Source organism: Xylocopa sonorina, unplaced genomic scaffold (genome assembly GCF_050948175.1).
Source record: "Xylocopa sonorina isolate GNS202 unplaced genomic scaffold, iyXylSono1_principal scaffold0027, whole genome shotgun sequence".
NCBI classification, from domain to species: domain Eukaryota; kingdom Metazoa; phylum Arthropoda; class Insecta; order Hymenoptera; family Apidae; genus Xylocopa; species Xylocopa sonorina.
In genome coordinates this window covers 501,891-790,248 of record NW_027490098.1, presented here as the reverse complement: position 1 = coordinate 790,248, position 288,358 = coordinate 501,891, and positions in this window count along the sequence as shown.

The following is a 288,358-nucleotide window of genomic DNA, read 5'->3' as shown; positions in this document are numbered from 1 at the left end:
TAAAACGCGATATCGCATCTCATTTCTATGTTTCATGGTAAGATATAATATGATTTGCGAAGTATCATGTATTCCTCGTCTACACTTCAAATGAATGTAAATGCGACACTTCTTTGCTAGGATATAGCGTTTGCAAATGTCTACCTATCGTAGCAATAGTGTTCTAATGCTTCTTAGAACGCGATATCGCATCTCATTTCTATGTTTCATGGTAAAATATAGTATGATTTGCGAAGTGTTATGTATTCCTCGTCTACACTTCAAATGAATGTAAATGCGACACTTCTTTGCTAGGAAATAGCGTTTGCAAATGACTACCTATCGTAGCAATAGTGTTCTGATGCTTCTTAAAACGCGATATCGCATCTCATTTCTATGTTTCATGGTAAGATATAATATGGTTTGCGAAGTGTCATGTATTCCTCGTCTACACTTCAAATGAATGTAAATGCGACACTTCCTTGCAAGGAAATAGCGTCTGCAGATGTCTAGGTATCGTAGCAATAGAGTTCTAATGCTTCTTAAAACGCGATATCGCATCTCATTTCTATGTTTCATGGTAAGATATAATATTCATTGTGAAGTGTTATGCATTCCTCGTCTACGATTCAAATGAATGTAAATGCGACACTTCCTTGCAAGGAAATAGCGTTTGCAGATGTCTACGTATCGTAGCAATAGATTTCTTATGATTCTTAAAACTCGATATCGCATCTCATTTCTATGTTTCATGGTAAGATATAATATGATTTGCGAAGTATCATGTATTCCTCGTCTACACTTCAAATGAATGTAAATGCGACACTTCCTTGCTAGGAAATAGCGTCTGCCGATGTCTAGGTATCGTAGCAATAGAGTTCTAATGATTCTTAAAACGCGATATCGCATCTCATTTCTATGTTTCATGATAAGATATAATATGATTTGCGAAGTGTTATGTATTCCTCGTCTACACTTCAAATGAATGTAAATGCGACACTACCTTACAAGGGAATAGCGATTGCAGATGTCTACCTATTGTAGCAGTAGAGTTCTAATGCTTCTTAAAACGCGATATCGCATCTCATTTCTATGATTCATGGTAAGATATAATATGATTTGCGAAGTGATATGTATTCCTCGTCTACACTTCAAATGAATGTAAATGCGACACTTCCTTGCAAGGAAATAGCGATTGCAGATGTCTACGTATCGTGGCAATAGAGTTCATATGATTCTTAAAACGCGATATCGCATCTCATTTCTATGTTTCATGGTAAGATATAACATGATTTGCGAAGTGTTATGTATTCCTCGCCTACACTTCAAATGAATGTAAATGCGACACTTCTTTGCTAGGAAATAGCGTTTGCAAATGTCTACCTATCGTAGCAATACTGTTCTAATGCTTCTTAAAACGCGATATCGCATCTCATTTCTATGTTTCATTGTAAGATATAACATGATTTGCGAAGTGTTATGTATTCCTCGTCTACACTTCAAATGATTGTGAATGCGATACTTCCTCGCTAGGAAATAGCGTTTGCAGATGTCTACGTATCGTAGCAATAGCTTTCTAATGCTTCTTAAAACGCGATATCGAATCTCATTTCTATGATTCATGGTAAGATATAATATGATTTGCGAAGTGTCATGTATTCCTCGTCTACACTTCAAATGAATGTAAATGCGACACTTCCTTGGAAGGAAATAGCGTTCGCAGATGTCCACGTATCGAAGCAATAGAGTTCAAATGCTTCTTAAAACGCGATATCGCATCTCATCTCTATGTTTCATGGTAAGATATAATATGATTTGCGAAGTATCACGTATTCCTCGTCTACACATCAAATGAATGTAAATGCGAAACTTCCTTCCTAGCCAATAGCGTCTGCAGATGTCTCCGTATCGTAGCAATAGAGTTCATATGACTCTTAAAGCGAGATATTGAATCGCATATCTATGTTTCCTGATAAGATATAATATTCATTGCGAAGTGTTATGCATTCCTCGTCTACACTTCAAATGAATGTAAATGCGACACTTCTTTGCTAGGAAATAGCGTTTGCAAATGTCTACCTATCGTAGCAATAGTGTTCTAATGCTTCTCAAAACGCGATATCGCATCTCATTTCTATGTTTCATGGTAAGATATAATATGATTTGCGAAGTGTCAGGTATTCCTCGTCTACACTTCAAATGAATGTAAATGCGACACTTCCTTGCAAGGAAATAGCGTCTGCAGATGTCTAGGTATCGTAGCAATAGAGTTCTAATGCTTCTTAAAACGCGATATCGCATCTCATTTCTATGTTTCATGGTAAGATATAATATGATTTGCGAAGTTTTATGTATTCCTCGTCTACACTTCAAATGAATGTAAATGCGACACTTCTTTGCTAGGAAATAGCGTTTGCAAATGTCTACCTATCGTAGCAATAGTGTTCTAATGCTTCTTAAAACGCGATATCGCATCTCATTTCTATGTTTCATGGTAAGATATAATATGGTTTGCGAAGTGTCATGTATTCCTCGTCTACACTTCAAATGAATGTAAATGCGACACTTCCTTGCAAGGAAATAGCGTCTGCAGATGTCTAGGTATCGTAGCAATAGAGTTCTAATGCTTCTTAAAACGCGATATCGCATCTCATTTCTATGTTTCATGGTAAGATATAATATTCATTGTGAAGTGTTATGCATTCCTCGTCTACGATTCAAATGAATGTAAATGCGACACTTCCTTGCAAGGAAATAGCGTTTGCAGATGTCTACGTATCGTAGCAATAGATTTCTTATGATTCTTAAAACTCGATATCGCATCTCATTTCTATGTTTCATGGTAAGATATAATATGATTTGCGAAGTATCATGTATTCCTCGTCTACACTTCAAATGAATGTAAATGCGACACTTCCTTGCTAGGAAATAGCGTCTGCCGATGTCTAGGTATCGTAGCAATAGAGTTCTAATGATTCTTAAAACGCGATATCGCATCTCATTTCTATGTTTCATGATAAGATATAATATGATTTGCGAAGTGTTATGTATTCCTCGTCTACACTTCAAATGAATGTAAATGCGACACTACCTTACAAGGGAATAGCGATTGCAGATGTCTACCTATTGTAGCAGTAGAGTTCTAATGCTTCTTAAAACGCGATATCGCATCTCATTTCTATGATTCATGGTAAGATATAATATGATTTGCGAAGTGATATGTATTCCTCGTCTACACTTCAAATGAATGTAAATGCGACACTTCCTTGCAAGGAAATAGCGATTGCAGATGTCTACGTATCGTGGCAATAGAGTTCATATGATTCTTAAAACGCGATATCGCATCTCATTTCTATGTTTCATGGTAAGATATAACATGATTTGCGAAGTGTTATGTATTCCTCGCCTACACTTCAAATGAATGTAAATGCGACACTTCTTTGCTAGGAAATAGCGTTTGCAAATGTCTACCTATCGTAGCAATACTGTTCTAATGCTTCTTAAAACGCGATATCGCATCTCATTTCTATGTTTCATTGTAAGATATAACATGATTTGCGAAGTGTTATGTATTCCTCGTCTACACTTCAAATGATTGTGAATGCGATACTTCCTCGCTAGGAAATAGCGTTTGCAGATGTCTACGTATCGTAGCAATAGCTTTCTAATGCTTCTTAAAACGCGATATCGAATCTCATTTCTATGATTCATGGTAAGATATAATATGATTTGCGAAGTGTCATGTATTCCTCGTCTACACTTCAAATGAATGTAAATGCGACACTTCCTTGGAAGGAAATAGCGTTCGCAGATGTCCACGTATCGAAGCAATAGAGTTCAAATGCTTCTTAAAACGCGATATCGCATCTCATCTCTACGTTTCATGGTAAGATATAATATGATTTGCGAAGTATCACGTATTCCTCGTCTACACATCAAATGAATGTAAATGCGAAACTTCCTTCCTAGCCAATAGCGTCTGCAGATGTCTCCGTATCGTAGCAATAGAGTTCATATGACTCTTAAAGCGAGATATTGAATCGCATATCTATGTTTCCTGATAAGATATAATATTCATTGCGAAGTGTTATGCATTCCTCGTCTACACTTCAAATGAATGTAAATGCGACACTTCTTTGCTAGGAAATAGCGTTTGCAAATGTCTACCTATCGTAGCAATAGTGTTCTAATGCTTCTCAAAACGCGATATCGCATCTCATTTCTATGTTTCATGGTAAGATATAATATGATTTGCGAAGTGTCAGGTATTCCTCGTCTACACTTCAAATGAATGTAAATGCGACACTTCCTTGCAAGGAAATAGCGTCTGCAGATGTCTAGGTATCGTAGCAATAGAGTTCTAATGCTTCTTAAAACGCGATATCGCATCTCATTTCTATGTTTCATGGTAAGATATAATATGATTTGCGAAGTTTTATGTATTCCTCGTCTACACTTCAAATGAATGTAAATGCGACACTTCTTTGCTAGGAAATAGCGTTTGCAAATGTCTACCTATCGTAGCAATAGTGTTCTAATGCTTCTTAAAACGCGATATCGCATCTCATTTCTATGTTTCATGGTAAGATATAATATGATTTGCGAAGTGTCATGTATTCCTCGTCTACACTTCAAATGAATGTAAATGCGACACTTCCTTGCAAGGAAATAGCGTCTGGGGATGTCTAGGTATCGTAGCAATAGAGTTCTAATGCTTCTTAAAACGCGACATCGCATCTCATTTCTATGTTTCATGGTAAGATATAATATGATTTGCGAAGTTTTATGTATTCCTCGTCTACACTTCAAATGAATGTAAATGCGACACATCTTTGCTAGGAAATAGCGTTTGCAAATGTCTACATATCGTAGCAATAGTGTTCTAATGCTTCTTAAAACGCGATATCGCATCTCATCTCTATGTTTCATGGTAAGATATAATATGATTTGCGAAGTATCACGTATTCCTCGTCTACACATCAAATGAATGTAAATGCGAAACTTCCTTCCTAGGCAATAGCGTCTGCAGATGTCTCCGTATCGTAGCAATAGAGTTCATATGACTCTTAAAGCGAGATATTGCATCTCATATCTATGTTTCCTGATAAGATATAATATTCATTGCGAAGTGTTATGCATTCCTCGTCTACACTTCAAATGAATGTAAATGCGACACTTCTTTGCTAGGAAATAGCGTTTGCAAATGTCTACCTATCGTAGCAATAGTGTTCTAATGCTTCTCAAAACGCGATATCGCATCTCATTTCTATGTTTCATGGTAAGATATAATATGATTTGCGAAGTGTCAGGTATTCCTCGTCTACACTTCAAATGAATGTAAATGCGTCACTTCCTTGCAAGGAAATAGCGTCCGCAGATGTCTAGGTATCGTAGCAATAGAGTTCTAATGCTTCTTAAAACGCGATATCGCATCTCATTTCTATGTTTCATGGTAAGATATAATATGATTTGCGAAGTGTCATGTATTCCTCGTCTACACTTCAAATGAATGTAAATGCGACACTTCCTTGCAAGGAAATAGCGTCTGGAGATGTCTAGGTATCGTAGCAATAGAGTTCTAATGCTTCTTAAAACGCGACATCGCATCTCATTTCTATGTTTCATGGTAAGATATAATATGATTTGCGAAGTTTTATGTATTCCTCGTCTACACTTCAAATGAATGTAAATGCGACACTTCTTTGCTAGGAAATAGCGTTTGCAAATGTCTACATATCGTAGCAATAGTGTTCTAATGCTTCTTAAAACGCGATATCGCATCTCATCTCTATGTTTCATGGTAAGATATAATATGATTTGCGAAGTATCACGTATTCCTCGTCTACACATCAAATGAATGTAAATGCGAAACTTCCTTCCTAGGCAATAGCGTCTGCAGATGTCTCCGTATCGTAGCAATAGAGTTCATATGACTCTTAAAGCGAGATATTGCATCTCATATCTATGTTTCCTGATAAGATATAATATTCATTGCGAAGTGTTATGCATTCCTCGTCTACACTTCAAATGAATGTAAATGCGACACTTCTTTGCTAGGAAATAGCGTTTGCAAATGTCTACCTATCGTAGCAATAGTGTTCTAATGCTTCTCAAAACGCGATATCGCATCTCATTTCTATGTTTCATGGTAAGATATAATATGATTTGCGAAGTGTCAGGTATTCCTCGTCTACACTTCAAATGAATGTAAATGCGTCACTTCCTTGCAAGGAAATAGCGTCCGCAGATGTCTAGGTATCGTAGCAATAGAGTTCTAATGCTTCTTAAAACGCGATATCGCATCTCATTTCTATGTTTCATGGTAAGATATAATATGATTTGCGAAGTTTTATGTATTCCTCGTCTACACTTCAAATGAATGTAAATGCGACACTTCTTTGCTAGGAAATAGCGTTTGCAAATGTCTACCTATCGTAGCAATAGTGTTCTAATGCTTCTTAAAACGCGATATCGCATCTCATTTCTATGTTTCATGGTAAGATATAATATGATTTGCGAAGTGTCATGTATTCCTCGTCTACACTTCAAATGAATGTAAATGCGACACTTCCCTGCAAGGAAATAGCGTCTGGAGATGTCTAGGTATCGTAGCAATAGAGTTCTAATGCTTCTTAAAACGCGATATCGCATCTCATTTCTATGTTTCATGGTAAGATATAATATGATTTGCGAAGTTTTATGTATTCCTCGTCTACACTTCAAATGAATGTAAATGCGACACTTCTTTGCTAGGAAATAGCGTTTGCAAATGTCTACATATCGGAGCAATAGTGTTCTAATGCTTCTTAAAACGCGATATCGCATCTCATTTCTATGTTTCATGGTAAGATATAACATGATTTGCGAAGTGTTATGTATTCCTCGTCTACACTTCAAATGATTGTGAATGCGATACTTCCTCGCTAGGAAATAGCGTTTGCAGATGTCTACGTATCGTAGCAATAGCTTTCTAATGCTTCTTAAAACGCGATATCGAATCTCATTTCTATGATTCATAGTAAGATATAATATGATTTGCGAAGTGTCATGTATTCCTCGTCTACACTTCAAATGAATGTAAATGCGACACTTCCTTGCAAGGAAATAGCGTCTGGAGATGTCTAGGTATCGTAGCAATAGAGTTCTAATGCTTCTTAAAACGCGACATCGCATCTCATTTCTATGTTTCATGGTAAGATATAATATGATTTGCGAAGTTTTATGTATTCCTCGTCTACACTTCAAATGAATGTAAATGCGACACTTCTTTGCTAGGAAATAGCGTTTGCAAATGTCTACATATCGTAGCAATAGTGTTCTAATGCTTCTTAAAACGCGATATCGCATCTCATCTCTATGTTTCATGGTAAGATATAATATGATTTGCGAAGTATCACGTATTCCTCGTCTACACATCAAATGAATGTAAATGCGAAACTTCCTTCCTAGGCAATAGCGTCTGCAGATGTCTCCGTATCGTAGCAATAGAGTTCATATGACTCTTAAAGCGAGATATTGCATCTCATATCTATGTTTCCTGATAAGATATAATATTCATTGCGAAGTGTTATGCATTCCTCGTCTACACTTCAAATGAATGTAAATGCGACACTTCTTTGCTAGGAAATAGCGTTTGCAAATGTCTACCTATCGTAGCAATAGTGTTCTAATGCTTCTCAAAACGCGATATCGCATCTCATTTCTATGTTTCATGGTAAGATATAATATGATTTGCGAAGTGTCAGGTATTCCTCGTCTACACTTCAAATGAATGTAAATGCGTCACTTCCTTGCAAGGAAATAGCGTCCGCAGATGTCTAGGTATCGTAGCAATAGAGTTCTAATGCTTCTTAAAACGCGATATCGCATCTCATTTCTATGTTTCATGGTAAGATATAATATGATTTGCGAAGTTTTATGTATTCCTCGTCTACACTTCAAATGAATGTAAATGCGACACTTCTTTGCTAGGAAATAGCGTTTGCAAATGTCTACCTATCGTAGCAATAGTGTTCTAATGCTTCTTAAAACGCGATATCGCATCTCATTTCTATGTTTCATGGTAAGATATAATATGATTTGCGAAGTGTCATGTATTCCTCGTCTACACTTCAAATGAATGTAAATGCGACACTTCCCTGCAAGGAAATAGCGTCTGGAGATGTCTAGGTATCGTAGCAATAGAGTTCTAATGCTTCTTAAAACGCGATATCGCATCTCATTTCTATGTTTCATGGTAAGATATAATATGATTTGCGAAGTTTTATGTATTCCTCGTCTACACTTCAAATGAATGTAAATGCGACACTTCTTTGCTAGGAAATAGCGTTTGCAAATGTCTACATATCGGAGCAATAGTGTTCTAATGCTTCTTAAAACGCGATATCGCATCTCATTTCTATGTTTCATGGTAAGATATAACATGATTTGCGAAGTGTTATGTATTCCTCGTCTACACTTCAAATGATTGTGAATGCGATACTTCCTCGCTAGGAAATAGCGTTTGCAGATGTCTACGTATCGTAGCAATAGCTTTCTAATGCTTCTTAAAACGCGATATCGAATCTCATTTCTATGATTCATGGTAAGATATAATATGATTTGCGAAGTGTCATGTATTCCTCGTCTACACTTCAAATGAATGTAAATGCGACACTTCCTTGGAAGGAAATAGCGTTCGCAGATGTCCACGTATCGAAGCAATAGAGTTCAAATGCTTCTTAAAACGCGATATCGCATCTCATCTCTATGTTTCATGGTAAGATATAATATGATTTGCGAAGTATCACGTATTCCTCGTCTACACATCAAATGAATGTAAATGCGAAACTTCCTTCCTAGCCAATAGCGTCTGCAGATGTCTCCGTATCGTAGCAATAGAGTTCATATGACTCTTAAAGCGAGATATTGAATCGCATATCTATGTTTCCTGATAAGATATAATATTCATTGCGAAGTGTTATGCATTCCTCGTCTACACTTCAAATGAATGTAAATGCGACACTTCTTTGCTAGGAAATAGCGTTTGCAAATGTCTACCTATCGTAGCAATAGTGTTCTAATGCTTCTCAAAACGCGATATCGCATCTCATTTCTATGTTTCATGGTAAGATATAATATGATTTGCGAAGTGTCAGGTATTCCTCGTCTACACTTCAAATGAATGTAAATGCGACACTTCCTTGCAAGGAAATAGCGTCTGCAGATGTCTAGGTATCGTAGCAATAGAGTTCTAATGCTTCTTAAAACGCGATATCGCATCTCATTTCTATGTTTCATGGTAAGATATAATATGATTTGCGAAGTTTTATGTATTCCTCGTCTACACTTCAAATGAATGTAAATGCGACACTTCTTTGCTAGGAAATAGCGTTTGCAAATGTCTACCTATCGTAGCAATAGTGTTCTAATGCTTCTTAAAACGCGATATCGCATCTCATTTCTATGTTTCATGGTAAGATATAATATGATTTGCGAAGTGTCATGTATTCCTCGTCTACACTTCAAATGAATGTAAATGCGACACTTCCTTGCAAGGAAATAGCGTCTGGAGATGTCTAGGTATCGTAGCAATAGAGTTCTAATGCTTCTTAAAACGCGACATCGCATCTCATTTCTATGTTTCATGGTAAGATATAATATGATTTGCGAAGTTTTATGTATTCCTCGTCTACACTTCAAATGAATGTAAATGCGACACTTCTTTGCTAGGAAATAGCGTTTGCAAATGTCTACATATCGTAGCAATAGTGTTCTAATGCTTCTTAAAACGCGATATCGTAATCTCATTTCTATGTTTCATGGTAAGATATAACATGATTTGCGAAGTGTTATGTATTCCTCGTCTACACTTCAAATGATTGTGAATGCGATACTTCCTCGCTAGGAAATAGCGTTTGCAGATGTCTACGTATCGTAGCAATAGCTTTCTAATGCTTCTTAAAACGCGATATCGAATCTCATTTCTATGATTCATGGTAAGATATGATATGATTTGCGAAGTGTCATGTATTCCTCGTCTACACTTCAAATGAATGTAAATGCGACACTTCCTTGGAAGGAAATAGCGTTTGCAGATATCCACGTATCGAAGCAATAGAGTTCAAATGCTTCTTAAAACGCGATATCGCATCTCATCTCTATGTTTCATGGTAAGATATAATATGATTTGCGAAGTATCACGTATTCCTCGTCTACACATCAAATGAATGTAAATGCGACACTTCCTTCCTAGGCAATAGCGTCTGCAGATGTCTCCGTATCGTAGCAATAGAGTTCATATGATTCTTAAAGCGAGATATTGCATCTCATATCTATGTTTCCTGATAAGATATAATATTCATTGCGAAGTATCATGTATTCCTCGTCTACACTTCAAATGAATGTAAATGCGACACTTCCTTGCTAGGAAATAGCGTCTGCCGATGTCTAGGTATCGTAGCAATAGAGTTCTAATCCTACTTAAAACGCGATATCGCATCTCATTTCTATGCTTCATGGTAAGATATAATATGATTTGCGAAGTGTTATGTATTCCTCGTCTACACTTCAAATGAATGTAAATGCGACACTTCCTTGCAAGGAAATAGCGTTTGCAGATGTCTACGTATCGAAGCAATAGAGTTCAAACGCTTCTTAAAACGAGATATTGCATCTCATATTTATGTTTCATGATGAGATATAATATTCATTGCGAAGTGTTATGCATTCCCCGTCTACGATTCAAATGAATGTACATGCGACACTTCCTTGCAAGGAAATAGCGTTTGCAGATGTCTAGGTATCGTAGCAATAGAGTTCTAATGCTTCTTAAAACGCGATATCGCATCTCATTTCTATGTTTCATGGTAAGATATAATATGATTTGCGAAGTATCATGTATTCCTCGTCTACACTACAAATGAATGTTAATGCGACACTTCCTTGCTAGGAAGTAGCGTCTGCAGATGTCTAGGTATCGTAGCAACAGAGTTCTAATGCTTCTTAAAACGCGATATCGCATCTCATTTCTATGTTTCATGGTAAGATATAATATGATTTGCGAGGTATCATGTATTCCTCGTCTACACTTCAAATGAATGTGAATGCGATACTTCCTCGCTAGGAAATAGCGTTTGCAGATATCTACGTATCGTAGCAATAGCTTTCTAATGCTTCTTAAAACGCGATATCGCATCTCATTTCTATGTTTCATGGTAAGATATAATATGATTTGCGAAGTAGCATGTATTCCTCGTCTACACTTCAAATGAATGTAAATGCGACACTTCTTTGCTAGGAAATAGCGTTTGCAAATGTCTACCTATCGTAGCAATAGAGTTCTAATGCTTCTTAAAACGCGATATCGCATCTCATTTCTATGTTTCATTGTAAGATATAACATGATTTGCGAAGTGTTATGTATTCCTCGTCTACACTTCAAATGATTGTGAATGCGATACTTCCTCGCTAGGAAATAGCGTTTGCAGATGTCTACGTATCGTAGCAATAGCTTTCTAATGCTTCTTAAAACGCGATATCGAATCTCATTTCTATGATTCATGGTAAGATATAATATGATTTGCGAAGTGTCATGTATTCCTCGTCTACACTTCAAATGAATGTAAATGCGACACTTCCTTGGAAGGAAATAGCGTTTGCAGATGTCCACGTATCGAAGCAATAGAGTTCAAATGCTTCTTAAAACGCGATATCGCATCTCATCTCTATGTTTCATGGTAAGATATAATATGATTTGCGAAGTATCACGTATTCCTCGTCTACACATCAAATGAATGTAAATGCGAAACTTCCTTCCTAGGCAATAGCGTCTGCAGATGTCTCCGTATCGTGGCAATAGAGTTCATATGACTCTTAAAGCGAGATATTGCATCTCATATCTATGTTTCCTGATAAGATATAATATTCATTGCGAAGTGTTATGCATTCCTCGTCTACACTTCAAATGAATGTAAATGCGACACTTCTTTGCTAGGAAATAGCGTTTGCAAATGTCTACCTATCGTAGCAATAGTGTTCTAATGCTTCTCAAAACGCGATATCGCATCTCATTTCTATGTTTCATGGTAAGATATAATATGATTTGCGAAGTGTCAGGTATTCCTCGTCTACACTTCAAATGAATGTAAATGCGTCACTTCCTTGCAAGGAAATAGCGTCCGCAGATGTCTAGGTATCGTAGCAATAGAGTTCTAATGCTTCTTAAAACGCGATATCGCATCTCATTTCTATGTTTCATGGTAAGATATAATATGATTTGCGAAGTTTTATGTATTCCTCGTCTACACTTCAAATGAATGTAAATGCGACACTTCTTTGCTAGGAAATAGCGTTTGCAAATGTCTACCTATCGTAGCAATAGTGTTCTAATGCTTCTTAAAACGCGATATCGCATCTCATTTCTATGTTTCATGGTAAGATATAATATGATTTGCGAAGTGTCATGTATTCCTCGTCTACACTTCAAATGAATGTAAATGCGACACTTCCCTGCAAGGAAATAGCGTCTGGAGATGTCTAGGTATCGTAGCAATAGAGTTCTAATGCTTCTTAAAACGCGATATCGCATCTCATTTCTATGTTTCATGGTAAGATATAATATGATTTGCGAAGTTTTATGTATTCCTCGTCTACACTTCAAATGAATGTAAATGCGACACTTCTTTGCTAGGAAATAGCGTTTGCAAATGTCTACATATCGGAGCAATAGTGTTCTAATGCTTCTTAAAACGCGATATCGCATCTCATTTCTATGTTTCATGGTAAGATATAACATGATTTGCGAAGTGTTATGTATTCCTCGTCTACACTTCAAATGATTGTGAATGCGATACTTCCTCGCTAGGAAATAGCGTTTGCAGATGTCTACGTATCGTAGCAATAGCTTTCTAATGCTTCTTAAAACGCGATATCGAATCTCATTTCTATGATTCATGGTAAGATATGATATGATTTGCGAAGTGTCATGTATTCCTCGTCTACACTTCAAATGAATGTAAATGCGACACTTCCTTGGAAGGAAATAGCGTTTGCAGATATCCACGTATCGAAGCAATAGAGTTCAAATGCTTCTTAAAACGCGATATCGCATCTCATCTCTATGTTTCATGGTAAGATATAATATGATTTGCGAAGTATCACGTATTCCTCGTCTACACATCAAATGAATGTAAATGCGACACTTCCTTCCTAGGCAATAGCGTCTGCAGATGTCTCCGTATCGTAGCAATAGAGTTCATATGATTCTTAAAGCGAGATATTGCATCTCATATCTATGTTTCCTGATAAGATATAATATTCATTGCGAAGTATCATGTATTCCTCGTCTACACTTCAAATGAATGTAAATGCGACACTTCCTTGCTAGGAAATAGCGTCTGCCGATGTCTAGGTATCGTAGCAATAGAGTTCTAATCCTACTTAAAACGCGATATCGCATCTCATTTCTATGCTTCATGGTAAGATATAATATGATTTGCGAAGTGTTATGTATTCCTCGTCTACACTTCAAATGAATGTAAATGCGACACTTCCTTGCAAGGAAATAGCGTTTGCAGATGTCTACGTATCGAAGCAATAGAGTTCAAACGCTTCTTAAAACGAGATATTGCATCTCATATTTATGTCTCATGATGAGATATAATATTCATTGCGAAGTGTTATGCATTCCCCGTCTACGATTCAAATGAATGTAAATGCGACACTTCCTTGCAAGGAAATAGCGTTTGCAGATGTCTAGGTATCGTAGCAATAGAGTTCTAATGCTTCTTAAAACGCGATATCGCATCTCATTTCTATGTTTCATGGTAAGATACAATATGATTTGCGAAGTGTCATGTATTCCTCGTCTACACTTCAAATGAATGTAAATGCGACACTTCCTTGCAAGGAAATAGCGTCTGCAGATGTCTAGGTATCGTAGCAATAGAGTTCTAATGCTTCTTAAAACGCGATATCGCATCTCATTTCTATGTTTCATGGTAAGATATAATATGATTTGCGAAGTTTTATGTATTCCTCGTCTACACTTCAAATGAATGTAAATGCGACACTTCTTTGCTAGGAAATAGCGTTTGCAAATGTCTACATATCGTAGCAATAGTGTTCTAATGCTTCTTAAAACGCGATATCGCATCTCATTTCTATGTTTCATGGTAAGATATAATATGATTTGCGAAGTATCATGTATTCCTCGTCTACACTACAAATGAATGTTAATGCGACACTTCCTTGCTAGGAAGTAGCGTCTGCAGATGTCTAGGTATCGTAGCAACAGAGTTCTAATGCTTCTTAAAACGCGATATCGCATCTCATTTCTATGTTTCATGGTAAGATATAATATGATTTGCGAGGTGTTATGTATTCCTCGTCTACATTTCAAATGAAAGTAAATGCGACACTTCCTTGCAAGGAAATAGCGATTGCAGATTTCTACGTATCGTAGCAATAGAGTTCTAATGCTTCTTAAAACGCGATATCGCATCTCATTTCTATGTTTCATGATAAGATATAATATGATTTGCGAAGTATCATGTATTCCTCGTCTACACTTCAAATGAATGTGAATGCGATACTTCCTCGCTAGGAAATAGCGTTTGCAGATATCTACGTATCGTAGCAATAGCTTTCTAATGCTTCTTAAAACGCGATATCGCATCTCATTTCTATGTTTCATGGTAAGATATAATATGATTTGCGAAGTAGCATGTATTCCTCGTCTACACTTCAAATGAATGTAAATGCGACACTTCCTTGCTAGGAAATAGCGTCTGCCGATGTCTAGGTATCGTAGCAATAGAGTTCTAATGCTACTTAAAACGCGATATCGCATCTCATTTCTATGCTTCATGGTAAGATATGATATGATTGGCGAAGTGTGATGTATTCCTCGTCTACGATTCAAATGAATGTAAATGCGACACTTCCTTGCAAGGAAATAGCGTTTGCAGATGTCTACGTATCGTAGCAATAGCTTTCTAATGCTCCTTAAAACGAGATATTGCATCTCATATCTATGTTTGATGATAAGATATAATATTCATTGCGAAGTGTTATGCATTCCTCGTCTACGATTCAAATGAATGGAAATGCGACACTGCCATGCAAGGAAATAGCACTTGCAGATGTCTACGTATCGTAGCAATAGAGTTCTTATGATTCTAAAAACGCTATATTGCATCTCACTTCTACGTTTCATGGTAAGATATAATATGATTTGCGAAGTGTCATGTATTCCTCGTCTACAATTCAAATGAATGTGAATGCGACACTTCCTCGCTAGGAAATAGCATTTGCAGATGTCTACGTATCGTAGCAACAGAGTTCTAATGCTACTTAAAACGCGATATCGCATCTCATTTCTATGTTTCATGGTAAGATATAATATGATTTGCGAAGTGTTATGTATTCCTCGTCTACACTTCAAATGAATGTAAATGCGACACTTCCTTGCAAGGAAATAGCGTTTGCAGATGTCTACGTATCGAAGCAATAGAGTTCAAATGCTTCTTAAAACGCGATATCGCATCTCATCTCTATGTTTCATGGTAAGATATAATATGATTTGCGAAGTATCACGTATTCCTCGTCTACACTTCAAATGAATGTAAATGCGACACTTCCTTGCTACGCAATAGCGTCTGCAGGTGTCTACGTATCGTAGCAATAGAGTTCATATGATTCTTAAAACAAGATATTGCATCTCATTTCTATGTTTCATGATAAGATATAATATGATTTGCGAAGTGTTATGCATTCCCCGTCTACGATTCAAATGAATGTAAATGCGACACTTCCTTGCAAGGAAATAGCGTTTGCAGATGTCTACGTATCGTAGCAATAGAGTTCTAATGCTTCTTAAAACGCGATATCGAATCTCATTTCTATGATTCATGGTAAGATATAATATGATTTGCGAAGTGTTATGTATTCCTCGCCTACACTTCAAATGAATGTAAATGCGACACTTCTTTGCTAGGAAATAGCGTTTGCAAATGTCTACCTATCGTAGCAATAGTGTTCTAATGCTTCTCAAAACGCGATATCGCATCTCATTTCTATGTTTCATGGTAAGATATAATATGATTTGCGAAGTGTCAGGTATTCCTCGTCTACACTTCAAATGAATGTAAATGCGACACTTCCTTGCAAGGAAATAGCGTCTGCAGATGTCTAGGTATCGTAGCAATAGAGTTCTAATGCTTCTTAAAACGCGATATCGCATCTCATTTCTATGTTTCATGGTAAGATATAATATGATTTGCGAAGTTTTATGTATTCCTCGTGTACACTTCAAATGAATGTAAATGCGACACTTCTTTGCTAGGAAATAGCGTTTGCAAATGTCTACCTATCGTAGCAATAGTGTTCTAATGCTTCTTAAAACGCGATATCGCATCTCATTTCTATGTTTCATGGTAAGATATAATATGATTTGCGAAGTGTCATGTATTCCTCGTCTACACTTCAAATGAATGTAAATGCGACACTTCCTTGCAAGGAAATAGCGTCTGGAGATGTCTAGGTATCGTAGCAATAGAGTTCTAATGCTTCTTAAAACGCGATATCGCATCTCATTTCTATGTTTCATGGTAAGATATAATATGATTTGCGAAGTTTTATGTATTCCTCGTCTACACTTCAAATGAATGTAAATGCGACACTTCTTTGCTAGGAAATAGCGTTTGCAAATGTCTACATATCGTAGCAATAGTGTTCTAATGCTTCTTAAAAGGCGATATCGCATCTCATTTCTATGTTTCATGGTAAGATATAACATGATTTGCGAAGTGTTATGTATTCCTCGTCTACACTTCAAATGATTGTGAATGCGATACTTCCTCGCTAGGAAATAGCGTTTGCAGATGTCTACGTATCGTAGCAATAGCTTTCTAATGCTTTTTAAAACGCGATATCGAATCTCATTTCTATGATTCATGGTAAGATATGATATGATTTGCGAAGTGTCATGTATTCCTCGGCTACACTTCAAATGAATGTAAATGCGACACTTCCTTGGAAGGATATAGCGTTTGCAGATATCCACGTATCGAAGCAATAGAGTTCAAATGCTTCTTAAAACGCGATATCGCATCTCATCTCTATGTTTCATGGTAAGATATAATATGATTTGCGAAGTATCACGTATTCCTCGTCTACACATCAAATGAATGTAAATGCGACACTTCCTTCCTAGGCAATAGCGTCTGCAAATGTCTCCGTATCGTAGCAATAGAGTTCATATGATTCTTAAAGCGAGATATTGCATCTCATATCTATGTTTCCTGATAAGATATAATATTCATTGCGAAGTATCATGTATTCCTCGTCTACACTTCAAATGAATGTAAATGCGACACTTCCTTGCTAGGAAATAGCGTCTGCCGATGTCTAGGTATCGTAGCAATAGAGTTCTAATCCTACTTAAAACGCAATATCGCATCTCATTTCTATGCTTCATGGTAAGATATAATATGATTTGCGAAGTGTTATGTATTCCTCGTCTACACTTCAAATGAATGTAAATGCGACACTTCCTTGCAAGGAAATAGCGTTTGCAGATGTCTACGTATCGAAGCAATAGAGTTCAAACGCTTCTTAAAACGAGATATTGCATCTCATATTTATGTTTCATGATGAGATATAATATTCATTGCGAAGTGTTATGCATTCCCCGTCTACGATTCAAATGAATGTAAATGCGACACTTCCTTGCAAGGAAATAGCGTTTGCAGATGTCTAGGTATCGTAGCAATAGAGTTCTAATGCTTCTTAAAACGCGATATCGCATCTCATTTCTATGTTTCATGGTAAGATATAATATGATTTGCGAAGTTTTATGTATTCCTCGTCTACACTTCAAATGAATGTAAATGCGACACTTCTTTGCTAGGAAATAGCGTTTGCAAATGTCTACCTATCGTAGCAATAGTGTTCTAATGCTTCTTAAAACGCGATATCGCATCTCATTTCTATGTTTCATGGTAAGATACAATATGATTTGCGAAGTGTCATGTATTCCTCGTCTACACTTCAAATGAATGTAAATGCGACACTTCCTTGCAAGGAAATAGCGTCTGCAGATGTCTAGGTATCGTAGCAATAGAGTTCTAATGCTTCTTAAAACGCGATATCGCATCTCATTTCTATGTTTCATGGTAAGATATAATATGATTTGCGAAGTTTTATGTATTCCTCGTCTACACTTCAAATGAATGTAAATGCGACACTTCTTTGCTAGGAAATAGCGTTTGCAGATATCTACGTATCGTAGCAATAGCTTTCTAATGCTTCTTAAAACGCGATATCGCATCTCATTTCTATGTTTCATGGTAAGATATAATATGATTTGCGAAGTAGCATGTATTCCTCGCCTACACTTCAAATGAATGTAAATGCGACACTTCCTTGCTAGGAAATAGCGTCTGCCGATGTCTAGGTATCGTAGCAATAGAGTTCTAATGCTACTTAAAACGCGATATCGCATCTCATTTCTATGCTTCATGGTAAGATATAATATGATTGGCGAAGTGTTATGTATTCCTCGTCTACGATTCAAATGAATGTAAATGCGACACTTCCTTGCAAGGAAATAGCGTTTGCAGATGTCTACGTATCGTAGCAATAGAGTTCTTGTGCTTCTTAAAACGCGATATCGCAACTCATTTCTATGTTTCATGGTAAGATATAATATGATTTGCGAAGTGTTATGTATTCCTCGCCTACACTTCAAATGAATGTAAATGCGACACATCCTTGCAAGGAAATAGCGATTGCAGATGTCTACGTATCGTAGCAATAGAGTTCATATGATTCTTAAAACGCGATATCTCATCTCATTTCTATGTTTCATGGTAAGATATAACATGATTTGCGAAGTGTTATGTATTCCTCGTCTACACTTCAAATGAATGTGAATGCGATACTTCCTCAGTTGGAAATAGCGTTTGCAGATATCTACGTGTCGTAGCAATAGCTTTCTAATGCTTCTTAAAACGCGATATCGAATCTCATTTCTATGTTTCATGGTATAGATATAATATGATTTGCGAAGTATCATGTATTCCTCGTCTACACTTCAAATGAATGTAAATGCGACACTTCCTTGCAAGGAAATAGCGTCTGCAGATGTCTAGGTATCGTAGCAATAGAGTTCTAATGCTTCTTAAAACGCGATATCGCATCTCATTTCTATGTTTCATGGTAAGATATAATATGATTTGCGAAGTTTTATGTATTCCTCGTCTACACTTCAAATGAATGTAAATGCGACACTTCTTTGCTAGGAAATAGCGTTTGCAGATATCTACGTATCGTAGCAATAGCTTTCTAATGCTTCTTAAAACGCGATATCGCATCTCATTTCTATGTTTCATGGTAAGATATAATATGATTTGCGAAGTAGCATGTATTCCTCGCCTACACTTCAAATGAATGTAAATGCGACACTTCCTTGCTAGGAAATAGCGTCTGCCGATGTCTAGGTATCGTAGCAATAGAGTTCTAATGCTACTTAAAACGCGATATTGCATCTCATTTCTATGCTTCATGGTAAGATATAATATGATTGGCGAAGTGTTATGTATTCCTCGTCTACGATTCAAATGAATGTAAATGCGACACTTCCTTGCAAGGAAATAGCGTTTGCAGATGTCTACGTATCGTAGCAATAGAGTTCTTGTGCTTCTTAAAACGCGATATCGCAACTCATTTCTATGTTTCATGGTAAGATATAATATGATTTGCGAAGTGTTATGTATTCTTCGCCTACACTTCAAATGAATGTAAATGCGACACATCCTTGCAAGGAAATAGCGATTGCAGATGTCTACGTATCGTAGCAATAGAGTTCATATGATTCTTAAAACGCGATATCTCATCTCATTTCTATGTTTCATGGTAAGATATAACATGATTTGCGAAGTGTTATGTATTCCTCGTCTACACTTCAAATGAATGTGAATGCGATACTTCCTCAGTTGGAAATAGCGTTTGCAGATATCTACGTGTCGTAGCAATAGCTTTCTAATGCTTCTTAAAACGCGATATCGAATCTCATTTCTATGTTTCATGGTATAGATATAATATGATTTGCGAAGTATCATGTATTCCTCGTCTACACTTCAAATGAATGTAAATGCGACACTTCCTTGCTAGGAAATAGCGTCTGCAGATGTCTAGGTATCGTAGCAAGAGAGTTCAAATGCTTCTTAAAACGAGATATTGCATCTCATATCTATGTTTCATGATAAGATATAATATTCATTGCGAAGTGTTATGCATTCCTCGTCTACACTTCAAATGAATGTAAATGCGACACTTCCTTGCAAGGAAATAGCGATTGCAGATGTCTACGTATCGTAGCAATGGAGTTCAAATGTTTCTTAAAACGCGATATCGCATCTCATTTCTATGTTTCATGGTAAGATATAACATGATTTGCGAAGTGTTATGTATTCCTCGTCTACACTTCAAATGAATGTAAATGCGACACTTCCTTGCAAGGAAATAGCGTTTGCAGATGTCTACGTATCGTAGCAATAGAGTTCTAATGCTTCTTAAAACGCGATATCGCATCTCATTTCTATGTTTCATGGTAAGATATAATATGATTTGCGAAGTATCATGTATTCCTCGTCTACACTTCAAATGAATGTAAATACGACACTTCCTTGCTAGGAACTAGCGTCTGCCGATGTCTAGGAATCGTAGCAATAGAGTTCTAATGCTACTTAAAACGCGATATCGCATCTCATTTCTATGCTTCATGATAAGATATAATATGATTTGCGAAGTGTTATGTATTCCTCGTCTACGATTCAAATGAATGTAAATGCGACACTTCCTTGCAAGGAAATAGCGTTTGCAGATGTCTACGTACCGTAGCAATAGAGTTCTAATGCTTCTTAAAACGCGATATCGCATCTCATTTCTATGTTTCGTGGTAAGATATAATATGATTTGCGAAGTGTTATGTATTCCTCGCCTACACTTCAAATGAATGTAAATGCGACACTTCCTTGCAAGGAAATAGCGTCTGCAGATGTCTACGTATCGTAGCAATAGAGTTCATATGATTCTTAAAATGCGATATCGCATCTCATTTCTATGTTTCATGGTAAGATATAACATGATTTGCGAAGTGTTATGTATTCCTCGTCTACACTTCAAATGAATGTGAATGCGATACTTCCTCGCTAGGAAATAGCGTTTGCAGATGTCTACGTATCGTAGCAATAGAGTTCTTATGATTCTTAAAACGCTATATTGCATCTCATTTCTACGTTTCGTGGTAAGATATAATATGATTTGCGAAGTGTCATGTATTCCTCGTCTACACTTCAAATGAATGTGAATGCGACACATCCTCGCTAGGAAATAGCGTTTGCAGATGTCTACGTATCGTAGCAATAGTGTTCTAATGCTTCTTAAAACGCGATATCGCATCTCATTTCTATGTTTCATGATAAGATATAATATGATTTGCGAAGTGTTATGTATTCCTCGTCTACACTTCAAATTAATGTAAATGCGACACTTCTTTGCGAGGGAATAGCGTCTGCAAATGTCTACCTATCGTAGCAATAGTGTTCTAATGCTTCTCAAAACGCAATATCGCATCACATTTCTATGTTTCATTGTAAGATATAATATGATTTGCGAAGTGTTATGTATTCCTCGTCTACACTTCAAATGAATGTAAATGCGACACTTCCTTGCAAGGAAATAGCGATTGCAGATGTCTACGTATCGTAGCAATAGAGTTCAAATGATTCTTAAAACGCGATATCGCATCTCATTTCTATGTTTCATGGTAAGATATAACATGTTTTGCGAAGTGTTATGTATTCCTCGTCTACACATCAAATGAATGTGAATGCGATACTTCCTCGCTAGGAAATAGCGTTTGCAGATGTCTACGTATCGTAGCAATAGCTTTCTAATGCTTCTTAAAACGAGATATTGCATCTCATATCTATGTCTGATGATAAGATATAATATTCATTGCGAAGTGTCATGTATTCCTCTTCTACACTTCAAACGAATGTAAATGCGACACTTCCTTGCTAGGAAATAGCGTCTGGAGATGTCTACCTATCGTAGCAATAGAGTTCTAATGCTTCTTAAAACACGATGTCGCATCTCATTTCTATGTTTCATGGTAAGATATAATATGATTTGCGAAGTGTCATGTATTCCTCGTCTACACTTCAAACGAATGTAAATGCGACACTTCCTTGCTAGGAAATAGCGTCTGCAGATGTCTACCTATCGTAGCAATAGAGTTCTAATGCTTCTTAAAACACGATGTCGCATCTCATTTCTATGTTTCATGGTAAGATATAATATGATTTGCGAAGTGTCATGTATTCCTCGTCTACACTTCAAACGAATGTAAATGCGACACTTCCTTGCTAGGAAATAGCGTCTGCAGATGTCTACGTATCGAAGCAATAGTGTTCAAATGCTTCCTAAAACGAGATATTGCATCGCATATCTATGTTTCATGATAAGATATAATATTCATTGCGAAGTGTTATGCATTCCTCGTCTACGATTCAAATGGATGTAAATGCGACACTTCCTTCCTAGGAAATAGCGTTTGCAGATGTCTACGTATCGAAGCAATAGAGTTCAAATGCTTCTTAAAACAAGATATCGCATCTCAATTCTATATTTCATGATAAGATGTAATATTCATTGCGAAGTGTTATGTATTCCTCGTCTACACTTCAAATGAATGTAAATGCGACACTTCCTTGCTAGGAAATAGCGTCTGCAGATGTCTACGTATCGTAGCAATAGAGTTCTAATGCTTGTTAAAACGCGATATCGCATCTCATTTGTATGTTTCATGGTTAGATATAATATGATTTGCGAAGTGTTATGTATTCCTCGTCTACACTTCAAATGAATGTAAATGCGACACTTCCTTGCTGGGAAATAGCGTCTGCAGATGTCTAGGTATCGTAGCAATAGAGTTCTAATGCTTCTTAAAACGCGATATCGCATCTCATTTCTATGTTTCATGGTAAGGTATAATATGATTTGCGAAGTGTTATGTATTCCTCGTCTACACTTCAAATGAATGTGAATGCGACACTTCCTCGCTAGGAAATAGCGTCTGCAGATGTCTAGGTATCGTAGCAATAGAGTTCTTATAATTCCTAAAACGCGATTTCGCATCTCATTTCTATGTTTCATGGTAAGATATAATATGATTTGCGAAGTATCATGTATTCCTCGTCTACACTTCAAATGATCGTAAATGCGACACTTCCTTGCTAGGATATAGCGTCTGCAGATGTCTAGGTATCGTAGCAATAGAGTTCTAATGATTCTTAAAACGCGATATCGCATCTCATTTCTATGTTTCATGATAAGATATAATATGATTTGCGAAGTGTTATGTATTCCTCGTCTACACTTCAAATGAATGTAAATGCGACACTACCTTACAAGGAAATAGCGATTGCAGATGTCTACCTATCGTAGCAATAGAGTTCTAATGCTTCTTAAAACGCGATATCGCATCTCATTTCTATGTTTCATGGTAAGATATAATATGATTTGCGAAGTGTTATGTATTCCTCGTCTACACTTCAAATGAATGTAAATGCGACACTTCCTCGCTGGGAAATAGCGTCTGCAGATGTCTAGGTATCGTAGCAATAGAGTTCTAATGCTTCTTAAAACGCGATATCGCATCTCATTTCTATGTTTCATGGTAAGATGTAATATGATTTGCGAAGTGTTATGTATTCCTCGTCTACACTTCAAATGAATGTAAATGCGATGCTTCCTTGCAAGGAAATAGCGTTTGCAAATGTCTACGTATCGAAGCAATAGAGTTCAAATGCTTCTTAAAACGAGATACTGCATCTCATATCTATGTTTCATGATAAGATATAATATTCATTGCGAAGTGCTGTGCATTCCTCGCCTACGATTCAAGTGAATGTAAATGCGACACTTCCTTGCAAGGAAATAGCGTTTGCAGATGTCTACGTATCGTAGCAATAGTGTTCTTATGATTCATAAAAAGCGATATCGCATCTCATTTCTATGTTTCATGGTAAGGTATAATATGATTTGCGAAGTGTTATGTATTCCTCGTCTAAACTTCAAATGAATGTGAATGCGACACTTCCTCGCTAGGAAATAGCGTCTGCAGATGTCTAGGTATCGTAGCAATAGAGTTCCAATGCTTCTTAAAACGAGATATTGCATCTAATATCTATGTTTCATGATAAGATATAATATTCATTGCGAAGTGTTATGCATTCCTCGTCTACGATTCAAATGAAAGTAAATGCGACACTTCCTTGCAAGGAAATAGCGTTTGCAGATGTCTACGTATCGTAGCAATAGAGTTCTAATGCTTGTTAAAACGCGATATCGCATCTCATTTGTATGTTTCATGGTTAGATATAATATGATTTGCGAAGTGTTATGTATTCCTCGTCTACACTTCAAATGAATGTAAATGCGACACTTCCTTGCTGGGAAATAGCGTCTGCAGATGTCTAGGTATCGTAGCAATAGAGTTCTAATGCTTCTTAAAACGCGATATCGCATCTCATTTCTATGTTTCATGGTAAGATGTAATATGATTTGCGAAGTGTTATGTATTCCTCGTCTACACTTCAAATGAATGTAAATGCGATGCTTCCTTGCAAGGAAATAGCGTTTGCAAATATCTACGTATCGAAGCAATAGAGTTCAAATGCTTCTTAAAACGAGATACTGCATCTCATATCTATGTTTCATGATAAGATCTAATATTCATTGCGAAGTGCTATGCATTCCTCGCCTACGATTCAAATGAATGTAAATGCGACACTTCCTTGCAAGGAAATAGCGTTTGCAGATATCTACGTATCGTAGCAATAGAGTTCTTATGATTCTTAAAAAGCGATATCGCATCTCATTTCTATGTTTCATGGTAAGGTATAATATGATTTGCGAAGTGTTATGTATTCCTCGTCTACACTTCAAATGAATGTGAATGCGACACTTCCTCGCTAGGAAATAGCGTCTGCAGATGTCTAGGTATCGTAGCAATAGAGTTCCAGTGCTTCTTAAAACGAGATATTGCATCTAATATCTATGTTTCATGATAAGATGTAATATTCATTGCGAAGTGTTATGCATTCCTCGTCTACGATTCAAATGAAAGTAAATGCGACACTTCCTTGCAAGGAAATAGCGTTTGCAGATGTCTACGTATCGTAGCAATAGAGTTCTTATAATTCTTAAAACGCGATTTCGCATCTCATTTCTATGTTTCATGGTAAGATATAATATGATTTGCGAAGTGTTATGCATTCCTCGTCTACGATTCAAATGAACGTAAATGCGACACTTCCTTCCAAGGAAATAGCGTTTGCAGATGTCTACGTATCGTAACAATAGAGTTCTTATGATACTTAAAACGCGATATCGCATCTCATTTCTATGATTCATGGTAAGATATAATATGATTTGCGAAGTATCATGTATTCCTCGTCTACACTTCAAATGAATGTAAATGCGACACTTCCTCGCTAGGAAATAGCGTTTGCAGTTGTCTACGTATCGTAGCAATAGATTTCTAATGCTTCTTAAAACGCGACATCGCATCTCATTTCTATGTTTCATGGTAAGATATAATATGATTTGCGAAGTGTCATGTCTTCCTCGTCTGCACTTCAAATGAATGTAAATGCGACACTTCCTTGCTGGGAAATAGCGTCTGCAGATGTCTAGGTATCGTAGCAATAGAGTTCTAATGCTTCTTAAAACGCGATATCGCATCTCATTTCTATGTTTCATGGTAAGATGTAATATGATTTGCGAAGTGCTATGTATTCCTCGTCTACACTTCAAATGAATGTAAATGCGATGCTTCCTTGCAAGGAAATAGCGTTTGCAAATGTCTACGTATCGAAGCAATAGAGTTCAAATGCTTCTTAAAACGAGATACTGCATCTCATATCTATGTTTCATGATAAGATATAATATTCATTGCGAAGTGCTGCGCATTCCTCGCCTACGATTCAAATGAATGTAAATGCGACACTTCCTTCCTAGGAAATAGCGTTTGCAGATGTCTACGTATCGTAGCAATAGTGTTCTTATGATTCTTAAAAAGCGATATCGCATCTCATTTCTATGTTTCATGGTAAGGTATAATATGATTTGCGAAGTGTTATGTATTCCTCGTCTACACTTCAAATGAATGTGAATGCGACACTTCCTCGCTAGGAAATAGCGTCTGCAGATGTCTAGGTATCGTAGCAATAGAGTTCCAATGCTTCTTAAAACGAGATATTGCATCTAATATCTATGTTTCATGATAAGATATAATATTCATTGCGAAGTGTTATGCATTCCTCGACTACGATTCAAATGAAAGTAAATGCGACACTTCCTTGCAAGGAAATAGCGTTTGCAGATGTCTACGTATTATAGCAATAGAGTTCTTATAATTCTTAAAACGCGATTTCGCATCTCATTTCTATGTTTCATGGTAAGATATAATATGATTTGCGAAGTATCATGTATTCCTCGTCTACACTTCAAATGATCGTAAATGCGACACTTCCTTGCTAGGATATAGCGTCTGCAGATGTCTAGGTATCGTAGCAATAGAGTTCTAATGATTCTTAAAACGCGATATCGCATCTCATTTCTATGTTTCATGATAAGATATAATATGATTTGCGAAGTGTTATGTATTCCTCGTCTACACTTCAAATGAATGTAAATGCGACACTACCTTACAAGGAAATAGCGATTGCAGATGTCTACCTATCGTAGCAATAGAGTTCTAATGCTTCTTAAAACGCGATATCGCATCTCATTTCTATGTTTCATGGTAAGATGTAATATGATTTGCGAAGTGTTATGTATTCCTCGTCTACACTTCAAATGAATGTAAATGCGATGCTTCCTTGCAAGGAAATAGCGTTTGCAAATGTCTACGTATCGAAGCAATAGAGTTCAAATGCTTCTTTAAACGAGATACTGCATCTCATATCTATGTTTCATGATAAGATATAATATTCATTGCGAAGTGCTGTGCATTCCTCGCCTACGATTCAAGTGAATGTAAATGCGACACTTCCTTGCAAGGAAATAGCGTTTGCAGATGTCTACGTATCGTAGCAATAGTGTTCTTATGATTCATAAAAAGCGATATCGCATCTCATTTCTATGTTTCATGGTAAGGTATAATATGATTTGCGAAGTGTTATGTATTCCTCGTCTAAACTTCAAATGAATGTGAATGCGACACTTCCTCGCTAGGAAATAGCGTCTGCAGATGTCTAGGTATCGTAGCAATAGAGTTCCAATGCTTCTTAAAACGAGATATTGCATCTAATATCTATGTTTCATGATAAGATATAATATTCATTGCGAAGTGTTATGCATTCCTCGTCTACGATTCAAATGAAAGTAAATGCGACACTTCCTTGCAAGGAAATAGCGTTTGCAGATGTCTACGTATCGTAGCAATAGAGTTCTAATGCTTGTTAAAACGCGATATCGCATCTCATTTGTATGTTTCATGGTTAGATATAATATGATTTGCGAAGTGTTATGTATTCCTCGTCTACACTTCAAATGAATGTAAATGCGACACTTCCTTGCTGGGAAATAGCGTCTGCAGATGTCTAGGTATCGTAGCAATAGAGTTCTAATGCTTCTTAAAACGCGATATCGCATCTCATTTCTATGTTTCATGGTAAGATGTAATATGATTTGCGAAGTGTTATGTATTCCTCGTCTACACTTCAAATGAATGTAAATGCGATGCTTCCTTGCAAGGAAATAGCGTTTGCAAATGTCTACGTATCGAAGCAATAGAGTTCAAATGCTTCTTAAAACGAGATACTGCATCTCATATCTATGTTTCATGATAAGATATAATATTCATTGCGAAGTGCTGTGCATTCCTCGCCTACGATTCAAGTGAATGTAAATGCGACACTTCCTTGCAAGGAAATAGCGTTTGCAGATGTCTACGTATCGTAGCAATAGTGTTCTTATGATTCATAAAAAGCGATATCGCATCTCATTTCTATGTTTCATGGTAAGGTATAATATGATTTGCGAAGTGTTATGTATTCCTCGTCTAAACTTCAAATGAATGTGAATGCGACACTTCCTCGCTAGGAAATAGCGTCTGCAGATGTCTAGGTATCGTAGCAATAGAGTTCCAATGCTTCTTAAAACGAGATATTGCATCTAATATCTATGTTTCATGATAAGATATAATATTCATTGCGAAGTGTTATGCATTCCTCGTCTACGATTCAAATGAAAGTAAATGCGACACTTCCTTGCAAGGAAATAGCGTTTGCAGATGTCTACGTATCGTAGCAATAGAGTTCTAATGCTTGTTAAAACGCGATATCGCATCTCATTTGTATGTTTCATGGTTAGATATAATATGATTTGCGAAGTGTTATGTATTCCTCGTCTACACTTCAAATGAATGTAAATGCGACACTTCCTTGCTGGAAATAGCGTCTGCAGATGTCTAGGTATCGTAGCAATAGAGTTCTAATGCTTCTTAAAACGCGATATCGCATCTCATTTCTATGTTTCATGGTAAAGATGTAATATGATTTGCGAAGTGTTATGTATTCCTCGTCTACACTTCAAATGAATGTAAATGCGATGCTTCCTTGCAAGGAAATAGCGTTGCAAATATCTACGTATCGAAGCAATAGAGTTCAAATGCTTCTTAAAACGAGATACTGCATCTCATATCTATGTTTCATGATAAGATCTAATATTCATTGCGAAGTGCTATGCATTCCTCGCCTACGATTCAAATGAATGTAAATGCGACACTTCCTTGCAAGGAAATAGCGTTTGCAGATATCTACGTATCGTAGCAATAGAGTTCTTATGATTCTTAAAAAGCGATATCGCATCTCATTTCTATGTTTCATGGTAAGGTATAATATGATTTGCGAAGTGTTATGTATTCCTCGTCTACACTTCAAATGAATGTGAATGCGACACTTCCTCGCTAGGAAATAGCGTCTGCAGATGTCTAGGTATCGTAGCAATAGAGTTCCAGTGCTTCTTAAAACGAGATATTGCATCTAATATCTATGTTTCATGATAAGATGTAATATTCATTGCGAAGTGTTATGCATTCCTCGTCTACGATTCAAATGAAAGTAAATGCGACACTTCCTTGCAAGGAAATAGCGTTTGCAGATGTCTACGTATCGTAGCAATAGAGTTCTTATAATTCTTAAAACGCGATTTCGCATCTCATTTCTATGTTTCATGGTAAGATATAATATGATTTGCGAAGTGTTATGCATTCCTCGTCTACGATTCAAATGAACGTAAATGCGACACTTCCTTCCAAGGAAATAGCGTTTGCAGATGTCTACGTATCGTAACAATAGAGTTCTTATGATACTTAAAACGCGATATCGCATCTCATTTCTATGATTCATGGTAAGATATAATATGATTTGCGAAGTATCATGTATTCCTCGTCTACACTTCAAATGAATGTAAATGCGACACTTCCTCGCTAGGAAATAGCGTTTGCAGTTGTCTACGTATCGTAGCAATAGATTTCTAATGCTTCTTAAAACGCGACATCGCATCTCATTTCTATGTTTCATGGTAAGATATAATATGATTTGCGAAGTGTCATGTCTTCCTCGTCTGCACTTCAAATGAATGTAAATGCGACACTTCCTTGCTGGGAAATAGCGTCTGCAGATGTCTAGGTATCGTAGCAATAGAGTTCTAATGCTTCTTAAAACGCGATATCGCATCTCATTTCTATGTTTCATGGTAAGATGTAATATGATTTGCGAAGTGTTATGTATTCCTCGTCTACACTTCAAATGAATGTAAATGCGATGCTTCCTTGCAAGGAAATAGCGTTTGCAAATGTCTACGTATCGAAGCAATAGAGTTCAAATGCTTCTTAAAACGAGATACTGCATCTCATATCTATGTTTCATGATAAGATATAATATTCATTGCGAAGTGCTGCGCATTCCTCGCCTACGATTCAAATGAATGTAAATGCGACACTTCCTTCCTAGGAAATAGCGTTTGCAGATGTCTACGTATCGTAGCAATAGTGTTCTTATGATTCTTAAAAAGCGATATCGCATCTCATTTCTATGTTTCATGGTAAGGTATAATATGATTTGCGAAGTGTTATGTATTCCTCGTCTACACTTCAAATGAATGTGAATGCGACACTTCCTCGCTAGGAAATAGCGTCTGCAGATGTCTAGGTATCGTAGCAATAGAGTTCCAATGCTTCTTAAAACGAGATATTGCATCTAATATCTATGTTTCATGATAAGATATAATATTCATTGCGAAGTGTTATGCATTCCTCGACTACGATTCAAATGAAAGTAAATGCGACACTTCCTTGCAAGGAAATAGCGTTTGCAGATGTCTACGTATCATAGCAATAGAGTTCTTATAATTCTTAAAACGCGATTTCGCATCTCATTTCTATGTTTCATGGTAAGATATAATATGATTTGCGAAGTATCATGTATTCCTCGTCTACACTTCAAATGATCGTAAATGCGACACTTCCTTGCTAGGATATAGCGTCTGCAGATGTCTAGGTATCGTAGCAATAGAGTTCTAATGATTCTTAAAACGCGATATCGCATCTCATTTCTATGTTTCATGATAAGATATAATATGATTTGCGAAGTGTTATGTATTCCTCGTCTACACTTCAAATGAATGTAAATGCGACACTACCTTACAAGGAAATAGCGATTGCAGATGTCTACCTATCGTAGCAATAGAGTTCTAATGCTTCTTAAAACGCGATATCGCATCTCATTTCTATGTTTCATGGTAAGATGTAATATGATTTGCGAAGTGTTATGTATTCCTCGTCTACACTTCAAATGAATGTAAATGCGATGCTTCCTTGCAAGGAAATAGCGTTTGCAAATGTCTACGTATCGAAGCAATAGAGTTCAAATGCTTCTTTAAACGAGATACTGCATCTCATATCTATGTTTCATGATAAGATATAATATTCATTGCGAAGTGCTGTGCATTCCTCGCCTACGATTCAAGTGAATGTAAATGCGACACTTCCTTGCAAGGAAATAGCGTTTGCAGATGTCTACGTATCGTAGCAATAGTGTTCTTATGATTCATAAAAAGCGATATCGCATCTCATTTCTATGTTTCATGGTAAGGTATAATATGATTTGCGAAGTGTTATGTATTCCTCGTCTAAACTTCAAATGAATGTGAATGCGACACTTCCTCGCTAGGAAATAGCGTCTGCAGATGTCTAGGTATCGTAGCAATAGAGTTCCAATGCTTCTTAAAACGAGATATTGCATCTAATATCTATGTTTCATGATAAGATATAATATTCATTGCGAAGTGTTATGCATTCCTCGTCTACGATTCAAATGAAAGTAAATGCGACACTTCCTTGCAAGGAAATAGCGTTTGCAGATGTCTACGTATCGTAGCAATAGAGTTCTAATGCTTGTTAAAACGCGATATCGCATCTCATTTGTATGTTTCATGGTTAGATATAATATGATTTGCGAAGTGTTATGTATTCCTCGTCTACACTTCAAATGAATGTAAATGCGACACTTCCTTGCTGGGAAATAGCGTCTGCAGATGTCTAGGTATCGTAGCAATAGAGTTCTAATGCTTCTTAAAACGCGATATCGCATCTCATTTCTATGTTTCATGGTAAGATGTAATATGATTTGCGAAGTGTTATGTATTCCTCGTCTACACTTCAAGTGAATGTAAATGCGATGCTTCCTTGCAAGGAAATAGCGTTTGCAAATATCTACGTATCGAAGCAATAGAGTTCAAATGCTTCTTAAAACGAGATACTGCATCTCATACCTATGTTTCATGTTAAGATATAATATTCATTGCGAAGTGCTATGCATTCCTCGCCTACGATTCAAATGAATGTAAATGCGACACTTCCTTGCAAGGAAATAGCGTTTGCAGATGTCTACGTATCGTAGCAATAGTGTTCTTATGATTCATAAAAAGCGATATCGCATCTCATTTCTATGTTTCATGGTAAGGTATAATATGATTTGCGAATTGTTATGTATTCCTCGTCTACAATTCAAATGAATGTGAATGCGACACTTCCTCGCTAGGAAATAGCGTCTGCAGATGTCTAGGTATCGTAGCAATAGAGTTCCAATGCTTCTTAAAACGGGATATTGCATCTAATATATATGTTTCATGATAAGATATAATATTCATTGCGAAGTGTTATGCATTCCTCGTCTACGATTCAAATGAAAGTAAATGCGACACTTCCTTGCAAGGAAATAGCGTTTGCAGATGTCCACGTATCGTAGCAATAGAGTTCTTATAATTCTTAAAACGCGATTTCGCATCTCATTTCTATGTTTCATGGTAAGATATAATATGATTTGCGAAGTATCATGTATTCCTCGTCTACACTTCAAATGAACGTAAATGCGACACTTCCTTGCTAGGATATAGCGTCTGCAGATGTCTAGGTATCGTAGCAATAGAGTTCGAATGATTCTTAAAACGCGATATCGCATCTCATTTCTATGTTTCATGATAAGATATAATATGATTTGCGAAGTATCATGTATTCCTCGTCTACACTTCAAATGAATGTAAATGCGACACTTCCTCGCTAGGAAATAGCGTTTGCAGTTGTCTACGTATCGTAGCAATAGATTTCTAATGCTTCTTAAAACGCGACATCGCATCTCATTTCTACGTTTCATGGTAAGATATAATATGATTTGCGAAGTGTCATGTCTTCCTCGTCTGCACTTCAAATGAATGTAAATGCGACACTTCCTTGCTGGGAAATAGCGTCTGCAGATGTCTAGGTATCGTAGCAATAGAGTTCTAATGCTTCTTAAAACGCGATATCGCATCTCATTTCTATGTTTCATGGTAAGATGTAATATGATTTGCGAAGTGTTATGTATTCCTCGTCTACACTTCAAATGAGTGTAAATGCGATGCTTCCTTGCAAGGAAATAGCGTTTGCAAATGTCTACGTATCGAAGCAATAGAGTTCAAATGCTTCTTAAAACGAGATACTGCATCTCATATCTATGTTTCATGATAAGATATAATATTCATTGCGAAGTGCTGCGCATTCCTCGCCTACGATTCAAATGAATGTAAATGCGACACTTCCTTCCTAGGAAATAGCGTTTGCAGATGTCTACGTATCGTAGCAATAGTGTTCTTATGATTCTTAAAAAGCGATATCGCATCTCATTTCTATGTTTCATGGTAAGGTATAATATGATTTGCGAAGTGTTATGTATTCCTCGTCTACACTTCAAATGAATGTGAATGCGATACTTCCTCGCTAGGAAATAGCGTCTGCAGATGTCTAGGTATCGTAGCAATAGAGTTCCAATGCTTCTTAAAACGAGATATTGCATCTAATATCTATGTTTCATGATAAGATATAATATTCATTGCGAAGTGTTATGCATTCCTCGACTACGATTCAAATGAAAGTAAATGCGACACTTCCTTGCAAGGAAATAGCGTTTGCAGATGTCTACGTATCATAGCAATAGAGTTCTTATAATTCTTAAAACGCGATTTCGCATCTCATTTCTATGTTTCATGGTAAGATATAATATGATTTGCGAAGTATCATGTATTCCTCGTCTACACTTCAAATGATCGTAAATGCGACACTTCCTTGCTAGGATATAGCGTCTGCAGATGTCTTGGTATCGTAGCAATAGAGTTCTAATGATTCTTAAAACGCGATATCGCATCTCATTTCTATGTTTCATGATAAGATATAATATGATTTGCGAAGTGTTATGTATTCCTCGTCTACACTTCAAATGAATGTAAATGCGACACTACCTTACAAGGAAATAGCGATTGCAGATGTCTACCTATCGTAGCAATAGGGTTCTAATGCTTCTTAAAACGCGATATCGCATCTCATTTCTATATTTCATGGTAAGATGTAATATGATTTGCGAAGTGTTATGTATTCCTCGTCTACACTTCAAATGAATGTAAATGCGATGCTTCCTTGCAAGGAAATAGCGTTTGCAAATGTCTACGTATCGAAGCAATAGAGTTCAAATGCTTCTTAAAACGAGATACTGCATCTCATATCTATGTTTCATGATAAGATATAATATTCATTGCGAAGTGCTGTGCATTCCTCGCCTACGATTCAAGTGAATGTAAATGCGACACTTCCTTGCAAGGAAATAGCGTTTGCAGATGTCTACGTATCGTAGCAATAGTGTTCTTATGATTCATAAAAAGCGATATCGCATCTCATTTCTATGTTTCATGGTAAGGTATAATATGATTTGCGAAGTGTTATGTATTCCTCGTCTAAACTTCAAATGAATGTGAATGCGACACTTCCTCGCTAGGAAATAGCGTCTGCAGATGTCTAGGTATCGTAGCAATAGAGTTCCAATGCTTCTTAAAACGAGATATTGCATCTAATATCTATGTTTCATGATAAGATATAATATTCATTGCGAAGTGTTATGCATTCCTCGTCTACGATTCAAATGAAAGTAAATGCGACACTTCCTTGCAAGGAAATAGCGTTTGCAGATGTCTACGTATCGTAGCAATAGAGTTCTAATGCTTGTTAAAACGCGATATCGCATCTCATTTGTATGTTTCATGGTTAGATATAATATGATTTGCGAAGTGTTATGTATTCCTCGTCTACACTTCAAATGAATGTAAATGCGACACTTCCTTGCTGGGAAATAGCGTCTGCAGATGTCTAGGTATCGTAGCAATAGAGTTCTAATGCTTCTTAAAACGCGATATCGCATCTCATTTCTATGTTTCATGGTAAGATGTAATATGATTTGCGAAGTGTTATGTATTCCTCGTCTACACTTCAAATGAATGTAAATGCGATGCTTCCTTGCAAGGAAATAGCGTTTGCAAATATCTACGTATCGAAGCAATAGAGTTCAAATGCTTCTTAAAACGAGATACTGCATCTCATATCTATGTTTCATGTTAAGATATAATATTCATTGCGAAGTGCTATGCATTCCTCGCCTACGATTCAAATGAATGTAAATGCGACACTTCCTTGCAAGGAAATAGCGTTTGCAGATGGCTACGTATCGTAGCAATAGTGTTCTTATGATTCATAAAAAGCGATATCGCATCTCATTTCTATGTTTCATGGTAAGGTATAATATGATTTGCGAAGTGTTATGTATTCCTCGTCTACACTTCAAATGAATGTGAATGCGACACTTCCTCGCTAGGAAATAGCGTCTGCAGATGTCTAGGTATCGTAGCAATAGAGTTCCAATGCTTCTTAAAACGGGATATTGCATCTAATATATATGTTTCATGATAAGATATAATATTCATTGCGAAGTGTTATGCATTCCTCGTCTACGATTCAAATGAAAGTAAATGCGACACTTCCTTGCAAGGAAATAGCGTTTGCAGATGTCCACGTATCGTAGCAATAGAATTCTTATAATTCTTAAAACGCGATTTCGCATCTCATTTCTATGTTTCATGGTAAGATATAATATGATTTGCGAAGTATCATGTATTCCTCGTCTACACTTCAAATGAACGTAAATGCGACACTTCCTTGCTAGGATATAGCGTCTGCAGATGTCTAGGTATCGTAGCAATAGAGTTCGAATGATTCTTAAAACGCGATATCGCATCTCATTTCTATGTTTCATGATAAGATATAATATGATTTGCGAAGTGTTATGTATTCCTCGTCTACACTTCAAATGAATGTAAATGCGACACTTCCTTGCAAGGAAGTAGCGATTGCAGATGTCTACCTATCGTAGCAATAGAGTTCTAATGCTTCTTAAAACGCGATATCGCATCTCATTTCTATGTTTCATGGTAAGATATAATACGATTTGCGAAGTGTTATGTATTCCTCGTCTACACTTCAAATGAATGTAAATGCGACACTTCCTTGCAAGGAAATAGCGATTGCAGATGTCTACCTATCGTAGCAATAGAGTTCTAATGCTTCTTAAAACGCGATATCGCATCTCATTTGTATGTTTCATGGTAAGATATAATAAGATTTGCGAAGTATTATGTATTCCTCGTCTACACTTCAAATGAATGTAAATGCGACACTACCTTACAAGGAAATAGCGTTTGCAGATGTCTACGTATCGAAGCAATAGAGTTCGAATGCTTCTTAAAACGCGATATCGCATCTCATTTCTATGTTTCATGGTAAGATATAATATTCATTGCGAAGTGTTATGCATTCCTCGTCTACGATTCAAATGAAAGTAAATGCGACACTTCCTTGCAAGGAAACAGCGTTTGCAGATGTCTACGTAACGAAGCAACAGTGTTCAAATGCTTCTTAAAACGAGATATTGCATCATATCTATGTTTCATGATAAGATATAGTATTCATTGCGAAGTGTCACGTATTCCTCGTCTACACTTCAAATGAATGTAAATGCAACACTTCCTTGTTAGGAAATAGCGTCTGCAGATGTCTGGGTATCGTAGCAATAGAGTTCTAGTGCTTCTTAAAACGCGATATCGCATCTCATTTCTACGTTTCATGGTAAGATGTATTATGATTTGTGAAGTGTTATGCATTCCTCGTCTACGATTCAAATGAATGTAAATGCGACACTTCCTTGCAAGGAAATAGCGTTTGAATATGTCTACGTATCGTAGCAATAGGGTTCTTATGATTCTTAAAAAGCGATATCGCATCTCATTTCTATGTTTCATGGTAAGGTATAATATGATTTGCGAAGTGTTATGTATTCCTTGTCTACACTTCAAATGAATGTGAATGCGACACTTCCTCGCTAGGAAATAGCGTTTGCAGATGTCTACGTATCGTAGCAATAGCTTTCTAATGCTTCTTAAAACGCGATATCGCATCTCATTTCTATGTTTCATGGTAAGATATAACATGATTTGCGAAGTGTTATGTATACCTCGTGTGCACCTCAAATGAATGTAAATGCGACACTTCCTTGCAAGGAAATAGCGATTGCAGATGTCTACCTGTCGTAGCAATAGAGTTCTAATGCTTCTTAAAACGCGATATCGCATCTCATTTCTATGTTTCATGGTAAGATATAATATGATTTGCGAGGTATCATGTATTCCTCGTCTACACTTCAAATGAATGTAAATGCGACACTTCGTTGCAAGGAAATAGCGTTTGCAAAAGTCTACCTATCGTAGCAATAGTTTTCTAATGCTTCTTAAAACGCGATATCGCATCCCATTTCCATGCTTCATGGTAAGATATAATATAATTTGCGAAGTATCATGTATTCCTTGTCTACACTTCAAATGAATGTAAATGCGACACTTCCTTGCAAGGAAATAGCGTTTGCAGATGTCTACGTATCGAAGCAACAGAGTTCAAATGCTTCTTAAAACGAGATATTGCATCTCATATCTATGTTTCATGATAAGATATAGTATTCATTGCGAAGTGTTATGCATTCCTCATCTACGATTCAAATGAATGTAAATGCGACACTTCCTTGCAAGGAAATAGCGTTTGCAGATGTCTACGTATCGAAGCAATAGAGTTCAAATGCTTCTTAAAACGCGATATCGCATCTCATTTCTATGTTTCATGGTAAGATATAATATGATTTGCGAAGTGTTATGTATTCCTCGTCTACACTTCAAATGAATGTAAATGCGACACTTCCTTGCTGGGAAATAGCGTCTGCAGATGTCTACCTATCGTAGCAATAGAGTTCTAATGCTTCTTAAAACGCGATATCGCATCTCATTTCTATGTTTCATGGTAAGATATAATATGATTTGCGAAGTGTTATGTATTCCTCGTCTACACTTCAAATGAATGTAAATGCGACACTTCCTTACAAGGAAATAGCGTTTGCAGATGTCTACGTATCGAAGCAATAGAGTTCTAATGCTTCTTAAAACGCGATATCGCATCTCATTTCTATGTTTAATGGTAAGATATAATATGATTTGCGAAGTGCTATGTATTCCTCGTCTACACATCAAATGAATGTAAATGCGACACTTCCTTGCAAGGAAATAGCGTCTGCAGATGTCTACGTATCGTAGCAATGGATTTCTGATGCTTCTTAGAACGCGATATCGCATCTCATTTCTATGTTTCATGGTAAGATATAATATGATTTGCGAAGTGTCATGTATTCCTCGTCTACACTTCAAATGAATGTAAATGCGACACTTGCTCGCTAGGAAATAGCGTTTGCAGATGTCTAGGTATCGTAGCAATGGATTTCTGATGCTTCTTAAAACGCGATATCGCATCTCATTTCTATGTTTCATGGTAAGATATAATATGATTTGCGAAGTGTTATGTATTCCTCGTCTACACATCAAATGAATGTAAATGCGACACTTCCTTGCAAGGAAATAGCATTTGCAGATGTCTACGTATCGTAGCAATGGATTTCTAATGCTTCTTAGAACGAGATATTGCATCTCATATCTATGTTTCATGATAAGATATAATATTCATTGCGAAGTGTTATGCATTCCTCGTCTACGATTCAAATGAATGTAAATGCGACACTTCCTTGTTAGGAAATAGCGTCTTTAGATGTCTGGGTATCGTAGCAATAGAGTTCAAGTGCTTCTTAAAACGCGATATCGCATCTCATTTCTACGTTTCATGGTAAGATGTATTATGATTTGCGAAGTATCATGTATTCCTCGTCTACACTTCAAATGAACGTAAATGCGACACTTCCTTGCTAGGATATAGCGTCTGCAGATGTCTAGGTATCGTAGCAGTAGAGTTCTGTTGATTCTGAAAACGCGATATCGCATCTCATTTCTATGTTTCATGATAAGATATAATATGATTTGCGAAGTGTTATGTATTCCTCGTCTACACTTCAAATGAATGTAAATGCGACACTTCCTTGCAAGGAAATAGCGATTGCAGATGTCTAGGTATCGTAGCAATGGATTTCTGATGCTTCTTAGAACGCGATATCGCATCTCATTTCTATGTTTCATGGTAAGATATAATATGATTTGCGAAGTATCATGTATTCCTCGTCTACACTTCAAATGAATGTAAATGCGATGCTTCCTTGCAAGGAAATAGCGTTTGCAAATGTCTATGTATCGAAGCAATAGAGTTCAAATGCTTCTTAAAACGAGATACTGCATCTCATATCTATGTTTCATGTTAAGATATAATATTCATTGCGAAGTGCTATGCATTCCTCGCCTACGATTCAAATGAATGTAAATGCGACACTTCCTTGCAAGGAAATAGCGTTTGCAGATGTCTACGTATCGTAGCAATAGTGTTCTTATGATTCATAAAAAGCGATATCGCATCTCATTTCTATGTTTCATGGTAAGGTATAATATGATTTGCGAAGTGTTATGTATTCCTCGTCTACACTTCAAATGAATGCGAATGCGACACTTCCTCGCTAGGAAATAGCATCTGCAGATGTCTAGGTATCGTAGCAATAGAGTTCCAATGCTTCTTAAAACGAGATATTGCATCTAATATCTATGTTTCATGATAAGATATAATATTCATTGCGAAGTGTTATGCATTCCTCGTCTACGATTCAAATGAAAGTAAATGCGACACTTCCTTGCAAGGAAATAGCGTTTGCAGATGTCCACGTATCGTAGCAATAGAGTTCTTATAATTCTTAAAACGCGATTTCGCATCTCATTTCTATGTTTCATGGTAAGATGTAATATGATTTGCGAAGTGTTATGTATTCCTCGTCTACACTTCAAATGAATGTAAATGCGATGCTTCCTTGCAAGGAAATAGCGTTTGCAGATGTCTACGTATCGTAGCAATAGAGTTCTTATAATTCATAAAACGCGATTTCGCATCTCATTTCTATGTTTCATGGTAAGATATAATATGATTTGCGAAGTATCATGTATTCCTCGTCTACACTTCAAATGAACGTAAATGCGACACTTCCTTGCTAGGATATAGCGTCTGCAGATGTCTAGGTATCGTAGCAATAGAGTTCTAATGATTCTGAAAACGCGATATCGCATCTCATTTCTATGTTTCATGGTAAGATATAATATGATTTGCGAAGTATCATGTATTCCTCGTCTACACTTCAAATGAATGTAAATGCGATGCTTCCTTGCAAGGAAATAGCGTTTGCAAATGTCTATGTATCGAAGCAATAGAGTTCAAATGCTTCTTAAAACGAGATACTGCATCTCATATCTATGTTTCATGTTAAGATATAATATTCATTGCGAAGTGCTATGCATTCCTCGCCTACGATTCAAATGAATGTAAATGCGACACTTCCTTGCAAGGAAATAGCGTTTGCAGATGTCTACGTATCGTAGCAATAGTGTTCTTATGATTCATAAAAAGCGATATCGCATCTCATTTCTATGTTTCATGGTAAGGTATAATATGATTTGCGAAGTGTTATGTATTCCTCGTCTACACTTCAAATGAATGCGAATGCGACACTTCCTCGCTAGGAAATAGCATCTGCAGATGTCTAGGTATCGTAGCAATAGAGTTCCAATGCTTCTTAAAACGAGATATTGCATCTAATATCTATGTTTCATGATAAGATATAATATTCATTGCGAAGTGTTATGCATTCCTCGTCTACGATTCAAATGAAAGTAAATGCGACACTTCCTTGCAAGGAAATAGCGTTTGCAGATGTCTGCGTATCGTAGCAATAGAGTTCTTATAATTCTTAAAACGCGATTTCGCATCTCATTTCTATGTTTCATGGTAAGATATAATATGATTTGCGAAGTATTATGTATTCCTCGTCTACACTTCAAATGAACGTAAATGCGACACTTCCTTGCTAGGATATAGCGTCTGCAGATGTCTAGGTATCGTAGCAATAGAGTTCTAATGATTCTTAAAACGCGATATCGCATCTCATTTCTATGTTTCATGGTAAGATATAATACGATTTGCGAAGTGTTATGTATTCCTCGTCTACACTTCAAATGAATGTAAATGCGACACTTCCTTGCAAGGAAATAGCGATTGCAGATGTCTACCTGTCGTAGCAATAGAGTTCTAGTGCTTCTTAAAACGCGATATCGCATCCCATTTCTATGTTTCATGGTAAGATATAATATGATTTGCGAGGTATCATGCATTCCTCGTCTACACTTCAAATGAATGTAAATGCGACACTTCCTTGCAAGGAAATAACGTTTGCAGATGTCTAAGTATCGAAGCAACAGAGTTCAAATGCTTCTTAAAACGAGATATTGCATCTCATATCTATGTTTCATGATAAGATATAGTATTCATTGCGAAGTGTTATGCATTCCTCGTCTACGATTCAAATGAATGTAAATGCGACACTTCCTTGCAAGGAAATAGCGTTTCCAGATGTCTACGTATCGAAGCAATAGAGTTCTAATGCTTCTTAAAACGCGATATCGCATCTCATTTCTATGTTTCATGGTAAGATATAATATTCATTGCGAAGTGTTATGCATTCCTCGTCTACGATTCAAATGAAAGTAAATGCGACACTTCCTTGCAAGGAAACAGCGTTTGCAGATGTCTACGTATCGAAGCAACAGAGTTCAAATGCTTCTTAAAACGAGATATTGCATCTCATATCTATGTTTCATGATAAGATATAGTATTCATTGCGAAGTGTCATGTATTCCTCGTCTACACTTCAAATGAATGTAAATACAACACTTCCTTGTTAGGAAATAGCGTCTGCAGATGTCTGGGTATCGTAGCAATAGAGTTCTAGTGCTTCTTAAAACGCGATATCGCATCTCATTTCTATGTTTCATGGTAAGATATAATATGATTTGCGAGGTATCATGTATTCCTCGTCTACACTTCACATGAATGTAAATGCGACAATTCGTTGCAAGGAAATAGCGTTTGCAAATGTCTACCTATCGTAGAAATAGTTTTCTAATGCTTCTTAAAACGCGATATCGCATCCCATTTCTATGTTTCATGGTAAGATATAATATGATTTGCGAAGTATCATGTATTCCTCGTCTACACTTCAAATGAATGTAAATGCGACACTTCCTTGCAAGGAAATAGCGTTTGCAGATGTCTAAGTATCGAAGCAACAGAGTTCAAATGCTTCTTAAAACGAGATATTGCATCTCATATCTATGTTTCATGATAAGATATAGTATTCATTGCGAAGTGTTATGCATTCCTCGTCTACGATTCAAATGAATGTAAATGCGACACTTCCTTGCAAGGAAATAGCGTTTGCAGATGTCTACGTATCGAAGCAATAGAGTTCTAATGCTTCTTAAAACGCGGTATCGCATCTCATTTCTATGTTTCATGGTAAGATATAATATTCATTGCGAAGTGTTATGCATTCCTCGCCTACGATTCAAATGAAAGTAAATGCGACACTTCCTTGCAAGGAAACAGCGTTTGCAGATGTCTACGTATCGAAGCAACAGAGTTCAAATGCTTCTTAAAACGAGATATTGCATCTCATATCTATGTTTCATGATAAGATATAGTATTCATTGCGAAGTGTCATGTATTCCTCGTCTACACTTCAAATGAATGTAAATACAACACTTCCTTGCAAGGAAATAGCGTTTGCAGATGTCTACGTATCGTAGCAATAGAGTTCTTATGATTCTTAAAAAGCGATATCGCATCTCATTTCTATGTTTCATGGTAAGGTATAATATGATTTGCGAAGTGTTATGTATTCCTTGTCTACACTTCAAATGAATGTGAATGCGACACTTCCTCGCTAGGAAATAGCATTTGCAGATGTCTACGTATCGTAGCAATTGCTTTCTAATGCTTCTTAAAACGCGATATCGCATCTCATTTCTATGTTTCATGGTAAGATATAACATGATTTGCGAGGTGTTATGTATACCTCGTGTGCACCTCAAATGAATGTAAATGCGACACTTCCTTGCAAGGAAATAGCGATTGCAGATGTCTACCTGTCGTAGCAATAGAGTTCTAATGCTTCTTAAAACGCGATATCGCATCTCATTTCTATGTTTCATGGTAAGATATAATATGATTTGCGAGGTATCATGTATTCCTCGTCTACACTTCAAATGAATGTAAATGCGACACTTCCTTGCAAGGAAATAGCGTCTGCAGATGTCTACGTATCGTAGCAATGGATTTCTGATGCTTCTTAGAACGCGATATCGCATCTCATTTCTATGTTTCATGGTAAGATATAATATGATTTGCGAAGTGTCATGTATTCCTCGTCTACACTTCAAATGAATGTAAATGCGACACTTGCTCGCTAGGAAATAGCGTTTGCAGATGTCTAGGTATCGTAGCAATGGATTTCTGATGCTTCTTAAAACGCGATATCGCATCTCATTTCTATGTTTCATGGTAAGATATAATATGATTTGCGAAGTGTTATGTATTCCTCGTCTACACATCAAATGAATATAAATGCGACACTTCCTTGCAAGGAAATCGCATTTGCAGATGTCTACGTATCGTAGCAATGGATTTCTAATGCTTCTTAGAACGAGATATTGCATCTCATATCTATGTTTCATGATAAGATATAATATTCATTGCGAAGTGTTATGCATTCCTCGTCTACGATTCAAATGAATGTAAATGCGACACTTCCTTGTTAGGAAATAGCGTCTGCAGATGTCTAGGTATCGTAGCAATGGATTTCTGATGCTTCTTAGAACGCGATATCGCATCTCATTTCTATGTTTCATGGTAAGATATAATATGATTTGCGAAGTATCATGTATTCCTCGTCTACACTTCAAATGAATGTAAATGCGACACTTCCTTGCAAGAAAATAGCGTTTGCAGGTGTCTACGTGTCGTAGCAATAGAGTTCTAATGCTTCTTAAAACGCGATATCGCATCTCATTACTATGTTTCATGGTAAGATATAATAAGATTTGCGAAGTGTCATGTATTCCTCGTCTACACTTCAAATGACTCTGAATGCGACACTTGCTCGCTAGGAAATAGCGTTTGCAGATGTCTAGGTATCGTAGCAATAGAGTTCTAATGCTTCTTACAACGCGATATCGCATCTCATTTCTACGTTTCATGGTAAGATTTATTATGATTTGCGAAGTGTTATGCATTCCTCGTCTACGATTCAAATGAATGTAAATGCGACACTTCCTTGCAAGGAAATAGCGTTTGCAGATGTCTACGTATCGAAGCAATAGTGTTTTAATGCTTCTTAAAACGCGATATCGCATCTCATTTCTATGTTTCATGGTAAGATGTAATATGATTTGCGAAGTGTTATGTATTCCTCGTCTACACTTCAAATGAATGTGAATGCGACACTTCCTCGCTAGGAAATAGCGTCTGCAGATGTCTAGTTATCGTAGCAATATAGTTCCAATGCTTCTTAAAACGAGATATTGCATCTAATATCTATGTTTCATGATAAGATATAATATTCATTGCGAAGTGTTATGCATTCCTCGTCTACGATTCAAATGAAAGTAAATGCGACACTTCCTTGCAAGGAAATAGCGTTTGCAGATGTCTACGTATCGTAGCAATAGAGTTCATATGATTCTTAAAACGCGATATCGCATCTCATTTCTATGATTCATGGTAAGATATAACATGATTTGCGAAGTGTTATGTATTCCGCGTCTACACTTCAAATGAATGTGAATGCGATACTTCCTCGCTAGGAAATAGCGTTTGCAGATGTCTACGTATCGTAGCAATAGCTTTCTAATGCTTCTTAAAACGCGATATCGCATCTCATTTCTATGTTTCATGGTAAGATATAACATGATTTGCGAAGTGTTATGTATACCTCGTGTACACCTCAAATGAATGTAAATGCGACACTTCCTTGCAAGGAAATAGCGATTGCAGATGTCCACCTATCGTAGCAATAGAGTTCTAATGCTTCTTAAAACGCGATATCGCATCTCATTTCTATGTTTCATGGTAAGATATAATATGATTTGCGAAGTATCATGTATTCCTCGTCTACACTTCAAATGAATGTAAATGCGACACTTCGTTGCAAGGAAATAGCGTTTGCAAATGTCTACCTATCGTAGCAATAGTTTTCTAATGCTTCTTAAAACGCGATATCGCATCCCATTTCTATGTTTCATGGTAAGATATAATATGATTTGCGAAGTATCATGTATTCCTCGTCTACACTTCAAATGAATGTAAATGCGACACATCCTTGCAAGGAAATAGCGTTTGCAGATGTCTACGTATCGAAGCAACAGAGTTCAAATGCTTCTTGAAACGAGATATTGCATCTCATATCTATGTTTCATGATAAGATATAGTATTCATTGCGAAGTGTTATGCATTCATCGTCTACGATTCAAATGAATGTAAATGCGACACTTCCTTGCAAGGAAATAGCGCTTGCAGATGTCTACGTATCGAAGCAATAGAGTTCAAATGCTTCTTAAAACGAGATACTGCATCTCATATGTATGTTTCATGATAAGATATAATATTCATTGCGAAGTGTTATGCATTCCTCATCTACGATTCAAATGAAAGTAAATGCGACACTTCCTTGCAAGGAAATAGCGTTTGCAGATGTCTACGTATCGTAACAATAGAGTTCTTATGATTCTTGAAACGCGATATCGCATCTCATTTCTATGTTTCATGGTAAGATATAATATGATTTGCGAAGTGTTATGTATTCCTCGTCTACACTTCAAATGAATGTAAATGCGACACTTCCTTGCTGGGAAATAGCGTCTGCAGATGTCTTGGTATCGTAGCAGTAGAGTTCTAATGCTTCTTAAAACGCGATATCGCATCTCATTTCTATGTTTCATGGTAAGATGTAATATGATTTCCGAAGTGTTATGTATTCCTCGTCTACACTTCAAATGAATGTAAATGCGATGCTTCCTTGCAAGGAAATAGCGTTTGCAAATGTCTACGTATCGAAGCAATACAGTTCAAATGCTTCTTAAAACGAGATACTGCATCTCATATCTATGATTCATGATAAGATGTAATATTCATTGCGAAGTGCTATGCATTCCTCGCCTACGATTCAAATGAATGTAAATGCGACACTTCCTTGCAAGGAAATAGCGTTTGCAGATGTCTACGTATCGTAGCAATAGAGTTCTTATGATTCTTAAAAAGCGATATCGCATCTCATTTCTATGTTTCATGGTAAGGTATAATATGATTTGCGAAGTGCTATGTATTCCTCGTCTACACTTCAAATGAATGTAAATGCGACACTTCCTTGCAAGGAAACAGCGTTTGCAGATGTCTATGTATCAAAGAAATTGAGTTCAAATGCTTCTTAAAACGCGATATCGCATCTCATTTCTATGTTTCATGGTAAGATATAATATGATTTGCGAAGTGTCATGTCTTCCTCGTCTACACTTCAAATGAATGTAAATGCGACACTTCCTTGCTGGGAAATAGCGTCTGCAGATGTCTAGGTATCGTAGCAATAGAGTTCTAATGCTTCTTAAAACGCGATATCGCATCTCATTTCTATGTTTCATGGTAAGGTATAATATGATTTGCGAAGTGTTATGTATTCCTCGTCTACACTTCAAATGAATGCGAATGCGACACTTCCTCGCTAGGAAATAGCATCTGCAGATGTCTAGGTACCGTAGCAATAGAGTTCCAATGCTTCTTAAAACGAGATATTGCATCTAATATCTATGTTTCATGATAAGATATAATATTCATTGCGAAGTGTTATGCATTCCTCGTCTACGATTCAAATGAAAGTAAATGCGACACTTCCTTGCAAGGAAATAGCGTTTGCAGATGTCCACGTATCGTAGCAATAGAGTTCTTATAATTCTTAAAACGCGATTTCGCATCTCATTTCTATGTTTCATGGTAAGATATAATATGATTTGCGAAGTATCATGTATTCCTCGTCTACACTTCAAATGAACGTAAATGCGACACTTCCTTGCTAGGATATAGCGTCTGCAGATGTCTAGGTATCGTAGCAATAGAGTTCTAATGATTCTTAAAACGCGATATCGCATCTCATTTCTATGTTTCATGGTAAGATATAATACGATTTGCGAAGTGTTATGTATTCCTCGTCTACACTTCAAATGAATGTAAATGCGACACTTCCTTGCAAGGAAACAGCGTTTGCAGATGTCTACGTATCAAAGAAATTGAGTTCAAATGCTTCTTAAAACGCGATATCGCATCTCATTTCTATGTTTCATGGTAAGATATAATATGATTTGCGAAGTGTCATGTCTTCCTCGTCTACACTTCAAATGAATGTAAATGCGACACTTCCTTGCTGGGAAATAGCGTCTGCAGATGTCTAGGTATCGTAGCAATAGAGTTCTAATGCTTCTTAAAACGCGATATCGCATCTCATTTCTATGTTTCATGGTAAGGTATAATATGATTTGCGAAGTGTTATGTATTCCTCGTCTACACTTCAAATGAATGCGAATGCGACACTTCCTCGCTAGGAAATAGCATCTGCAGATGTCTAGGTATCGTAGCAATAGAGTTCCAATGCTTCTTAAAACGAGATATTGCATCTAATATCTATGTTTCATGATAAGATATAATATTCATTGCGAAGTGTTATGCATTCCTCGTCTACGATTCAAATGAAAGTAAATGCGACACTTCCTTGCAAGGAAATAGCGTTTGCAGATGTCTGCGTATCGTAGCAATAGAGTTCTTATAATTCTTAAAACGCGATTTCGCATCTCATTTCTATGTTTCATGGTAAGATATAATATGATTTGCGAAGTATCATGTATTCCTCGTCTACACTTCAAATGAACGTAAATGCGACACTTCCTTGCTAGGATATAGCGTCTGCAGATGTCTAGGTATCGTAGCAATAGAGTTCAAATGCTTCTTAAAACGAGATATTGCATCTCATATCTATGTTTCATGATAAGATATAGTATTCATTGCGAAGTGTTATGCATTCCTCGTCTACGATTCAAATGAATGTAAATGCGACACTTCCTTGCAAGGAAATAGCGATTGCAGATGTCTACCTGTCGTAGCAATAGAGTTCTAGTGCTTCTTAAAACGCGATATCGCATCCCATTTCTATGTTTCATGGTAAGATATAATATGATTTGCGAGGTATCATGCATTCCTCGTCTACACTTCAAATGAATGTAAATGCGACACTTCCTTGCAAGGAAATAACGTTTGCAGATGTCTAAGTATCGAAGCAACAGAGTTCAAATGCTTCTTAAAACGAGATATTGCATCTCATATCTATGTTTCATGATAAGATATAGTATTCATTGCGAAGTGTTATGCATTCCTCGTCTACGATTCAAATGAATGTAAATGCGACACTTCCTTGCAAGGAAATAGCGTTTGAATATGTCTACGTATCGTAGCAATAGGGTTCTTATGATTCTTAAAAAGCGATATCGCATCTCATTTCTATGTTTCATGGTAAGGTATAATATGATTTGCGAAGTGTTATGTATTCCTTGTCTACACTTCAAATGAATGTGAATGCGACACTTCCTCGCTAGGAAATAGCGTTTGCAGATGTCTACGTATCGTAGCAATAGCTTTCTATTGCTTCTTAAAACGCGATATCGCATCTCATTTCTATGTTTCATGGTAAGATATAACATGATTTGCGAAGTGTTATGTATACCTCGTGTACACCTCAAATGAATGTAAATGCGACACTTCCTTGCAAGGAAATAGCGATTGCAGATGTCCACCTATCGTAGCAATAGAGTTCTAATGCTTCTTAAAACGCGATATCGCATCTCATTTCTATGTTTCATGGTAAGATATAATATGATTTGCGAAGTATCATGTATTCCTCGTCTACACTTCAAATGAATGTAAATGCGACACTTCGTTGCAAGGAAATAGCGTTTCCAAATGTCTACCTATCGTAGCAATAGTTTTCTAATGCTTCTTAAAACGCGATATCGCATCCCATTTCTATGTTTCATGGTAAGATATAATATGATTTGCGAAGTATCATGTATTACTCGTCTACACTTCAAATGAATGTAAATGCGACACATCCTTGCAAGGAAATAGCGTTTGCAGATGTCTACGTATCGAAGCAACAGAGTTCAAATGCTTCTTGAAACGAGATATTGCATCTCATATCTATGTTTCATGATAAGATATAGTATTCATTGCGAAGTGTTATGCATTCATCGTCTACGATTCAAATGAATGTAAATGCGACACTTCCTTGCAAGGAAATAGCGCTTGCAGATGTCTACGTATCGAAGCAATAGAGTTCAAATGCTTCTTAAAACGAGATACTGCATCTCATATGTATGTTTCATGATAAGATATAATATTCATTGCGAAGTGTTATGCATTCCTCATCTACGATTCAAATGAAAGTAAATGCGACACTTCCTTGCAAGGAAATAGCGTTTGCAGATGTCTACGTATCGTAACAATAGAGTTCTTATGATTCTTGAAACGCGATATCGCATCTCATTTCTATGCTTCATGGTAAGATATAATATGATTTGCGAAGTGTTATGTATTCCTCGTCTACACTTCAAATGAATGTAAATGCGACACTTCCTTGCTGGGAAATAGCGTCTGCAGATGTCTAGGTATCGTAGCAGTAGAGTTCTAATGCTTCTTAAAACGCGATATCGCATCTCATTTCTATGTTTCATGGTAAGATGTAATATGATTTCCGAAGTGTTATGTATTCCTCGTCTACACTTCAAATGAATGTAAATGCGATGCTTCCTTGCAAGGAAATAGCGTTTGCAAATGTCTACGTATCGAAGCAATACAGTTCAAATGCTTCTTAAAACGATATACTGCATCTCATATCTATGTTTCATGATAAGATGTAATATTCATTGCGAAGTGCTATGCATTCCTCGCCTACGATTCAAATGAATGTAAATGCGACACTTCCTTGCATGGAAATAGCGTTTGCAGATGTCTACGTATCGTAGCAATAGAGTTCTTATGATTCTTAAAAAGCGATATCGCATCTCATTTCTATGTTTCATGGTAAGGTATAATATGATTTGCGAAGTGTTATGTATTCCTCGTCTACACTTCAAATGAATGTAAATGCGACACTTCCTTGCAAGGAAACAGCGTTTGCAGATGTCTACGTATCGAAGAAATTGAGTTCAAATGCTTCTTAAAACGCGATATCGCATCTCATTTCTATGTTTCATGGTAAGATATAATATGATTTGCGAAGTGTCATGTCTTCCTCGTCTACACTTCAAATGAATGTAAATGCGACACTTCCTTGCTGGGAAATAGCGTCTGCAGATGTCTAGGTATCGTAGCAATAGAGTTCTAATGCTTCTTAAAACGCGATATCGCATCTCATTTCTATGTTTCATGGTAAGGTATAATATGATTTGCGAAGTGTTATGTATTCCTCGTCTACACTTCAAATGAATGCGAATGCGACACTTCCTCGCTAGGAAATAGCATCTGCAGATGTCTAGGTATCGTAGCAATAGAGTTCCAATGCTTCTTAAAACGAGATATTGCATCTAATATCTATGTTTCATGATAAGATATAATATTCATTGCGAAGTGTTATGCATTCCTCGTCTACGATTCAAATGAAAGTAAATGCGACACTTCCTTGCAAGGAAATAGCGTTTGCAGATGTCTGCGTATCGTAGCAATAGAGTTCTTATAATTCTTAAAACGCGATTTCGCATCTCATTTCTATGTTTCATGGTAAGATATAATATGATTTGCGAAGTATCATGTATTCCTCGTCTACACTTCAAATGAACGTAAATGCGACACTTCCTTGCTAGGATATAGCGTCTGCAGATGTCTAGGTATCGTAGCAATAGAGTTCTAATGATTCTTAAAACGCGATATCGCATCTCATTTCTATGTTTCATGGTAAGATATAATACGATTTGCGAAGTGTTATGTATTCCTCGTCTACACTTCAAATGAATGTAAATGCGACACTTCCTTGCAAGGAAATAGCGATTGCAGATGTCTACCTGTCGTAGCAATAGAGTTCTAGTGCTTCTTAAAACGCGATATCGCATCCCATTTCTATGTTTCATGGTAAGATATAATATGATTTGCGAGGTATCATGCATTCCTCGTCTACACTTCAAATGAATGTAAATGCGACACTTCCTTGCAAGGAAATAACGTTTGCAGATGTCTAAGTATCGAAGCAACAGAGTTCAAATGCTTCTTAAAACGAGATATTGCATCTCATATCTATGTTTCATGATAAGATATAGTATTCATTGCGAAGTGTTATGCATTCCTCGTCTACGATTCAATTGAATGTAAATGCGACACTTCCTTGCAAGGAAATAGCGTTTCCAGATGTCTACGTATCGAAGCAATAGAGTTCTAATGCTTCTTAAAACGCGATATCGCATCTCATTTCTATGTTTCATGGTAAGATATAATAATCAATGCGAAGTGTTATGCATTCCTCGTCTACGATTCAAATGAAAGTAAATGCGACACTTCCTTGCAAGGAAACAGCGTTTGCAGATGTCTACGTATCGAAGCAACAGAGTTCAAATGCTTCTTAAAACGAGATATTGCATCTCATATCTATGTTTCATGATAAGATATAGTATTCATTGCGAAGTGTCATGTATTCCTCGTCTACACTTCAAATGAATGTAAATACAACACTTCCTTGTTAGGAAATAGCGTCTGCAGATGTCTGGGTATCGTAGCAATAGAGTTCTAGTGCTTCTTAAAACGCGATATCGCATCTCATTTCTATGTTTCATGGTAAGATATAATATGATTTGCGAGGTATCATGTATTCCTCGTCTACACTTCAAATGAATGTAAATGCGACACTTCCTTGCAAGGAAATAGCGTCTGCAGATGTCTACGTATCGTAGCAATGGATTTCTGATGCTTCTTAGAACGCGATATCGCATCTCATTTCTATGTTTCATGGTAAGATATAATATGATTTGCGAAGTGTCATGTATTCCTCGTCTACACTTCAAATGAATGTAAATGCGACACTTGCTCGCTAGGAAATAGCGTTTGCAGATGTCTTGGTATCGTAGCAATGGATTTCTGATGCTTCTTAAAACGCGATATCGCATCTCATTTCTATGTTTCATGGTAAGATATAATATGATTTGCGAAGTGTTATGTATTCCTCGTCTACACATCAAATGAATGTAAATGCGACACTTCCTTGCAAGGAAATAGCATTTGCAGATGTCTACGTATCGTAGCAATGGATTTCTAATGCTTCTTAGAACGAGATATTGCATCTCATATCTATGTTTCATGATAAGATATAATATTCATTGCGAAGTGTTATGCATTCCTCGTCTACGATTCAAATGAATGTAAATGCGACACTTCCTTGCAAGGAAATAGCGTTTGCAGATGTCTACGTATCGTAGCAATAGAGTTCTTATGATTCTTAAAAAGCGATATCGCATCTCATTTCTATGTTTCATGGTAAGGTATAATATGATTTGCGAATTGTTATGTATTCCTCGTCTACACTTCAAATGAATGTAAATGCTACACTTCCTTGCAAGGAAACAGCGTTTGCAGATGTCTACGTATCGAAGAAATTGAGTTCAAATGCTTCTTAAAACGCGATATCGCATCTCATTTCTATGTTTCATGGTAAGATATAATATGATTTGCGAAGTGTCATGTCTTCCTCGTCTACACTTCAAATGAATGTAAATGCGACACTTCCTTGCTGGGAAATAGCGTCTGCAGATGTCTAGGTATCGTAGCAATAGAGTTCTAATGCTTCTTAAAACGCGATATCGCATCTCATTTCTATGTTTCATGGTAAAATGTAATATGATTTGCGAAGTGTTATGTATTCCTCGTCTACACTTCAAATGAATGTAAATGCGATGCTTCCTTGCAAGGAAATAGCGTTTGCAAATGTCTACGTATCGAAGCAATAGAGATCAAATGCTTCTTAAAACGAGATACTGCATCTCATATCTATGTTTCATGATAAGATATAATATTCATTGCGAAGTGCTGTGCATTCCTCGCCCACGATTCAAATGAATGTAAATGCGACACTTCCTTGCAAGGAAATAGCGTTTGCAGATGTCTACGTATCGTAGCAATAGTGTTCTTATGATTCATAAAAAGCGATATCGCATCTCATTTCTATGTTTCATGGTAAGGTATAATATGATTTGCGAAGTGTTATGTATTCCTCGTCTACACTTCAAATGAATGTGAATGCGACACTTCCTCGCTAGGAAATAGCGTCTGCAGATGTCTAGGTATCGTAGCAATAGAGTTCCAATGCTTCTTAAAACGAGATATTGCATCTAATATCTATGTTTCATGATAAGATATAATATTCATTGCGAAGTGTTGTGTATTCCTCGTCTACACTTCAAATGAATGTAAATGCGACACTTCCTTACAAGGAAATAGCGTTTGCAGATGTCTACGTATCGTAGCAATAGAGTTCTAATGCTTCTTAAAACGCGATATCGCATCTCATTTCTACGTTTCATGGTAAGATGTATTATGATTTGCGAAGTGTTATGCATTCCTCGTCTACGATTCAAATGAATGTAAATGCGACACTTCCTTGCAAGGAAATAGCGTATGCAGATGTCTACGTATCGTAGCAATAGAGTTCTTATGATTCTTAAAAAGCGATATCGCATCTCATTTCTATGTTTCATGGTAAGGTATAATATGATTTGCGAAGTGTTATGTATTCCTCGTCTACACTTCAAATGAATGTGAATGCGACACTTCCTCGCTAGGAAATAGCGTCTGCAGATGTCTAGGTATCGTAGAAATAGAGTTCCAATGCTTCTTAAAACGAGATATTGCATCTAATATCTATGTTTCATGATAAGATATAATATTCATTGCGAAGTGTTATGCATTCCTCGTCTACGATTCAAATGAAAGTAAATGCGACACTTCCTTGCAAGGAAATAGCGTTTGCAGATGTCTACGTATCGTAGCAATAGAGTTCATATGATTCTTAAAACGCGAAATCGCATCTCATTTCTATGATTCATGGTAAGATATAACATGATTTGCGAAGTGTTATGTATTCCTCGTCTACACTTCAAATGAATGTGAATGCGATACTTCCTCGCTAGGAAATAGCGTTTGCAGATGTCTACGTATCGTAGCAATAGCTTTCTAATGCTTCTTAAAACGCGATATCGCATCTCATTTCCATGTTTCATGGTAAGATATAACATGATTTGCGATGTGTTATGTATACCTCGTGTACACCTCAAATGAATGTAAATGCGACACTTCCTTGCAAGGAAATAGCGATTGCAGATGTCTACCTATGGTAGCAATAGAGTTCTAATGCTTCTTTAAACGCGATATCGCATCTCATTTCTATGTTTCATGGTAAGATATAATATGATTTGCGAAGTATCATGTATTCCTCGTCTACACTTCAAATGAATGTAAATGCGACACTTCCTTGGAAGGAAATAGCGTTTGCAGATGTCTACGTATCGAGGCAACAGAGTTCAAATGCTTTTTAAAAAGAGATATTGCATCTCATATCTATGTTTCATGATAAGATATAGTATTCATTGCGAAGTGTTATGCATTCCTCGTCTACGATTCAAATGAATGTAAATGCGACACTTCCTTGCAAGGAAATAGCGCTTGCAGATGTCTACGTATCGAAGCAATAGAGTTCAAATTCTTCTTAAAACGCGATATCGCATCTCATTTCTATGTTTCATGGTAAGATATAATATGATTTGCGAAGTGCTATGTATTCCTCGTCTACACATCAAATGAATGTAAATGCGACACTTCCTTGCAAGGAAACAGCGTCTGCAGATGTCTGCGTATCGTAACAATAGAGTTCTTATGATTCTTAAAAAGCGATATCGCATCTCAGTTCTATGTTTCATGGTAAGGTATAATATGATTTGCGAAGTGTTATGTATTCCTCGTCTACACTTCAAATGAATGTAAATGCGATGCTTCCTTGCAAGGAAATAGCGTTTGCAAATGTCTACGTATCGAAGCAATAGAGTTCAAATGCTTCTTAAAACGAGATACTGCATCTCATATCTATGTTTCATGATAAGATGTAATATTCATTGCGAAGTGCTATGCATTCCTCGCCTACGATTCAAATGAATGTAAATGCGACACTTCCTTGCAAGGAAATAGCGTTTGCAGATGTCTACGTGTCGTAGCAATAGAGTTCTTATGATTCTTAAAAAGCGATATCGCATCTCATTTCTATGTTTCATGGTAAGGTATAATATGATTTGCGAAGTGTTATGTATTCCTCGTCTACACTTCAAGTGAAAGTGAATGCGACACTTCCTCGCTAGGAAATAGCGTCTGCAGATGTCTAGGTATCGTAGCAATAGAGTTCCAATGCTTCTTAAAACGAGATACTGCATCTCATATCTATGTTTCATGATAAGATATAATATTCATTGCGAAGTGCTATGCATTCCTCGCCTACGATTCAAATGAATGTAAATGCGACACTTCCTTGCAAGGAAATAGCGTTTGCAGATGTCTACGTATCGTAGCAATAGAGTTCTTATGATTCTTAAAAAGCGATATCGCATCTCATTTCTATGTTTCATGGTAAGGTATAATATGATTTGCGAAGTTTTATGTATTCCTCGTCTACACTTCAAATGAATGTAAATGCGACACTTCCTTACAAGGAAATGGCGTTTGCAGATGTCTACGTATCGAAGCAATAGAGTTCTAATGCTTCTTAAAACGCGATATCGCATCTCATTTCTATGTTTCATGGTAAGATATAAGATGATTTGCTAAGTGTCATGTATTCCTCGTCTACACTTCAAATGAATGTAAATGCGACACTTCCTTGTTAGGAAATAGCGTCTGCAGATGTCTGGGTATCGTAGCAATAGAGTTCTAGTGCTTCTTAAAACGCGATATCGCATCTCATTTCTACGTTTCATGGTAAGATGTATTATGATTTGTGAAGTGTTATGCATTCCTCGTCTACGATTCAAATGAATGTAAATGCGACACTTCCTTGCAAGGAAATAGCGTTTGCAGACGTCTACGTATCGTAGCAATAGAGTTCATATGATTCTTAAAACGCGATATCGCATCTCATTTCTATGATTCATGGTATGATATAACATGATTTGCGAAGTGTTATGTATTCCTCGTCTACACTTCAAATGAATGTGAATGCGATACTTCCTCGCTAGGAAATAGCGTTTGCAGATGTCTAGGTATCGTAGCAATAGAGTTCTAATGCTTCTTAAAACGCGATATCGCATCCCATTTCTATGTTTCATGGTAAGATATAATATGATTTGCGAAGTATCATGTATTCCTCGTCTACACTTCAAATGAATGTAAATGCGACACTTCCTTGCAAGGAAATAGCGTTTGCAGATGTCTAAGTATCGAAGCAACAGAGTTCAAATGCTTCTTAAAACGAGATATTGCATCTCATATCTATGTTTCATGATAAGATATAGTATTCATTGCGAAGTGTTATGCATTCCTCGTCTACGATTCAAATGAATGTAAATGCGACACTTCCTTGCAAGGAAATAGCGTTTGCAGATGTCTACGTATCGAAGCAATAGAGTTCTAATGCTTCTTAAAACGCGGTATCGCATCTCATTTCTATGTTTCATGGTAAGATATAATATTCATTGCGAAGTGTTATGCATTCCTCGCCTACGATTCAAATGAAAGTAAATGCGACACTTCCTTGCAAGGAAACAGCGTTTGCAGATGTCTACGTATCGAAGCAACAGAGTTCAAATGCTTCTTAAAACGAGATATTGCATCTCATATCTATGTTTCATGATAAGATATAGTATTCATTGCGAAGTGTCATGTATTCCTCGTCTACACTTCAAATGAATGTAAATACAACACTTCCTTGTTAGGAAATAGCGTCTGCAGATGTCTGGGTATCGTAGCAATAGAGTTCTAGTGCTTCTTAAAACGCGATATCGCATCTCATTTCTACGTTTCATGGTAAGATGTATTATGGTTTGTGAAGTGTTATGCATTCCTCGTCTACGATTCAAATGAATGTAAATGCGACACTTCCTTGCAAGGAAATAGCGTTTGCAGATGTCTACGTATCGTAGCAATAGAGTTCTTATGATTCTTAAAAAGCGATATCGCATCTCATTTCTATGTTTCATGGTAAGGTATAATATGATTTGCGAAGTGTTATGTATTCCTTGTCTACACTTCAAATGAATGTGAATACGACACTTCCTCGCTAGGAAATAGCGTTTGCAGATGTCTACGTATCGTAGCAATAGCTTTCTAATGCTTCTTAAAACGCGATATCGCATCTCATTTCTATGTTTCATGGTAAGATATAACATGATTTGCGAAGTGTTATGTATACCTCGTGTGCACCTCAAATGAATGTAAATGCGACACTTCCTTGCAAGGAAATAGCGATTGCAGATGTCTACCTGTCGTAGCAATAGAGTTCTAATGCTTCTTAAAACGCGATATCGCATCTCATTTCTATGTTTCATGGTAAGATATAATATGATTTGCGAGGTATCATGTATTCCTCGTCTACACTTCAAATGAATGTAAATGCGACACTTCCTAGCAAGGAAATAGCGTCTGCAGATGTCTACGTATCGTAGCAATGGATTTCTGATGCTTCTTAGAACGCGATATCGCATCTCATTCCTATGTTTCATGGTAAGATATAATATGATTTGCGAAGTGTCATGTATTCCTCGTCTACACTTCAAATGAATGTAAATGCGACACTTGCTCGCTAGGAAATAGCGTTTGCAGATGTCTAGGTATCGCAGCAATGGATTTCTGATGCTTCTTAAAACGCGATATCGCATCTCATTTCTATGTTTCATGGTAAGATATAATATGATTTGCGAAGTGTTATGTATTCCTCGTCTACACATCAAATGAATGTAAATGCGACACTTCCTTGCAAGGAAATAGCATTTGCAGATGTCTACGTATCGTAGCAATGGATTTCTAATGCTTCTTAGAACGAGATATTGCATCTCATATCTATGTTTCATGATAAGATATAATATTCATTGCGAAGTGTTATGCATTCCTCGTCTACGATTCAAATGAATGTAAATGCGACACTTCCTTGCAAGGAAATAGCGTTTGCAGATGTCTACGTATCGTAGCAATAGAGTTCTTATGATTCTTAAAAAGCGATATCGCATCTCATTTCTATGTTTCATGGTAAGGTATAATATGATTTGCGAAGTGTTATGTATTCCTCGTCTACACTTCAAATGAATGTGAATGCGACACTTCCTCGCTAGGAAATAGCGTCTGCAGATGTCTAGGTATCGTAGAAATAGAGTTCCAATGCTTCTTAAAACGAGATATTGCATCTAATATCTATGTTTCATGATAAGATATAATATTCATTGCGAAGTGTTATGCATTCCTCGTCTACGATTCAAATGAAAGTAAATGCGACACTTCCTTGCAAGGAAATAGCGTTTGCAGATGTCTACGTATCGTAGCAATAGAGTTCATATGATTCTTAAAACGCGATACCGCATCTCATTTCTATGATTCATGGTAAGATATAACATGATTTGCGAAGTGTTATGTATTCCTCGTCTACACTTCAAATGAATGTGAATGCGATACTTCCTCGCTAGGAAATAGCGTTTGCAGATGTCTACGTATCGTAGCAATAGCTTTCTAATGCTTCTTAAAACGCGATATCGCATCTCATTTCCATGTTTCATGGTAAGATATAACATGATTTGCGATGTGTTATGTATACCTCGTGTACACCTCAAATGAATGTAAATGCGACACTTCCTTGCAAGGAAATAGCGATTGCAGATGTCTACCTATCGTAGCAATAGAGTTCTAATGCTTCTTTAAACGCGATATCGCATCTCATTTCTATGTTTCATGGTAAGATATAATATGATTTGCGAAGTATCATGTATTCCTCGTCTACACTTCAAATGAATGTAAATGCGACACTTCCTTGGAAGGAAATAGCGTCTGCAGATGACTAGGTATCGTAGCAATAGAGTTCTAATGCTTCTTAAAACGCGATATCGCATCTCATTTCTATGTTTCATGGTAAGATGTAATATGATTTGCGAAGTGTTATATATTCCTCGTCTACACTTCAAATGAATGTAAATGCGATGCTTCCTTGCAAGGAAATAGCGTTTGCAAATGTCTACGTATCGAAGCAATAGAGTTCAAATGCTTCTTAAAACGAGATACTGCATCTCATATCTATGTTTGATGATAAGATATAATATACATTGCGAAGTGCTGTGCATTCCTCGCCCACGATTCAAATGAATGTAAATGCGACACTTCCTTGCAAGGAAATAGCGTTTGCAGATGTTTACGTATCGTAGCAATAGTGTTCTTATGATTCATAAAAAGCGATATCGCATCTCATTTCTATGTTTCATGGTAAGGTATAATATGATTTGCGAAGTGTTATGTATTCCTCGTCTACACTTCAAATGAATGTGAATGCGACACTTCCTCGCTAGGAAATAGCGTCTGCAGATGTCTAGGTATCGTAGCAATAGAGTTCCAATGCTTCTTAAAACGAGATATTGCATCTAATATCTATGTTTCATGATAAGATATAATATTCATTGCGAAGTGTTATGCAATCCTCGTCTACGATTCAAATGAAAGTAAATGCGACACTTCCTTGCAAGGAAATAGCGTTTGCAGATGTCTACGTATCGTAGCAATAGAGTTCTTATAATTCTTAAAACGCGATTTCGCATCTCATTTCTATGTTTCATGGTAAGATATAATATGATTTGCGAAGTATCATGTATTCCTCGTCTACACTTCAAATGAACGTAAATGCGACACTTCCTTGCTAGGATATAGCGTCTGCAGATGTCTAGGTATCGTAGCAATAGATTTCTGATGATTCTGAAAACGCGATATCGCATCTCATTTCTATGTTTCATGATAAGATATAATATGATTTGCGAAGTGTTATGTATTCCTCGTCTACACTTCAAATGAATGTAAATGCGACACTTCCTTGCAAGGAAATAGCGATTGCAGATGTCTACCTATCGTAGCAATAGAGTTCTAATGCTTCTTAAAACGCGATATCGCATCTCATTTGTATGTTTCATGGTAAGGTATAATATGATTTGCGAAGTGTTATGTATTCCTCGTCTACACTTCAAATGAATGTAAATGCGACACTTCCTTGCTGGGAAATAGCGTCTGCAGATGTCTAGGTATCGTAGCAATAGAGTTCTAATGCTTCTTAAAACGCGATATCGCATCTCACTTCTATGTTTCATGGTAAGATGTAATATGATTTGCGAAGTGTTATGTATTCCTCGTCTACACTTCAAATGAATGTAAATGCGATGCTTCCTTGCAAGGAAATAGCGTTTGCAAATGTCTATGTATCGAAGCAATAGAGTTCAAATGCTTCTTAAAACGAGATACTGCATCTCATATCTATGTTTCATGTTAAGATATAATATTCATTGCGAAGTGCTATGCATTCCTCGCCTACGATTCAAATGAATGTAAATGCGACACTTCCTTGCAAGGAAATAGCGTTTGCAGATGTCTACGTATCGTAGCAATAGTGTTCTTATGATTCATAAAAAGCGATATCGCATCTCATTTCTATGTTTCATGGTAAGGTATAATATGATTTGCGAAGTGTTATGTATTCCTCGTCTACACTTCAAATGAATGTGAATGCGACACTTCCTCGCTAGGAAATAGCGTCTGCAGATGTCTAGGTATCGTAGCAATAGAGTTCCAATGCTTCTTAAAACGAGATATTGCATCTAATATCTATGTTTCATGATAAGATATAATATTCATTGCGAAGTGTTATGCATTCCTCGTCTACGTTTCAAATGAAAGTAAATGCGACACTTCCTTGCAAGGAAATAGCGTTTGCAGATGTCTACGTATCGTAGCAATAGAGTTCTTATAATTCTTAAAACGCGATTTCGCATCTCATTCCTATGTTTCATGGTAAGATATAATATGATTTGCGAAGTATCATGTATTCCTCGTCTACACTTCAAATGAACGTAAATGCGACACTTCCTTGCTAGGATATAGCGTCTGCAGATGTCTAGGTATCGTAGCAATAGATTTCTAATGATTCTGAAAACGCGATATCGCATCTCATTTCTATGTTTCATGATAAGATATAATATGATTTGCGAAGTGTTATGTATTCCTCGTCTACACTTCAAATGAATGTAAATGCGACACTTCCTTGCAAGGAAATAGCGATTGCAGATGTCTACCTATCGTAGCAATAGAGTTCTAATGCTTCTTAAAACGCGATATCGCATCTCATTTGTATGTTTCATGGTAAGATATAATATGATTTGCGAAGTGTTATGTATTCCTCGTCTACACTTCAAATGAATGTAAATGCGACACTTCCTTGCTGGGAAATAGCGTCTGCAGATGTCTAGGTATCGTAGCAATAGAGTTCTAATGCTTCTTAAAACGCGATATCGCATCTCACTTCTATGTTTCATGGTAAGATGTAATATGATTTGCGAAGTGTTATGTATTCCTCGTCTACACTTCAAATGAATGTAAATGCGATGCTTCCTTGCAAGGAAATAGCGTTTGCAAATGTCTATGTATCGAAGCAATAGAGTTCAAATGCTTCTTAAAACGAGATACTGCATCTCATATCTATGTTTCATGTTAAGATATAATATTCATTGCGAAGTGCTATGCATTCCTCGCCTACGATTCAAATGAATGTAAATGCGACACTTCCTTGCAAGGAAATAGCGTTTGCAGATGTTTACGTATCGTAGCAATAGTGTTCTTATGATTCATAAAAAGCGATATCGCATCTCATTTCTATGTTTCATGGTAAGGTATAATATGATTTGCGAAGTGTTATGTATTCCTCGTCTACACTTCAAATGAATGCGAATGCGACACTTCCTCGCTAGGAAATAGCATCTGCAGATGTCTAGGTATCGTAGCAATAGAGTTCCAATGCTTCTTAAAACGAGATATTGCATCTAATATCTATGTTTCATGATAAGATATAATATTCATTGCGAAGTGTTATGCATTCCTCGTCTACGATTCAAATGAAAGTAAATGCGACACTTCCTTGCAAGGAAATAGCGTTTGCAGATGTCTGCGTATCGTAGCAATAGAGTTCTTATAATTCTTAAAACTCGATTTCGCATCTCATTTCTATGTTTCATGATAAGATATAATATGATTTGCGAAGTGTTATGTATTCCTCGTCTACACTTCAAATGAATGTAAATGCGACACTTCCTTGCAAGGAAGTAGCGATTGCAGATGTCTACCTGTCGTAGCAATAGAGTTCTAGTGCTTCTTAAAACGCGATATCCCATCCCATTTCTATGTTTCATGGTAAGATATAATATGATTTGCGAGGTATCATGCATTCCTCGTCTACACTTCAAATGAATGTAAATGCGACACTTCCTTGCAAGGAAATAACGTTTGCAGATGTCTAAGTATCGAAGCAACAGAGTTCAAATGCTTCTTAAAACGAGATATTGCATCTCATATCTATGTTTCATGATAAGATATAGTATTCATTGCGAAGTGTTATGCATTCCTCGTCTACGATTCAAATGAATGTAAATGCGACACTTCCTTGCAAGGAAATAGCGTTTCCAGATGTCTACGTATCGGAGCAATAGAGTTCTATTGCTTCTTAAAACGCGATATCGCATCTCATTTCTATGTTTCATGGTAAGATATAATATTCATTGCGAAGTGTTATGCATTCCTCGTCTACGATTCAAATGAAAGTAAATGCGACACTTCCTTGCAAGGAAACAGCGTTTGCAGATGTCTACGTATCGAAGCAACAGAGTTCAAATGCTTCTTAAAACGAGATATTGCATCTCATATCTATGTTTCATGATAAGATATAGTATTCATTGCGAAGTGTCATGTATTCCTCGTCTACACTTCAAATGAATGTAAATACAACACTTCCTTGTTAGGAAATAGCGTCTGCAGATGTCTGGGTATCGTAGCAATAGAGTTCTAGTGCTTCTTAAAACGCGATATCGCATCTCATTTCTATGTTTCATGGTAAGATGTAATATGATTTGCGAAGTGTTATATATTCCTCGTCTACACTTCAAATGAATGTAAATGCGATGCTTCCTTGCAAGGAAATAGCGTTTGCAAATGTCTACGTATCGAAGCAATAGAGTTCAAATGCTTCTTAAAACGAGATACTGCATCTCATATCTATGTTTGATGATAAGATATAATATACATTGCGAAGTGCTGTGCATTCCTCGCCCACGATTCAAATGAATGTAAATGCGACACTTCCTTGCAAGGAAATAGCGTTTGCAGATGTTTACGTATCGTAGCAATAGTGTTCTTATGATTCATAAAAAGCGATATCGCATCTCATTTCTATGTTTCATGGTAAGGTATAATATGATTTGCGAAGTGTTATGTATTCCTCGTCTACACTTCAAATGAATGTGAATGCGACACTTCCTCGCTAGGAAATAGCGTCTGCAGATGTCTAGGTATCGTAGCAATAGAGTTCCAATGCTTCTTAAAACGAGATATTGCATCTAATATCTATGTTTCATGATAAGATATAATATTCATTGCGAAGTGTTATGCAATCCTCGTCTACGATTCAAATGAAAGTAAATGCGACACTTCCTTGCAAGGAAATAGCGTTTGCAGATGTCTACGTATCGTAGCAATAGAGTTCTTATAATTCTTAAAACGCGATTTCGCATCTCATTTCTATGTTTCATGGTAAGATATAATATGATTTGCGAAGTATCATGTATTCCTCGTCTACACTTCAAATGAACGTAAATGCGACACTTCCTTGCTAGGATATAGCGTCTGCAGATGTCTAGGTATCGTAGCAATAGATTTCTGATGATTCTGAAAACGCGATATCGCATCTCATTTCTATGTTTCATGATAAGATATAATATGATTTGCGAAGTGTTATGTATTCCTCGTCTACACTTCAAATGAATGTAAATGCGACACTTCCTTGCAAGGAAATAGCGATTGCAGATGTCTACCTATCGTAGCAATAGAGTTCTAATGCTTCTTAAAACGCGATATCGCATCTCATTTGTATGTTTCATGGTAAGATATAATATGATTTGCGAAGTGTTATGTATTCCTCGTCTACACTTCAAATGAATGTAAATGCGACACTTCCTTGCTGGGAAATAGCGTCTGCAGATGTCTAGGTATCGTAGCAATAGAGTTCTAATGCTTCTTAAAACGCGATATCGCATCTCACTTCTATGTTTCATGGTAAGATGTAATATGATTTGCGAAGTGTTATGTATTCCTCGTCTACACTTCAAATGAATGTAAATGCGATGCTTCCTTGCAAGGAAATAGCGTTTGCAAATGTCTATGTATCGAAGCAATAGAGTTCAAATGCTTCTTAAAACGAGATACTGCATCTCATATCTATGTTTCATGTTAAGATATAATATTCATTGCGAAGTGCTATGCATTCCTCGCCTACGATTCAAATGAATGTAAATGCGACACTTCCTTGCAAGGAAATAGCGTTTGCAGATGTCTACGTATCGTAGCAATAGTGTTCTTATGATTCATAAAAAGCGATATCGCATCTCATTTCTATGTTTCATGGTAAGGTATAATATGATTTGCGAAGTGTTATGTATTCCTCGTCTACACTTCAAATGAATGTGAATGCGACACTTCCTCGCTAGGAAATAGCGTCTGCAGATGTCTAGGTATCGTAGCAATAGAGTTCCAATGCTTCTTAAAACGAGATATTGCATCTAATATCTATGTTTCATGATAAGATATAATATTCATTGCGAAGTGTTATGCATTCCTCGTCTACGTTTCAAATGAAAGTAATGCGACACTTCCTTGCAAGGAAATAGCGTTTGCAGATGTCTACGTATCGTAGCAATAGAGTTCTTATAATTCTTAAACGCGATTTCGCATCTCATTTCTATGTTTCATGGTAAGATATAATATGATTTGCGAAGTATCATGTATTCCTCGTCTACACTTCAAATGAACGTAAATGCGACACTTCCTTGCTAGGATATAGCGTCTGCAGATGTCTAGGTATCGTAGCAATAGATTTCTGATGATTCTGAAAACGCGATATCGCATCTCATTTCTATGTTTCATGATAAGATATAATATGATTTGCGAAGTGTTATGTATTCCTCGTCTACACTTCAAATGAATGTAAATGCGACACTTCCTTGCAAGGAAATAGCGATTGCAGATGTCTACCTATCGTAGCAATAGAGTTCTAATGCTTCTTAAAACGCGATATCGCATCTCATTTGTATGTTTCATGGTAAGATATAATATGATTTGCGAAGTGTTATGTATTCCTCGTCTACACTTCAAATGAATGTAAATGCGACACTTCCTTGCTGGGAAATAGCGTCTGCAGATGTCTAGGTATCGTAGCAATAGAGTTCTAATGCTTCTTAAAACGCGATATCGCATCTCACTTCTATGTTTCATGGTAAGATGTAATATGATTTGCGAAGTGTTATGTATTCCTCGTCTACACTTCAAATGAATGTAAATGCGATGCTTCCTTGCAAGGAAATAGCGTTTGCAAATGTCTATGTATCGAAGCAATAGAGTTCAAATGCTTCTTAAAACGAGATACTGCATCTCATATCTATGTTTCATGTTAAGATATAATATTCATTGCGAAGTGCTATGCATTCCTCGCCTACGATTCAAATGAATGTAAATGCGACACTTCCTTGCAAGGAAATAGCGTTTGCAGATGTCTACGTATCGTAGCAATAGTGTTCTTATGATTCATAAAAAGCGATATCGCATCTCATTTCTATGTTTCATGGTAAGGTATAATATGATTTGCGAAGTGTTATGTATTCCTCGTCTACACTTCAAATGAATGTGAATGCGACACTTCCTCGCTAGGAAATAGCGTCTGCAGATGTCTAGGTATCGTAGCAATAGAGTTCCAATGCTTCTTAAAACGAGATATTGCATCTAATATCTATGTTTCATGATAAGATATAATATTCATTGCGAAGTGTTATGCATTCCTCGTCTACGTTTCAAATGAAAGTAAATGCGACACTTCCTTGCAAGGAAATAGCGTTTGCAGATGTCTACGTATCGTAGCAATAGAGTTCTTATAATTCTTAAAACGCGATTTCGCATCTCATTTCTATGTTTCATGGTAAGATATAATATGATTTGCGAAGTATCATGTATTCCTCGTCTACACTTCAAATGAATGTAAATGCGACACTTCCTTGCAAGGAAATAGCGTTTGCAGATGTCTACGTATCGTAGCAATAGAGTTCTAGTGCTTCTTAAAACGCGATATCCCATCCCATTTCTATGTTTCATGGTAAGATATAATATGATTTGCGAGGTATCATGCATTCCTCGTCTACACTTCAAATGAATGTAAATGCGACACTTCCTTGCAAGGAAATAACGTTTGCAGATGTCTAAGTATCGAAGCAACAGAGTTCAAATGCTTCTTAAAACGAGATATTGCATCTCATATCTATGTTTCATGATAAGATATAGTATTCATTGCGAAGTGTTATGCATTCCTCGTCTACGATTCAAATGAATGTAAATGCGACACTTCCTTGCAAGGAAATAGCGTTTCCAGATGTCTACGTATCGGAGCAATAGAGTTCTAATGCTTCTTAAAACGCGATATCGCATCTCATTTCTATGTTTCATGGTAAGATATAATATTCATTGCGAAGTGTTATGCATTCCTCGTCTACGATTCAAATGAAAGTAAATGCGACACTTCCTTGCAAGGAAACAGCGTTTGCAGATGTCTACGTATCGAAGCAACAGAGTTCAAATGCTTCTTAAAACGAGATATTGCATCTCATATCTATGTTTCATGATAAGATATAGTATTCATTGCGAAGTGTCATGTATTCCTCGTCTACACTTCAAATGAATGTAAATACAACACTTCCTTGTTAGGAAATAGCGTCTGCAGATGTCTGGGTATCGTAGCAATAGAGTTCTAGTGCTTCTTAAAACGCGATATCGCATCTCATTTCTATGTTTCATGGTAAGATATAATATGATTTGCGAGGTATCATGTATTCCTCGTCTACACTTCAAATGAATGTAAATGCGACACTTCGTTGCAAGGAAATAGCGTTTGCAAATGTCTACCTATCGTAGAAATAGTTTTCTAATGCTTCTTAAAACGCGATATCGCATCCCATTTCTATGTTTCATGGTAAGATATAATATGATTTGCGAAGTATCATGTATTCCTCGTCTACACTTCAAATGAATGTAAATGCGACACTTCCTTGCTGGGAAATAGCGTCTGCAGATGTCTGGGTATCGTAGCAATAGAGTTCTAGTGCTTCTTAAAACGCGATATCGCATCTCATTTCTACGTTTCATGGTAAGATGTATTATGATTTGTGAAGTGTTATGCATTCCTCGTCTACGATTCAAATGAATGTAAATGCGACACTTCCTTGCAAGGAAATAGCGTTTGCAGATGTCTACGTATCGTAGCAATAGTGTTCTTATGATTCTTAAAAAGCGATATCGCATCTCATTTCTATGTTTCATGGTAAGGTATAATATGATTTGCGAAGTGTTATGTATTACTTGTCTACACTTCAAATGAATGTGAATGCGACACATCCTCGCTAGGAAATAGCGTTTGCAGATGTCTACGTATCGTAGCAATAGCTTTCTAATGCTTCTTAAAACGCGATATCGCATCACATTTCTATGTTTCATGGTAAGATATAACATGATTTGCGAAGTGTTATGTATACCTCGTGTGCACCTCAAATGAATGTAAATGCGACACTTCCTTGCAAGGAAATAGCGATTGCAGATGTCTACTTGTCGTAGCAATAGAGTTCTAATGCTTCTTAAAACGCGATATCGCATCTCATTTCTATGTTTCATGGTAAGATATAATATGATTTGCGAGGTATCATGTATTCCTCGTCTACACTTCAAATGAATGTAAATGCGACACTTCCTTGCAAGGAAATAGCGTCTGCAGATGTCTACGTATCGTAGCAATGGATTTCTGATGCTTCTTAGAACGCGATATCGCATCTCATTTCTATGTTTCATGGTAAGATATAATATGATTTGCGAAGTGTCATGTATTCCTCGTCTACACTTCAAATGAATGTAAATGCGACACTTGCTCGCTAGGAAATAGCGTTTGCAGATGTCTAGGTATCGTAGCAATGGATTTCTGATGCTTCTTAAAACGCGATATCGCATCTCATTTCTATGTTTCATGGTAAGATATAATATGATTTGCGAAGTGTTATGTATTCCTCGTCTACACATCAAATGAATGTAAATGCGACACTTCCTTGCAAGGATATAGCATTTGCAGATGTCTACGTATCGTAGCAATGGATTTCTAATGCTTCTTAGAACGAGATATTGCATCTCATATCTATGTTTCATGATAAGATATAATATTCATTGCGAAGTGTTATGCATTCCTCGTCTACGATTCAAATGAATGTAAATGCGACACTTCCTTGTTAGGAAATAGCGTCTGCAGATGTCTAGGTATCGTAGCAATGGATTTCTGATGCTTCTTAGAACGCGATATCGCATCTCATTTCTATGTTTCATTGTAAGATATAATATGATTTGCGAAGTATCATGTATTCCTCGTCTACACTTCAAATGAATGTAAATGCGACACTTCCTTGCAAGGAAATAGCGTTTGCAGGTGTCTACGTGTCGTAGCAATAGAGTTCTAATGCTTCTTAAAACGCGATATCGCATCTCATTACTATGTTTCATGGTAAGATATAATAAGATTTGCGAAGTGTCATGTATTCCTCGTCTACACTTCAAATGACTCTGAATGCGACACTTGCTCGCTAGGAAATAGCGTTTGCAGATGTCTAGGTATCGTAGCAATAGAGTTCTAATGCTTCTTACAACGCGATATCGCATCTCATTCCTACGTTTCATGGTAAGATGTATTATGATTTGCGAAGTGTTATGCATTCCTCGTCTACGATTCAAATGAATTTAAATGCGACACTTCCTTGCAAGGAAATAGCGTTTGCAGATGTCTACGTATCGAAGCAATAGTGTTTTAATGCTTCTTAAAACGCGATATCGCATCTCATTTCTATGTTTCATGGTAAGATGTAATATGATTTGCGAAGTGTTATGTATTCCTCGTCTACACTTCAAATGAATGTGAATGCGACACTTCCTCGCTAGGAAATAGCGTCTGCAGATGTCTAGTTATCGTAGCAATATAGTTCCAATACTTCCTAAAACGAGATATTGCATCTAATATCTATGTTTCATGATAAGATATAATATTCATTGCGAAGTGTTATGCATTCCTCGTCTACGATTCAAATGAAAGTAAATGCGACACTTCCTTGCAAGGAAATAGCGTTTGCAGATGTCTACGTATCGTAGCAATAGAGTTCATATGATTCTTAAAACGCGATATCGCATCTCATTTCTATGTTTCATGGTAAGATATAACATGATTTGCGAAGTGTTATGTATTCCTCGTCTACACTTCAAATGAATGTGAATGCGATACTTCCTCGCTAGGAAATAGCGTTTGCAGATGTCTACGTATCGTAGCAATAGCTTTCTAATGCTTCTTAAAACGCGATATCGCATCTCATTTCTATGTTTCATGGTAAGATATAACATGATTTGCGAAGTGTTATGTATACCTCGTGTACACCTCAAATGAATGTAAATGCGACACTTCCTTGCAAGGAAATAGCGATTGCAGATGTCTACCTATCGTAGCAATAGAGTTCTAATGCTTCTTAAAACGCGATATCGCATCTCATTTCTATGTTTCATGGTAAGATGTAATATGATTTGCGAAGTGTTATGTATTCCTCGTCTACACTTCAAATGAATGTAAATGCGATGCTTCCTTGCAAGGAAATAGCGTTTGCAAATGTCTACGTATCGAAGCAATAGAGTTCAAATGCCTCTTAAAACGAGATACTGCATCTCATATCTATGTTTGATGATAAGATATAATATACATTGCGAAGTGCTGTGCATTCCTCGCCCACGATTCAAATGAATGTAAATGCGACACTTCCTTGCAAGGAAATAGCGTTTGCAGATGTTTACGTATCGTAGCAATAGTGTTCTTATGATTCATAAAAAGCGATATCGCATCTCATTTCTATGTTTCATGGTAAGGTATAATATGATTTGCGAAGTGTTATGTATTCCTCGTCTACACTTCAAATGAATGCGAATGCGACACTTCCTCGCTAGGAAATAGCATCTGCAGATGTCTAGGTATCGTAGCAATAGAGTTCCAATGCTTCTTAAAACGAGATATTGCATCTAATATCTATGTTTCATGATAAGATATAATATTCATTGCGAAGTGTTATGCATTCCTCGTCTACGATTCAAATGAAAGTAAATGCGACTCTTCCTTGCAAGGAAATAGCGTTTGCAGATGTCTGCGTATCGTAGCAATAGAGTTCTTATAATTCTTAAAACTCGATTTCGCATCTCATTTCTATGTTTCATGGTAAGATATAATATGATTTGCGAAGTATCATGTATTCCTCGTCTACACTTCAAATGAACGTAAATGCGACACTTCCTTGCTAGGATATAGCGTCGGCAGATGTCTAGGTATCGTAGCAATAGAGTTCTAATGATTCTTAAAACGCGATATCGCATTTCATTTCTATGTTTCATGATAAGATATAATATGATTTGCGAAGTGTTATGTATTCCTCGTCTACACTTCAAATGAATGTAAATGCGACACTTCCTTGCAAGGAAGTAGCGATTGCAGATGTCTACCTGTCGTAGCAATAGAGTTCTAGTGCTTCTTAAAACGCGATATCCCATCCCATTTCTATGTTTCATGGTAAGATATAATATGATTTGCGAGGTATCATGCATTCCTCGTCTACACTTCAAATGAATGTAAATGCGACACTTCCTTGCAAGGAAATAACGTTTGCAGATGTCTAAGTATCGAAGCAACAGAGTTCAAATGCTTCTTAAAACGAGATATTGCATCTCATATCTATGTTTCATGATAAGATATAGTATTCATTGCGAAGTGTTATGCATTCCTCGTCTACGATTCAAATGAATGTAAATGCGACACTTCCTTGCAAGGAAATAGCGTTTCCAGATGTCTACGTATCGGAGCAATAGAGTTCTAATGCTTCTTAAAACGCGATATCGCATCTCATTTCTATGTTTCATGGTAAGATATAATATTCATTGCGAAGTGTTATGCATTCCTCGTCTACGATTCAAATGAAAGTAAATGCGGCACTTCCTTGCAAGGAAACAGCGTTTGCAGATGTCTACGTATCGAAGCAACAGAGTTCAAATGCTTCTTAAAACGAGATATTGCATCTCATATCTATGTTTCATGATAAGATATAGTATTCATTGCGAAGTGTCATGTATTCCTCGTCTACACTTCAAATGAATGTAAATACAACACTTCCTTGTTAGGAAATAGCGTCTGCAGATGTCTGGGTATCGTAGCAATAGAGTTCTAGTGCTTCTTAAAACGCGATATCGCATCTCATTTCTATGTTTCATGGTAAGATATAATATGATTTGCGAGGTATCATGTATTCCTCGTCTACACTTCAAATGAATGTAAATGCGACACTTCCTTGCAAGGAAATAGCGTTTGCAGATGTCTACGTATCGTAGCAATAGTGTTCTTATGATTCTTAAAAAGCGATATCGCATCTCATTTCTATGTTTCATGGTAAGGTATAATATGATTTGCGAAGTGTTATGTATTACTTGTCTACACTCCAAATGAATGTGAATGCGACACTTCCTCGCTAGGAAATAGCGTTTGCAGATGTCTACGTATCGTAGCAATAGCTTTCTAATGCTTCTTAAAACGCGATATCGCATCTCATTTCTATGTTTCATGGTAAGATATAACATGATTTGCGAAGTGTTATGTATTCCTCGTCTACACTTCAAATGAATGTAAATGCGACACTTCCTTGCAAGGAAATAGCGTTTGCAGATGTCTACGTATCGTAGCAATAGTGTTCTTATGATTCTTAAAAAGCGATATCGCATCTCATTTCTATGTTTCATGGTAAGGTATAATATGATTTGCGAAGTGTTATGTATTACTTGTCTACACTTCAAATGAATGTGAATGCGACACTTCCTCGCTAGGAAATAGCGTTTGCAGATGTCTACGTATCGTAGCAATAGCTTTCTAATGCTTCTTAAAACGCGATATCGCATCTCATTTCTATGTTTCATGGTAAGATATAACATGATTTGCGAAGTGTTATGTATACCTCGTGTGCACCTCAAATGAATGTAAATGCGACACTTCCTTGCAAGGAAATAGCGATTGCAGATGTCTACCTGTCGTAGCAATAGAGTTCTAATGCTTCTTAAAACGCGATATCGCATCTCATTTCTATGTTTCATGGTAAGATATAATATGTTTTGCGAGGTATCATGTATTCCTCGTCTACACTTCAAATGAATGTAAATGCGACACTTCCTTGCAAGGAAATAGCGTCTGCAGATGTCTACGTATCGTAGCAATGGATTTCTGATGCTTCTTAGAACGCGATATCGCATCTCATTTCTATGTTTCATGGTAAGATATAATATGATTTGCGAAGTGTCATGTATTCCTCGTCTACACTTCAAATGAATGTAAATGCGACACTTGCTCGCTAGGAAATAGCGTCTGCAGATGTCTAGGTATCGTAGCAATGGATTTCTGATGCTTCTTAGAACGCGATATCGCATCTCATTTCTATGTTTCATTGTAAGATATAATATGATTTGCGAAGTATCATGTATTCCTCGTCTACACTTCAAATGAATGTAAATGCGACACTTCCTTGCAAGGAAATAGCGTTTGCAGGTGTCTACGTGTCGTAGCAATAGAGTTCTAATGCTTCTTAAAACGCGATATCGCATCTCATTACTATGTTTCATGGTAAGATATAATAAGATTTGCGAAGTGTCATGTATTCCTCGTCTACACTTCAAATGACTCTGAATGCGACACTTGCTCGCTAGGAAATAGTGTTTGCAGATGTCTAGGTATCGTAGCAATAGAGTTCTAATGCTTCTTACAACGCGATATCGCATCTCATTCCTACGTTTCATGGTAAGATGTATTATGATTTGCGAAGTGTTATGCATTCCTCGTCTACGATTCAAATGAATGTAAATGCGACACTTCCTTGCAAGAAAATAGCGTTTGCAGATGTCTACGTATCGAAGCAATAGTGTTTTAATGCTTCTTAAAACGCGATATCGCATCTCATTTCTATGTTTCATGGTAAGATGTAATATGATTTGCGAAGTGTTATGTATTCCTCGTCTACACTTCAAATGAATGTGAATGCGACACTTCCTCGCTAGGAAATAGCGTCTGCAGATGTCTAGTTATCGTAGCAATATAGTTCCAATACTTCCTAAAACGAGATATTGCACCTAATATCTATGTCTCATGATAAGATATAATATTCATTGCGAAGTGTTATGCATTCCTCGTCTACGATTCAAATGAAAGTAAATGCGACACTTCCTTGCAAGGAAATAGCGTTTGCAGATGTCTACGTATCGTAGCAATAGAGTTCATATGATTCTTAAAACGCGATATCGCATCTCATTTCTATGATTCATGGTAAGATATAACATGATTTGCGAAGTGTTATGTATTCCTCGTCTACACTTCAAATGAATGTGAATGCGATACTTCCTCGCTAGGAAATAGCGTTTGCAGATGTCTACGTATCGTAGCAATAGCTTTCTAATGCTTCTTAAAACGCGATATCGCATCTCATTTCTATGTTTCATGGTAAGATATAACATGATTTGCGAAGTGTTATGTATACCTCGTGTACACCTCAAATGAATGTAAATGCGACACTTCCTTGCAAGGAAATAGCGATTGCAGATGTCTACCTATCGTAGCAATAGAGTTCTAATGCTTCTTAAAACGCGATATCGCATCTCATTTCTATGTTTCATGGTAAGATATAAGATGATTTGCTAAGTGTCATGTATTCCTCGTCTACACTTCAAATGAATGTAAATGCGACACTACCTTGTTAGGAAATAGCGTCTGCAGATGTCTGGGTATCGTAGCAATAGAGTTCTAGTGCTTCTTAAAACGCGATATCGCATCTCATTTCTACGTTTCATGGTAAGATGTATTATGATTTGTGAAGTGTTATGCATTCCTCGTCTACGATTCAAATGAATGTAAATGCGACACTTCCTTGCAAGGAAATAGCGTTTGCAGACGTCTACGTATCGTAGCAATAGAGTTCTTATGATTCTTAAAAAGCGATATCGCATCTCATTTCTATGTTTCATGGTAAGATATAATATGATTTGCGAAGTATCATGTATTCCTCGTCTACACTTCAAATGAATGTAAATGCGACACTTCGTTGCAAGGAAATAGCGTTTGCAAATGTCTACCTATCGTAGCAATAGTTTTCTAATGCTTCTTAAAACGCGATATCGCATCCCATTTCTATGTTTCATGGTAAGATATAATATGATTTGCGAAGTATCATGTATTCCTCGTCTACACTTCAAATGAATGTAAATGCGACACTTCCTTGGATGGAAATAGCGTTTGCAGATGTCTACGTATCGAAGCAACAGAGTTCAAATGCTTTTTAAAAAGAGATATTGCATCTCATATCTATGTTTCATGATAAGATATAGTATTCATTGCGAAGTGTTATGCATTCCTCGTCTACGATTCAAATGAATGTAAATGCGACACTTCCTTGCAAGGAAATAGCGCTTGCAGATGTCTACGTATCGAAGCAATAGAGTTCAAATGCTTCTTAAAACGCGATATCGCATCTCATTTCTATGTTTCATGGTAAGATATAATATGATTTGCGAAGTGCTATGTATTCCTCGTCTACACATCAAATGAATGTAAATGCGACACTTCCTTGCAAGGAAACAGCGTCTGCAGATGTCTGCGTATCGTAACAATAGAGTTCTTATGATTCTTAAAAAGCGATATCGCATCTGTTCTATGTTTCATGGTAAGGTATAATATGATTTGCGAAGTGTTATGTATTCCTCGTCTACACTTCAAATGAATGTAAATGCGATGCTTCCTTGCAAGGAAATAGCGTTTGCAAATGTCTACGTATCGAAGCAATAGAGTTCAAATGCTTCTTAAAACGAGATACTGCATCTCATATCTATGTTTCATGATAAGATGTAATATTCATTGCGAAGTGCTATGCATTCCTCGCCTACGATTCAAATGAATGTAAATGCGACACTTCCTTGCAAGGAAATAGCGTTTGCAGATGTCTACGTGTCGCAGCAATAGAGTTCTTATGATTCTTAAAAAGCGATATCGCATCTCATTTCTATGTTTCATGGTAAGGTATAATATGATTTGCGAAGTGTTATGTATTCCTCGTCTACACTTCAAGTGAAAGTGAATGCGACACTTCCTCGCTAGGAAATAGCGTCTGCAGATGTCTAGGTATCGTAGCAATAGAGTTCCAATGCTTTTTAAAACGAGATACTGCATCTCATATCTATGTTTCATGATAAGATATAATATTCATTGCGAAGTGCTATGCATTCCTCGCCTACGATTCAAATGAATGTAAATGCGACACTTCCTTGCAAGGAAATAGCGTTTGCAGATGTCTACGTATCGTAGCAATAGAGTTCTTATGATTCTTAAAAAGCGATATCGCATCTCATTTCTATGTTTCATGGTAAGGTATAATATGATTTGCGAAGTGTTATGTATTCCTCGTCTACACTTCAAATGAATGTAAATGCGACACTTCCTTACAAGGAAATAGCGTTTGCAGATGTCTACGTATCGAAGCAATAGAGTTCTAATGCTTCTTAAAACGCGATATCGCATCTCATTTCTATGTTTCATGGTAAGATATAAGATGATTTGCTAAGTGTCATGTATTCCTCGTCTACACTTCAAATGAATGTAAATGCGACACTTCCTTGTTAGGAAATAGCGTCTGCAGATGTCTGGGTATCGTAGCAATAGAGTTCTAGTGCTTCTTAAAACGCGATATCGCATCTCATTTCTACGTTTCATGGTAAGATGTATTATGATTTGTGAAGTGTTATGCATTCCTCGTCTACGATTCAAATGAATGTAAATGCGACACTTCCTTGCAAGGAAATAGCGTTTGCAGACGTCTACGTATCGTAGCAATAGAGTTCTTATGATTCTTAAAAAGCGATATCGCATCTCATTTCTATGTTTCATGGTAAGGTATAATATGATTTGCGAAGTGTTATGTATTCCTCGTCTACACTTCAAATGAATGTGAATGTGTCACGTCCCGAGGTGCGGTTGCGCTCGCAACGGTGGCACAAAGTCGTAACCGTTCCCGAAAATAACGCGAATTGCGTCCGGACCGGGTTCGTTGGCGTTTCGGACTCGATAAAACGGTAACTAACACTAAACTTACCTTGCGAAGGCTTGATTTCGCTGTCTGATTTCTCTTTCCAGGTACCTGGAGCGCCTCGGATCCGCAACCGGGATGGCGGCGGCGTACGGCTGGAACGGAGGTACGGGTCGTGCGGCGAAGGAAACCTCCTTCACAGGAACCAGGACTCGAACGCAGGAAATTGAATATTCCGGTGCATCACCCACGTATTCCCGAGCGAGACGACGAATAAACTCTCTCCTCCCCGCGCGTCGTGTACGCTTTGTCGGAGGTGCAAGGCTCGTCGAGAATACTTGAACTTCGGTCGAGTACGGCGCGGCTAAGCGTTGGTTCGCTCTAGCTTACCGGGATCAACCTGGGCGCAAGATATTCTGTATACGGTAGAAGTGAGGATGGAGCAACTAAGCGCTGGTTCGCTCTAGTCGTCGAGCCTCAAGACTATCGCAGATGAGATATAGAAATAGAATAATCGCGAGCGTACCCGTGGAGTAGAATTAAGGAATTGTATTTGAACTCGAATAAAGATACTTTGAATCTGGTAAAAATAAACTATATTCTATGATTTCACTATACTAAATACACTTGACTAAGTTCTAAGTTACTGACTAGCGATTACAATGAGAATTAGAAATAGTATAAAGTATCGAATGGACTCCGCTATGGGAGTATGGATAGAGACGAATGCATTAGAGCTAATTGATCGTTGCGAATGAGCTTATTGCTCGGATCGGAAGTGCATCGTTCGGATGCTGGATTAGAACTCCTCGGTTCGGAGATGAGTTAGCAACTCTCCAGTTCGGAGATGAGATGAGAACTCTCCAGTTCGGAGATGAGATACCAACTCTCCCGTTCGGAGGTGAGATTGGAACTGAACCTCGGATCTCGCGTCCGCGACCTCCTCGGGTCGCGCGGCGCGCGAGTCGCTGGGCCCTCGCGGTGGGGCGGACGGTCGGAGTAGGGCGGCCGCTCGGCCCTCGTGGTGGGGCGGCCGTTCGGAGTGGGGCGCGGCCCGCGTTAAGCGTGAGCCGCGAGCGTCGAGTGTGCGCGCGAGTGCACGGAACATAACCGTGCATGAATAAAATATATACATATATTTACTTAAATCTAGGTGTGTGTTGGTGTGTATGTACATAGGTGAGTAGTGTGCTTATTCTAATCCCACATGTACGAGAAGTACGTATAGGGCTTCGTGATCGCTGGGGATTCGACCCAGTACGTGTCGGAGAGCTCCTCGCCCTCGTAATACGGGGTGAAGTCCTCCCCCTCGTGTGTGGAGATCGCGCGTGGGCGCGGCATGCTGCATCCCTCTTCCCTCTCGTACCTTTGTTTCCTTCTGTAGGGACGGCGAGTCGGCGGGTGGCCCGTGTGCAGGGGCTCCGGATACGGATGCTGGGGATGATGAGGTGGACGCCGGAGGGTGGCAGGCGGTACGCCTGACGTTACACCACCCCCCTTGGAAAAAGAATCTCGGCCATGCCGAGATCTCTTGTCTGTTGGGTAGATTTCGGGATGCTGGATCCTTCTCTTGGTCCTGTCGGCTGGATGCTGCGGAATCTGAGGTTTTTCGCCTGGTTGATCCTGGCGATAACGTTTGGAGATTGGACCGTGACTGCGGGCTTCCTTCGGATTGCAGGCACTTTCGTCGCTTTCACTTTCAGCGTTCGTTTGAATGTCACTGCTCTCACTGACTTCATTTTCAGTTTTTCGCACTTTTCTTTCACTAGCATCCACACTCTGCATACTATGCATTCGTCTACAAATTTTGATTTTGTTCGTATGAACAATTTTATGGCGCCCTTTTACATTCAGCTTAACATTACAATTGCCCAAAATTTCGAGGATACGGTACGGTCCAGAATACTGTGCCTGGAACTTATGTTTGTTCGGCTCTTTTAAAAGATAGACCCATTGGCCTACCTCGAAGTTTTGGACATTGAGATTTCGGTCATAATAATATTTAGAACGGCGTTTCGCATTGTCTAGATTGGCTTTAGCCAAATCCTGAGATTTCGAGATTTTCTCCTGAAGTTGTATAAGATAGTCGCTATAAGTTTCGTTATCAGAGCTGTCCTGAAAAGGAGTGGCTGACGGCGTCCTAGCTATCCTGCCGAACACTAGTTCGTGTGGGGTGTATAATGTACCCTCGTGCACACTGGTGTTGTATGAAAACATTGCGTACGGTAACCAATTCACCCAATCGTTACTCGACTCTATGTAATGCTTCAGATATTCGGCCAGGACGTGGTGAGATCGTTCAACGGACCCGTTTGTCTGTGGATGGAACGCAGTGGACTTGTATTGCTTAATACGGAATTTGATTGCTATGGCTTTAATCAAGCTATTTATAAAGTTCGAACCTTGGTCCGTGAGTATGCCTTTCGGGCATCCGAACTTACAAATGAATTCTTTTATTAAAGCTTCGGCAATGTCTACTGCGGTGGTGGTTTTGAGAGGAACTGCGATTGAGTATTTAGTGAGGAGATCTTGGATCGTGAGGATACTCGTATAACCGTCGGAAGTTTCGGGAAGAGGACCCATTACGTCCATTGAAATCTTATCGAATGCCCTGCCAGGGGTGTCGGTTAAAGTGAGAGGCTGTCTGGTCTTTACCCGGACCAGTTTCTCTGTCTGACAACTTTTACATTTGCCAATATATTCTTGTATTTGTGTTTTCATGTTTGGCCAAAAGTATTGTTGTCTGATGCGAGAATAAGTTTTATTAACCCCTTTGTGACCTCCCACAGGGGAGTCGTGGTTTTCTCTTATTATTTTCAGTCGCTCTTCGACCGAAGGGGTTTTAATGAGGCCCTGGCAGACCGTAATCTGGACAGTTGTTTCATAAAACAGGTCCTGAAGGATTTTCTGGATTCGGGACCAGGATACGGAGTCTAGATAGGTTTGTGCGATACTAAATGTTTGTAATTGTAATTCGTTTACAACGTCGCACAAGGATCTGAATGTTTCTATTACGGTCTGGAAATTGATTGATCTGGTGGAATGTTCGATGATTGGAAGCTGGATTTGGAATTCGTTTCCGATTTGTATGACTTTGGCTTTGGTAAGAACGTGATTTTTGTTTGGAAGGAATTTTTCAGCGTTCGCTAGATCTTTGGCGCCCGTGTCATAGGGGTGCCCAGATTGCGTGACGAAGACAACTACATTGTCTCGTCGCGTTGATAATGCGTCACGGCTGAAATTAAATAGAGGTTCGCGTCGGAAAAATTCATTTGGAGCAGGAGTATAGAAGTCGGTGCTGTCGCTGGCGACTTGCGGAGGTGGTGCTGTGTTGGTACGGAAGGACGTGCCTGGAGTCGGTAATTCAGGTTCTGATGTTACCGGAGTAGGAGGAGGCGCTAGTGTGGTATACTTTTTACGGGTTTCCGGAGGCACATCGAAGATGTCGTCCTCCGAGTTTTCTGAATACGAGAGCGGAAAAATTTGAGCGGGATTCCGCGACAATGCGTCCGCATTAAGGTTCGTTTTTCCACTTTTATAGACCATCTCGTAGTCAAATTCCGCTAACTTAAGCCTCCACCGTACGAGTCTACTTGACGGGTCCTTGACCGAATTCATCCACACTAACGGTCGATGGTCGGTAACGAGTTTGAATTGATTACCGTATATGTATGGACGAAAGTAATGGACGGCGTAGACAATCGCCAGACACTCCTTCTCGATCGTGGAGTAGTTTTTCTCCGCAGCGTTTAACAGTCGCGACGTGTACGCGATTGGCAAGTCGCGGCCTATTGGTCCTTGACTCAAGATAGCACCAATAGCTTCGGCGGACGCGTCGGTCGTTATCACGAATGGTTGTTTAAAGTTGGGGTACTGCAAGATAGGCGCTTCGCATAGGCAATCTCGGAGTTTGACGAATGAATTCTCTTGCTCGTTACGCCATACAAAGGGCGCGTCTTTTTTTAACAAATTTGTAAGTGGCTTAGCAATATTGGAAAAATTTGCGATGAACCGCCTGTAGTATCCCGCGAGCCCGAGGAATTGTTTGATCTGTTTCGCGTTGCGCGGGCGCGGAAAATTTTTGACGGCGCTAATTTTCGCAGGGTCAGGTTTTACACCGTGCTCACTGATAATATGACCCAAATAGCTTACTTCTCTCCTCAAGAATTCGCACTTATCCGGCTGCAATACTAAATTAGCTTCTTTGAGCCGTTGAGTTAATTTCTCGAATTTAAGTCGATGTTCTTGAAGAGAGCTAGCGTAGATAACAATGTCATCCAAATAGACGAAAATTTCGTTCCCCTGGAGACCGGACAGGACATTGTCCATAAGTCGTTGGAACGTCGCTGGCGCATTTTTTAATCCGAATGGCATTCTTTTAAATTCATAATGCCCGTGAGGCGTCGAAAAAGCGGTTTTGGGAGCATCGGCGGGCTCCATTGGGATCTGGTGAAATCCGCTCGCGAGATCGAATGTACTAAAATACTTCGCGCTCCCGAGCTGATCAAGTATCTCGGTAATGCAAGGGAGGGGATAGGCATCGGCGACAGATTTCTCATTGAGTGCGCGGTAGTCGATGACGACGCGCCATTGCTTGTTGCCCAAGGAGTCCGGTTTCTTTGGGACAACCCACAATGGCGAATTATATGGTGATTTTGACGGAGAGATGACACCATTTTGTAAAAATTTGTCGACTTGTCGTCGAATCTCCTCCTTATGAGCTGGTGGGAAACGGTATTGTTTCACATTGACGGGGCGGTCGTCGACGGTTGGAATCTTGTGCGTGGTTGCTGACGTATGCCCTAATTTATCCCCCTCAATGTGAAAAAGCTCCTGCGTGCTTTGAACGAGACGGACGACGTGCTCTCTTTCCTCTGCGTTGAGGTGGTCGAGACGGAGGAGACTAAGAATTCGATCTAAGCGAGATTTCGAAAGGTTGGCGGATTTCGATGTTTGTTTTAACGGCGCCTGTTGTACATTATTTTTAACCGCCTGAGCATAGGAGATTTGCTGAGTATTCGCGATTTTGCAACGCGAAGGAGGAGTTTCGATTGTCGAGTATGGTGTCTGACTCGAGAAAGAAATAGAAGTTTTCCCTTTTTGGGATGAGCCGATCGGTACGGCGGATACGTTGGATTTAGAAAAAACCGGATAGAGCGATGGACTTTCCTCCTTATGGAGGGGAGTCATGATTTGCGCGGGCTCGAGTATGATCTCTGGTAACGCGATTTCGACGGCGCGGTCGGATGAATTAATTATTCGAGTTACCGCTTTGCCCCGAATTACTCTGACGAGAGCGTTTCCGAAAAATATGCCCGGCGCAAGATCGATACGAGGAATTATACCTTCCGCGAGATTCGAATTAACTACGCGGACCTTGATACCGATATTTGATCTCGGCGGAATGGAGATACGGTCTCCTGACTTCGGAGAAGCTGCTTTGTCTTGCGTTCGAAGCTTCGATTTCGTGGCTGCATCGCGTTTCAGCGGAGGCGATGATTTACGCGACGGGCGCGGCGGCGGAGGGGGAATAGATTCCGTGCGCGGCGCTTGTTTACGTTTCGGCGATAGGAGAGGCTTTATTTTCGACTCCGGTGACGGTTCCTCGAGTGCTTCGATATCGTCTTCGAAAGGAATTCTCTTACCATTCCATTTGATTATTTTATTTGGAAAAGAGATTTCTGCGTCCATACAGAACCCGGAGCCGAGGATCCCGCTTGGTTTAAGGGGAAAATCATCCTCGACCACATTAAAAGGAACGACGCGACCGAAAATGACAAGATTCACCGTCCCTAGGGTTGCGGTTTTGCCATCGGTTACCCCTGTTATTATTACGATCTCGGACTTATCGATTCGCGCGGATGCTTTTAGAGCCGAACGTTTTATAATATTTATTTCCGCTCCAGTGTCCACCATGAAGCGAGTTGGTGAAATTAGAAGATCGGATTTTAAAATTACGTTTGGCGTGCTAGTTTTTCCGGTTATGTTTATCGCGGCGTTTCGTCGATTTCCGCGTTGGAGTTGCTCGCGGCGAGAGGACGGACTGGGTACGCGGCCTCGCCACCTGTCTCGCGGCGGGTGCGGAGGCCATTGTCGTTTCCCGAATTTTTATTTACCGCGTTGTTGTACTGTCTTTTGCGGCACTCGCCTATTTCGTGCCCCGGGGTCTTGCAATAGCGACAAAATTTGGGCGCGTCCCTGGCTACGATTTGTCTCGGTTGTTCGTACGCGGGGCCTCGAGTAGGAGGCGGTACGTCCCTGGATCGCAAGTATTCCTGCGGTCGGTACGGCGATGGCGGTCTGAATCGACACTCGGTCGCGTAATGTCCGATATTATTGCATTTTCGGCAAATAATTTCGGCTGGTTTTTCGCGCGATTCTGATCGCGCGGCACGCGATCTACCTAGTCGGTTGCAATCACGTTCGTGCATTTGGTAAAGCTCTCGCGCTCGAGCGAACGTTTCTCGCAATGTGCCGAATGAATTTATCGTCATTTGCATTCGAATTTCCGGAATGAGACCGTCTTTAAAACATTGTAGAGTGAGCGCGTCTACGTCATCGAGCGATTCCGGTGTGTCTCGTCGAGCAAGCCTTTCGCAATCAATTATGGCGGTTCTAAGATCTTTTACTCGACCGATGTAATCTAGAATGTGCTCGTTCGCGCGCATGAATATATTTGCAAGTTCACCCCGATAATGATGAGCTGATTTTACGGAGCAAAATGTGCTGCGAAGAACGTCCGTTAATTCGAGTATTGTGTAACATGGCTCGTCTTCTAGCGCGGCGTAGGCACGACCCTTGAGTTTTCCCTTAAGCAGGCGTGTGAAAGTTCGCTCGCACCCATTAGGGATAAGCTCATAAGCGCGTTTACACGCTCGGGTAAACTGAAGAATGGGAATGTTCTGACCATCGAATGTCGGCACAGCTTCGAGGGCCTGCTTAAGTGATAGCTCGTCGTGTTGCGAACTATTTGTATTAAAATCGGAGCTCGAATTATGTCCGGAAAGCGGATTTCCCCGAGGAATATCTAGAGAAACAGTATCGTCGCGCGTTAAATCAGGCGTTCTGCGAATAGATTCTATTTCACGACGTAAAATTTCTATTTGCTGGAGCAACGCGGCATTACTCGGATCGGTCGCTTTCGTATTTTTCGCTGAAGTATTTTGTTGCGCGGTACTAGGAAGAGGCTCGGCGATAGCGTCTTGGAAATCAAGCGTTCTGCTAGTGCGTTTTTCGCGTTCAGAATCGGCCATCGCGGCGGCTCGCTGTGTCTGCTGGCGCGTTTTTGTCGGAGTCCGGGTTGCCATATCTAGTTTCGCGGTTCCTTTCGGCGGAATTTCCGGAGGAAACGCGTGGCTATCCCACCGCTGTCACCAAAAATAACTTTCGTGTCACGTCCCGAGGTGCGGTTGCGCTCGCAACGGTGGCACAAAGTCGTAACCGTTCCCGAAAATAACGCGAATTGCGTCCGGACCGGGTTCGTTGGCGTTTCGGACTCGATAAAACGGTAATTAACACTAAACTTACCTTGCGAAGGCTTGATTCCGCTGTCTGATTTCTCTTTCTAGGTACCTGGAGCGCCTTGGATCCGCAACCGGGATGGCGGCGGCGTACGGCTGGAACGGAGGTACGGGTCGTGCGGCGAAGGAAACCTCCTTCACAGGTACCAGGACTCGAACGCAGGAAATTGAATATTCTGGTGCATCACCCACGTATTCCCGAGCGAGACGACGAATAAACTCTCTCCTCCCCGCGCGTCGTGTACGCTTTGTCGGAGGTGCAAGGCTCGTCGAGAATACTTGAACTTCGGTCGAGTACGGCGCGGCTAAGCGTTGGTTCGCTCTAGCTTACCGGGATCAACCTGGGCGCAAGATATTCTGTATACGGTAGAAGTGAGGATGGAGCAACTAAGCGCTGGTTCGCTCTAGTCGTCGAGCCTCAAGACTATCGCAGATGAGATATAGAAATAGAATAATCGCGAGCGTACCCGTGGAGTAGAATTAAGGAATTGTATTTGGACTCGAATAAAGATACTTTGAATCTGGTAAAAATAAACTATATTCTATGATTTCACTATACTAAATACACTTGACTAAGTTCTAAGTTACTGACTAGCGATTACAATGAGAATTAGAAATAGTATAAAGTATCGAATGGACTCCGCTATGGGAGTATGGATAGAGACGAATGCATTAGAGCTAATTGCTCGTTGCGAATGAGCCTATTGCTCGGATCGGAAGTGCATCGTTCGGATGCTGGATTAGAACTCCTCGGTTCGGAGATGAGATACGAACTCTCCAGTTCGGAGATGAGATTGGAACTCTCCCGTTCGGAGACGTGATTGGAACTGACTCTCCGATCTCGCGTCCGCGACCTCCTCGGGTCGCGCGGCGCGCGAGTCGCTGGGCCCTCGCGGTGGGGCGGACGGTCGGAGTAGGGCGGCCGCTCGGCCCCCGTGGTGGGGCGGCCGTTCGGAGTGGGGCGCGGCCCGCGTTAAGCGTGAGCCGCGAGCGTCGAGTGTGCGCGCGAGTGCACGGAACATAGCCGTGCATGAATGAAATATATACATATATTCACTTAAATCTAGGTGTGTGTTGGTGTGTATGTACATAGGTGAGTAGTGTGCTTATTCTAATCCCACATGTACGAGAAGTACGTATAGGGCTTCGTGATCGCTGGGGATTCGACCCAGTACGTGTCGGAGAGCTCCTCGCCCTCGTAATACGGGGTGAAGTCCTCCCCCTCGTGTGTGGAGATCGCGCGTGGGCGCGGCATGCTGCATCCCTCTTCCCTCTCGTACCTTTGTTTCCTTCTGTAGGGACGGCGAGTCGGCGGGTGGCCCGTGTGCAGGGGCTCCGGATACGGATGCTGGGGATGATGAGGTGGACGCCGGAGGGTGGCAGGCGGTACGCCTGACGTTACACTTATGATTCTTAAAAAGCGATATCGCATCTCAGTTCTATGTTTCATGGTAAGGTATAATATGATTTGCGAAGTGTTATGTATTCCTCGTCTACACTTCAAATGAATGTGAATGCGACACTTCCTCGCTAGGAAATAGCGTCTGCAGATGTCTAGGTATCGTAGAAATAGAGTTCCAATGCTTCTTAAAACGAGATATTGCATCTAATATCTATGTTTCATGATAAGATATAATATTCATTGCGAAGTGTTATGCATTCCTCGTCTACGATTCAAATGAAAGTAAATGCGATACTTCCTTGCAAGGAAATAGCGCTTGCAGATGTCTACGTATCGAAGCAATAGAGTTCAAATGCTTCTTAAAACGCGATATCGCATCTCATTTCTATGTTTCATGGTAAGATATAATATGATTTGCGAAGTATCATGTATTCCTCGTCTACACTTCAAATGAATGTAAATGCGACACTTCCTTGCAAGGAAATAGCGTTTGCAGATGTATACGTATCGAAGCAATAAAGTTGAAATGCTTCTTAAAACGAGATGTTGCATCTCATATCTATGTTTCATGATAAGATATAATATTCATTGCGAAGTGTTATGCATTCCTCGTCTACGATTCAAATGAATGTAAATGCGACACTTGCTTCGAAGGAAATAGCGTTTGCAGATGTCTACGTATCATAGCAATGGATTTCTGATGCTTCTTGAAACGCGATATCGCATCTCATTTCTATGTTTCATGGTAAGATATAATATGATTTGCGAAGTGTCATGTATTCCTCGTCTACACTTCAAATGAATGTAAATGCGACACTTCCTTGCAAGGAAATTGCGTTTGCAGATGTCTACGTATCGTAGCAATAGATTTCTTATGATTCTTAAAACGCGATATCGGATCTCACTTCTATGTTTCATGGTAAGATATAGTATTCATTGCGAAGTGTTATGCATTCCTCGTCTACGATTCAAATGAATGCAAATGCGACACTTCCTTGCAAGGAAATAGCGTTTGCAGATGTCTACGTATCGAAGCAATACAGTCAAATGCTTCTTAAAACGCGATATCGCATCTCATTTCTATGTTTCATGGTAAGATATAATATGATTTGCGAAGTGTTATGTATTCCTCGTCTACACTACAAATGAATGTAAATGCGACACTTCCTTACAAGGAAATAGCGTTTGCAGATGTCTACGTATCGTAACAATAGAGTTCTTATGATACTTAAAACGCGATATCGCATCTCATTTCTATGATTCATGGTAAGATATAATATGATTTGAGAAGTGTTATGTATTCCTCGTCTACACTTCAAATCAATGTAAATACGACACTTCCTTGCAAGGAAACAGCGTTTGCAGATGTCTACGTATCGAAGCAATAGAGTTCAAATGCTTCTTAAAACGCGCTATCGCATCTCATTTCTATGTTTCATGGTAAGATATAATATGATTTGCTAAGTATCATGTATTCCTCGTCTACACTTCAAATGAATGTAAATGCGAAACTTCCTTGCTAGGAAATAGCGTTTGCAGATGTCTACGTATCGAAGCAATAGTGTTCTAAAGCTTCTTAAATCGCGATATCGCATCTCATTTCTATGTTTCCCGGTAAGATATAATATTCATTGTGAAGTGTTATGCATTCCTCGTCTACGATTCAAATGAAAGTAAATGCGACACTTCCTTGCAAGGAAACAGCGATTGCAGATGTCTACGTATCGAAGCAATAGTGTTCTAATGCTTCTTAAAACGCGATATCGCATCTCATTTCTATGTTTCATGGTAAGATATAATATGATTTGCTAAGTATCATGTATTCCTCGTCTACACTTCAAATGAATGTAAATGCGAAACTTCCTTGCTAGGAAATAGCGTTTGCAGATGTCTACGTATCGAAGCAATAGTGTTCTAAAGCTTCTTAAATCGCCATATCGCATCTCATTTCTATGTTTCCCGGTAAGATATAATATTCATTGTGAAGTGTTATGCATTCCTCGTCTACACTTCAAATGAATGTAAATGCGACACTTCCTTGCAAGGAAATAGCGTTTGCAGGTGTCTACGGGTCGTAGCAATAGAGTTCTAATGCTTCTTAAAACGCGATATCGCATCTCATATCTATGTTTCATGATAAGATATAATATTCATTGCGAAGTGTTATGTATTCCTCGTCTACACTTCAAATGAATGTAAATGCGACACTTCCTTACAAGGAAATACCGTTTGCAGATGTTTACGTATCGAAGCAATAGAGTTCTAATGATTCTTAAAAAGCGATATCGCATCTCATTTCTATGTTTCATGGTAAGGTATAATATGATTTGCGAAGTGTTATGTATTCCTCGTCTACACTTCAAATGAATGTAAATGCGACACTTCCTTGCAAGGAAACAGCGTTTGCAGATGTCTACGTATCGAAGAAATTGAGTTCAAATGCTTCTTAAAACGCGATATCGCATCTCATTTCTATGTTTCATGGTAAGATATAATATGATTTGCGAAGTGTCATGTCTTCCTCGTCTACACTTCAAATGAATGTAAATGCGACACTTCCTTGCTGGGAAATAGCGTCTGCAGATGTCTAGGTATCGTAGCAATAGAGTTCTAATGCTTCTTAAAACGCGATATCGCATCTCATTTCTATGTTTCATGGTAAGGTATAATATGATTTGCGAAGTGTTATGTATTCCTCGTCTACACTTCAAATGAATGCGAATGCGACACTTCCTCGCTAGGAAATAGCATCTGCAGATGTCTAGGTATCGTAGCAATAGAGTTCCAATGCTTCTTAAAAAGCGATATCGCATCTCATTTCTATGTTTCATGGTAAGGTATAATATGATTTGCGAAGTGTTATGTATTCCTCGTCTACACTTCAAATGAATGTGAATGCGACACTTCCTCGCTAGGAAATAGCGTCTGCAGATATCTAGGTATCGTAGAAATAGAGTTCCAATGCTTCTTAAAACGAGATATTGCATCTAATATCTATGTTTCATGATAAGATATAATATTCATTGCGAAGTGTTATGCATTCCTCGTCTACGATTCAAATGAAAGTAAATGCGACACTTCCTTGCAAGGAAATTGCGTTTGCAGATGTCTACGTATCGTAGCAATAGAGTTCATATGATTCTTAAAACGCGATATCGCATCTCATTTCTATGATTCATGGAAAGATATAACATGATTTGCGAAGTGTTATGTATACCTCGTGTACACCTCAAATGAATGTAAATGCGACACTTCCTTGCAAGGAAATAGCGATTGCAGATGTCTACCTATCGTAGCAATAGAGTTCTAATGCTTCTTTAAACGCGATATCGCATCTCATTTCTATGTTTCATGGTAAGATATAATATGATTTGCGAAGTATCATGTATTCCTCGTCTACACTTCAAATGAATGTAAATGCGATACTTCGTTGCAAGGAAATAGCGTTTGCAAATGTCTACCTATCGTAGCAATAGTTTTCTAATGCTTCTTAAAACGCGATATCGCATCACATTTCTATGTTTCATGGTAAGATATAATATGATTTGCGAAGTATCATGTATTCCTCGTCTACACTTCAAATGAATGTAAATGCGACACTTCCTTGGAAGGAAATAGCGTTTGCAGATGTCTACGTATCGAAGCAACAGAGTTCAAATGCTTTTTAAAAAGAGATATTGCATCTCATATCTATGTTTCATGATAAGATATAGTATTCATTGCGAAGTGTTATGCATTCCTCGTCTACGATTCAAATGAATGTAAATGCGACACTTCCTTGCAAGGAAATAGCGCTTGCAGATGTCTACGTATCGAAGCAATAGAGTTCAAATGCTTCTTAAAACGCGATATCGCATCTCATTTCTATGTTTCATGGTAAGATATAATATGATTTGCGAAGTATCATGTATTCCTCGTCTACACTTCAAATGAATGTAAATGCGACACTTCCTTGCAAGGAAATAGCGTTTGCAGATGTATACGTATCGAAGCAATAAAGTTGAAATGCTTCTTAAAACGAGATATTGCATCTCATATCTATGTTTCATGATAAGATATAATATTCATTGCGAAGTGTTATGCATTCCTCGTCTACGATTCAAATGAATGTAAATGCGACACTTGCTTCGAAGGAAATAGCGTTTGCAGATGTCTACGTATCATAGCAATGGATTTCTGATGCTTCTTGAAACGCGATATCGCATCTCATTTCTATGTTTCATGGTAAGATATAATATGATTTGCGAAGTGTCATGTATTCCTCGTCTACACTTCAAATGAATGTAAATGCGACACTTCCTTGCAAGGAAATTGCGTTTGCAGATGTCTACGTATCGTAGCAATAGATTTCTTATGATTCTTAAAACGCGATATCGGATCTCACTTCTATGTTTCATGGTAAGATATAGTATTCATTGCGAAGTGTTATGCATTCCTCGTCTACGATTCAAATGAATGCAAATGCGACACTTCCTTGCAAGGAAATAGCGTTTGCAGATGTCTACGTATCGAAGCAATAGTGTTCTAATGCTTCTTAAAACGCGATATCGCATCTCATTTCTATGTTTCATGGTAAGATATAATATGATTTGCGAAGTGTTATGTATTCCTCGTCTACACTACAAATGAATGTAAATGCGACACTTCCTTACAAGGAAATAGCGTTTGCAGATGTCTACGTATCGTAACAATAGAGTTCTTATGATACTTAAAACGCGATATCGCATCTCATTTCTATGATTCATGGTAAGATATAATATGATTTGAGAAGTGTTATGTATTCCTCGTCTAGACTTCAAATCAATGTAAATACGACACTTCCTTGCAAGGAAATAGCGTTTGCAGATGTCTACCTATCGTAGCAATAGAGTTCTAATGCTACTTAAAACGCGATATCGCATCTCATTTCTATGTTTCATGGTAAGATATAATATTCATTGCGAAATGTTATGCATTCCTCGTCTACGATTCAAATGAAAGTAAATGCGATACTTCCTTCCAAGGAAATAGCATTTGCAGATGTCTACCTATCGTATCAATAGTGTTCTAATGCTTCTTAAAACGCGATATCGCATCTCATTTCTATGTATCATGGTAAGATATAATATTCAATGCGAAGTGTTATGCATTCCTCGTCTACGATCCAAATGAAAGTAAATGCAACACTTCCTTGCAAGGAAATAGCGTTTGCAGATGTGTACGTATCGTAGCAATAGATTTCTAATGCTTCTCAAAACGCGATATCGCATCTCATTTCTATGTTTCATGGTAAGATATAATATGATTTGCTAAGTATCATGTATTCCTCGCCTACACTTCAAATGAATGTAAATGCGAAACTTCCTTGCTAGGAAATAGCGTTTGCAGATGTCTACGTATCGAAGCAATAGTGTTCTAAAGCTTCTTAAATCGCGATATCGCATCACATTTCTATGTTTCCCGGTAAGATATAATATTCATTGTGAAGTGTTATGCATTCCTCGTCTACGATTCAAATGAATGTAAATGCGACACTTCCTTACAAGGAAATACCGTTTGCAGGTGTCTACGTATCGAAGCAATAGAGTTCTAATGCTTCTTAAAACGCGATATCGCATCTCATTTCTATGTTTCATGGTAAGATATAATATGATTTGCGAAGTGCTATGTATTCCTCGTCTTTCACATCAAATGAATGTAAATGCGACACTTGCTCGCTAGGAAATAGCGTTTGCAGATGTCTAGGTATCGTAGCAATAGAGTTCTAATGCTTCTTAAAACGCGATATCGCATCTCATTTCTATGTTTCATGGTAAGATAAAGTATGATTTGCGAAGTGTTATGTATTCCTCGTCTACACTTCAAATGAATGTAAATGCGACACTTCCTTGCAAGGAAACAGCGTTTGCAGATGTCTACGTATCGAAGCAATAGAGTTCAAATGCTTCTTAAAACGCGCTATCGCATCTCATTTCTATGTTTCATGATAAGATATAATATGATTTGCTAAGTATCATGTATTCCTCGTCTACACTTCAAATGAATGTAAATGCGAAACTTCCTTGCTAGGAAATAGCGTTTGCAGATGTCTACGTATCGAAGCAATAGTGTTCTAAAGCTTCTTAAATCGCGATATCGCATCTCATTTCTATGTTTCCCGGTAAGATATAATATTCATTGTGAAGTGTTATGCATTCCTCGTCTACGATTCAAATGAAAGTAAATGCGACACTTCCTTGCAAGGAAACAGCGATTGCAGATGTCTACGTATCGAAGCAATAGTGTTCTAATGCTTCTTAAAACGCGATATCGCATCTCATTTCTATGTTTCATGGTAAGATATAATATGATTTGCTAAGTATCATGTATTCCTCGTCTACACTTCAAATGAATGTAAATGCGAAACTTCCTTGCTAGGAAATAGCGTTTGCAGATGTCTACGTATCGAAGCAATAGTGTTCTAAAGCTTCTTAAATCGCGATATCGCATCTCATTTCTATGTTTCCCGGTAAGATATAATATTCATTGTGAAGTGTTATGCATTCCTCGTCTACACTTCGAATGAATGTAAATGCGACACTTCCTTGCAAGGAAATAGCGTTTGCAGGTGTCTACGGGTCGTAGCAATAGAGTTCTAATGCTTCTTAAAACGCGATATCGCATCTCATATCTATGTTTCATGATAAGATATAATATTCATTGCGAAGTGTTATGTATTCCTCGTCTACACTTCAAATGAATGTAAATGCGACACTTCCTTACAAGGAAATACCGTTTGCAGATGTTTACGTATCGAAGCAATAGAGTTCTAATGCTTCTTAAAACGCGATATCGCATCTCATTTCTATGTTTCATGGTAAGATATAATATGATTTGCGAAGTGCTATGTATTCCTCGTCTACACATCAAATGAATGTAAATGCGACACTTGCTCGCTAGGAAATAGCGTTTGCAGATGTCTAGGTGTCGTAGCAATAGAGTTCTAATGCTTCTTAAAACGCGATATCGCATCTCATTTCTATGTTTCATGGTAAGATAAAGTATGATTTGCGAAGTGTTATGTATTCCTCGTCTACACTTCAAATGAATGTAAATGCGACACTTCCTTGCAAGGAAACAGCGTTTGCAGATGTCTACGTATCGAAGCAATAGAGTTCAAATGCTTCTTAAAACGCGCTATCGCATCTCATTTCTATGTTTCATGGTAAGATATAATATGATTTGCTAAGTATCATGTATTCCTCGTCTACACTTCAAATGAATGTAAATGCGATGCTTCCTTGCAAGGAAATAGCGTTTGCAAATGTCTACGTATCGAAGCAATAGAGTTCAAATGCTTCTTAAAACGAGATACTGCATCTCATATCTATGTTTCATGATAAGATGTAATATTCATTGCGAAGTGCTATGCATTCCTCGCCTACGATTCAAATGAATGTAAATGCGACACTTCCTTGCAAGGAAATAGCGTTTGCAGATGTCTACGTATCGTAGCAATAGAGTTCTTATGATTCTTAAAAAGCGATATCGCATCTCATTTCTATGTTTCATGGTAAGGTATAATATGATTTGCGAAGTGTTATGTATTCCTCGTCTACACTTCAAATGAATGTAAATGCGACACTTCCTTGCAAGGAAACAGCGTTTGCAGATGTCTACGTATCGAAGAAATTGAGTTCAAATGCTTCTTAAAACGCGATATCGCATCTCATTTCTATGTTTCATGGTAAGATATAATATGATTTGCGAAGTGTCATGTCTTCCTCGTCTACACTTCAAATGAATGTAAATGCGACACTTCCTTGCTGGGAAATAGCGTCTGCAGATGTCTAGGTATCGTAGCAATAGAGTTCTAATGCTTCTTAAAACGCGATATCGCATCTCATTTCTATGTTTCATGGTAAGGTATAATATGATTTGCGAAGTGTTATGTATTCCTCGTCTACACTTCAAATGAATGCGAATGCGACACTTCCTCGCTAGGAAATAGCATCTGCAGATGTCTAGGTATCGTAGCAATAGAGTTCCAATGCTTCTTAAAAAGCGATATCGCATCTCATTTCTATGTTTCATGGTAAGGTATAATATGATTTGCGAAGTGTTATGTATTCCCCGTCTACACTTCAAATGAATGTGAATGCGACACTTCCTCGCTAGGAAATAGCGTCTGCAGATATCTAGGTATCGTAGAAATAGAGTTCCAATGCTTCTTAAAACGAGATATTGCATCTAATATCTATGTTTCATGATAAGATATAATATTCATTGCGAAGTGTTATGCATTCCTCGTCTACGATTCAAATGAAAGTAAATGCGACACTTCCTTGCAAGGAAATAGCGTTTGCAGATGTCTACGTATCGTAGCAATAGAGTTCATGTGATTCTTAAAACGCGATATCGCATCTCATTTCTATGATTCATGGTAAGATATAACATGATTTGCGAAGTGTTATGTATTCCTCGTCTACACTTCAAATGAATGTGAATGCGATACTTCCTCGCTAGGAAATAGCGTTTGCAGATGTCTACGTATCGTAGCAACAGCTTTCTAATGCTTCTTAAAACGCGATATTGCATCTCATTTCCATGTTTCATGGTAAGATATAACATGATTTGCGAAGTGTTATGTATACCTCGTGTACACCTCAAATGAATGTAAATGCGACACTTCCTTGCAAGGAAATAGCGATTGCAGATGTCTACCTATCGTAGCAATAGAGTTCTAATGCTTCTTTAAACGCGATATCGCATCTCATTTTATGTTTCATGGTAAGATATAATATGATTTGCGAAGTATCATGTATTCCTCGTCTACACTTCAAATGAATGTAAATGCGATACTTCGTTGCAAGGAAATAGCGTTTGCAAATGTCTACCTATCGTAGCAATAGTTTTCTAATGCTTCTTAAAACGCGATATCGCATCACATTTCTATGTTTCATGGTAAGATATAATATGATTTGCGAAGTATCATGTATTCCTCGTCTACACTTCAAATGAATGTAAATGCGACACTTCCTTGGAAGGAAATAGCGTTTGCAGATGTCTACGTATCGAAGCAACAGAGTTAAAATGCTTTTTAAAAAGAGATATTGCATCTCATATCTATGTTTCATGATAAGATATAGTATTCATTGCGAAGTGTTATGCATTCCTCGTCTACGATTCAAATGAATGTAAATGCGACACTTCCTTGCAAGGAAATAGCGCTTGCAGATGTCTACGTATCGAAGCAATAGAGTTCAAATGCTTCTTAAAACGCGATATCGCATCTCATTTCTATGTTTCATGGTAAGATATAATATGATTTGCGAAGTATCATGTATTCCTCGTCTACACTTCAAATGAATGTAAATGCGACACTTCCTTGCAAGGAAATAGCGTTTGCAGATGTATACGTATCGAAGCAATAAAGTTGAAATGCTTCTTAAAACGAGATGTTGCATCTCATATCTATGTTTCATGATAAGATATAATATTCATTGCGAAGTGTTATGCATTCCTCGTCTACGATTCAAATGAATGTAAATGCGACACTTGCTTCGAAGGAAATAGCGTTTGCAGATGTCTACGTATCATAGCAATGGATTTCTGATGCTTCTTGAAACGCGATATCGCATCTCATTTCTATGTTTCATGGTAAGATATAATATGATTTGCGAAGTGTCATGTATTCCTCGTCTACACTTCAAATGAATGTAAATGCGACACTTCCTTGCAAGGAAATTGCGTTTGCAGATGTCTACGTATCGTAGCAATAGATTTCTTATGATTCTTAAAACGCGATATCGGATCTCACTTCTATGTTTCATGGTAAGATATAGTATTCATTGCGAAGTGTTATGCATTCCTCGTCTACGATTCAAATGAATGCAAATGCGACACTTCCTTGCAAGGAAATAGCGTTTGCAGATGTCTACGTATCGAAGCAATACAGTCAAATGCTTCTTAAAACGCGATATCGCATCTCATTTCTATGTTTCATGGTAAGATATAATATGATTTGCGAAGTGTTATGTATTCCTCGTCTACACTACAAATGAATGTAAATGCGACACTTCCTTACAAGGAAATAGCGTTTGCAGATGTCTACGTATCGTAACAATAGAGTTCTTATGATACTTAAAACGCGATATCGCATCTCATTTCTATGATTCATGGTAAGATATAATATGATTTGAGAAGTGTTATGTATTCCTCGTCTACACTTCAAATCAATGTAAATACGACACTTCCTTGCAAGGAAACAGCGTTTGCAGATGTCTACGTATCGAAGCAATAGAGTTCAAATGCTTCTTAAAACGCGCTATCGCATCTCATTTCTATGTTTCATGGTAAGATATAATATGATTTGCTAAGTATCATGTATTCCTCGTCTACACTTCAAATGAATGTAAATGCGAAACTTCCTTGCTAGGAAATAGCGTTTGCAGATGTCTACGTATCGAAGCAATAGTGTTCTAAAGCTTCTTAAATCGCGATATCGCATCTCATTTCTATGTTTCCCGGTAAGATATAATATTCATTGTGAAGTGTTATGCATTCCTCGTCTACGATTCAAATGAAAGTAAATGCGACACTTCCTTGCAAGGAAACAGCGATTGCAGATGTCTACGTATCGAAGCAATAGTGTTCTAATGCTTCTTAAAACGCGATATCGCATCTCATTTCTATGTTTCATGGTAAGATATAATATGATTTGCTAAGTATCATGTATTCCTCGTCTACACTTCAAATGAATGTAAATGCGAAACTTCCTTGCTAGGAAATAGCGTTTGCAGATGTCTACGTATCGAAGCAATAGTGTTCTAAAGCTTCTTAAATCGCCATATCGCATCTCATTTCTATGTTTCCCGGTAAGATATAATATTCATTGTGAAGTGTTATGCATTCCTCGTCTACACTTCAAATGAATGTAAATGCGACACTTCCTTGCAAGGAAATAGCGTTTGCAGGTGTCTACGGGTCGTAGCAATAGAGTTCTAATGCTTCTTAAAACGCGATATCGCATCTCATATCTATGTTTCATGATAAGATATAATATTCATTGCGAAGTGTTATGTATTCCTCGTCTACACTTCAAATGAATGTAAATGCGACACTTCCTTACAAGGAAATACCGTTTGCAGATGTTTACGTATCGAAGCAATAGAGTTCTAATGATTCTTAAAAAGCGATATCGCATCTCATTTCTATGTTTCATGGTAAGGTATAATATGATTTGCGAAGTGTTATGTATTCCTCGTCTACACTTCAAATGAATGTAAATGCGACACTTCCTTGCAAGGAAACAGCGTTTGCAGATGTCTACGTATCGAAGAAATTGAGTTCAAATGCTTCTTAAAACGCGATATCGCATCTCATTTCTATGTTTCATGGTAAGATATAATATGATTTGCGAAGTGTCATGTCTTCCTCGTCTACACTTCAAATGAATGTAAATGCGACACTTCCTTGCTGGGAAATAGCGTCTGCAGATGTCTAGGTATCGTAGCAATAGAGTTCTAATGCTTCTTAAAACGCGATATCGCATCTCATTTCTATGTTTCATGGTAAGGTATAATATGATTTGCGAAGTGTTATGTATTCCTCGTCTACACTTCAAATGAATGCGAATGCGACACTTCCTCGCTAGGAAATAGCATCTGCAGATGTCTAGGTATCGTAGCAATAGAGTTCCAATGCTTCTTAAAAAGCGATATCGCATCTCATTTCTATGTTTCATGGTAAGGTATAATATGATTTGCGAAGTGTTATGTATTCCTCGTCTACACTTCAAATGAATGTGAATGCGACACTTCCTCGCTAGGAAATAGCGTCTGCAGATATCTAGGTATCGTAGAAATAGAGTTCCAATGCTTCTTAAAACGAGATATTGCATCTAATATCTATGTTTCATGATAAGATATAATATTCATTGCGAAGTGTTATGCATTCCTCGTCTACGATTCAAATGAAAGTAAATGCGACACTTCCTTGCAAGGAAATAGCGTTTGCAGATGTCTACGTATCGTAGCAATAGAGTTCATATGATTCTTAAAACGCGATATCGCATCTCATTTCTATGATTCATGGAAAGATATAACATGATTTGCGAAGTGTTATGTATACCTCGTGTACACCTCAAATGAATGTAAATGCGACACTTCCTTGCAAGGAAATAGCGATTGCAGATGTCTACCTATCGTAGCAATAGAGTTCTAATGCTTCTTTAAACGCGATATCGCATCTCATTTCTATGTTTCATGGTAAGATATAATATGATTTGCGAAGTATCATGTATTCCTCGTCTACACTTCAAATGAATGTAAATGCGATACTTCGTTGCAAGGAAATAGCGTTTGCAAATGTCTACCTATCGTAGCAATAGTTTTCTAATGCTTCTTAAAACGCGATATCGCATCACATTTCTATGTTTCATGGTAAGATATAATATGATTTGCGAAGTATCATGTATTCCTCGTCTACACTTCAAATGAATGTAAATGCGACACTTCCTTGGAAGGAAATAGCGTTTGCAGATGTCTACGTATCGAAGCAACAGAGTTCAAATGCTTTTTAAAAAGAGATATTGCATCTCATATCTATGTTTCATGATAAGATATAGTATTCATTGCGAAGTGTTATGCATTCCTCGTCTACGATTCAAATGAATGTAAATGCGACACTTCCTTGCAAGGAAATAGCGCTTGCAGATGTCTACGTATCGAAGCAATAGAGTTCAAATGCTTCTTAAAACGCGATATCGCATCTCATTTCTATGTTTCATGGTAAGATATAATATGATTTGCGAAGTATCATGTATTCCTCGTCTACACTTCAAATGAATGTAAATGCGACACTTCCTTGCAAGGAAATAGCGTTTGCAGATGTATACGTATCGAAGCAATAAAGTTGAAATGCTTCTTAAAACGAGATATTGCATCTCATATCTATGTTTCATGATAAGATATAATATTCATTGCGAAGTGTTATGCATTCCTCGTCTACGATTCAAATGAATGTAAATGCGACACTTGCTTCGAAGGAAATAGCGTTTGCAGATGTCTACGTATCATAGCAATGGATTTCTGATGCTTCTTGAAACGCGATATCGCATCTCATTTCTATGTTTCATGGTAAGATATAATATGATTTGCGAAGTGTCATGTATTCCTCGTCTACACTTCAAATGAATGTAAATGCGACACTTCCTTGCAAGGAAATTGCGTTTGCAGATGTCTACGTATCGTAGCAATAGATTTCTTATGATTCTTAAAACGCGATATCGGATCTCACTTCTATGTTTCATGGTAAGATATAGTATTCATTGCGAAGTGTTATGCATTCCTCGTCTACGATTCAAATGAATGCAAATGCGACACTTCCTTGCAAGGAAATAGCGTTTGCAGATGTCTACGTATCGAAGCAATAGTGTTCTAATGCTTCTTAAAACGCGATATCGCATCTCATTTCTATGTTTCATGGTAAGATATAATATGATTTGCGAAGTGTTATGTATTCCTCGTCTACACTACAAATGAATGTAAATGCGACACTTCCTTACAAGGAAATAGCGTTTGCAGATGTCTACGTATCGTAACAATAGAGTTCTTATGATACTTAAAACGCGATATCGCATCTCATTTCTATGATTCATGGTAAGATATAATATGATTTGAGAAGTGTTATGTATTCCTCGTCTAGACTTCAAATCAATGTAAATACGACACTTCCTTGCAAGGAAATAGCGTTTGCAGATGTCTACCTATCGTAGCAATAGAGTTCTAATGCTACTTAAAACGCGATATCGCATCTCATTTCTATGTTTCATGGTAAGATATAATATTCATTGCGAAATGTTATGCATTCCTCGTCTACGATTCAAATGAAAGTAAATGCGATACTTCCTTCCAAGGAAATAGCATTTGCAGATGTCTACCTATCGTATCAATAGTGTTCTAATGCTTCTTAAAACGCGATATCGCATCTCATTTCTATGTATCATGGTAAGATATAATATTCAATGCGAAGTGTTATGCATTCCTCGTCTACGATCCAAATGAAAGTAAATGCAACACTTCCTTGCAAGGAAATAGCGTTTGCAGATGTGTACGTATCGTAGCAATAGATTTCTAATGCTTCTCAAAACGCGATATCGCATCTCATTTCTATGTTTCATGGTAAGATATAATATGATTTGCGAAGTGTTATGTATTCCTCGTCTACACTTCAAATGAATGTAAATGCGACACATCCTTGCAAGGAAATAGCGTTTGCAGTTGTCTACGTATCGAAGCAATAGTGTTCTAATGCTTCTTAAAACGCGATATCGCATCTCATTTCTATGTTTCATGGTAAGATATAATATGATTTGCTAAGTATCATGTATTCCTCGCCTACACTTCAAATGAATGTAAATGCGAAACTTCCTTGCTAGGAAATAGCGTTTGCAGATGTCTACGTATCGAAGCAATAGTGTTCTAAAGCTTCTTAAATCGCGATATCGCATCACATTTCTATGTTTCCCGGTAAGATATAATATTCATTGTGAAGTGTTATGCATTCCTCGTCTACGATTCAAATGAATGTAAATGCGACACTTCCTTACAAGGAAATACCGTTTGCAGGTGTCTACGTATCGAAGCAATAGAGTTCTAATGCTTCTTAAAACGCGATATCGCATCTCATTTCTATGTTTCATGGTAAGATATAATATGATTTGCGAAGTGCTATGTATTCCTCGTCTTTCACATCAAATGAATGTAAATGCGACACTTGCTCGCTAGGAAATAGCGTTTGCAGATGTCTAGGTATCGTAGCAATAGAGTTCTAATGCTTCTTAAAACGCGATATCGCATCTCATTTCTATGTTTCATGGTAAGATAAAGTATGATTTGCGAAGTGTTATGTATTCCTCGTCTACACTTCAAATGAATGTAAATGCGACACTTCCTTGCAAGGAAACAGCGTTTGCAGATGTCTACGTATCGAAGCAATAGAGTTCAAATGCTTCTTAAAACGCGCTATCGCATCTCATTTCTATGTTTCATGGTAAGATATAATATGATTTGCTAAGTATCATGTATTCCTCGTCTACACTTCAAATGAATGTAAATGCGAAACTTCCTTGCTAGGAAATAGCGTTTGCAGATGTCTACGTATCGAAGCAATAGTGTTCTAAAGCTTCTTAAATCGCGATATCGCATCTCATTTCTATGTTTCCCGGTAAGATATAATATTCATTGTGAAGTGTTATGCATTCCTCGTCTACGATTCAAATGAAAGTAAATGCGACACTTCCTTGCAAGGAAACAGCGATTGCAGATGTCTACGTATCGAAGCAATAGTGTTCTAATGCTTCTTAAAACGCGATATCGCATCTCATTTCTATGTTTCATGGTAAGATATAATATGATTTGCTAAGTATCATGTATTCCTCGTCTACACTTCAAATGAATGTAAATGCGAAACTTCCTTGCTAGGAAATAGCGTTTGCAGATGTCTACGTATCGAAGCAATAGTGTTCTAAAGCTTCTTAAATCGCGATATCGCATCTCATTTCTATGTTTCCCGGTAAGATATAATATTCATTGTGAAGTGTTATGCATTCCTCGTCTACACTTCGAATGAATGTAAATGCGACACTTCCTTGCAAGGAAATAGCGTTTGCAGGTGTCTACGGGTCGTAGCAATAGAGTTCTAATGCTTCTTAAAACGCGATATCGCATCTCATATCTATGTTTCATGATAAGATATAATATTCATTGCGAAGTGTTATGTATTCCTCGTCTACACTTCAAATGAATGTAAATGCGACACTTCCTTACAAGGAAATACCGTTTGCAGATGTTTACGTATCGAAGCAATAGAGTTCTAATGCTTCTTAAAACGCGATATCGCATCTCATTTCTATGTTTCATGGTAAGATATAATATGATTTGCGAAGTGCTATGTATTCCTCGTCTACACATCAAATGAATGCAAATGCGACACTTGCTCGCTAGGAAATAGCGTTTGCAGATGTCTAGGTGTCGTAGCAATAGAGTTCTAATGCTTCTTAAAACGCGATATCGCATCTCATTTCTATGTTTCATGGTAAGATAAAGTATGATTTGCGAAGTGTTATGTATTCCTCGTCTACACTTCAAATGAATGTAAATGCGACACTTCCTTGCAAGGAAACAGCGTTTGCAGATGTCTACGTATCGAAGCAATAGAGTTCAAATGCTTCTTAAAACGCGCTATCGCATCTCATTTCTATGTTTCATGGTAAGATATAATATGATTTGCTAAGTATCATGTATTCCTCGTCTACACTTCAAATGAATGTAAATGCGATGCTTCCTTGCAAGGAAATAGCGTTTGCAAATGTCTACGTATCGAAGCAATAGAGTTCAAATGCTTCTTAAAACGAGATACTGCATCTCATATCTATGTTTCATGATAAGATGTAATATTCATTGCGAAGTGCTATGCATTCCTCGCCTACGATTCAAATGAATGTAAATGCGACACTTCCTTGCAAGGAAATAGCGTTTGCAGATGTCTACGTATCGTAGCAATAGAGTTCTTATGATTCTTAAAAAGCGATATCGCATCTCATTTCTATGTTTCATGGTAAGGTATAATATGATTTGCGAAGTGTTATGTATTCCTCGTCTACACTTCAAATGAATGTAAATGCGACACTTCCTTGCAAGGAAACAGCGTTTGCAGATGTCTACGTATCGAAGAAATTGAGTTCAAATGCTTCTTAAAACGCGATATCGCATCTCATTTCTATGTTTCATGGTAAGATATAATATGATTTGCGAAGTGTCATGTCTTCCTCGTCTACACTTCAAATGAATGTAAATGCGACACTCCGTTGCAAGGAAATAGCGTTTGCAAATGTCTACCTATCGTAGCAATAGTTTTCTAATGCTTCTTAAAACGCGATATCGCATCCCATTTCTATGTTTCATGGTAAGATATAATATGATTTGCGAAGTATCATGTATTCCTCGTCTACACTTCAAATGAATGTAAATGCGACACTTCCTTGGATGGAAATAGCGTTTGCAGATGTCTACGTATCGAAGCAACAGAGTTCAAATGCTTTTTAAAAAGAGATATTGCATCTCATATCTATGTTTCATGATAAGATATAGTATTCATTGCGAAGTGTTATGCATTCCTCGCCTACGATTCAAATGAATGTAAATGCGACACTTCCTTGCAAGGAAATAGCGTTTGCAGATGTCTACGTGTCGTAGCAATAGAGTTCTTATGATTCTTAAAAAGCGATATCGCATCTCATTTCTATGTTTCATGGTAAGGTATAATATGATTTGCGAAGTGTTATGTATTCCTCGTCTACACTTCAAGTGAAAGTGAATGCGACACTTCCTCGCTAGGAAATAGCGTCTGCAGATGTCTAGGTATCGTAGCAATAGAGTTCCAATGCTTTTTAAAACGAGATACTGCATCTCATATCTATGTTTCATGATAAGATATAATATTCATTGCGAAGTGCTATGCATTCCTCGCCTACGATTCAAATGAATGTAAATGCGACACTTCCTTGCAAGGAAATAGCGTTTGCAGATGTCTACGTATCGTAGCAATAGAGTTCTTATGATTCTTAAAAAGCGATATCGCATCTCATTTCTATGTTTCATGGTAAGGTATAATATGATTTGCGAAGTGTTATGTATTCCTCGTCTACACTTCAAATGAATGTAAATGCGACACTTCCTTACAAGGAAATAGCGTTTGCAGATGTCTACGTATCGAAGCAATAGAGTTCTAATGCTTCTTAAAACGCGATATCGCATCTCATTTCTATGTTTCATGGTAAGATATAAGATGATTTGCTAAGTGTCATGTATTCCTCGTCTACACTTCAAATGAATGTAAATGCGACACTTCCTTGTTAGGAAATAGCGTCTGCAGATGTCTGGGTATCGTAGCAATAGAGTTCTAGTGCTTCTTAAAACGCGATATCGCATCTCATTTCTACGTTTCATGGTAAGATGTATTATGATTTGTGAAGTGTTATGCATTCCTCGTCTACGATTCAAATGAATGTAAATGCGACACTTCCTTGCAAGGAAATAGCGTTTGCAGACGTCTACGTATCGTAGCAATAGAGTTCTTATGATTCTTAAAAAGCGATATCGCATCTCATTTCTATGTTTCATGGTAAGGTATAATATGATTTGCGAAGTGTTATGTATTCCTCGTCTACACTTCAAATGAATGTGAATGCGACACTTCCTCGCTAGGAAATAGCGTCTGCAGATGTCTAGGTATCGTAGAAATAGAGTTCCAATGCTTCTTAAAACGAGATATTGCATCTAATATCTATGTTTCATGATAAGATATAATATTCATTGCGAAGTGTTATGCATTCCTCGTCTACGATTCAAATGAAAGTAAATGCGACACTTCCTTGCAAGGAAATAGCGATTGCAGATGTCTACCTATCGTAGCAATAGAGTTCTAATGCTTCTTTAAACGCGATATCGCATCTCATTTCTATGTTTCATGGTAAGATATAATATGATTTGCGAAGTATCATGTATTCCTCGTCTACACTTCAAATGAATGTAAATGCGACACTTCGTTGCAAGGAAATAGCGTTTGCAAATGTCTACCTATCGTAGCAATAGTTTTCTAATGCTTCTTAAAACGCGATATCGCATCCCATTTCTATGTTTCATGGTAAGATATAATATGATTTGCGAAGTATCATGTATTCCTCGTCTACACTTCAAATGAATGTAAATGCGACACTTCCTTGGAAGGAAATAGCGTTTGCAGATGTCTACGTATCGAAGCAACAGAGTTCAAATGCTTTTTAAAAAGAGATATTGCATCTCATATCTATGTTTCATGATAAGATATAGTATTCATTGCGAAGTGTTATGCATTCCTCGTCTACGATTCAAATGAATGTAAATGCGACACTTCCTTGCAAGGAAATAGCGCTTGCAGATGTCTACGTATCGAAGCAATAGAGTTCTGTCACGTCCCGAGGTGCGGTTGCGCTCGCAACGGTGGCACAAAGTCGTAACCGTTCCCGAAAATAACGCGAATTGCGTCCGGACCGGGTTCGTTGGCGTTTCGGACTCGATAAAACGGTAACTAACACTAAACTTACCTTGCGAAGGCTTGATTCCGCTGTCTGAGTTCTCTTTCCAGGTACCTGGAGCGCCTTGGATCCGCAACCGGGATGGCGGCGGCGTACGGCTGGAACGGAGGTACGTCTACGGGAATAAGCGTCCAGGCGGGTTGACTCCGGCTGGCAGGTATCGGCGTTTGGCCCTGACGATTGGCGACTCGTACGGGTCGTGCGGCGAAGGAAACCTCCTTCACAGGAACCAGGACTCGAACGTAGGAAATTGAATATTCTGGTGCATCACCCACGTATTCCCGAGCGAGACGACGAATGAACTCTCTCCTCCCCGCGCGTCGTGTACGCTTTGTCGGAGGTGCAAGGCTCATCGAGAATACTTGAACTTCGGTTGAATACGGCACGGCTAAGCGTTGGTTCGCTCTAGCTTACCGGGATCGACCTGGGCGCAAGATATTCTGTACACGGTAGAAGTGAGGATGGAGCAACTAAGCGCTGGTTCGCTCTAGTCGTCGAGCCTCAAGACTATCGCAGATGAGATATGGAATTAGAATAATCGCGAGCATACCCGTGGAGTAGAATTAAGGAATTGTATTTGAACTCGAATAAAGATACTTTGAATCTGGTAAAAATAAACTATATTCTATGATTTCACTATACTAAATACACTTGACTAAGTTCTAAGTTACTGACTAGCGATTACAATGAGAATTAGAAATAGTATAAAGTATCGAATGGACTCCGCTATGGGAGTATGGATAGAGACGAATGCATTAGAGCTAATTGCTCGTTGCGAATGAGCCTATTGCTCGGATCGGAGGTGCATCGTTCGGATGCTGGATTAGAACTCCTCGGTTCGGAGATGAGTTAGCAACTCTCCAGTTCGGAGATGAGATTGGAACTCTCCGGTTCGGAGATGAGACGCGAACTGACTCTCGGATCTCGCGTCCGCGACCTCCTCGGTTCGCGCGGCGCGCGAGTCGCTGGGCCCTCGCGGTGGGGCGGACGGTCGGAGGAGGGCAGCCGCTCGGCCCTCGTGGTGGGGCGGCCGTTCGGAGTGGGGCGCGGCCCGCGTTAAGCGTGAGCCGCGAGCGTCGAGTGTGCGCGCGAGTGCAACGGAATATAACCGTGCATGAATAAAATATATACATATATTCACTTAAATCTAGGTGTGTGTTGGTGTGTATGTACATATATGAGTAGTGTGCTTATTCTAATCCCACATGTACGAGAAGTACGTATAGGGCTTCGTGATCGCTGGGGATTCGACCCAGTATGTGTCGGAGAGCTCCTCGCCCTCGTAATACGGGGTGAAGTCCTCCCCCTCGTGTGTGGAGATCGCGCGTGGGCGCGGCATGCTGCATCCCTCTTCCCTCTCGTACCTTTGTCTCCTTCTGTAGGGACGGCGAGTCGGCGGGTGGCCCGTGTGCAGGGGCTCCGGATACGGATGCTGGGGATGATGAGGTGGACGCCGGAGGGTGGCAGGCGGTACGCCTGACGTTACACCACCCCCCTTGGAAAAAGAATCTCGGCCATGCCGAGATCTCTTGTCTGTTGGGTAGATTTCGGGATGCTGGATCCTTCTCTTGGTCCTGTCGGCTGGATGCTGCGGAATCTGAGGTTTTTCGCCTGGTTGATCCTGGCGATAACGTTTGGAGATTGGACCGTGACTGCGGGCTTCCTTCGGATTGCAGGCACTTTCGTCGCTTTCACTTTCAGCGTTCGTTTGAATGTCACTGCTCTCACTGACTTCATTTTCAGTTTTTCGCACTTTTCTTTCACTAGCATCCACACTCTGCATACTATGCATTCGTTTACAAATTTTGATTTTGTTCGTATGAACAATTTTATGGCGCCCTTTTACATTCAGCTTAACATTACAATTGCCCAAAATTTCGAGGATACGGTACGGTCCAGAATACTGTGCCTGGAACTTATGTTTGTTCGGCTCTTTTAAAAGATAGACCCATTGGCCTACCTCGAAGTTTTGGACATTGAGATTTCGGTCATAATAATATTTAGAACGTCGTTTCGCATTGTCTAGATTGGCTTTAGCCAAATCCTGAGATTTCGAGATTTTCTCCTGAAGTTGTATAAGATAGTCGCTATAAGTTTCGTTATCAGAGCTGTCCTGAAAAGGAGTGGCTGACGGCGTCCTAGCTATCCTGCCGAACACTAGTTCGTGTGGGGTGTATAATGTACCCTCGTGCACACTGGTGTTGTATGAAAACATTGCGTACGGTAACCAATTCACCCAATCGTTACTCGACTCTATGTAATGCTTCAGATATTCGGCCAGGACGTGGTGAGATCGTTCAACGGACCCGTTTGTCTGTGGATGGAACGCAGTGGACTTGTATTGCTTAATACGGAATTTGATTGCTATGGCTTTAATCAAGCTATTTATAAAGTTCGAACCTTGGTCCGTGAGTATGCCTTTCGGGCATCCGAACTTACAAATGAATTCTTTTATTAAAGCTTCGGCAATGTCTACTGCGGTGGTGGTTTTGAGAGGAACTGCGATTGAGTATTTAGTGAGGAGATCTTGGATCGTGAGGATACTCGTATAACCGTCGGAAGTTTCGGGAAGAGGACCCATTACGTCCATTGAAATCTTATCGAATGCCCTGCCAGGGGTGTCGGTTAAAGTGAGAGGCTGTCTGGTCTTTACCCGGACCAGTTTCTCTGTCTGACAACTTTTACATTTGCCAATATATTCTTGTATTTGTGTGTTCATGTTTGGCCAAAAGTATTGTTGTCTGATGCGAGAATAAGTTTTATTAACCCCTTTGTGACCTCCCACAGGGGAGTCGTGGTTTTCCCTTATTATTTTCAGTCGCTCTTCGACCGAAGGGGTTTTAATGAGGCCCTGGCAGACTGTAATCTGGACAGTTGTTTCGTAGAACAGGTCCTGAAGGATTTTCTGGATTCGGGACCAGGATACGGAGTCTAGATAGGTTTGTGCGATACTAAATGTTTGTAATTGTAATTCGTTTACAACGTCGCACAAGGATCTGAATGTTTCTATTACGGTCTGGAAATTGATTGATCTGGTGGAATGTTCGATGATTGGAAGCTGGATTTGGAATTCGTTTCCGATTTTTATGACTTTGGCTTTGGTAAGGACGTGATTTTTGTTTGGAAGGAATTTTTCAGCGTTCGCTAGATCTTTGGCGCCCGTGTCATAGGGGTGCCCAGATTGCGTGACGAAGACAACTACATTGTCTCGTCGCGTTGATAATGCGTCACGGCTGAAATTAAATAGAGGTTCGCGTCGGAAAAATTCATTTGGAGCAGGAGTATAGAAGTCGGTGCTGTCGCTGGCGACTTGCGGAGGTGGTGCTGTGTTGGTACGGAAGGACGTGCCTGGAGTCGGTAATTCAGGTTCTGATGTTACCGGAGTAGGAGGAGGCGCTAGTGTGGTATACTTTTTACGGGTTTCCGGAGGCACATCGAAGATGTCGTCCTCCGAGTTTTCTGAATACGAGAGCGGAAAAATTTGAGCGGGATTCCGCGACAATGCGTCCGCATTAAGGTTCGTTTTTCCACTTTTATAGACCATCTCGTAGTCAAATTCCGCTAACTTAAGCCTCCACCGTACGAGTCTACTTGACGGGTCCTTGACCGAATTCATCCACACTAACGGTCGATGGTCGGTAACGAGTTTGAATTGATTACCGTATATGTATGGACGAAAGTAATGGACGGCGTAGACAATCGCCAGACACTCCTTCTCGATCGTGGAGTAGTTTTTCTCCGCAGCGTTTAACAGTCGCGACGTGTACGCGATTGGCAAGTCGCGGCCTATTGGTCCTTGACTCAAGATAGCACCAATAGCTTCGGCGGACGCGTCGGTCGTTATCACGAATGGTTGTTTGAAGTTGGGGTACTGCAAGATAGGCGCTTCGCATAGGCAATCTCGGAGTTTGACGAATGAATTCTCTTGCTCGTTACGCCATACAAAGGGCGCGTCTTTTTTTAACAAATTTGTAAGTGGCTTAGCAATATTAGAAAAATTTGCGATGAACCGCCTGTAGTATCCCGCGAGCCCGAGGAATTGTTTGATCTGTTTCGCGTTGCGCGGGCGCGGAAAATTTTTGACGGCGCTAATTTTCGCAGGGTCAGGTTTTACACCGTGCTCACTGATAATATGACCCAAATAGCTTACTTCTCTCCTCAAGAATTCGCACTTATCCGGCTGCAATACTAAATTAGCTTCTTTGAGCCGTTGAGTTAATTTCTCGAATTTAAGTCGATGTTCTTGAAGAGAGCTAGCGTAGATAACAATGTCGTCCAAATAGACGAAAATTTCGTTCCCCTGGAGACCGGACAGGACATTGTCCATAAGTCGTTGGAACGTCGCTGGCGCATTTTTTAATCCGAATGGCATTCTTTTAAATTCATAATGCCCGTGAGGCGTCGAAAAAGCGGTTTTGGGAGCATCGGCGGGCTCCATTACGATCTGGTGAAATCCGCTCGCGAGATCGAATGTACTAAAATACTTCGCGCTCCCGAGCTGATCAAGTATCTCGGTAATGCAAGGGAGGGGATAGGCATCGGCGACAGATTTCTCATTGAGTGCGCGGTAGTCGATGACGACGCGCCATTGCTTGTTGCCCAAGGAGTTCGGTTTCTTTGGAACAATCCACAATGGCGAATTATATGGTGATTTTGACGGAGAGATGACACCATTTTGTAAAAATTTGTCGACTTGTCGTCGAATCTCCTCCTTATGAGCTGGTGGGAACCGGTATTGTTTCACATTGACGGGGCGGTCGTCGACGGTTGGAATCTTGTGCGTGGTTGCTGACGTATGCCCTAATTTATCCCCCTCAATGTGAAAAAGCTCCTGCGTGCTTTGAACGAGACGGACGACGTGCTCTTTTTCCTCTGCGTTGAGGTGGTCGAGACGGAGGAGACTAAGAATTCGATCTAGTCGAGATTTCGAAGGATTGGCGGATTTCGATGTTTGTTTTAACGGCGCCTGTTGTACATTATTTTTAACCGCCTGAGCATAGGAGATTTGCTGAGTATTCGCGATTTTGCAACGCGAAGGAGGAGTTTCGATTGTCGAATATGGTGTCTGATTCGAGAAAGAAATAGAAGTTTTCCCTTTTTGGGATGAGCCGATCGGTACGGCGGATACGTTGGATTTAGTAGATTTAGAAAAAACCGGATACAGCGACGGACTATCCTCCTTATGGAGGGGAGTCATGATTTGCGCGGGCTCAAGTATGATTTCTGGTAACGCGATTTCGACGGCGCGGTCGGATGAATTAATTATTCGAGTTACCGCTTTGCCCCGAATTACTCTGACGAGAGCGTTTCCGAAAAATATACCCGGCGCAAGATCGATACGAGGAATTATACCTTCCGCGAGGTTCGAATTAACTACGCGGACCTTGATACCGATATTTGATCTCGGCGGAATGGAGATACGGTCTCCTGACTTCGGAGAAGCTGCTTTGTCTTGCGTTCGAAGCTTCGATTTCGTTGTTGCATCGCGTTTCAGCGGAGGCGATGATTTACGCGGCGGGCGCGGCGGCGGAGGGGGAATAGATTCCGTGCGCGGCGCTTGTTTACGTTTCGGCGATAGGAGAGGCTTTATTTTCGACTCCGGTGACGGTTCCTCGAGTGCTTCGATATCGTCTTCGAAAGGAATTCTCTTACCATTCCATTTGATTATTTTATTTGGAAAAGAGATTTCTGCGTCCATACAGAACCCGGAGCCGAGGATCCCGCTTGGTTTAAGGGGAAAATCATCCTCGACCACATTAAAAGGAACGACGCGACCGAAAATGACAAGATTCACCGTCCCTAAGGTTGCGGTTTTGCCATCGGTTACCCCTGTTATTATTACGATCTCGGACTTATCGATTCGCGCGGATGCTTTTAGAGCCGAACGTTTTATAATATTTATTTCCGCCCCAGTGTCCACCATGAAGCGAGTTGGTGAAATTAGAAGATCGGATTTTAAAATTACGTTCGGCGTGCTAGTTTTTCCGGTTATGTTTATCGCGGCGTTTCGTCGATTTCCGCGTTGGAGTTGTTCGCGGCGAGAGGACGGACTTGGTGCGCGGCCTCGCCACCTGTCTCGCGGCGGGTGCGGAGGCCATTGTCGTTTCCCGAATTTTTATTTACCGCGTTGTTGTACTGTCTTTTGCGGCACTCGCCTATTTCGTGCCCCGGGGTCTTGCAATAGCGACAAAATTTGGGCGCGTCCCTGGCTACGATTTGTCTCGGTTGTTCGTACGCGGGGCCTCGAGTAGGAGGCGGTACGTCCCTGGATCGCAAGTAAGCATCACGGTATTCCTGCGGTCGGTACGGCGATGGCGGTCTGAATCGACACTCGGTCGCGTAATGTCCGATATTATTGCATTTTCGGCAAATAATTTCGGCTGGTTTTTCGCGCGATTCTGGTCGCGCGACACGCGATCTACCTAGTCGGTTGCAATCACGTTCGTGCATTTGATAGAGCTCCCGCGATCGAGCGAACGTTTCTCGCAATGTACCGAATGAATTTACCGTCATCTGCATTCGAATTTCCGGAATGAGACCGTCTTTAAAACATTGTAGGGTGAGCGCGTCTACGTCATCGAGCGATTCCGGTGTGTCTCGTCGAGCAAGCCTCTCGCAATCAATTATAGCGGTTCTAAGATCTTTTACTCGACCGATGTAATCTAGAATGTGCTCGTTCGCGCGCATAAATATATTTGCAAGTTCACCCCGATAATGATGAGCTGATTTTACGGAGCAAAATGTGCTGCGAAGAACGTCCGTTAATTCGAGTATTGTGTAACACGGCTCGTCTTCTAGCGCGGCGTAGGCACGACCCTTGAGTTTTCCCTTAAGCAGGCGTGTGAAAGTTCGCTCGCACCCATTAGGGATAAGCTCATAAGCGCGTTTACACGCTCGGGTAAACTGAAGAATAGGAATGTTCTGACCATCGAATGTCGGCACGGCTTCGAGGGCCTGCTTAAGCGATAGCTCGTCGTGTTGCGAACTATTTGTATTGGAATCGGAGCTCGAATTATGTCCGGAAAGCGGATTTCCCCGAGGAATATCTAGAGAAACAGTATCGTCGCGCGTTAAATCAGGCGTTCTGCGAATAGATTCTAATTCACGGCGTAAAATTTCTATTTGCTGGAGCAACGCGGCATTACTCGGATCGGTCGCTTTCGTATTTTTCGCGGAAGTATTTTGTTGCGCGGTACTAGGAAGAGGCTCGGCGATAGCGTCTTGGAAATCAAGCGTTCTGCTAGTGCGTTTTTCGCGTTCGGAATCGGCCATCGCGGCGCCTCGCTGTGTCTGCTGGCGCGTTTTTGTCGGAGTCCGGGTTGCCATATCTAGTTTCGCGGTTCCTTTCGGCAGAATTTCCGGAGGAAACGCGGGGCTATCCCACCGCTGTCACCAAAAATAACTTTCGTGTCACGTCCCGAGGTGCGGTTGCGCTCGCAACGGTGGCACAAAGTCGTAACCGTTCCCGAAAATAACGCGAATTGCGTCCGGACCGGGTTCGTTGGCGTTTCGGACTCGATAAAGCGGTAACTAACACTAAACTTACCTTGCGAAGGCTTGATTCCGCTGTCTGAGTTCTCTTTCCAGGTACCTGGAGCGCCTTGGATCCGCAACCGGGATGGCGGCGGCGTACGGCTGGAACGGAGGTACGTCTACGGGAATAAGCGTCCAGGCGGGTTGACTCCGGCTGGCAGGTATCGGCGTTTGGCCCTGACGATTGGCGACTCGTACGGGTCGTGCGGCGAAGGAAACCTCCTTCACAGGAACCAGGACTCGAACGTAGGAAATTGAATATTCTGGTGCATCACCCACGTATTCCCGAGCGAGACGACGAATGAACTCTCTCCTCCCCGCGCGTCGTGTACGCTTTGTCGGAGGTGCAAGGCTCATCGAGAATACTTGAACTTCGGTTGAATACGGCACGGCTAAGCGTTGGTTCGCTCTAGCTTACCGGGATCGACCTGGGCGCAAGATATTCTGTACACGGTAGAAGTGAGGATGGAGCAACTAAGCGCTGGTTCGCTCTAGTCGTCGAGCCTCAAGACTATCGCAGATGAGATATGGAATTAGAATAATCGCGAGCATACCCGTGGAGTAGAATTAAGGAATTGTATTTGAACTCGAATAAAGATACTTTGAATCTGGTAAAAATAAACTATATTCTATGATTTCACTATACTAAATACACTTGACTAAGTTCTAAGTTACTGACTAGCGATTACAATGAGAATTAGAAATAGTATAAAGTATCGAATGGACTCCGCTATGGGAGTATGGATAGAGACGAATGCATTAGAGCTAATTGCTCGTTGCGAATGAGCCTATTGCTCGGATCGGAGGTGCATCGTTCGGATGCTGGATTAGAACTCCTCGGTTCGGAGATGAGTTAGCAACTCTCCAGTTCGGAGATGAGATTGGAACTCTCCGGTTCGGAGATGAGACGCGAACTGACTCTCGGATCTCGCGTCCGCGACCTCCTCGGTTCGCGCGGCGCGCGAGTCGCTGGGCCCTCGCGGTGGGGCGGACGGTCGGAGTAGGGCAGCCGCTCGGCCCTCGTGGTGGGGCGGCCGTTCGGAGTGGGGCGCGGCCCGCGTTAAGCGTGAGCCGCGAGCGTCGAGTGTGCGCGCGAGTGCAACGGAATATAACCGTGCATGAATAAAATATATACATATATTCACTTAAATCTAGGTGTGTGTTGGTGTGTATGTACATATATGAGTAGTGTGCTTATTCTAATCCCACATGTACGAGAAGTACGTATAGGGCTTCGTGATCGCTGGGGATTCGACCCAGTATGTGTCGGAGAGCTCCTCGCCCTCGTAATACGGGGTGAAGTCCTCCCCCTCGTGTGTGGAGATCGCGCGTGGGCGCGGCATGCTGCATCCCTCTTCCCTCTCGTACCTTTGTCTCCTTCTGTAGGGACGGCGAGTCGGCGGGTGGCCCGTGTGCAGGGGCTCCGGATACGGATGCTGGGGATGATGAGGTGGACGCCGGAGGGTGGCAGGCGGTACGCCTGACGTTACAGTTCAAATGCTTCTTAAAACGCGATATCGCATCTCATTTCTATGTTTCATGGTAAGATATAATATGATTTGCGAAGTGCTATGTATTCCTCGTCTACACATCAAATGAATGTAAATGCGACACTTCCTTGCAAGGAAACAGCGTCTGCAGATGTCTGCGTATCGTAACAATAGAGTTCTTATGATTCTTAAAAAGCGATATCGCATCTCAGTTCTATGTTTCATGGTAAGGTATAATATGATTTGCGAAGTGTTATGTATTCCTCGTCTACACTTCAAATGAATGTAAATGCGACACTTCCTTGCAAGGAAACAGCGTTTGCAGATGTCTACGTATCGAAGAAATTGAGTTCAAATGCTTCTTAAAACGCGATATCGCATATCATTTCTATGTTTCATGGTAAGATATAATATGATTTGCGAAGTATCATATATTCCTCGTCTACACTTCAAATGAATGTAAATGCGACACTTCCTTGCAAGGAAATAGCGTTTGCAGATGTATACGTATCGAAGCAATAAAGTTGAAATGCTTCTTAAAACGAGATATTGCATCTCATATCTATGTTTCATGATAAGATATAATATTCATTGCGAAGTGTTATGCATTCCTCGTCTACGATTCAAATGAATGTAAATGCGACACTTGCTTCGAAGGAAATAGCGTTTGCAGATGTCTACGTATCATAGCAATGGATTTCTGATGCTTCTTGAAACGCGATATCGCATCTCATTTCTATGTTTCATGGTAAGATATAATATGATTTGCGAAGTGTCATGTATTCCTCGTCTACACTTCAAATGAATGTAAATGCGACACTTCCTTGCAAGGAATTTGCGTTTGCAGATGTCTACGTATCGTAGCAATAGATTTCTTATGATTCTTAAAACGCGATATCGGATCTCACTTCTATGTTTCATGGTAAGATATAGTATTCATTGCGAAGTGTTATGCATTCCTCGTCTACGATTCAAATGAATGCAAATGCGACACTTCCTTGCAAGGAAATAGCGTTTGCAGATGTCTACGTATCGAAGCAATAGAGTCAAATGCTTCTTAAAACGCGATATCGCATCTCATTTCTATGTTTCATGGTAAGATATAATATGATTTGCGAAGTGTTATGTATTCCTCGTCTACACTACAAATGAATGTAAATGCGACACTTCCTTACAAGGAAATAGCGTTTGCAGATGTCTACGTATCGTAACAATAGAGTTCTTATGATACTTAAAACGCGATATCGCATCTCATTTCTATGATTCATGGTAAGATATAATATGATTTGCGAAGTGTTATGTATTCCTCGTCTACACTTCAAATCAATGTAAATACGACACTTCCTTGCAAGGAAATAGCGTTTGCAGATGTCTACCTATCGTAGCAATAGAGTTCTAATGCTTCTTAAAACGCGATATCGCATCTCATTTCTATGTTTCATGGTAAGATATAATATTCATTGCGAAATGTTATGCATTCCTCGTCTACGATTCAAATGAAAGTAAATGCGATACTTCCTTCCAAGGAAATAGCATTTGCAGATGTCTACCTATCGTATCAATAGTGTTCTAATGCTTCTTAAAACGCGATATCGCATCTCATTTCTATGTATCATGGTAAGATATAATATTCAATGCGAAGTGTTATGCATTCCTCGTCTACGATCCAAATGAAAGTAAATGCAACACTTCCTTGCAAGGAAATAGCGTTTGCAGATGTGTACGTATCGTAGCAATAGATTTCTAATGCTTCTCAAAACGCGATATCGCATCTCATTTCTATGTTTCATGGTAAGATATAATATGATTTGCGAAGTGTTATGTATTCCTCGTCTACACTTCAAATGAATGTAAATGCGACACATCCTTGCAAGGAAATAGCGTTTGCAGTTGTCTACGTATCGAAGCAATAGTGTTCTAATGCTTCTTAAAACGCGATATCGCATCTCATTTCTATGTTTCATGGTAAGATATAATATGATTTGCTAAGTATCATGTATTCCTCGTCTACACTTCAAATGAATGTAAATGCGAAACTTCCTTGCTAGGAAATAGCGTTTGCAGATGTCTACGTATCGAAGCAATAGTGTTCTAAAGCTTCTTAAATCGCGATATCGCATCACATTTCTATGTTTCCCGGTAAGATATAATATTCATTGTGAAGTGTTATGCATTCCTCGTCTACGATTCAAATGAATGTAAATGCGACACTTCCTTACAAGGAAATACCGTTTGCAGGTGTCTACGTATCGAGGCAATAGAGTTCTAATGCTTCTTAAAACGCGATATCGCATCTCATTTCTATGTTTCATGGTAAGATATAATATGATTTGCGAAGTGCTATGTATTCCTCGTCTTTCACATCAAATGAATGTAAATGCGACACTTGCTCGCTAGGAAATAGCGTTTGCAGATGTCTAGGTATCGTAGCAATAGAGTTCTAATGCTTCTTAAAACGCGATATCGCATCTCATTTCTATGTTTCATGGTAAGATAAAGTATGATTTGCGAAGTGTTATGTATTCCTCGTCTACACTTCAAATGAATGTAAATGCGACACTTCCTTGCAAGGAAACAGCGTTTGCAGATGTCTACGTATCGAAGCAATAGAGTTCAAATGCTTCTTAAAACGCGCTATCGCATCTCATTTCTATGTTTCATGGTAAGATATAATATGATTTGCTAAGTATCATGTATTCCTCGTCTACACTTCAAATGAATGTAAATGCGAAACTTCCTTGCTAGGAAATAGCGTTTGCAGATGTCTACGTATCGAAGCAATAGTGTTCTAAAGCTTCTTAAATCGCGATATCGCATCTCATTTCTATGTTTCCCGGTAAGATATAATATTCATTGCGAAGTGTTATGTATTCCTCGTCTACACTTCAAATGAATGTAAATGCGACACTTCCTTACAAGGAAATACCGTTTGCAGATGTTTACGTATCGAAGCAATAGAGTTCTAATGCTTCTTAAAACGCGATATCGCATCTCATTTCTATGTTTCATGGTAAGATATAATATGATTTGCGAAGTGATATGTATTCCTCGTCTACACATCAAATGAATGTAAATGCGACACTTGCTCGCTAGGAAATAGCGTTTACAGATGTCTAGGTGTCGTAGCAATAGAGTTCTAATGCTTCTTAAAACGCGATATCGCATCTCATTTCTATGTTTCATGGTAAGATAAAGTATGATTTGCGAAGTGTTATGTATTCCTCGTCTACACTTCAAATGAATGTAAATGCGACACTTCCTTGCAAGGAAACAGCGTTTGCAGATGTCTACGTATCGAAGCAATAGAGTTCAAATGCTTCTTAAAACGCGCTATCGCATCTCATTTCTATGTTTCATGGTAAGATATAATATGATTTGCTAAGTATCATGTATTCCTCGTCTACACTTCAAATGAATGTAAATGCGAAACTTCCTTGCTAGGAAATAGCGTTTGCAGATGTCTACGTATCGAAGCAATAGTGTTCTAAAGCTTCTTAAATCGCGATATCGCATCTCATTTCTATGTTTCCCGGTAAGATATAATATTCATTGTGAAGTGTTATGCATTCCTCGTCTACGATTCAAATGAAAGTAAATGCGACACTTCCTTGCAAGGAAACAGCGATTGCAGATGTCTACGTATCGAAGCAATAGTGTTCTAATGCTTCTTAAAACGCGATATCGCATCTCATTTCTATGTTTCATGGTAAGATATAATATGATTTGCTAAGTATCATGTATTCCTCGTCTACACTTCAAATGAATGTAAATGCGAAACTTCCTTGCTAGGAAATAGCGTTTGCAGATGTCTACGTATCGAAGCAATAGTGTTCTAAAGCTTCTTAAATCGCGATATCGCATCTCATTTCTATGTTTCCCGGTAAGATATAATATTCATTGTGAAGTGTTATGCATTCCTCGTCTACACTTCAAATGAATGTAAATGCGACACTTCCTTGCAAGGAAATAGCGTTTGCAGGTGTCTACGGGTCGTAGCAATAGAGTTCTAATGCTTCTTAAAACGCGATATCGCATCTCATATCTATGTTTCATGATAAGATATAATATTCATTGCGAAGTGTTATGTATTCCTCGTCTACACTTCAAATGAATGTAAATGCGACACTTCCTTACAAGGAAATACCGTTTGCAGACGTTTTCGTATCGAAGCAATAGAGTTCTAATGCTTCTTAAAACGCGATATCGCATCCCATTTCTATGTTTCATGGTAAGATATAATATGATTTGCGAAGTGCTATGTATTCCTCGTCTACACATCAAATGAATGTAAATGCGACACTTGCTCGCTAGGAAATAGCGTTTGCAGATGTCTAGGTATCGTAGCAATAGAGCTCTAATGCTTCTTAAAACGCGATATCGCATCTCATTTCTATGTTTCATGGTAAGATAAAGTATGATTTGCGAAGTGTCATGTATTCCTCGTCTACACTTCAAATGAATGTAAATGCGACACTTCCTTGCAAGGAAACAGCGTTTGCAGATGTCTACGTATCGAAGCAATAGAGTTCAAATGCTTCTTAAAACGCGCTATCGCATCTCATTTCTATGTTTCATGGTAAGATATAATATGATTTGCTAAGTATCATGTATTCCTCGTCTACACTTCAAATGAATGTAAATGCGAAACTTCCTTGCTAGGAAATAGCGTTTGCAGATGTCTACGTATCGAAGCAATAGTGTTCTAAAGCTTCTTAAATCGCGATATCGCATCTCATTTCTATGTTTCCCGGTAAGATATAATATTCATTGTGAAGTGTTATGCATTCCTCGTCTACGATTCAAATGAAAGTAAATGCGACACTTCCTTGCAAGGAAACAGCGATTGCAGATGTCTACGTATCGAAGCAATAGTGTTCTAATGCTTCTTAAAACGCGATATCGCACCTCATTTCTATGTTTCATGGTAAGATATAATATGATTTGCTAAGTATCATGTATTCCTCGTCTACACTTCAAATGAATGTAAATGCGAAACTTCCTTGCTAGGAAATAGCGTTTGCAGATGTCTACGTATCGAAGCAATAGTGTTCTAAAGCTTCTTAAATCGCGATATCGCATCTCATTTCTATGTTTCCCGGTAAGATATAATATTCATTGTGAAGTGTTATGCATTCCTCGTCTACACTTCAAATGAATGTAAATGCGACACTTCCTTGCAAGGAAATAGCGTTTGCAGGTGTCTACGGGTCGTAGCAATAGAGTTCTAATGCTTCTTAAAACGCGATATCGCATCTCATATCTATGTTTCATGATAAGATATAATATTCATTGCGAAGTGTTATGTATTCCTCGTCTACACTTCAAATGAATGTAAATGCGACACTTCCTTGCAAGGAAATTGCGTTTGCAGGTGTCTACGGGTCGTAGCAATAGAGTTCTAATGCTTCTTAAAACGCGATATCGCATCTCATATCTATGTTTCATGATAAGATATAATATTCATTGCGAAGTGTTATGTATTCCTCGTCTACACTTCAAATGAATGTAAATGCGACACTTCCTTGCTAGGAAATAGCGTTTGCAGATGTCTACGTATCGAAGCAATAGTGTTCTAAAGCTTCTTAAATCGCGATATCGCATCTCATTTCTATGTTTCCCGGTAAGATATAATATTCATTGTGAAGTGTTATGCATTCCTCGTCTACGATTCAAATGAAAGTAAATGCGACACTTCCTTGCAAGGAAACAGCGATTGCAGATGTCTACGTATCGAAGCAATAGTGTTCTAATGCTTCTTAAAACGCGATATCGCATCTCATTTCTATGTTTCATGGTAAGATATAATATGATTTGCTAAGTATCATGTATTCCTCGTCTACACTTCAAATGAATGTAAATGCGAAACTTCCTTGCTAGGAAATAGCGTTTGCAGATGTCTACGTATCGAAGCAAGAGTGTTCTAAAGCTTCTTAAATCGCGATATCGCATCTCATTTCTATGTTTCCCGGTAAGATATAATATTCATTGTGAAGTGTTATGCATTCCTCGTCTACACTTCAAATGAATGTAAATGCGACACTTCCTTGCAAGGAAATAGCGTTTGCAGGTGTCTACGTATCGAAGCAATAGAGTTCAAATGCTTCTTAAAACGCGATATCGCATCTCATTTCTATGTTTCATGGTAAGATATAATATGATTTGCGAAGTGTTATACATTCCTCGTCTACACCTCAAATGAATGTAAATACGACACTTCCTTGCAAGGAAATAGCGTTTGCAGATGTCTACGTATCGAAGCAATAGAGTTCAAATGCTTCTTAAAACGCGATATCGCATCTCATTTCTATGTTTCATGGTAAGATATAATATGATTTGCGAAGTGTTATGTATTCCTCGTCTACACATCAAATGAATGTAAATGCGACACTTCCTTGCAAGGAAATAGCGTTTGCCGATGTTTACGTATCGTAGCAATAGAGTTCTAATGCTTCTTAAAACGCGGTATCGCATCTCATTTCTATGTTTCATGGTATGATATAATATGATTTGCGAAGTGTCATGTATTCCTCGTCTAAACTTCAAATGAAAGTAAATGCGACACTTCCTTGCAAGGAAATAGCGTTTGCAGATGTCTACGTATCGAAGCAATAGAGTTTTAATGCTTCTTAAAACGCGATATCGCATCTCATTTCTGTGTTTCATGGTAAGATGTAATATGATTTGCGAGATGTTATGTATTCCTCGTCTACACTTCAAATTAATGTAAATGCGACACTTCCTTGTAAGGAAATTGCGTTTGCAGATGTCTACGTATCGAAGCAATAGAGTTCAAATGCTTCTTAAAACGCGATATCGCATCTCATATCTATGTTTCATGATAAGATATAATATTCATTGCGAAGTGTTATGTATTCCTCGTCTACACTTCAAATGAATGTAAATGCGACACTTCCTTACAAGGAAATACCGTTTGCAGATGTCTACGTGCCGAAGCAATAGAGTTCTAATGCTTCTTAAAACGCGATATCGCATCTCATTTCTATGTTTCATGGTAAGATATAATATGATTTGCGAAGTGCTATGTATTCCTCGTCTACACATCAAATGAATGTAAATGCGACACTTGCTCGCTAGGAAATAGCGTTTGCAGATGTCTAGGTATCGTAGCAATAGAATTCTAATGCTTCTTAAAACGCGATATCGCATCTCATTTCTATGTTTCATGGTAAGATAAAGTATGATTTGCGAAGTGTTATGTATTCCTCGTCTACACTTCAAATGAATGTAAATGCGACACTTCCTTGCAAGGAAACAGCGTTTGCAGATGTCTACGTATCGAAGCAATAGAGTTCAAATGCTTCTTAAAACGCGCTATCGCATCTCATTTCTATGTTTCATGGTAAGATATAATATGATTTGCTAAGTATCATGTATTCCTCGTCTACACTTCAAATGAATGTAAATGCGAAACTTCCTTGCTAGGAAATAGCGTTTGCAGATGTCTACGTATCGAAGCAATAGTGTTCTAAAGCTTCTTAAATCGCGATATCGCATCTCATTTCTATGTTTCCCGGTAAGATATAATATTCATTGTGAAGTGTTATGCATTCCACGTCTACGATTCAAATGAAAGTAAATGCGACACTTCCTTGCAAGGAAACAGCGATTGCAGATGTCTACGTATCGAAGCAATAGTGTTCTAATGCTTCTTAAAACGCGATATCGCATCTCATTTCTATGTTTCATGGTAAGATATAATATGATTTGCTAAGTATCATGTATTCCTCGTCTACACTTCAAATGAATGTAAATGCGAAACTTCCTTGCTAGGAAATAGCGTTTGCAGATGTCTACGTATCGAAGCAATAGTGTTCTAAAGCTTCTTAAATCGCGATATCGCATCTCATTTCTATGTTTCCCGGTAAGATATAATATTCATTGTGAAGTGTTATGCATTCCTCGTCTACACTTCAAATGAATGTAAATGCGACACTTCCTTGCAAGGAAATAGCGTTTGCAGGTGTCTACGGGTCGTAGCAATAGAGTTCTAATGCTTCTTAAAACGTGATATCGCATCTCATATCTATGTTTCATGATAAGATATAATATTCATTGCGAAGTGTTATGCAATCCTCGTCTACGATTCAAATGAATGTAAATGCGACACTTGCTTGCACGAAAATAGCGTTTGCAGATGTCTACGTACCATAGCAATGGATTTCTGATGCTTCTTAAAACGCGATATCGCATCTCATTTCTATGTTTCATGGTAAGATATAATATGATTTGCGAAGTGTCATGTATTCCTCGTCTACACTTCAAATGAATGTAAATGCGACACTTCCTTGCAAGGAAATTGCGTTTGCAGATGTCTACGTATCGTAGCAATAGATTTCTTATGATTCTTAAAACGCGATATCGGATCTCACTTCTATGTTTCATGGTAAGATATAGTATTCATTGCGAAGTGTTATGCATTCCTCGTCTACACTTCAAATGAATGTAAATGCGACACATCCTTGCAAGGAAATAGCGTTTGCAGTTGTCTACGTAACGAAGCAATAGTGTTCTAATGCTTCTTAAAACGCGATATCGCATCTCATTTCTATGTTTCATGGTAAGATATAATATGATTTGCTAAGTATCATGTATTCCTCGTCTACACTTCAAATGAATGTAAATGCGAAACTTCCTTGCAAGGAAACAGCGATTGCAGATGTCTACGTATCGTAGCAATAGAGTTCAAATGCTTCTTAAAACGCGATATCGCATCTCATTTCTATGTTTCATGGTAAGATATAATATGATTTGCGAAGTGTTATGCATTCCTCGTCTACACCTCAAATGAATGTAAATGCGACACTTCCTTGCAAGGAAATAGCGTTTGCAGATGTCTACGTGTCGAAGCAATAGAGTTCTAATGCTTCTTAAAACGCGATATCGCATCTCATTTCTATGTTTCATGGTAAGATATAATATGATTTGCGAAGTGCTATGTATTCCTCGTCTACACATCAAATGAATGTAAATGCGACACTTGCTCGCTAGGAAATAGCGTTTGCAGATGTCTAGGTATCGTAGCAATAGAATTCTAATGCTTCTTAAAACGCGATATCGCATCTCATTTCTATGTTTCATGGTAAGATAAAGTATGATTTGCGAAGTGTTATGTATTCCTCGTCTACACTTCAAATCAATGTAAATGCGACACTTCCTTGCAAGGAAACAGCGTTTGCAGATGTCTACGTATCGAAGCAATAGAGTTCAAATGCTTCTTAAAACGCGCTATCGCATCTCATTTCTATGTTTCATGGTAAGATATAATATGATTTGCTAAGTATCATGTATTCCTCGTCTACACTTCAAATGAATGTAAATGCGAAACTTCCTTGCTAGGAAATAGCGTTTGCAGATGTCTACGTATCGAAGCAATAGTGTTCTAAAGCTTCTTAAATCGCGATATCGCATCTCATTTCTATGTTTCCCGGTAAGATATAATATTCATTGTGAAGTGTTATGCATTCCACGTCTACGATTCAAATGAAAGTAAATGCGACACTTCCTTGCAAGGAAACAGCGATTGCAGATGTCTACGTATCGAAGCAATAGTGTTCTAATGCTTCTTAAAACGCGATATCGCATCTCATTTCTATGTTTCATGGTAAGATATAATATGATTTGCTAAGTATCATGTATTCCTCGTCTACACTTCAAATGAATGTAAATGCGAAACTTCCTTGCTAGGAAATAGCGTTTGCAGATGTCTACGTATCGAAGCAATAGTGTTCTAAAGCTTCTTAAATCGCGATATCGCATCTCATTTCTATGTTTCCCGGTAAGATATAATATTCATTGTGAAGTGTTATGCATTCCTCGTCTACACTTCAAATGAATGTAAATGCGACACTTCCTTGCAAGGAAATAGCGTTTGCAGGTGTCTACGGGTCGTAGCAATAGAGTTCTAATGCTTCTTAAAACGTGATATCGCATCTCATATCTATGTTTCATGATAAGATATAATATTCATTGCGAAGTGTTATGCAATCCTCGTCTACGATTCAAATGAATGTAAATGCGACACTTGCTTGCACGAAAATAGCGTTTGCAGATGTCTACGTACCATAGCAATGGATTTCTGATGCTTCTTAAAACGCGATATCGCATCTCATTTCTATGTTTCATGGTAAGATATAATATGATTTGCGAAGTGTTATGTATTCCTCGTCTACACTTCAAATGAATGTAAATGCGACACTTCCTTGCAAGGAAATTGCGTTTGCAGGTGTCTACGGGTCGTAGCAATAGAGTTCTAATGCTTCTTAAAACGCGATATCGCATCTCATATCTATGTTTCATGATAAGATATAATATTCATTGCGAAGTGTTATGTATTCCTCGTCTACACTTCAAATGAATGTAAATGCGACACTTCCTTGCTAGGAAATAGCGTTTGCAGATGTCTACGTATCGAAGCAATAGTGTTCTAAAGCTTCTTAAATCGCGATATCGCATCTCATTTCTATGTTTCCCGGTAAGATATAATATTCATTGTGAAGTGTTATGCATTCCTCGTCTACGATTCAAATGAAAGTAAATGCGACACTTCCTTGCAAGGAAACAGCGATTGCAGATGTCTACGTATCGAAGCAATAGTGTTCTAATGCTTCTTAAAACGCGATATCGCATCTCATTTCTATGTTTCATGGTAAGATATAATATGATTTGCTAAGTATCATGTATTCCTCGTCTACACTTCAAATGAATGTAAATGCGAAACTTCCTTGCTAGGAAATAGCGTTTGCAGATGTCTACGTATCGAAGCAAGAGTGTTCTAAAGCTTCTTAAATCGCGATATCGCATCTCATTTCTATGTTTCCCGGTAAGATATAATATTCATTGTGAAGTGTTATGCATTCCTCGTCTACACTTCAAATGAATGTAAATGCGACACTTCCTTGCAAGGAAATAGCGTTTGCAGGTGTCTACGTATCGAAGCAATAGAGTTCAAATGCTTCTTAAAACGCGATATCGCATCTCATTTCTATGTTTCATGGTAAGATATAATATGATTTGCGAAGTGTTATACATTCCTCGTCTACACCTCAAATGAATGTAAATACGACACTTCCTTGCAAGGAAATAGCGTTTGCAGATGTCTACGTATCGAAGCAATAGAGTTCAAATGCTTCTTAAAACGCGATATCGCATCTCATTTCTATGTTTCATGGTAAGATATAATATGATTTGCGAAGTGTTATGTATTCCTCGTCTACACATCAAATGAATGTAAATGCGACACTTCCTTGCAAGGAAATAGCGTTTGCCGATGTTTACGTATCGTAGCAATAGAGTTCTAATGCTTCTTAAAACGCGGTATCGCATCTCATTTCTATGTTTCATGGTATGATATAATATGATTTGCGAAGTGTCATGTATTCCTCGTCTAAACTTCAAATGAAAGTAAATGCGACACTTCCTTGCAAGGAAATAGCGTTTGCAGATGTCTACGTATCGAAGCAATAGAGTTTTAATGCTTCTTAAAACGCGATATCGCATCTCATTTCTGTGTTTCATGGTAAGATGTAATATGATTTGCGAGATGTTATGTATTCCTCGTCTACACTTCAAATTAATGTAAATGCGACACTTCCTTGTAAGGAAATTGCGTTTGCAGATGTCTACGTATCGAAGCAATAGAGTTCAAATGCTTCTTAAAACGCGATATCGCATCTCATATCTATGTTTCATGATAAGATATAATATTCATTGCGAAGTGTTATGTATTCCTCGTCTACACTTCAAATGAATGTAAATGCGACACTTCCTTACAAGGAAATACCGTTTGCAGATGTCTACGTGCCGAAGCAATAGAGTTCTAATGCTTCTTAAAACGCGATATCGCATCTCATTTCTATGTTTCATGGTAAGATATAATATGATTTGCGAAGTGCTATGTATTCCTCGTCTACACATCAAATGAATGTAAATGCGACACTTGCTCGCTAGGAAATAGCGTTTGCAGATGTCTAGGTATCGTAGCAATAGAATTCTAATGCTTCTTAAAACGCGATATCGCATCTCATTTCTATGTTTCATGGTAAGATAAAGTATGATTTGCGAAGTGTTATGTATTCCTCGTCTACACTTCAAATGAATGTAAATGCGACACTTCCTTGCAAGGAAACAGCGTTTGCAGATGTCTACGTATCGAAGCAATAGTGTTCTAAAGCTTCTTAAATCGCGATATCGCATCTCATTTCTATGTTTCCCGGTAAGATATAATATTCATTGTGAAGTGTTATGCATTCCACGTCTACGATTCAAATGAAAGTAAATGCGACACTTCCTTGCAAGGAAACAGCGATTGCAGATGTCTACGTATCGAAGCAATAGTGTTCTAATGCTTCTTAAAACGCGATATCGCATCTCATTTCTATGTTTCATGGTAAGATATAATATGATTTGCTAAGTATCATGTATTCCTCGTCTACACTTCAAATGAATGTAAATGCGAAACTTCCTTGCTAGGAAATAGCGTTTGCAGATGTCTACGTATCGAAGCAATAGTGTTCTAAAGCTTCTTAAATCGCGATATCGCATCTCATTTCTATGTTTCCCGGTAAGATATAATATTCATTGTGAAGTGTTATGCATTCCTCGTCTACACTTCAAATGAATGTAAATGCGACACTTCCTTGCAAGGAAATAGCGTTTGCAGGTGTCTACGGGTCGTAGCAATAGAGTTCTAATGCTTCTTAAAACGTGATATCGCATCTCATATCTATGTTTCATGATAAGATATAATATTCATTGCGAAGTGTTATGCAATCCTCGTCTACGATTCAAATGAATGTAAATGCGACACTTGCTTGCACGAAAATAGCGTTTGCAGATGTCTACGTACCATAGCAATGGATTTCTGATGCTTCTTAAAACGCGATATCGCATCTCATTTCTATGTTTCATGGTAAGATATAATATGATTTGCGAAGTGTCATGTATTCCTCGTCTACACTTCAAATGAATGTAAATGCGACACTTCCTTGCAAGGAAATTGCGTTTGCAGATGTCTACGTATCGTAGCAATAGATTTCTTATGATTCTTAAAACGCGATATCGGATCTCACTTCTATGTTTCATGGTAAGATATAGTATTCATTGCGAAGTGTTATGCATTCCTCGTCTACACTTCAAATGAATGTAAATGCGACACATCCTTGCAAGGAAATAGCGTTTGCAGTTGTCTACGTAACGAAGCAATAGTGTTCTAATGCTTCTTAAAACGCGATATCGCATCTCATTTCTATGTTTCATGGTAAGATATAATATGATTTGCTAAGTATCATGTATTCCTCGTCTACACTTCAAATGAATGTAAATGCGAAACTTCCTTGCAAGGAAACAGCGATTGCAGATGTCTACGTATCGTAGCAATAGAGTTCAAATGCTTCTTAAAACGCGATATCGCATCTCATTTCTATGTTTCATGGTAAGATATAATATGATTTGCGAAGTGTTATGCATTCCTCGTCTACACCTCAAATGAATGTAAATGCGACACTTCCTTGCAAGGAAATAGCGTTTGCAGATGTCTACGTGTCGAAGCAATAGAGTTCTAATGCTTCTTAAAACGCGATATCGCATCTCATTTCTATGTTTCATGGTAAGATATAATATGATTTGCGAAGTGCTATGTATTCCTCGTCTACACATCAAATGAATGTAAATGCGACACTTGCTCGCTAGGAAATAGCGTTTGCAGATGTCTAGGTATCGTAGCAATAGAATTCTAATGCTTCTTAAAACGCGATATCGCATCTCATTTCTATGTTTCATGGTAAGATAAAGTATGATTTGCGAAGTGTTATGTATTCCTCGTCTACACTTCAAATCAATGTAAATGCGACACTTCCTTGCAAGGAAACAGCGTTTGCAGATGTCTACGTATCGAAGCAATAGAGTTCAAATGCTTCTTAAAACGCGCTATCGCATCTCATTTCTATGTTTCATGGTAAGATATAATATGATTTGCTAAGTATCATGTATTCCTCGTCTACACTTCAAATGAATGTAAATGCGAAACTTCCTTGCTAGGAAATAGCGTTTGCAGATGTCTACGTATCGAAGCAATAGTGTTCTAAAGCTTCTTAAATCGCGATATCGCATCTCATTTCTATGTTTCCCGGTAAGATATAATATTCATTGTGAAGTGTTATGCATTCCACGTCTACGATTCAAATGAAAGTAAATGCGACACTTCCTTGCAAGGAAACAGCGATTGCAGATGTCTACGTATCGAAGCAATAGTGTTCTAATGCTTCTTAAAACGCGATATCGCATCTCATTTCTATGTTTCATGGTAAGATATAATATGATTTGCTAAGTATCATGTATTCCTCGTCTACACTTCAAATGAATGTAAATGCGAAACTTCCTTGCTAGGAAATAGCGTTTGCAGATGTCTACGTATCGAAGCAATAGTGTTCTAAAGCTTCTTAAATCGCGATATCGCATCTCATTTCTATGTTTCCCGGTAAGATATAATATTCATTGTGAAGTGTTATGCATTCCTCGTCTACACTTCAAATGAATGTAAATGCGACACTTCCTTGCAAGGAAATAGCGTTTGCAGGTGTCTACGGGTCGTAGCAATAGAGTTCTAATGCTTCTTAAAACGTGATATCGCATCTCATATCTATGTTTCATGATAAGATATAATATTCATTGCGAAGTGTTATGCAATCCTCGTCTACGATTCAAATGAATGTAAATGCGACACTTGCTTGCACGAAAATAGCGTTTGCAGATGTCTACGTACCATAGCAATGGATTTCTGATGCTTCTTAAAACGCGATATCGCATCTCATTTCTATGTTTCATGGTAAGATATAATATGATTTGCGAAGTGTCATGTATTCCTCGTCTACACATCAAATGAATGTAAATGCGACACTTCCTTGCAAGGAAATTGCGTTTGCAGATGTCTACGTATCGTAGCAATAGATTTCTTATGATTCTTAAAACGCGATATCGGATCTCACTTCTATGTTTCATGGTAAGATATAGTATTCATTGCGAAGTGTTATGCATTCCTCGTCTACACTTCAAATGAATGTAAATGCGACACATCCTTGCAAGGAAATAGCGTTTGCAGTTGTCTACGTATCGAAGCAATAGTGTTCTAATGCTTCTTAAAACGCGATATCGCATCTCATTTCTATGTTTCATGGTAAGATATAATATGATTTGCTAAGTATCATGTATTCCTCGTCTACACTTCAAATGAATGTAAATGCGAAACTTCCTTGCAAGGAAACAGCGATTGCAGATGTCTACGTATCGTAGCAATAGAGTTCAAATGCTTCTTAAAACGCGATATCGCATCTCATTTCTATGTTTCATGGTAAGATATAATATGATTTGCGAAGTGTTATGCATTCCTCGTCTACACCTCAAATGAATGTAAATGCGACACTTCCTTGCAAGGAAATAGCGTTTGCAGATGTCTACGTATCGTAGCAATAGAGCTCTTATAATTCTTAAAACGCGATTTCGCATCTCATTTCTATGTTTCATGGTAAGGTATAATATGATTTGCGAAGTGTTATGTATTCCTCGCCTGCACTTCAAGTGAATGTAAATGCGACACTTCGTTGCAAGGAAATAGCGTTTGCAGATGTCTACGTATCGAAGCAATAGAGTTCTAATGCTTCTTACAACGCGACATCGCATCTCATTTCTATGATTCATGGTAAGATATAATATGATTTGCGAAGTGTTATGTATTCCTCGTCTACACTTCAAATCAATGTAAATACGACACTTCCTTGCAAGGAAATAGCGTTTGCAGATGTCTACCTATCGTAGCAATAGAGTTCTAATGCTTCTTAAAACGCGATATCGCATCTCATTTCTATGTATCATGGTAAGATATAATATTCATTGCGAAGTGTTATGCATTCCTCGTCTACGATTCAAATGAACGTAAATGCGACACTTCCTTGCAAGGAAACAGCGATTGCAGATGTCTACGTATCGTAGCAATAGAGCTCTTATAATTCTTAAAACGCGATTTCGCATCTCATTTCTATGTTTCATGGTAAGGTATAATATGATTTGCGAAGTGTTATGTACTCCTCGCCTACACTTCAAGTGAATGTAAATGCGACACTTCCTTGCAAGGAAATAGCCTTTGCAGATGTCTACGTATCGTAACAATAGAGTTCTAGTGCTTCTTAAAACGCGATATCGCATCTCCTTTCTATGTTTCATGGTAAGATATAATATGATTTGCGAAGTGTTATGTATTCCTCGTCTACACTTCAAATGAATGTAAATGCGACACTTCCTTGCAAGGAAATAGCGTTTGCATATGTCTACGTATCGAAGCAATAGAGTTCAAATGCTTCTTAAAACGCGATATCGGATCTCATTTCTATGTTTCATGGTAAGATATAATATGATTTGCGAAGTGTTATGCATTCCTCGTCTACGATTCAAATGAACGTAAATGCGACACTTCCTTCCAAGGAAATAGCGTTTGCAGATGTCTACGTATCGTAACAATAGAGTTCTTATGATACTTTAAACGCGATATCGCATCTCATTTCTATGATTCATGGTAAGATATAATATGATTTGCGAAGTGTTATGTATTCCTCGTCTACACTTCAAATCAATGTAAATACGACACTTCCTTGCAAGGAAATAGCGTTTGCAGATGTCTACGTATCGAAGCAATAGAGTTCAAATGCTTCTTAAAACGCGATATCGGATCTCATTTCTATGTTTCATGGTAAGATATAATATGATTTGCGAAGTGTTATGCATTCCTCGTCTACGATTCAAATGAACGTAAATGCGACACTTCCTTCCAAGGAAATAGCGTTTGCAGATGTCTACGTATCGTAACAATAGAGTTCTTATGATACTTTAAACGCGATATCGCATCTCATTTCTATGATTCATGGTAAGATATAATATGATTTGCGAAGTGTTATGTATTCCTCGTCTACACTTCAAATCAATGTAAATACGACACTTCCTTGCAAGGAAATAGCGTTTGCAGATGTCTACCTATCGTAGCAATAGAGTTCTAATGCTTCTTAAAACGCGATATCGCATCTCATTTCTATGTTTCATGGTAAGATATAATATGATTTGCGAAGTGTTATGTATTCCTCGTCTACACATCAAATGAATGTAAATGCGACACTTCCTTGCAAGGAAATAGCCTTTGCAGATATCTACGTATCGTAGCAATATAGTTCTAATGCTTCATAAAACGCGATATCGCATCTCATTTCTATGTTTCATGGTAAGATATAATATGATTTGCGAAGTGTTATGTATTCCTCGTCTACACATCAAATGAATGTAAATGCGACACTTCCTTGCAAGGAAATAGCGTTTGCAGATGTCTACGTATCGTAGCAATAGATTTCTAATGCTTCTTAAAACGCGATATCGCATCTCATTTCTATGTTTCATGGTAAGATATAATATGATTTGCGAAGTGTTATACATTCCTCGTCTACACTTCAAATTAATGTAAATGCGACACTTCCTTGTAAGGAAATTGCGTTTGCAGATGTCTACGTATCGAAGCAATAGAGTTCAAATGCTTCTTAAAACGCGATATCGCATCTCATTTCTATGTTTCATGGTAAGATATAATATGATTTGCGAAGTGTTATGTACTCCTCGTCTACACATCAAATGAATGTAAATGCGACACTTCCTTGCAAGGAAATAGCGTTTGCAGATGTTTACGTATCGTAGCAATAGAGTTCTAATGCTTTTTAAAACGCGATATCGCATCTCATTTCTATGTTTCATGGTAAGATATAATATGATTTGCGAAGTGTCATGTATTCCTCGTCTACACTTCAAATGAGTGTAAATGCGACACTTCCTTGCAAGGAAATAGCGTTTGCAGATGTCTACGTATCGAAGCAATAGAGTTCAAATGCTTCTTAAAACGCGATATCGGATCTCATTTCTATGTTTCATGGTAAGATATAATATGATTTGCGAAGTGTTATGCATTCCTCGTCTACGATTCAAATGAACGTAAATGCGACACTTCCTTCCAAGGAAATAGCGTTTGCAGATGTCTACGTATCGTAGCAATAGAGCTCTTATAATTCTTAAAACGCGATATCGCATCTCATTTCTATGTTTCATGGTAAGATATAATATGATTTGCGAAGTGTCATGTATTCCTCGTCTACACTTCAAATGAATGTAAATGCGACACTTCCTTGCAAGGAAATAGCGTTTGCAGATGTTTACGTATCGTAGCAATAGAGTTCTAATGCTTCTTAAAACGCGATATCGCATCTCATTTCTATGTTTCATGGTAAGATATAATATGATTTGCGAAGTGTCATGTATTCCTCGTCTACACTTCAAATTAATGTAAATGCGACACTTCCTTGCAAGGAAATAGCGTTTGCAGATGTCTACGTATCGAAGCAATAGAGTTTTAATGCTTCTTAAAACGCGATATCGCATCTCATTTCTGTGTTTCATGGTAAGATGTAATATGATTTGCGAGATGTTATGTATTCCTCGTCTACACTTCAAATTAATGTAAATGCGACACTTCCTTGTAAGGAAATTGCGTTTGCAGATGTCTACGTATCGAAGCAATAGAGTTCAAATGCTTCTTAAAACGAGATACTGCATCTCATATCTATGTTTCATCATAAGTTATAATATTCATTGCGAAGTGTTATGCATTCCTCGTCTACGATTCAAATGAAAGTAAATGCGACACTTCCTTGCATGGAAATAGCGTTTGCAGATGTCTACGTATCGAAGCAATAGAATTCAAATGCTTCTTAAAACGAGATATTGCATCTCATATCTATGTTTCATGATAAGATATAATATACATTGCGAAGTGATATGCATTCCTCGTCTACGATTCAAATGAAAGTAAATGCGACACTTCCTTGCAAGGAAACAGCGATTGCAGATGTCTACGTATCGTAGCAATAGAGTTCAAATGCTTCTTAAAACGCGATATCGCATCTCATTTCTATGTATCATGGTAAGATATAATATGATTTGCGAAGTGTTATGTATTCCTCGTCTACACCTCAAATAAATGTAAATGCGACACTTCCTTGCAAGGAAATAGCGTTTGCAGATGTCTACGTATCGTAGCAATAGAGCTCTTATAATTCTTAAAACGCGATTTCGCATCTCATTTCTATGTTTCATGGTAAGGTATAATATGATTTGCGAAGTGTTATGTATTCCTCGTCTACACATCAAATGAATGTAAATGCGACACTTCCTTGCAAGGAAATAGCGTTTGCAGATGTTTACGTATCGTAGCAATAGAGTTCTAATGCTTCTTAAAACGCGATATCGCATCTCATTTCTATGTTTCATGGTAAGATATAATATGATTTGCGAAGTGTTATACATTCCTCGTCTACACCTCAAATGAATGTAAATGCGACACTTCCTTGCAAGGAAATAGCCTTTGCAGATGTCTACGTATCGTAGCAACAGAGTTCTAATGCTTCATAAAACGCGATATCGCATCTCATTTCTATGTTTCATGGTAAGATATAATATGATTTGCGAAGTGTTATGTATTCCTCGTCTACACATCAAATGAATGTAAATGCGACACCTCCTTGCAAGGAAATAGAATTTGCAGATATCTACGTATCGTAGCAATGGATTTCTAATGCTTCTTAGAACGCAATATCGCATCTCATTTCTATGTTTCATGGTATGATATAATATGATTTGCGAAGTGTCATGTATTCCTCGTCTACACTTCAAATGAATGTAAATGCGACACTTCCTTGCAAGGAAATAGCGTTTGCAGATGTCTACGTATCGTAGCAATAGAGTTCTAATGCTTCTTAAAACGCGATATCGCATCTCATTTCTATGTTTCATGGTAAGATATAATATGATTTGCGAAGTGTCATGTATTCCTCGTCTACACTTCAAATGAATGTAAATGCGACACTTCCTTGCAAGGAAATAGCGTTTGCAGATGTCTACGTATCGAAGCAATAGAGTTCAAATGCTCCTTAAAACGAGATACTGCATCTCATATCTATGTTTCATGATAAGATATAATATTCATTGCGAAGTGTTATGCATTCCTCGTCTACTCTTCAAATGAATGTGAATGCGACACTTCCTCGCTAGGAAATAGCGTTTGCAGGTGTCTAGGTATCGTAGCAATAGAGTTCTAATGCTTCTTAAAACGCGATATCACATCTCATTTCTATGTTTCATGGTAAGATATAATATGATTTGAGAAGTGTTATGTATTCCTCGTCTACACTTCAAATGAATGTGAATGCGACACTTCCTTGCAAGGAAATAGCGTTTGCAGATGTCTACGTATCGAAGCAATAAAGTTGAAATGCTTCTTAAAACGAGATATTGCATCTCATATCTATGTTTCATGATAAGATATAATATTCATTGCGAAGTGTTATGCATTCCTCGTGTACGATTCAAATGAATGTAAATGCGACACTTCCTTGCTAGGAAATAGCGTTTGCAGATGTCTACGTATCGTAGCAATAGAGTACTAATGCTTCTTAAAACGCGATATCGCATCTCCTTTCTATGTTTCATGGTAAGATATAACATGATTTGCGAAGTGTTATGTGTACCTCGTCTACACTTCAAATGAATGTGAATGCGATACTTCCTCGCTAGGAAATAGCGTTTGCAGATGTCTACGTATCGTAGCAATAGATTTCTAATGCTTCTTAAAACGCGATATCGCATCTCATTTCTATGTTTCATGGTAAGATATATCATGATTTGCGAAGTGTTATGTATTCCTTGTCTACACTTCAAATGAATGTGAATGCGATACTTCCTCGCTAGGAAATAGCGTTTGCAGATGTCTACGTATCGTAGCAATAGCTTTCTAATGCTTCTTAAAACGCGATATCGCATCTCATTTCTATGTTTCATGGTAAGATATAAGATGATTTGCTAAGTGTCATGTATTCCTCGTCTACACTTCAAATGAATGTAAATGCGACACTTCCTTGTTAGGAAATAGCGTCTGCAGATGTCTGGGTATCGTAGCAATAGAGTTCTAATGCTTCTTAAAACGCGATATCGCATCTCATTTCTACGTTTCATGGTAAGATGTATTATGATTTGCGATGTGTTATGCATTCCTCGTCTACGATTCAAATGAATGTAAATGCGACACTTCCTTGCAAGGAAATAGCGTTTGCAGATGTCTACGTATCGTAGCAATAGAGTTCATATGATTCTTAAAAAGCGATATCGCATCTCATTTCTATGTTTCATGGTAAGATATAATATGATTTGCGAAGTGTTATGTACTCCTCGTCTACACCTCAAATGAATGTAAATGCGACACTTCCTCGCTAGGAAATGGCGTCTGCAGATGTCTAGGTATCGTTTCATGGTAAGATATAATATGATTTGCGAAGTGTTATGTATTCCTCGTCTACACTTCAAATGAATGTAAATGCGACACTTCCTTGCAAGGAAATAGCAATTGCAGATGTCTACCTATCGTAGCATTAGAGTTCCAATGCATCTTAAAACGCGATATCGCATCTCATTTCTATGTTTCATGGTAAGATGTAATATGATTTGCGAAGTGTTATGTATTCCTCGTCTACACTTCAATTGAATGTAAATGCGACGCTTCCTTGCAAGGAAATAGCGTTTGCAGATGTCTACGTATCGAAGCAATAGAGTTCAAATGCTTCTTAAAACGAGATACTGCATCTCATATCTATGTTTCATGATAAGATATAATATTCATTGCGAAGTGTTATACATTCCTCGCCTACGATTCAAATGAATGTAAATGCGACACTTCCTTGCAAGGAAATAGCGTTTGCAGATGTCTACGTATCGTAGCAATAGTGTTCTTATGATTCTTAAAACGCGATATCGCATCTCATTTCTATGTTTCATGGTAAGGTATAATATGATTTGCGAAGTGTTATGTATTCCTCGTCTACACTTCAAATGAATGTGAATGCGACACTTCCTCGCTAGGAAATAGCGTCAGCAGATGTCTAGGTATCGTAGTAATAGATTTCTAATGCTTCTTAAAACGAGATATTGCATCTCATATCTATGTTTCATGATAAGATATAATATTCATTGCGAAGTGTTATGCATTCCTCGTCCACGATTCAAATGAAAGTAAATGCGACACTTCCATCCAAGGAAATAGCGTTTGCAGATGTCTACGTATCGTAACAATAGAGTTCTTATGATACTTAAAACGCGATATCGCATCTCATTTCTATGATTCATGGTAAGATATAATATGATTTGCGAAGTGTTATGTATTCCTCGTCTACACTTCAAATCAATGTAAATACGACACTTCCTTGCAAGGAAATAGCGTTTGCAGATGTCTACCTATCGTAGCAATAGAGTTCTAATGCTTCTTAAAACGCGATATCGCATCTCATTTCTATGTTTCATGGTAAGATATAATATTCATTGCGAAATGTTATGCATTCCTCGTCTACGATTCAAATGAAAGTAAATGCGATACTTCCTTGCAAGGAAATAGCGTTTACAGATGTCTACGTATCGTAGCAATAGAGTTCATATGATTCTTAAAACGCGATATCGCATCTCATTTCCATGATTCATGGTAAGATATAACATGATTTTCGAAGTGTTATGTATACCTCGTCTACACTTCAAATGAATGTGAATGCGATACTTCCTCGCTAGGAAATAGCGTTTGCAGATGTCTACGTATCGTAGCAATAGATTTCTAATGCTTCTTAAAACGGCGATATCGCATCTCATTTCTATGTTTCATGGTAAGATATAATATGATTTGCGAAGTGTTATGTATTCCTCGTCTACACTTCAAATGAATGTAAATGCGACACTTCCTTGCAAGGAAATAGCAATTACAGATGTCTACCTAACGTAGCATTAGAGTTCCAATGCTTTTTAAAACGCGATATCGCATCTCATTTCTATGTTTCATGGTAAGATGTAATATGATTTGCGAAGTGTTATGTATTCCTCGTCTACCCTTCAAATGAATGTAAATGCGACACTTCCTTGCTAGGAAATAGCGTCTGCAGATGTCTAGGTATCGTAGCAATAGAGTTCTAATGCTTCTTAAAACGCGATATCGCATTTCATTTCTATGTTTCATGGTAAGATATAATATGATTTGCGAAGTGTTATGTATTCCTTGTCTCAACTTCAAAGGAATGTAAATGCGACACTTCCTTGCAAGGAAATAGCGTTTGCAAATATCTGCCTATCGTAGCAATAGTATTCTAATGCTTCTTAAAACGCGATATCGCATCTCACTTCTATGTTTCATGGTAGGTTATAATATGATTTGCGAAGTGTTATGTATTCCTCGTCTACACTTCAAATGAATGTAAATGCGACACTTCCTTGCAAGGAAATAGCGTTTGCAGATGTCTACGTATCCAAGCAATAGATTTCAAATGCTTCTTAAAAAGAGTTATTGCATCTCATACCTATGTTTCATGATAAGATATAATATTCATTGCGAAGTGTTATGCATTTCTCGTCTACGATTCAAATGAATGTAAATGCGACACTTCCTTGCAAGGAAATGGCGTTTGCAGATGTTTACGTATCGTAGCAATAGAGTTCTTATGATTCTTAAAACGCGATATCGCATCTCATTTCTATGTTTCATGGTAAGGTATAATATGATTTGCGAAGTGTTATGTATTCCTCGTCTATACTTCAAATGAATGTGAATGCGACACTTCCTCGGTAGGAAATAGCGTCTGCAGATGTCTAGGTATCGTAGTAATAGAGTTCTAATGCTTCTTAAAACGAGATATTGCATCTCATATCTATGTTTCATGATAAGATATAATATTCATTGCGACGTGTTATGCATTCCTCGTCTACGATTCAAATGAAAGTAAATGCGACACTTCCTTGCAAGGAAATAGCGTTTGCAGATGTCTACGTATCGTAGCAATAGAGTTCATATGATTCTTAAAACGCGATATCGCATCTCATTTCTATGTTTCATGGTAAGATATAACATGATTTGCGAAGTGTTATGTATTCCTCGTCTACACTTCAAATGAATGTGAATGCGATTCTTCCTCGCTAGGAAATAGCGTTTGCAGATGTCTACGTATCGTAGCAATAGCTTTCTAATGCTTCCTAAAACGCGATATCGCATCTCATTTCAATGTTTCATGGTAAGATATAACATGATTTGCGAAGTGTCATGTATTCCTCGTCTACACTTCAAATGAATGTGAATGCGATACTTCCTCGCTAGGAAATAGCGTTTGCAGATGTCTACGTATCGTAGCAATAGATTTCTAATGCTTCTTAAAACGCGATATCGCATCTCATTTCTATGTTTCATGGTAAGATATATCATGATTTGCGAAGTGTTATGTATTCCTTGTCTACACTTCAAATGAATGTGAATGCGATACTTCCACGCTAGGAAATAGCGTTTGCAGATGTCTACGTATCGTAGCAATAGCTTTCTAATGCTTCTTAAAACGCGATATCGCATCTCATTTCTATGTTTCATGGTAAGATATAAGATGATTTGCTAAGTGTCATGTATTCCTCGTCTACACTTCAAATGAATGTAAATGCGACACTTCCTTGTTAGGAAATAGCGTCTGCAGATGTCTGCGTATCGTAGCAATAGAGTTCTAATGCTTCTTAAAACGCGATATCGCATCTCATTTCTACGTTTCATGGTAAGATGTATTATGATTTGCGATGTGTTATGCATTCCTCGTCTACGATTCAAATGAATGTAAATGCGACACTTCCTTGCAAGGAAATAGCGTTTGCAGATGTCTACGTATCGTAGCAATAGAGTTCATATGATTCTTAAAAAGCGATATCGCATCTCATTTCTATGTTTCATGGTAAGATATAATATGATATGCGAAGTGTTATGTATTCCTCGTCTACACCTCAAATGAATGTAAATGCGACACTTCCTTGCAAGGAAATAGCGATTGCAAATGTCTGCCTATCGTAGCAATAGTGTTCTAATGCTTCTTAAAACGCGATATCGCATCTCATTTCTATGTTTCATGATAAGATATAATATTCATTGCGAAGTGTTATGCATTCCTCGCCTACGATTCAAATGAATGTGAATGCGATACTTCCTCGCTAGGAAATAGCGTTTGCAGATGTCTACGTATCGTAGCAATAGATTTCTAATGCTTCTTAAAACGGCGATATCGCATCTCATTTCTATGTTTCATGGTAAGATATAATATGATTTGCGAAGTGTTATGTATTCCTCGTCTACACTTCAAATGAATGTAAATGCGACACTTCCTTGCAAGGAAATAGCAATTACAGATGTCTACCTAACGTAGCATTAGAGTTCCAATGCTTTTTAAAACGCGATATCGCATCTCATTTCTATGTTTCATGGTAAGATGTAATATGATTTGCGAAGTGTTATGTATTCCTCGTCTACCCTTCAAATGAATGTAAATGCGACACTTCCTTGCTAGGAAATAGCGTCTGCAGATGTCTAGGTATCGTAGCAATAGAGTTCTAATGCTTCTTAAAACGCGATATCGCATTTCATTTCTATGTTTCATGGTAAGATATAATATGATTTGCGAAGTGTTATGTATTCCTTGTCTCAACTTCAAAGGAATGTAAATGCGACACTTCCTTGCAAGGAAATAGCGTTTGCAGATGTCTACGTATCGAAGCAATAGAGTTCAAATGCTTCTTAAAGCGAGATATTGCATCTCATATCTATGTTTCATAATAGGATATAGTATTCATTGCGAATTGTTATGCATTCCTCGTCTACGATTCAAACGAATGTAAATGCGACACTTCCTTGCAAGGGATGGATTTCTGATGCTTCTTAAAACGCGATATTGCATCTCATATCTATGTTTCATGATAAGATATAATATTCATTGCGAAGTGTTATGCATTCCTCGTCCACGATTCAAATGAAAGTAAATGCGACACTTCCTTGCAAGGAAATAGCGTTTGCAGATGTCTACGTATCGTAGCAATAGATTTCTAATGCTCCTTAAAACGCGATATCGCATCTCACTTCTATGTTTCATGGTAAGTTATAATATGATTTGCGAAGTGTTATGTATTCCTCGTCTACACTTCAAATGAATGTAAATGCGACACTTCCTTGCAAGGAAATAGCGTTTGCAGATGTCTACGTATCGAAGCAATAGAGTTCAAATGCTTCTTAAAAAGAGTTATTGCATCTCATACCTATGTTTCATGATAAGATATAATATTCATTGCGAAGTGTTATGCATTTCTCGTCTACGATTCAAATGAATGTAAATGCGACACTTCCTTGCAAGGAAATAGCGTTTGCAGATGTCTACGTATCGTAGCAATAGAGTTCTTATGATTCTTAAAACGCGATATCGCATCTCATTTCTATGTTTCATGGTAAGATATAATATGAATTGAGAAGTGTTATGCATTCCTCGTCTACGATTCAAATGAACGTAAATGCGACACTTCCTTGCAAGGAAATAGCGTTTGCAGATGTCTACGTATCGTAGCAATAGGTTTCTAATGCTTCTTAAAACGCGATATCGCATCTCATTTCTATGTTTCATGGTAAGATATAATATGATTTGCGAAGTGTTATGTATTCCTCGTCTACACTTCAAATGAATGTAAATACGACACTTCCTTGCAAGGAAATAGCGTTTGCAAATATCTGCCTATCGTAGCAATAGTATTCTAATGCTTCTTAAAACGCGAAATCGCATCTCACTTCTATGTTTCATGGTAGGTTATAATATGATTTGCGAAGTGTTATGTATTCCTCGTCTACACTTCAAATGAATGTAAATGCGACACTTCCCTGCAAGGAAATAGCGTTTGCAGATGTCTACGTATCCAAGCAATAGATTTCAAATGCTTCTTAAAAAGAGTTATTGCATCTCATACCTATGTTTCATGATAAGATATAATATTCATTGCAAAGTGTTATGCATTTCTCGTCTACGATTCAAATGAATGTAAATGAGACACTTCCTTGCAAGGAAATAGCGTTTGCAGATGTCTACGTATCGTAGCAATAGAGTTCATATGATTCTTAAAACGCGATATCGCATCTCATTTCTATGTTTCATGGTAAGATATAACATGATTTGCGAAGTGTTATGTATTCCTCGTCTACACTTCAAATGAATGTGAATGCGATTCTTCCTCGCTAGGAAATAGCGTTTGCAGATGTCTACGTATCGTAGCAATAGCTTTCTAATGCTTCCTAAAACGCGATATCGCATCTCATTTCAATGTTTCATGGTAAGATATAACATGATTTGCGAAGTGTCATGTATTCCTCGTCTACACTTCAAATGAATGTGAATGCGACACTTCCTCGCTAGGAAATAGCGTCTGCAGATGTCTAGGTATCGTAGCAATAGAGTTCCAATGCTTCTTAAAACGAGATATTGCATCTAATATCTATGTTTCATGATAAGATATAATATTCATTGCGAAGTGTTATGCATTCCTCGTGTACGATTCAAATGAAAGTAAATGCGGCACTTCCTTGCAAGGAAATAGCGTTTGCAGATGTCTACGTATCAAAGCAATAGAGTTCAAATGCTCCTTAAAACGCGATATCGCATCTCATTTCTATGTTTCATGATAAGATATAATATGATTTGCGAAGTGTTATGTATTCCTTGTCTACACTTCAAATGAATGTGAATGCGATTCTTCCTCGCTAGGAAATAGCGTTTGCAGATGTCTACGTATCGTAGCAATAGCTTTCTAATGCTTCCTAAAACGCGATATCGCATCTCATTTCAATGTTTCATGGTAAGATATAACATGATTTGCGAAGTGTCATGTATTCCTCGTCTACACTTCAAATGAATGTGAATGCGATACTTCCTCGCTAGGAAATAGCGTTTGCAGATGTCTACGTATCGTAGCAATAGATTTCTAATGCTTCTTAAAACGCGATATCGCATCTCATTTCTATGTTTCATGGTAAGATATATCATGATTTGCGAAGTGTTATGTATTCCTTGTCTACACTTCAAATGAATGTGAATGCGATACTTCCACGCTAGGAAATAGCGTTTGCAGATGTCTACGTATCGTAGCAATAGCTTTCTAATGCTTCTTAAAACGCGATATCGCATCTCATTTCTATGTTTCATGGTAAGATATAAGATGATTTGCTAAGTGTCATGTATTCCTCGTCTACACTTCAAATGAATGTAAATGCGACACTTCCTTGTTAGGAAATAGCGTCTGCAGATGTCTGCGTATCGTAGCAATAGAGTTCTAATGCTTCTTAAAACGCGATATCGCATCTCATTTCTACGTTTCATGGTAAGATGTATTATGATTTGCGATGTGTTATGCATTCCTCGTCTACGATTCAAATGAATGTAAATGCGACACTTCCTTGCAAGGAAATAGCGTTTGCAGATGTCTACGTATCGTAGCAATAGAGTTCATATGATTCTTAAAAAGCGATATCGCATCTCATTTCTATGTTTCATGGTAAGATATAATATGATTTGCGAAGTGTTATGTATTCCTCGTCTACACCTCAAATGAATGTAAATGCGACACTTCCTTGCAAGGAAATAGCGATTGCAAATGTCTGCCTATCGTAGCAATAGTGTTCTAATGCTTCTTAAAACGCGATATCGCATCTCATTTCTATGTTTCATGATAAGATATAATATTCATTGCGAAGTGTTATGCATTCCTCGCCTACGATTCAAATGAATGTGAATGCGATACTTCCTCGCTAGGAAATAGCGTTTGCAGATGTCTACGTATCGTAGCAATAGATTTCTAATGCTTCTTAAAACGGCGATATCGCATCTCATTTCTATGTTTCATGGTAAGATATAATATGATTTGCGAAGTGTTATGTATTCCTCGTCTACACTTCAAATGAATGTAAATGCGACACTTCCTTGCAAGGAAATAGCAATTACAGATGTCTACCTAACGTAGCATTAGAGTTCCAATGCTTTTTAAAACGCGATATCGCATCTCATTTCTATGTTTCATGGTAAGATGTAATATGATTTGCGAAGTGTTATGTATTCCTCGTCTACCCTTCAAATGAATGTAAATGCGACACTTCCTTGCTAGGAAATAGCGTCTGCAGATGTCTAGGTATCGTAGCAATAGAGTTCTAATGCTTCTTAAAACGCGATATCGCATTTCATTTCTATGTTTCATGGTAAGATATAATATGATTTGCGAAGTGTTATGTATTCCTTGTCTCAACTTCAAAGGAATGTAAATGCGACACTTCCTTGCAAGGAAATAGCGTTTGCAGATGTCTACGTATCGAAGCAATAGAGTTCAAATGCTTCTTAAAGCGAGATATTGCATCTCATATCTATGTTTCATAATAGGATATAGTATTCATTGCGAATTGTTATGCATTCCTCGTCTACGATTCAAACGAATGTAAATGCGACACTTCCTTGCAAGGGATGGATTTCTGATGCTTCTTAAAACGCGATATTGCATCTCATATCTATGTTTCATGATAAGATATAATATTCATTGCGAAGTGTTATGCATTCCTCGTCCACGATTCAAATGAAAGTAAATGCGACACTTCCTTGCAAGGAAATAGCGTTTGCAGATGTCTACGTATCGTAGCAATAGATTTCTAATGCTCCTTAAAACGCGATATCGCATCTCACTTCTATGTTTCATGGTAAGTTATAATATGATTTGCGAAGTGTTATGTATTCCTCGTCTACACTTCAAATGAATGTAAATGCGACACTTCCTTGCAAGGAAATAGCGTTTGCAGATGTCTACGTATCGAAGCAATAGAGTTCAAATGCTTCTTAAAAAGAGTTATTGCATCTCATACCTATGTTTCATGATAAGATATAATATTCATTGCGAAGTGTTATGCATTTCTCGTCTACGATTCAAATGAATGTAAATGCGACACTTCCTTGCAAGGAAATAGCGTTTGCAGATGTCTACGTATCGTAGCAATAGAGTTCTTATGATTCTTAAAACGCGATATCGCATCTCATTTCTATGTTTCATGGTAAGATATAATATGAATTGAGAAGTGTTATGCATTCCTCGTCTACGATTCAAATGAACGTAAATGCGACACTTCCTTGCAAGGAAATAGCGTTTGCAGATGTCTACGTATCGTAGCAATAGGTTTCTAATGCTTCTTAAAACGCGATATCGCATCTCATTTCTATGTTTCATGGTAAGATATAATATGATTTGCGAAGTGTTATGTATTCCTCGTCTACACTTCAAATGAATGTAAATACGACACTTCCTTGCAAGGAAATAGCGTTTGCAAATATCTGCCTATCGTAGCAATAGTATTCTAATGCTTCTTAAAACGCGAAATCGCATCTCACTTCTATGTTTCATGGTAGGTTATAATATGATTTGCGAAGTGTTATGTATTCCTCGTCTACACTTCAAATGAATGTAAATGCGACACTTCCCTGCAAGGAAATAGCGTTTGCAGATGTCTACGTATCCAAGCAATAGATTTCAAATGCTTCTTAAAAAGAGTTATTGCATCTCATACCTATGTTTCATGATAAGATATAATATTCATTGCAAAGTGTTATGCATTTCTCGTCTACGATTCAAATGAATGTAAATGAGACACTTCCTTGCAAGGAAATAGCGTTTGCAGATGTCTACGTATCGTAGCAATAGAGTTCATATGATTCTTAAAACGCGATATCGCATCTCATTTCTATGTTTCATGGTAAGATATAACATGATTTGCGAAGTGTTATGTATTCCTCGTCTACACTTCAAATGAATGTGAATGCGATTCTTCCTCGCTAGGAAATAGCGTTTGCAGATGTCTACGTATCGTAGCAATAGCTTTCTAATGCTTCCTAAAACGCGATATCGCATCTCATTTCAATGTTTCATGGTAAGATATAACATGATTTGCGAAGTGTCATGTATTCCTCGTCTACACTTCAAATGAATGTGAATGCGACACTTCCTCGCTAGGAAATAGCGTCTGCAGATGTCTAGGTATCGTAGCAATAGAGTTCCAATGCTTCTTAAAACGAGATATTGCATCTAATATCTATGTTTCATGATAAGATATAATATTCATTGCGAAGTGTTATGCATTCCTCGTGTACGATTCAAATGAAAGTAAATGCGGCACTTCCTTGCAAGGAAATAGCGTTTGCAGATGTCTACGTATCAAAGCAATAGAGTTCAAATGCTCCTTAAAACGCGATATCGCATCTCATTTCTATGTTTCATGATAAGATATAATATGATTTGCGAAGTGTTATGTTTTCCTCGTCTACACCTCAAATGAATGTAAATGCGACACTTCCTTGCCAGGAAATAGCGATTGCAGATGTCTACCTATCGTAGCAATAGAGTTCTAATGCTTCTTAAAACGCGATATCGCATCTCATTTCTATGTTTCATGGTAAGATATAATATGATTTGCGAAGTGTTATGTATTCCTCGTCTACACTTCAAATGAATGTAAATGCGACACTTCCTTGCAAGGAAATAGCGTTTGCAGATGTCTACGTATCGTAGCAATAGTGTTCTTATGATTCTTAAAACGCGATATCGCATCTCATTTCTATGTTTCATGGTAAGGTATAATATGATTTGCGAAGTGTTATGTATTCCTCGTCTACACTTCAAATGAATGTGAATGCGACACTTCCTCGCTAGGAAATAGCGTCAGCAGATGTCTAGGTATCGTAGTAATAGATTTCTAATGCTTCTTAAAACGAGATATTGCATCTCATATCTATGTTTCATGATAAGATATAATATTCATTGCGAAGTGTTATGCATTCCTCGTCCACGATTCAAATGAAAGTAAATGCGACACTTCCATCCAAGGAAATAGCGTTTGCAGATGTCTACGTATCGTAACAATAGAGTTCTTATGATACTTAAAACGCGATATCGCATCTCATTTCTATGATTCATGGTAAGATATAATATGATTTGCGAAGTGTTATGTATTCCTCGTCTACACTTCAAATCAATGTAAATACGACACTTCCTTGCAAGGAAATAGCGTTTGCAGATGTCTACCTATCGTAGCAATAGAGTTCTAATGCTTCTTAAAACGCGATATCGCATCTCATTTCTATGTTTCATGGTAAGATATAATATTCATTGCGAAATGTTATGCATTCCTCGTCTACGATTCAAATGAAAGTAAATGCGATACTTCCTTGCAAGGAAATAGCGTTTACAGATGTCTACGTATCGTAGCAATAGAGTTCATATGATTCTTAAAACGCGATATCGCATCTCATTTCCATGATTCATGGTAAGATATAACATGATTTTCGAAGTGTTATGTATACCTCGTCTACACTTCAAATGAATGTGAATGCGATACTTCCTCGCTAGGAAATAGCGTTTGCAGATGTCTACGTATCGTAGCAATAGATTTCTAATGCTTCTTAAAACGGCGATATCGCATCTCATTTCTATGTTTCATGGTAAGATATAATATGATTTGCGAAGTGTTATGTATTCCTCGTCTACACTTCAAATGAATGTAAATGCGACACTTCCTTGCAAGGAAATAGCAATTACAGATGTCTACCTAACGTAGCATTAGAGTTCCAATGCTTTTTAAAACGCGATATCGCATCTCATTTCTATGTTTCATGGTAAGATGTAATATGATTTGCGAAGTGTTATGTATTCCTCGTCTACCCTTCAAATGAATGTAAATGCGACACTTCCTTGCTAGGAAATAGCGTCTGCAGATGTCTAGGTATCGTAGCAATAGAGTTCTAATGCTTCTTAAAACGCGATATCGCATTTCATTTCTATGTTTCATGGTAAGATATAATATGATTTGCGAAGTGTTATGTATTCCTTGTCTCAACTTCAAAGGAATGTAAATGCGACACTTCCTTGCAAGGAAATAGCGTTTGCAAATATCTGCCTATCGTAGCAATAGTATTCTAATGCTTCTTAAAACGCGATATCGCATCTCACTTCTATGTTTCATGGTAGGTTATAATATGATTTGCGAAGTGTTATGTATTCCTCGTCTACACTTCAAATGAATGTAAATGCGACACTTCCTTGCAAGGAAATAGCGTTTGCAGATGTCTACGTATCCAAGCAATAGATTTCAAATGCTTCTTAAAAAGAGTTATTGCATCTCATACCTATGTTTCATGATAAGATATAATATTCATTGCGAAGTGTTATGCATTTCTCGTCTACGATTCAAATGAATGTAAATGCGACACTTCCTTGCAAGGAAATGGCGTTTGCAGATGTTTACGTATCGTAGCAATAGAGTTCTTATGATTCTTAAAACGCGATATCGCATCTCATTTCTATGTTTCATGGTAAGGTATAATATGATTTGCGAAGTGTTATGTATTCCTCGTCTATACTTCAAATGAATGTGAATGCGACACTTCCTCGGTAGGAAATAGCGTCTGCAGATGTCTAGGTATCGTAGTAATAGAGTTCTAATGCTTCTTAAAACGAGATATTGCATCTCATATCTATGTTTCATGATAAGATATAATATTCATTGCGACGTGTTATGCATTCCTCGTCTACGATTCAAATGAAAGTAAATGCGACACTTCCTTGCAAGGAAATAGCGTTTGCAGATGTCTACGTATCGTAGCAATAGAGTTCATATGATTCTTAAAACGCGATATCGCATCTCATTTCTATGTTTCATGGTAAGATATAACATGATTTGCGAAGTGTTATGTATTCCTCGTCTACACTTCAAATGAATGTGAATGCGATTCTTCCTCGCTAGGAAATAGCGTTTGCAGATGTCTACGTATCGTAGCAATAGCTTTCTAATGCTTCCTAAAACGCGATATCGCATCTCATTTCAATGTTTCATGGTAAGATATAACATGATTTGCGAAGTGTCATGTATTCCTCGTCTACACTTCAAATGAATGTGAATGCGATACTTCCTCGCTAGGAAATAGCGTTTGCAGATGTCTACGTATCGTAGCAATAGATTTCTAATGCTTCTTAAAACGCGATATCGCATCTCATTTCTATGTTTCATGGTAAGATATATCATGATTTGCGAAGTGTTATGTATTCCTTGTCTACACTTCAAATGAATGTGAATGCGATACTTCCACGCTAGGAAATAGCGTTTGCAGATGTCTACGTATCGTAGCAATAGCTTTCTAATGCTTCTTAAAACGCGATATCGCATCTCATTTCTATGTTTCATGGTAAGATATAAGATGATTTGCTAAGTGTCATGTATTCCTCGTCTACACTTCAAATGAATGTAAATGCGACACTTCCTTGTTAGGAAATAGCGTCTGCAGATGTCTGCGTATCGTAGCAATAGAGTTCTAATGCTTCTTAAAACGCGATATCGCATCTCATTTCTACGTTTCATGGTAAGATGTATTATGATTTGCGATGTGTTATGCATTCCTCGTCTACGATTCAAATGAATGTAAATGCGACACTTCCTTGCAAGGAAATAGCGTTTGCAGATGTCTACGTATCGTAGCAATAGAGTTCATATGATTCTTAAAAAGCGATATCGCATCTCATTTCTATGTTTCATGGTAAGATATAATATGATTTGCGAAGTGTTATGTATTCCTCGTCTACACCTCAAATGAATGTAAATGCGACACTTCCTTGCAAGGAAATAGCGATTGCAAATGTCTGCCTATCGTAGCAATAGTGTTCTAATGCTTCTTAAAACGCGATATCGCATCTCATTTCTATGTTTCATGATAAGATATAATATTCATTGCGAAGTGTTATGCATTCCTCGCCTACGATTCAAATGAATGTGAATGCGATACTTCCTCGCTAGGAAATAGCGTTTGCAGATGTCTACGTATCGTAGCAATAGATTTCTAATGCTTCTTAAAACGGCGATATCGCATCTCATTTCTATGTTTCATGGTAAGATATAATATGATTTGCGAAGTGTTATGTATTCCTCGTCTACACTTCAAATGAATGTAAATGCGACACTTCCTTGCAAGGAAATAGCAATTACAGATGTCTACCTAACGTAGCATTAGAGTTCCAATGCTTTTTAAAACGCGATATCGCATCTCATTTCTATGTTTCATGGTAAGATGTAATATGATTTGCGAAGTGTTATGTATTCCTCGTCTACCCTTCAAATGAATGTAAATGCGACACTTCCTTGCTAGGAAATAGCGTCTGCAGATGTCTAGGTATCGTAGCAATAGAGTTCTAATGCTTCTTAAAACGCGATATCGCATTTCATTTCTATGTTTCATGGTAAGATATAATATGATTTGCGAAGTGTTATGTATTCCTTGTCTCAACTTCAAAGGAATGTAAATGCGACACTTCCTTGCAAGGAAATAGCGTTTGCAGATGTCTACGTATCGAAGCAATAGAGTTCAAATGCTTCTTAAAGCGAGATATTGCATCTCATATCTATGTTTCATAATAGGATATAGTATTCATTGCGAATTGTTATGCATTCCTCGTCTACGATTCAAACGAATGTAAATGCGACACTTCCTTGCAAGGGATGGATTTCTGATGCTTCTTAAAACGCGATATTGCATCTCATATCTATGTTTCATGATAAGATATAATATTCATTGCGAAGTGTTATGCATTCCTCGTCCACGATTCAAATGAAAGTAAATGCGACACTTCCTTGCAAGGAAATAGCGTTTGCAGATGTCTACGTATCGTAGCAATAGATTTCTAATGCTCCTTAAAACGCGATATCGCATCTCACTTCTATGTTTCATGGTAAGTTATAATATGATTTGCGAAGTGTTATGTATTCCTCGTCTACACTTCAAATGAATGTAAATGCGACACTTCCTTGCAAGGAAATAGCGTTTGCAGATGTCTACGTATCGAAGCAATAGAGTTCAAATGCTTCTTAAAAAGAGTTATTGCATCTCATACCTATGTTTCATGATAAGATATAATATTCATTGCGAAGTGTTATGCATTTCTCGTCTACGATTCAAATGAATGTAAATGCGACACTTCCTTGCAAGGAAATAGCGTTTGCAGATGTCTACGTATCGTAGCAATAGAGTTCTTATGATTCTTAAAACGCGATATCGCATCTCATTTCTATGTTTCATGGTAAGATATAATATGAATTGAGAAGTGTTATGCATTCCTCGTCTACGATTCAAATGAACGTAAATGCGACACTTCCTTGCAAGGAAATAGCGTTTGCAGATGTCTACGTATCGTAGCAATAGGTTTCTAATGCTTCTTAAAACGCGATATCGCATCTCATTTCTATGTTTCATGGTAAGATATAATATGATTTGCGAAGTGTTATGTATTCCTCGTCTACACTTCAAATGAATGTAAATACGACACTTCCTTGCAAGGAAATAGCGTTTGCAAATATCTGCCTATCGTAGCAATAGTATTCTAATGCTTCTTAAAACGCGAAATCGCATCTCACTTCTATGTTTCATGGTAGGTTATAATATGATTTGCGAAGTGTTATGTATTCCTCGTCTACACTTCAAATGAATGTAAATGCGACACTTCCCTGCAAGGAAATAGCGTTTGCAGATGTCTACGTATCCAAGCAATAGATTTCAAATGCTTCTTAAAAAGAGTTATTGCATCTCATACCTATGTTTCATGATAAGATATAATATTCATTGCAAAGTGTTATGCATTTCTCGTCTACGATTCAAATGAATGTAAATGAGACACTTCCTTGCAAGGAAATAGCGTTTGCAGATGTCTACGTATCGTAGCAATAGAGTTCATATGATTCTTAAAACGCGATATCGCATCTCATTTCTATGTTTCATGGTAAGATATAACATGATTTGCGAAGTGTTATGTATTCCTCGTCTACACTTCAAATGAATGTGAATGCGATTCTTCCTCGCTAGGAAATAGCGTTTGCAGATGTCTACGTATCGTAGCAATAGCTTTCTAATGCTTCCTAAAACGCGATATCGCATCTCATTTCAATGTTTCATGGTAAGATATAACATGATTTGCGAAGTGTCATGTATTCCTCGTCTACACTTCAAATGAATGTGAATGCGACACTTCCTCGCTAGGAAATAGCGTCTGCAGATGTCTAGGTATCGTAGCAATAGAGTTCCAATGCTTCTTAAAACGAGATATTGCATCTAATATCTATGTTTCATGATAAGATATAATATTCATTGCGAAGTGTTATGCATTCCTCGTGTACGATTCAAATGAAAGTAAATGCGGCACTTCCTTGCAAGGAAATAGCGTTTGCAGATGTCTACGTATCAAAGCAATAGAGTTCAAATGCTCCTTAAAACGCGATATCGCATCTCATTTCTATGTTTCATGATAAGATATAATATGATTTGCGAAGTGTTATGTTTTCCTCGTCTACACCTCAAATGAATGTAAATGCGACACTTCCTTGCCAGGAAATAGCGATTGCAGATGTCTACCTATCGTAGCAATAGAGTTCTAATGCTTCTTAAAACGCGATATCGCATCTCATTTCTATGTTTCATGGTAAGATATAATATGATTTGCGAAGTGTTATGTATTCCTCGTCTACACTTCAAATGAATGTAAATGCGACACTTCCTTGCAAGGAAATAGCGTTTGCAGATGTCTACGTATCGTAGCAATAGAGTTCTTATGATTCTTAAAACGCGATATCGCATCTCATTTCTATGTTTCATGGTAAGGTATAATATGATTTGCGAAGTGTTATGTATTCCTCGTCTATACTTCAAATGAATGTGAATGCGACACTTCCTCGCTAGGAAATAGCGTCTGCAGATGTCTAGGTATCGTAGCAATAGAGTTCTAATGCTTCTTAAAACGAGATATTGCATCTCATATCTATGTTTCATGATAAGATATAATATTCATTGCGACGTGTTATGCATTCCTCGTCTACGATTCAAATGAAAGTAAATGCGACACTTCCTTGCAAGGAAATAGCGTTTGCAGATGTCTACGTATCGTAGCAATAGAGTTCATATGATTCTTAAAACGCGATATCGCATCTCATTTCTATGTTTCATGGTAAGATATAACATGATTTGCGAAGTGTTATGTATTCCTCGTCTACACTTCAAATGAATGTGAATGCGATTCTTCCTCGCTAGGAAATAGCGTTTGCAGATGTCTACGTATCGTAGCAATAGAGTTCCAATGCTTCTTAAAACGAGATATTGCATCTCATTTCTATGTTTCGTGGTAAGAAATAATATTCATTGCGAAGTGTTATGCATTCCTCGTCTGCGATTCAAATGAAAGTTAATGCGACACTTCCTTGCAAGGAAACAGCGTTTGCAGATGTCTACGTATCGAAGCAACAGAGTTCAAATGCTTCTTAAAACGAGATATTGCATCTCATATCTATGTTTCATGATAAGATATAGTATTCATTGCGAAGTGTTATGCATTCCTCGTCTACGATTCAAATGAATGTAAATGCGACAATTCCTTGCAAGGAAATAGCGTCTGCAGACGTCTACGTATCGTAGCAATGGATTTCTGATGCTTCTTAGAAGGCGATATCGCATCTCATTTCTATGTTTTATGGTAAGAAATAATATGATTTGCGACGTGTTATGTATTCCTCGTCTACACTTCAAATGAAAGTAAATGCGACACTTCCTTGCAAGGAAACAGCGATTGCAGATGTCTACGTATCGTAGCAATAGAGTTGAAATGCTTCTTAAAACGCGATATCGCATCCCATTTCTATGTTTCATGGTAAGATATAATATGATTTGCGAAGTGTTATGTATTCCTCGTCTACACCACAAATGAATGTAAATGCGACACTTCCTTGCAGGGAAATAGCGTTTGCAAATATCTGCCTATCGTAGCAATAGTATTCTAATGCTTCTTAAAACGCGATATCGCATCTCACTTCTATATTTCATGGTAAGTTATAATATGATTTGCGAAGTGTTATGTATTCCTCGTCTACACTTCAAATGAATGTAAATGCGACACTTCCTTGCAAGGAAATAGCGTTTGCAGATGTCTACGTATCGAAGCAATAGAGTTCAAATGCTTCTTAAAAAGAGTTATTGCATCTCATACCTATGTTTCATGATAAGATATAATATTCATTGCGAAGTGTTATGCATTTCTCGTCTACGATTCAAATGAATGTAAATGCGACACTTCCTTGCAAGGAAATAGCGTTTGCAGATGTCTACGTATCGTAGCAATAGAGTTCTTATGATTCTTAAAACGCGATATCGCATCTCATTTCTATGTTTCGTGGTAAGGTATAATATGATTTGCGAAGTGTTATGTATTCCTCGTCTATACTTCAAATGAATGTGAATGCGACACTTCCTCGCTAGGAAATAGCGTCTGCAGATGTCTAGGTATCCTAGTAATAGAGTTCTAATGCTTCTTAAAACGAGATATTGCATCTCATATCTATGTTTCATGATAAGATATAATATTCATTGCGACGTGTTATGCATTCCTCGTCTACGATTCAAATGAAAGTAAATGCGACACATCCTTGCAAGGAAATAGCGTTTGCAGATGTCTACGTATCGTAGCAATAGAGTTCATATGATTCTTAAAACGCGATATCGCATCTCATTTCTATGTTTCATGGTAAGATATAACATGATTTGCGAAGTGTTATGTATTCCTCGTCTACACTTCAAATGAATGTAAATGCGACACTTCCTTGCAAGGAAACAGCGATTGCAGATGTCTAGGTATCGTAGCAATAGAGTTCTAATGCTTCTTAAAACGCGATATCGCATATCATTTCTATGTTTCATGGTAAGATATAATATTATTTGCGAAGTGTTATGTATTCCTTGTCTCAACTTCAAGGGAATGTAAATGCGACACTTCCTTGCAAGGAAATAGCGTTTGCAGATGTCTACGTATCGAAGCAATAGATTTCTGATGCTTCTTAAAACGCGATATCGCATCCCATTTCTATGTTTCATGGTAAGATATAACATGATTTGCGAAGTGTCATGTATTCCACGTCTACACTTCAAATGAATGTGAATGCGATACTTCCTTGCTAGGAAATAGCGTTTGCAGATGTCTACGTATCGTAGCAATAGATTTCTAATGCTTCTTAAAACGGCGATATCGCATCTCATTTCTATGTTTCATGGTAAGATATAATATGATTTGCGAAGTGTTATGTATTCCTCGTCTACACTTCAAATCAATGTAAATACGACACTTCCTTGCAAGGAAATAGCGTTTGCAGATGTCTACCTATCGTAGCAATAGAGTTCAAATGCTTCTTAAAAAGAGTTATTGCATCTCATACCTATGTTTCATGATAAGATATAATATTCATTGCGAAGTGTTATGCATTCCTCGTCTACGATTCAAATGAATGTAAATGCAACACTTCCTTGCAGGGAAATAGCGTTTGCAGATGTCTACGTATCGAAGCAATAGAGTTCAAATGCTTCTTAAAACGAGATACTGCATATCATATCTATGTTTCATGATAAGATATAATATTCATTGCGACGTGTTGTGCATTCCTCGTCCACGATTCAATGAAAGTAAATGCGACACTTCCTTGCAAGGAAATAGCGTTTACAGATGTCTACGTATCGTAGCAATAGAGTTCATATGATTCTTAAAACACGATAACGCATCTCAATTCTATGTTTCATGGTAAGATATAACATGATTTGCGAAGTGTTATGTATTCCTCGTCTACACTTCAAATGAATGTAAATGCGACACTTCCTTGCAAGGAAATAGCAACTGCAGATGTCTACCTATCGTAGCATTAGAGTTCCAATGCTTCTTAAAACGCGATATCGCATCCATTTTCTATGTTTCATGGTAAGAAGTAATATGATTTGCGAAGTGTTATGTATTCCTCGTCTACGATTCAAATGAAAGTAAATGCGACACTTCCTTGCTAGGAAATAGCGTCTGCAGATGTCTAGGTATCGTAGCAATAGAGTTCTAATGCTTCTTAAAACGCGAGATCGCACTTCATTCTATGTTTCATGGTAAGATATAATATGATTTGCGAAGTGTTATGTATTCCTTGTCTCAACTTCAAAGGAATGTAAATGCGACACTTCCTTGCAAGGAAATAGCGTTTGCAGATGTCTACGTATCGAAGCAATGGATTTCTGATGCTTCTTAAACGCGATATCGCATCTCATTTCTATGTTTTATGGTAAGAAATAATATGATTTGCGACGTGTTATGTATTCCTCGTCTACACTTCAAATGAAAGTAAATGCGACACTTCCTTGCAAGGAAACAGCGATTGCAGATGTCTACGTATCGTAGCAATAGAGTTGAAATGCTTCTTAAAACGCGATATCGCATCCCATTTCTATGTTTCATGTAAGATATAATATGATTTGCGAAGTGTTATGTATTCCTCGTCTACACCACAAATGAATGTAAATGCGACACTTCCTTGCAGGGAAATAGCGTTTGCAAATATCTGCCTATCGTAGCAATAGTATTCTAATGCTTCTTAAAACGCGATATCGCATCCCACTTCTATATTTCATGGTAAGTTATAATATGATTTGCGAAGTGTTATGTATTCCTCGTCTACACTTCAAATGAATGTAAATGCGACACTTCCTTGCAAGGAAATAGCGTTTGCAGATGTCTACGTATCGTAGGGATAGAGTTCTAATGCTTCTTAAAACGACATATCGCACCTCATTTCTATGTTTCATGATAAGATATAATATTCATTGCGAAGTGTTATGCATTCCTCGTCTACGATTCAAATGGATGAAAATGCGATACTTCCTTGCTAGGAAATAGCGTTTGCAGATGTCTACGTATCGAAGCAATAGTGTTCAAATGCTTCTTAAAACAAAATATCTCAACTCATTTCTATGTTTCATGGTAAGATATAATATGATTTGCGAAGTGTCATCTATTCCTCGTCTACACTTCAAATGTATGTAAATGCGACACTTCCTTGCAAGGAAATAGCGTTTGCAGATGTCTACGTATCGTAGGATAGAGTTCTAATGCTTCTTAAAACGCGATATCGCATCTCATTTCTATGTTTCATGGTATGATATAATATGATTTGCGAAGTATCATGTATTCCTCGTCTACACTTCAAATCAATGTAAATGCAACACTTCCTCGCTAGGAAATAGCGTTTGCAGATGTCTACGTATCGTAGCAATAGATATCTAATGCTTCTTAAACGCGATATCGCATCTCATTTTCTATGTTTCATGGTAAGATATAATATGATTTGCGAAGTGTTATGTATTCCTCGTCTACACTTCAAATGAATGTAAATGCGACACTTCCTTGTAAGGAAATAGCGTTTGCAGATGTCTACCTATCGTAGCAATAGAGTTCTAGTGCTTCTTAAAACGCGATATCGCTTCTCATTTCTATGTTTCATGGTACACTATAACATGATTTGCGAAGTGTTATGTATTCCTCGTCTACACATCAAATGAATGTAAATGCGACACTTCCTTGCAAGGAAATAGCGTTTCCAGATGTCTACGTATCGTAGCAATAGAGTTCTTATGACTCTTAAAACGCGATATCGCATCTCATTTCTATGCTTCATGGTAAGATATAATATGATTTGCGAAGTGTAGTGTATTCCTCGTCTAAACTTCAAATGAATGTAAATTCGACACTTCCTTGCTAGGAAATAGCGTCTGCAGATGTCTAGGTATCGTAGCAATAGAGTTCTAATGCTTCTTGAAACGCAGATATCGCATCTCATTTCTATGTTTCATGGTAAAATATAATATGATTTGTGAAGTGTTATGTATTCCTCGTCTACACTTCAAATGAATGTAAATGCGACACTTCCTTGCTAGGAAATAGCGTTTGCAGATGTATACGTATCGAAGCAATAGTGTTCAAATGCTTCTTAAAACAAGATATCGCAACTCATTTCTATTGTAACGTCAGGCGTACCGCCTGCCACCCTCCGGCGTCCACCTCATCATCCCCAGCATCCGTATCCGGAGCCCCTGCACACGGGCCACCCGCCGACTCGCCGTCCCTACAGAAGGAGACAAAGGTACGAGAGGGAAGAAGGATGCAGCATGCCGCGCCCACGCGCGATCTCCACACACGAGGGGGAGGACTTCACCCCGTATTACGAGGGCGAGGAGCTCTCCGACACATACTGGGTCGAATCCCCAGCGATCACGAAGCCCTATACGTACTTCTCGTACATGTGGGATTAGAATAAGGACACTACTCACCTATGTACATACACACCAACACACACCTAGATTTAAGTGAATATATGTATATATTTCATTCATGCACGGCTATGTTCCGTGCACTCGCGCGCACACTCGACGCTCGCGGCTCACGCTTAACGCGGGCCGCGCCCCACTCCGAACGGCCGCCCCACCACGAGGGCCGAGCGGCCGCCCTACTCCGACCGTCCGCCCCACCGCGAGGGCCCAGCGACTCGCGCGCCGCGCGACCCGAGGAGGTCGCGGACGCGAGATCCGAGAGTCAGTTCGTATCTCACCTCCGAACCGGAGAGTTCCAATCTCACCTCCGAACGGGAGAGTTGGTATCTCATCTCCGAACTGGAGAGTTCGTATCTCATCTCCGAACCGAGGAGTTCTAATCCAGCATCCGAACGATGCACTTCCGATCCGAGCAATAGGCTCATTCGCAACGAGCAATTAGCTCTAATGCATTCGTCTCTATCCATACTCCCATAGCGGAGTCCATTCGATACTTTATACTATTTCTAATTCTCATTGTAATCGTTAGTCAGTAACTTAGAATTTAGTCAAGTGTATCTAGTATAGTGAAATAATAGAATATAGTTTATTTTTACCAGATTCAAAGTATCTTTATTCGAGTTCAAATACAATTCCTTAATTCTACTCCACGGGTACGCTCGCGATTATTCTATTTCTATATCTCATCTGCGATAGTCTTGAGGCTCGACGACTAGAGCGAACCAGCGCTTAGTTGCTCCATCCTCACTTCTACCGTGTACAGAATATCTTGCGCCCAGGTCGATCCCGGTAAGCTAGAGCGAACCAACGCTTAGCCGTGCCGTACTCAACCGAAGTTCAAGTATTCTCGACGAGCCTTGCACCTCCGACAAAGCGTACACGACGCGCGGGGAGGAGAGAGTTTATTCGTCGTCTCGCTCGGGAATACGTGGGTGATGCACCAGAATATTCAATTTCCTGCGTTCGAGTCCTGGTTCCTGTGAAGGAGGTTTCCTTCGCCGCACGACCCGTACCTCCGTTCCAGCCGTACGCCGCCGCCATCCCGGTTGCGGATCCAAGGCGCTCCAGGTACCTGGAAAGAGAAATCAGACAGTAGAATCAAGCCATCACAAGGTAAGTTTCGTGTTAATTACCGTTTTATCGAGTCCGAAACGCCAACGAACCCGGTCCGGACGCAATTCGCGTTATTTTCGGGAACGGTTACGACTTTGTGCCACCGTTGCGAGCGCAACCGCACCTCGGGACGTGACACGAAAGTTATTTTTGGTGACAGCGGTGGGATAGCCCCGCGTTTCCTCCGGAAATTCTGCCGAAAGGAACCGCGAAACTAGATATGGCAACCCGGACTCCGACAAAAACGCGCCAGCAGACACAGCGAGCCGCCGCGATGGCCGATTCCGAACGCGAAAAACGCACTAGCAGAACGCTTGATTTCCAAGACGCTATCGCCGAGCCTCTTCCTAGTACCGCGCAACAAAATACTTCCGCGAAAAATACGAAAGCGACCGATCCGAGTAATGCCGCGTTGCTCCAGCAAATAGAAATTTTACGCCGTGAATTAGAATCTATTCGCAGAACGCCTGATTTAACGCGCGACGATACTGTTTCTCTAGATATTCCTCGGGGAAATCCGCTTTCCGGACATAATTCGAGCTCCGATTCCAATACAAATAGTTCGCAACACGACGAGCTATCGCTTAAGCAGGCCCTCGAAGCCGTGCCGACATTCGATGGTCAGAACATTCCTATTCTTCAGTTTACCCGAGCGTGTAAACGCGCTTATGAGCTTATCCCTAATGGGTGCGAGCGAACTTTCACACGCCTGCTTAAGGGAAAACTCAAGGGTCGTGCCTACGCCGCGCTAGAAGACGAGCCGTGTTACACAATACTCGAATTAACGGACGTTCTTCGCAGCACATTTTGCTCCGTAAAATCAGCTCATCATTATCGGGGTGAACTTGCAAATATATTTATGCGCGCGAACGAGCACATTCTAGATTACATCGGTCGAGTAAAAGATCTTAGAACCGCTATAATTGATTGCGAGAGGCTTGCTCGACGAGACACACCGGAATCGCTCGATGACGTAGACGCGCTCACCCTACAATGTTTTAAAGACGGTCTCATTCCGGAAATTCGAATGCAGATGACGGTAAATTCATTCGGTACATTGCGAGAAACGTTCGCTCGAGCGCGGGAGCTCTATCAAATGCACGAACGTGATTGCAACCGACTAGGTAGATCGCGTGTCGCGCGACCAGAATCGCGCGAAAAACCAGCCGAAATTATTTGCCGAAAATGCAATAATATCGGACATTACGCGACCGAGTGTCGATTCAGACCGCCATCGCCGTACCGACCGCAGGAATACCGTGATGCTTACTTGCGATCCAGGGACGTACCGCCTCCTACTCGAGGCCCCGCGTACGAACAACCGAGACAAATCGTAGCCAGGGACGCGCCCAAATTTTGTCGCTATTGCAAGACCCCGGGGCACGAAATAGGCGAGTGCCGCAAAAGACAGTACAACAACGCGGTAAATAAAAATTCGGGAAACGACAATGGCCTCCGCACCCGCCGCGAGACAGGTGGCGAGGCCGCGCACCAAGTCCGTCCTCTCGCCGCGAACAACTCCAACGCGGAAATCGACGAAACGCCGCGATAAACATAACCGGAAAAACTAGCACGCCGAACGTAATTTTAAAATCCGATCTTCTAATTTCACCAACTCGCTTCATGGTGGACACTGGGGCGGAAATAAATATTATAAAACGTTCGGCTCTAAAAGCATCCGCGCGAATCGATAAGTCCGAGATCGTAATAATAACAGGGGTAACCGATGGCAAAACCGCAACCTTAGGGACGGTGAATCTTGTCATTTTCGGTCGCGTCGTTCCTTTTAATGTGGTCGAGGATGATTTTCCCCTTAAACCAAGCGGGATCCTCGGCTCCGGGTTCTGTATGGACGCAGAAATCTCTTTTCCAAATAAAATAATCAAATGGAATGGTAAGAGAATTCCTTTCGAAGACGATATCGAAGCACTCGAGGAACCGTCACCGGACTCGAAAATAAAGCCTCTCCTATCGCCGAAACGTAAACAAGCGCCGCGCACGGAATCTATTCCCCCTCCGCCGCCGCGCCCGCCGCGTAAATCATCGCCTCCGCTGAAACGCGATGCAGCAACGAAATCGAAGCTTCGAACGCAAGACAAAGCAGCTTCTCCGAAGTCAGGAGACCGTATCTCCATTCCGCCGAGATCAAATATCGGTATCAAGGTCCGCGTAGTTAATTCGAACCTCGCGGAAGGTATAATTCCTCGTATCGATCTTGCGCCGGGTATATTTTTCGGAAACGCTCTCGTCAGAGTAATTCGGGGCAAAGCGGTAACTCGAATAATTAATTCATCCGACCGCGCCGTCGAAACCGCGTTACCAGAGATCATACTCGAGCCCGCGAAAATCATGACTCCCCTCCACGAGGAGGATAGTCCGTCGCTCTATCCGGTTTTTTCTAAATCTACTAAATCTAACGTATCCGCCGTACCGATCGGCTCATCCCAAAAAGGGAAAACTTCTATTTCTTTCTCGAGTCAGACACCATACTCGACAATCGAAACTCCTCCTTCGCGTTGCAAAATCGCGAATGTTCAACAAATCTCCTATGCTCAGGCGGTTAAAAATAATATACAACAGGCGCCGTTAAAACAAATATCGAAATCCGCCAATCCTTCGAAATCTCGCCTAGACCGAATTCTTAGTCTCCTCCGTCTCGACCACCTCAACGCAGAGGAAAGAGAGCACGTCGTCCGTCTCGTTCAAAGCACGCAGGAGCTTTTTCACATTGAGGGGGATAAATTAGGGCATACGTCAGCAACCACGCACAAGATTCCAACCGTCGACGACCGCCCCGTCAATGTGAAACAATACCGATTCCCACCAGCTCATAAGGAGGAGATTCGACGACAAGTCGACAAATTTTTACAAAATGGTGTCATCTCTCCATCCAAATCGCCATATAATTCGCCATTGTGGGTCGTCCCAAAGAAACCCGACTCTTTGGGCAACAAGCAATGGCGCGTCGTCATCGACTACCGCGCACTCAATGAGAAATCTGTCGCCGATGCCTATCCCCTCCCTTGCATTACCGAGATACTTGATCAGCTCGGGAGCGCGAAGTATTTTAGTACATTCGATCTCGCGAGCGGATTTCACCAGATCCCAATGGAGCCCGCCGATGCTCCCAAAACCGCTTTTTCGACGCCTCACGGGCATTATGAATTTAAAAGAATGCCATTCGGATTAAAAAATGCGCCAGCGACGTTCCAACGACTTATGGACAATGTCCTGTCCGGTCTCCAGGGGAACGAAATTTTTGTCTATTTGGACGACATTGTTATCTACGCTAGCTCTCTTCAAGAACATCGACTTAAATTCGAGAAATTAACTCAACGGCTCAAAGAAGCTAATTTAGTATTGCAGCCGGATAAGTGCGAATTCTTGAGGAGAGAAGTAAGCTATTTGGGTCATATTATCAGTGAGCACGGTGTAAAACCTGACCCTGCGAAAATTAGCGCCGTCAAAAATTTTCCGCGCCCGCGCAACGCGAAACAGATCAAACAATTCCTCGGGCTCGCGGGATACTACAGGCGGTTCATCGCAAATTTTTCCAATATTGCTAAGCCACTTACAAATTTGTTAAAAAAAGACGCGCCCTTTGTATGGCGTAACGAGCAAGAGAATTCATTCGTCAAACTCCGAGATTGCCTATGCGAAGCGCCTATCTTGCAGTACCCCAACTTTAAACAACCATTCGTGATAACGACCGACGCGTCCGCCGAAGCTATTGGTGCTATCTTGAGTCAAGGACCAATAGGCCGCGACTTGCCAATCGCGTACACGTCGCGACTGTTAAACGCTGCGGAGAAAAACTACTCCACGATCGAGAAGGAGTGTCTGGCGATTGTCTACGCCGTCCATTACTTTCGTCCATACATATACGGTAATCAATTCAAACTCGTTACCGACCATCGACCGTTAGCGTGGATGAATTCGGTCAAGGACCCGTCAAGTAGACTCGTACGGTGGAGGCTTAAGTTAGCGGAATTTGACTACGAGATGGTCTATAAAAGTGGAAAAACGAACCTTAATGCGGACGCATTGTCGCGGAATCCCGCTCAAATTTTTCCGCTCTCGTATTCAGAAAACTCGGAGGACGACATCTTCGATGTGCCTCCGGAAACCCGTAAAAAGTATACCACACTAGCGCCTCCTCCTACCCCGGTAACATCAGAACCTGAATTACCGACTCCAGGCACGTCCTTCCGTACCAACACAGCACCACCTCCGCAAGTCACCAGCGACAGCACCGACTTTTATACTCCTGCTCCAAATGAATTTTTCCGACGCGAACCTCTGTTTAATTTCAGCCGTGACGCATTATCAACGCGACGAGACAATGTAGTTGTCTTCGTCACGCAATCTGGGCACCCCTATGACACGGGCGCCAAAGATCTAGCGAACGCTGAAAAATTCCTTCCAAACAAAAATCACGTTCTTACCAAAGCCAAAGTCATACAAATCGGAAACGAATTCCAAATCCAGCTTCCAATCGTCGAACATTCCACCAGATCAATCAATTTCCAGACCGTAATAGAAACATTTAGATCCTTGTGCGACGTTGTAAACGAATTACAATTACAAACATTTAGTATCGCACAAACCTATCTAGACTCCGTATCCTGGTCCCGAATCCAGAAAATCCTTCAGGACCTGTTCTACGAAACAACTGTCCAGATTACAGTCTGCCAGGGCCTCATTAAAACCCCTTCGGTCGAAGAGCGACTGAAAATAATAAGGGAAAACCACGACTCCCCTGTGGGAGGTCACAAAGGGGTTAATAAAACTTATTCTCGCATCAGACAACAATACTTTTGGCCAAACATGAAAACACAAATACAAGAATATATTGGCAAATGTAAAAGTTGTCAGACAGAGAAACTGGTCCGGGTGAAGACCAGACAGCCTCTCATTTTAACCGACACCCCTGGCAGGGCATTCGATAAGATTTCAATGGACGTAATGGGTCCTCTTCCCGAAACTTCCGACGGTTATACAAGTATCCTCACGATCCAAGATCTCCTCACTAAATACTCAGTCGCAGTTCCTCTCAAAACCACCACCGCAGTAGACATTGCCGAAGCTTTAATAAAAGAATTCATTTGTAAGTTCGGATGCCCGAAAGGCATACTCACGGACCAAGGTTCGAACTTTATAAATAGCTTGATTAAAGCCATAGCAATCAAATTCCGTATTAAGCAATACAAGTCCACTGCGTTCCATCCACAGACAAACGGGTCCGTTGAACGATCTCACCACGTCCTGGCCGAATATCTGAAGCATTACATAGAGTCGAGTAACGATTGGGTGAATTGGTTACCGTATGCAATGTTTTCATACAACACCAGTGTGCACGAGGGTACATTATACACCCCACACGAACTAGTGTTCGGCAGGATAGCTAGGACGCCGTCAGCCACTCCTTTTCAGGACAGCTCTGATAACGAAACCTATAGCGACTATCTTATACAACTTCAGGAGAAAATCTCGAAATCTCAGGATTTGGCTAAAGCCAATCTAGACAATGCGAAACGCCGTTCTAAATATTATTATGACCGAAATCTCAATGTCCAAAACTTCGAGGTAGGCCAATGGGTCTATCTTTTAAAAGAGCCGAACAAACATAAGTTCCAGGCACAGTATTCTGGACCGTACCGTATCCTCGAAATTTTGGGTAACTGTAATGTTAAGCTGAATATAAAGGGCGCCATAAAATTGTTCATACGAACAAAATCAAAATTTGTAAACGAATGCATAGTATGCAGAGTGTGGATGCTAGTGAAAGAAAAGTGCGAAAAACTGAAAATGAAGCCAGTGAGAGCAGTGACATTCAAACGAACGCTGAAAGTGAAAGCGACGAAAGTGCCTGCAATCCGAAGGAAGCCCGCAGCCACGGTCCAAACTCCAAACGTTATCGCCAGGATCAACCAGGCGAAAAACCTCAGATTCCGCAGCATCCAGCCGACAGGACCAAGAGAAGGATCCAGCATCCCGAAATCTACCCAACAGACAAGAGATCTCGGCATGGCCGAGATTCTTTTTCCAAGGGGGGTGGTGTAACGTCAGGCGTACCGCCTGCCACCCTCCGGCGTCCACCTCATCATCCCCAGCATCCGTATCCGGAGCCCCTGCACACGGGCCACCCGCCGACTCGCCGTCCCTACAGAAGGAGACAAAGGTACGAGAGGGAAGAAGGATGCAGCATGCCGCGCCCACGCGCGATCTCCACACACGAGGGGGAGGACTTCACCCCGTATTACGAGGGCGAGGAGCTCTCCGACACATACTGGGTCGAATCCCCAGCGATCACGAAGCCCTATACGTACTTCTCGTACATGTGGGATTAGAATAAGGACACTACTCACCTATGTACATACACACCAACACACACCTAGATTTAAGTGAATATATGTATATATTTCATTCATGCACGGCTATGTTCCGTGCACTCGCGCGCACACTCGACGCTCGCGGCTCACGCTTAACGCGGGCCGCGCCCCACTCCGAACGGCCGCCCCACCACGAGGGCCGAGCGGCCGCCCTACTCCGACCGTCCGCCCCACCGCGAGGGCCCAGCGACTCGCGCGCCGCGCGACCCGAGGAGGTCGCGGACGCGAGATCCGAGAGTCAGTTCGTATCTCACCTCCGAACCGGAGAGTTCCAATCTCACCTCCGAACGGGAGAGTTGGTATCTCATCTCCGAACTGGAGAGTTCGTATCTCATCTCCGAACCGAGGAGTTCTAATCCAGCATCCGAACGATGCACTTCCGATCCGAGCAATAGGCTCATTCGCAACGAGCAATTAGCTCTAATGCATTCGTCTCTATCCATACTCCCATAGCGGAGTCCATTCGATACTTTATACTATTTCTAATTCTCATTGTAATCGTTAGTCAGTAACTTAGAATTTAGTCAAGTGTATCTAGTATAGTGAAATAATAGAATATAGTTTATTTTTACCAGATTCAAAGTATCTTTATTCGAGTTCAAATACAATTCCTTAATTCTACTCCACGGGTACGCTCGCGATTATTCTATTTCTATATCTCATCTGCGATAGTCTTGAGGCTCGACGACTAGAGCGAACCAGCGCTTAGTTGCTCCATCCTCACTTCTACCGTGTACAGAATATCTTGCGCCCAGGTCGATCCCGGTAAGCTAGAGCGAACCAACGCTTAGCCGTGCCGTACTCAACCGAAGTTCAAGTATTCTCGACGAGCCTTGCACCTCCGACAAAGCGTACACGACGCGCGGGGAGGAGAGAGTTTATTCGTCGTCTCGCTCGGGAATACGTGGGTGATGCACCAGAATATTCAATTTCCTGCGTTCGAGTCCTGGTTCCTGTGAAGGAGGTTTCCTTCGCCGCACGACCCGTACCTCCGTTCCAGCCGTACGCCGCCGCCATCCCGGTTGCGGATCCAAGGCGCTCCAGGTACCTGGAAAGAGAAATCAGACAGTAGAATCAAGCCATCACAAGGTAAGTTTCGTGTTAATTACCGTTTTATCGAGTCCGAAACGCCAACGAACCCGGTCCGGACGCAATTCGCGTTATTTTCGGGAACGGTTACGACTTTGTGCCACCGTTGCGAGCGCAACCGCACCTCGGGACGTGACACTATGTTTCATGACAAGATGTAATATTCATTGCGAAGTGTTATGTATTCCTCGCCTACACTTCAAATGAATGTGAATGCGACACTTCCTCGCTAGGAAATAGCGTCTGCAGATGTCTAGGTATCGTAGCAATAGAGTTCTAATGCTTCATAAAACGCGATATCGCTTCTCATTTCTATGTTTCATGGTAAGATATAACATGATTCGCGAAGTGTTATGTATTCCTCGTCTGCACATCAAATGAATGTAAATGCGACACTTCCTTGCAAGGAAATAGCGTTTCCAGATGTCTACGTATCGTAGCAATAGAGTTCTTATGATACTTAAAACGCGATATCGCATCTCATTTCTATGTTTCATGGTAAGATATAATATGATTTGCGAAGTGTCATGTATTCCTCGTCTACACTTCAAATGAATGTGAATGCGACATTTCCTTGCAAGGAAATAGCGTTTGCAGATGTCTACGTATCGTAGCAATGGATTTCTGATGCTTCTTAAAACGCGATATCGCATCACATTTCTATGTTTCATGGTAAGATATAATATGATTTGCGAAGTGTCATCTATTCCTCGTCTACACTTCAAATGTATGTAAATGCGACACTTCCTTGCAAGGAAATAGCGTTTGCAGATGTCTACGTATCGTAGGGATAGAGTTCTAATGCTTCTTAAAACGCGATATCGCATCTCATTTCTATGTTTCATGGTAAGATATAATATGATTTGCGAAGTGTTATGTATTCCTCGTCTACACTTCAAATGAATGTGAATGCGACTCTTCCTCGCTAGGAAATGGCGTTTGCAGATGTCTATGTATCGTAGCAATAGATTTCTAATGCTTCTTAAAACGCGATATCGCATCTCATTTCTATGTTTCATGGTAAGATGTAATATGATTTGCGAAGTGTCATGTATTCCACGAATACACTTCAAATGAATGTAAATGCGACACTACCTTGCTAGGAAATAGCGTCTGCAGATGTATAGGTATCGTAGCAATAGAGTTCTAATGCTTCTTAAAACGCGATATCGCATCTCATTTCTATGTTTCATGGTAAGATATAATATGATTTGCGAAGTATCATGTATTCCTCGTCTACACTTCAAATGAATGAAAATGCGACACTTCCTTGCTAGGAAATAGCGTTTGCAGATGTCTACGTATCGAAGCAATAGTGTTCAAATGCTTCTTAAAACAAGATATCGCAACTCATTTCTATGTTTCATGACAAGATGTAATATTCATTGCGAAGTGTTATGTATTCCTCGCCTACACTTCAAATGAATGTGAATGCGACACTTCCTCGCTAGGAAATAGCGTCTGCAGATGTCTAGGTATCGTAGCAATAGAGTTCTAATGCTTCATAAAACGCGATATCGCTTCTCATTTCTATGTTTCATGGTAAGATATAACATGATTCGCGAAGTGTTATGTATTCCTCGTCTGCACATCAAATGAATGTAAATGCGACACTTCCTTGCAAGGAAATAGCGTTTCCAGATGTCTACGTATCGTAGCAATAGAGTTCTTATGATTCTTAAAACGCGATATCGCATCTCATTTCTATGTTTCATGGTAAGATATAATATGATTTGCGAAGTGTCATGTATTCCTCGTCTACACTTCAAATGAATGTGAATGCGACATTTCCTTGCAAGGAAATAGCGTTTGCAGATGTCTACGTATCGTAGCAATGGATTTCTGATGCTTCTTAAAACGCGATATCGCATCACATTTCTATGTTTCATGGTAAGATATAATATGATTTGCGAAGTGTCATCTATTCCTCGTCTACACTTCAAATGTATGTAAATGCGACACTTCCTTGCAAGGAAATAGCGTTTGCAGATGTCTACGTATCGTAGGGATAGAGTTCTAATGCTTCTTAAAACGCGATATCGCATCTCATTTCTATGTTTCATGGTAAGATATAATATGATTTGCGAAGTATCATGTATTCCTCGTCTACACTTCAAATCAATGTAAATGCAACACTTCCTCGCTAGGAAATAGCGTTTGCAGATGTCTACGTATCGTAGCAATAGATATCTAATGCTTCTTAAAACGCGATATCGCATCTCATTTCTATGTTTCATGGTAAGATATAATATGATTTGCGAAGTGTTATGTATTCCTCGTCTACACTTCAAATGAATGTAAATGCGACACTTCCTTGTAAGGAAATAGCGTTTGCAGATGTCTACCTATCGTAGCAATAGAGTTCTAGTGCTTCTTAAAACGCGATATCGCATCTCATTTCTATGTTTCATGGTAAGATATAATATGATTTGCGAAGTGTTATGTATTCCTCGTCTACACTTCAAATGAATGTGAATGCGACTCTTCCTCGCTAGGAAATGGCGTTTGCAGATGTCTATGTATCGTAGCAATAGATTTCTAATGCTTCTTAAAACGCGATATCGCATCTCATTTCTATGTTTCATGGTAAGATGTAATATGATTTGCGAAGTGTCATGTATTCCACGAATACACTTCAAATGAATGTAAATGCGACACTACCTTGCTAGGAAATAGCGTCTCCAGATGTATAGGTATCGTATGTAACGTCAGGCGTACCGCCTGCCACCCTCCGGCGTCCACCTCATCATCCCCAGCATCCGTATCCGGAGCCCCTGCACACGGGCCACCCGCCGACTCGCCGTCCCTACAGAAGGAGACAAAGGTACGAGAGGGAAGAGGGATGCAGCATGTCGCGCCCACGCGCGATCTCCACACACGAGGGGGAGGACTTCACCCCGTATTACGAGGGCGAGGAGCTCTCCGACACATACTGGGTCGAATCCCCAGCGATCACGAAGCCCTATACGTACTTCTCGTACATGTGGGATTAGAATAAGGACACTACTCACCTATGTACATACACACCAACACACACCTAGATTTAAGTCAATATATGTATATATTTTATTCATGCACGGTTATGTTCCGTGCACTCGCGCGCACACTCGACGCTCGCGGCTCACGCTTAACGCGGGCCGCGCCCCACTCCGAACGGCCGCCCCACCACGAGGGCCGAGCGGCCGCCCTACTCCGACCGTCCGCCCCACCGCGAGGGCCCAGCGACTCGCGCGCCGCGCGACCCGAGGAGGTCGCGGACGCGAGATCCGAGAGTCAGTTCCAATCACGTCTCCGAACGGGAGAGTTCCAATCTCATCTCCGAACTGGAGAGTTCGTATCTCATCTCCGAACCGAGGAGTTCTCATCCAGCATCCGAACGATGCACTTCCGATCCGAGCAATAGGCTCATTCGCAACGAGCAATTAGCTCTAATGCATTCGTCTCTATCCATACTCCCATAGCGGAGTCCATTCGATACTTTATACTATTTCTAATTCTCATTGTAATCGCTAGTCAGTAACTTAGAACTTAGTCAAGTGTATTTAGTATAGTGAAATCATAGAATATAGTTTATTTTTACCAGATTCAAAGTATCTTTATTCGAGTCCAAATACAATTCCTTAATTCCACTCCACGGGTACGCTCGCGATTATTCTATTTCTATATCTCATCTGCGATAGTCTTGAGGCTCGACGACTAGAGCGAACCAGCGCTTAGTTGCTCCATCCTCACTTCTACCGTATACAGAATATCTTGCGCCCAGGTTGATCCCGGTAAGCTAGAGCGAACCAACGCTTAGCCGCGCCGTACTCGACCGAAGTTCAAGTATTCTCGACGAGCCTTGCACCTCCGACAAAGCGTACACGACGCGCGGGGAGGAGAGAGTTTATTCGTCGTCTCGCTCGGGAATACGTGGGTGATGCACCAGAATATTCAATTTCCTGCGTTCGAGTCCTGGTACCTGTGAAGGAGGTTTCCTTCGCCGCACGACCCGTACCTCCGTTCCAGCCGTACGCCGCCGCCATCCCGGTTGCGGATCCAAGGCGCTCCAGGTACCTAGAAAGAGAAATCAGACAGCGGAATCAAGCCTTCGCAAGGTAAGTTTAGTGTTAATTACCGTTTTATCGAGTCCGAAACGCCAACGAACCCGGTCCGGACGCAATTCGCGTTATTTTCGGGAACGGTTACGACTTTGTGCCACCGTTGCGAGCGCAACCGCACCTCGGGACGTGACACGTAGCAATAGAGTTCTAATGCTTCTTAAAACGCGATATCGCATCTCATTTCTATGTTTCATGGTAAGATATAATATGATTTGCGAAGTGTTATGTATTCCTCGTCTACACTTCAAATGAATGTGAATGCGACATTTCCTCGCTAGGAAATAGCGTCTGCAGATGTCTAGATATCGTAGCAATAGAGTTCTAATGCTTCTTAAAACGCGATATCGCATCTCATTTCTATGTTTCATGGTATGATATAATATGATTTGCGAAGTGTCATCTATTCCTCGTCTACACTTCAAATGAATGTAAATGCGACACTTCCTTGCAAGGAAATAGCGTTTGCAGATGTCTACGTATCGTAGGGATAGAGTTCTAATGCTCCTTAAGACGCGATATCGCATCTCATTTCTATGTTTCATGGTAAGATATAATATTCATTGCGAAGTGTTATGCATTTCTCGTCTACGATTCAAATGAATGTAAATGCGACACTTCCTTGCAAGGAAATAGCGTTTGCAGATGTCTACGTATCACAGCAATAGAGTTCTTGTGATTCTTAGAACGCGACATCGCATCTCATTTCTATGTTTCATGGTAAGGTATAATATGATATGCGAAGTGTTATGTATTCCTCGTCTACACTTCAAATGAATGTAATTGCGACACTTCCTTGCAAGGAAATAGCGTTTGCAGATGTCTACGTATCGTAGGGATAGAGTTCTGATGCTTCTTAAATCGCGATATCGCATCTCATTTCTATGTTTCATGGTAAGATAGAATATGATTTGCGAAGTATCATGTATTCCTCGTCTACACTTCAAATGTATGTAAATGCGACACTTCCTTGCAAGGAAATAGCGTTTCCAGATGTCTACGTATCGTAGCAATAGAGTTCTTATGATTCTTAAAACGCGATATCGCATCTCATTTCTATGTTTCATGGTAAGATATAATATGATTTGCGAAGTGTCATGTATTCCTCGTCTACACTTCAAATGAATGTGAATGCGACATTTCCTTGCAAGGAAATAGCGTTTGCAGATGTCTACGTATCGTAGCAATGGATTTCTGATGCTTCTTAAAACGCGATATCGCATCACATTTCTATGTCTCATGGTAAGATATAATATGATTTGCGAAGTGTCATCTATTCCTCGTCTACACTTCAAATGTATGTAAATGCGACACTTCCTTGCAAGGAAATAGCGTTTGCAGATGTCTACGTATCGTAGGGATAGAGTTCTAATGCTTCTTAAAACGCGATATCGCATCTCATTTCTATGTTTCATGGTAAGATATAATATGATTTGCGAAGTGTTATGTATTCCTCGTCTACACTTCAAATGAATGTGAATGCGACTCTTCCTCGCTAGGAAATGGCGTTTGCAGATGTCTATGTATCGTAGCAATAGATTTCTAATGCTTCTTAAAACGCGATATCGCATCTCATTTCTATGTTTCATGGTAAGATGTAATATGATTTGCGAAGTGTCATGTATTCCACGAATACACTTCAAATGAATGTAAATGCGACACTACCTTGCTAGGAAATAGCGTCTGCAGATGTATAGGTATCGTAGCAATAGAGTTCTAATGCTTCTTAAAACGCGATATCGCATCTCATTTCTATGTTTCATGGTAAGATATAATATGATTTGCGAAGTGTTATGTATTCCTCGTCTACACTTCAAATGAATGTGAATGCGACATTTCCTCGCTAGGAAATAGCGTCTGCAGATGTCTAGATATCGTAGCAATAGAGTTCTAATGCTTCTTAAAACGCGATATCGCATCTCATTTCTATGTTTCATGGTAAGATATAATATTCATTGCGAAGTGTTATGCATTCCTCGTCTACGATTCAAATGAATGTAAATGCGACTCTTCCTTGCAAGGAAATAGCGTTTGCAGATGTCTACGTATCGTAGAAATAGAGTTCAAATGCTTCTTAAAACGCGATATCGCATCTCATTCCTATGTTTCATTGTAGGATATAATATGATTTGCGAAGTGTTATGTATTCCTCGTCTACACTTCAAATGTATGTAAATGCGACACTTCCTTGCAAGGAAACAGCGTTTCCAGATGTCTACGTATCGTAGCAATAGTGTTCTTATGATTCTTAAAACGCGATATCGCATCTCATTTCCATGTTTCATGCTAAGATATAATAAGATTTGCGAAGTGTCATGTATTCCTCGTCTACACTTCAAATGAATGTGAATGCGACATTTCCTTGCAAGGAAATAGCGTTTGCAGATGTCTACGTATCGTAGCAATGGATTTCTGATGCTTCTTAAAACGCGATATCGCATCTCATTTCTATGTTTCATGGTATGATATAATATGATTTGCGAAGTGTCATCTATTCCTCGTCTACACTTCAAATGAATGTAAATGCGACACTTCCTTGCAAGGAAATAGCGTTTGCAGATGTCTACGTATCGTAGGGATAGAGTTCTAATGCTTCTTAAAACACGATATCGCATCTCATTTCTATGCTTCATGGTAAGATATAATATGATTTGCGAAGTATCATGTATTCCTCGTCTACACTTCAAATGAATGTAAATGCAACACTTCCTCGCTAGGAAACAGCGTTTCCAGATGTCTACGTATCGTAGCAATAGAATTCTTATGATTCTTAAAACGCGATATCGCATCTCATTTCTATGTTTCATGCTAAGATATAATAAGATTTGCGAAGTGTCATGTATTCCTCGTCTACACTTCAAATGAATGTGAATGCGACATTTCCTTGCAAGGAAATAGCGTTTGCAGATGTCTACGTATCGTAGCAATGGATTTCTGATGCTTCTTAAAACGCGATATCGCATCTCATTTCTATGTTTCATGGTATGATATAATATGATTTGCGAAGTGTCATCTATTCCTCGTCTACACTTCAAATGAATGTAAATGCGACACTTCCTTGCAAGGAAATAGCGTTTGCAGATGTCTACGTATCGTAGGGATAGAGTTCTAATGCTTCTTAAAACGCGATATCGCATCTCATTTCTATGTTTCATGGTAAGATATAATATGATTTGCGAAGTATCATGTATTCCTCGTCTACACTTCAAATGAATGTAAATGCAACACTTCCTCGCTAGGAAATAGCGTTTGCAGATGTCTACGTATCGTAGCAATAGATTTCTAATGCTGCTTAGAACGCGATATCGCATCTCATTTCTATGTTTCATGGTAAGATATAATATGATTTGCGAAGTGTTATGTATTCCTCTTCTACACTTCAAATGAATGTAAGTGCGACACTTCCTTGCAAGGAAATAGCGTTTGCAGATGTCTACGTATCGTAGGGATAGAGTTCTAATGCTTCTTAAAACGACATATCGCACCTCATTTCTATGTTTCATGATAAGATATAATATTCATTGCGAAGTGTTATGCATTCCTCGTCTACGATTCAAATGGATGAAAATGCGACACTTCCTTGCTAGGAAATAGCGTTTGCAGATGTCTACGTATCGAAGCAATAGTGTTCAAATGCCTCTTAAAACAAGATATCGCAACTCATTTCTATGTTTCATGATAAGATGTAATATCCATTGCGAAGTGTTATGTATTCCTCGCCTACACTTCAAATGAATGTAAATGCGACACTTCCTTGCTAGGAAATAGCGTTTGCAGATGTCTACGTATTGAAGCAATAGAGTTCAAATGCTTCTTAAAACGAGATATTGCATCTCATATCTATGTTTCATGATAAGACATAATATTCATTGCGAAGTGTTATGCATTTCTCGTCTACGATTCAAATGAATGTAAATGCGACACTTCCTTGCAAGGAAATAGCGTTTGCAGATGTCTACGTATCACAGCAATAGAGTTCTTGTGATTCTTAGAACGCGACATCGCATCTCATTTCTATGTTTCATGGTAAGGTATAATATGATATGCGAAGTGTTATGTATTCCTCGTCTACACTTCAAATGAATGTAATTGCGACACTTCCTTGCAAGGAAATAGCGTTTGCAGATGTCTACGTATCGTAGGGATAGAGTTCTAATGCTTCTTAAATCGCGATATCGCATCTCATTTCTATGTTTCATGGTAAGATATAATATGATTTGCGAAGTATCATGTATTCCTCGTCTACACTTCAAATCAATGTAAATGCAACACTTCCTCGCTAGGAAATAGCGTTTGCAGATGTCTACGTATCGTAGCAATAGATTTCTAATGCTACTTAAAACGCGATATCGCATCTCATTTCTATGTTTCATGGTAAGATATAATATGATTTGCGAAGTGTTATGTATTCCTCGTCTACACTTCAAATGAATGTAAATGCGACACTTCCTTGTAAGGAAATAGCGGTTGCAGATGTCTACCTATCGTAGCAATAGAGTTCTAATGCTTTTTAAAACGCGATATCGCATCTCATTTCTATGTTTCATGGTAAGATATAATATGATTTGCGAAGTGTTATGTATTCCTCGTCTACACTTCAAATGAATGTGAATGCGACATTTCCTCGCTAGGAAATAGCGTCTGCAGATGTCTAGATATCGTAGCAATAGAGTTCTAATGCTTCTTAAAACGCGATATCGCATCTCATTTCTATGTTTCATGGTAAGATATAATATTCATTGCGAAGTGTTATGCATTCCTCGTCTACGATTCAAATGAATGTAAATGCGACACTTCCTTGCTAGGAAATAGCGTTTGCAGATGTCTACGTATCGTAGCAATAGAGTACTAATGCTTCTTAAAACGCGATATCGCATCTCCTTTCTATGTTTCATGGTAAGATATAACATGATTTGCGAAGTGTTATGTATACCTCGTCTACACTTCAAATGAATGTGAATGCGATACTTCCTCGCTAGGAAATAGCGTTTGCAGATGTCTACGTATCGTAGCAATAGATTTCTAATGCTTCTTAAAACGCGATATCGCATCTCATTTCTATGTTTCATGGTAAGATATATCATGATTTGCGAAGTGTTATGTATTCCTTGTCTACACTTCAAATGAATGTGAATGCGATACTTCCTCGCTAGGAAATAGCGTTTGCAGATGTCTACGTATCGTAGCAATAGCTTTCTAATGCTTCTTAAAACGCGATATCGCATCTCATTTCTATGTTTCATGGTAAGATATAAGATGATTTGCTAAGTGTCATGTATTCCTCGTCTACACTTCAAATGAATGTAAATGCGACACTTCCTTGTTAGGAAATAGCGTCTGCAGATGTCTGGGTATCGTAGCAATAGAGTTCTAATGCTTCTTAAAACGCGATATCGCATCTCATTTCTACGTTTCATGGTAAGATGTATTATGATTTGCGATGTGTTATGCATTCCTCGTCTACGATTCAAATGAATGTAAATGCGACACTTCCTTGCAAGGAAATAGCGTTTGCAGATGTCTACGTATCGTAGCAATAGAGTTCATATGATTCTTAAAAAGCGATATCGCATCTCATTTCTATGTTTCATGGTAAGATATAATATGATTTGCGAAGTGTTATGTACTCCTCGTCTACACCTCAAATGAATGTAAATGCGACACTTCCTTACAAGGAAATAGCGATTGCAAATGTCTGCCTATCGTAGCAATAGTGTTCTAATGCTTCTTAAAACGCGATATCGCATCTCATTTCTATGTTTCATGGTAAGATGTAATATGATTTGCGGAGTGTTATGTATTCCTCGTCTACACTTCAAATGAATGTAAATGCGACGCTTCCTTGCAAGGAAATAGCGTTTGCAGATGTCTACGTATCGAAGCAATAGAGTTCAAATGCTTCTTAAAACGAGATACTGCATCTCATATCTATGTTTCATGATAAGATATAATATTCATTGCGAAGTGTTATGCATTCCTCGCCTACGATTCAAATGAATGTGAATGCGACACATCCTCGCTAGGAAATGGCGTCTGCAGATGTCTAAGTATCGTTTCATGGTAAGATATAATATGATTTGCGAAGTGTTATGTATTCCTCGTCTACACTTCAAATGAATGTAAATGCGACACTTCCTTGCAAGGAAACAGCAATTGCAGATGTCTACCTATCGTAGCATTAGAGTTCCAATGCATCTTAAAACGCGATATCGCATCTCATTTCTATGTTTCATGGTAAGATGTAATATGATTTGCGAAGTGTTATGTATTCCTCGTCTACACTTCAATTGAATGTAAATGCGACGCTTCCTTGCAAGGAAATAGCGTTTGCAGATGTCTACGTATCGAAGCAATAGAGTTCAAATGCTTCTTAAAACGAGATACTGCATCTCATATCTATGTTTCATGATAAGATATAATATTCATTGCGAAGTGTTACACATTCCTCGCCTACGATTCAAATGAATGTAAATGCGACACTTCCTTGCAAGGAAATAGCGTTTGCAGATGTCTACGTATCGTAGCAATAGTGTTCTTATGATTCTTAAAACGCGATATCGCATCTCATTTCTATGTTTCATGGTAAGGTATAATATGATTTGCGAAGTGTTATGTATTCCTCGTCTACACTTCAAATGAATGTGAATGCGACACTTCCTCGCTAGGAAATAGCGTCAGCAGATGTCTAGGTATCGTAGTAATAGATTTCTAATGCTTCTTAAAACGAGATATTGCATCTCATATCTATGTTTCATGATAAGATATAATATTCATTGCGAAGTGTTATGCATTCCTCGTCCACGATTCAAATGAAAGTAAATGCGACACTTCCATCCAAGGAAATAGCGTTTGCAGATGTCTACGTATCGTAACAATAGAGTTCTTATGATACTTAAAACGCGATATCGCATCTCATTTCTATGATTCATGGTAAGATATAATATGATTTGCGAAGTGTTATGTATTCCTCGTCTACACTTCAAATCAATGTAAATACGACACTTCCTTGCAAGGAAATAGCGTTTGCAGATGTCTACCTATCGTAGCAATAGAGTTCTAATGCTTCTTAAAACGCGATATCGCATCTCATTTCTATGTTTCATGGTAAGATATAATATTCATTGCGAAATGTTATGCATTCCTCGTCTACGATTCAAATGAAAGTAAATGCGATACTTCCTTGCAAGGAAATAGCGTTTACAGATGTCTACGTATCGTAGCAATAGAGTTCATATGATTCTTAAAACGCGATATCGCATCTCATTTCTATGATTCATGGTAAGATATAACATGATTTTCGAAGTGTTATGTATACCTCGTCTACACTTCAAATGAATGTGAATGCGATACTTCCTCGCTAGGAAATAGCGTTTGCAGATGTCTACGTATCGTAGCAATAGATTTCTAATGCTTCTTAAAACGGCGATATCGCATCTCATTTCTATGTTTCATGGTAAGATATAATATGATTTGCGAAGTGTTATGTATTCCTCGTCTACACTTCAAATGAATGTAAATGCGACACTTCCTTGCAAGGAAATAGCAATTACAGATGTCTACCTAACGTAGCATTAGAGTTCCAATGCTTTTTAAAACGCGATATCGCATCTCATTTCTATGTTTCATGGTAAGATGTAATATGATTTGCGAAGTGTTATGTATTCCTCGTCTACCCTTCAAATGAATGTAAATGCGACACTTCCTTGCTAGGAAATAGCGTCTGCAGATGTCTAGGTATCGTAGCAATAGAGTTCTAATGCTTCTTAAAACGCGATATCGCATTTCATTTCTATGTTTCATGGTAAGATATAATATGATTTGCGAAGTGTTATGTATTCCTTGTCTCAACTTCAAAGGAATGTAAATGCGACACTTCCTTGCAAGGAAATAGCGTTTGCAGATGTCTACGTATCGAAGCAATAGAGTTCAAATGCTTCTTAAAACGAGATATTGCATCTCATATCTATGTTTCATAATAGGATATAGTATTCATTGCGAATTGTTATGCATTCCTCGTCTACGATTCAAACGAATGTAAATGCGACACTTCCTTGCAAGGAATGGATTTCTGATGCTTCTTAAAACGCGATATTGCATCTCATATCTATGTTTCATGATAAGATATAATATTCATTGCGAAGTGTTATGCATTCCTCGTCCACGATTCAAATGAAAGTAAATGCGACACTTCCTTGCAAGGAAATAGCGTTTGCAGATGTCTACGTATCGTAGCAATAGATTTCAAATGCTCCTTAAAACGCGATATCGCATCTCACTTCTATGTTTCATGGTAAGTTATAATATGATTTGCGAAGTGTTATGTATTCCTCGTCTACACTTCAAATGAATGTAAATGCGACACTTCCTTGCAAGGAAATAGCGTTTGCAGATGTCTACGTATCGAAGCAATAGAGTTCAAATGCTTCTTAAAACGCGATATCGCATCTCATTTCTATGTTTCATGGTAAGATATAATATGAATTGAGAAGTGTTATGCATTCCTCGTCTACGATTCAAATGAACGTAAATGCGACACTTCCTTGCAAGGAAATAGCGTTTGCAGATGTCTACGTATCGTAGTAATAGGTTTCTAATGCTTCTTAAAACGCGATATCGCATCTCATTTCTATGTTTCATGGTAAGATATAATATGATTTGCGAAGTGTTATGTATTCCTCGTCTACACTTCAAATGAATGTAAATACGACACTTCCTTGCAAGGAAATAGCGTTTGCAAATATCTGCCTATCGTAGCAATAGTATTCTAATGCTTCTTAAAACGCGATATCGCATCTCACTTCTATGTTTCATGGTAGGTTATAATATGATTTGCGAAGTGTTATGTATTCCTCGTCTACACTTCAAATGAATGTAAATGCGACACTTCCTTGCAAGGAAATAGCGTTTGCAGATGTCTACGTATCCAAGCAATAGATTTCAAATGCTTCTTAAAAAGAGTTATTGCATCTCATACCTATGTTTCATGATAAGATATAATATTCATTGCGAAGTGTTATGCATTTCTCGTCTACGATTCAAATGAATGTAAATGCGACACTTCCTTGCAAGGAAATGGCGTTTGCAGATGTCTACGTATCGTAGCAATAGAGTTCTTATGATTCTTAAAACGCGATATCGCATCTCATTTCTATGTTTCATGGTAAGGTATAATATGATTTGCGAAGTGTTATGTATTCCTCGTCTATACTTCAAATGAATGTGAATGCGACACTTCCTCGGTAGGAAATAGCGTCTGCAAATGTCTAGGTATCGTAGTAATAGAGTTCTAATGCTTCTTAAAACGAGATATTGCATCTCATATCTATGTTTCATGATAAGATATAATATTCATTGCGACGTGTTATGCATTCCTCGTCTACGATTCAAATGAAAGTAAATGCGACACTTCCTTGCAAGGAAATAGCGTTTGCAGATGTCTACGCATCGTAGCAATAGAGTTCATATGATTCTTAAAACGCGATATCGCATCTCATTTCTATGTTTCATGGTAAGATATAACATGATTTGCGAAGTGTTATGTATTCCTCGTCTACACTTCAAATGAATGTGAATGCGATTCTTCCTCGCTAGGAAATAGCGTTTGCAGATGTCTACGTATCGTAGCAATAGCTTTCTAATGCTTCCTAAAACGCGATATCGCATCTCATTTCAATGTTTCATGGTAAGATATAACATGATTTGCGAAGTGTCATGTATTCCTCGTCTACACTTCAAATGAATGTGAATGCGACATTTCCTCGCTAGGAAATAGCGTCTGCAGATGTCTAGATATCGTAGCAATAGAGTTCTAATGCTTCTTAAAACGCGATATCGCATCTCATTTCTATGTTTCATGGTATGATATAATATGATTTGCGAAGTGTCATCTATTCCTCGTCTACACTTCAAATGAATGTAAATGCGACACTTCCTTGCAAGGAAATAGCGTTTGCAGATGTCTACGTATCGTAGGGATAGAGTTCTAATGCTCCTTAAGACGCGATATCGCATCTCATTTCTATGTTTCATGGTAAGATATAATATTCATTGCGAAGTGTTATGCATTTCTCGTCTACGATTCAAATGAATGTAAATGCGACACTTCCTTGCAAGGAAATAGCGTTTGCAGATGTCTACGTATCACAGCAATAGAGTTCTTGTGATTCTTAGAACGCGACATCGCATCTCATTTCTATGTTTCATGGTAAGGTATAATATGATATGCGAAGTGTTATGTATTCCTCGTCTACACTTCAAATGAATGTAATTGCGACACTTCCTTGCAAGGAAATAGCGTTTGCAGATGTCTACGTATCGTAGGGATAGAGTTCTAATGCTTCTTAAATCGCGATATCGCATCTCATTTCTATGTTTCATGGTAAGATAGAATATGATTTGCGAAGTATCATGTATTCCTCGTCTACACTTCAAATGTATGTAAATGCGACACTTCCTTGCAAGGAAATAGCGTTTCCAGATGTCTACGTATCGTAGCAATAGAGTTCTTATGATTCTTAAAACGCGATATCGCATCTCATTTCTATGTTTCATGGTAAGATATAATATGATTTGCGAAGTGTCATGTATTCCTCGTCTACACTTCAAATGAATGTGAATGCGACATTTCCTTGCAAGGAAATAGCGTTTGCAGATGTCTACGTATCGTAGCAATGGATTTCTGATGCTTCTTAAAACGCGATATCGCATCACATTTCTATGTCTCATGGTAAGATATAATATGATTTGCGAAGTGTCATCTATTCCTCGTCTACACTTCAAATGTATGTAAATGCGACACTTCCTTGCAAGGAAATAGCGTTTGCAGATGTCTACGTATCGTAGGGATAGAGTTCTAATGCTTCTTAAAACGCGATATCGCATCTCATTTCTATGTTTCATGGTAAGATATAATATGATTTGCGAAGTGTTATGTATTCCTCGTCTACACTTCAAATGAATGTGAATGCGACTCTTCCTCGCTAGGAAATGGCGTTTGCAGATGTCTATGTATCGTAGCAATAGATTTCTAATGCTTCTTAAAACGCGATATCGCATCTCATTTCTATGTTTCATGGTAAGATGTAATATGATTTGCGAAGTGTCATGTATTCCACGAATACACTTCAAATGAATGTAAATGCGACACTACCTTGCTAGGAAATAGCGTCTGCAGATGTATAGGTATCGTAGCAATAGAGTTCTAATGCTTCTTAAAACGCGATATCGCATCTCATTTCTATGTTTCATGGTAAGATATAATATGATTTGCGAAGTGTTATGTATTCCTCGTCTACACTTCAAATGAATGTGAATGCGACATTTCCTCGCTAGGAAATAGCGTCTGCAGATGTCTAGATATCGTAGCAATAGAGTTCTAATGCTTCTTAAAACGCGATATCGCATCTCATTTCTATGTTTCATGGTAAGATATAATATTCATTGCGAAGTGTTATGCATTCCTCGTCTACGATTCAAATGAATGTAAATGCGACTCTTCCTTGCAAGGAAATAGCGTTTGCAGATGTCTACGTATCGTAGAAATAGAGTTCAAATGCTTCTTAAAACGCGATATCGCATCTCATTCCTATGTTTCATTGTAGGATATAATATGATTTGCGAAGTGTTATGTATTCCTCGTCTACACTTCAAATGTATGTAAATGCGACACTTCCTTGCAAGGAAACAGCGTTTCCAGATGTCTACGTATCGTAGCAATAGTGTTCTTATGATTCTTAAAACGCGATATCGCATCTCATTTCCATGTTTCATGCTAAGATATAATAAGATTTGCGAAGTGTCATGTATTCCTCGTCTACACTTCAAATGAATGTGAATGCGACATTTCCTTGCAAGGAAATAGCGTTTGCAGATGTCTACGTATCGTAGCAATGGATTTCTGATGCTTCTTAAAACGCGATATCGCATCTCATTTCTATGTTTCATGGTATGATACAATATGATTTGCGAAGTGTCATCTATTCCTCGTCTACACTTCAAATGAATGTAAATGCGACACTTCCTTGCAAGGAAATAGCGTTTGCAGATGTCTACGTATCGTAGGGATAGAGTTCTAATGCTTCTTAAAACACGATATCGCATCTCATTTCTATGCTTCATGGTAAGATATAATATGATTTGCGAAGTATCATGTATTCCTCGTCTACACTTCAAATGAATGTAAATGCAACACTTCCTCGCTAGGAAACAGCGTTTCCTGATGTCTACGTATCGTAGCAATAGAATTCTTATGATTCTTAAAACGCGATATCGCATCTCATTTCTATGTTTCATGCTAAGATATAATATGATTTGCGAAGTGTCATCTATTCCTCGTCTACACTTCAAATGTATGTAAATGCGACACTTCCTTGCAAGGAAATAGCGTTTGCAGATGTCTACGTATCGTAGGGATAGAGTTCTAATGCTTCTTAAAACGCGATATCGCATCTCATTTCTATGTTTCATGGTAAGATATAATATGATTTGCGAAGTGTCATCTATTCCTCGTCTACACTTCAAATGAATGTAAATGCGACACTTCCTTGCAAGGAAATAGCGTTTGCAGATGTCTACGTATCGTAGGGATAGAGTTCTAATGCTTCTTAAAACGCGATATCGCATCTCATTTCTATGTTTCATGGTAAGATATAATATGATTTGCGAAGTATCATGTATTCCTCGTCTACACTTCAAATGAATGTAAATGCAACACTTCCTCGCTAGGAAATAGCGTTTGCAGATGTCTACGTATCGTAGCAATAGATTTCTAATGCTTCTTAGAACGCGATATCGCATCTCATTTCTATGTTTCATGGTAAGATATAATATGATTTGCGAAGTGTTATGTATTCCTCTTCTACACTTCAAATGAATGTAAGTGCGACACTTCCTTGCAAGGAAATAGCGTTTGCAGATGTCTACGTATCGTAGGGATAGAGTTCTAATGCTTCTTAAAACGACATATCGCACCTCATTTCTATGTTTCATGATAAGATGTAATATTCATTGCGAAGTGTTATGCATTCCTCGTCTACGATTCAAATGGATGAAAATGCGACACTTCCTTGCTAGGAAATAGCGTTTGCAGATGTCTACGTATCGAAGCAATAGTGTTCAAATGCCTCTTAAAACAAGATATCGCAACTCATTTCTATGTTTCATGATAAGATGTAATATCCATTGCGAAGTGTTATGTATTCCTCGCCTACACTTCAAATGAATGTAAATGCGACACTTCCTTGCTAGGAAATAGCGTTTGCAGATGTCTACGTATTGAAGCAATAGAGTTCAAATGCTTCTTAAAACGAGATATTGCATCTCATATCTATGTTTCATGATAAGACATAATATTCATTGCGAAGTGTTATGCATTTCTCGTCTACGATTCAAATGAATGTAAATGCGACACTTCCTTGCAAGGAAATAGCGTTTGCAGATGTCTACGTATCACAGCAATAGAGTTCTTGTGTTTCTTAGAACGCGACATCGCATCTCATTTCTATGTTTCATGGTAAGGTATAATATGATTTGCGAAGTGTCATCTATTCCTCGTCTACACTTCAAATGTATGTAAATGCGACACTTCCTTGCAAGGAAATAGCGTTTGCAGATGTCTACGTATCGTAGGGATAGAGTTCTAATGCTTCTTAAAACGCGATATCGCATCTCATTTCTATGTTTCATGGTAAGATATAATATGATTTGCGAAGTGTTATGTATTCCTCGTCTACACTTCAAATGAATGTGAATGCGACTCTTCCTCGCTAGGAAATGGCGTTTGCAGATGTCTATGTATCGTAGCAATAGATTTCTAATGCTTCTTAAAACGCGATATCGCATCTCATTTCTATGTTTCATGGTAAGATGTAATATGATTTGCGAAGTGTCATGTATTCCACGAATACACTTCAAATGAATGTAAATGCGACACTACCTTGCTAGGAAATAGCGTCTGCAGATGTATAGGTATCGTAGCAATAGAGTTCTAATGCTTCTTAAAACGCGATATCGCATCTCATTTCTATGTTTCATGGTAAGATATAATATGATTTGCGAAGTGTTATGTATTCCTCGTCTACACTTCAAATGAATGTGAATGCGACATTTCCTCGCTAGGAAATAGCGTCTGCAGATGTCTAGATATCGTAGCAATAGAGTTCTAATGCTTCTTAAAACGCGATATCGCATCTCATTTCTATGTTTCATGGTAAGATATAATATTCATTGCGAAGTGTTATGCATTCCTCGTCTACGATTCAAATGAATGTAAATGCGACTCTTCCTTGCAAGGAAATAGCGTTTGCAGATGTCTACGTATCGTAGAAATAGAGTTCAAATGCTTCTTAAAACGCGATATCGCATCTCATTCCTATGTTTCATTGTAGGATATAATATGATTTGCGAAGTGTTATGTATTCCTCGTCTACACTTCAAATGTATGTAAATGCGACACTTCCTTGCAAGGAAACAGCGTTTCCAGATGTCTACGTATCGTAGCAATAGTGTTCTTATGATTCTTAAAACGCGATATCGCATCTCATTTCCATGTTTCATGCTAAGATATAATAAGATTTGCGAAGTGTCATGTATTCCTCGTCTACACTTCAAATGAATGTGAATGCGACATTTCCTTGCAAGGAAATAGCGTTTGCAGATGTCTACGTATCGTAGCAATGGATTTCTGATGCTTCTTAAAACGCGATATCGCATCTCATTTCTATGTTTCATGGTATGATATAATATGATTTGCGAAGTGTCATCTATTCCTCGTCTACACTTCAAATGAATGTAAATGCGACACTTCCTTGCAAGGAAATAGCGTTTGCAGATGTCTACGTATCGTAGGGATAGAGTTCTAATGCTTCTTAAAACACGATATCGCATCTCATTTCTATGCTTCATGGTAAGATATAATATGATTTGCGAAGTATCATGTATTCCTCGTCTACACTTCAAATGAATGTAAATGCAACACTTCCTCGCTAGGAAACAGCGTTTCCTGATGTCTACGTATCGTAGCAATAGAATTCTTATGATTCTTAAAACGCGATATCGCATCTCATTTCTATGTTTCATGCTAAGATATAATAAGATTTGCGAAGTGTCATGTATTCCTCGTCTACACTTCAAATGAATGTGAATGCGACATTTCCTTGCAAGGAAATAGCGTTTGCAGATGTCTACGTATCGTAGCAATGGATTTCTGATGCTTCTTAAAACGCGATATCGCATCTCATTTCTATGTTTCATGGTATGATATAATATGATTTGCGAAGTGTCATCTATTCCTCGTCTACACTTCAAATGAATGTAAATGCGACACTTCCTTGCAAGGAAATAGCGTTTGCAGATGTCTACGTATCGTAGGGATAGAGTTCTAATGCTTCTTAAAACGCGATATCGCATCTCATTTCTATGTTTCATGGTAAGATATAATATGATTTGCGAAGTATCATGTATTCCTCGTCTACACTTCAAATGAATGTAAATGCAACACTTCCTCTCTAGGAAATAGCGTTTGCAGATGTCTACGTATCGTAGCAATAGATTTCTAATGCTTCTTAGAACGCGATATCGCATCTCATTTCTATGTTTCATGGTAAGATATAATATGATTTGCGAAGTGTTATGTATTCCTCTTCTACACTTCAAATGAATGTAAGTGCGACACTTCCTTGCAAGGAAATAGCGTTTGCAGATGTCTACGTATCGTAGGGATAGAGTTCTAATGCTTCTTAAAACGACATATCGCACCTCATTTCTATGTTTCATGATAAGATATAATATTCATTGCGAAGTGTTATGCATTCCTCGTCTACGATTCAAATGGATGAAAATGCGACACTTCCTTGCTAGGAAATAGCGTTTGCAGATGTCTACGTATCGAAGCAATAGTGTTCAAATGCCTCTTAAAACAAGATATCGCAACTCATTTCTATGTTTCATGATAAGATGTAATATCCATTGCGAAGTGTTATGTATTCCTCGCCTACACTTCAAATGAATGTAAATGCGACACTTCCTTGCTAGGAAATAGCGTTTGCAGATGTCTACGTATTGAAGCAATAGAGTTCAAATGCTTCTTAAAACGAGATATTGCATCTCATATCTATGTTTCATGATAAGACATAATATTCATTGCGAAGTGTTATGCATTTCTCGTCTACGATTCAAATGAATGTAAATGCGACACTTCCTTGCAAGGAAATAGCGTTTGCAGATGTCTACGTATCACAGCAATAGAGTTCTTGTGATTCTTAGAACGCGACATCGCATCTCATTTCTATGTTTCATGGTAAGGTATAATATGATATGGGAAGTGTTATGTATTCCTCGTCTACACTTCAAATGAATGTAATTGCGACACTTCCTTGCAAGGAAATAGCGTTTGCAGATGTCTACGTATCGTAGGGATAGAGTTCTAATGCTTCTTAAATCGCGATATCGCATCTCATTTCTATGTTTCATGGTAAGATATAATATGATTTGCGAAGTATCATGTATTCCTCGTCTACACTTCAAATCAATGTAAATGCAACACTTCCTCGCTAGGAAATAGCGTTTGCAGATGTCTACGTATCGTAGCAATAGATTTCTAATGCTACTTAAAACGCGATATCGCATCTCATTTCTATGTTTCATGGTAAGATATAATATGATTTGCGAAGTGTTATGTATTCCTCGTCTACACTTCAAATGAATGTAAATGCGACACTTCCTTGTAAGGAAATAGCGGTTGCAGATGTCTACCTATCGTAGCAATAGAGTTCTAATGCTTCTTAAAACGCGATATCGCATCTCATTTCTATGTTTCATGGTAAGATATAATATGATTTGCGAAGTGTTATGTATTCCTCGTCTACACTTCAAATGAATGTGAATGCGACATTTCCTCGCTAGGAAATAGCGTCTGCAGATGTCTAGATATCGTAGCAATAGAGTTCTAATGCTTCTTAAAACGCGATATCGCATCTCATTTCTATGTTTCATGGTAAGATATAATATTCATTGCGAAGTGTTATGCATTCCTCGTCTACGATTCAAATGAATGTAAATGCGACACTTCCTTGCTAGGAAATAGCGTTTGCAGATGTCTACGTATCGTAGCAATAGAGTACTAATGCTTCTTAAAACGCGATATCGCATCTCCTTTCTATGTTTCATGGTAAGATATAACATGATTTGCGAAGTGTTATGTATACCTCGTCTACACTTCAAATGAATGTGAATGCGATACTTCCTCGCTAGGAAATAGCGTTTGCAGATGTCTACGTATCGTAGCAATAGATTTCTAATGCTTCTTAAAACGCGATATCGCATCTCATTTCTATGTTTCATGGTAAGATATATCATGATTTGCGAAGTGTTATGTATTCCTTGTCTACACTTCAAATGAATGTGAATGCGATACTTCCTCGCTAGGAAATAGCGTTTGCAGATGTCTACGTATCGTAGCAATAGCTTTCTAATGCTTCTTAAAACGCGATATCGCATCTCATTTCTATGTTTCATGGTAAGATATAAGATGATTTGCTAAGTGTCATGTATTCCTCGTCTACACTTCAAATGAATGTAAATGCGACACTTCCTTGTTAGGAAATAGCGTCTGCAGATGTCTGGGTATCGTAGCAATAGAGTTCTAATGCTTCTTAAAACGCGATATCGCATCTCATTTCTACGTTTCATGGTAAGATGTATTATGATTTGCGATGTGTTATGCATTCCTCGTCTACGATTCAAATGAATGTAAATGCGACACTTCCTTGCAAGGAAATAGCGTTTGCAGATGTCTACGTATCGTAGCAATAGAGTTCATATGATTCTTAAAAAGCGATATCGCATCTCATTTCTATGTTTCATGGTAAGATATAATATGATTTGCGAAGTGTTATGTACTCCTCGTCTACACCTCAAATGAATGTAAATGCGACACTTCCTTACAAGGAAATAGCGATTGCAAATGTCTGCCTATCGTAGCAATAGTGTTCTAATGCTTCTTAAAACGCGATATCGCATCTCATTTCTATGTTTCATGGTAAGATGTAATATGATTTGCGGAGTGTTATGTATTCCTCGTCTACACTTCAAATGAATGTAAATGCGACGCTTCCTTGCAAGGAAATAGCGTTTGCAGATGTCTACGTATCGAAGCAATAGAGTTCAAATGCTTCTTAAAACGAGATACTGCATCTCATATCTATGTTTCATGATAAGATATAATATTCATTGCGAAGTGTTATGCATTCCTCGCCTACGATTCAAATGAATGTGAATGCGACACTTCCTCGCTAGGAAATGGCGTCTGCAGATGTCTAGGTATCGTTTCATGGTAAGATATAATATGATTTGCGAAGTGTTATGTATTCCTCGTCTACACTTCAAATGAATGTAAATGCGACACTTCCTTGCAAGGAAATAGCAATTGCAGATGTCTACCTATCGTAGCATTAGAGTTCCAATGCATCTTAAAACGCGATATCGCATCTCATTTCTATGTTTCATGGTAAGATGTAATATGATTTGCGAAGTGTTATGTATTCCTCGTCTACACTTCAATTGAATGTAAATGCGACGCTTCCTTGCAAGGAAATAGCGTTTGCAGATGTCTACGTATCGAAGCAATAGAGTTCAAATGCTTCTTAAAACGAGATACTGCATCTCATATCTATGTTTCATGATAAGATATAATATTCATTGCGAAGTGTTATACATTCCTCGCCTACGATTCAAATGAATGTAAATGCGACACTTCCTTGCAAGGAAATAGCGTTTGCAGATGTCTACGTATCGTAGCAATAGTGTTCTTATGATTCTTAAAACGCGATATCGCATCTCATTTCTATGTTTCATGGTAAGGTATAATATGATTTGCGAAGTGTTATGTATTCCTCGTCTACACTTCAAATGAATGTGAATGCGACACTTCCTCGCTAGGAAATAGCGTCAGCAGATGTCTAGGTATCGTAGTAATAGATTTCTAATGCTTCTTAAAACGAGATATTGCATCTCATATCTATGTTTCATGATAAGATATAATATTCATTGCGAAGTGTTATGCATTCCTCGTCCACGATTCAAATGAAAGTAAATGCGACACTTCCATCCAAGGAAATAGCGTTTGCAGATGTCTACGTATCGTAACAATAGAGTTCTTATGATACTTAAAACGCGATATCGCATCTCATTTCTATGATTCATGGTAAGATATAATATGATTTGCGAAGTGTTATGTATTCCTCGTCTACACTTCAAATCAATGTAAATACGACACTTCCTTGCAAGGAAATAGCGTTTGCAGATGTCTACCTATCGTAGCATTAGAGTTCCAATGCTTTTTAAAACGCGATATCGCATCTCATTTCTATGTTTCATGGTAAGATGTAATATGATTTGCGAAGTGTTATGTATTCCTCGTCTACCCTTCAAATGAATGTAAATGCGACACTTCCTTGCTAGGAAATAGCGTCTGCAGATGTCTAGGTATCGTAGCAATAGAGTTCTAATGCTTCTTAAAACGCGATATCGCATTTCATTTCTATGTTTCATGGTAAGATATAATATGATTTGCGAAGTGTTATGTATTCCTTGTCTCAACTTCAAAGGAATGTAAATGCGACACTTCCTTGCAAGGAAATAGCGTTTGCAGATGTCTACGTATCGAAGCAATAGAGTTCAAATGCTTCTTAAAACGAGATATTGCATCTCATATCTATGTTTCATAATAGGATATAGTATTCATTGCGAATTGTTATGCATTCCTCGTCTACGATTCAAACGAATGTAAATGCGACACTTCCTTGCAAGGAATGGATTTCTGATGCTTCTTAAAACGCGATATTGCATCTCATATCTATGTTTCATGATAAGATATAATATTCATTGCGAAGTGTTATGCATTCCTCGTCCACGATTCAAATGAAAGTAAATGCGACACTTCCTTGCAAGGAAATAGCGTTTGCAGATGTCTACGTATCGTAGCAATAGATTTCAAATGCTCCTTAAAACGCGATATCGCATCTCACTTCTATGTTTCATGGTAAGTTATAATATGATTTGCGAAGTGTTATGTATTCCTCGTCTACACTTCAAATGAATGTAAATGCGACACTTCCTTGCAAGGAAATAGCGTTTGCAGATGTCTACGTATCGAAGCAATAGAGTTCAAATGCTTCTTAAAACGCGATATCGCATCTCATTTCTATGTTTCATGGTAAGATATAATATGAATTGAGAAGTGTTATGCATTCCTCGTCTACGATTCAAATGAACGTAAATGCGACACTTCCTTGCAAGGAAATAGCGTTTGCAGATGTCTACGTATCGTAGTAATAGGTTTCTAATGCTTCTTAAAACGCGATATCGCATCTCATTTCTATGTTTCATGGTAAGATATAATATGATTTGCGAAGTGTTATGTATTCCTCGTCTACACTTCAAATGAATGTAAATACGACACTTCCTTGCAAGGAAATAGCGTTTGCAAATATCTGCCTATCGTAGCAATAGTATTCTAATGCTTCTTAAAACGCGATATCGCATCTCACTTCTATGTTTCATGGTAGGTTATAATATGATTTGCGAAGTGTTATGTATTCCTCGTCTACACTTCAAATGAATGTAAATGCGACACTTCCTTGCAAGGAAATAGCGTTTGCAGATGTCTACGTATCCAAGCAATAGATTTCAAATGCTTCTTAAAAAGAGTTATTGCATCTCATACCTATGTTTCATGATAAGATATAATATTCATTGCGAAGTGTTATGCATTTCTCGTCTACGATTCAAATGAATGTAAATGCGACACTTCCTTGCAAGGAAATGGCGTTTGCAGATGTCTACGTATCGTAGCAATAGAGTTCTTATGATTCTTAAAACGCGATATCGCATCTCATTTCTATGTTTCATGGTAAGGTATAATATGATTTGCGAAGTGTTATGTATTCCTCGTCTATACTTCAAATGAATGTGAATGCGACACTTCCTCGGTAGGAAATAGCATCTGCAGATGTCTAGGTATCGTAGTAATAGAGTTCTAATGCTTCTTAAAACGAGATATTGCATCTCATATCTATGTTTCATGATAAGATATAATATTCATTGCGACGTGTTATGCATTCCTCGTCTACGATTCAAATGAAAGTAAATGCGACACTTCCTTGCAAGGAAATAGCGTTTGCAGATGTCTACGTATCGTAGCAATAGAGTTCATATGATTCTTAAAACGCGATATCGCATCTCATTTCTATGTTTCATGGTAAGATATAACATGATTTGCGAAGTGTTATGTATTCCTCGTCTACACTTCAAATGAATGTGAATGCGATTCTTCCTCGCTAGGAAATAGCGTTTGCAGATGTCTACGTATCGTAGCAATAGCTTTCTAATGCTTCCTAAAACGCGATATCGCATCTCATTTCAATGTTTCATGGTAAGATATAACATGATTTGCGAAGTGTCATGTATTCCTCGTCTACACTTCAAATGAATGTGAATGCGATACTTCCTCGCTAGGAAATAGCGTTTGCAGATGTCTACGTATCGTAGCAATAGATTTCTAATGCTTCTTAAAACGCGATATCGCATCTCATTTCTATGTTTCATGGTAAGATATATCATGATTTGCGAAGTGTTATGTATTCCTTGTCTACACTTCAAATGAATGTGAATGCGATACTTCCACGCTAGGAAATAGCGTTTGCAGATGTCTACGTATCGTAGCAATAGCTTTCTAATGCTTCTTAAAACGCGATATCGCATCTCATTTCTATGTTTCATGGTAAGATATAAGATGATTTGCTAAGTGTCATGTATTCCTCGTCTACACTTCAAATGAATGTAAATGCGACACTTCCTTGTTAGGAAATAGCGTCTGCAGATGTCTGGGTATCGTAGCAATAGAGTTCTAATGCTTCTTAAAACGCGATATCGCATCTCATTTCTACGTTTCATGGTAAGATGTATTATGATTTGCGATGTGTTATGCATTCCTCGTCTACGATTCAAATGAATGTAAATGCGACACTTCCTTGCAAGGAAATAGCGTTTGCAGATGTCTACGTATCGTAGCAATAGAGTTCATATGATTCTTAAAAAGCGATATCGCATCTCATTTCTATGTTTCATGGTAAGATATAATATGATTTGCGAAGTGTTATGTATTCCTCGTCTACACCTCAAATGAATGTAAATGCGACACTTCCTTGCAAGGAAATAGCGATTGCAAATGTCTGCCTATCGTAGCAATAGTGTTCTAATGCTTCTTAAAACGCGACATCGCATCTCATTTCTATGTTTCATGATAAGATATAATATTCATTGCGAAGTGTTATGCATTCCTCGCCTACGATTCAAATGAATGTGAATGCGATACTTCCTCGCTAGGAAATAGCGTTTGCAGATGTCTACGTATCGTAGCAATAGATTTCTAATGCTTCTTAAAACGGCGATATCGCATCTCATTTCTATGTTTCATGGTAAGATATAATATGATTTGCGAAGTGTTATGTATTCCTCGTCTACACTTCAAATGAATGTAAATGCGACACTTCCTTGCAAGGAAATAGCAATTACAGATGTCTACCTAACGTAGCATTAGAGTTCCAATGCTTTTTAAAACGCGATATCGCATCTCATTTCTATGTTTCATGGTAAGATGTAATATGATTTGCGAAGTGTTATGTATTCCTCGTCTACCCTTCAAATGAATGTAAATGCGACACTTCCTTGCTAGGAAATAGCGTCTGCAGATGTCTAGGTATCGTAGCAATAGAGTTCTAATGCTTCTTAAAACGCGATATCGCATTTCATTTCTATGTTTCATGGTAAGATATAATATGATTTGCGAAGTGTTATGTATTCCTTGTCTCAACTTCAAAGGAATGTAAATGCGACACTTCCTTGCAAGGAAATAGCGTTTGCAGATGTCTACGTATCGAAGCAATAGAGTTCAAATGCTTCTTAAAGCGAGATATTGCATCTCATATCTATGTTTCATAATAGGATATAGTATTCATTGCGAATTGTTATGCATTCCTCGTCTACGATTCAAACGAATGTAAATGCGACACTTCCTTGCAAGGGATGGATTTCTGATGCTTCTTAAAACGCGATATTGCATCTCATATCTATGTTTCATGATAAGATATAATATTCATTGCGAAGTGTTATGCATTCCTCGTCCACGATTCAAATGAAAGTAAATGCGACACTTCCTTGCAAGGAAATAGCGTTTGCAGATGTCTACGTATCGTAGCAATAGATTTCTAATGCTCCTTAAAACGCGATATCGCATCTCACTTCTATGTTTCATGGTAAGTTATAATATGATTTGCGAAGTGTTATGTATTCCTCGTCTACACTTCAAATGAATGTAAATGCGACACTTCCTTGCAAGGAAATAGCGTTTGCAGATGTCTACGTATCGAAGCAATAGAGTTCAAATGCTTCTTAAAAAGAGTTATTGCATCTCATACCTATGTTTCATGATAAGATATAATATTCATTGCGAAGTGTTATGCATTTCTCGTCTACGATTCAAATGAATGTAAATGCGACACTTCCTTGCAAGGAAATAGCGTTTGCAGATGTCTACGTATCGTAGCAATAGAGTTCTTATGATTCTTAAAACGCGATATCGCATCTCATTTCTATGTTTCATGGTAAGATATAATATGAATTGAGAAGTGTTATGCATTCCTCGTCTACGATTCAAATGAACGTAAATGCGACACTTCCTTGCAAGGAAATAGCGTTTGCAGATGTCTACGTATCGTAGCAATAGGTTTCTAATGCTTCTTAAAACGCGATATCGCATCTCATTGCTATGTTTCATGGTAAGATATAATATGATTTGCGAAGTGTTATGTATTCCTCGTCTACACTTCAAATGAATGTAAATACGACACTTCCTTGCAAGGAAATAGCGTTTGCAAATATCTGCCTATCGTAGCAATAGTATTCTAATGCTTCTTGAAACGCGAAATCGCATCTCACTTCTATGTTTCATGGTAGGTTATAATATGATTTGCGAAGTGTTATGTATTCCTCGTCTACACTTCAAATGAATGTAAATGCGACACTTCCCTGCAAGGAAATAGCGTTTGCAGATGTCTACGTATCCAAGCAATAGATTTCAAATGCTTCTTAAAAAGAGTTATTGCATCTCATACCTATGTTTCATGGTAAGATATAATATTCATTGCGAAGTGTTATGCATTTCTCGTCTACGATTCAAATGAATGTAAATGAGACACTTCCTTGCTAGGAAATAGCGTCTGCAGATGTCTACGTATCAAAGCAATAGAGTTCAAATGCTCCTTAAAACGCGATATCGCATCTCATTTCTATGTTTCATGATAAGATATAATATGATTTGCGAAGTGTTATGTTTTCCTCGTCTACACCTCAAATGAATGTAAATGCGACACTTCCTTGCCAGGAAATAGCGATTGCAGATGTCTACCTATCGTAGCAATAGAGTTCTAATGCTTCTTAAAACGCGATATCGCATCTCATTTCTATGTTTCATGGTAAGATATAATATGATTTGCGAAGTGTTATGTATTCCTCGTCTACACTTCAAATGAATGTAAATGCGACACTTCCTTGCAAGGAAATAGCGTTTGCAGATGTCTACGTATCGTAGCAATAGAGTTCTTATGATTCTTAAAACGCGATATCGCATCTCATTTCTATGTTTCATGGTAAGGTATAATATGATTTGCGAAGTGTTATGTATTCCTCGTCTATACTTCAAATGAATGTGAATGCGACACTTCCTCGCTAGGAAATAGCGTCTGCAGATGTCTAGGTATCGTAGTAATAGAGTTCTAATGCTTCTTAAAACGAGATATTGCATCTCATATCTATGTTTCATGATAAGATATAATATTGTAACGTCAGGCGTACCGCCTGCCACCCTCCGGCGTCCACCTCATCATCCCCAGCATCCGTATCCGGAGCCCCTGCACACGGGCCACCCGCCGACTCGCCGTCCCTACAGAAGGAGACAAAGGTACGAGAGGGAAGAGGGATGCAGCATGCCGCGCCCACGCGCGATCTCCACACACGAGGGGGAGGACTTCACCCCGTATTACGAGGGCGAGGAGCTCTCCGACACGTACTGGGTCGAATCCCCAGCGATCACGAAGCCCTATACGTACTTCTCGTACATGTGGGATTAGAATAAGCACACTACTCACCTATGTACATACACACCAACACACACCTAGATTTAAGTAAATATATGTATATATTTTATTCATGCACGGTTATGTTCCGTGCACTCGCGCGCACACTCGACGCTCGCGGCTCACGCTTAACGCGGGCCGCGCCCCACTCCGAACGGCCGCCCCACCACGAGGGCCGAGCGGCCGCCCTACTCCGACCGTCCGCCCCACCGCGAGGGCCCAGCGACTCGCGCGCCGCGCGACCCGAGGAGGTCGCGGACGCGAGATCCGAGGTTCAGTTCTCATCTCATCTCCGAACTGGAGAGTTCCAATCTCACCTCCGAACGGGAGAGTTGGTATCTCATCTCCGAACTGGAGAGTTCTCATCTCATCTCCGAACTGGAGAGTTGCTAACTCATCTCCGAACCGAGGAGTTCTAATCCAGCATCCGAACGATGCACTTCCGATCCGAGCAATAAGCTCATTCGCAACGAGCAATTAGCTCTAATGCATTCGTCTCTATCCATACTCCCATAGCGGAGTCCATTCGATACTTTATACTATTTCTAATTCTCATTGTAATCGCTAGTCAGTAACTTAGAACTTAGTCAAGTGTATTTAGTATAGTGAAATCATAGAATATAGTTTATTTTTACCAGATTCAAAGTATCTTTATTCGAGTTCAAATACAATTCCTTAATTCTACTCCACGGGTACGCTCGCGATTATTCTATTTCTATATCTCATCTGCGATAGTCTTGAGGCTCGACGACTAGAGCGAACCAGCGCTTAGTTGCTCCATCCTCACTTCTACCGTATACAGAATATCTTGCGCCCAGGTTGATCCCGGTAAGCTAGAGCGAACCAACGCTTAGCCGCGCCGTACTCGACCGAAGTTCAAGTATTCTCGACGAGCCTTGCACCTCCGACAAAGCGTACACGACGCGCGGGGAGGAGAGAGTTTATTCGTCGTCTCGCTCGGGAATACGTGGGTGATGCACCGGAATATTCAATTTCCTGCGTTCGAGTCCTGGTTCCTGTGAAGGAGGTTTCCTTCGCCGCACGACCCGTACCTCCGTTCCAGCCGTACGCCGCCGCCATCCCGGTTGCGGATCCGAGGCGCTCCAGGTACCTGGAAAGAGAAATCAGACAGCGAAATCAAGCCTTCGCAAGGTAAGTTTAGTGTTAGTTACCGTTTTATCGAGTCCGAAACGCCAACGAACCCGGTCCGGACGCAATTCGCGTTATTTTCGGGAACGGTTACGACTTTGTGCCACCGTTGCGAGCGCAACCGCACCTCGGGACGTGACACGAAAGTTATTTTTGGTGACAGCGGTGGGATAGCCACGCGTTTCCTCCGGAAATTCCGCCGAAAGGAACCGCGAAACTAGATATGGCAACCCGGACTCCGACAAAAACGCGCCAGCAGACACAGCGAGCCGCCGCGATGGCCGATTCTGAACGCGAAAAACGCACTAGCAGAACGCTTGATTTCCAAGACGCTATCGCCGAGCCTCTTCCTAGTACCGCGCAACAAAATACTTCAGCGAAAAATACGAAAGCGACCGATCCGAGTAATGCCGCGTTGCTCCAGCAAATAGAAATTTTACGTCGTGAAATAGAATCTATTCGCAGAACGCCTGATTTAACGCGCGACGATACTGTTTCTCTAGATATTCCTCGGGGAAATCCGCTTTCCGGACATAATTCGAGCTCCGATTTTAATACAAATAGTTCGCAACACGACGAGCTATCACTTAAGCAGGCCCTCGAAGCTGTGCCGACATTCGATGGTCAGAACATTCCCATTCTTCAGTTTACCCGAGCGTGTAAACGCGCTTATGAGCTTATCCCTAATGGGTGCGAGCGAACTTTCACACGCCTGCTTAAGGGAAAACTCAAGGGTCGTGCCTACGCCGCGCTAGAAGACGAGCCATGTTACACAATACTCGAATTAACGGACGTTCTTCGCAGCACATTTTGCTCCGTAAAATCAGCTCATCATTATCGGGGTGAACTTGCAAATATATTCATGCGCGCGAACGAGCACATTCTAGATTACATCGGTCGAGTAAAAGATCTTAGAACCGCCATAATTGATTGCGAAAGGCTTGCTCGACGAGACACACCGGAATCGCTCGATGACGTAGACGCGCTCACTCTACAATGTTTTAAAGACGGTCTCATTCCGGAAATTCGAATGCAAATGACGATAAATTCATTCGGCACATTGCGAGAAACGTTCGCTCGAGCGCGAGAGCTTTACCAAATGCACGAACGTGATTGCAACCGACTAGGTAGATCGCGTGCCGCGCGATCAGAATCGCGCGAAAAACCAGCCGAAATTATTTGCCGAAAATGCAATAATATCGGACATTACGCGACCGAGTGTCGATTCAGACCGCCATCGCCGTACCGACCGCAGGAATACTTGCGATCCAGGGACGTACCGCCTCCTACTCGAGGCCCCGCGTACGAACAACCGAGACAAATCGTAGCCAGGGACGCGCCCAAATTTTGTCGCTATTGCAAGACCCCGGGGCACGAAATAGGCGAGTGCCGCAAAAGACAGTACAACAACGCGGTAAATAAAAATTCGGGAAACGACAATGGCCTCCGCACCCGCCGCGAGACAGGTGGCGAGGCCGCGTACCCAGTCCGTCCTCTCGCCGCGAGCAACTCCAACGCGGAAATCGACGAAACGCCGCGATAAACATAACCGGAAAAACTAGCACGCCAAACGTAATTTTAAAATCCGATCTTCTAATTTCACCAACTCGCTTCATGGTGGACACTGGGGCGGAAATAAATATTATAAAACGTTCGGCTCTAAAAGCATCCGCGCGAATCGATAAGTCCGAGATCGTAATAATAACAGGGGTAACCGATGGCAAAACCGCAACCCTAGGGACGGTGAATCTTGTCATTTTCGGTCGCGTCGTTCCTTTTAATGTGGTCGAGGATGATTTTCCCCTTAAACCAAGCGGGATCCTCGGCTCCGGGTTCTGTATGGACGCAGAAATCTCTTTTCCAAATAAAATAATCAAATGGAATGGTAAGAGAATTCCTTTCGAAGACGATATCGAAGCACTCGAGGAACCGTCACCGGAGTCGAAAATAAAGCCTCTCCTATCGCCGAAACGTAAACAAGCGCCGCGCACGGAATCTATTCCCCCTCCGCCGCCGCGCCCGCCGCGTAAATCATCGCCTCCGCTGAAACGCGATGCAACAACGAAATCGAAGCTTCGAACGCAAGACAAAGCAGCTTCTCCGAAGTCAGGAGACCGTATCTCCATTCCGCCGAGATCAAATATCGGTATCAAGGTCCGCGTAGTTAATTCGAATCTCGCGGAAGGTATAATTCCTCGTATCGATCTTGCGCCGGGCATATTTTTCGGAAACGCTCTCGTCAGAGTAATTCGGGGCAAAGCGGTAACTCGAATAATTAATTCATCCGACCGCGCCGTCGAAATCGCGTTACCAGAGATCATACTCGAGCCCGCGCAAATCATGACTCCCCTCCACGAGGAGGATAGTCCGTCGCTCTATCCGGTTTTTTCTAAATCTACTAAATCTAACGTATCCGCCGTACCGATCGGCTCATCCCAAAAAGGGAAAACTTCTATTTCTTTCTCGAGTCAGACACCATACTCGACAATCGAAACTCCTCCTTCGCGTTGCAAAATCGCGAATGTTCAACAGATCTCTTATGCTCAGGCGGTTAAAAATAATGTACAACAGGCGCCGTTAAAACAAACATCGAAATCCGCCAACCTTTCGAAATCTCGCTTAGATCGAATTCTTAGTCTCCTCCGTCTCGACCACCTCAACGCAGAGGAAAGAGAGCACGTCGTCCGTCTCGTTCAAAGCACGCAGGAGCTTTTTCACATTGAGGGGGATAAATTAGGGCATACGTCAGCAACCACGCACAAGATTCCAACCGTCGACGACCGCCCCGTCAATGTGAAACAATACCGTTTCCCACCAGCTCATAAGGAGGAGATTCGACGACAAGTCGACAAATTTTTACAAAATGGTGTCATCTCTCCGTCAAAATCACCATATAATTCGCCATTGTGGGTTGTCCCAAAGAAACCGGACTCCTTGGGCAACAAGCAATGGCGCGTCGTCATCGACTACCGCGCACTCAATGAGAAATCTGTCGCCGATGCCTATCCCCTCCCTTGCATTACCGAGATACTTGATCAGCTCGGGAGCGCGAAGTATTTTAGTACATTCGATCTCGCGAGCGGATTTCACCAGATCCCAATGGAGCCCGCCGATGCTCCCAAAACCGCTTTTTCGACGCCTCACGGGCATTATGAATTTAAAAGAATGCCATTCGGATTAAAAAATGCGCCAGCGACGTTCCAACGACTTATGGACAATGTCCTGTCCGGTCTCCAGGGGAACGAAATTTTCGTCTATTTGGACGACATTGTTATCTACGCTAGCTCTCTTCAAGAACATCGACTTAAATTCGATAAATTAACTCAACGGCTCAAAGAAGCTAATTTAGTATTGCAGCCGGATAAGTGCGAATTCTTGAGGAGAGAAGTAAGCTATTTGGGTCATATTATCAGTGAGCACGGTGTAAAACCTGACCCTGCGAAAATTAGCGCCGTCAAAAATTTTCCGCGCCCGCGCAACGCGAAACAGATCAAACAATTCCTCGGGCTCGCGGGATACTACAGGCGGTTCATCGCAAATTTTTCTAATATTGCTAAGCCACTTACAAATTTGTTAAAAAAAGACGCGCCCTTTGTATGGCGTAACGAGCAAGAGAATTCATTCGTCAAACTCCGAGATTGCCTATGCGAAGCGCCTATCTTGCAGTACCCCAACTTCAAACAACCATTCGTGATAACGACCGACGCGTCCGCCGAAGCTATTGGTGCTATCTTGAGTCAAGGACCAATAGGCCGCGACTTGCCAATCGCGTACACGTCGCGACTGTTAAACGCTGCGGAGAAAAACTACTCCACGATCGAGAAGGAGTGTCTGGCGATTGTCTACGCCGTCCATTACTTTCGTCCATACATATACGGTAATCAATTCAAACTCGTTACCGACCATCGACCGTTAGTGTGGATGAATTCGGTCAAGGACCCGTCAAGTAGACTCGTACGGTGGAGGCTTAAGTTAGCGGAATTTGACTACGAGATGGTCTATAAAAGTGGAAAAACGAACCTTAATGCGGACGCATTGTCGCGGAATCCCGCTCAAATTTTTCCGCTCTCGTATTCAGAAAACTCGGAGGACGACATCTTCGATGTGCCTCCGGAAACCCGTAAAAAGTATACCACACTAGCGCCTCCTCCTACTCCGGTAACATCAGAACCTGAATTACCGACTCCAGGCACGTCCTTCCGTACCAACACAGCACCACCTCCGCAAGTCGCCAGCGACAGCACCGACTTCTATACTCCTGCTCCAAATGAATTTATCCGACGCGAACCTCTATTTAATTTCAGCCGTGACGCATTATCAACGCGACGAGACAATGTAGTTGTCTTCGTCACGCAATCTGGGCACCCCTATGACACGGGCGCCAAAGATCTAGCGAACGCTGAAAAATTCCTTCCAAACAAAAATCACGTTCTTACCAAAGCCAAAGTCATACAAATCGGAAACGAATTCCAAATCCAGCTTCCAATCATCGAACATTCCACCAGATCAATCAATTTCCAGACCGTAATAGAAACATTCAGATCCTTGTGCGACGTTGTAAACGAATTACAATTACAAACATTTAGTATCGCACAAACCTATCTAGACTCCGTATCCTGGTCCCGAATCCAGAAAATCCTTCAGGACCTGTTTTATGAAACAACTGTCCAGATTACGGTCTGCCAGGGCCTCATTAAAACCCCTTCGGTCGAAGAGCGACTGAAAATAATAAGAGAAAACCACGACTCCCCTGTGGGAGGTCACAAAGGGGTTAATAAAACTTATTCTCGCATCAGACAACAATACTTTTGGCCAAACATGAAAACACAAATACAAGAATATATTGGCAAATGTAAAAGTTGTCAGACAGAGAAACTGGTCCGGGTAAAGACCAGACAGCCTCTCACTTTAACCGACACCCCTGGCAGGGCATTCGATAAGATTTCAATGGACGTAATGGGTCCTCTTCCCGAAACTTCCGACGGTTATACAAGTATCCTCACGATCCAAGATCTCCTCACTAAATACTCAGTCGCAGTTCCTCTCAAAACCACCACCGCAGTAGACATTGCCGAAGCTTTAATAAAAGAATTCATTTGTAAGTACGGATGCCCGAAAGGCATACTCACGGACCAAGGTTCGAACTTTATAAATAGCTTGATTAAAGCCATAGCAATCAAATTCCGTATTAAGCAATACAAGTCCACTGCGTTCCATCCACAAACAAACGGGTCCGTTGAACGATCTCACCACGTCCTGGCCGAATATCTGAAGCATTACATAGAGTCGAGTAACGATTGGGTGAATTGGTTACCGTATGCAATGTTTTCATACAACACCAGTGTGCACGAGGGTACATTATACACCCCACACGAACTAGTGTTCGGCAGGATAGCTAGGACGCCGTCAGCCACTCCTTTTCAGGACAGCTCTGATAACGAAACCTATAGCGACTATCTTATACAACTTCAGGAGAAAATCTCGAAATCTCAGGATTTGGCTAAAGCCAATCTAGACAATGCGAAACGCCGTTCCAAATATTATTATGACCGAAATCTCAATGTCCAAAACTTCGAGGTAGGCCAATGGGTCTATCTTTTAAAAGAGCCGAACAAACATAAGTTCCAGGCACAGTATTCTGGACCGTACCGTATCCTCGAAATTTTGGGCAATTGTAATGTTAAGCTGAATGTAAAAGGGCGCCATAAAATTGTTCATACGAACAAAATCAAAATTTGTAAACGAATGCATAGTATGCAGAGTGTGGATGCTAGTGAAAGAAAAGTGCGAAAAACTGAAAATGAAGTCAGTGAGAGCAGTGACATTCAAACGAACGCTGAAAGTGAAAGCGACGAAAGTGCCTGCAATCCGAAGGAAGCCCGCAGTCACGGTCCAATCTCCAAACGTTATCGCCAGGATCAACCAGGCGAAAAACCTCAGATTCCGCAGCATCCAGCCGACAGGACCAAGAGAAGGATCCAGCATCCCGAAATCTACCCAACAGACAAGAGATCTCGGCATGGCCGAGATTCTTTTTCCAAGGGGGGTGGTGTAACGTCAGTCGTACCGCCTGCCACCCTCCGGCGTCCACCTCATCATCCCCAGCATCCGTATCCGGAGCCCCTGCACACGGGCCACCCGCCGACTCGCCGTCCCTACAGAAGGAGACAAAGGTACGAGAGGGAAGAGGGATGCAGCATGCCGCGCCCACGCGCGATCTCCACACACGAGGGGGAGGACTTCACCCCGTATTACGAGGGCGAGGAGCTCTCCGACACGTACTGGGTCGAATCCCCAGCGATCACGAAGCCCTATACGTACTTCTCGTACATGTGGGATTAGAATAAGCACACTACTCACCTATGTACATACACACCAACACACACCTAGATTTAAGTAAATATATGTATATATTTTATTCATGCACGGTTATGTTCCGTGCACTCGCGCGCACACTCGACGCTCGCGGCTCACGCTTAACGCGGGCCGCGCCCCACTCCGAACGGCCGCCCCACCACGAGGGCCGAGCGGCCGCCCTACTCCGACCGTCCGCCCCACCGCGAGGGCCCAGCGACTCGCGCGCCGCGCGACCCGAGGAGGTCGCGGACGCGAGATCCGAGGTTCAGTTCTCATCTCATCTCCGAACTGGAGAGTTCCAATCTCACCTCCGAACGGGAGAGTTGGTATCTCATCTCCGAACTGGAGAGTTCTCATCTCATCTCCGAACTGGAGAGTTGCTAACTCATCTCCGAACCGAGGAGTTCTAATCCAGCATCCGAACGATGCACTTCCGATCCGAGCAATAAGCTCATTCGCAACGAGCAATTAGCTCTAATGCATTCGTCTCTATCCATACTCCCATAGCGGAGTCCATTCGATACTTTATACTATTTCTAATTCTCATTGTAATCGCTAGTCAGTAACTTAGAACTTAGTCAAGTGTATTTAGTATAGTGAAATCATAGAATATAGTTTATTTTTACCAGATTCAAAGTATCTTTATTCGAGTTCAAATACAATTCCTTAATTCTACTCCACGGGTACGCTCGCGATTATTCTATTTCTATATCTCATCTGCGATAGTCTTGAGGCTCGACGACTAGAGCGAACCAGCGCTTAGTTGCTCCATCCTCACTTCTACCGTATACAGAATATCTTGCGCCCAGGTTGATCCCGGTAAGCTAGAGCGAACCAACGCTTAGCCGCGCCGTACTCGACCGAAGTTCAAGTATTCTCGACGAGCCTTGCACCTCCGACAAAGCGTACACGACGCGCGGGGAGGAGAGAGTTTATTCGTCGTCTCGCTCGGGAATACGTGGGTGATGCACCGGAATATTCAATTTCCTGCGTTCGAGTCCTGGTTCCTGTGAAGGAGGTTTCCTTCGCCGCACGACCCGTACCTCCGTTCCAGCCGTACGCCGCCGCCATCCCGGTTGCGGATCCGAGGCGCTCCAGGTACCTGGAAAGAGAAATCAGACAGCGAAATCAAGCCTTCGCAAGGTAAGTTTAGTGTTAGTTACCGTTTTATCGAGTCCGAAACGCCAACGAACCCGGTCCGGACGCAATTCGCGTTATTTTCGGGAACGGTTACGACTTTGTGCCACCGTTGCGAGCACAACCGCACCTCGGGACGTGACAATATTCATTGCGACGTGTTATGCATTCCTCGTCTACGATTCAAATGAAAGTAAATGCGACACTTCCTTGCAAGGAAATAGCGTTTGCAGATGTCTACGTATCGTAGCAATAGAGTTCATATGATTCTTAAAACGCGATATCGCATCTCATTTCTATGTTTCATGGTAAGATATAACATGATTTGCGAAGTGTTATGTATTCCTCGTCTACACTTCAAATGAATGTGAATGCGATTCTTCCTCGCTAGGAAATAGCGTTTGCAGATGTCTACGTATCGTAGCAATAGAGTTCCAATGCTTCTTAAAACGAGATATTGCATCTCATTTCTATGTTTCGTGGTAAGAAATAATATTCATTGCGAAGTGTTATGCATTCCTCGTCTGCGATTCAAATGAAAGTTAATGCGACACTTCCTTGCAAGGAAACAGCGTTTGCAGATGTCTACGTATCGAAGCAACAGAGTTCAAATGCTTCTTAAAACGAGATATTGCATCTCATATCTATGTTTCATGATAAGATATAGTATTCATTGCGAAGTGTTATGCATTCCTCGTCTACGATTCAAATGAATGTAAATGCGACAATTCCTTGCAAGGAAATAGCGTCTGCAGACGTCTACGTATCGTAGCAATGGATTTCTGATGCTTCTTAGAAGGCGATATCGCATCTCATTTCTATGTTTTATGGTAAGAAATAATATGATTTGCGACGTGTTATGTATTCCTCGTCTACACTTCAAATGAAAGTAAATGCGACACTTCCTTGCAAGGAAACAGCGATTGCAGATGTCTACGTATCGTAGCAATAGAGTTGAAATGCTTCTTAAAACGCGATATCGCATCCCATTTCTATGTTTCATGGTAAGATATAATATGATTTGCGAAGTGTTATGTATTCCTCGTCTACACCACAAATGAATGTAAATGCGACACTTCCTTGCAGGGAAATAGCGTTTGCAAATATCTGCCTATCGTAGCAATAGTATTCTAATGCTTCTTAAAACGCGATATCGCATCTCACTTCTATATTTCATGGTAAGTTATAATATGATTTGCGAAGTGTTATGTATTCCTCGTCTACACTTCAAATGAATGTAAATGCGACACTTCCTTGCAAGGAAATAGCGTTTGCAGATGTCTACGTATCGAAGCAATAGAGTTCAAATGCTTCTTAAAAAGAGTTATTGCATCTCATACCTATGTTTCATGATAAGATATAATATTCATTGCGAAGTGTTATGCATTTCTCGTCTACGATTCAAATGAATGTAAATGCGACACTTCCTTGCAAGGAAATAGCGTTTGCAGATGTCTACGTATCGTAGCAATAGAGTTCTTATGATTCTTAAAACGCGATATCGCATCTCATTTCTATGTTTCGTGGTAAGGTATAATATGATTTGCGAAGTGTTATGTATTCCTCGTCTATACTTCAAATGAATGTGAATGCGACACTTCCTCGCTAGGAAATAGCGTCTGCAGATGTCTAGGTATCCTAGTAATAGAGTTCTAATGCTTCTTAAAACGAGATATTGCATCTCATATCTATGTTTCATGATAAGATATAATATTCATTGCGACGTGTTATGCATTCCTCGTCTACGATTCAAATGAAAGTAAATGCGACACATCCTTGCAAGGAAATAGCGTTTGCAGATGTCTACGTATCGTAGCAATAGAGTTCATATGATTCTTAAAACGCGATATCGCATCTCATTTCTATGTTTCATGGTAAGATATAACATGATTTGCGAAGTGTTATGTATTCCTCGTCTACACTTCAAATGAATGTAAATGCGACACTTCCTTTCTAGGAAATAGCGTCTGCAGATGTCTAGGTATCGTAGCAATAGAGTTCTAATGCTTCTTAAAACGCGATATCGCATATCATTTCTATGTTTCATGGTAAGATATAATATTATTTGCGAAGTGTTATGTATTCCTTGTCTCAACTTCAAGGGAATGTAAATGCGACACTTCCTTGCAAGGAAATAGCGTTTGCAGATGTCTACGTATCGAAGCAATAGATTTCTGATGCTTCTTAAAACGCGATATCGCATCCCATTTCTATGTTTCATGGTAAGATATAACATGATTTGCGAAGTGTCATGTATTCCACGTCTACACTTCAAATGAATGTGAATGCGATACTTCCTTGCTAGGAAATAGCGTTTGCAGATGTCTACGTATCGTAGCAATAGATTTCTAATGCTTCTTAAAACGGCGATATCGCATCTCATTTCTATGTTTCATGGTAAGATATAATATGATTTGCGAAGTGTTATGTATTCCTCGTCTACACTTCAAATCAATGTAAATACGACACTTCCTTGCAAGGAAATAGCGTTTGCAGATGTCTACCTATCGTAGCAATAGAGTTCAAATGCTTCTTAAAAAGAGTTATTGCATCTCATACCTATGTTTCATGATAAGATATAATATTCATTGCGAAGTGTTATGCATTCCTCGTCTACGATTCAAATGAATGTAAATGCAACACTTCCTTGCAGGGAAATAGCGTTTGCATATGTCTACGTATCGAAGCAATAGAGTTCAAATGCTTCTTAAAACGAGATACTGCATATCATATCTATGTTTCATGATAAGATATAATATTCATTGCGACGTGTTGTGCATTCCTCGTCCACGATTCAAATGAAAGTAAATGCGACACTTCCTTGCAAGGAAATAGCGTTTACAGATGTCTACGTATCGTAGCAATAGAGTTCATATGATTCTTAAAACACGATAACGCATCTCAATTCTATGTTTCATGGTAAGATATAACATGATTTGCGAAGTGTTATGTATTCCTCGTCTACACTTCAAATGAATGTAAATGCGACACTTCCTTGCAAGGAAATAGCAACTGCAGATGTCTACCTATCGTAGCATTAGAGTTCCAATGCTTCTTAAAACGCGATATCGCATCCCATTTCTATGTTTCATGGTAAGAAGTAATATGATTTGCGAAGTGTTATGTATTCCTCGTCTACGATTCAAATGAAAGTAAATGCGACACTTCCTTGCTAGGAAATAGCGTCTGCAGATGTCTAGGTATCGTAGCAATAGAGTTCTAATGCTTCTTAAAACGCGATATCGCACTTCATTTCTATGTTTCATGGTAAGATATAATATGATTTGCGAAGTGTTATGTATTCCTTGTCTCAACTTCAAAGGAATGTAAATGCGACACTTCCTTGCAAGGAAATAGCGTTTGCAGATGTCTACGTATCGAAGCAATGGATTTCTGATGCTTCTTAAAACGCGATATCGCATCTCATTTCTATGTTTTATGGTAAGAAATAATATGATTTGCGACGTGTTATGTATTCCTCGTCTACACTTCAAATGAAAGTAAATGCGACACTTCCTTGCAAGGAAACAGCGATTGCAGATGTCTACGTATCGTAGCAATAGAGTTGAAATGCTTCTTAAAACGCGATATCGCATCCCATTTCTATGTTTCATGGTAAGATATAATATGATTTGCGAAGTGTTATGTATTCCTCGTCTACACCACAAATGAATGTAAATGCGACACTTCCTTGCAGGGAAATAGCGTTTGCAAATATCTGCCTATCGTAGCAATAGTATTCTAATGCTTCTTAAAACGCGATATCGCATCTCACTTCTATATTTCATGGTAAGTTATAATATGATTTGCGAAGTGTTATGTATTCCTCGTCTACACTTCAAATGAATGTAAATGCGACACTTCCTTGCAAGGAAATAGCGTTTGCAGATGTCTACGTATCGTAGGGATAGAGTTCTAATGCTTCTTAAAACGACATATCGCACCTCATTTCTATGTTTCATGATAAGATATAATATTCATTGCGAAGTGTTATGCATTCCTCGTCTACGATTCAAATGGATGAAAATGCGATACTTCCTTGCTAGGAAATAGCGTTTGCAGATGTCTACGTATCGTAGCAATGGATTTCTGATGCTTCTTAAAACGCGATATCGCATCACATTTCTATGTTTCATGGTAAGATATAATATGATTTGCGAAGTGTCATCTATTCCTCGTCTACACTTCAAATGTATGTAAATGCGACACTTCCTTGCAAGGAAATAGCGTTTGCAGATGTCTACGTATCGTAGGGATAGAGTTCTTATGACTCTTAAAACGCGATATCGCATCTCATTTCTATGCTTCATGGTAAGATATAATATGATTTGCGAAGTGTAGTGTATTCCTCGTCTAAACTTCAAATGAATGTAAATTCGACACTTCCTTGCTAGGAAATAGCGTCTGCAGATGTCTAGGTATCGTAGCAATAGAGTTCTAATGCTTCTTGAAACGCAGATATCGCATCTCATTTCTATGTTTCATGGTAAAATATAATATGATTTGTGAAGTGTTATGTATTCCTCGTCTACACTTCAAATGAATGTAAATGCGACACTTCCTTGCTAGGAAATAGCGTTTGCAGATGTATACGTATCGAAGCAATAGTGTTCAAATGCTTCTTAAAACAAGATATCGCAACTCATTTCTATGTTTCATGACAAGATGTAATATTCATTGCGAAGTGTTATGTATTCCTCGCCTACACTTCAAATGAATGTGAATGCGACACTTCCTCGCTAGGAAATAGCGTCTGCAGATGTCTAGGTATCGTAGCAATAGAGTTCTAATGCTTCATAAAACGCGATATCGCTTCTCATTTCTATGTTTCATGGTAAGATATAACATGATTCGCGAAGTGTTATGTATTCCTCGTCTGCACATCAAATGAATGTAAATGCGACACTACCTTGCTAGGAAATAGCGTCTGCAGATGTATAGGTATCGTAGCAATAGAGTTCTAATGCTTCTTAAAACGCGATATCGCATCTCATTTCTATGTTTCATGGTAAGATATAATATGATTTGCGAAGTGTTATGTATTCCTCGTCTACACTTCAAATGAATGTGAATGCGACATTTCCTCGCTAGGAAATAGCGTCTGCAGATGTCTAGATATCGTAGCAATAGAGTTCTAATGCTTCTTAAAACGCGATATCGCATCTCATTTCTATGTTTCATGGTAAGATATCATATGATTTGCGAAGTGTCATGTATTCCTCGCCTACACTTCAAATGAATGTGAATGCGACATTTCCTTGCAAGGAAATAGCGTTTGCAGATGTCTACGTATCGTAGCAATGGATTTCTGATGCTTCTAAAAACGCGATATCGCATCTCATTTCTATGTTTCATGGTAAGATATAATATGATTTGCGAAGTATCATGTATTCCTCGTCTACACTTCAAATGAATGAAAATGCGACACTTCCTTGCTAGGAAATAGCGTTTGCAGATGTCTACGTATCGAAGCAATAGTGTTCAAATGCTTCTTAAAACAAGATATCGCAACTCATTTCTATGTTTCATGACAAGATGTAATATTCATTGCGAAGTGTTATGTATTCCTCGCCTACACTTCAAATGAATGTGAATGCGACACTTCCTCGCTAGGAAATAGCGTCTGCAGATGTCTAGGTATCGTAGCAATAGAGTTCTAATGCTTCATAAAACGCGATATCGCTTCTCATTTCTATGTTTCATGGTAAGATATAACATGATTCGCTAAGTGTTATGTATTCCTCGTCTGCACATCAAATGAATGTAAATGCGACACTTCCTTGCAAGGAAATAGCGTTTCCAGATGTCTACGTATCGTAGCAATAGAGTTCTTATGATTCTTAAAACGCGATATCGCATCTCATTTCTATGTTTCATGGTAAGATATAATATGATTTGCGAAGTGTCATGTATTCCTCGTCTACACTTCAAATGAATGTGAATGCGACATTTCCTTGCAAGGAAATAGCGTTTGCAGATGTCTACGTATCGTAGCAATGGATTTCTGATGCTTCTTAAAACGCGATATCGCATCACATTTCTATGTTTCATGGTAAGATATAATATGATTTGCGAAGTGTCATCTATTCCTCGTCTACACTTCAAATGTATGTAAATGCGACACTTCCTTGCAAGGAAATAGCGTTTGCAGATGTCTACGTATCGTAGGGATAGAGTTCTAATGCTTCTTAAAACGCGATATCGCATCTCATTTCTATGTTTCATGGTAAGATATAATATGATTTGCGAAGTATCATGTATTCCTCGTCTACACTTCAAATCAATGTAAATGCAACACTTCCTCGCTAGGAAATAGCGTTTGCAGATGTCTACGTATCGTAGCAATAGATATCTAATGCTTCTTAAAACGCGATATCGCATCTCATTTCTATGTTTCATGGTAAGATATAATATGATTTGCGAAGTGTTATGTATTCCTCGTCTACACTTCAAATGAATGTAAATGCGACACTTCCTTGTAAGGAAATAGCGTTTGCAGATGTCTACCTATCGTAGCAATAGAGTTCTAGTGCTTCTTAAAACGCGATATCGCATCTCATTTCTATGTTTCATGGTAAGATATAATATGATTTGCGAAGTGTTATGTATTCCTCGTCTACACTTCAAATGAATGTGAATGCGACTCTTCCTCGCTAGGAAATGGCGTTTGCAGATGTCTATGTATCGTAGCAATAGATTTCTAATGCTTCTTAAAACGCGATATCGCATCTCATTTCTATGTTTCATGGTAAGATGTAATATGATTTGCGAAGTGTCATGTATTCCACGAATACACTTCAAATGAATGTAAATGCGACACTACCTTGCTAGGAAATAGCGTCTGCAGATGTATAGGTATCGTAGCAATAGAGTTCTAATGCTTCTTAAAACGCGATATCGCATCTCATTTCTATGTTTCATGGTAAGATATAATATGATTTGCGAAGTGTTATGTATTCCTCGTCTACACTTCAAATGAATGTGAATGCGACATTTCCTCGCTAGGAAATAGCGTCTGCAGATGTCTAGATATCGTAGCAATAGAGTTCTAATGCTTCTTAAAACGCGATATCGCATCTCATTTCTATGTTTCATGGTATGATATAATATGATTTGCGAAGTGTCATCTATTCCTCGTCTACACTTCAAATGAATGTAAATGCGACACTTCCTTGCAAGGAAATAGCGTTTGCAGATGTCTACGTATCGTAGGGATAGAGTTCTAATGCTCCTTAAGACGCGATATCGCATCTCATTTCTATGTTTCATGGTAAGATATAATATTCATTGCGAAGTGTTATGCATTTCTCGTCTACGATTCAAATGAATGTAAATGCGACACTTCCTTGCAAGGAAATAGCGTTTGCAGATGTCTACGTATCACAGCAATAGAGTTCTTGTGATTCTTAGAACGCGACATCGCATCTCATTTCTATGTTTCATGGTAAGGTATAATATGATATGCGAAGTGTTATGTATTCCTCGTCTACACTTCAAATGAATGTAATTGCGACACTTCCTTGCAAGGAAATAGCGTTTGCAGATGTCTACGTATCGTAGGGATAGAGTTCTAATGCTTCTTAAATCGCGATATCGCATCTCATTTCTATGTTTCATGGTAAGATAGAATATGATTTGCGAAGTATCATGTATTCCTCGTCTACACTTCAAATGTATGTAAATGCGACACTTCCTTGCAAGGAAATAGCGTTTCCAGATGTCTACGTATCGTAGCAATAGAGTTCTTATGATTCTTAAAACGCGATATCGCATCTCATTTCTATGTTTCATGGTAAGATATAATATGATTTGCGAAGTGTCATGTATTCCTCGTCTACACTTCAAATGAATGTGAATGCGACATTTCCTTGCAAGGAAATAGCGTTTGCAGATGTCTACGTATCGTAGGGATAGAGTTCTAATGCTTCTTAAAACACGATATCGCATCTCATTTCTATGCTTCATGGTAAGATATATTATGATTTGCGAAGTATCATGTATTCCTCGTCTACACTTCAAATGAATGTAAATGCAACACTTCCTCGCTAGGAAACAGCGTTTCCAGATGTCTACGTATCGTAGCAATAGAATTCTTATGATTCTTAAAACGCGATATCGCATCTCATTTCTATGTTTCATGCTAAGATATAATAAGATTTGCGAAGTGTCATGTATTCCTCGTCTACACTTCAAATGAATGTGAATGCGACATTTCCTTGCAAGGAAATAGCGTTTGCAGATGTCTACGTATCGTAGCAATGGATTTCTGATGCTTCTTAAAACGCGATATCGCATCTCATTTCTATGTTTCATGGTATGATATAATATGATTTGCGAAGTGTCATCTATTCCTCGTCTACACTTCAAATGAATGTAAATGCGACACTTCCTTGCAAGGAAATAGCGTTTGCAGATGTCTACGTATCGTAGGGATAGAGTTCTAATGCTTCTTAAAACGCGATATCGCATCTCATTTCTATGTTTCATGGTAAGATATAATATGATTTGCGAAGTATCATGTATTCCTCGTCTACACTTCAAATGAATGTAAATGCAACACTTCCTCGCTAGGAAATAGCGTTTGCAGATGTCTACGTATCGTAGCAATAGATTTCTAATGCTTCTTAGAACGCGATATCGCATCTCATTTCTATGTTTCATGGTAAGATATAATATGATTTGCGAAGTGTTATGTATTCCTCTTCTACACTTCAAATGAATGTAAGTGCGACACTTCCTTGCAAGGAAATAGCGTTTGCAGATGTCTACGTATCGTAGGGATAGAGTTCTAATGCTTCTTAAAACGACATATCGCACCTCATTTCTATGTTTCATGATAAGATATAATATTCATTGCGAAGTGTTATGCATTCCTCGTCTACGATTCAAATGGATGAAAATGCGACACTTCCTTGCTAGGAAATAGCGTTTGCAGATGTCTACGTATCGAAGCAATAGTGTTCAAATGCCTCTTAAAACAAGATATCGCAACTCATTTCTATGTTTCATGATAAGATGTAATATCCATTGCGAAGTGTTATGTATTCCTCGCCTACACTTCAAATGAATGTAAATGCGACACTTCCTTGCTAGGAAATAGCGTTTGCAGATGTCTACGTATTGAAGCAATAGAGTTCAAATGCTTCTTAAAACGAGATATTGCATCTCATATCTATGTTTCATGATAAGACATAATATTCATTGCGAAGTGTTATGCCTTTCTCGTCTACGATTCAAATGAATGTAAATGCGACACTTCCTTGCAAGGAAATAGCGTTTGCAGATGTCTACGTATCACAGCAATAGAGTTCTTGTGATTCTTAGAACGCGACATCGCATCTCATTTCTATGTTTCATGGTAAGGTATAATATGATATGCGAAGTGTTATGTATTCCTCGTCTACACTTCAAATGAATGTAATTGCGACACTTCCTTGCAAGGAAATAGCGTTTGCAGATGTCTACGTATCGTAGGGATAGAGTTGTAATGCTTCTTAAATCGCGATATCGCATCTCATTTCTATGTTTCATGGTAAGATATAATATGATTTGCGAAGTATCATGTATTCCTCGTCTACACTTCAAATCAATGTAAATGCAACACTTCCTCGCTAGGAAATAGCGTTTGCAGATGTCTACGTATCGTAGCAATAGATTTCTAATGCTACTTAAAACGCGATATCGCATCTCATTTCTATGTTTCATGGTAAGATATAATATGATTTGCGAAGTGTTATGTATTCCTCGTCTACACTTCAAATGAATGTAAATGCGACACTTCCTTGTAAGGAAATAGCGGTTGCAGATGTCTACCTATCGTAGCAATAGAGTTCTAATGCTTCTTAAAACGCGATATCGCATCTCATTTCTATGTTTCATGGTAAGATATAATATGATTTGCGAAGTGTTATGTATTCCTCGTCTACACTTCAAATGAATGTGAATGCGACATTTCCTCGCTAGGAAATAGCGTCTGCAGATGTCTAGATATCGTAGCAATAGAGTTCTAATGCTTCTTAAAACGCGATATCGCATCTCATTTCTATGTTTCATGGTAAGATATAATATTCATTGCGAAGTGTTATGCATTCCTCGTCTACGATTCAAATGAATGTAAATGCGACTCTTCCTTGCAAGGAAATAGCGTTTGCAGATGTCTACCTATCGTAGCAATAGAGTTCAAATGCTTCTTAAAACGCGATATCGCATCTCATTCCTATGTTTCATGGTAAGATATAATATGATTTGCGAAGTATCATGTATTCCTCGTCTACACTTCAAATGAATGTAAATGCAACACTTCCTCGCTAGGAAATAGCGTTTGCAGATGTCTACGTATCGTAGCAATAGATTTCTAATGCTTCTTAGAACGCGATATCGCATCTCATTTCTATGTTTCATGGTAAGATATAATATGATTTGCGAAGTGTTATGTATTCCTCTTCTACACTTCAAATGAATGTAAGTGCGACACTTCCTTGCAAGGAAATAGCGTTTGCAGATGTCTACGTATCGTAGGGATAGAGTTCTAATGCTTCTTAAAACGACATATCGCACCTCATTTCTATGTTTCATGATAAGATATAATATTCATTGCGAAGTGTTATGCATTCCTCGTCTACGATTCAAATGGATGAAAATGCGACACTTCCTTGCTAGGAAATAGCGTTTGCAGATGTCTACGTATCGAAGCAATAGTGTTCAAATGCCTCTTAAAACAAGATATCGCAACTCATTTCTATGTTTCATGATAAGATGTAATATCCATTGCGAAGTGTTATGTATTCCTCGCCTACACTTCAAATGAATGTAAATGCGACACTTCCTTGCTAGGAAATAGCGTTTGCAGATGTCTACGTATTGAAGCAATAGAGTTCAAATGCTTCTTAAAACGAGATATTGCATCTCATATCTATGTTTCATGATAAGACATAATATTCATTGCGAAGTGTTATGCCTTTCTCGTCTACGATTCAAATGAATGTAAATGCGACACTTCCTTGCAAGGAAATAGCGTTTGCAGATGTCTACGTATCACAGCAATAGAGTTCTTGTGATTCTTAGAACGCGACATCGCATCTCATTTCTATGTTTCATGGTAAGGTATAATATGATATGCGAAGTGTTATGTATTCCTCGTCTACACTTCAAATGAATGTAATTGCGACACTTCCTTGCAAGGAAATAGCGTTTGCAGATGTCTACGTATCGTAGGGATAGAGTTGTAATGCTTCTTAAATCGCGATATCGCATCTCATTTCTATGTTTCATGGTAAGATATAATATGATTTGCGAAGTATCATGTATTCCTCGTCTACACTTCAAATCAATGTAAATGCAACACTTCCTCGCTAGGAAATAGCGTTTGCAGATGTCTACGTATCGTAGCAATAGATTTCTAATGCTACTTAAAACGCGATATCGCATCTCATTTCTATGTTTCATGGTAAGATATAATATGATTTGCGAAGTGTTATGTATTCCTCGTCTACACTTCAAATGAATGTAAATGCGACACTTCCTTGTAAGGAAATAGCGGTTGCAGATGTCTACCTATCGTAGCAATAGAGTTCTAATGCTTCTTAAAACGCGATATCGCATCTCATTTCTATGTTTCATGGTAAGATATAATATGATTTGCGAAGTGTTATGTATTCCTCGTCTACACTTCAAATGAATGTGAATGCGACATTTCCTCGCTAGGAAATAGCGTCTGCAGATGTCTAGATATCGTAGCAATAGAGTTCTAATGCTTCTTAAAACGCGATATCGCATCTCATTTCTATGTTTCATGGTAAGATATAATATTCATTGCGAAGTGTTATGCATTCCTCGTCTACGATTCAAATGAATGTAAATGCGACTCTTCCTTGCAAGGAAATAGCGTTTGCAGATGTCTACCTATCGTAGCAATAGAGTTCAAATGCTTCTTAAAACGCGATATCGCATCTCATTCCTATGTTTCATGGTAAGATATAATATGATTTGCGAAGTATCATGTATTCCTCGTCTACACTTCAAATGAATGTAAATGCAACACTTCCTCGCTAGGAAATAGCGTTTGCAGATGTCTACGTATCGTAGCAATAGATTTCTAATGCTTCTTAAAACGCGATATCGCATCTCATTTCTATGTTTCATGGTAAGATATAATATGATTTGCGAAGTGTTATGTATTCCTCGCCTACACTTCATATGAATGTAAATGCGACACTTTCTTGCAAGGAAATAGCGTTTGCAGATGTCTACGTATCGTAGGGATAGAGTTCTAATACTTCTTAAAACGACATATCGCACCTCATTTCTATGTTTCATGATAAGATATAATATTCATTGCGAAGTGTTATGCATTCCTCGTCTACGATTCAAATGGATGAAAATGCGACACTTCCTTGCTAGGAAATAGCGTTTGCAGATGTCTACGTATCGAAGCAATAGAGTTCAAATGCTTCTTAAAACAAGATATTGCATCTCATATCTATGTTTCATGATAAGATATAATATTCATTGCGAAGTGTTATGCATTTCTCGTCTACGATTCAAATGAATGTAAATGCGACACTTCCTTGCAAGGAAATGGCGTTTGCAGATGTCTATGTATCGTAGCAATAGATTTCTAATGCTTCTTAAAACGCGATATCGCATCTCATTTCTATGTTTCATGGTAAGATATAATATGATTTGCGAAGTGTTATGTATTCCTCTTCTACAATTCAAATGAATGTAAATGCGACACTTCCTTGCAAGGAAATAGCGTTTGCAGATGTCTACGTATCGTAGGGACAGAGGTGTAATGCTTCTTAAAACGACATATCGCACCTCATTTCTATGTTTCATGATAAGATATAATATTTATTGCGAAGTGTTATGCATTCCTCGTCTACGATTCAAATGGATGAAAATGCGACACTTCCTTGCTAGGAAATAGCGTTTGCAGATGTCTACGTATCGAAGCAATAGTGTTCAAATGCCTCTTAAAACAAGATATCGCAACTCATTTCTATGTTTCATGATAAGATGTAATATCCATTGCGAAGTGTTATGTATTCCTCGCCTGCACTTCAAATGAATGTAAATGCGACACTTCCTTGCTAGGAAATAGCGTTTGCAGATGTCTACGTATTGAAGCAATAGAGTTCAAATGCTTCTTAAAACGACATATCGCACCTCATTTCTATGTTTCATGATAAGATATAATATTCATAGCGAAGTGTTATGCATTCCTCGTCTACGATTCAAATGGATGAAAATGCGACACTTCCTTGCTAGGAAATAGCGTTTGCAGATGTCTACGTATCGAAGCAACAGTGTTCAAATGCCTCTTAAAACACGATATCGCAACTCATTTCTATGTTTCATGATAAGATGTAATATTCATTGCGAAGTGTTATGTATTCCTCGCCTGCACTACAAATGAATGTAAATGCGACACTTCCTTGCTAGGAAATAGCGTTTGCAGATGTCTACGTATCGAAGCAATAGAGTTCAAATGCTTCTTAAAACGAGACATTGCATCTCATATCTATGTTTCATGATAAGATATAATATTCATTGCGAAGTGTTATGCATTCCTCGTCTACGATTCAAATGAATGTAAATGCGACACTTCCTTGCAAGGAAATAGCGTTTGCAGATGTCTACGTATCACAGCAATGGAGTTCTTGTGATTCTTGGAACGCGATATCGCATCTCATTTCTATGTTTCATGGTAAGATATAATATGATATGCGAAGTGTTATGTATTCCTCGTCTACACTTCAAATGAATGTGAATGCGACTCTTCCTCGCAAGGAAATGGCGTTTGCAGATGTCTACGTATCGTAGCAATAGATTTCTAATGCTTCTTAAAACGCGATATCGCATCTCATTTCTATGTTTCATGGTAAGATATAATATGATTTGCGATGTGTTATGTATTCCTCTTCTACACTTCAAATGAATGTAAATGCGACACTTCCTTGTAAGGAAATGGCGTTTGCAGATGTCTACGTATCGTAGCATTGAATTTCTGATGCTTCTTAAAACGCGATATCGCATCTCATTTCTATGTTTCATGGTAAGATATAATATGATTTGCGAAGTGTTATGCATTCCTCGTCTACGATTCAAATGGATGAAAATGCGACACTTCCTTGCTGGGAAATAGCGTTTGCAGATGTCTACGTATCGAAGCAATAGTGTTCAAATGCTTCTTAAAACAAGATATCGCAACTCATTTCTATGTTTCGTGACAAGATGTAATATTCATTGCGAAGTGTTATGTATTCCTCGCCTACACTTCAAATGAATGTAAATGCGACACTTCCTTGCTCGGAAATAGCGTTTGCAGATGTCTACGTATCGATGCAATAGAGTTCAAATGCTTCTTAAAACGAGACATTGCATCTCACATCTATGTTTCATGATAAGATATAATATTCATTGCGAAGTGTTATGCATTCCACGTCTACGATTCAAATGAATGTAAATGCGACACTTCCTTGCAAGGAAATAGCGTTTGCAGATGTCTACGTATCACAGCAATAGAGTTCTTGTGATTCTTAGAACGCGATATCGCATCTCATTTCTATGTTTCATGGTAAGATATAATATGATATGCGAAGTGTTATGTATTCCTCGTCTACACTTCAAATGAATGTGAATGCGACTCTTCCTCGCTAGGAAATAGCGTCTGCAGATGTATAGGTATCGTAGCAATAGAGTTCTAATGCTTCTTAAAACGCGATATCGCATCTCATTTCTATGTTTCAGTTGCGTTTGCAGTTGTCTACGTATCGTAGGGATAGAGATCTAATGCTTCTTAAAACGACATATCGCACCTCTTTTCTATGTTTCATGATAAGATATAATATTCATTGCGAAGTGTTATGCATTCCTCGTCTACGATTCAAATGCATGTAAATGCGACACTTCCTTGCTAGGAAATAGCGTTTGCAGATGTCTACGTATCGAACCAATAGTGTTCAAATGCTTCTTAAAACAAGATATCGCATCTCATTTCTATGTTTCATGATAAGATGTAATATTCATTGCGAAGTGTTATGTATTCCTCGCCTACACTTCAAATGAATGTAAATGCGACACTTCCTTGCTCGGAAATAGCGTTTGCAGATGTCTACGTATCGATGCAATAGAGTTCAAATGCTTCTTAAAACGAGACATTGCATCTCACATCTATGTTTCATGATAAGATATAATATTCATTGCGAAGTGTTATGCATTCCACGTCTACGATTCAAATGAATGTAAATGCGACACTTCCTTGCAAGGAAATGGCGTTTGCAGATGTCTACGTATCGTAGCATTGAATTTCTGATGCTTCTTAAAACGCGATATCGCATCTCATTTCTATGTTTCATGGTAAGATATAATATGATTTGCGAAGTGTTATGCATTCCTCGTCTACGATTCAAATGGATGAAAATGCGACACTTCCTTGCTGGGAAATAGCGTTTGCAGATGTCTACGTATCGAAGCAATAGTGTTCAAATGCTTCTTAAAACAAGATATCGCAACTCATTTCTATGTTTCGTGACAAGATGTAATATTCATTGCGAAGTGTTATGTATTCCTCGCCTACACTTCAAATGAATGTAAATGCGACACTTCCTTGCTCGGAAATAGCGTTTGCAGATGTCTACGTATCGATGCAATAGAGTTCAAATGCTTCTTAAAACGAGACATTGCATCTCACATCTATGTTTCATGATAAGATATAATATTCATTGCGAAGTGTTATGCATTCCACGTCTACGATTCAAATGAATGTAAATGCGACACTTCCTTGCAAGGAAATAGCGTTTGCAGATGCCTACGTATCACAGGAATAGAGTTCTTGTGATTCTTAGAACGCGATATCGCATCTCATTTCTATGTTTCATGGTAAGATATAATATGATATGCGAAGTGTTATGTATTCCACGTCTACACTTCAAATGAATGTGAATGCGACTCTTCCTCGCTAGGAAATAGCGTCTGCAGATGTATAGGTATCGTAGCAATAGAGTTCAAATGCTTCTTAAAACGCGATATCGCATCTCATTTCTATGTTTCAGTTGCGTTTGCAGTTGTCTACGTATCGTAGGGATAGAGATCTAATGCTTCTTAAAACGACATATCGCACCTCTTTTCTATGTTTCATGATAAGATATAATATTCATTGCGAAGTGTTATGCATTCCTCGTCTACGATTCAAATGCATGTAAATGCGACACTTCCTTGCTAGGAAATAGCGTTTGCAGATGTCTACGTATCGAACCAATAGTGTTCAAATGCTTCTTAAAACAAGATATCGCATCTCATTTCTATGTTTCATGATAAGATGTAATATTCATTGCGAAGTGTTATGTATTCCTCGCCTACACTTCAAATGAATGTAAATGCGACACTTCCTTGCTAGGAAATGGCGTTTGCAGATGTCTACGTATCGTAGCAATAGATTTCTAATGCTTCTTAAAACGCGATATCGCATCTCATTTCTATGTTTCATGATAAGATATAATATGATTTGCGATGTGTTATGTATTGCTCTTCTACACTTCAAATGAATGTAAATGCGACACTTCCTTGCAAGGAAATAGCGTTTGCAGATGTCTACGTAGCGTAGGGATAGAGTTCTAATGCTTCTTAAAACGACATATCGCACCTCTTTTCTATGTTTCATGATAAGATATAATATTCATTGCGAAGTGTTATGCATTTCTCGTCTACGATTCAAATGCATGTAAATGCGACACTTCCTTGCTAGGAAATAGCGTTTGCAGATGTCTACGTATCGAAGCAATAGTGTTCAAATGCTTCTTAAAACAAGATATCGCATCTCATTTCTATGTTTCATGATAAGATGTAATATTCATTGCGAAGTGTTATGTATTCCTCGCCTACACTTCAAATGAATGTAAATGCGACACTTCCTTGCTAGGAAATAGCGTTTGCAGATGTCTACGTATCGAAGCAATAGAGTTCTAATGCTTCCTAAAACGCGATATCGCATCTCATTTCCATGTTTCATGGTAAGATATAATATGATTGGGGAAGTGTTATGTATTCCTCGTCTACACTTCAAATGAATGTAAATGCGACACTTCCTTGCAAGGAAATAGCGTTTGCAGATGTCTACGTATCCTAGCAATAGAGTTCTTATGATTCTTAAAACGCGATATCGCATCTCATTTCTATGTTTCATGGTAAGATATAATATGATTTGCGAAGTGTTATGTAGTCCTCGTCTACACATCAAATGAATGTAAATGCGACACTTCCTTGCTAGGAAATAGCGTTTGCAGATGTCTAGGTATCGTAGCAATAGAGTTCTAATGCTTCTTAAAACGCGATATCGCATCTCATTTCTGTGTTTCAAGGTAAGATATAATATGATTTGCAAAGTGTTATGTATTCCTCGTCCACACTTCAAATGAATGTAAATGCGACACTTCCTCGCTAAGAAATAGCGTTTGCAGATGTCTACGTATCGTAGCAATAGATTTCCAATGCTTCTTAAAACGCGATATCGCATCTGATTTCTATGTTTCATGGTAAGATATAATATGATTTGCGAAGTGTTAAGTATTCCTCTTCTACACTTCAAATGAATGTAAATGCGACACGTCCATGCAAGGAAATAGCGTTTGCAGATGTCTACGTATCGTAGGGATAGAGTTCTAATGCTTCTTAAAACGACATATCGCACCTCATTTCTATGTTTCATGATAAGATATAATATTCATTGCGAAGTGTTATGCATTCCTCGTCTACGATTCAAATGGATGAAAATGCGACACTTCCTTGCTAGGAAATAGCGTTTGCAGATGTCTACGTATCGAAGCAATAGTGTTCAAATGCTTCTTAAAACAAGATATAGCAACTCATTTCTATGTTTCATGACAAGATGTAATATTCATTGCGAAGTGTTATGTTTTCCTCGCCTACACTTCAAATGAATGTAAATGCGACACTTCCTTGCTAGGAAATAGCGTTTGCAGATGTCTACGTATCGAAGCAATAGAGTTCAAATGCTTCTTAAAACGAGACATTGCATCTCATATCTATGTTTCATGATAAGATATAATATTCATTGCGAAGTGCTATGCATTCCTCGTCTACGATTCAAATGAATGTAAATGCGACACTTCCTTGCAAGGAAATAGCGTTTGCAGATGTCTACGTATCCTAGCAATAGAGTTCTTATGATTCTTAAAACGCGATATCGCATCTCATTTCTATGTTTCATGGTAAGATATAATATGATTTGCGAAGTGTTATGTAGTCCTCGTCTACACTTCAAATGAATGTAATTGCGACACTTCCTTGCTAGGAAATAGCGTTTGCAGATGTCTAGGTATCGTAGCATTAGAGTTCTAATGCTTCTTAAAACGAGATATTGCATCTCATATCTATGTTTCATGATAAGATATAATATTCATTGCGAATTGTTATGCATTCCTCGTCTACGATTCAAATGAATGTAAATGCGACACTTCCTTGCAAGGAAATGGCGTTTGCAGATGTCTACGTATCGTAGCATTGAATTTCTGATGCTTCTTAAAACGCGATATCGCATCTCATTTCTATGTTTCATGGTAAGATATAATATGATTTGCGAAGTGTTATGCATTCCTCGTCTACGATTCAAATGGATGAAAATGCGACACTTCCTTGCTAGGAAATAGCGTTTGCAGATGTCTACGTATCGAAGCAATTGTGTTCAAATGCTTCTTAAAACAAGATATCGCAACTCATTTCTATGTTTCATGACAAGATGTAATATTCATTGCGAAGTGTTATGTATTCCTCGCCTACACTTCAAATGAATGTAAATGCGACACTTCCTTGCTAGGAAATAGCGTTTGCAGATGTCTACGTATTGAAGCAATAGAGTTCAAATGCTTCTTAAAACGAGATATTGCATCTCATATCTATGTTTCATGATAAGATATAATATTCATTGCGAAGTGTTATGCATTTCTCGTCTACGATTCAAATGAATGTAAATGCGACACTTCCTTGCGAGGAAATAGCGTTTGCAGATGTCTACGTATCACAGCAATAGAGTTCTTGTGATTCTTAGAACGCGACATCGCATCTCATTTCTATGTTTCATTGTAAGGTATAATATGATATGCGAAGTGTTATGTATTCCTCGTCTACACTTCAAATGAATGTGAATGCGACTCTTCCTCGCTAGGAAATGGCGTTTGCAGATGTCTACGTATCGTAGCAATAGATTTCTAATGCTTCTTTAAACGCGATATCGCATCTCATTTCTATGTTTCATGGTAAGATATAATATGATTTGCGAAGAGTCATGTATTCCACGACTACACTTCAAATGAATGTAAATGCGACACTACCTTGCTAGGAAATAGCGTCTGCAGATGTATAGGTATCCTAGCAATAGTGTTCTAATGCTTCTTAGAACGCGATATCGCATCTCATTTCTATGTTTCATGGTAAGATATAACATGATTTGCGAAGTGTTATGTATTCCTCGTCTACACCTCAAATGAATGTAAGTGCGACACTTCCTTGCAAGGAAATAGCGTTTGCAGATGTCTACGTAGCGTAGGGATAGAGTTCTAATGCTTCTTAAAACGACATATCGCACCTCCTTTCTATGTTTCATGATAAGATATAATATTCATTGCGAAGTGTTATGCATTCCTCGTCTACGATTCAAATGCATGTAAATGCGACACTTCCTTGCTAGGAAATAGCGTTTGCAGATGTCTACGTATCGAAGCAATAGTGTTCAAATGCTTCTTAAAACAATATATCGCATCTCATTTCCATGTTTCATGGTAAGAAATAATATGATATGCGAAGTGTTATGTATTCCTCGTCTACACTTCAAATGAATGTAAATGCGACACTTCCTTGCAAGGAAATAGCGTTTGCAAGTGTCTACCTATCGTAGCAATAGTGTTCTAATGCTTCTTAAAACGCGATATCGCATCTCATTCCTATGTTTCATGGTAAGATATAATATGATTTGGGAAGTGTTATGTATTCCTCGTCTACACTTCAAATGAATGCAAATGCTACACTTCCTTGCAAGGAAATAGCGTTTGCAGATGTCTACGTATCGAAGCAATAGAGTTCAAATGCTTCTTAAGACGCGATATCGCTTCTCATTTCTATGTTTCATGGTAAGATATAATATGATTTGCGAAGTGTTATGTATTCCTCGTCTACACTTCAAATGAATGTAAATGCGACACTTCCTTGCAAGGAAATAGCGTTTGCAAATGTCTACCTATCGTAGCAATAGTGTTCTTATGATTCTTAAAACGCGATATCGCATCTCATTTCAATGTTTCATGGTAAGGTATAATATGATTTGCGAAGTGTTATGTATTCCTCTTCTACACTTCAAATGAATGTAAATGCGACACTTCCTTGCAAGGAAATAGCGTTTGCAGATGTCTACGTATCGTAGCAATAGAGTTCTTATGATACTTAAAACGCGATATCGCATCTCATTTCCATGTTTCATGGTAAGATATAATATGGTTTGCGAAGTGTTATGTATTCCTCTTCTACACCTCAAATGAATGTAAATGCGACACTTCCTTGCAAGGAAATAGCGTTTGCAGATGTCTACGTATCGTAGCAATAGAGTTCTTATGATTCTTTGAACGCGATATCGCATCTCATTTCTATGTTTCATGGTAAGATAGAATATGATTCGAGAAGTGTTACGTAGTCCTCGTCTACACTTCAAATGAATGTAAATGCGACACTTCCTTGCTAGGAAATAGCGTTTGCAGATGTCTACGTATCGTAGGGATAGTGTTCTAATGCTTCTTAAAACGCGGTATCGCATCTCATTTCCATGTTTCATGGTAAGATATAATATGATTTGCGAAGTGTTATGTATTCCTCTTCTACACTTCAAATGAATGTAGATGCGACACTTCCTTGCAAGGAAATAGCGTTTGCAGATGTCCACGTATCGTAGGGATAGAGTTCTAATGCTTCTTAAAACGAGATATCGCATCTCATTTTTATGTTTCATGATAAGATATAATATTTATTGCGATGTGTTATGCATTCCTCGTCTACACTTCAAATGAATGTAAATGCCACACATCCCTGCTAGGAAATAGCGTCTGCAGATGACTAGGTATCGTAGCAATAGAGTTCTAATGCTTCTTAAAACGCGATATCGCATCTCATTTCTATGTTTCATGGTAAGATATAATATGATTGGGGAAGTGCTATGTATTCCTCGTCTACACTTCAAATGAATGTAAATGCGACACTTCCTTGCAAGGAAATAGCGTTTGCAAATGTCTACCTATCGTAGCAATAGTGTTCTAATGATTCTTAAAACGCGACATCGCATCTCATTTCTATGTTTCATGGTAAGGTATAATATGATTTGCGAAGTGTTATGTATTCCTCTTCTACACTTCAAATGAATGAAAATGCGACACTTCCTTGCAAGGAAATAGCGTTTGCAGATGTCTACGTATCGTAGCAAAAGAGTTCAAATGCTTATTAAGACGCGATATCGCACATCATTTCTATGTTTCATGGTAAGATATAATATGATTAGGGAAGTGTTATGTATTCCTCTTCTACACTTCAAATGAATGTAAATGCGACACTTCCTTGGAAGGAAATAGCGTTTGCAGATGTCTACGTATCGTAGCAAAAGAGATCTTATGATTCTTAAAAAGCGATATCGCATCTCATTTCTATGCTTCATGGTAAGATATAATATGATTTGCGAAGTGTTATGTAGTCCTCGTCTACACTTCAAATGAATGTAAATGCGACACTTCCTTGCTAGGAAATAGCGTTTGCAGATGTCTACGTATCGTAGGGATAGAGTTCTAATGCTTCTTAAAACGACATATCGCTCCTCATTTCTATGTTTCATGATAAGGTATAATATGATTTTCGATGTGTTATGTATTCCTCTTCTACACATCAAATGAATGTAAATGCGACACGTCCTTGCAAGGAAATAGCGTTTGCAGATGTCTACGTATCGTAGCAATAGAGTTCTTATGATTCTTAAAACGCGATATCGCATCTCATTTCTATGTTTCATGGTAAGATATAATATGATTTGCGAAGTGTTATGTAGTCCTCGTCTACACTTCAAATGAATGTAAATGCGACACTTCCTTGCAAGGAAATAGCGTTTGCAAATGTCTACCTATCGTAGCAATAGTGTTCTAATGATTCTTAAAACGCGATATCGCATCTCATTTCTATGTTTCATGGTAAGGTATAATATGATTTGCGAAGTGTTATGTATTCCTCGTCTACACTTCAAATGAATGTAAATGCGACACTTCCTTGCAAGGAAATAGCGTTTGCAAATGTCTACCTATCGTAGCAATAGTGTTCTAATGATTCTTAAAACGCGACATCGCATCTCATTTCTATGTTTCATGGTAAGGTATAATATGATTTGCGAAGTGTTATGTATTCCTCTTCTACACTTCAAATGAATGAAAATGCGACACTTCCTTGCAAGGATATAGCGTTTGCAGATGTCTACGTATCGTAGCAAAAGAGTTCAAATGCTTATTAAGACGCGATATCGCACCTCATTTCTATGTTTCATGGTAAGATATAATATGATTGGGGAAGTGTTATGTATTCCTCTTCTACACTTCAAATGAATGTAAATGCGACACTTCCTTGGAAGGAAATAGCGTTTGCAGATGTCTACGTATCGTAGCAAAAGAGATCTTATGATTCTTAAAAAGCGATATCGCATCTCATTTCTATGCTTCATGGTAAGATATAATATGATTTGCGAAGTGTTATGTAGTCCTCGTCTACACTTCAAATGAATGTAAATGCGACACTTCCTTGCAAGGAAATAGCGTTTGCAGATGTCTACGTATCGTAGGGATAGAGTTCTAATGCTTCTTAAAACGACATATCGCTCCTCATTTCTATGTTTCATGATAAGGTATAATATGATTTTCGATGTGTTATGTATTCCTCTTCTACACATCAAATGAATGTAAATGCGACACGTCCTTGCAAGGAAATAGCGTTTGCAGATGTCTACGTATCGTAGCAATAGAGTTCTTATGATTCTTAAAACGCGATATCGCATCACATTTCTATGTTTCATGGTAAGATATAACATGATTTGCGAAGTGTTATGTAGTCCTCGTCTACACTTCAAATGAATGTAAATGCGACACTTCCTTGCAAGGAAATAGCGTTTGCAGATGTCTACCTATCTTAGCAATAGTGTTCTAATACTTCTTAAAACGCGATATCGCATCTCATTTCTATGTTTCATGGTAAGATATAATATGATTTGCAAAGTGATATGTATTCCTCGTCTATACTTCAATGAATGTAAATGCGACACTTCCTTGCAAGGAAATAGCGTTTGCAGATGTCTACGTATCGATGCAATAGAGTTCAAATGCTTCTTAAGACGCGATATCGCATCTCATTTCTATGTTTCATGGTAAGATATAATATGATTTGCGAAGTGTTATGTATTCCTCATCTACACTTCAAATGAATGTAAATGCGACACTTCCTTGCAAGGAAATAGCGTTTGCAAATGTCTACCTATCGTAGCAATAGTGTTCTAATGATTCTTAAAACGCGATATCGCATCTCATTTCTATGTTTCATGGTAAGGTATAATATGATTTGCGAAGTGTTATGTATTCCTCGTCTACACTTCAAATGAATGTAAATGCGACACTTCCCGCTAGGAGATAGCGTTTGCAGATGTCTACGTATCGTAGCAATAGATTTCCAATAATTCTTAAAACGCGATATCGCATCTCATTTCTATGTTTCATGGTAAGATATAATATGATTGGGGAAGTGTTATGTATTACTCGTCTACACTTCAAATGAATGTAATTGCGACACTTCCTTGCTAGGAAATTGCGTTTGCAGATGTCTACCTATCGTAGCAATAGAGTTCTAATGTTTCTTAAAACGCGATATCGCATCTCATTTCTATGTTTCATGGTAAGATATAATATGATTTGCGAAGTGTTATGTATTCCTCGTCTATACTTCAAATGAATGTAAATGCGACACTTCCTTGCAAGGAAATAGCGTTTTCAGATGTCTACGTATCGAAACAATAGAGCTCAAATACTTCTTAAGACGCGATATCGCATCTCATTTCTATGTTTCATGGTAAGATATAATATGATTTGCGAAGTGTTATGTATTCCTCGTCTATACTTCAAATGAATGTAAATGCGACACTTCCTTGCAAGGAAATAGCGTTTTCAGATGTCTACGTATCGAAGCAATAGAGTTCAAATGCTTCTTAAGACGCGATATCGCATCTCATTTCTATGTTTCATGGTAAGATATAATATGATTTGCGAAGTGTTATGTATTCCTCGTCCACACTTCAAATGAATGTAAATGCGACACTTCCTTGCAAGGAAATAGCGTTTGCAAGTGTCTACCTATCGTAGCAATAGTGTTCTAATGCTTCTTAAAACGCGATATCGCATCTCATTTCTATGTTTCATGGTAAGATATAATATGATTTGCGACGTGTCATGTATTCTTCGTCTACACTTCAAATGAATGTAAATGCGACTCTTCCTTGCAAGGAAATAGCGTTTGCAGATGTCTACGTATCGAAGCAATATAGTTCAAATGCTTCTTAAGACGCGATATCGCATCTCATTTCTATGTTTCATGGTAAGATATAATATGATTTGCGAAGTGTTATGTATTCCTCGTCTACACTTCAAATGAATGTAAATGCGACACTTCCTTGCAAGGAAGTAGCGTTTGCAAATGTCTACCTATCGTAGCAATAGTGTTCTAATGATTCTTAAAACGCGACATCGCATCTCATTTCTATGCTTCATGGTAAGGTATAATATGATTTGCGATGTGTTATGTATTCCTCTTCTACACATCAAATGAATGTAAATGCGACACTTCCTTGCAAGGAAATAGCGTTTGCAGATGTCTACGTATCGTAGCAATAGAGTTCTTATGATTCTTAAAACGCGATATCGCATCTCATTTCTGTGTTTCATGGTAATATATAATATGATTCGCGAAGTGTTATGTAGTCCTCGTCTACACTTCAAATGAATGTAAATGCGACACTTCCTTGCAAGGAAATAGCGTTTGGAGATGTCTACGTATCGTAGCAATAGAGTTCTTATGATTCTTAAAACGCGATATCGCATCTCATTTCTGTGTTTCATGGTAATATATAATATGATTTGCGAAGTGTTATGTATTCCTCGTCTACACTTCAAATGAATGTGAATGCGACACTTCCTCGCTAGGATATAGTGTTTGCAAGTGTCTACCTATCGTAGCAATAGTGTTCTAATGCTTCTTAAAACGCGATATCGCATCTCATTTCTATGTTTCATGGTAAGATATAATATGATTTGCGATGTGTATTGTATTCCTCGTCTACACTTCAAATGAATGTAAATGCGACACTTCCTTGCAAGGAAATAGTGTTTGCAAGTGTCTACCTATCGTAGCAATAGTGTTCTAATAGTTCTTAAAACGCGATATCGCATCTCATTTCTATGTTTCATGGTAAGATATAATACGATTTGCGACGTGTCATGTATTCTTCGTCTACACTTCAAATGAATGTAAATGCGACTCTTCCTTGCAAGGGAATAGCGTTTGCATATGTCTACGTATCGTAGCAATAGAGTTCTTATGATTCATAAAACGCGATATCGCATCTCATTTCTATGTTTCATGGTAAGGTATAATATGATTTGCGAAGTGTTATGTATTCCTCGTCTACACTTCAAATGAATGTAAATGCGACACTTCCTTGCAAGGAAATAGCGTTTGGAGATGTCTACGTATCGTAGCAATAGAGTTCTTATGATTCTTAAAACGCGATATCGCATCTCATTTCTGTGTTTCATGGTAAGATATAATATGATTTGCGAAGTGTTATGTATTCCTCGTCCACACTTCAAATGAATGTGAATGCGACACTTCCTCGCTAGGATATAGCGTTTGCAGATGTCTACGTATCGTAGCAATAGATTTCCAATGCTTCTTAAATCGCGAAATCGCCTCACATTTCTATGTTTCATGGTAAGATATAATAAGATTTGCGAAGTGTCATGTATTCCCCGTCTACACTTCAAATGAATGTAAATGCCACACTTCCCTGCTAGGAAATAGCGTCTGCAGATGACTAGGGATCGTAGCAATAGAGTTCTTATGATTCTTAAAACGCGATATCGCATCTCATTTCTGTGTTTCATGGTAATATATAATATGATTTGCGAAGTGTTATGCATTCCTCGTCTACACTTCAAATGAATGTAAATGCGACACTTCCTTGCAAGGAAATAGCGTTTGCAAATGTCTACTTATCTTAGCAATAGTGTTCTAATACTTCTTAAAACGCGATATCGCTCCTCATTTCTATGTTTCATGATAAGGTATAATATGATTTGCGATGTGTTATGTATTCCTATTCTACACATCAAATGAATGTAAATGCGACTCTTCCTTGCCAGGAAATAGCGTTTGCAGATGTCTACGTATCGCAGCAATAGAGTTCCAATGCTTCTTAAAACGCGATATCGCATCTCATTTCTATGTTTCATGGTAAGATATAATATGATTTGCGAAGTGTCATGTATTCCCCGTCTACACTTCAAATGAATGTAAATGCCACACTTCCCTGCTAGGAAATAGCGTCTGCAGATGACTAGGTATCGTAGCAATAGAGTTCTAATGCTTCTTAAAGCGCGATATCGCATCTCATTTCTATGTTTCATGGTAAGATAGAATATGATTCGCGAAGTGTTATGTAGTCCTCGTCTACACTTCAAATGAATGTAAATGCGACACTTCCTTGCTAGGAAATAGCGTTTGCAGATGTCTACCTATCGTAGCAATAGAGTTCTAATGCTTCTTAAAACGCGATATCGCATCTCATTTTTATGTTTCATGGTAAGGTATAATATGATTGGAGAAGTGTTATGTATTCCTCGTCTACACTTCAAATGAATGTAAATGCGACACTTCCTTGCAAGGAAATAGCGTTTGCAAATGTCTACCTATCTTAGCAATAGTGTTCTAATACTTCTTAAAACGCGACATCGCATCTCATTTCTATGTTTCACGGTAAGATATAATATGATTTGCGAAGTGTTATGTATTCCTCGTCTACACTTCAAATGAATGAAAATGCGACACTTCCTTGCAAGGAAATAGCGTTTGCAGATGTCTACGTATCGTAGCAAAAGAGTTCAAATGCTTATTAAGACGCGATATCGCACCTCATTTCTATGTTTCATGGTAAGATATAATATGATTGGGGAAGTGTTATGTATTCCTCTTCTACACTTCAAATGAATGTAAATGCGACACTTCCTTGGAAGGAAATAGCGTTTGCAGATGTCTACGTATCGTAGCAAAAGAGATCTTATGATTCTTAAAAAGCGATATCGCATCTCATTTCTATGCTTCATGGTAAGATATAATATGATTTGCGAAGTGTTATGTAGTCCTCGTCTACACTTCAATTGAATGTAAATGCGACACTTCCTTGCTAGGAAATAGCGTTTGCAGATGTCTACGTATCGTAGGGATAGAGTTCTAATGCTTCTTAAAACGACATATCGCTCCTCATTTCTATGTTTCATGATAAGGTATAATATGATTTTCGATGTGTTATGTATTCCTCTTCTACACATCAAATGAATGTAAATGCGACACGTCCTTGCAAGGAAATAGCGTTTGCAGATGTCTACGTATCGTAGCAATAGAGTTCTTATGATTCTTAAAACACGATATCGCATCACATTTCTATGTTTCATGGTAAGATATAACATGATTTGCGAAGTGTTATGTAGTCCTCGTCTACACTTCAAATGAATGTAAATGCGACACTTCCTTGCAAGGAAATAGCGTTTGCAGATGTCTACCTATCTTAGCAATAGTGTTCTAATACTTCTTAAAACGCGATATCGCATCTCATTTCTATGTTTCATGGTAAGATATAATATGATTTGCGAAGTGATATGTATTCCTCGTCTATACTTCAAATGAATGTAAATGCGACACTTCCTTGCAAGGAAATAGCGTTTGCAGATGTCTACGTATCGATGCAATAGAGTTCAAATGCTTCTTAAGACGCGATATCGCATCTCATTTCTATGTTTCATGGTAAGATATAATATGATTTGCGAAGTGTTATGTATTCCTCATCTACACTTCAAATGAATGTAAATGCGACACTTCCTTGCAAGGAAATAGCGTTTGCAAATGTCTACCTATCGTAGCAATAGTGTTCTAATGATTCTTAAAACGCGATATCGCATCTCATTTCTATGTTTCATGGTAAGGTATAATATGATTTGCGAAGTGTTATGTATTCCTCGTCTACACTTCAAATGAATGTAAATGCGACACTTCCTTGCAAGGAAATAGCGTTTGCAAATGTCTACCTATCGTAGCAATAGTGTTCTAATGATTCTTAAAACGCGACATCGCATCTCATTTCTATGTTTCATGGTAAGGTATAATATGATTTGCGAAGTGTTATGTATTCCTCTTCTACACTTCAAATGAATGAAAATGCGACACTTCCTTGCAAGGAAATAGCGTTTGCAGATGTCTACGTATCGTAGCAAAAGAGTTCAAATGCTTATTAAGACGCGATATCGCACCTCATTTCTATGTTTCATGGTAAGATATAATATGATTGGGGAAGTGTTATGTATTCCTCTTCTACACTTCAAATGAATGTAAATGCGACACTTCCTTGGAAGGAAATAGCGTTTGCAGATGTCTACGTATCGTAGCAAAAGAGATCTTATGATTCTTAAAAAGCGATATCGCATCTCATTTCTATGCTTCATGGTAAGATATAATATGATTTGCGAAGTGTTATGTAGTCCTCGTCTACACTTCAAATGAATGTAAATGCTACACTTCCTTGCAAGGAAATAGCGTTTGCAGATGTCTACGTATCGTAGGGATAGAGTTCTAATGCTTCTTAAAACGACATATCGCTCCTCATTTCTATGTTTCATGATAAGGTATAATATGATTTTCGATGTGTTATGTATTCCTCTTCTACACATCAAATGAATGTAAATGCGACACGTCCTTGCAAGGAAATAGCGTTTGCAGTTGTCTACGTATCGTAGCAATAGAGTTCTTATGATTCTTAAAACGCGATATCGCATCACATTTCTATGTTTCATGGTAAGATATAACATGATTTGCGAAGTGTTATGTAGTCCTCGTCTACACTTCAAATGAATGTAAATGCGACACTTCCTTGCAAGGAAATAGCGTTTGCAGATGTCTACCTATCTTAGCAATAGTGTTCTAATACTTCTTAAAACGCGATATCGCATCTCATTTCTATGTTTCATGGTAAGATATAATATGATTTGCGAAGTGATATGTATTCCTCGTCTATACTTCAAATGAATGTAAATGCGACACTTCCTTGCAAGGAAATAGCGTTTGCAGATGTCTACGTATCGATGCAATAGAGTTCAAATGCTTCTTAAGACGCGATATCGCATCTCATTTCTATGTTTCATGGTAAGATATAATATGATTTGCGAAGTGTTATGTATTCCTCATCTACACTTCAAATGAATGTAAATGCGACACTTCCTTGCAAGGAAATAGCGTTTGCAGATGTCTACCTATCTTAGCAATAGTGTTCTAATACTTCTTAAAACGCGATATCGCATCTCATTTCTATGTTTCATGGTAAGATATAATATGATTTGCGAAGTGATATGTATTCCTCGTCTATACTTCAAATGAATGTAAATGCGACACTTCCTTGCAAGGAAATAGCGTTTGCAGATGTCTACGTATCGATGCAATAGAGTTCAAATGCTTCTTAAGACGCGATATCGCATCTCATTTCTATGTTTCATGGTAAGATATAATATGATTTGCGAAGTGTTATGTATTCCTCATCTACACTTCAAATGAATGTAAATGCGACACTTCCTTGCAAGGAAATAGCGTTTGCAAATGTCTACCTATCGTAGCAATAGTGTTCTAATGATTCTTAAAACGCGATATCGCATCTCATTTCTATGTTTCATGGTAAGGTATAATATGATTTGCGAAGTGTTATGTATTCCTCGTCTACACTTCAAATGAATGTAAATGCGACACTTCCTTGCAAGGAAATAGCGTTTGCAAATGTCTACCTATCGTAGCAATAGTGTTCTAATGATTCTTAAAACGCGACATCGCATCTCATTTCTATGTTTCATGGTAAGGTATAATATGATTTGCGAAGTGTTATGTATTCCTCTTCTACACTTCAAATGAATGAAAATGCGACACTTCCTTGCAAGGAAATAGCGTTTGCAGATGTCTACGTATCGTAGCAAAAGAGTTCAAATGCTTATTAAGACGCGATATCGCACCTCATTTCTATGTTTCATGGTAAGATATAATATGATTGGGGAAGTGTTATGTATTCCTCTTCTACACTTCAAATGAATGTAAATGCGACACTTCCTTGGAAGGAAATAGCGTTTGCAGATGTCTACGTATCGTAGCAAAAGAGATCTTATGATTCTTAAAAAGCGATATCGCATCTCATTTCTATGCTTCATGGTAAGATATAATATGATTTGCGAAGTGTTATGTAGTCCTCGTCTACACTTCAAATGAATGTAAATGCTACACTTCCTTGCAAGGAAATAGCGTTTGCAGATGTCTACGTATCGTAGGGATAGAGTTCTAATGCTTCTTAAAACGACATATCGCTCCTCATTTCTATGTTTCATGATAAGGTATAATATGATTTTCGATGTGTTATGTATTCCTCTTCTACACATCAAATGAATGTAAATGCGACACGTCCCTTGCAAGGAAATAGCGTTTGCAGATGTCTACGTATCGTAGCAATAGAGTTCTTATGATTCTTAAAACGCGATATCGCATCACATTTCTATGTTTCATGGTAAGATATAACATGATTTGCGAAGTGTTATGTAGTCCTCGTCTACACTTCAAATGAATGTAAATGCGACACTTCCTTGCAAGGAAATAGCGTTTGCAGATGTCTACCTATCTTAGCAATAGTGTTCTAATACTTCTTAAAACGCGATATCGCATCTCATTTCTATGTTTCATGGTAAGATATAATATGATTTGCGAAGTGATATGTATTCCTCGTCTATACTTCAAATGAATGTAAATGCGACACTTCCTTGCAAGGAAATAGCGTTTGCAGATGTCTACGTATCGATGCAATAGAGTTCAAATGCTTCTTAAGACGCGATATCGCATCTCATTTCTATGTTTCATGGTAAGATATAATATGATTTGCGAAGTGTTATGTTATTCCTCATCTACACTTCAAATGAATGTAAATGCGACACTTCCTTGCAAGGAAATAGCGTTTGCAAATGTCTACCTATCGTAGCAATAGTGTTCTAATGATTCTTAAAACGCGATATCGCATCTCATTTCTATGTTTCATGGTAAGGTATAATATGATTTGCGAAGTGTTATGTATTCCTCGTCTACACTTCAAATGAATGTAAATGCGACACTTCCCCGCTAGGAGATAGCGTTTGCAGATGTCTACGTATCGTAGCAATAGATTTCCAATACTTCTTAAAACGCGATATCGCATCTCATTTCTATGTTTCATGGTAAGATATAATATGATTTTGCGAAGTGTTATGTATTCCTCGTCCACACTTCAAATGAATGTAAATGCGACACTTCCTTGCAAGGAAATAGCGTTTGCAAGTGGTCTACCTATCGTAGCAATAGTGTTCTAATGCTTCTTAAAACGCGATATCGCATCTCATTTCTATGTTTCATGGTAAGATATAATATGATTTGCGACGTGTCATGTATTCTTCGTCTACACTTCAAATGAATGTAAATGCGACTCTTCCTTGCAAGGAAATAGCGTTTGCAGATGTCTACGTATCGAAGCAATATAGTTCAAATGCTTCTTAAGACGCGATATCGCATCTCATTTCTATGTTTCATGGTAAGATATAATATGATTTGCGAAGTGTTATGTATACCTCGTCTACACTTCAAATGAATGTAAATGCGACACTTCCTTGCAAGGAAGTAGCGTTTGCAAATGTCTACCTATCGTAGCAATAGTGTTCTAATGATTCTTAAAAACGCGATATCGCATCTCATTTCTATGCTTCATGGTAAGGTATAATATGATTTGCGATGTGTTATGTATTCCTCTTCTACACATCAAATGAATGTAAATGCGACACTTCCTTGCAAGGAAATAGCGTTTGCAGATGTCTACGTATCGTAGCAATAGAGTTCTTATGATTCTTAAAACGCGATATCGCATCTCATTTCTGTGTTTCATGGTAATATATAATATGATTCGCGAAGTGTTATGTAGTCCTCGTCTACACTTCAAATGAATGTAAATGCGACACTTCCTTGCAAGGAAATAGCGTTTGGAGATGTCTACGTATCGTAGCAATAGAGTTCTTATGATTCTTAAAACGCGATATCGCATCTCATTTCTGTGTTTCATGGTAATATATAATATGATTTGCGAAGTGTTATGTATTCCTCGTCTACACTTCAAATGAATGTGAATGCGACACTTCCTCGCTAGGATATAGCGTTTGCAGATGTCTACGTATCGCAGCAATAGAGTTCTTATGATTCTTAAAACGCGATATCGCATCACATTTATATGTTTCATGGTAAGATATAATATGATTTGCGAAGTGTCATGTATTCCCCGTCTACACTTCAAATGAATGTAAATGCGACACTTCCTTGCAAGGAAATAGCGTTTGCAGATATCTACGTATCGAAGCAATAGAGTTCAAGTTCTCATTAAGACGCGATATCGCATCTCATTTCTATGTTTCATGGTAAGATATAATATGATTTGCGATGTGTATTGCATTCCTCGTCTACACTTCAAATGAATGTAAATGCAACACTTCCTTGCAAGGAAATAGTGTTTGCAAGTGTCTACCTATCGTAGCAATAGTGTTCTAATGCTTCTTAAAACGCGATATCGCATCTCATTTCTATGTTTCATGGTAAGATATAATATGATTTGCGATGTGTATTGTATTCCTCGTCTACACTTCAAATGAATGTAAATGCGACACTTCCTTGCAAGGAAATAGTGTTTGCAAGTGTCTACCTATCGTAGCAATAGTGTTCTAATGCTTCTTAAAACGCGATATCGCATCTCATTTCTATGTTTCATGGTAAGATATAATACGATTTGCGACGTGTCATGTATTCTTCGTCTACACTTCAAATGAATGTAAATGCGACACTTCCTTGCAAGGAAATAGCGTTTGCAAATGTCTACCTATCTTAGCAATAGTGTTCTAATACTTCTTAAAACGCGACATCGCATCTCATTTCTATGTTTCACGGTAAGATATAATATGATTTGCGAAGTGTTATGTATTCCTCGTCTACACTTCAAATGAATGTAAATGCGACTCTTCCTTGCAAGGAAATAGCGTTTGCAGATGTCTACGTATCGTAGCAATAGATTTCCAATGCTTCTTAAAACGCGATATCGCATTTCATTTCTATGTTTCATGGTAAGATATAATATGATTGGAGAAGTGTTATGCATTCCTCGTCTACACTTCAAATGAATGTAAATGCGACACTTCCTTGCACGGAAATAGCGTTTGCAAATGTCTACCTATCTTAGCAATAGTGTTCTAATACTTCTTAAAACGCGATATCGCTCCTCATTTCTATGTTTCATGATAAGGTATAATATGATTTGCGATGTGTTATGTATTCCTCTTCTACACATCAAATGAATGTAAATGCGACACTTCCTTGCATGGAAATAGCGTTTGCAGATGTCTACGTATCGTAGCAATAGAGTTCTTATGATTCTTAAAACGCGATATCGCATCACATTTCTATGTTTCATGGTAAGATATAATATGATTTGCGAAGTGTCATGTATTCCCCGTCTACACTTCAAATGAATGTAAATGCCACACTTCCCTGCTAGGAAATAGCGTCTGCAGATGACTAGGTATCGTAGCAATAGAGTTCTAATGCCTCTTAAAGCGCGATATCGCATCTCATTTCTATGTTTCATGGTAAGATATAATATGATTTGCGAAGTGTCATGTATTCCCCGTCTACACATCAAATGAATGTAAATGCCACACTTCCCTGCTAGGAAATAGCGTCTGCAGATGACTAGGTATCGTAGCAATAGAGTTCTATTGCTTCTTAAAGCGCGATATCCCATCTCATTTCTATGTTTCATGGTAAGATAAAATATGATTTGCGAAGTGTCATGTATTCTTCGTCTACACATCAAATGAATGTAAATGCGACTCTTCCTTGCAAGGAAATAGCGTTTGCAGATGTCTATGTATCGCAGCAATAGAGTTCCAATGCTTCTTAAAACGCGATATCGCATCTCATTTCTATGTTTCATGGTAAGATATAATATGATTGGGGAAGTGTTATGTATTACTCGTCTACACTTCAAATGAATGTAAATGCGACACTTCCTTGCAAGGAAATAGCGTTTGCAGATGTCTACGTATCGTAGCAATAGAGTTCTTATGATTCTTAAAACGCGATATCGCATCTCATTTCTATGTTTGATGGTAAGATATAATATGATTCGCGAAGTGTTATGTAGTCCTCGTCTACATTTGACTTCAAATGAATGTAAATGCGACTCTTCCTTGCAAGGAAATAGCGTTTGCAGATGTCTACGTATCGAAGCAATAGAGTTCAAGTGCTTTTTAAGACGCGATATCGCATCTCATTTCTATGTTTCATGGTAAGATATAATATGATTTGCGATGTGTTATGTATTCCTCGTCTACACTTCAAATGAATGTAAATGCGACACTTCCTTGCTAGGAAATAGCGTTTGCAGATGTCTACTTGTCGTAGCAATAGATTTCCAATCCTTCTTAAAACGCGATATCGCATCTCATTTCCATGTTTCATGGTAAGATATAATATGATTTGCGAAGTGTTATGTATTCCTCTTCTACACTTCAAATGAATGTAAATGCGAAACTTCCTTGCTAGGAAATAGCGATGCAGATGTCTACCTATCGTAGCAATAGAGTTCTAATGCTTCTTAAAACGCGATATCGCATCTCATTTCCATGTCTCATGGTAAGATATAATATGATTTGCGAAGTGTTATGTATTCCTCGTCTACACTTCAAATGAATGTAAATGCGACACTTCCTTCCAAGGAAATAGCGTTTGGAGATGACTACGTATCGTAGCAATAGAGTTCTTATGATTCTTAAAACGCGATATCGCATCTCATTTCTGTGTTTCATGGTAAGATATAATATGATTTGCGAAGTGTTATGTATTCCTCGTCCACACTTCAAATGAATGTGAATGCGGCACTTCCTCTCTAGGATATAGCGTTTGCAGATGTCTACGTATCGTAGCAATAGATTTCCAATGCTTCTTAAAACGCGAAATCGCATAACATTTTTATGTTTCATGGTAAGATATAATAAGATTTGCGAAGTGTCATGTATTCCCTGTCTACACTTCAAATGAATGTAAATGCCACACTTCCCTGCTAGGAAATAGCGTCTGCAGATGACTAGGGATCGTAGCAATAGAGTTCTAATGCTTCTTAAAGCGCGATATCGCATCTCATTTCTATGTTTCATGGTGAGATAAAATATGATTTGCGAAGTGTCATGTATTGTTCGTCTACACATCAAATGAATGTAAATGCGACTCTTCCTTGCAAGGAAATAGCGCTTGCAGATGTCTACGTATCGTAGCAATAGATTTCCAATGCTTCTTAAAACGCGAAATCGCATAACATTTTTATGTTTCATGGTAAGATATAATAAGATTTGCGAAGTGTCATGTATTCCCTGTCTACACTTCAAATGAATGTAAATGCCACACTTCCCTGCTAGGAAATAGCGTCTGCAGATGACTAGGGATCGTAGCAATAGAGTTCTAATGCTTCTTAAAGCGCGATATCGCATCTCATTTCTATGTTTCATGGTAAGATAAAATATGATTTGCGAAGTGTCATGTATTGTTCGTCTACACATCAAATGAATGTAAATGCGACTCTTCCTTGCAAGGAAATAGCGCTTGCAGATGTCTACGTATCGTAGCAATAGAGTTCCAATGCTTCTTAAAACGCGATATCGCACCTCATTTCTGTGTTTCATGGTAAGATATAATATGATTTGCGAAGTGTCATGTATTCCCCGTCTACACTTCAAATGAATGTAAATGCCACACTTCCCTGCTAGGAAATAGCGTCTGCAGATGACTAGGTATCGTAGCAATAGAGTTCTAATGCTTCTTAAAGCGCGATATCGCATCTCATTTCTATGTTTCATGGTAAGATAAAATATGATTTGCGAAGTGTCATGTATTGTTCGTCTACACATCAAATGAATGTAAATGCGACTCTTCCTTGCAAGGAAATAGCGTTTGCAGATGTCTACGTATCGTAGCAATAGAGTTCCAATGCTTCTTAAAACGCGTTATCGCACCTCATTTCTGTGTTTCATGGTAAGATATAATATGATTGGGGAAGTGTTATGTATTACTCGTCTACACTTCAAATGAATGTAAATGCGACACTTCCTTGCAAGGAAATAGCGTTTGCAGATGTCTACGTATCGTAGCAATAGAGTTCTTATGATTCTTAAAAAGCGATATCGCATCTCAGTTCTATTTTTCATGGTAAGGTATAATATGATTTGCGAAGTGTTATGTATTCCTCGTCTACACTTCAAATGAATGTAAATGCGACACTTCCTTCCAAGGAAATAGTGTTTGGAGATGACTACGTATCGTAGCAATAGAGTTCTTATGATTCTTAAAACGCGATATCGCATCTCATTTCTGTGTTTCGTGGTAAGATATAATATGATTTGCGAAGTGTTATGTATTCCTCGTCCACACTTCAAATGAATGTGAATGCGGCACTTCCTCGCTAGGATATAGCGTTTGCAGATGTCTACGTATCGTAGCAATAGATTTCCAATGCTTCTTAAAACGCGAAATCGCATAACATTTTTATGTTTCATGGTAAGATATAATAATATTTGCGAAGTGTCATGTATTCCCCGTCTACACTTCAAATGAATGTAAATGCCACACTTCCCTGCTAGGAAATAGCGTCTGCAGATGACTAGGTATCCTAGCAATAGAGTTCTAATGCTTCTTAAAGCGCGATATCGCATCTCATTTCTATGTTTCATGGTAAGATAGAATATGATTCGCGAAGTGTTATGTAGTCCTCGTCTACACTTCAAATGAATGTAAATGCGACACTTCCTTGCTAGGAAATAGCGTTTTCAGATGTCTACCTATCGTAGCAATAGAGTTCTAATGCTCCTTAAAACGCGATATCGCATCTCATTTCTATGTTTCATGGTAAGATATAATATGATTGGAGAAGTGTTATGTATTCCTCGTCTACACTTCAAATGAATGTAAATGCGACACTTCCTTGCTAGGAAATAGCGTTTGCAGATGTCTACCTATCGTAGCAATAGAGTTTTAATGCTTCTTAAAACGCGATATCGCATCTCATTTCCATGTTCCATGGTAAGGTATAATATGATTTGCGAAGTGTTATGTATTCCTCTACTACACTTCAAATGAATGTAAATGCGAAACTTCCTTGCTAGGAAATAGCGATGCAGATGTCTACCTATCGTAGCAATAGAGTTCTAATGCTTCTTAAAACGCGATATCGCATCTCATTTCCATGTTCCATGGTAAGGTATAATATGATTTGCGAAGTGTTATGTATTCCTCTACTACACTTCAAATGAATGTAAATGCGAAACTTCCTTGCTAGGAAATAGCGATGCAGATGTCTACCTATCGTAGCAATAGAGTTCTAATGCTTCTTAAAACGCGATATCGCATCTCATTTCCATGTTTCATGGTAAGATATAATATGATTTGCGAAGTGTTATGTATTACTAGTCTACACTTCAAATGAATGTAAATGCGACACTTCCTTGCAAGGAAATAGCGTTTGCAGGTGTCTACGTATCGTAGCAATAGAGTTCTTATGATTCTTAAAAAGCGATATCGCATCTCATTTCTATGTTTCATGGTAAGATATAATATGATTTGCGAAGTGTTATGTATTCCTCGTCTACACTTCAAATGAATGTAAATGCGACACTTCCTTGCAAGGAAATAGCGTTTGCAGATGTCTACGTATCGAAGCAATAGAGTTCAAATGCTTATTAAGTCGCGATATCGCATCTCATTTCTATGTTTCATGGTAGGATATAATAAGATTTGCGATGTGTTATGTATTCCTCGTCTACACTTCAAATGAATGTAAATGCGACACTTCCTTGCAAGGAAATAGCGTTTGCAAGTGTCTACCTATCGTAGCAATAGTGTTCTAATGCTTCTTAAAACGCAATATCGCATCTCATTTCTATGTTTCATGGTAAGATATAATAAGATTTGCGAAGTGTCATGTATTCCCCGTCTACACTTCAAATGAATGTAAATGCGACACTTCCCTGCTAGGAAATAGCGTCTGCAGATGACTAGGGATCGTAGTAATAGAGTTCTAATGCTTCTTAAAGCGCGATATCGCATCTCATTTCTATGTTTCATGGTAAGATAAAATATCATTTGCGAAGTGTCATGTATTGTTCGTCCACACATCAAATGAATGTAAATGCGACTCTTCCTTGCAAGGAAATAGCGTTTGCAGATGTCTATGTATCGTAGCAATAGAGTTCCAATGCTTCTTAAAACGCGATATCGCACCTCATTTCTGTGTTTCATGGTAAGATATAATATGATTGGGGAAGTGTTATGTATTACTCGTCTACACTTCAAATGAATGTAAATGCGACACTTCCTTGCAAGGAAATAGCGTTTGCAGATATCTACGTATCGTAGCAATAGAGTTCTTATGATTCTTAAAACGCGATATCGCATCTCATTTCTATGTTTCATGGTAAGATATAATATGATTTGCGAAGTATCATGTATTCCTCGTCTACATTTCAAATGAATGTAAATGCGACATTTCCTTGCTAGGAAATAGCGATTGCAGATGTCTACGTATCGTAGCAATAGCTTTCTAATGCTTCTTAAAACGCGATATCGAATCTCATTTCTATGTTTCATGGTAAGATATAATATGTTTTGCGAAGTGTCATGTATTCCTCGTCTACACTTCAAATGAATGTAAATGCCACACTTCCTTGCAAGGAAGTAGCGTTTGCAGATGTCTACGTATCGAAGCAATAGAGTTCAAATGCTTCTTAAAACGCGATATCGCATCTCATCTCTATGTTTCATGGTAAGATATAATATGATTCGCGAAGTGTTATGTATTCCTCGCCTACACTTCAAATGAATGTAAATGCGACACTTCTTTGCTAGGAAATAGCGTTTGTAAATGTCTATCTATCGTAGCAATAGTGTTCTAATGCTTCTTAAAACGCGAAATCGCATCACATTTCTATGTTTCATGGTAAGACATAATAAGATTTGCGAAGTGTCATGTATTCCCCGTCTACACTTCAAATGAATGTAAATGCGACACTTCCTTGCTAGGAAATAGCGATTGCAGATGTCTACGTATCGTAGCAGTAGAGTTCATATGATTCTTAAAACGCGATAACGCATCTCATTTCTATGTTTCATGGTAAGATATAATATGATTTGCGAAGTGTCATGTATTCCTCGTCTACACTCAAATGAATGTAAATGCGACACTTCCTTGCTACGAAATAGCGTCTGCAGATGTCTAGGTATCGTAGCAATAGAGATCTAATGCTTCCTAAAACGCAATATCGCATCTCATTTCAATGTTTCATGGTAAGATGTAATATGATTTGCGAAGAGTTATGTATTCCTCGTCTACACTTCAAATGAATGTAAATGCGACACTTCCCTGCAAGGAAATAGCGTTTGCAAATGTCTACCTATCGTAGCAATAGTGTTCTAATACTTCTTAAAACGCGATATCGCATCTCAGTTCTATGTTTCATGGTAAGATATAATATGATTTGCGAAGTGTTACGTATTCCTCGTCTACACTTCAAATAAATGTGCATGCGACACTTCCTTGCAAGGAAATAGCGTTTGCAGATGTCTACGTATCGAAGCAATAGAGTTCAAATGCTTCTTAAAACGAGATATCGCATCTCATTTCTATGTTTCATGACAAGATGTAATATTCATTGCGAAGTGTTATGTATTTCTCGTCTACACTTCAAATGAATGTAAATGCGACACTTCCTTGCTAGGAAATAGCGTTTGCAGATGTCAACGTATCGTAGCAATAGAGATCTTATGCTTCTTAAAACGCGATATCGCATCTCATTTCTATGTTTCATGGTAAGATTAGATATGATTTACGAAGTGTTATGTAGTCCACGTCTACACTTCAAATGAATGTGAATGCGACACTTCCTTGCTAGGAAGTAGCGTTTGCAGATGTCTACGTATCGTAGGGATGGAGTTTTAGTGCTTCTTAAAACGTGATATCGCATCTCATTTCTATGTTTCATGATAAGATGTAATATTCATTGCGAAGTGTTATGTAGTCCTCGTCTACACTTCAAATGAATGTAAATGCAATACTTCCTTGCAAGGAAATAGCGTTTGCAGATGTCTGCGTATCGAAGCAATAGAGTTCAAATGCTTCTTCAAACGAGATATCGCATCTCATATCTATGTTTCATGATAAGATATAATATTCATTGCGAAGTGTTATGCATTCCTCGTCTACGATTCAAATGGATGTAAATGCGACACTTCCTTGCTAGGAAGTAGCGTTTGCAAATGTCCACGTATCGAAGCAATAGAGTTCAAATGCTTCTTTAAATGCGATATCGCATCTCATTTCTATGTTTCATGGTAAGATATAATATGATTGGGGAAGTGTTATGTATTCCTCGTCTACACTTCAAATGAATGTGAATGCGACACTTCTTCGCTAGGATATAGCGTTTGCAGATGTCTACGTATCGTAGCAATAGATTTCCAATGCTTCTTAAAACGCGATATCGCATCTCATTTCTATGTTTCATGGTAAGATATAATATGATTGGAGAAGTGTTATGTATTCCTCGTCTACGCTTCAAATGAATGTAAATGCGACACTTCCTTGCAAGGAAATAGCGTTTGCAAATGTCTACCTATCGTAGCAATAGTGTTCTAATACTTCTTAAAACGCGATATCGCATCTCATTTCTATGTTTCATCGTAAGATATAATATGATTTGCGAAGTGTTACGTATTCCTCGTCTACACTTCAAATAAATGTACATGCGACACTTCCTTGCAAGGAAATAGCGTTTGCAGATGTCTACGTATCGAAGCAATAGAGTTCAAATGCTTCTTAAAACGAGATATCGCATCTCATTTCTATGTTTCATGACAAGATGTAATATTCATTGCGAAGTGTTATGTATTTCTCGTCTACACTTCAAATGAATGTAAATGCGACACTTCCTTGCTAGGAAATAGCGTTTGCAGATGTCAACGTATCGTAGCAATAGAGATCTTATGCTTCTTAAAACGCGATATCGCATCTCATTTCTATGTTTCATGGTAAGATTAGATATGATTTACGAAGTGTTATGTAGACCACGTCTACACTTCAAATGAATGTGAATGCGACACTTCCTTGCTAGGAAGTAGCGTTTGCAGATGTCTACGTATCGTAGGGATGGAGTTTTAGTGCTTCTTAAAACGTGATATCGCATCTCATTTCTATGTTTCATGATAAGATGTTATACTCATTGCGAAGTGTTATGTAGTCCACGTCTACACTTCAAATGAATGTGAATGCGACACTTCCTTGCTAGGAAATAGCGTTTGCAGATGTCTACGTATCGTAGGGATGGAGTTCTAGTGCTTCTTAAAACGTGATATCGCATCTCATTTCTATGTTTCATGATAAGATGTAATATTCATTGCGAAGTGTTATGTAGTCCTCGTCTACACTTCAAATGAATGTAAATGCAATACTTCCTTGCAAGGAAATAGCGTTTGCAGATGTCTGCGTATCGAAGCAATAGAGTTCAAATGCTTCTTCAAACGAGATATCGCATCTCATATCTATGTTTCATGATAAGATATAATATTCATTGCGAAGTGTTATGCATTCCTCGTCTACGATTCAAATGGATGTAAATGCGACACTTCCTTGCTAGGAAGTAGCGTTTGCAAATGTCCACGTATCGAAGCAATAGAGTTCAAATGCTTCTTTAAATGCGATATCGCATCTCATTTCTATGTTTCATGGTAAGATAGAATATGATTTGCGAAGTGTTATGTAGTCCACGTCTACACTTCAAATGAATGTGAATGCGACACTTCCATGCTAGGAAATAGCGTTTGCAGATGTCTACGTATCGTAGGGATGGAGTTCTAGTGCTTCCTAAAACGTGATATCGCATCGCATTTCTATGTTTCATGATAAGATGTAATATTCATTGCGAAGTGTTATGTAGTCCTCGTCTACACTTCAAATGAATGTAAATGCAATACTTCCTTGCAAGGAAATAGCGTTTGCAGATGTCTACGAATCGTAGCAATAGATTTCCAATGCTTCTTAAAACGCGATATCGCATCTCATTTCTACGTTTCATGGTAAGATATAATATGATTTGCGAAGTGTTATGTATTCCTCGTCTACACTTCAAATGAATGTAAATGCGACACTTCCTTGCTAGGAAATAGCGTTTGCAGATGTCTACGTATCGATGCAATAGAGTTCAAATGCTTCTTAAAACGCGATATCGCACCTCATTTCTATGTTTCATGGTAAGATATAATATGATTGGGGAAGTGTTATGTATTACTCGTCTACACTTCAAATGAATGTAAATGCGACACTTCCTTGCAAGGAAATAGCGTTTGCAGATGTCTAGGTATGGTAGCAATAGAGTTCTAATGCTTCTTAAAACGCGATATCGCATCTCATTTCTATGTTTCATGGTAAGATATAATATGATTTGCGAAGTGTTATGTATTCCTCGTCTACACTTCAAATGAATGTAAATGCGACACTTCCTTGCAAAGAAATAGCGTTTGCAAATATCTACGTATCGAAGCAATAGAGTTCAAATGCTTCTTAAAACGAGATATTGCATCTCATATTTATGTTTCATGATAAGATATAATATTCATTGCGAAGTGTTATGCATTCCTCGTCTATGATTCAAATGAACGTAAATGCGACACGTCCTTGCAAGGAAATAGCGTTTGCAGATGTCTAGGTATCGTAGCAATAGAGTTCTAATGCTTCCTAAAACGCGATATCGCATCTCATTTCAATGTTTCATGGTAAGATATAATATGATTTGCGAAGTGTTATGTATTCCTCGTCTACACTTCAAATGAATGTAAATGCGACACTTCCTTGCTAGGAAATAGTGTCTGCAGATGTCTAGGTATCGTAGCGATAGAGTTCTAACGCTTCTTAAAACGCGATATCGCATCTCATTTCTATGTTGCATGATAGGATATAATATTCATTGTAAAGTGTTATGTATACCTCGTATTCTCTTCAGAAGAATGTAAATGCGATACTTCCTTGCATGGAAATAGCGTTTGCAGATGTCTACGAATCGAAGCAATAGAGTTCAAATGCTTCTTAAAACGAGATATTGCATCTCATATCTATGTTTCATGATAAGATTTAATATTCATTGCGAAGTGTTATGCAGTCCTCGTCTACGATTCAAATGAATGTAAATGCGACACTTCCTTGCAAGGAAATAGCGTTTGCAGATGTCTAGGTATCGTAGCAATAGAGTTCTATTGCTTCTTAAAACGCGATATCGCATATCAGTTCTATGTTTCATGGTAAGATATAATATGATTTGCGAAGTGTTATGTATTCCTCGTCTACACTTCAAATGAATGTAAATGCGACACTTCCTTGCAAAGAAATAGCGTTTGCAAATGTCTACGTCGAAGCAATAGTGTTCAAATGCTTCTTAAAACGAGATATTGCATCTCATATTTATGTTTCATGATAAGATATAATATTCATTGCGAAGTGTTATGCATTCCTCGTCTATGATTCAATTGAACGTAAATGTGACACGTCCTTGCAAGGAAATAGCGTTTGCAGATGTCTAGGTATCGTAGCAATGGAGTTCTAATGCTTCCCAAAACGCGATATCGCATCTCATTTCTATGTTTCATGGTAGGATATAATATGATTGGAGAAGTGTTATGTATTCCTCGTCTACACTTCAAATGAATGTAAATGCGACACTTCCTTGCTAGGAAATAGCGTTTGCAGATGTCTACGTATCGTAGGGATGGAGTTTTAGTGCTTCTTAGAACGTGATATCGCATCTCATTTCTATGTTTCATGATAAGATGTTATATTCATTGCGAAGTGTTATGTAGTCCACGTCTACACTTCAAATGAATGTGAATGCGACACTTCCATGCTAGGAAATAGCGTTTGCAGATGTCTACGTATCGTAGGGATGGAGTTCTAGTGCTTCTTAAAACGTGATATCGCATCTCATTTCTATGTTTCATGATAAGATGTAATATTCATTGCGAAGTGTTATGTAGTCCTCGTCTACACTTCAAATGAATGTAAATGCAATACTTCCTTGCAAGGAAATAGCGTTTGCAGCTGTCTACGAATCGTAGCAATAGATTTCCAATGCTTCTTAAAACGCGATATCGCATCTCATTTCTACGTTTCATGGTAAGATATAATATGATTGGAGAAGTGTTATGTATTCCTCGTCTACACTTCAAATGAATGTAAATGCGACACTTCCTTGCAAGGAAATAGCGTTTGCAGATGTCTACGTATCGATGCAATAGAGTTCAAATGCTTCTTAAAACGCGATATCGCATCTCATTTCTATGTTTCATGGTAAGATATAATATGATTGGGGAAGTGTTATGTATTACTCGTCTACACTTCAAATGAATGTAAATGCGACACTTCCTTGCAAGGAAATAGCGTTTGCAGATGTCTAGGTATCGTAGCAATAGAGTTCTAATGCTTCTTAAAACGCGATATCGCATCTCATTTCTATGTTTCATGGTAAGATATAATATGATTTGCGAAGTGTTATGTATTCCTCGTCTACACTTCAAATGAATGTAAATGCGACACTTCCTTGCAAAGAAATAGCGTTTGCAAATATCTACGTATCGAAGCAATAGAGTTCAAATCCTTCTTAAAACGAGATATTGCATCTCATATTTATGTTTCATGATAAGATATAATATTCATTGCGAAGTGTTATGCATTCCTCGTCTATGATTCAAATGAACGTAAATGCGACACGTCCTTGCAAGGAAATAGCGTTTGCAGATGTCTAGGTATCGTAGCAATAGAGTTCTAATGCTTTCTAAAACGCGATATCGCATCTCATTTCAATGTTTCATGGTAAGATATAATATGATTTGCGAAGTGTTATGTATTCCTCGTCTACACTTCAAATGAATGTAAATGCGACACTTCCTTGCTAGGAAATAGTGTCTGCAGATGTCTAGGTATCGTAGCGATAGAGTTCTAACGCTTCTTAAAACGCGATATCGCATCTCATTTCTATGTTGCATGATAGGATATAATATTCATTGCGAAGTGTTATGTAGTCCTCGTCTACACTTCAAATGAATGTAAATGCAATACTTCCTTGCAAGGAAATAGCGTTTGCAGATGTCTACGTATCGAAGCAATAGAGTTCAAATTCTTCTTAAAACGAGATATTGCATCTCATATCTATGTTTCATGGTAAGATATAATATTCATTGCGAAGTGTTACGCATTCCTCATCTACGATTCAAATGGATGTAAATGCGACACTTCCTTGCTAGGAAGTTGCGTTTGCAAATGTCCACGTATCGAAGCAATGGAGTTCAAATGCTTCTTTAAACGCGATATCGCATCTCATTTCTATGTTTCATGGTAAGATAGAATATGATTTGCGAATTGTTATGTAGTCCTCGTCTACACATCAAATGAATGTAAATGCGACACATCCTTGCTAGGAAATAGCGTTTGCAGATGTCTACGTATCGTAGGGATGGGGTTCTAATGCTTCTTAGAACGTGATATCGCATCTCACTTCTATGTTTCATGATAAGATGTAATATTCATTGCGAAGTGCTATGTATTCCTCGTCTACACTTCAAATGAATGTAAATGCGACACTTCCTTGCTTGGAAATAGCGTTTGCAGATGTCTACGTATCGTTGCAATAGAGTTCTTATGATTCTTAAAACGCGTAATCGCATCTCATTTCTATGTCGCATGATAGGATATAATATTCATTGTAAAGTGTTATGTATACCTCGTATTCTCTTCAGAAGAATGTAAATGCGACACTTCCTTGCAAGGAATTAGCGTTTGCAGATGTCTACGTATCGTAGCAATAGAGTTCTAATGCTTCTTAAAACGCGATATCGAATCTCATTTCTATGTTTCATGGTAAGATATAATATTATTTGCGAAGTGTTATGTATTCCTCGTCTACACTTCATATGAATGTTAATGCGACACTTCCTTGCAAGGAAAGAGCGTTTGCAGATGTCTACGTATCGTAGCAATAGAGTTCTTATGATTCTTAAAACGCGATATCGCATCTCATTTCTATGTTTCATCGTAAGATATAATATGATTTGCAAAGTGTTATGTATTCCTCGTCTACACTTCAAATGAATGTAAATGCGACACTTCCTTGCAAGGAAATAGCGTTTGCAGATGTCTAGGTATCGTAGCAATAGTGTTCTAATGCTTCTTAAAACGCGATATCGCATCTCATTTCTATGTTTCATGGTAAGATATAATATGATTTGCGAAGTGATATGTATTCCTCGTCTACGATTCAAATGAAAGTAAATGCGACACTTCCTTGCAAGGAAATAGCGATTGCAGATGTCTACGTATCGTAGCAATAGAGTTCATATGATTCTTAAAACGCGATATCGCATCTCATTTCTATGTTTCATGGTAAGATATAACATGATTGGCGAAGTGTTATGCATTCCTCGTCTACACTTCAAATGAATGAAAATGCGACACTTCCTAGCAAGGAAATAGCGTTTGCAGATGTCTACGTATCGTAGCAATAGAGTTCTAATGCTCCTTAAAACGCGACATCGCATCCCATTTCTATGTTTCATGGTAAGATATAATATGATTTGCGAAGTGTCATATATTCCTCGTCTACACTTCAAATGAATGTAAATGCGACACTTCCATGCTAGGAAATAGCGTCTGCAGATGTCTAGGTATCGTAGCAGTAGAGTTCAAATGCTTCTTAAAACGAGATATTGCATCTCATTTCTATGTTTCATGGTAAGATATAATATGATTTGCGAAGTGTCATGTATTCCTCGTCTACACTTCAAGTGAATGTAAATGCGACACTTCCTTGGTAGGAAATAGCGTCTGCAGATGTCTAGGTATCGTAGCAATAGAGTTCAAATGCTTCTTAAAACGAGTTATTGCATCTCATATCTATGTTTCATGATAAGATACAATATACATTGCGAAGTGTTATGCATTCCTCGTCTACGATTCAAATGAATGTAAATGCGACACTTCCTTGCAAGGAAATAGCGTTTGCGGATGTCTAGGTATCGTAGCAATAGAGTTCTAATGCTTCCTAAAACGCGATATCGCATCTCATTTCAATGTTTCATGGTAAGATATAATATGATTTGCGAAGTGTTTTGTATTCCTCGTCTACACTTCAAATGAATGTAAATGCGACACTTCCTTGCTAGGAAATAGTGTCTGCAGATGTCTAGGAATCTTAGCGATAGAGTTCTAACGCTTCTTAAAACGCGATATCGCATCTCATTTCTATGTTGCATGATAGGATACAATATTCATTGTAAAGTGTTATGTATACCACGTATTCTCTTCAGAAGAATGTAAATGCGATACTTCCTTGCATGGAAATAGCGTTTGCAGATGTCAACGAATCGAAGCAATGGAGTTCAAATGACTCTTAAAACGAGATATTGCATCTCATATTTATGTTTCATGATAAGATTTAATATTCATTGCGAAGTGTTATGCATTCCTCGTCTATGATTCAAATGAACGTAAATGTGACACGTCCTTGCAAGGAAATAGCGTTTGCAGATGTCTACGAATCGAAGCAATAGAGTTCAAATGCTTCTTAAAACGAGATATTGCATCTCATATCTATGTTTCATGATAAGATTTAATATTCATTGCGAAGTGTTATGCAGTCCTCGTCTACGATTCAAATGAATGTAAATGCGACACTTCCTTGCAAGGAAATAGCGTTTGCAGATGTCTAGGTATCGTAGCAATAGAGTTCTATTGCTTCTTAAAACGCGATATCGCATATCAGCTCTATGTTTCATGGTAAGATATAATATGATTTGCGAAGTGTTATGTATTCCTCGTCTACACTTCAAATGAATGTAAATGCGACACTTCCTTGCAAAGAAATAGCGTTTGCAAATGTCTACGTCGAAGCAATAGTGTTCAAATGCTTCTTAAAACGAGATATTGCATCTCATATTTATGTTTCATGATAAGATATAATATTCATTGCGAAGTGTTATGCATTCCTCGTCTATGATTCAAATGAACGTAAATGTGACACGTCCTTGCAAGGAAATAGCGTTTGCAGATGTCTAGGTATCGTAGCAATGGAGTTCTAATGCTTCCCAAAACGCGATATCGCATCTCATTTCTATGTTTCATGGTAAGATATAATATGATTTGCGAAGTGTTATGTATTCCTCGTCTACGATTCAAATGAAAGTAAATGCGACACTTCCTTGCAAGGAAATAGCGAGTGCAGGTGTCTACGTATCGTAGCAATGGAGTTCATATGATTCTTAGAACGCGATATCGCATCTCATTTCAATGTTTCATGGTAAGATATAATATGATTTGCGAAGTGTTATGTAATCCTCGTCTACACTTCAAATGAATGAAAATGCGACACTTCCTAGCAAGGAAATAGCGTTTGCAGATGTCTACGTATCGTAGCAATAGAGTTCTAATGCTTCTTAAAACGCGATATCGTATCTCATTTCTATGTTTCATGGTAAGATATAATATTATTTGCGAAGTGTTATGTATTCCTCGTCTACACTTCATTTGAATGTTAATGCGACACTTCCTTGCAAGGATGGAGCGTTTGCAGATGTCTACGTATCGTAGCAATAGAGTTCTTATGATTCTTAAAACGCGATATCGCATCTCATTTCTATGTTTCATCGTAAGATATAATATGATTTGCAAAGTGTTATGTATTCCTCGTCTACACTTCAAATGAATGTAAATGCGACACTTCCTTGCAAGGAAATAGCGTTTGCAGATGTCTAGGTATCGTAGCAATAGTGTTCTAATGCTTCTTAAAACGCGATATCGCATCTCATTTCTATGTTTCATGGTAAGATATAATATGATTTGCGAAGTGTCATATATTCCTCGTCTACGCTTCAAATGAATGTAAATGCGACACTTCCATGCTAGGAAATAGCGTCTACAGATGTCTAGGTATCGTAGCAGCAGAGTTCAAATGCTTCTTAAAACGAGATATTGCATCTCATTTCTATGTTTCATGGTAAGATATAATATGATTTGCGAAGTGTTATGTATTCCTCGTCTACGATTCAAATGAAAGTAAATGCGACACTTCCTTGCAAGGAAATAGCGAGTGCAGGTGTCTACGTATCGTAGCAATAGAGTTCATATGATTCTTAAAACGCGATATCGCATCTCATTTCAATGTTTCATGGTAAGATATAATATGATTTGCGAAGTGTTATGTATTCCTCGTCTACACTTCAAATGAATGAAAATGCGACACTTCCTAGCAAGGAAATAGCGTTTGCAGATGTCTACGTATCGTAGCAATAGAGTTCTAATGCTTCTTAAAACGCGATATCGTATCTCATTTCTATGTTTCATGGTAAGATATAATATTATTTGCGAAGTGTTATGTATTCCTCGTCTACACTTCATTTGAATGTTAATGCGACACTTCCTTGCAAGGAAGGAGCGTTTGCAGATGTCTACGTATCGTAGCAATAGAGTTCTTATGATTCTTAAAACGCGATATCGCATCTCATTTCTATGTTTCATCGTAAGATATAAAATGATTTGCAAAGTGTTATGTATTCCTCGTCTACACTTCAAATGAATGTAAATGCGACACTTCCTTGCAAGGAAATAGCGTTTGCAGATGTCTAGGTATCGTAGCAATAGTGTTCTAATGCTTCTTAAAACGCGATATCGCATCTCATTTCTATGTTTCATGGTAAGATATGATATGATTTACGAAGTGTTATGTAGTACACGTCTACACTTCAAATGAATGTGAATGCGACACTTCCTTGCTAGGAAATAGCGTTCGCAGATGTCTACGTATCGTAGGGATGGAGTTTTAGTGCTTCTTAGAACGTGATATCGCATCTCAATTCTATGTTACATGAAAACATGTTCTATTCATTGCGAAGTGTTATGTAGTCCACGTCTACACTTCAAATGAATGTGAATGCGACACTTCCTTGCTAGGAAATAGCGTTTGCAGATGTCTACGTATCGTAGGGATGGAGTTCTAGTGCTTCTTAAAACGTGATATCGCATCTCATTTCTATGTTTCATGATAAGATGTAATATTCATTGCGAAGTGTTATGTATTCCTCTTCTACACTTCAAATGAATGTAAATGCGACACTTCCTTGCTAGGAAATAGCGTTTGCAGATGTCTACCTATCGTAGCAATAGAGTTCTAATGCTTCTTAAAACGCGATATCGCATCTCATTTCCATGTTTCATGACAAGATGTAATATTCATTGCGAAGTGTTATGTATTTCTCGTCTACACTTCAAATGAATGTAAATGCGACACTTCCTTGCTAGGAAATAGCGTTTGCAGATGTCTACGTATCGTAGGGATGGAGTTTTAGTGCTTCTTAGAACGTGATATCGCATCTCATTTCTATGTTTCATGATAAGATGTTATATTCATTGCGAAGTGTTATGTAGTCCACGTCTACACTTCAAATGAATGTGAATGCGACACTTCCATGCTAGGAAATAGCGTTTGCAGATGTCTACGTATCGTAGGGATGGAGTTCTAGTGCTTCTTAAAACGTGATATCGCATCTCATTTCTATGTTTCATGATAAGATGTAATATTCATTGCGAAGTGTTATGTAGTCCTCGTCTACACTTCAAATGAATGTAAATGCAATACTTCCTTGCAAGGAAATAGCGTTTGCAGATGTCTACGAATCGTAGCAATAGATTTCCAATGCTTCTTAAAACGCGATATCGCATCTCATTTCTACGTTTCATGGTAAGATATAATATGATTGGAGAAGTGTTATGTATTCCTCGTCTACACTTCAAATGAATGTAAATGCGACACTTCCTTGCAAGGAAATAGCGTTTGCAGATGTCTACGTATCGATGCAATAGAGTTCAAATGCTTCTTAAAACGCGATATCGCATCTCATTTCTATGTTTCATGGTAAGATATAATATGATTGGGGAAGTGTTATGTATTACTCGTCTACACTTCAAATGAATGTAAATGCGACACTTCCTTGCAAGGAAATAGCGTTTGCAGATGTTTAGGTATCGTAGCAATAGAGTTCTAATGCTTCTTAAAACGCGATATCGCATCTCATTTCTATGTTTCATGGTAAGATATAATATGATTTGCGAAGTGTTATGTATTCCTCGTCTACACTTCAAATGAATGTAAATGCGACACTTCCTTGCAAAGAAATAGCGTTTGCAAATATCTACGTATCGAAGCAATAGAGTTCAAATGCTTCTTAAAACGAGATATTGCATCTCATATTTATGTTTCATGATAAGATATAATATTCATTGCGAAGTGTTATGCATTCCTCGTCTACGATTCAAATGAATGTAAATGCGACACGTCCTTGCAAGGAAATAGCGTTTGCAGATGTCTAGGTATCGTAGCAATAGAGTTCTAATGCTTCCTAAAACGCGATATCGCATCTCATTTCAATGTTTCATGGTAAGATATAATATGATTTGCGAAGTGTTATGTATTCCTCGTCTACACTTCAAATGAATGTAAATGCGACACTTCCTTGCAAGGAAATAGCGTTTGCAGATGTCTAGGTATCGTAGCAATAGTGTTCTAATGCTTCTTAAAACGCGATATCGCATCTCATTTCTATGTTTCATGGTAAGATATAATATGATTTGCGAAGTGTCATATATTCCTCGTCTACACTTCAAATGAATGTAAATGCGACACTTCCATGCTAGGAAATAGCGTCTACAGATATCTAGGTATCGTAGCAGCAGAGTTCAAATGCTTCTTAAAACGAGATATTGCATCTCATTTCTATGTTTCATGGTAAGATATAATATGATTTGCGAAGTGTTATGTATTCCTCGTCTACGATTCAAATGAAAGTAAATGCGACACTTCCTTGCAAGGAAATAGCGAGTGCAGGTGTCTACGTATCGTAGCAATAGAGTTCATATGATTCTTAAAACGCGATATCGCATCTCATTTCAATGTTTCATGGTAAGATATAATATGATTTGCGAAGTGTTATGTATTCCTCGTCTACACTTCAAATGAATGAAAATGCGACACTTCCTAGCAAGGAAATAGCGTTTGCAGATGTCTACGTATCGTAGCAATAGAGTTCTAATGCTTCTTAAAACGCGATATCGTATCTCATTTCTATGTTTCATGGTAAGATATAATATTATTTGCGAAGTGTTATGTATTCCTCGTCTACACTTCATTTGAATGTTAATGCGACACTTCCTTGCAAGGAAGGAGCGTTTGCAGATGTCTACGTATCGTAGCAATAGAGTTCTTATGATTCTTAAAACGCGATATCGCATCTCATTTCTATGTTTCATCGTAAGATATAAAATGATTTGCAAAGTGTTATGTATTCCTCGTCTACACTTCAAATGAATGTAAATGCGACACTTCCTTGCAAGGAAATAGCGTTTGCAGATGTCTAGGTATCGTAGCAATAGTGTTCTAATGCTTCTTAAAACGCGATATCGCATCTCATTTCTATGTTTCATGGTAAGATATGATATGATTTACGAAGTGTTATGTAGTACACGTCTACACTTCAAATGAATGTGAATGCGACACTTCCTTGCTAGGAAATAGCGTTCGCAGATGTCTACGTATCGTAGGGATGGAGTTTTAGTGCTTCTTAGAACGTGATATCGCATCTCAATTCTATGTTACATGAAAACATGTTCTATTCATTGCGAAGTGTTATGTAGTCCACGTCTACACTTCAAATGAATGTGAATGCGACACTTCCTTGCTAGGAAATAGCGTTTGCAGATGTCTACGTATCGTAGGGATGGAGTTCTAGTGCTTCTTAAAACGTGATATCGCATCTCATTTCTATGTTTCATGATAAGATGTAATATTCATTGCGAAGTGTTATGTATTCCTCTTCTACACTTCAAATGAATGTAAATGCGACACTTCCTTGCTAGGAAATAGCGTTTGCAGATGTCTACCTATCGTAGCAATAGAGTTCTAATGCTTCTTAAAACGCGATATCGCATCTCATTTCCATGTTTCATGACAAGATGTAATATTCATTGCGAAGTGTTATGTATTTCTCGTCTACACTTCAAATGAATGTAAATGCGACACTTCCTTGCTAGGAAATAGCGTTTGCAGATGTCTACGTATCGTAGGGATGGAGTTTTAGTGCTTCTTAGAACGTGATATCGCATCTCATTTCTATGTTTCATGATAAGATGTTATATTCATTGCGAAGTGTTATGTAGTCCACGTCTACACTTCAAATGAATGTGAATGCGACACTTCCATGCTAGGAAATAGCGTTTGCAGATGTCTACGTATCGTAGGGATGGAGTTCTAGTGCTTCTTAAAACGTGATATCGCATCTCATTTCTATGTTTCATGATAAGATGTAATATTCATTGCGAAGTGTTATGTAGTCCTCGTCTACACTTCAAATGAATGTAAATGCAATACTTCCTTGCAAGGAAATAGCGTTTGCAGATGTCTACGAATCGTAGCAATAGATTTCCAATGCTTCTTAAAACGCGATATCGCATCTCATTTCTACGTTTCATGGTAAGATATAATATGATTGGAGAAGTGTTATGTATTCCTCGTCTACACTTCAAATGAATGTAAATGCGACACTTCCTTGCAAGGAAATAGCGTTTGCAGATGTCTACGTATCGATGCAATAGAGTTCAAATGCTTCTTAAAACGCGATATCGCATCTCATTTCTATGTTTCATGGTAAGATATAATATGATTGGGGAAGTGTTATGTATTACTCGTCTACACTTCAAATGAATGTAAATGCGACACTTCCTTGCAAGGAAATAGCGTTTGCAGATGTTTAGGTATCGTAGCAATAGAGTTCTAATGCTTCTTAAAACGCGATATCGCATCTCATTTCTATGTTTCATGGTAAGATATAATATGATTTGCGAAGTGTTATGTATTCCTCGTCTACACTTCAAATGAATGTAAATGCGACACTTCCTTGCAAAGAAATAGCGTTTGCAAATATCTACGTATCGAAGCAATAGAGTTCAAATGCTTCTTAAAACGAGATATTGCATCTCATATTTATGTTTCATGATAAGATATAATATTCATTGCGAAGTGTTATGCATTCCTCGTCTACGATTCAAATGAATGTAAATGCGACACGTCCTTGCAAGGAAATAGCGTTTGCAGATGTCTAGGTATCGTAGCAATAGAGTTCTAATGCTTCCTAAAACGCGATATCGCATCTCATTTCAATGTTTCATGGTAAGATATAATATGATTTGCGAAGTGTTATGTATTCCTCGTCTACACTTCAAATGAATGTAAATGCGACACTTCCTTGCTAGGAAATAGTGTCTGCAGATGTCTAGGTATCGTAGCGATAGAGTTCTAACGCTTCTTAAAACGCGATATCGCATCTCATTTCTATGTTGCATGATTGGATATAATATTCATTGTAAAGTGTTATGTATTCCTCTTCTACACTTCAAATGAATGTAAATGCGACACTTCCTTGCAAGGAAATAGCGTTTGCAGATGTCTACGTATCGTAGCAATAGAGTTCTTATGATTCTTAAAACGCGATATCGCATCTCATTTCTATGTTTCATCGTAAGATATAATATGATTTGCAAAGTGTTATGTATTCCTCGTCTACACTTCAAATGAATGTAAATGCGACACTTCCTTGCAAGGAAATAGCGTTTGCAGATGTCTAGGTATCGTAGCAATAGTGTTCTAATGCTTCTTAAAACGCGATATCGCATCTCATTTCTATGTTTCATGGTAAGATATAATATGATTTGCGAAGTGTCATATATTCCTCGTCTACACTTCAAATGAATGTAAATGCGACACTTCCATGCTAGGAAATAGCGTCTACAGATGTCTAGGTATCGTAGCAGCAGAGTTCAAATGCTTCTTAAAACGAGATATTGCATCTCATTTCTATGTTTCATGGTAAGATATAATATGATTTGCGAAGTGTTATGTATTCCTCGTCTACGATTCAAATGAAAGTAAATGCGACACTTCCTTGCAAGGAAATAGCGAGTGCAGGTGTCTACGTATCGTAGCAATAGAGTTCATATGATTCTTAAAACGCGATATCGCATCTCATTTCAATGTTTCATGGTAAGATATAATATGATTTGCGAAGTGTTATGTATTCCTCGTCTACACTTCAAATGAATGAAAATGCGACACTTCCTAGCAAGGAAATAGCGTTTGCAGATGTCTACGTATCGTAGCAATAGAGTTCTAATGCTTCTTAAAACGCGATATCGTATCTCATTTCTATGTTTCATGGTAAGATATAATATTATTTGCGAAGTGTTATGTATTCCTCGTCTACACTTCATTTGAATGTTAATGCGACACTTCCTTGCAAGGAAGGAGCGTTTGCAGATGTCTACGTATCGTAGCAATAGAGTTCTTATGATTCTTAAAACGCGATATCGCATCTCATTTCTATGTTTCATCGTAAGATATAAAATGATTTGCAAAGTGTTATGTATTCCTCGTCTACACTTCAAATGAATGTAAATGCGACACTTCCTTGCAAGGAAATAGCGTTTGCAGATGTCTAGGTATCGTAGCAATAGTGTTCTAATGCTTCTTAAAACGCGATATCGCATCTCATTTCTATGTTTCATGGTAAGATATAATATGATTTGCGAAGTGTCATCTATTCCTCGTCTACACTTCAAATGTATGTAAATGCGACACTTCCTTGCTAGGAAATAGCGTTCGCAGATGTCTACGTATCGTAGGGATGGAGTTTTAGTGCTTCTTAGAACGTGATATCGCATCTCAATTCTATGTTACATGAAAACATGTTCTATTCATTGCGAAGTGTTATGTAGTCCACGTCTACACTTCAAATGAATGTGAATGCGACACTTCCTTGCTAGGAAATAGCGTTTGCAGATGTCTACGTATCGTAGGGATGGAGTTCTAGTGCTTCTTAAAACGTGATATCGCATCTCATTTCTATGTTTCATGATAAGATGTAATATTCATTGCGAAGTGTTATGTATTCCTCTTCTACACTTCAAATGAATGTAAATGCGACACTTCCTTGCTAGGAAATAGCGTTTGCAGATGTCTACCTATCGTAGCAATAGAGTTCTAATGCTTCTTAAAACGCGATATCGCATCTCATTTCCATGTTTCATGACAAGATGTAATATTCATTGCGAAGTGTTATGTATTTCTCGTCTACACTTCAAATGAATGTAAATGCGACACTTCCTTGCTAGGAAATAGCGTTTGCAGATGTCTACGTATCGTAGGGATGGAGTTTTAGTGCTTCTTAGAACGTGATATCGCATCTCATTTCTATGTTTCATGATAAGATGTTATATTCATTGCGAAGTGTTATGTAGTCCACGTCTACACTTCAAATGAATGTGAATGCGACACTTCCATGCTAGGAAATAGCGTTTGCAGATGTCTACGTATCGTAGGGATGGAGTTCTAGTGCTTCTTAAAACGTGATATCGCATCTCATTTCTATGTTTCATGATAAGATGTAATATTCATTGCGAAGTGTTATGTAGTCCTCGTCTACACTTCAAATGAATGTAAATGCAATACTTCCTTGCAAGGAAATAGCGTTTGCAGATGTCTACGAATCGTAGCAATAGATTTCCAATGCTTCTTAAAACGCGATATCGCATCTCATTTCTACGTTTCATGGTAAGATATAATATGATTGGAGAAGTGTTATGTATTCCTCGTCTACACTTCAAATGAATGTAAATGCGACACTTCCTTGCAAGGAAATAGCGTTTGCAGATGTCTACGTATCGATGCAATAGAGTTCAAATGCTTCTTAAAACGCGATATCGCATCTCATTTCTATGTTTCATGGTAAGATATAATATGATTGGGGAAGTGTTATGTATTACTCGTCTACACTTCAAATGAATGTAAATGCGACACTTCCTTGCAAGGAAATAGCGTTTGCAGATGTTTAGGTATCGTAGCAATAGAGTTCTAATGCTTCTTAAAACGCGATATCGCATCTCATTTCTATGTTTCATGGTAAGATATAATATGATTTGCGAAGTGTTATGTATTCCTCGTCTACACTTCAAATGAATGTAAATGCGACACTTCCTTGCAAAGAAATAGCGTTTGCAAATATCTACGTATCGAAGCAATAGAGTTCAAATGCTTCTTAAAACGAGATATTGCATCTCATATTTATGTTTCATGATAAGATATAATATTCATTGCGAAGTGTTATGCATTCCTCGTCTACGATTCAAATGAATGTAAATGCGACACGTCCTTGCAAGGAAATAGCGTTTGCAGATGTCTAGGTATCGTAGCAATAGAGTTCTAATGCTTCCTAAAACGCGATATCGCATCTCATTTCTATGTTGCATGATAGGATACAATATTCATTGTAAAGTGTTATGTATACCACGTATTCTCTTCAGAAGAATGTAAATGCGATACTTCCTTGCATGGAAATAGCGTTTGCAGATGTCAACGAATCGAAGCAATGGAGTTCAAATGACTCTTAAAACGAGATATTGCATCTCATATTTATGTTTCATGATAAGATTTAATATTCATTGCGAAGTGTTATGCATTCCTCGTCTATGATTCAAATGAACGTAAATGTGACACGTCCTTGCAAGGAAATAGCGTTTGCAGATGTCTACGAATCGAAGCAATAGAGTTCAAATGCTTCTTAAAACGAGATATTGCATCTCATATCTATGTTTCATGATAAGATTTAATATTCATTGCGAAGTGTTATGCAGTCCTCGTCTACGATTCAAATGAATGTAAATGCGACACTTCCTTGCAAGGAAATAGCGTTTGCAGATGTCTAGGTATCGTAGCAATAGAGTTCTATTGCTTCTTAAAACGCGATATCGCATATCAGCTCTATGTTTCATGGTAAGATATAATATGATTTGCGAAGTGTTATGTATTCCTCGTCTACACTTCAAATGAATGTAAATGCGACACTTCCTTGCAAAGAAATAGCGTTTGCAAATGTCTACGTCGAAGCAATAGTGTTCAAATGCTTCTTAAAACGAGATATTGCATCTCATATTTATGTTTCATGATAAGATATAATATTCATTGCGAAGTGTTATGCATTCCTCGTCTATGATTCAAATGAACGTAAATGTGACACGTCCTTGCAAGGAAATAGCGTTTGCAGATGTCTAGGTATCGTAGCAATGGAGTTCTAATGCTTCCCAAAACGCGATATCGCATCTCATTTCTATGTTTCATGGTAAGATATAATATGATTTGCGAAGTGTTATGTATTCCTCGTCTACGATTCAAATGAAAGTAAATGCGACACTTCCTTGCAAGGAAATAGCGAGTGCAGGTGTCTACGTATCGTAGCAATAGAGTTCATATGATTCTTAGAACGCGATATCGCATCTCATTTCAATGTTTCATGGTAAGATATAATATGATTTGCGAAGTGTTATGTATTCCTCGTCTACACTTCAAATGAATGAAAATGCGACACTTCCTAGCAAGGAAATAGCGTTTGCAGATGTCTACGTATCGTAGCAATAGAGTTCTAATGCTTCTTAAAACGCGATATCGTATCTCATTTCTATGTTTCATGGTAAGATATAATATTATTTGCGAAGTGTTATGTATTCCTCGTCTACACTTCATTTGAATGTTAATGCGACACTTCCTTGCAAGGATGGAGCGTTTGCAGATGTCTACGTATCGTAGCAATAGAGTTCTTATGATTCTTAAAACGCGATATCGCATCTCATTTCTATGTTTCATCGTAAGATATAATATGATTTGCAAAGTGTTATGTATTCCTCGTCTACACTTCAAATGAATGTAAATGCGACACTTCCTTGCAAGGAAATAGCGTTTGCAGATGTCTAGGTATCGTAGCAATAGTGTTCTAATGCTTCTTAAAACGCGATATCGCATCTCATTTCTATGTTTCATGGTAAGATATAATATGATTTGCGAAGTGTCATATATTCCTCGTCTACACTTCAAATGAATGTAAATGCGACACTTCCATGCTAGGAAATAGCGTCTACAGATGTCTAGGTATCGTAGCAGCAGAGTTCAAATGCTTCTTAAAACGAGATATTGCATCTCATTTCTATGTTTCATGGTAAGATATAATATGATTTGCGAAGTGTTATGTATTCCTCGTCTACGATTCAAATGAAAGTAAATGCGACACTTCCTTGCAAGGAAATAGCGAGTGCAGGTGTCTACGTATCGTAGCAATAGAGTTCATATGATTCTTAAAACGCGATATCGCATCTCATTTCAATGTTTCATGGTAAGATATAATATGATTTGCGAAGTGTTATGTATTCCTCGTCTACACTTCAAATGAATGAAAATGCGACACTTCCTAGCAAGGAAATAGCGTTTGCAGATGTCTACGTATCGTAGCAATAGAGTTCTAATGCTTCTTAAAACGCGATATCGTATCTCATTTCTATGTTTCATGGTAAGATATAATATTATTTGCGAAGTGTTATGTATTCCTCGTCTACACTTCATTTGAATGTTAATGCGACACTTCCTTGCAAGGAAGGAGCGTTTGCAGATGTCTACGTATCGTAGCAATAGAGTTCTTATGATTCTTAAAACGCGATATCGCATCTCATTTCTATGTTTCATCGTAAGATATAAAATGATTTGCAAAGTGTTATGTATTCCTCGTCTACACTTCAAATGAATGTAAATGCGACACTTCCTTGCAAGGAAATAGCGTTTGCAGATGTCTAGGTATCGTAGCAATAGTGTTCTAATGCTTCTTAAAACGCGATATCGCATCTCATTTCTATGTTTCATGGTAAGATATGATATGATTTACGAAGTGTTATGTAGTACACGTCTACACTTCAAATGAATGTGAATGCGACACTTCCTTGCTAGGAAATAGCGTTCGCAGATGTCTACGTATCGTAGGGATGGAGTTTTAGTGCTTCTTAGAACGTGATATCGCATCTCAATTCTATGTTACATGAAAACATGTTCTATTCATTGCGAAGTGTTATGTAGTCCACGTCTACACTTCAAATGAATGTGAATGCGACACTTCCTTGCTAGGAAATAGCGTTTGCAGATGTCTACGTATCGTAGGGATGGAGTTCTAGTGCTTCTTAAAACGTGATATCGCATCTCATTTCTATGTTTCATGATAAGATGTAATATTCATTGCGAAGTGTTATGTATTCCTCTTCTACACTTCAAATGAATGTAAATGCGACACTTCCTTGCTAGGAAATAGCGTTTGCAGATGTCTACCTATCGTAGCAATAGAGTTCTAATGCTTCTTAAAACGCGATATCGCATCTCATTTCCATGTTTCATGACAAGATGTAATATTCATTGCGAAGTGTTATGTATTTCTCGTCTACACTTCAAATGAATGTAAATGCGACACTTCCTTGCTAGGAAATAGCGTTTGCAGATGTCTACGTATCGTAGGGATGGAGTTTTAGTGCTTCTTAGAACGTGATATCGCATCTCATTTCTATGTTTCATGATAAGATGTTATATTCATTGCGAAGTGTTATGTAGTCCACGTCTACACTTCAAATGAATGTGAATGCGACACTTCCATGCTAGGAAATAGCGTTTGCAGATGTCTACGTATCGTAGGGATGGAGTTCTAGTGCTTCTTAAAACGTGATATCGCATCTCATTTCTATGTTTCATGATAAGATGTAATATTCATTGCGAAGTGTTATGTAGTCCTCGTCTACACTTCAAATGAATGTAAATGCAATACTTCCTTGCAAGGAAATAGCGTTTGCAGATGTCTACGAATCGTAGCAATAGATTTCCAATGCTTCTTAAAACGCGATATCGCATCTCATTTCTACGTTTCATGGTAAGATATAATATGATTGGAGAAGTGTTATGTATTCCTCGTCTACACTTCAAATGAATGTAAATGCGACACTTCCTTGCAAGGAAATAGCGTTTGCAGATGTCTACGTATCGATGCAATAGAGTTCAAATGCTTCTTAAAACGCGATATCGCATCTCATTTCTATGTTTCATGGTAAGATATAATATGATTGGGGAAGTGTTATGTATTACTCGTCTACACTTCAAATGAATGTAAATGCGACACTTCCTTGCAAGGAAATAGCGTTTGCAGATGTTTAGGTATCGTAGCAATAGAGTTCTAATGCTTCTTAAAACGCGATATCGCATCTCATTTCTATGTTTCATGGTAAGATATAATATTATTTGCGAAGTGTTATGTATTCCTCGTCTACACTTCATTTGAATGTTAATGCGACACTTCCTTGCAAGGATGGAGCGTTTGCAGATGTCTACGTATCGTAGCAATAGAGTTCTTATGATTCTTAAAACGCGATATCGCATCTCATTTCTATGTTTCATCGTAAGATATAATATGATTTGCAAAGTGTTATGTATTCCTCGTCTACACTTCAAATGAATGTAAATGCGACACTTCCTTGCAAGGAAATAGCGTTTGCAGATGTCTAGGTATCGTAGCAATAGTGTTCTAATGCTTCTTAAAACGCGATATCGCATCTCATTTCTATGTTTCATGGTAAGATATAATATGATTTGCGAAGTGTCATATATTCCTCGTCTACACTTCAAATGAATGTAAATGCGACACTTCCATGCTAGAAATAGCGTCTACAGATGTCTAGGTATCGTAGCAGCAGAGTTCAAATGCTTCTTAAAACGAGATATTGCATCTCATTTCTATGTTTCATGGTAAGATATAATATGATTTGCGAAGTGTTATGTATTCCTCGTCTACGATTCAAATGAAAGTAAATGCGACACTTCCTTGCAAGGAAATAGCGAGTGCAGGTGTCTACGTATCGTAGCAATAGAGTTCATATGATTCTTAAAACGCGATATCGCATCTCATTTCAATGTTTCATGGTAAGATATAATATGATTTGCGAAGTGTTATGTATTCCTCGTCTACACTTCAAATGAATGAAAATGCGACACTTCCTAGCAAGGAAATAGCGTTTGCAGATGTCTACGTATCGTAGCAATAGAGTTCTAATGCTTCTTAAAACGCGATATCGTATCTCATTTCTATGTTTCATGGTAAGATATAATATTATTTGCGAAGTGTTATGTATTCCTCGTCTACACTTCATTTGAATGTTAAATGCGACACTTCTTGCAAGGAAGGAGCGTTTGCAGATGTCTACGTATCGTAGCAATAGAGTTCTTATGATTCTTAAAACGCGATATCGCATCTCATTTCTATGTTTCATCGTAAGATATAAAATGATTTGCAAAGTGTTATGTATTCCTCGTCTACACTTCAAATGAATGTAAATGCGACACTTCCTTGCAAGGAAATAGCGTTTGCAGATGTCTAGGTATCGTAGCAATAGTGTTCTAATGCTTCTTAAAACGCGATATCGCATCTCATTTCTATGTTTCATGGTAAGATATGATATGATTTACGAAGTGTTATGTAGTACACGTCTACACTTCAAATGAATGTGAATGCGACACTTCCTTGCTAGGAAATAGCGTTCGCAGATGTCTACGTATCGTAGGGATGGAGTTTTAGTGCTTCTTAGAACGTGATATCGCATCTCAATTCTATGTTACATGAAAACATGTTCTATTCATTGCGAAGTGTTATGTAGTCCACGTCTACACTTCAAATGAATGTGAATGCGACACTTCCTTGCTAGGAAATAGCGTTTGCAGATGTCTACGTATCGTAGGGATGGAGTTCTAGTGCTTCTTAAAACGTGATATCGCATCTCATTTCTATGTTTCATGATAAGATGTAATATTCATTGCGAAGTGTTATGTATTCCTCTTCTACACTTCAAATGAATGTAAATGCGACACTTCCTTGCTAGGAAATAGCGTTTGCAGATGTCTACCTATCGTAGCAATAGAGTTCTAATGCTTCTTAAAACGCGATATCGCATCTCATTTCCATGTTTCATGACAAGATGTAATATTCATTGCGAAGTGTTATGTATTTCTCGTCTACACTTCAAATGAATGTAAATGCGACACTTCCTTGCTAGGAAATAGCGTTTGCAGATGTCTACGTATCGTAGGGATGGAGTTTTAGTGCTTCTTAGAACGTGATATCGCATCTCATTTCTATGTTTCATGATAAGATGTTATATTCATTGCGAAGTGTTATGTAGTCCACGTCTACACTTCAAATGAATGTGAATGCGACACTTCCATGCTAAAATAGCGTTTGCAGATGTCTACGTATCGTAGGGATGGAGTTCTAGTGCTTCTTAAAAAACGTGATATCGCATCTCATTTCTATGTTTCATGATAAGATGTAATATTCATTGCGAAGTGTTATGTAGTCCTCGTCTACACTTCAAATGAATGTAAATGCAATACTTCCTTGCAAGGAAATAGCGTTTGCAGATGTCTACGAATCGTAGCAATAGATTTCCAATGCTCTTAAAACGCGATATCGCATCTCATTTCTACGTTTCATGGTAAGATATAATATGATTGGAGAAGTGTTATGTATTCCTCGTCTACACTTCAAATGAATGTAAATGCGACACTTCCTTGCAAGGAAATAGCGTTTGCAGATGTCTACGTATCGATGCAATAGAGTTCAAATGCTTCTTACAACGCGATATCGCATCTCATTCTATGTTTCATGGTAAGATATAATATGATTGGGGAAGTGTTATGTATTACTCGTCTACACTTCAAATGAATGTAAATGCGACACTTCCTTGCAAGGAAATAGCGTTTGCAGATGTTTAGGTATCGTAGCAATAGAGTTCTAATGCTTCTTAAAACGCGATATCGCATCTCATTTCTATGTTTCATGGTAAGATATAATATGATTTGCGAAGTGTTATGTATTCCTCGTCTACACTTCAAATGAATGTAAATGCGACACTTCCTTGCAAAGAAATAGCGTTTGCAAATATCTACGTATCGAAGCAATAGAGTTCAAATGCTTCTTAAACGAGATATTGCATCTCATATTTATGTTTCATGATAAGATATAATATTCATTGCGAAGTGTTATGCATTCCTCGTCTACGATTCAAATGATGTAAATGCGACACGTCCTTGCAAGGAAATAGCGTTTGCAGATGTCTAGGTATCGTAGCAATAGAGTTCTAATGCTTCCTAAAACGCGATATCGCATCTCATTTCAATGTTTCATGGTAAGATATAATATGATTTGCGAAGTGTTATGTATTCCTCGTCTACACTTCAAATGAATGTAAATGCGACACTTCCTTGCTAGAAAATAGTGTCTGCAGATGTCTAGGTATCGTAGCGATAGAGTTCTAACGCTTCTTAAAACGCGATATCGCATCTCATTTCTATGTTGCATGATAGGATATAATATTCATTGTAAAGTGTTATGTATTCCTCTTCTACACTTCAAATGAATGTAAATGCGACACTTCCTTGCAAGGAAATAGCGTTTGCAGATGTCTACGTATCGTAGCAATAGAGTTCTTATGATTCTTAAAACGCGATATCGCATCTCATTTCTATGTTTCATGGTAAGATATAATATGATTTGCGAAGTGTTATGTATTCCTCGTCTACACTTCAAATGAATGAAAATGCGACACTTCCTAGCAAGGAAATAGCGTTTGCAGATGTCTACGTATCGTAGCAATAGAGTTCTAATGCTTCTTAAAACGCGATATCGTATCTCATTTCTATGTTTTCATGGTAAGATATAATATTATTTGCGAAGTGTTATGTATTCCTCGTCTACACTTCATTTGAATGTTAATGCGACACTTCCTTGCAAGGAGGAGCGTTTGCAGATGTCCTACGTATCGTAGCAATAGAGTTCTTATGATTCTTAAAACGCGATATCGCATCTCATTTCTATGTTTCATCGTAAGATATAAAATGATTTGCAAAGTGTTATGTATTCCTCGTCTACACTTCAAATGAATGTAAATGCGACACTTCCTTGCAAGGAAATAGCGTTTGCAGATGTCTAGGTATCGTAGCAATAGTGTTCTAATGCTTCTTAAAACGCGATATCGCATCTCATTTCTATGTTTCATGGTAAGATATAATATGATTTGCGAAGTGTCATCTATTCCTCGTCTACACTTCAAATGTATGTAAATGCGACACTTCCTTGCTAGGAAATAGCGTTCGCAGATGTCTACGTATCGTAGGGATGGAGTTTTAGTGCTTCTTAGAACGTGATATCGCATCTCAATTCTATGTTACATGAAAAACATGTTCTATTCATTGCGAAGTGTTATGTAGTCCACGTCTACACTTCAAATGAATGTGAATGCGACACTTCCTTGCTAGGAAATAGCGTTTGCAGATGTCTACGTATCGTAGGGATGGAGTTCTAGTGCTTCTTAAAACGTGATATCGCATCTCATTTCTATGTTTCATGATAAGATGTAATATTCATTGCGAAGTGTTATGTATTCCTCTTCTACACTTCAAATGAATGTAAATGCGGACACTTCCTTGCTAGGAAATAGCGTTTGCAGATGTCTACCTATCGTAGCAATAGAGTTCTAATGCTTCTTAAAACGCGATATCGCATCTCATTTCCATGTTTCATGACAAGATGTAATATTCATTGCGAAGTGTTATGTATTTCTCGTCTACACTTCAAATGAATGTAAATGCGACACTTCCTTGCTAGGAAATAGCGTTTGCAGATGTCTACGTATCGTAGGGATGGAGTTTTAGTGCTTCTTAGAACGTGATATCGCATCTCATTTCTATGTTTCATGATAAGAAGTTATATTCATTGCGAAGTGTTATGTAGTCCACGTCTACACTTCAAATGAATGTGAATGCGACACTTCCATGCTAGGAAATAGCGTTTGCAGATGTCTACGTATCGTAGGGATGGAGTTCTAGTGCTTCTTAAAACGTGATATCGCATCTCATTTCTATGTTTCATGATAAGATGTAATATTCATTGCGAAGTGTTATGTAGTCCTCGTCTACACTTCGAATGAATGTAAATGCAATACTTCCTTGCAAGGAAATAGCGTTTGCAGATGTCTACGAATCGTAGCAATAGATTTCCAATGCTTCTTAAAACGCGATATCGCATCTCATTTCTACGTTTCATGGTAAGATATAATATGATTGGAGAAGTGTTATGTATTCCTCGTCTACACTTCAAATGAATGTAAATGCGACACTTCCTTGCAAGGAAATAGCGTTTGCAGATGTCTACGTATCGATGCAATAGAGTTCAAATGCTTCTTAAAACGCGATATCGCATCTCATTTCTATGTTTCATGGTAAGATATAATATGATTGGGGAAGTGTTATGTATTACTCGTCTACACTTCAAATGAATGTAAATGCGACACTTCCTTGCAAGGAAATAGCGTTTGCAGATGTTTAGGTATCGTAGCAATAGAGTTCTAATGCTTCTTAAAACGCGATATCGCATCTCATTTCTATGTTTCATGGTAAGATATAATATGATTTGCGAAGTGTTATGTATTCCTCTTCTACACTTCAAATGAATGTAAATGCGACACTTCCTTGCAAGGAAATAGCGTTTGGAGATATCTACGTATCGTAGCAATAGAGTTCTTATGATACTTAAAACGCGATATCGCATCTCATTTCTGTGTTTCATGGTAAGATATAATATGATTTGCGAAGTGTTATGTATTCCTCGTCCACACTTCAAATGAATGTGAATGCGACACTTCCTCGCTAGGATATAGCGTTTGCAGATGTCTACGTATCGTAGCAATAGATTTCCAATGCTCCTTAAATCGCGAAATCGCCTCACATTTCTATGTTTCATGGTAAGATCTAATAAGATTTGCGAAGTGTCATGTATTCCCCGTCTACACTTCAAATGAATGTAAATGCCACACTTCCCTGCTAGGAAATAGCGTCTGCAGATGACTAGGGATCGTAGCAATAGAGTTCTTATGATTCTTAAAACGCGATATCGCATCTCATTTCTGTGTTTCATGGTAATATATAATATGATTTGCGAAGTGTTATGTATTCCTCGTCTACACTTCAAATGAATGTGAATGCGACACTTCCTCGCTAGGATATAGCGTTTGCAGATGTCTACGTATCGTAGCAATAGATTTCCAATGCTTCTTAAAACGCGATATCGCATTTCATTTCTATGTTTCATGGTAAGATATAATATGATTGGAGAAGTGTTATGCATTCCTCGTCTACACTTCAAATGAATGTAAATGCGACACTTCCTTGCACGGAAATAGCGTTTGCAAATGTCTACCTATCTTAGCAATAGTGTTCTAATACTTCTTAAAACGCGATATCGCTCCTCATTTCTATGTTTCATGATAAGGTATAATATGATTTGCGATGTGTTATGTATTCCTCTTCTACACATCAAATGAATGTAAATGCGACACTTCCTTGCATGGAAATAGCGTTTGCAGATGTCTACGTATCGTAGCAATAGAGTTCTTATGATTCTTAAAACGCGATATCGCATCACATTTCTATGTTTCATGGTAAGATATAATATGATTTGCGAAGTGTCATGTATTCCCCGTCTACACTTCAAATGAATGTAAATGCCACACTTCCCTGCTAGGAAATAGCGTCTGCAGATGACTAGGTATCGTAGCAATAGAGTTCTAATGCCTCTTAAAGCGCGATATCGCATCTCATTTCTATGTTTCATGGTAAGATATAATATGATTTGCGAAGTGTCATGTATTCCCCGTCTACACATCAAATGAATGTAAATGCCACACTTCCCTGCTAGGAAATAGCGTCTGCAGATGACTAGGTATCGTAGCAATAGAGTTCTATTGCTTCTTAAAGCTCGATATCCCATCTCATTTCTATGTTTCATGGTAAGATAAAATATGATTTGCGAAGTGTCATGTATTGTTCGTCTACACATCAAATGAATGTAAATGCGACTCTTCCTTGCAAGGAAATAGCGTTTGCAGATGTCTACGTATCGTAGCAATAGAGTTCCAATGCTTCTTAAAACGCGTTATCGCACCTCATTTCTGTGTTTCATGGTAAGATATAATATGATTGGGGAAGTGTTATGTATTACTCGTCTACACTTCAAATGAATGTAAATGCGACACTTCCTTGCAAGGAAATAGCGTTTGCAGATGTCTACGTATCGTAGCAATAGAGTTCTTATGATTCTTAAAAAGCGATATCGCATCTCAGTTCTATTTTTCATGGTAAGGTATAATATGATTTGCGAAGTGTTATGTATTCCTCGTCTACACTTCAAATGAATGTAAATGCGACACTTCCTTGCATGGAAATAGCGTTTGCAGATGTCTACGTATCGTAGCAATAGAGTTCTTATGATTCTTAAAACGCGATATCGCATCACATTTCTATGTTTCATGGTAAGATATAATATGATTTGCGAAGTGTCATGTATTCCTCGTCCACACTTCAAATGAATGTGAATGCGGCACTTCCTCGCTAGGATATAGCGTTTGCAGATGTCTACGTATCGTAGCAATAGATTTCCAATGCTTCTTAAAACGCGAAATCGCATAACATTTTTATGTTTCATGGTAAGATATAATAATATTTGCGAAGTGTCATGTATTCCCCGTCTACACTTCAAATGAATGTAAATGCCACACTTCCCTGCTAGGAAATAGCGTCTGCAGATGACTAGGTATCCTAGCAATAGAGTTCTAATGCTTCTTAAAGCGCGATATCGCATCTCATTTCTATGTTTCATGGTAAGATAGAATATGATTCGCGAAGTGTTATGTAGTCCTCGTCTACACTTCAAATGAATGTAAATGCGACACTTCCTTGCTAGGAAATAGCGTTTTCAGATGTCTACCTATCGTAGCAATAGAGTTCTAATGCTCCTTAAAACGCGATATCGCATCTCATTTCTATGTTTCATGGTAAGATATAATATGATTGGAGAAGTGTTATGTATTCCTCGTCTACACTTCAAATGAATGTAAATGCGACACTTCCTTGCTAGGAAATAGCGTTTGCAGATGTCTACCTATCGTAGCAATAGAGTTTTAATGCTTCTTAAAACGCGATATCGCATCTCATTTCCATGTTCCATGGTAAGGTATAATATGATTTGCGAAGTGTTATGTATTCCTCTACTACACTTCAAATGAATGTAAATGCGAAACTTCCTTGCTAGGAAATAGCGATGCAGATGTCTACCTATCGTAGCAATAGAGTTCTAATGCTTCTTAAAACGCGATATCGCATCTCATTTCCATGTTCCATGGTAAGGTATAATATGATTTGCGAAGTGTTATGTATTCCTCTACTACACTTCAAATGAATGTAAATGCGAAACTTCCTTGCTAGGAAATAGCGATGCAGATGTCTACCTATCGTAGCAATAGAGTTCTAATGCTTCCTAAAACGCGATATCGCATCTCATTTCCATGTTTCATGGTAAGATATAATATGATTTGCGAAGTGTTATGTATTACTAGTCTACACTTCAAATGAATGTAAATGCGACACTTCCTTGCAAGGAAATAGCGTTTGCAGGTGTCTACGTATCGTAGCAATAGAGTTCTTATGATTCTTAAAAAGCGATATCGCATCTCATTTCTATGTTTCATGGTAAGATATAATATGATTTGCGAAGTGTTATGTATTCCTCGTCTACACTTCAAATGAATGTAAATGCGACACTTCCTTGCAAGGAAATAGCGTTTGCAGATGTCTACGTATCGAAGCAATAGAGTTCAAATGCTTATTAAGTCGCGATATCGCATCTCATTTCTATGTTTCATGGTAGGATATAATAAGATTTGCGATGTGTTATGTATTCCTCGTCTACACTTCAAATGAATGTAAATGCGACACTTCCTTGCAAGGAAATAGCGTTTGCAAGTGTCTACCTATCGTAGCAATAGTGTTCTAATGCTTCTTAAAACGCAATATCGCATCTCATTTCTATGTTTCATGGTAAGATATAATAAGATTTGCGAAGTGTCATGTATTCCCCGTCTACACTTCAAATGAATGTAAATGCGACACTTCCCTGCTAGGAAATAGCGTCTGCAGATGACTAGGGATCGTAGTAATAGAGTTCTAATGCTTCTTAAAGCGCGATATCGCATCTCATTTCTATGTTTCATGGTAAGATAAAATATCATTTGCGAAGTGTCATGTATTGTTCGTCCACACATCAAATGAATGTAAATGCGACTCTTCCTTGCAAGGAAATAGCGTTTGCAGATGTCTATGTATCGTAGCAATAGAGTTCCAATGCTTCTTAAAACGCGATATCGCACCTCATTTCTGTGTTTCATGGTAAGATATAATATGATTGGGGAAGTGTTATGTATTACTCGTCTACACTTCAAATGAATGTAAATGCGACACTTCCTTGCAAGGAAATAGCGTTTGCAGATATCTACGTATCGTAGCAATAGAGTTCTTATGATTCTTAAAACGCGATATCGCATCTCATTTCTATGTTTCATGGTAAGATATAATATGATTTGCGAAGTATCATGTATTCCTCGTCTACATTTCAAATGAATGTAAATGCGACATTTCCTTGCTAGGAAATAGCGATTGCAGATGTCTACGTATCGTAGCAATAGCTTTCTAATGCTTCTTAAAACGCGATATCGAATCTCATTTCTATGTTTCATGGTAAGATATAATATGTTTTGCGAAGTGTCATGTATTCCTCGTCTACACTTCAAATGAATGTAAATGCCACACTTCCTTGCAAGGAAGTAGCGTTTGCAGATGTCTACGTATCGATGCAATAGAGTTCAAATGCTTCTTAAAACGCGATATCGCATCTCATCTCTATGTTTCATGGTAAGATATAATATGATTCGCGAAGTGTTATGTATTCCTCGCCTACACTTCAAATGAATGTAAATGCGACACTTCTTTGCTAGGAAATAGCGTTTGTAAATGTCTATCTATCGTAGCAATAGTGTTCTAATGCTTCTTAAAACGCGAAATCGCATCACATTTCTATGTTTCATGGTAAGACATAATAAGATTTGCGAAGTGTCATGTATTCCCCGTCTACACTTCAAATGAATGTAAATGCGACACTTCCTTGCTAGGAAATAGCGATTGCAGATGTCTACGTATCGTAGCAGTAGAGTTCATATGATTCTTAAAACGCGATAACGCATCTCATTTCTATGTTTCATGGTAAGATATAATATGATTTGCGAAGTGTCATGTATTCCTCGTCTACACTCAAATGAATGTAAATGCGACACTTCCTTGCTACGAAATAGCGTCTGCAGATGTCTAGGTATCGTAGCAATAGAGATCTAATGCTTCCTAAAACGCAATATCGCATCTCATTTCAATGTTTCATGGTAAGATGTAATATGATTTGCGAAGAGTTATGTATTCCTCGTCTACACTTCAAATGAATGTAAATGCGACACTTCCCTGCAAGGAAATAGCGTTTGCAAATGTCTACCTATCGTAGCAATAGTGTTCTAATACTTCTTAAAACGCGATATCGCATCTCAGTTCTATGTTTCATGGTAAGATATAATATGATTTGCGAAGTGTTACGTATTCCTCGTCTACACTTCAAATAAATGTGCATGCGACACTTCCTTGCAAGGAAATAGCGTTTGCAGATGTCTACGTATCGAAGCAATAGAGTTCAAATGCTTCTTAAAACGAGATATCGCATCTCATTTCTATGTTTCATGACAAGATGTAATATTCATTGCGAAGTGTTATGTATTTCTCGTCTACACTTCAAATGAATGTAAATGCGACACTTCCTTGCTAGGAAATAGCGTTTGCAGATGTCAACGTATCGTAGCAATAGAGATCTTATGCTTCTTAAAACGCGATATCGCATCTCATTTCTATGTTTCATGGTAAGATTAGATATGATTTACGAAGTGTTATGTAGTCCACGTCTACACTTCAAATGAATGTGAATGCGACACTTCCTTGCTAGGAAGTAGCGTTTGCAGATGTCTACGTATCGTAGGGATGGAGTTTTAGTGCTTCTTAAAACGTGATATCGCATCTCATTTCTATGTTTCATGATAAGATGTAATATTCATTGCGAAGTGTTATGTAGTCCTCGTCTACACTTCAAATGAATGTAAATGCAATACTTCCTTGCAAGGAAATAGCGTTTGCAGATGTCTGCTTATCGAAGCAATAGAGTTCAAATGCTTCTTCAAACGAGATATCGCATCTCATATCTATGTTTCATGATAAGATATAATATTCATTGCGAAGTGTTATGCATTCCTCGTCTACGATTCAAATGGATGTAAATGCGACACTTCCTTGCTAGGAAGTAGCGTTTGCAAATGTCCACGTATCGAAGCAATAGAGTTCAAATGCTTCTTTAAATGCGATATCGCATCTCATTTCTATGTTTCATGGTAAGATATAATATGATTGGGGAAGTGTTATGTATTCCTCGTCTACACTTCAAATGAATGTGAATGCGACACTTCTTCGCTAGGATATAGCGTTTGCAGATGTCTACGTATCGTAGCAATAGATTTCCAATGCTTCTTAAAACGCGATATCGCATCTCATTTCTATGTTTCATGGTAAGATATAATATGATTGGAGAAGTGTTATGTATTCCTCGTCTACGCTTCAAATGAATGTAAATGCGACACTTCCTTGCAAGGAAATAGCGTTTGCAAATGTCTACCTATCGTAGCAATAGTGTTCTAATACTTCTTAAAACGCGATATCGCATCTCATTTCTATGTTTCATCGTAAGATATAATATGATTTGCGAAGTGTTACGTATTCCTCGTCTACACTTCAAATAAATGTACATGCGACACTTCCTTGCAAGGAAATAGCGTTTGCAGATGTCTACGTATCGAAGCAATAGAGTTCAAATGCTTCTTAAAACGAGATATCGCATCTCATTTCTATGTTTCATGACAAGATGTAATATTCATTGCGAAGTGTTATGTATTTCTCGTCTACACTTCAAATGAATGTAAATGCGACACTTCCTTGCTAGGAAATAGCGTTTGCAGATGTCAACGTATCGTAGCAATAGAGATCTTATGCTTCTTAAAACGCGATATCGCATCTCATTTCTATGTTTCATGGTAAGATTAGATATGATTTACGAAGTGTTATGTAGACCACGTCTACACTTCAAATGAATGTGAATGCGACACTTCCTTGCTAGGAAGTAGCGTTTGCAGATGTCTACGTATCGTAGGGATGGAGTTTTAGTGCTTCTTAAAACGTGATATCGCATCTCATTTCTATGTTTCATGATAAGATGTTATACTCATTGCGAAGTGTTATGTAGTCCACGTCTACACTTCAAATGAATGTGAATGCGACACTTCCTTGCTAGGAAATAGCGTTTGCAGATGTCTACGTATCGTAGGGATGGAGTTCTAGTGCTTCTTAAAACGTGATATCGCATCTCATTTCTATGTTTCATGATAAGATGTAATATTCATTGCGAAGTGTTATGTAGTCCTCGTCTACACTTCAAATGAATGTAAATGCAATACTTCCTTGCAAGGAAATAGCGTTTGCAGATGTCTGCGTATCGAAGCAATAGAGTTCAAATGCTTCTTCAAACGAGATATCGCATCTCATATCTATGTTTCATGATAAGATATAATATTCATTGCGAAGTGTTATGCATTCCTCGTCTACGATTCAAATGGATGTAAATGCGACACTTCCTTGCTAGGAAGTAGCGTTTGCAAATGTCCACGTATCGAAGCAATAGAGTTCAAATGCTTCTTTAAATGCGATATCGCATCTCATTTCTATGTTTCATGGTAAGATAGAATATGATTTGCGAAGTGTTATGTAGTCCACGTCTACACTTCAAATGAATGTGAATGCGACACTTCCATGCTAGGAAATAGCGTTTGCAGATGTCTACGTATCGTAGGGATGGAGTTCTAGTGCTTCTTAAAACGTGATATCGCATCGCATTTCTATGTTTCATGATAAGATGTAATATTCATTGCGAAGTGTTATGTAGTCCTCGTCTACACTTCAAATGAATGTAAATGCAATACTTCCTTGCAAGGAAATAGCGTTTGCAGATGTCTACGAATCGTAGCAATAGATTTCCAATGCTTCTTAAAACGCGATATCGCATCTCATTTCTACGTTTCATGGTAAGATATAATATGATTTGCGAAGTGTTATGTATTCCTCGTCTACACTTCAAATGAATGTAAATGCGACACTTCCTTGCTAGGAAATAGCGTTTGCAGATGTCTACGTATCGATGCAATAGAGTTCAAATGCTTCTTAAAACGCGATATCGCACCTCATTTCTATGTTTCATGGTAAGATATAATATGATTGGGGAAGTGTTATGTATTACTCGTCTACACTTCAAATGAATGTAAATGCGACACTTCCTTGCAAGGAAATAGCGTTTGCAGATGTCTAGGTATCGAAGCAATAGAGTTCAAATGCTTCTTAAAACGAGATATTGCATCTCATATTTATGTTTCATGATAAGATATAATATTCATTGCGAAGTGTTATGCATTCCTCGTCTATGATTCAAATGAACGTAAATGCGACACGTCCTTGCAAGGAAATAGCGTTTGCAGATGTCTAGGTATCGTAGCAATAGAGTTCTAATGCTTCCTAAAACGCGATATCGCATCTCATTTCAATGTTTCATGGTAAGATATAATATGATTTGCGAAGTGTTATGTATTCCTCGTCTACACTTCAAATGAATGTAAATGCGACACTTCCTTGCTAGGAAATAGTGTCTGCAGATGTCTAGGTATCGTAGCGATAGAGTTCTAACGCTTCTTAAAACGCGATATCGCATCTCATTTCTATGTTGCATGATAGGATATAATATTCATTGTAAAGTGTTATGTATACCTCGTATTCTCTTCAGAAGAATGTAAATGCGATACTTCCTTGCATGGAAATAGCGTTTGCAGATGTCTACGAATCGAAGCAATAGAGTTCAAATGCTTCTTAAAACGAGATATTGCATCTCATATCTATGTTTCATGATAAGATTTAATATTCATTGCGAAGTGTTATGCAGTCCTCGTCTACGATTCAAATGAATGTAAATGCGACACTTCCTTGCAAGGAAATAGCGTTTGCAGATGTCTAGGTATCGTAGCAATAGAGTTCTATTGCTTCTTAAAACGCGATATCGCATATCAGTTCTATGTTTCATGGTAAGATATAATATGATTTGCGAAGTGTTATGTATTCCTCGTCTACACTTCAAATGAATGTAAATGCGACACTTCCTTGCAAAGAAATAGCGTTTGCAAATGTCTACGTCGAAGCAATAGTGTTCAAATGCTTCTTAAAACGAGATATTGCATCTCATATTTATGTTTCATGATAAGATATAATATTCATTGCGAAGTGTTATGCATTCCTCGTCTATGATTCAAATGAACGTAAATGTGACACGTCCTTGCAAGGAAATAGCGTTTGCAGATGTCTAGGTATCGTAGCAATGGAGTTCTAATGCTTCCCAAAACGCGATATCGCATCTCATTTCTATGTTTCATGGTAGGATATAATATGATTGGAGAAGTGTTATGTATTCCTCGTCTACACTTCAAATGAATGTAAATGCGACACTTCCTTGCTAGGAAATAGCGTTTGCAGATGTCTACGTATCGTAGGGATGGAGTTTTAGTGCTTCTTAGAACGTGATATCGCATCTCATTTCTATGTTTCATGATAAGATGTTATATTCATTGCGAAGTGTTATGTAGTCCACGTCTACACTTCAAATGAATGTGAATGCGACACTTCCATGCTAGGAAATAGCGTTTGCAGATGTCTACGTATCGTAGGGATGGAGTTCTAGTGCTTCTTAAAACGTGATATCGCATCTCATTTCTATGTTTCATGATAAGATGTAATATTCATTGCGAAGTGTTATGTAGTCCTCGTCTACACTTCAAATGAATGTAAATGCAATACTTCCTTGCAAGGAAATAGCGTTTGCAGCTGTCTACGAATCGTAGCAATAGATTTCCAATGCTTCTTAAAACGCGATATCGCATCTCATTTCTACGTTTCATGGTAAGATATAATATGATTGGAGAAGTGTTATGTATTCCTCGTCTACACTTCAAATGAATGTAAATGCGACACTTCCTTGCAAGGAAATAGCGTTTGCAGATGTCTACGTATCGATGCAATAGAGTTCAAATGCTTCTTAAAACGCGATATCGCATCTCATTTCTATGTTTCATGGTAAGATATAATATGATTGGGGAAGTGTTATGTATTACTCGTCTACACTTCAAATGAATGTAAATGCGACACTTCCTTGCAAGGAAATAGCGTTTGCAGATGTCTAGGTATCGTAGCAATAGAGTTCTATTGCTTCTTAAAACGCGATATCGCATATCAGTTCTATGTTTCATGGTAAGATATAATATGATTTGCGAAGTGTTATGAATTCCTCGTCTACACTTCAAATGAATGTAAATGCGACACTTCCTTGCAAAGAAATAGCGTTTGCAAATGTCTACGTCGAAGCAATAGAGTTCAAATGCTTCTTAAAACGAGATATTGCATCTCATATTTATGTTTCATGATAAGATATAATATTCATTGCGAAGTGTTATGCATTCCTCGTCTATGATTCAAATGAACGTAAATGTGACACGTCCTTGCAAGGAAATAGCGTTTGCAGATGTCTAGGTATCGTAGCAATAGTGTTCTAATTCTTCTTAAAACGCGATATCGCATCTCATTTCTATGTTTCATGGTAGGATATAATATGATTTGCGACGTGTCATGTATTCTTCGTCTACACTTCAAATGAATGTAAATGCGACTCTTCCTTGCAAGGAAATAGCGTTTGGAGATGTCTACGTTTCGTAGCAATAGAGTTCTTATGATTCTTAAAACGTGATATCGCATCTCATTTCTATGTTTCATGATAAGATGTAATATTCATTGCGAAGTGTTATGTAGTCCTCGTCTACACTTCAAATGAATGTAAATGCAATACTTCCTTGCAAGGAAATAGCGTTTGCAGATGTCTACGTATCGAAGCAATAGAGTTCAAATTCTTCTTAAAACGAGATATTGCATCTCATATCTATGTTTCATGGTAAGATATAATATTCATTGCGAAGTGTTACGCATTCCTCATCTACGATTCAAATGGATGTAAATGCGACACTTCCTTGCTAGGAAGTAGCGTTTGCAAATGTCCACGTATCGAAGCAATGGAGTTCAAATGCTTCTTTAAACGCGATATCGCATCTCATTTCTATGTTTCATGGTAAGATAGAATATGATTTGCGAATTGTTATGTAGTCCTCGTCTACACATCAAATGAATGTAAATGCGACACATCCTTGCTAGGAAATAGCGTTTGCAGATGTCTACGTATCGTAGGGATGGGGTTCTAATGCTTCTTAGAACGTGATATCGCATCTCACTTCTATGTTTCATGATAAGATGTAATATTCATTGCGAAGTGCTATGTATTCCTCGTCTACACTTCAAATGAATGTAAATGCGACACTTCCTTGCTTGGAAATAGCGTTTGCAGATGTCTACGTATCGTTGCAATAGAGTTCTTATGATTCTTAAAACGCGTAATCGCATCTCATTTCTATGTCGCATGATAGGATATAATATTCATTGTAAAGTGTTATGTATACCTCGTATTCTCTTCAGAAGAATGTAAATGCGACACTTCCTTGCAAGGAATTAGCGTTTGCAGATGTCTACGTATCGTAGCAATAGAGTTCTAATGCTTCTTAAAACGCGATATCGAATCTCATTTCTATGTTTCATGGTAAGATATAATATTATTTGCGAAGTGTTATGTATTCCTCGTCTACACTTCATATGAATGTTAATGCGACACTTCCTTGCAAGGAAAGAGCGTTTGCAGATGTCTACGTATCGTAGCAATAGAGTTCTTATGATTCTTAAAACGCGATATCGCATCTCATTTCTATGTTTCATCGTAAGATATAATATGATTTGCAAAGTGTTATGTATTCCTCGTCTACACTTCAAATGAATGTAAATGCGACACTTCCTTGCAAGGAAATAGCGTTTGCAGATGTCTAGGTATCGTAGCAATAGTGTTCTAATGCTTCTTAAAACGCGATATCGCATCTCATTTCTATGTTTCATGGTAAGATATAATATGATTTGCGAAGTGATATGTATTCCTCGTCTACGATTCAAATGAAAGTAAATGCGACACTTCCTTGCAAGGAAATAGCGATTGCAGATGTCTACGTATCGTAGCAATAGAGTTCATATGATTCTTAAAACGCGATATCGCATCTCATTTCTATGTTTCATGGTAAGATATAACATGATTGGCGAAGTGTTATGCATTCCTCGTCTACACTTCAAATGAATGAAAATGCGACACTTCCTAGCAAGGAAATAGCGTTTGCAGATGTCTACGTATCGTAGCAATAGAGTTCTAATGCTCCTTAAAACGCGACATCGCATCCCATTTCTATGTTTCATGGTAAGATATAATATGATTTGCGAAGTGTCATATATTCCTCGTCTACACTTCAAATGAATGTAAATGCGACACTTCCATGCTAGGAAATAGCGTCTGCAGATGTCTAGGTATCGTAGCAGTAGAGTTCAAATGCTTCTTAAAACGAGATATTGCATCTCATTTCTATGTTTCATGGTAAGATATAATATGATTTGCGAAGTGTCATGTATTCCTCGTCTACACTTCAAGTGAATGTAAATGCGACACTTCCTTGGTAGGAAATAGCGTCTGCAGATGTCTAGGTATCGTAGCAATAGAGTTCAAATGCTTCTTAAAACGAGTTATTGCATCTCATATCTATGTTTCATGATAAGATACAATATACATTGCGAAGTGTTATGCATTCCTCGTCTACGATTCAAATGAATGTAAATGCGACACTTCCTTGCAAGGAAATAGCGTTTGCGGATGTCTAGGTATCGTAGCAATAGAGTTCTAATGCTTCCTAAAACGCGATATCGCATCTCATTTCAATGTTTCATGGTAAGATATAATATGATTTGCGAAGTGTTTTGTATTCCTCGTCTACACTTCAAATGAATGTAAATGCGACACTTCCTTGCTAGGAAATAGTGTCTGCAGATGTCTAGGAATCTTAGCGATAGAGTTCTAACGCTTCTTAAAACGCGATATCGCATCTCATTTCTATGTTGCATGATAGGATACAATATTCATTGTAAAGTGTTATGTATACCACGTATTCTCTTCAGAAGAATGTAAATGCGATACTTCCTTGCATGGAAATAGCGTTTGCAGATGTCAACGAATCGAAGCAATGGAGTTCAAATGACTCTTAAAACGAGATATTGCATCTCATATTTATGTTTCATGATAAGATTTAATATTCATTGCGAAGTGTTATGCATTCCTCGTCTATGATTCAAATGAACGTAAATGTGACACGTCCTTGCAAGGAAATAGCGTTTGCAGATGTCTACGAATCGAAGCAATAGAGTTCAAATGCTTCTTAAAACGAGATATTGCATCTCATATCTATGTTTCATGATAAGATTTAATATTCATTGCGAAGTGTTATGCAGTCCTCGTCTACGATTCAAATGAATGTAAATGCGACACTTCCTTGCAAGGAAATAGCGTTTGCAGATGTCTAGGTATCGTAGCAATAGAGTTCTATTGCTTCTTAAAACGCGATATCGCATATCAGCTCTATGTTTCATGGTAAGATATAATATGATTTGCGAAGTGTTATGTATTCCTCGTCTACACTTCAAATGAATGTAAATGCGACACTTCCTTGCAAAGAAATAGCGTTTGCAAATGTCTACGTCGAAGCAATAGTGTTCAAATGCTTCTTAAAACGAGATATTGCATCTCATATTTATGTTTCATGATAAGATATAATATTCATTGCGAAGTGTTATGCATTCCTCGTCTATGATTCAAATGAACGTAAATGTGACACGTCCTTGCAAGGAAATAGCGTTTGCAGATGTCTAGGTATCGTAGCAATGGAGTTCTAATGCTTCCCAAAACGCGATATCGCATCTCATTTCTATGTTTCATGGTAAGATATAATATGATTTGCGAAGTGTTATGTATTCCTCGTCTACGATTCAAATGAAAGTAAATGCGACACTTCCTTGCAAGGAAATAGCGAGTGCAGGTGTCTACGTATCGTAGCAATGGAGTTCATATGATTCTTAGAACGCGATATCGCATCTCATTTCAATGTTTCATGGTAAGATATAATATGATTTGCGAAGTGTTATGTATTCCTCGTCTACACTTCAAATGAATGAAAATGCGACACTTCCTAGCAAGGAAATAGCGTTTGCAGATGTCTACGTATCGTAGCAATAGAGTTCTAATGCTTCTTAAAACGCGATATCGTATCTCATTTCTATGTTTCATGGTAAGATATAATATTATTTGCGAAGTGTTATGTATTCCTCGTCTACACTTCATTTGAATGTTAATGCGACACTTCCTTGCAAGGATGGAGCGTTTGCAGATGTCTACGTATCGTAGCAATAGAGTTCTTATGATTCTTAAAACGCGATATCGCATCTCATTTCTATGTTTCATCGTAAGATATAATATGATTTGCAAAGTGTTATGTATTCCTCGTCTACACTTCAAATGAATGTAAATGCGACACTTCCTTGCAAGGAAATAGCGTTTGCAGATGTCTAGGTATCGTAGCAATAGTGTTCTAATGCTTCTTAAAACGCGATATCGCATCTCATTTCTATGTTTCATGGTAAGATATAATATGATTTGCGAAGTGTCATATATTCCTCGTCTACACTTCAAATGAATGTAAATGCGACACTTCCATGCTAGGAAATAGCGTCTACAGATGTCTAGGTATCGTAGCAGCAGAGTTCAAATGCTTCTTAAAACGAGATATTGCATCTCATTTCTATGTTTCATGGTAAGATATAATATGATTTGCGAAGTGTTATGTATTCCTCGTCTACGATTCAAATGAAAGTAAATGCGACACTTCCTTGCAAGGAAATAGCGAGTGCAGGTGTCTACGTATCGTAGCAATAGAGTTCATATGATTCTTAAAACGCGATATCGCATCTCATTTCAATGTTTCATGGTAAGATATAATATGATTTGCGAAGTGTTATGTATTCCTCGTCTACACTTCAAATGAATGAAAATGCGACACTTCCTAGCAAGGAAATAGCGTTTGCAGATGTCTACGTATCGTAGCAATAGAGTTCTAATGCTTCTTAAAACGCGATATCGTATCTCATTTCTATGTTTCATGGTAAGATATAATATTATTTGCGAAGTGTTATGTATTCCTCGTCTACACTTCATTTGAATGTTAATGCGACACTTCCTTGCAAGGAAGGAGCGTTTGCAGATGTCTACGTATCGTAGCAATAGAGTTCTTATGATTCTTAAAACGCGATATCGCATCTCATTTCTATGTTTCATCGTAAGATATAAAATGATTTGCAAAGTGTTATGTATTCCTCGTCTACACTTCAAATGAATGTAAATGCGACACTTCCTTGCAAGGAAATAGCGTTTGCAGATGTCTAGGTATCGTAGCAATAGTGTTCTAATGCTTCTTAAAACGCGATATCGCATCTCATTTCTATGTTTCATGGTAAGATATGATATGATTTACGAAGTGTTATGTAGTACACGTCTACACTTCAAATGAATGTGAATGCGACACTTCCTTGCTAGGAAATAGCGTTCGCAGATGTCTACGTATCGTAGGGATGGAGTTTTAGTGCTTCTTAGAACGTGATATCGCATCTCAATTCTATGTTACATGAAAACATGTTCTATTCATTGCGAAGTGTTATGTAGTCCACGTCTACACTTCAAATGAATGTGAATGCGACACTTCCTTGCTAGGAAATAGCGTTTGCAGATGTCTACGTATCGTAGGGATGGAGTTCTAGTGCTTCTTAAAACGTGATATCGCATCTCATTTCTATGTTTCATGATAAGATGTAATATTCATTGCGAAGTGTTATGTATTCCTCTTCTACACTTCAAATGAATGTAAATGCGACACTTCCTTGCTAGGAAATAGCGTTTGCAGATGTCTACCTATCGTAGCAATAGAGTTCTAATGCTTCTTAAAACGCGATATCGCATCTCATTTCCATGTTTCATGACAAGATGTAATATTCATTGCGAAGTGTTATGTATTTCTCGTCTACACTTCAAATGAATGTAAATGCGACACTTCCTTGCTAGGAAATAGCGTTTGCAGATGTCTACGTATCGTAGGGATGGAGTTTTAGTGCTTCTTAGAACGTGATATCGCATCTCATTTCTATGTTTCATGATAAGATGTTATATTCATTGCGAAGTGTTATGTAGTCCACGTCTACACTTCAAATGAATGTGAATGCGACACTTCCATGCTAGGAAATAGCGTTTGCAGATGTCTACGTATCGTAGGGATGGAGTTCTAGTGCTTCTTAAAACGTGATATCGCATCTCATTTCTATGTTTCATGATAAGATGTAATATTCATTGCGAAGTGTTATGTAGTCCTCGTCTACACTTCAAATGAATGTAAATGCAATACTTCCTTGCAAGGAAATAGCGTTTGCAGATGTCTACGAATCGTAGCAATAGATTTCCAATGCTTCTTAAAACGCGATATCGCATCTCATTTCTACGTTTCATGGTAAGATATAATATGATTGGAGAAGTGTTATGTATTCCTCGTCTACACTTCAAATGAATGTAAATGCGACACTTCCTTGCAAGGAAATAGCGTTTGCAGATGTCTACGTATCGATGCAATAGAGTTCAAATGCTTCTTAAAACGCGATATCGCATCTCATTTCTATGTTTCATGGTAAGATATAATATGATTGGGGAAGTGTTATGTATTACTCGTCTACACTTCAAATGAATGTAAATGCGACACTTCCTTGCAAGGAAATAGCGTTTGCAGATGTTTAGGTATCGTAGCAATAGAGTTCTAATGCTTCTTAAAACGCGATATCGCATCTCATTTCTATGTTTCATGGTAAGATATAATATGATTTGCGAAGTTATGTATTCCTCGTCTACACTTCAAATGAATGTAAATGCGACACTTCCTTGCAAAGAAATAGCGTTTGCAAATATCTACGTATCGAAGCAATAGAGTTCAAATGCTTCTTAAAACGAGATATTGCATCTCATATTTATGTTTCATGATAAGATATAATATTCATTGCGAAGTGTTATGCATTCCTCGTCTACGATTCAAATGAATGTAAATGCGACACGTCCTTGCAAGGAAATAGCGTTTGCAGATGTCTAGGTATCGTAGCAATAGAGTTCCTAATGCTTCCTAAAACGCGATATCGCATCTCATTTCAATGTTTCATGGTAAGATATAATATGATTTGCGAAGTGTTATGTATTCCTCGTCTACACTTCAAATGAATGTAAATGCGACACTTCCTTGCAAGGAAATAGCGTTTGCAGATGTCTAGGTATCGTAGCAATAGTGTTCTAATGCTTCTTAAAACGCGATATCGCATCTCATTTCTATGTTTCATGGTAAGATATAATATGATTTGCGAAGTGTCATATATTCCTCGTCTACACTTCAAATGAATGTAAATGCGACACTTCCATGCTAGGAAATAGCGTCTACAGATGTCTAGGTATCGTAGCAGCAGAGTTCAAATGCTTCTTAAAACGAGATATTGCATCTCATTTCTATGTTTCATGGTAAGATATAATATGATTTGCGAAGTGTTATGTATTCCTCGTCTACGATTCAAATGAAAGTAAATGCGACACTTCCTTGCAAGGAAATAGCGAGTGCAGGTGTCTACGTATCGTAGCAATAGAGTTCATATGATTCTTAAAACGCGATATCGCATCTCATTTCAATGTTTCATGGTAAGATATAATATGATTTGCGAAGTGTTATGTATTCCTCGTCTACACTTCAAATGAATGAAAATGCGACACTTCCTAGCAAGGAATAGCGTTTGCAGATGTCTACGTATCGTAGCAATAGAGTTCTAATGCTTCTTAAAACGCGATATCGTATCTCATTTCTATGTTTCATGGTAAGATATAATATTATTTGCGAAGTGTTATGTATTCCTCGTCTACACTTCATTTGAATGTTAATGCGACACTTCCTTGCAAGGAAGGAGCGTTTGCAGATGTCTACGTATCGTAGCAATAGAGTTCTTATGATTCTTAAAACGCGATATCGCATCTCATTTCTATGTTTCATCGTAAGATATAAAAATGATTTGCAAAGTGTTATGTATTCCTCGTCTACACTTCAAATGATGTAAATGCGACACTTCCTTGCAAGGAAATAGCGTTTGCAGATGTCTAGGTATCGTAGCAATAGTGTTCTAATGCTTCTAAAACGCGATATCGCATCTCATTTCTATGTTTCATGGTAAGATATGATATGATTTACGAAGTGTTATGTAGTACACGTCTACACTTCAAATGAATGTGAATGCGACACTTCCTTGCTAGGAAAATAGCGTTCGCAGATGTCTACGTATCGTAGGGATGGAGTTTTAGTGCTTCTTAGAAACGTGATATCGCATCTCAATTCTATGTTACATGAAAACATGTTATATTCATTGCGAAGTGTTATGTAGTCCACGTCTACACTTCAAATGAATGTGAATGCGACACTTCCTTGCTAGGAAATAGCGTTTGCAGATGTCTACGTATCGTAGGGATGGAGTTCTAGTGCTTCTTAAAACGTGATATCGCATCTCATTTCTATGTTTCATGATAAGATGTAATATTCATTGCGA